The 288358-nt window shown below is 38.6% G+C and overlaps 6 protein-coding genes across 17 annotated transcripts; 4 read left to right on the top strand and 2 right to left on the bottom strand.

Moving 5' to 3' along the window:
• Positions 1–16820: 16820 nt before the first annotated feature.
• Positions 16821–21761, top strand: odc1 (ornithine decarboxylase 1). Of its 2 annotated transcripts, none has more exons than XM_057859792.1 (11): positions 16821–16966; positions 18121–18270; positions 18833–18960; positions 19061–19234; positions 19322–19494; positions 19592–19808; positions 20041–20124; positions 20217–20379; positions 20474–20589; positions 20657–20871; positions 20960–21761. In XM_057859792.1, the coding sequence occupies exons 3-11, from the start codon at positions 18868–18870 to the stop codon at positions 21093–21095; spliced, it is 1371 nt and encodes a 456-aa protein (XP_057715775.1). In that variant the 5' UTR covers positions 16821–16966; positions 18121–18270; positions 18833–18867; the 3' UTR covers positions 21096–21761. The 2 variants fall into 2 exon arrangements, with proteins under 2 accessions (XP_057715775.1, XP_057715776.1); XM_057859793.1 differs by having other exon boundaries at positions 16851–16966; positions 18118–18270.
• A 3741-nt stretch (positions 21762–25502) lies between these two features.
• Positions 25503–36753, bottom strand: LOC130931203 (G-protein coupled receptor family C group 6 member A-like). Its single transcript, XM_057859787.1, has 6 exons — positions 36590–36753; positions 36207–36507; positions 34940–35755; positions 31680–31892; positions 31471–31594; positions 25503–26515 (listed from the first exon to the last, which is right to left on the bottom strand). Exons 1-6 carry the CDS (start codon positions 36751–36753, stop codon positions 25593–25595), a joined length of 2541 nt encoding a protein of 846 aa, XP_057715770.1. The 3' UTR covers positions 25503–25592.
• A 3782-nt stretch (positions 36754–40535) lies between these two features.
• Positions 40536–51678, top strand: LOC130931204 (matrilin-3-like). 4 transcript variants are annotated; one of them, XM_057859789.1, is made up of 14 exons: positions 40536–40871; positions 41403–41540; positions 42308–42886; positions 45919–46038; positions 46126–46245; positions 46869–46988; positions 47845–47964; positions 48056–48175; positions 48248–48367; positions 49328–49447; positions 49569–49688; positions 49823–49942; positions 50626–50727; positions 50898–51678. In XM_057859789.1, the coding sequence occupies exons 1-14, from the start codon at positions 40559–40561 to the stop codon at positions 50948–50950; spliced, it is 2265 nt and encodes a 754-aa protein (XP_057715772.1). In that variant the 5' UTR covers positions 40536–40558; the 3' UTR covers positions 50951–51678. The 4 variants fall into 4 exon arrangements, with proteins under 4 accessions (XP_057715772.1, XP_057715771.1, XP_057715773.1 ...); XM_057859788.1 differs by having other exon boundaries at positions 42308–43000; XM_057859790.1 differs by lacking the exon at positions 41403–41540 and having other exon boundaries at positions 42308–43000.
• Positions 51679–53821: 2143 nt separating this feature from the next.
• On the top strand, positions 53822–86969 carry wdr35 (WD repeat domain 35). 5 transcript variants are annotated; one of them, XM_057859778.1, is made up of 30 exons: positions 53822–53949; positions 56732–56813; positions 56882–56999; positions 57584–57655; positions 57747–57839; positions 57926–58054; positions 58230–58363; positions 62158–62323; positions 62416–62561; positions 62916–63041; positions 65147–65332; positions 66706–66741; positions 66852–66912; positions 67427–67571; positions 67883–67952; positions 68078–68131; positions 70844–70950; positions 71064–71286; positions 71524–71604; positions 71757–71893; positions 72216–72419; positions 72501–72647; positions 77701–77833; positions 77953–78063; positions 78353–78517; positions 78651–78791; positions 78882–79038; positions 79655–79895; positions 81553–81673; positions 81804–82184. In XM_057859778.1, the coding sequence occupies exons 2-29, from the start codon at positions 56790–56792 to the stop codon at positions 81641–81643; spliced, it is 3498 nt and encodes a 1165-aa protein (XP_057715761.1). In that variant the 5' UTR covers positions 53822–53949; positions 56732–56789; the 3' UTR covers positions 81644–81673; positions 81804–82184. The 5 variants fall into 5 exon arrangements, with proteins under 5 accessions (XP_057715761.1, XP_057715760.1, XP_057715764.1 ...); XM_057859777.1 differs by lacking the exons at positions 81553–81673; positions 81804–82184 and adding an exon at positions 86087–86969; XM_057859781.1 differs by lacking the exon at positions 81804–82184 and having other exon boundaries at positions 81486–81611.
• A 5168-nt stretch (positions 86970–92137) lies between these two features.
• On the top strand, positions 92138–94093 carry LOC130931300 (potassium voltage-gated channel subfamily S member 3-like). The gene has a single exon (XM_057859967.1). The coding sequence runs from the start codon at positions 92801–92803 to the stop codon at positions 94091–94093; it is 1293 nt and encodes a 430-aa protein (XP_057715950.1). The 5' UTR covers positions 92138–92800.
• Positions 94094–101834: 7741 nt separating this feature from the next.
• On the bottom strand, positions 101835–255821 carry daam2 (dishevelled associated activator of morphogenesis 2). Of its 4 annotated transcripts, none has more exons than XM_057859782.1 (26): positions 255660–255821; positions 209461–209742; positions 187480–187569; positions 168697–168771; positions 163871–163965; positions 149459–149792; positions 147631–147741; positions 144909–145012; positions 144737–144803; positions 144540–144657; positions 144290–144428; positions 136034–136092; positions 135756–135943; positions 135169–135474; positions 133004–133111; positions 130870–130899; positions 129498–129604; positions 124349–124433; positions 123912–124018; positions 122928–123016; positions 117958–118126; positions 115744–115851; positions 115001–115061; positions 114707–114838; positions 106703–106873; positions 101835–104679 (listed from the first exon to the last, which is right to left on the bottom strand). In XM_057859782.1, the coding sequence occupies exons 2-26, from the start codon at positions 209626–209628 to the stop codon at positions 104455–104457; spliced, it is 3246 nt and encodes a 1081-aa protein (XP_057715765.1). In that variant the 5' UTR covers positions 209629–209742; positions 255660–255821; the 3' UTR covers positions 101835–104454. The 4 variants fall into 4 exon arrangements, with proteins under 4 accessions (XP_057715765.1, XP_057715767.1, XP_057715768.1 ...); XM_057859784.1 differs by lacking the exon at positions 255660–255821 and adding an exon at positions 229266–229740; XM_057859785.1 differs by lacking the exon at positions 255660–255821 and adding an exon at positions 214878–215537.
• Between the last annotated feature and the right edge of the window lie 32537 nt (positions 255822–288358).

The raw sequence follows: 288358 nt of genomic DNA, 5'->3' as shown, positions 1-288358 counted from the left end.
GAAGCTAGTTTAATTTTACAGCAGCAGTATTTCACAAGAGCCCAAGAGTCGAAAGAGAACATCACAAAGGCTAGTTGCGAGATTGTGGAAATTATTAATGAAAAAATTTTTAAAAAGAAGCAAATGTGACACACGGAATGGCTTGCTAAAATTTGCTTAAATATATTGTTCTACGTAAAGGACGTCAGCCAAAGTCGGCCCCCCACATTTTTACCGTACCAAATCTGGCCCCCTTTGCAAAAAGTTTGGACACCCCTGCGTTAGACCATCGGAACCAAACAAACTAATCTTCGTCTCATCAGACCACAGGACATGGTTCCAGTAATCCATGTGCTTTGTTGACATGTCTTCAGCAAACTGTTTGCGGGCTTTCTTGTGTACCGACTTCAGAAGAGGCTTCGTCCTGGGGTGACAGCCATGCACACCAATTTGATGTAGAGTACGGCGTATGGTCAGAGCACTAACAGGCTGACCCCCACATCTTCAATCTCTGCGGCAATGCTGACAGCACTCCTGTAACAAGTCACATGATATTTTTGAGGGAAAATGACAAGCAGTACTCAGTTTGAACATTTAGGGATGTACGTAGTTCCCATGCGGTGTACTCACTTTTGTTGCCAGGGGTTTAGATACTAATGGCTATATTTTGAGGGGAAAATAAATTAACTCCATTGTATAAGCTGCACACAGACTACTTTTCATTGTGTTAAAGTGTCATTTTGTCAGTGTTGTCTCATGAAAAGATATACTTAAATATCTGCAGAAATGCAAGGGGTGTAGTCACTTTTGTGATACACTGTATACTCCAGTTCTTAGTAAATATTTAATTAAAAATTAGAATTGTTGTCACTGCCTAAGCCAAATACCAATACTGCCTAAACTACTCAATCTTGCCTAATTCCCTTTGCTAACTGGAGTCACTATCCTTTGTAGCAGTTAATCACCCACTTGCGTCAGCAGTGAAAGAATGGGAGGAGAGAAATGTGAGGGTTTTTCTTGTAACCCCCGCCAACAACTGCAGTTCTTGGAAATGGAACCGCTAGTTTCCTTCCCCCATCCTGTCCTCAGTGACACGGATGGCAGGAACCCCCTCTTGACCACCATTGACCTGCTTCAAATGTGAGGAAGGGGGTTTCAGTTGTAAAGCCGGACTTATTTTACCAGCATGCAAAAGCACTATGGCTTCCACATGAATGGGAAATTCACTTAAGCACTGTTTCACGTCTCAGAATGTGTGTTGGGTGTAATAAAATTGGCTTTTTTAAATTAATAAATATTTTATTTTTTAAGTGAACTCTTTCAATGTCATTGACAATGATGGACCTCCAATCACATGGATTTTAAAATGTCATTTAAAATTATTTTAATGAGTTTTTCGCTAGTAGATATCTAACCCATTTTAACTGGGAGGGTTGGCAGCGAATTCATTCGTTCATTCGCTCCCAGTTCAAATTTATTGGACATATAGCACCATCAATTGCAGGCTTGCAGCTAATGTGTTAACAAGATAAAGGCAAAAATATCTTCCATACATAAGAGAAGATTAAGGGGGGGGGGGGGGGGGGAATGTGATAGGGTGTAATTGACTTTCTTATATGTGAATTTAAAATTAAGACTTTGCCGGTAAAATGTTGTCTATAAAAGTTGTAAAGCAATAACACAACCAACAAAAATGAATGAAATGAACAAAAAAACATATTTTAATAATGGGTCAAAATTATTTTTCGAACATATCATGTGACTAGCACCTTAGAGAGGGTCATTTGCTTTGCTTAGGCAAACCCCCTGAGGACAGAAGAGGCAAGATGGATATATGTAATTTTTTCAAGCCTAAGCTTTCAAAAGCGACAACAACTACTGAGCAAGAACCAAGGATTGAAGATGGGGTCATGAAACACCGGAGAGCACCGCCAAAATGAGCGACGTTTCAGTTTGTCCCACTAAAGACGCTAATTGTACAACAAAGCCACCACCATATTCAATGCACGACGATCTTGGCCAGAAGCGAAGCTGTCCTAAGCAGCCTGAATTAGAATTCCCCACAAAAATGACGGGAAACAAAAAACGCTCATTTTCAACATATTAAAAATATTCCTGGCTGGAATATTCAGTTAAAAAGAATGCGGTGTCTACTTCTCCACAAGGTAAGACAGAAAAACATGCACGCTCACACACGCAAGCACATCCACATACACACATCTTGGATGCCTGCATGGGCTAAGCTACTATCCGAGCATATATCTTGGAAGTTAATTTTATTGCTGACGCTGCGTTTCGGGGTCATCTACATGTTTTGCTGACGCTGCCACAAAAGTCAAACTCCGCCTATGCCTCCATGATGATCAAGAGTAGTGCAAATCAACTTTACCGCGTAGCAACAAATTTCTGGTGACCTGTGATCACGCGAAAGCGAATAAATAACTGAGTATCGATACTTTTGCAATCAAACATCATATCTGGATACAACATTTCAGTATCGATACTTTTGACAACCCTACTGTGAACATACCCACTGATAGACTCCAGAACAACTGCATCTGATAATAGGTAATAATGATGTAATGAGGAAAGGCGGGAAATTTGGGATCCTCACATTTGATTGACTCAAGTAGTAAATAAAAATAAATGTATTATATAAGAAAATAAAATACAGTTATGATTGATAAAATTTCTGCCCCCATGTCAGGCAGCCACTTCCTAAAAATACAGGATTTTTTTAACGTTTTCTTTTTTAATATTACACATCAGAAAAATGAAATTCTGTGGTTTTGTTGGGGTTTATCAAACAAGATTCTTTCCGCTGGGATGAAAATGATATTCTTTAACTTACTTGACTATATATATATATATGTATATATATATATATGTGTATATATGTGTATATATATATATATATATATATATATATATATATATATATATATATATATATATATATATATATATATATATATATATATATATATACGGCAGAAAACACTCAGGGGACTTGAAGTTCCGCTCTGAGACCCCCAATTTGGCCAAACTCAAAATTGTCCTATATGCATGTTTGATACATAATTGGAAAGCTTTAAATCTCAATTTTCTGGGGGAAGAAAAATTTTGAGCAGGACGGCATTTAAAAAAAAAAAAAAATTTAAACAGTAAAACCCTATCTAGAGGTGAGAGCACGCGAGAGCAGAATTACAGACGCAATGACTTTAACGAGATATTATCGCGTATTTACCTAGTTTTGATCCAAAAAGCTCCATGTTGCATGTATCACTGAGTGTCAAGACACAGCTGTGAATGGCCACAGCTGGATTTTTGGGGGATTTTATGGATGAAACATGGTAATATAACAAGGGTCGCGATGCAGAAATCGCAGACATCAAGGAGTGGTCAAGATGTTCTTTTTCATATATTTACCCTTTTAAATGTTTTTTTTTAAATTTTATTTTATTTTATTTTTCTTTGTTACGATCAATTATTTATCATCTAACATATCGGAGAAAATGCGACAGTAACAAAAAAATACAATTAAGCGCTAGTTATGAGCAGTGTTGTTAATAACGGCGTTACAATGTAACGGCGTTACTAACGGCGTTATTTTTTTCAGTAATGAGTAATCTAATTAATTACTTTTCTCATCTTGGCAACGCCGTTACCGTTACTGAGGCGGCAAAGGCGTGCGTTACTATGCGTTACTAAGTTGGTTGAATAAAAATAAGTCTGAGAGAAACGGACTCACGGGGACGAGAGCAGAGCAGGAGTGGGGAAGACGGCGTTTCAACCGCGATGCTAGATGGCTCCAATAATACCTGACTGCAGCCATAGCCGACAAACTACGCCCACATGACACGGTAGATATCATATTATAGAACTAGATGCAGATGACAGACACTGCTGCATTGCCAACATGTTTTAAGGACTACATGCGTTTGTAAACAGCCGCCATCTTAAAGCAGTAGACCTCTCAGGAAGGCCCTGATGTAGAGATCCTTCCTAGCGAACCTAAGTAATTTTTTAAAATCTAAAATGCTCCTAAATCGGCAAAATCTTAACTTAAATCTATCTTTAAATGATGAAACAGTTTTAAAACTTACACATGTTTAAAGTAGACAGAAGGGAACTAATGCAATAACGGGAGAAATTTTAACAACTTTAACGATTGATTCACAACTTTAAATGACTTCCACACATAGCAAAGGTTACTAGCTAGTTATCGCAATACCCTTGTGTCTAGTTAAGTGGAGGGTAAAGAATTGGGCTTGGGCCAATTGTCCCCCAAACCCTTTAAGCTTCACATTGTGTGACCTGTTTTTTTTTTTTTTTTTTTTGGGAGAAAAAAAAAAATCACTAGTTACTTTGCCAAGTAACTAATTACTCTTACATTCAGGTAACTGAGTTACTAACGCAATTACTTTTCTGGGAGAAGTAATTTGTAACTGTAATTAATTACCTTTTTAAAGTAAAATTAACAACACTGCGTGGCACTAAATGCGTTAGTAGACAGCCGCCATCTTAAAGCAGTAGACTTTTTAGGACGGCTCTGTTGTAGACAACCTTCCTAGCGAACCTAGGTAACTTTTTATCTAAAATACCTCTAAATCGGCAAAATCTTGACTTGAATCTATCTTTAAATGATGAAACAGTTTTAAAACTTTCATATGTTGAAAGTAGAGAGAAGGGAACAAATGCAATAATGGGAGCAATTTTAACAACTTTTAACAGTTGATTCAGGGTAAAGGGTAAATTAGGGTAAAGAATTGGGCTCGGGCCAATTGTACCAAAAACCTTCACAAAAAACTTCACTAACTTCACTACTTTACTAATTGAGTTACTAACGCAATTACTTTTTGGGAGAAGTAATTTGTAACTATAATTAATTACTTTTTTTCAGTAAGATTAACAACACTGGTTATGAGGTAGATATCCGTGACTTTTTTTTCAGACACCATTTTTTTTTTCATTTTGACGTCATGCGTTTAAAAGTTTAAAATATACAAGTGAATAATTTTTTTGAGTTTTTTTTTATTTTTTTAAACGAAATATTAGACATTAATTAATGATTCTAAGCTAAAACTGACAGACATTTTGAATAATAAACATAATTAATTACCTTAGTTTGATGGCTGGATTGAAACAAAAGCGGTTGCGCGACATCTGAAAACGGGGGTTTTCAGGGTAAAACGGACAAATTAAATAGTTCGGGGGCTTAATGTGTGATGTCTCTGCTATGGCAGCATGAAGACATATCGTTCTATCAAACAATCAAATTTTTGGCTTAAAATACAGCAGTTTCTTTTAAAGAGGAGTGCAAAAGCAGAAACATTGCAAGAAACGTAGCTCTGGCTAGTTGCTCCACCTTCGTTGCCTTCTCATTTTCAAAAAGTTGATGAATTTCTGTGCTTCGATGGAAGGACAATTCATCACAGCAGTATGTGCACACAACTCTGGTTTTATCCAGATTTCCATTAGGCAGCTTTTTAAAACGGAATTTGCCATGAAGCAGTCCTGGGTCATCATCCTCACTCATAGTGGCTGGCTGCATTTTGTCCTGCATTGCCGCGCGGAGAATGTAAACATCAGCGTGTGGGACTACGGGGGGCAGTTGTGGCCAAACTTAGTGTGAGCGGTAAATTGCGTATTTTTTTTTTTAATGCGTTGATATTTCCAGATTAATCATGGTCGTTAACGCGTTATTTTTGACAGGCCTAATATATATATATATATATATATATATATATATATATATATATATATATATATATATATATATATATCATATCATATAATACATAGGTATATAATCCATACATCCATAAAGGCCAAACATGCAACGTGCAGGTTAATGTACGACAGTTATATGAGGATACCAATCCAGTCAAATTCCTGTGCAGGTCAATTGTCTTTTGTCTTGTTTTTTTTTCAGCTCCTGTCATTCAGAGTGCAGGAGCAGGTCTGTGTGTCAATCTGTTTGTTCTTTCTCCAAAAGGATCAAAGGAGTAAAATGTGCTGATGTTCACAGTTCCTTGATCTTGCAGACCATGACCCAGAAAGGCACCAAAAAAAGTGAAAAAATCTTTTTTTTTTTCTTGTAAACGACTTGCCAGGCAAAATGATTCTGGGGAACTCAACCCTGAAAGGGTAGGAATGATGAGCATGCAATATTTATTTTATTCAGTACTTATTAAATACTGTCAATAAAAACTGTACAGTATTAGTCCTACATATGGCTGCACATTATTAAGATATCATATATTCATAGATTGTTAATATTTTTCTCTTTTCCCGCTTATTTTTCCTCTCCAATCAGGCACACCAGAAAGTGTTTGAAGTTGGGTGGGGGGCTGCTAACTGAATGAAGAATTTGTGACGTCATTGTATTTCTTTCCAGATGAATTGCATCAACCCTCATTCGGCTACCGACTGGCTGCCATAAGCTCTACTCAAATAAACATTAAGAAGTTCTAACAAATTCAAATTTTAGTACATTTTTTTCTCCTGAAGGTGCCAGACAGCAATCCACTATAATGTGTAACAAGAGGAGACATTCACCTGCTCCACTGGTTACTACTACTTAACTTATAATAACGTATTAACTACAGTAGAACCTCGACATCGGTCGCATCAACGTATGATCTTTTCGATATCCGACTTAAAATTTGACTCGTCATTTGTCTTGTCATATGACGACATGCTCGAAATACGACAATTTATGACAGTGTCGCAATTTCATTGTTTTCCCGCAAGACGGATGCACGGTGGATTTTCTTGTGAGAGAAATCAACATAGGTCCCGAAAAGGTTAATGCAGAATGCAGTTAATGGTGAAAAAGGGAAAAGGTGACGCTTAGCATTGAAATTAAGATGGAAATGATTGAAAGATATGAGAGTGGTGTGTGTTTCAGTGAACTGGCTCGACAATACGGCCGGAATATGTCTTCGATCTCGACGGTCCTCCTCCGACCTCCGTTAGCCAGTATTTATAAGTTAAGGTGACAGTTATTATTGTTGTAACATCGGCAAGGAAGTCGCTAGCATCGTCAGGTTTTTAATCATTTATTTCAGAACTTAGCGTAGGTTTTTGGGCTGTGGAAAGAATTAAGCGAATTATAATGTATTCTTATGGGCAAATCCCGCTCGACATACGACCATTTCTAATTACAAACCAGGTCCTGGGACGATTTAAATTCGTATGTAGAGGTACCACTGTACTTTGTAACGCTTCAGTTGATGATATGAACTTGACAATAGACATGATTAGATGACAGTTAAGAGAAAATGCCTCGATGTACTTGAATGACACAGACATTTTTAATTACATTTTATTCAGTTAGGCCTTCTCCAAAGGGGTAGAAGGCCGTGAAAGTTCCTTATTGCATGTGAGAGTAAAGATAACTACTTGTGAAAACATTTTTTAAGCATTCAAAACTACCGAAAAGTATCGAAGTATCAATATTGAAATGTTGCTGATATATTTGATCGCAAATGTATCGATACTCAGTTTCAGTACAGAGTATTCCAAAATGGTTGACCCCATTCTAAATGCTCATATCTCGGAAACTACTCGATAGATCTTAATGAAACTAAATACACTTTATGTTTAAGGTCATAAGTTTTACTGGTTAAATTTACAAAGTAAAGTACAAATATTTGTCGGTTCTATGACAGATTTTCATAAATGTTCAATATGAGCACCGCCTGTGACTCTGCACAGGTCGAGTTGATATTCGAGCTCGTGCCAAACTCGCTGAAATTTCTTGAAACTTTTGGTGCTAAGTCCTAATTTGTTTTGTAGTTGGTGCCTTCTTTGCAAAATTTGTAAAGAAGGCACGCGGCACTGTCTTCGGTGACTAAGTCCGAGCATTCTCTAACACGCAAAATTCCTTTTCTTTTGAAGTGAACGGCATTTCCTAACCTGAAAAGATAGAAATGCCAAGTGTTACACACAAAAACTTGAAACGTTTTTACACAAGCTGTGAAAATTTGAGGTCATTCCAACGAAAATTGTCAAAATTATTGGCCTATGAAATGGGGTCAAACATTTTGGAACACCCTGTATTTATTTGTTGTTGGCACAAACTTCCAGAAATTTGTTTTAATGGGCTAAATTTGATTTTGCACTACTTTTAATGGTAACAGACGACATTTCTGCATTTTTCGTGTTAACTCATTGGCTGCCATCAAAAAAAGTCAGAGAGTTTCCATTTCAAATGGATTGGACGTCCAAAAGTGATGAACTAATTTAAGTAGTTTTAGCTAATTTTAGTTTTAATTTAGTTTTTAAGTGCCACATGGTTGGACGTCTATCATCACAATGACGTTGAAAGAGTTAATTTAAGAAATTACATTTAATTTCAGTTTTTATTCATGTATTATTGAAAATAGTATTGAGTATTTTTTGAGTATCGATATCGAGTTTAAAATGATTAGATAACTCTAGCACTGAACATTAAAAAATAATTTACTGCAGAATGTCAGAATGTTGTTTGTCTTACTGAGAGCCAGCTCCCTTTCATTAGTAGGCAAAAATAGCCTTTTCATTGAATGTTTATCAAAGTTTTAATGTCCAAAACAGACTACTGGCAATAGTAGGCAATCTCTCTTGTTTATTTTTCCAAGTTTGGCTATCTGGGTGAAGTCGGTTGGATCCAGAGAATTTTAATTTGATTAAATTACCAGTATGTCAACATGCTGCTTAAGGCTCTGCACGCACATTAACCATTTAATTCAACATGATTAATGGACAAAAGTCAAAGTGGTGAATAAATACCACCAATGGCATCTGCCAATTTAGGTCCAACACCAGACAGGCAAGCTCTCGGCAGAGCAGTCTTGTAAGTAGCAGTCTGGCCAAACAAACGCCTAATTACCTTGAGGTCAAGACTTTCTGGGTTAAACACCTGCGATATTCAACCTCTGACCCCTTGACCGATTTAGCAGGATAAACAACTAACTAGCTAAATGTTTCTGCTGGCAGCTCAAAGTAGTGAAACCATGTGACAAAATGACAATTTTCAAAGTAATTCCCTTTTAATAATAACATTGTTATAGAATTCAGCTTGTACAAAGCAAGTACTTCAACAGCATTATTATTTTTTTCTCCACATGTCAGATGTACGGAATATTCTCGTTCAATTCATCACAGAAAAAACTGGCTCCACTATATCTAAGTTGAGTCGCAACTCACTTTTGTTTGTCATTATGGGGTGTTTGCTCCTGCAGTGTGCTTAGGACAGTGCATATATTTGAGGTATTTAAAACATGCATTGGAGAATCGACAGATTCCTCCGCACATTGTAACAGCACTGCATGGTTGTTTTATGCACAATAACACACACTGATTTAATCTGAGACGACAATTTTTGTTGTACTGTAGTAGAGTAGATAAATAATATATTTTTTTTAATTATTTTAAGCATCTTTCACGACATCGAAGGACACCTTGCAACTGAATATACATATAATATACAAATTAGGGCTGACAAACGATTAAAATTTTTAATCGAGTTAATCACAGTTTAAAAATTAATTACTCGTAATTAATCGCAATTCAAACCATCTATAAAATATGCCATATTTTTCTGTAAATTATTGTTGGAATGGAAAGACAAGACACAAGACGGATATATACATTCAATATATGGTACATAAGTACTTTATTTGTTTATTAAGACAATAAATCAACAAGATGGCATTAAAATTATTAACATTCTGTTAAAGCGATCCATGGATAGAAAGACTTGTAGTTCTTAAAAGATAAACGTTAGTACAAGTTATAGAAATTTTATATTAAAACCCTTCTTAATGTTTTCGTTTTAATAAAATTTGTAAAATTTTCAATCAAAAAAATAAACTAGTAGCTCGCCAATGTTGATGTCAATAATTACACAACGCTCATGGTGCTGAAACCCAGAAAATCAGTCGCACCCAAGCGCCAGCAGAGGGTGACAAAACACAAAAAAACACAAGTAACAAGTGGACATGAAACTGTGCTGTCATTTTAATCTTTTTGAGCGGGGCATGTGCGTTAAATGCGTCAAATATTTTAACGTGATTAATTAAAAAAATTAATTAGCGCCCGTTACCGTGATAATTTTGACAGCCCTAATACAGATATAAATAAAGTAAACAAAAACAGACTAAAAGCAAAGTAAAATTAGATATAATAGCAGGAAAGAAAATATAACACAAAACAATACAGGAAAAAGCTTCTATTACGAAGATCAGAGGGTAGAGCGTTCTAGAATCGGGGGGGCTAAACGCTCTGGAACCGAAGGTCATAAGATAAAGGGGACAAAGAGGTGGAGGGAAGAAGAGGAGCAAAGAGGTCGGGGAGGAGTCTTGGTGCAAATTAGGTCAGATATGTAAGGGGGAAAGATGTGAATAGCTTTGAAAGTGAAGAGGAGGATTTTGTAATTAATTCTTTGTTTAACCGGGAGCCAATGAAGTTGACAGGAGATGGGAGTGATATGTTGTGTGGAAGGGGTTCTTGTAATTAGTTGTGCTTTGGAGATTTGGCGATAAGTAGATAAGATAAGTAGAGTAGAGTAAAGCAGAATAGATAATATACCATGGAGGAAATAAGTATTTGAACATCCTGCTATTTTGCAAGTTCTCCCACTTAGAAATGATGGAGGAGTATAACATTTTCATCGTAGGTGCATGTCCAGTGTGAGAGATAATCTTAAAAGAAAAATCCAGATATAGCCATGCATGATTTTTAACTATTTATTTGTGTGACACAGCGGCACATAACAATTTGAACACCTATCTATCAGCTTGAATTCTGACCATGAAACACCTGTTAGTCCGCCTATTAAAAGTCCACCTCGACTCTGTGTATTTTCCTGAATCAGATGCTCTTATTTGAGGTCGACTGCAGCATAAAGACATCGGTCCACCCCTTACAATCAGTAGGACTCAAACTTGTAACATGGTCAAGACGAAAGAGTTGTTCAAAGACACGGGAGAAAATTGTTCACCTCCACAAGGCTGAAAAGGGCTACAGAGCAATTGCCAAGCATCTTGGTGAAAAAAGGTCCACTGTCAGAGCAATCATTAGAAAATGGAAGAAGAAAAACATGACGGTCAATCTCAATCGGAGTGGAGCCCCATGTAAGATGTAACCTCGTGGGGTCTCAATGATCCTAAAAAAGGTGAAGAATCAGCCCAGAAATACACGACCAGAGTTGGTCAATGACCTGAAAAGAGCTGGGACCACCGTTTCCAGGGTTACTGTTGGTAATACAATAAAACGTCGTGGTTTGAGATCATGCATGGCACGGAAGTTTCCCTGGCTTAAATCAGCACATGTCAAGGCCCGTCTTAAGTTTGCCTATGACCATTTGGATGATGCAGAGAAGTCATGGGAGCAAGTTTGTGGTCAGATGAGAGCAAAATAGGACTTTTTCGTCGTAATTCCACTATCCTTGCTTGGAGGAAGAAGAATGATGAGTACTATCCTAAGAAGACCATCCCTGCTGTGAGGCATGGGGGTGGTAGCATCATGGTTTGGGGGTGTTTTTCTGTGCATGGGACAGGATGAGTACAGTGCATTAAAGAGAGGATGATTGGGGCCCTATATTGTGAGATTATGGGGAACAACCTCTTTCCCTCAATCAGAGCATTGAAGATGGGTCATGGCTGGGTCTTCCAACATGACAATGACCCGAAGCACGCAGCCAGGAAAACGAAGGAATGGCTCCGTAAGAAGCATAACATGATTCTAGCATGGCTTAGCCAGTCTTCAGACCTAAACCCAATAGAAAACCTTTGGAGGGAGCTCAAACTCCATGTTTCTCAGCAACAGCCCAGAAACCTGACTGATCTAAAGAAGATCTGTATGGAGGATCGGCCAATGTCCCTCCTGCAGTGTGTGCAAACCTTGTGAAAAACTACAGGAAAGGTTTGACCTCTGTAATTGCAAACAAAGACTACTGTACCAAATATTAACATTCATTTTCTTAGGTGTTCAAAAAACTTTCCAGCTGTATCACACAAATAAATCGTTAAAAAAATCATACATTGTGATTTCTGGATTTTTCTTTTTTGATTATCTCTTTCACAGTGGACATGCACCAATGATGAAAATTTCAAACTCCTCCATGATTTCCATGTGGGAGACCTTGCAAAATAGCAGGGTGTTCAAATACTTAATTTCTCCACTGTAGAAAAAACAAAGTGAACACAAATGCAAGGATTCAGCAATATTTCTGGCAGTAACAGGCTACGGCAATACACACTGATCTGTCTTGTGAGTGTCCCATAACTATCTTTGTCCTTGTCTTTTGTGCAGCCTTGCAAAAGCGAGTCAAGTCACAGTACTCCTGAGTAGCAATAACAATTCCAAGTCCACACATAACAAGATAAAGACATAACAAAAACTGACAAGAGAAGTGCAAGAGGAAATACTTCATCCCTGCCTGACTAATTAATAGAATGACTATGATCTTGTGATTTGGACCAAAAAGAACCAAAGATGTGCATGCAAATTAATTAACGGTCAATTTTGGGCCGACTTCCTGCCTGGCAGGCTTGGTTGAAGCTGCACAGTGGATAATGGGCAGCAGCGTACAAAGAAATGAAAAACAATATTCTGTTTAAGTCATGCAAAAGACTGTGACTATTTACTATTTCATCTTTTTGAAAAGAGCTTTGTTTATGTTTAACTAATGTGACTTATATGAAATTAGTGTTCATCTTGACTGTGGTTGATATACTAGAAAGCAGTAGAGTAATTTTGAATAATACTTATAATAATACTTTTGAATAATGTCCTCAAATCAAGCTTGTGTGGAGTATCAGGCCCACTACAAACCAAATGTCTCACTTTTGAAGGTCTACAAGTATAATCTTCGCACTATGACCTGTCAGGGATTTGGCCAATATCAATAAAAAAAATAAAAACTATAAACTGTAGCTATTCACTGCTTTCTTGGTAAAATGGCAACCGAAAATTTCTCCTTTATATCCTAGGGCGTAGGTTTGCATGGGGATGATAGGGACATAAGACGACCAACTTGTCAGGATGCTCAAATTGTCCCCCCCAACTTTTAAGCAACCTTATTTGCATTATGTAATGAGTTGTTATATACTGTAGGTAATTTATCTAGATTGTCTTCCCATATGTTGTAAGATAGAATAGACCCTGCCATTATTAAGTGAATTATTTTCATTATGTTCAGACTTACATTTATCCCTTTTCACTTGCTGAAAGTGCCGGTCCATTTTTTTCCCCCTCAAACGCACCTTGATTGGCTGATGACTTCAACCCCATACACACACACACAGACCCGACTCCCGCCCCACATGCACACACGCACACAGTCCCGACAGATTCAAGTCGACAACATGCCGAGGAGGGATATTAGAAGGGTTTTTTTCAGCTAGCAGCAGCCACTGTTAGTGATGTAAAAAGACATCAATGTTGCGGACGTGGGGGAAACACCACTAACCTTGCTACTCAAACTCCGATTTGAATCGGCGTTAGCATGACATAAAGTTGTGTGAACTTGCTAACCTGCAAAACTACTGTAGTCAGGCCAGCCTCTACAAGGAACAACAAAGTCAAGCTAGCAGTCCCTCATTTGGATCATTGTTTGCATTATGTGAATCACGGTAATGCAAGTCCCTTTATTTAAAAAAAAAACAAAAAAACGGGGAACCATCCAAGAATGGGTCCACTTCACAGGGACACTAACATGAACAGACATTTTTTTAAAAAATGAAATCACACATCAGAATTTCATGAGAGTACTTTGGTTCGAGTCTTGGGGTAGTCTAGTATGCCTCAGATGTGGATCGGTCCTTGGATACCTCAGATTTTTTTGTCATTATTGTTTTTCCAAATCACTTTATTATTACAATACTTTAGTGTATCTAGTGGTGCTCCAGTGTTCCCCAGAAGTTTTTTTTTTTGTAAATAAAGGTACTTGCACTTCAAAATTTTACTTTAGTAGGTTTTGAAAATAAAGGTTTGAATTAAATGTTGTATCACCTGAACCAAACACAAAAGTTAGTATCAGTCAATGCATATTTATTTTGCATTAATCATCTATTAATTAGGTTTATATTCGTGAGAAATGCAGCCCTGACCTCCGTTCAATAATCTGTTTGGTCTTATTAACGTCCCATCCCCAGCAAAAAGTGTGTAAGGGTTATGCTGTTACAGTGCCTTGCAAAAGTATTCGGCCCCCTTGAATCTTGCAACCTTTCGCCACATTTCAGGCTTCATATATAAAGATATGAAATTTAATTTTTTTGTCAAGAATCAACAAAAAGTGGGACACAATCGTGAAGTGGAACAACATTTATTGGATAATTTCAACTTTTTTAACAAATAAAAAACTGAAAAGTGGGGCGTGCAATATTATTCGGCCCCTTTACTTTCAGTGCAGCAAACTCACTCCAGAAGTTCAGTGAGGATCTCTGAATGATCCAATGTTGTCCTAAATGACTGATGATGATAAATAGAATCTAACTGTGTGTAATCAAGTCTCCGTATAAATGCACCTGCTCTGTGATGGTCTCAGGGTTCTGTTTAAAGTGCAGAGAGCATTATGAAAACCAAGGAACACACCAGGCAGGTCCGAGATACTGTTGTGGAGAAGTTTAAAGCCGGATTTGGATACAAAAAGATTTCCCAAGCTTTAAACATCTCAAGGAGCACTGTGCAAGCCATCATATTGAAATGGAAGGAGCATCAGACCACTGCAAATCTACCAAGACCCGGCCGTCCTTCCAAACTTTCTTCTCAAACAAGGAGAAAACTGATCAGAGATGCAGCCAAGAGGCCCATGATCACTCTGGATGAACTGCAGAGATCTACAGCTGAGGTGGGAGAGTCTGTCCATAGGACAACAATCAGTCGTACACTGCACAAATCTGGCCTTTATGGAAGAGTGGCAAAAAGAAAGCCATTTCTCAAAGATATCCATAAAAAGTCTCCTTTAAAGTTTGCCACAAGCCACCTGGGAGACACACCAAACATGTGGAAGAAGGTGCTCTGGTCAGATGAAACCAAAATTGAACTTTTTGGCCACAATGCAAAACGATATGTTTGGCGTAAAAGCAACACAGCTCATCACCCTGAACACACCATCCCCACTGTCAAACATGGTGGTGGCAGCATCATGGTTTGGGCCTGCTTTTCTTCAGCAGGGACAGGGAAGATGGTTAAAATTGACGGGAAGATGGATGCAGCCAAATACAGGAACATTCTGGAAGAAAACCTGTTGGTATCTGCACAAGACCTGAGACTGGGACGGAGATTTATCTTCCAACAGGACAATGATCCAAAACATAAAGCCAAATCTACAATGGAATGGTTCAAAAATAAACGTATCCAGGTGTTAGAATGGCCAAGTCAAGTCCAGACCTGAATCCAATCGAGAATCTGTGGAAAGAGCTGAAGACTGCTGTTCACAAACACTCGCCATCCAACCTCACTGAGCTCGAGCTTTTTTGCAAGGAAGAATGGGCAAGAATGTCAGTCTCTCGATGTGCAAAACTGATAGAAACATACCCCAAGCGACTTGCAGCTGTAATTGGAGCAAAAGGTGGCGCTACAAAGTATTAACGCAAGGGGGCCAAATAATATTGCACGCCCCACTTTTCAGTTTTTTGTTAAAAAAGTTTAAATTATCCAATAAATTTTGTTCCACTTCACGATTGTGTCCTACTTGTTGTTGATTCTTGACAAAAAATTAAAATTTTATATCTTTATGTTTGAAGCCTGAAATGTGGCGAAAGGTTGCAAGGTTCAAGGGGGCCGAATACTTTTGCAAGGCACTGTATATCGTCCATACCAATGTTGAGACCAAACCTACGACCTTGAACATCTGTACAGTGTAAATGTGTTTTTTCCAGTTGCTTTGCTTGCATTGAGGTTTGCTTACACTTCATTTTGGTAGCTTCAGGCAAACAACAGTGTTACAAAAAGTACCAAATACTGTCTTTTATCCAAATACTATATATTTTTCATTAAATAAATCTCCAAAATTTCAGTACAATTTCTATAATAAATTATTAATATACAATAACAGTGGCTGGTGCAATAACAGATCTTATTCAGAGGTAGCCTATGGAGCACAAACTGTATTGATGCGTCAGGTGCAATCTTAACAGCTTGCTATCTGAGCCATTGTGTGACGTCCCTTAATCTCATCAGTCTGGCCAAGTGAGAATCAGTCTGCCAGTAAATCTGAGTACTGACCACAGAGCAAATTGACCTGAATTATACTATGATTGCAATCATACCTCAGCATCAGGGCTTTGTATAATGATTCATCTATTTGTGATGAAAAGATCAAAATATCAGTTTTCTCTTAAAACTACATTACAGCCTATTTAGGTACTACCCCTACAGTAATGCCTCATTGGAGCACTTTTATGCTTGATCAAAATGTATAAATAATATTTGGTCACGTTGCAATTAGGCAGCACAACAGAATAGATTAGAAAAAGTTAGAAACTTTAGAGTTGATAAAGTTTTGATTAAAACAAATACAAAACACTACTTCAGAGGTAAAGAGAATTTATATGATACTCTCGACATTAACTCATTAGCTACCATTGATGGCGATAGACGTCCAAAACATTTTGACCTCCCTGTTTAAAATAGATTGGACGTTGTCGTTGTTGTCAGTGGCAGTGAAACTCAATGCTAGCCATCCCAGTTCAAATGTATTTGATGCCGATCTCTCTTAATGGTAGTGAATGAGCTAATAACGGTACTTCTCGTCTTCTTGCTCCACGGTGATGGGGGACAAGCCCAAACCGGTTCTGACGTGGAAGGGAGGCCGGTTTCAGCTGGCTGCGTTGCCATAGAAACGAGCTCACTATAAATACAGGCCGGGACGGGTAGCCGCTCCATTTCAATTTCAGACAAGGGTAGGAGGATCATTCGTCGAAGGAATCAGTTTTTTTTAACACCCCGAGCTTGGGTCTAATGGACAAACACTTTGTAAATGCTTTTTAAGGTAAGTTGTTGTTTTTTTTTTCGGGCACTGTGGTGTACGAAAAAGATTGTTACTCCATAATGCTAAAGAATGAATGGCCCCGTGTTGTGAAGTTTTTTTTTTTTTATTTTTTTTTTATTATTCTTAGTTTGACGTCAAATGTAAAACTGCAAAAGCGTTATTAGCATCGCTTTAATTGTCTTTTAAAATTTATACCGTGCATTGTGAATGACTCATGCCTCCCGATTTCAATCGATAGTAGTAGCCTCATGGCTCGGAAAACGGAACCGGCGAACTGACGTTTGCGTAATTTGTTCACGTTCCATTTGCTCGTTTTGATGTCACTCTTATAAAATGAAGGCGTATCTTCTTGACGATTGGAGGGTATTGTTCCTGGGCGGGGTTTCTTTGCAATGGGGTTTGTCTGCTCGTTGTAATAGTGTCAAGTTTAACTGACTCTTTTTAGCTCGGATTTTTTTTTTTTTTTTTTTTTTTTTAAATTATTAAATGAAATGGGTAAGAACAATCAATTTAAAAATAATTTACGACGCACAAGTGTTCAATTTCAATTCTGGATTTTTTTTTTTTTTTTAAATAAATGAAATGGGTAAGAATAATACATTTAAAATAATACTTCTGACACAAGTGTTCAATTTCAATTGGCGAAAAAATGTACATTTCTTAGTGTTGTCCTGATACTAAAATTTTCAACTCGATATTTACAATCCTAAAATTGAATGTTATTATTTTAATATAGTCTTTAAGTGCCATTGAAGATGACTTCCAATCACATAGCTCTCTTAACCTCAGGCTTTCGTTCATTCACTGCCACACTCTAAGTTAAAATGGATTGGCGGTATAGTGCCGTCAATGGCAGCCAGAGTTTACAAGGAAAATTCAAATATATCTTCCATTGCTACCAAGAGTAGTGCAAAATCCAATTTTCCCCATGACAATAAATTACTGTTGGTCACAAAAAAACAAAAAAAAAAAGAATATCAAATCTTATGCAACAAAGTATCGAATACAGATAACAACGTATTCTTTTGACACTTTTGACTGTTTTTTGGAGGATAAAATATTCTCACACTTGAAGTTTAAAAAAAAAAAAAAAAAAAAAAAAAAAAAAATTTTTTTAAAGGAGAGTTAGTCTAATACATCACTTCTCTTAGCAGAATCAGCACTCCAGGAGAACACACTCTGTCTGCTCAACTGGCCCTGGCCTTGAGGCTTATTTAAAGGGGTTTAACTTCACAGGTGAGCCACCTTGGATCTCCTGCACTTGAAGAACTGACAGAAAAAAATTCCATCTCTTTTGTTTCCAAGTAAGTACCGCACTGGCTTTCGCCTTTAGCCCACTACTACTACTGTTGTCATGATAATATTCTCAACTATATATATGTGTATGTGTGTATGTGTATGTTATCGATATTCCATTTTCAATACAACATGAATAAAAAGATGTCAATTTTTAAATTCGTTTAGTACCTTGATATATATGTGTATATATGTATGTGTGTGTGTGTGTGTTCAGTCATGTGGCTCTTAAAAACGACATTTAAACTCTAAATGACTAGTAGAGGTCCAATCCATTTGAAGTAGGAGGTCTGTCAAGGAACAAATGCTCCTTCGCTACCACCCTCCCACTAGCGCAGTCAATGGCAGACAATGAGTTAACAAGGAAACTGCAAAAAATATCCAATTGCCGTCAAGAGTATAGAGAAATCAAATCTACTCCATGACAACAAATTTCAGGTGGCTTATGGTCATGCAAAAAAATAACTATCGATACTTTTGCAATCAATTACCATTCTAGATACAAAATTTCAGTGTCGATAATTTTGACAACATACTCTACATTGAATCTATTGTGCAACACTTTTCCAGTTTCCAACTGGCCAATTAAAGAGCTTTAAGCAACCATGAATACTGCCGATTTGGATTTTTCTTTCTTGGAGGAGGGATTTTCTGCTAAAGATATTGTAGAGCAGAAGATCAACGAGTCATCTATGACTGTAAGTACCTGCGTTGGCTATGTAAAGGAAAGAGAAATTGTGCCCAACTTTTGTATTGCGTCCATATATAATGGATGTGTATCAAATCATTGTATTGCAGGATGACAGAGATGCCTTCTATGTGTGCGACCTGGGGGATGTCTTGAAGAAGCACTTGCGCTGGGCGAGGGCCCTTCCTCGTGTGTCTCCTTTCTATGCAGTCAAGTGCAATGACAGCAGGGCTGTTGTGATGACTTTGGCCTCCCTGGGAACTGGTTTTGACTGTGCAAGCAAGGTGATTATCGGACAAAAAATTGACCTGCTCTCATTAGTCCAGTTCAAGGCTAATATTTCTGTGTGTGAATTTGTTGCTCCATCATAGACTGAGATACAGCTCGTTCAGTCTCTTGGAGTGGATCCAAGCAGAATCATCTACGCAAATCCCTGCAAGCAGGTCTCTCAGATAAAGTATGCCTGTACCCACGGGGTCCAGATGATGACCTTTGACAGTGAGATGGAGCTGATGAAGGTGGCTCGTTGTCATAGCAATGCCAAGTAAGGCTTTTCCTCAGAAGGCGTCCTATAAAAGCATTTGCTGCATGCATGTGTTGGTAGTTTGGTACTATTTGATCCTTTTTGCTTTGCTTGCCAGACTTGTCCTGCGCATTGCTACAGATGACTCCAAAGCAGTTTGCCGCCTTAGCATCAAGTTTGGGGCCCAACTTAAAGCTTGTCGAGGGCTTCTGGAGAGGGCAAAGGAATTGGGGCTGGATGTCATCGGCGTTAGTTTCCATGTTGGCAGTGGCTGCACGGACCCAGAGGCCTTCAAGCAGGCAATCACAGATGCTCGCTGTGTTTTTGATGTGGGGGTGAGTGAAGACTACAGTATCCTCATTAGTTATAACTGCCCAGCTGAGGAGATTCAAGCAGTGGCAATTGAAGTAGCTGTACAATCTTATTTGACATGAAGAGAAATATGTTAAAGGAATACCTCACCAATGGTGTCGAATTCAATCTGCTGTCTACCATGAGCTCTTTAAAAGACAGCGTTGCTAAGTCTGACTTTTGTATGTGTTTATTAAATGGTACTACCTCTGACAGAATGAACTGGGCTTCTGCATGACGCTATTGGATATCGGTGGTGGTTTCCCAGGTTCAGAAGATGTTGAGCTCAAATTTGAAGAGGTATTGTTTTATATACTTGGTACAATTTCTCATTCATATGCATGGTTTTATTCGTTGTTCAATTTAGCTAGTAACTATTTTCCTCTATGTAGATCACTGCTGTAATCAATCCAGCCCTGGATAAATATTTTCCTGTGGATAGTGGAGTGAGAATAATTGCTGAACCTGGTCGCTTTTATGTAGCTTCTGCTTACACCCTGGTTGTTAACATTATCGCCAAGAAGGTGCTCATAGATGACGAGTCAGCCTCTGATGGTAAGGGCAGTTTTTTTTTTTTTTTTTTTTTTTTTTTTTTTAAATGCAATGATATTGTAAATGTGAAAATGGAGGATGTTTGTTTTCTTAACAGATGAAGATGAAGGAATCAGTGACAGGAGCCTCATGTACTATGTCAATGACGGAGTGTACGGATCCTTTAACTGTATTCTGTATGACCACGCACATTGTCTGCCAACCTTGCACAAGGTAAACTCTAAACAAATGTGTGCACTGAAAGTTGGTGTTTCACAGATTTCCTGTTCTACTTTCATAGAAGCCCAAGCCTGATGAGGCCATGTATCCTTGCAGTATTTGGGGCCCAACATGCGATGGCCTCGATCGTATAGTTGAGCAGTGTAACCTGCCTGACATGCACGTGGGTGACTGGCTGCTATTTGAGAACATGGGCGCCTACACTGTGGCAGCTTCTTCCACATTCAATGGCTTCCAAAAACCTGACATTCACTATGTCATTGCACGACCGGCCTGGTTAGTACATTTTGCGCTAGTCTTTTGAAGTAGGTTTGAATGCACTGTGCAGATGCTTACTTGGTCTTGGTGACCATTTTTCTTCTAGGCAACACGTGCAGCAGATCTGCTCCCAGGGCCTGCCAGCTCCCGTGGAGTCCTGCACGCTTGATGTTCCGGCCTACTGTGGAAGAGAGAGCAGTTTGGAGATGCCTGCTAAGTCTCCTCAGGCCCATGTGGTTTAAAGGCAACATCATTAATAGACCAAGCATCATTTGCCTTTACTTACAGGAGCAGCTTTTTTATTTTTTTTTCCCTTCATCTTGTTTCGGCCAGTTTTAGGAGATTAAGAGGGGTATATTGTTAAGGTGTCTGTGGGGAAGCTAATAGTTTTTAATTAGCTCGTTGGCTGTATGATTTCATTCAATAAGGGCTGCTATAATTTTTTTTTTTTCCACTTCACAAAACCCTGTATTTTACCATGTATAAATTGTATTTTATAGTATAACTGTTTATTATATAATACGTCATTGTCAAAACTAAATATTCAACAACTGCTATATGGAGATTACTATACTAATGTACGCATGTTTCAATCAAACATCTTGCTGAAACTTTTATTCATTACTATGTAGTGTAGGTCATGTTACGCTCTGGGTGGCAGTGTGTTTGTAACCAAATCCTCACAATTACAATTTACCCACAGGGACTTAAAAGACAAGTCTGCCAGTCTCCTTTTTCTTTAATATAATTTCATGGTTGTAGCCTGGAGAAAGTGGAAAGTATGTTTGCAGTTACAATTAGAAGAGGAACATGTAAAAGAGATGGGATTGCAATTTCACAATGCTTTCCTATGGAAACGTTTGAAAGTTTTTGTATTTTTTTTTTCTAATAAAATGGTGCAGAACTGAGTGATTTATGGAACAATGAAACTTTTCAAGGTCTGTCGACTAGCAGGCCATAAAGTTTAAAATTTGCACTGCTATGACCAGTCAGCCATTTTCGGAATGGCTCAACAGTTCCACCTTGTATGGAGGAAGATTTGTCTTCGTTATTCAACCAAAAGAAAGTTGCTTCAATTGAAATATATATTTTCAAAGGAAAAAGTCCAATAAAAAGTGTTTGAATGCAAAAATACATTTTTTGGGGTGTTTCAAATTTATCTGAAAGCGTTTTTTCGGATATTTATTTTATTTTATTTTTTTAACTTTTTTTTTTTTTTGATTGATGTAATGTAGTTTTGCGTTTGGATCACATTTTGGCTAGGATATTTGTGTATTATTCAATCCAAAAAATAAGTTGCTTCAAACAAAAAAATATATATTTTGAATTTCAATCAGAAATGTTTTTGAATGCGAAAAAAATATTTGAGACTCAGAAATTCGCATTTGAACACAATTTTTCATCTAAACGGTTTTCCTTGAAGCAATCCTTTTTATGTTTGGGCCATATTATGAGGACATTTGTGTCTAAATCATTCAATCCCAATAAGTTGCTTCAATCAATCAAAACTATTTTTAATCAAAAATCATTTGCAAAAATATATTTTTAGATATTTTTATTTGAAATATATAAATTGAAGTCTCACTTTTTTTTTGAAAAGCAAAAAGTTTAAAACTAATTTTTTTAAAGTGGAAAAAGTTTTGAATGCTTTTTTTTTTAAGTGGAAAAAGTATTGCAGGCACTTTTTTTGTTTGCTGCTACTTCTGACATGTTTGAGTGACAGGTGACTACGCCAATGGCATAAAAGCATGAAGCAAGAATAATGGCCACTAGGGCTCCAGCCAGCCATCAGACTCTGCTCGAGGAGAGCCTGCTGCTTAATGTGATTCAACACGTGGAACTTCACCCACTGCCCTGACGTGACGGCTGGCAATCGGGGTCCGGTACATCCAGTTTTCTTTGGGTGGGCAGAGCGTGTCTGTGGGTGGGCACTGCCCACCCCAGTCCCCCCTGGTAACGCCCCTGCCGGTGCCCTATTTTCGGCTTGGACTCGAGCAGAGTCCGCTGGCTGGCTGGACAGACTGAAATATATATATATATATATATATATATTTCAGTCTATCCCATTTGGTCCTCCATACACATGCCCATGAAATAATTTGTGAAATTAAATCTTTATTGACATGTTCATTTCCCATTTTAATTAATGAAACATTTAAGCATTTATTTGAAGATGTATCTATATATTTTATCATGGTCGTGGCTTGTTTCTAATGAGACTCATGCATGCATGTGACCTTGTCCTGTATTGTCAAATTGTAAGAAGGTGTCTTTGAAGAAAAATCGGCCCAAAAAAAAAAAAAAAAAAAAGGATAATTATTAAAGGTGTAATGGTACATGTATTTGTATAGAACCGTTTCGGTACGTGGTGCTCGGTTCGGAACGGAGGCGTACCGAACGAGTTTCTGAGGTAATGTAACCCTTACTTTTCGAGGCTGTGAGTCGATCGGGTTACAGTTTCTTTGTATAGATTATATTTACTCCGTCTTCTCTACTGCAATGAGGACGAACACGGTAGGACAGTATAACCCAAAACGTCAACGGCGCGACAACGTGGCCGCCGCATGAACGCAGTGAAACGCGGGCGTTAAAGTCAATCAGCCAATGCACACCAGTCGCAGTGCGGCCGCGTGTTAGACGCGTCCCAGAAGCGGCTAAACAGGACACACGCAAAAAGAACGGCAGAGTTTATTATTTGACGCAAGACGCGACCCTCCTGCATCAATACTACTACCGGTAGCTAGGATCGGGCAGACAGAAGTCACCCGTGTAAAAATATGGTGGATCCGGTCGATTTTCAAACTAATATGCAATCGTAACCCACTTTTTGAGTTCATCAGATCTCTGGAGTGGTCGATAGGGGCAATGTTGACTTGTCTTTGTTGATTTACTGCTGTTTTCTCTGCTATAATAATAACCAACACGGCCCCGTGTTCAATACAAAACCCTCCTACCACAACAAAACAAGTAGGAACTAATATTCACATAGGAACTAAAGTTATACAACATAAAATATACAATATAAATGAATATTACATCACATTTGTAAAATATAAATACATAATAAAATAAAAAATAGCCCATTTAAATAAAATAAATTGAAATTAGCTAAAACACCTGTAATTAAATAATAAGAATAATACACACATCCTGCTTACACAATTAAATGTATTAATTTCTGTGTGGTGCTTTAACTTAAGAAAATCCACCAATAGAGCTTTTGAAAACCTTTCATAAGAAAAAAAAATGATTCATTGAGGTATTTCATTTGTAAAATACATGTTAAAATCTTTGTCATTGGGATTTTCTCTTTAGCACAGGACTTCTTTTTTCTTCATTCTTTCAGAAAGATAGCTGACCAATACGCGGGGTCTGAAAGGCAAATTGTTGTTGGATTATCTTTAAATACCCACTACTTTTTGAGCAGAATTCTATTTTTTTTTTTATAAGCTAATGTTCCTATTGTTGAAAGCACAAAGATGTGTAATAAACAACTAGTACATTAAATTTTGCATTTTGTTTTCTTACTGTACCGAAAATGAACCGAACCATGACTTCAAAACCGAGGTACATACGGAACCGAGATTTTTGTGTACCGTTACACTCCTAATAATTATGTAGTTCTCAAAGGTTTTTATGAAATGTATTGGAAACCAACATCATATTGCGTATTGTGTAATGTGTCACATCATGTCTCATGTCTCTCTACAAAATCAATATAATCATAATATTGCCCAGCTCAAGTTTTCAATCAATTTCCACAAGTCATTTATGGGTAATTGTTACGTGCCAAAGACGGCTCGCGAAGGGCGTAACATAAAACAAGCCACACAAATGTACGAGTGGACACAAATTTATTTACAGAATAATCAAACTCACAATGAATATGTACAGAATGCCGACGAAGCGTGATTTCAGGGTAAGCCCAGGCCAAAACAACAAACAGAAGGAACTACACTTAAACCCCACCCGCTAACTAAACCCTGATCATGTAAAAGGAACAAAGAAAAGACAGCTTCTAACCTAACTTCCTACTCTATACAAAACAGGAGAAAACGGGTTGAACAGAAATGGCGACTTACCCTTACTTGCTTCATTGCTCTTATTTACAGTGGTGAACAAAAACGATCCAATAACGAATAAACACAAAAGACCTCACCGAAAAAGCGGGAGTGTATCAGACTAGCGATCAAATGCAAACGAGAGTGAATGGCGAGCAAATAGCTGGCGAGGAGGACCGCGGCAGAATACTGTCAAATGCGACCTCATAGAGCGTTGACAGTGGCAGGTTTAAGAAGCTTGGCGCCTTTTTCCGTGGCCAATCAGCGGCGGTGACATCGTCGGTCCGTCCTGCGTCGATCAGCTGTCGTCACAGTGGGAGGGGAAGCAGCCAGCTGGTGGAGGCGACGATCAGCTGACTGGAAGAACCTCAGAAAATTAGCTATTAAACGGCCAGGGGCCGTCACAGTAATAGTTTTTAATGCTGTGAAAATTCCACACACTATCCACTGTTTCTCTAAATAGGGTTTGTTATAATCACAAAAAAAAAAAAAGCAAAAATCACAAATTTAATTCGTTTTCCAGCGATGCAGGTTGAGTGTTTAATTGTTTTAGTGACTTCTTGATGATACAAAAACTTAATTATGGGTAATCATTAACGCCATGTCCTTCCAACAAAAGCTCTTTTGAATCAGGCAAGGATCAATACAGCTACAGTAGATGTGCATCTGATGTTTGTATCATTTAACCACAGAGATTCCTTTTGCCTCATAATGCTTCCTGATATACTCAACAATGACTTTCTCATCATTGATTTCCTTTTTAAACACCATAATGTAACACTTTGGTGCCAAGTGACAACATAGGATGCTGTAGCTAGAAATTAGAATGGCAGCACTCTCAATGGCTTGTTTGTATGCTCCAAACAAATTGATGTAGATCGGAATGAAGAGCATCCAAATGATCAAATAAAGCAGCATACTTACAGTGATTAAACTTGCATTTTTATACAAATCTGGCAACTGCTTCCCTTTAAATGCAAACAGGAAACAAATAAGTGCCAGGAGTGCATTGTAGGCCAACATGGCTATGAAGAATTCAGTGGAGCCTTTATGGCACTGCAACAGGATGGTCTTCTCTAAACTCTTCCTTCTCGGAGATGGAGGGTAAAGGCAGAGCCACGGCACACACAGAGCTAGCTGGATCCCAGATACGAGGGCAACAATGGCAATTGGTTGGTTGACCTTGTTTAGCCAGGCCTTTGTCTTCAAGTCAAACATAAAGCCCACTAAGATCTGCAGTAGGTTTGCTAAGATACAGGAGATGCAGAGAGAAAAGGCAATACCAAAGAGCGGCATGCCAATCATGCAGGAGGCAGCACTGGGCTTCCCCGGAAAGCTAAACGTGAGGCAGAAGCATGTCAGCAATGAAAAGAGCTCTAGAAAGCACAAGTAGCCTCCCACGGCCTTCACAACGGGAGTGCCACGATGGATTGCAAACAGGATTGCAATCACAATTGTTAGAATAATTCCTAAGGCTTCCAAAAAGCTCAAGATGATAATGAAGGGATCTGACCAACCCAGGAAGTCCATTTTTTTCTCTAAGCATTCATTTCTCTCTGGAGATGAATACTCATTGTCTTTGCAGCGTTTACACTCTGCACCTGAAGGAGCAAATGCATTCATTGTCAATAAGCACCTTAATGGTTTATCTGCAAATGATAGCTAATAGAATTGCTCATTTAATATAAATGACAGTTTTCTACTCAGAAAGTATTGAATGTTGATGATGATTATGATAGATTGGACCTGATTTTAAAGTATCGAATGTTGATTATGATGACGCTGAGGATAGATTGGACCTGATTTTATCATACAGTCATGTGAAAAAAGTAGGACATCCCATGAAATATTCAGTTCTTTATTAAGAAATGTTCCTATATCAATGTCTGATCTTGTTTTTCTTTACCTCTGTATAAAAAAGTAATTTAATTACAGGTAAACAACAAAAATTAACATTGTTTTACTCATTAAACAAAATATATGTACAAAAAAATGCATATTCTAACTGAGGGAAAAGTTAGGACACCCTACAACCTAATAGCTAGCGTAGTGCTAGCCCTTTGGCTAAAATAACTTCAGTGAGATGCTTTTTGTAGCTATCTACAGGTTTTTGACATCGGTCTGAAGAAAGTTTGCCCCACTCCTCAACGCAGAATACTTTCAGCTGTGAGATGTTTGAGGGGTTTCTTGCATGTACAGCCCGTTTCAAGTCACCCCACAGCATCTAAATGGGATTAAGATCTGGGCCTTGACTCGGCCATTCCAGGACTCTTCATTTCTTCCTTTTCAGCCAGTCCTTGGTGGATTTATTGGTATGTTTTGGGTCATTGTCATGTTGCAGGGTCCAGTTTCTCTTCAGCTTTAATTTGTTCACAGATGATCTCACATGTTCGTCAAGCAACCTCTGATACACGATAGAATTCATGGTGGATTTTATGATGGTGAGCTGGCCAGTTCCTGGTGCAGTAAAGCATCCCCAAACCATGACACTTCCACTTTCATGCTTCACAGTTGGTATGAGGTTCTTTTCCTGGAATGCTGTATTGGGTTTATGCCAAACATGCCTGTCTTCTGGTGTCCAAATAATTCAATTTTAGATTCATCAGTCCAAAGAACATTATTCCAGAAGTCCTGGTCTTTGTCTACATTCACGCTGGTAAACTTCAGTCTGGCCTTCATGTTCTTCTTGGAAAACGAATGCTTGCAAAGGTTTCATCCTTGCACACCTCCCATGAAGTTTCTACTTGTGAAGTTTCTTTCTGATTGTAGAGGCATGCACTTTCCCATCAACAGTAGCAAGAGCCTGCTGTAGGTCTCGTGATGCCATTTTAGGGTTTTTGGAACTTCTTTCAGCATCTTGCGACCTGTTTTCGGGGTGAACTTGCTTGGCAGCCACACCTGGGAATGTTGGCTATTGCTTTGAGTGTTCTCCACTTGTAGACTATTTTCTGGAGATTGGATTGGCTGATTTTGTATTCTTTTGAGATCTTTTGAAATCCCTTATTAGACTTACAGTGGGGCAAATAAGTATTTAGTCAACCACTAATTATGGAAGTTCTCCCACTGGAAAATATTGGAGAGGCCTGTAATTGTCAACATGGGTAAACCACAACCATGAGAGACAGAATGTTGAAAAAAAAAAAACAGAAAATCACATTGTTTGATTTTTAAATAATTTATTTGCAAATCATGGTGGAAAATAAGTATTTGGTCAATTCCAAAAGTTCATCTCAATACTTTCTTATGTACCCTTTGTTGGCAATCATGGAGGCCAAATGTTTTCTGTAACTCTACACAAGCTTTTCACACACTGTTGCTGGTATTTTGGCCCATTTCACCATGTAGATGTCCTCTAGAGCAGTGATGTTTTTGGGGCTGTCGTTGCAACACGGACTTTCAACTCCCTCCAGTGATTTTCTACGGGGTTGAGATCTGGAGACTGGCTAGGCCACTCCACGACCTTGAAATGCTTCTTACGAAGCCACTCCTTTGTTGCCTTGGCTGTGTGTTTGGGATCATGGTCATGCTGAAAGACCCAGCCACGTCCCATCTTCAATGCCCTTGCTGATGGAAGGAGATTTTTACTCAAAATCTCTCGATACATGGCCCCATTCATTCTTTCCTTTACAGAGACCAGTTGTCCTGGTCCCTTTGCAGAAAAATAGCCCCAAAGCATGATGTTTCCACCCCCATGCTTCACAGTGGGCATGGTGTTCTTCGGATGCAATTCAGTATTCTTTCTCCTCCAAACACGAGAACCTGTGTTTCTACCAAAAAGTTCTATTTTGGTTTCATCTGACCATAACACATTCTCCTAGTCCTCTTCTGGATCATCCAAATGCTCTCTAGGGAACCGCAGACGGGCCTGGACATGTAATGGCTTCAGCAGGGGGACACGTCTGGCAGTGCAGGATTTGAGTCCCTGGCGGTGCATTGTGTTACTGATAGTAGCCTTTGTCACTGTGGTGCCAGCTCTCTGTAGGTCATTCACTAGGTTCCCCTGTGTGGTTCTGGGATTTTTGCTCACCGTTCTTGTTATCATTTTGACGCCACGGGGTGAGATCTTGCATGGAGCCCCAGATCGAGGGAGATTATCAGTGGTCTTGTATGTCTTCCATTTTCTAATAATTGCTCCCACAGTTGATTTATTTACAGCAAGTGTTTTACCTATTGCAGATTCAGTCTTCCCAGCCTGGTGCAGGTCTACAATTTTGTCTCTGGTGTCCCTCGACAGCTCTTTGGGCTTGGCCATAGTGGAGTTAGTGTGAGTGACTGAGGCTGTGGACAGGTGTCTTTTATACCGATAATGAGTTAAAACAGGCGCCATTAATACAGGTAACGAGTGGAGCCTCGTTAGACCTCGTTAGAAGAAGTTAGACCTCTTTGACAGCCAGAAATCTTGCTTGTTTGTAGGTGACCAAATACTTAACTTCCACTCTAAAATTTGGAAATAAATTCTTTAAAAATCAAACAATGTTATTTTCGGGGTTTTTTTTCACATTCTGTCTCTCATGGTTGAGGTTTACCCATGTTGACAATTACAGGCCTCTCTAATCTTTTCAAGTAGGAGAACTTGCACAATTGGTAGTTGACTAAATATTTTTTTGCCCCACTGTATAAGCATCTACAATCTTCTTTCTGAAGGCCTCAGACAGCTCCTTTGATTTCACCATGGTGTTTTCTCTCACTTCAACATTCAAGGGCACACCAAACTAAATGTGAGATATAAATAAGGCAAGCCTCCTTTAAAACACTGGGTAATGATGTTCTAATCATGTGCACCTGATGTGATGCCCTTGTGTGTGATTTTAGCCATTTAAGTGGGATTGAATGTGGGAGTGTTCTAATTTATTCCTCAACAGAAATTGCATTTATTTAACATTACATTTTACAGAAAGTTATAAAAATATTTTTTTCTGTTTTAATTGTTTAGTTCTATTACTCTAATCTCTCAAGATTGTTAAAATTGATATTAAATATCCATATGACCAAATATGTTAGAAAACACACAGGCTTCCAAAGGGTGTCCTAATTTTTTCACATGACTGTACATTAGGGTGTTTCATCTCACATGGGGTGAAAATAAAAGTTTTTGAAAATGGTCAGCACGGGTTCCCCCTAGTTCCATTTGACCAAAAAACACTCTGTGCAAAAAACTAGAGCGATTCATTAATATTTACTGGTCGCGCAGATTGACCCCTTTCAATATTAGCAAAAAAAGAGCAAAAAGTGCGCACATCTGTGATATTCACTTGAAAGATTAAGGAAGTCTGATAAAAACCAACACTGAAACTAACCTATTTGAAGAGGCATTCAGACATTGAGACAATATTTATTGCCGCAACATCAACAACGGTGATGAACATGAACATCCCACAACAACAATGAGAACATGAGCATTCAAAGGGCGAAATATTCTGCAAACGCACAGTCACAACAGGATTCGCCAGCATCGGTTCTGTGTCTCCAGGGCTACCTGATGGGCCGCCCTACTGGCCTGTCGCCGCAATGTGTTCTATTGCGGTGCTGTTCCCACAGGGGCATTGATGGGCGATACGGCATCACGTGCTGAACTTAGCGATCACTCCACTTTTTGTTCGTTTCACGGCTCTTCGGTCGTGTTGGACCACCTTCATGAGGAACTGCTTTTGTTCCTCATCTTTGCAGCGGGTCTGGAACTTTTGGATCAGGGCAACGCCCCTCTCTGCAGAGTCATTGACCACCTGGAGGCCAAAGACGGTTTGCCGTGTCTCAGGGTCCTCCACGATCTCTTCAGCGTTCTGGAGAGTGGCTTTCTTCCCCGCCAGGAGACCAAGAGTCTCCAGGGTTCTCCCAGTGACGAGTCCGGGAAGTCCTCCGGGGAAGGTGGTGCGCGTCTTTCTCTGGATCCGCTTGAGTCCCTTTTCAGTGGCTGGGCGGCCCAGGTTGTTGATCATTTCAGCTCGGTCAGCAGCTGATATCCTCTCATCAAAGAATGCCAGAGCCACCCCCTGCTCCGCCAGGTACCAGAGGTGCCTCCGGAGAGCCTTCTCCGCTGTTGAGCCCAGCTCTTCATCCGGGAAGAGGGAGAGAGTCTGCAGCAGGTCCAGGTCGTTCTTTGGGGCCCACCGTGCGATGGGTGCCTCGTGCCAGAACTTGACGTACAGAAGACTGACGAACTTGGCCAGGCGATGGACTCCTCGCTCTTCCGCCCTCGTCAAATCAAGCTGCTTGTGGAACAGGGCCAGCTTGAGTATGTAGATGGCTTTGGCCATCCACCTTGCCTGATGGTACGCACCGGGGGCCCTGAACCGATGCGTGTCTTCCATCGATAGGATGAGAGCGGAATCTCAACTCTGCCCACACTCACTAAAGGAGCAATGCAGATGGTCAAAGTGCGCGACCCCTAAATATGAGCCGATTTTGCCAAAACTTTGCAGAACGTAGTTTTGCAAGGAAAGGAGCCCGGGCAAACCCGTGCTGACAAAATTGTCGCACTTCGATATTCCTGAAACACCCTACTGTACATCAATGTCTATTCTGAGTAGTTTTAGTTATTTAGTTTTTTAGTTATTACCTTGTTCTGTGGAATATTCTCCATCAGCACATGGTACACAATCACTACAGCATTGCAAGTGTACATTCTGCTTCTTTAATTCTTGTCCAGGTTTGCAGGTTTTGGAGCAATTGTAAACTGTCAGCTGTTGATGGACCCAAGTGAATCAGAAATTAGCACATATAGTCATGGTTTTGGCTCATGATAAAATATGCAAATGCTGAGCTTACCTTCACACTCTGCATTTTTTGCACAATGTCCTGTGGGACTTTAATTTTTCCATTTGGCCAGTATTCTCCAATGATTTTGATAACTTCATGTTGTTTTTTTGCCGCAGTGTCCCAATATAAAATGTCATATCCTAGACTGGGGTCACCATTAGAATCAAAGAATAAATTGGTGGTGTCCACAGTGAAATTGACCTTCTTTATTTCCATGAGAAGCTATAGAAGAAAAAATGGACAAAAGTGTAGTTGATACATTGACAAATCAAATCCTTGAATAAGTTACTTTATGTGTAATGCCACTGGAATTTTGAATTCAATGAGACAAGCACTGATATTTTGTTAATACTTTTTTTGCTTGTTTCTTGTCTATCTGAGGAATCTTAAACCAAAAATCATGGCCAAAAACAGTAATTGCCAGACCAGTTTACCATTTAAATTTGTCCATGTATTTTAGTCCTATTAGACCTTTTTGCTCCTAACTGCATTTTAATAAGACTTGCAAATGGCTATTACTGTTCCCGTGTGCAGTACAATTTACACTGCACATGACAAGTTCATCGAAAGAGGATCTTTTCTTGACAAACCAGGAATACTTGCTGCAACCCATAACACTGAAGTCCTCAGAGCCAATGTTTCCGAAATATCAGGTGAAATCTATTCTTCAAGCAACAATTGAACTAGTAATTACACAAAAAAAGTGTGATTAGCCTCGAAGAGAGAAAAAGCTTTACCCCTAAACACGCAAGGAAATTCCACACAAACAAACAAACAAACAAACAAACAAACAAACAAAACACTCATTTGACTTCCGAGACATGACACAAGTTTGATGAGCATCATTATTTAGCTTGAAGCCACTGGAAGTTATGGCTTTGCATGAAGACCTGCTCTAGGAGACCAGTGTTTTCATCTCAAATATTTAAGTCCACCAATTGTGCAGTTTGTTAAGAACAGATAATGCTTTGAAGGAACTTGCCAAGCATAACAAAAATGTTACTATACTTTGGTTGGAGCAGTGGTACCATCAATTAACTGGTGGCATGTGCAGTGGTACCTCTACTTGCGAAATTAATTGGTTCTAGAAGTACTGTAGTTTCGTAAACTGAAAATTCCATATGTAGAAACCTGCTTTCCATGTAAATACCCTAATCCATTCCAAGCCCCCCAAAATTCAGAGATAAATCTTTCATAAAGCATAAATATGCATCAAAACACCTGAATCCTGAAATTTCTTTCATTAACAAGAGGCAAAATTTTCCCCTATGATGCGTGTCTTCACCTGAAAATTCCTTATGTAGAGACGTTTGTAAGTAGAGGTACCACTGTACTAAGTAATAAGGTTGTCAAAAGTATTGAAAAGTACAGAAGTAGCAACATGGCATGCAATGCGATGTTTCATTGCAAAAGTATTACTACTCAGTTATTTGTGTTTTTACAAAAGCACAGGCTACCAGAAATGTGTTATTATGGGGTAAATTTGATTTTGCACAAATCTTGATAAGAAGTGAGGATATTTTTGCATTTTCCTTGTTAACTCATTGACGGCGGTAGACGTCCAATCCATTTGAAGTGGGATGGTTAGCAGCAAATGAATGGATGTTCATTTGCTGACACCCTCCCAGTTTAAATGGATTGGATGTCAACTTGTGAAGAACTCATTTTAAAAGTTTTTTTTAGAGCCACAAGATTGGACATCAATGGACTTCAAAAAGTTCTTAAAAGAATACCATTTAATCCAAGGTTTTTTAAATCTATGTAATACAGAATTTTTGAGTATTGATATCAAGTTCAAAATTTTAGTAACGTGACAATAGTACTGCGTATTGAGTACGATTCGTAAAACCTTAAAAAAAAAAAAAAAAAAAGATTTAAAAACTTACCATATGTCCTATTTTACTTTTTCCTAGATGGATTTGTAAAAGAAGTCACAAATTCTTATACAGTGGGGCAAATAAGTATTTAGTCAACCACTAATTGTGCAAGTTCTCCCACTTGAAAATATTAGAGAGGCCTGCAATTGTCAACATGGGTAAACCTCAACCATGAGAGACAGAATGTGGAAAAAAACAAAACAGAAAATCACAGTTTGATTTTTAAAGAATTTATTTGCAAATCATGGTGGAAAATAAGTATTTGGTCTACACCAAAAGTTCATCTCAATACTTTGTTATGTACCTTTTGTTGGCAATAACGGAGGCCAAACGTTTTCTGGGGAGCAAAAATCCCAGAACCACAGGGGGGGACCTAGTGAATAACCTAAAGAGAGCTAGGACCACAGTAACAAAGGCTACTATTAGTTACACAATGCGCCGCCAGGGGTTCAAATCCTGCACTGCCGGAAGTGTCCCCCTGCTGAAGAAAGTACACGTCCAGGCCCGTCTGCGGTCCACTAGAGAGCATTTGGATGATCCAGAAGAGGACTGGGAGAATGTGTTATGGTCAGATGAAACCAAAATAGAACTTTTTGTTAGAAACACAGGTTCTCTTGTTCGGGGGCAAAAGAATACTGAATTGCACCATACCCACTGTGAAGCATTGGGGTGGAAACATCATGCCTTGGGGCTGTATTTCTGCAAAGGGACCAGGATGACTTATCTGTGTAAAGGAAAGAATGAATGGGGCCACGTAGCGAGAGATTTTAAGTGAAAATCTCCTTCCATCAGCAAGGGCATTGAAGATGAGATGTGGCTGGGTCTTTCAGCATGACCATGATCCCAAACACGCAGCCAGGGCAACAAAGGAGTGGCTTCGTAAGAAGCATTTCAAGGTCCTGGAGTGGCCTAGCCAGTCTCCAGGTCTCAACCTCATAGAAAATCTGCGTAGGGAGTTGAAAGTCCGTGTTGCCCAACGACAGCCCCAAAACATCACTGCTCTAGAGGAGATCTGCATGGAGGAATGGGCCAAAATACCAGCAACAGTGTGTGAAAAGCTTGTGAAGAGTTACAGAAAACTTTTGGCCTCCGTTATTGCCAACAAAGGGTACATAACAAAGTATTGAGATGAACTTTTGGTATTGACCAAATACTTATTTTCCACCATGATTTGCAAATAAATTCTTTAAAAATCAAACAATGTGATTTTCTGTGTTTTTTTTTTTTTTCACATTCGTTCTCTCATGGTTAAGGTTTAACCATGTTGACAATTACAGGCCTCTCTAATATTTTCAAGTGGGAGAACTTGCACAATTTGTGGTTGACTAAATACTTATTTGCCTCACTGTATGTCAGATTGAAAAATATGCCCATTTGAAAACGGGATATTACCTCCAAGGCTGTGAATTTAGCAGGTTTTTCACACTTTTGATGGTCACATCTCAGCAAGCGTCTGATCCCCTCAACGATGACTTGCACAGCTAAGTAGATGTTATAAGTCTCATCCTCATCCATATGACTGGCCAAGCATTTTATGTCCACACATTGACCTTTCTCCTTTATGCTATTTCTTAATGTGCAATTGACATCTCTGTCTTCCCCCGACCAATTTGAACAAAGTGGGTAATGAGTCAGGTGATAATCAAGGATAGCGTTTGTTGTTCCGTTAAACCTGGAAATAATATAGTCCTTAAATCCGGGCACAGTATTCCTTTGGGAGTTAAAACCAAATACTTGCCCGGCCAGCTCGATACCAGGCAAAGAAGCTAATGTTGATGAGGTGGACCAGGAATCACTTGCAATCCATGTTCTGTCCACTTTATGTTTAATAGCAGCTTCCATTATAATATCAACATTGCTCCCTTTGGTGAAAATCACAATGGCCTCAGCGATGGATTTATTCACCTTTTCCACAAGCTCCGACAGCCTTTTGTGGGTTTTGGAATTGTTTTGGGAAAAATAACCCGGCAGAATTTCGATAAATTCAATACAAATGTCTTTCGTCTTTCTGAAATGATATGAAAGGCGATCACTGCCGTACTTCCCATACTCATCATCACTTCCTATGATGGCCACCGATTTCCAGTTGAACTGCTTCACAAGCTCAGCAATGGCCTTTGTCTGATATTCATCACTGGATATTGTTCGTAGAAAAGTGGGGAACTTCAACTTCCTGCTCAGCAGCTCACTGGTTGATGCATAGCTTATCTGTGTCATGCAAGAATAATATGACTTGTTAGTAGGTACATCTACATTTATAGCAGTGGGTAGGGCAAGCGGCAACATTGTAAATAACAACACACGATATGGAGTCAAAATAGACTTTAAGGCTTAAGTGTCAAATAAAGACAGCTGGTGGCTATATCCAGCCAACCACATCTTTTTTAGCCAAAGCAAATTATGTGTGTACTTTATATTTCTTGTGAAAACTAATAACACATTTTCAAATTGTTTTCATTTTTTAAAACACTGAAATAGGGTTGTCAAAAGTGTTGAAAAGTATTAAAAAGTATCAGCGAATTGATACTAAAATGTTGTATTCGGATATTATAAGTGAGAAGCGAAATCAGGAACATAAGTATTCTAACATACACATAGCTTCTTTTTATTCTTTCTCTTTTGTATGAGGATGATAGTTTAGAATACGATAAAGACGAACCTGGGGAATCGATGACAGAGCGAGAATCCGTGACACTGCAATTGAGACTTCAGAGAACCGCTCACCAACCACTGCCATCAATTTAGGCGGCCCAAACTGAGCATTTGTTGAACATGTTTCAGGGTCTGACCAGTCCTTTACAAGCTCAAGAGCTGCTCTGATGGCCAAGCTGACATCTCCGCATGTATCGTAGATGTGGTATCCCAGGGTGATGTTAGAGAGAAGCCTAGGTGTGCGTTGGTTCACTTCTCTAATTGCATAAATCATCACTTGAGTTTGGAGAAATATTTGGTAGCTGTAGCTGAAATATGTCGGAAAAATGACGTACACATTACAAATAATATACTCACTCAAGTGCCACATTTAAAAGAGTTTGCACTTACTGGCTGCAGGAGACAGGTTCAGGTATTGTTGTTCTGTTAGTTTGCAAGTGAAGTGGGAAAAGTCCGCCAATAATGATATCACCTGGAAGGTATGCATTTAGCGAAAAGTTATCTTCCAAACTGAGCATGACCATTGTACTCACAACTATACCAAAAAACAACATTATTGCATGTGAACAATGTCAATGTATCATTCTTTGCGCTTCTCGCTCTAAATATGATCAGATTCCGGGACAAAAGGCCTTATATAGCAACTTCCCCTCATGGAAAGTCAGACATGATCTTTTGCATTGACCGTGAGAATCCCTCGTGTAATGCAGAAGTGAGAAGACGGCTATATAAGGTGTTTACAGACTGCAACAATACAAAATGAAATAATGTCTTTACAAAGATAACCGCTCATATTCATACTCTTTCAATGTGTTTATCACTATGAGTGTTGGGTGTAATGAAATGTTTTTTTTGAATTGGAAAAAAATATATATATTTAATTTATTTATTATTTTTTTTAATATATATATATATATATATATATAAACTTTTTTAATGGCATTGTCATTGACGTTGATTAAAGTCCAATCAAGTGGTTCTTAAAATCTGATTTAAAGTTTATCAATTCCCTAGACATCCAATCCATCTGAACTGGCAGGGTGGTAGATTCGGCACGAACCCACTTCAATTGGATTGGACGTCTAGCGCCGTCAATGGCAGTCAATGAGTTAACAAGGAAAATGCAAAAATATCCTCCATTACTATCAAGAGTAGTGCAAAATCAAATTCACTCCATGACAAAGAATTTCATGCAAAACAAATAAATAACTTAGTAACAATACTTTTGCAATCAAATATGGTATCCGGATATAACATTTTAGTTTTGATACTTTGATACTTTTCAGTACTACCTACAGTGGTATGACAAGTATCTGAACCTTTTGGAATTTCACATATTTCTGTATAAAATCAACATCAAATGTGATCTGATCTTTGTCAAACTCATACAGATGTAAAAACAGGGTCTGCTTTACCTAAAAACACCCAAACATTTATAGGTTTTCATATTTTATTGAGGATAGCATGCAAACAATGACAGAAGGAGGAAAAATAAGTAAGTGAACCCTCTGCCTAAGGAAACTTAAAGAGCAATTGAAACCAATTTTTACCAAACAGTTTATGTCAGGTGTGTGCCCAATCACTTATGAGTGGTTTAAAGCTGCCCTGCCCACTATAAAACACACACCTGGTAAAAATTGTCTTGATGGGAAACTTTGATGTGTATCATGGCTCGGTCAAAAGAGCTGTCTGAAGGCCTGCGATCAAGGATTTTTGATTTGTATAAAGCTGGGAAAGGATACAAAACCATCTTCCAAAGTCTGGGTATTCATCAATCGACAGTCAGAGGAGATGTCTACAAATGGAGAGAGTTTGGCACTGTTGCTTCTCTCCAAAGGAGTGGCCGTCCACCAAAGATGATGCCAAGAGTTCAACGCAGAATACTCAGAATACTCACTGGCACAGTCCAATATCTCTTTGCACACATTGACTATATGTAAAACTATGGCCAAGAATGGTGTTCATAGGAGGACTCCACAGAGGAAGCCTGTCTAAAAAAACATTGTTGCTAGTTTAATGTTCACAAAAAGGCACTTGGACACTCGACAGAAGTAGTAGAAAAATATTTTTGGGACTGATGAAACCAAAGTTGAATTATTTGGGAGTAACACGCAATGTCATGTGTGGAGGAAAAATGGAACAGCTCATCAACATCAACACCTCATCCCCACCGTGAAGCATGGTGGAGGGAGCATCGTTATTTGGGGCTGTTTACTGCCTCAGGGCCTGGACAACTTGCAATCATTATTGGAAGAATGAATTCAAAAGTTTATCAGGATGTTTTGCAGGAAAACCTGAGGCTGTCTGTCAGACAGTTGAAGCTAAAAAGAGGATGGATGCTGCAACAAGACAATGATCCAAAACATAGAAGTAAATCAACTTCAGAATGGTTTGAGAAGAACAAAATACATGTTCTGGAGTGGCCAAGTCAAAGTCCAGACTTCAACCCCATTGATATGCTGCGGCAAGACCTAAAGACAGCGATTCATGCCAGACATCCCAGGAATCTGACCGAACTACAGTAATTTTGTAGAGGAGAATGGGCCAAGAGTAGTCCTGATTGATGTGCCAGACTGATCTGCAGCTACAGGAAGCGTCTGGTTGAAGTTATTGCTGCCAAAGGGAAGGCCACAAAATATTAAATGTGATGGTTCACTTATTTAAACCCTTTCAGTTCGCATACTATCCTCATTAAAATATGAAAACCTATAAATGTTTGGGTGGTTTTAGTTAAAGCAGAGACTGTTTTTTCATCTGTGTGGTTTTAACAAAGATCAGATCATTTGATGGTGATTTTATGCAGAAATGTGAGAAATTCCAAATAGTTCAGATACCTTTTCATACCACTGTAGTTCTAACATCCCAGATGTCCTTGTCTAGGCAATTTTACATAATTTGAACGAGAAAGGTGGAAGAAGTTTTTTATTTTTTATTTTTTTAAATTTCTTAAAAGAATATTTCGTAGTTGTGCCATTGAATATGTAAACAATATTCCCCAACCAGTGTAATTATAAAGTTTTTGAAGCAAAAATTGGAGTAAAATTAATACCGTTCCAACAATGTTATGCTCTTTTGTTCTTATTTTTTTACTGGTACTATTGTCTAACAAAACATTTGATTTTGTGTAACTTCAGTAATGGGAGACAATGAAATGCTGTACATGTATTTTCTACTTCAGTGTTTATTTTTAACCTCACAGAAGATGACAAAGTAAGACATGAAAACATATTGGGGAAGAACAGGGACAAAAGATACAGTACATAGAAGAATATGTAGGAGAGTGCATTTGGCAAAAAAGATTTAGGGATGGAAGAGATTCTCCATTCATTATTATCAGCACTAGTTGCCAAAATACTTGTGTCCTGCGCCCTTACTTTTTGAAAGGATGAAATACATTTAAAAAATAGAACGTTTTTTTCTTCAATATGCGTATCTCTAGCTGTACTTCAAGTGCATCCTGTTAGCACCTCGACTTTCATTAAATGCTGAATTAAAATCAGTCGATGACCACATTTCCACATCTTAAATGTATTCACTTAAGTGTCCAGTAGATGTCAGAATTGAAACACGTTAATGTGAAACAATGAAAAGCTCTCAAAAACAGTTTTTTGTTCCTATGTTTAATAAAATACAACATATTACCACTTGCTGAAATATGTTTCTTTAATATAATGTAACATACTTTGTTGTTCTCTTAATAGAAAATAGGGTAAATTATTTATGTTGCATCGATCCAGGTATAAAATAAAGTAATCTAAGTAAATTTACTCCAGATGAAATTAAAATAAAATATTATCAACGCAAAAATGACAACATTAATGATGTCAATAAATAACTTAACCTTTTTGGAATTTATTTAACATTCCCATTGTGATAGACTTCAATTATGGCATGCTCAGTCAACCTGTTGCACCAGCGTTTATTCTGGTAAATAGGTGCACTTTTGCAAAGATTCATTGTTTGCTTTTGGGAAATAAAAAGTGGAATATTAGATTTTCCTTGCCCAGATCCACATTTTATTTATCATCAATGTATGCCTTTAATAAGTTGCAACATTTTGCAATGCCAATTCTTTATCCTAATTTCAATTTGAAAGGCAATAACAAATCTCCTTATTTTACGTTTTTATTGTCATTATATGCATAGGTATTTTGGACTAATACAGGGACACTAGGTGGTCCTCTGGGATTTTACAAAATTTTGCACCTTCTAGCAATGTGCAAGGTGCCTGCCCTTCATACTCCTGTTCATCTCGGATTGGCCCTCATATTGTCCACACCCTGTGGTCAGGACCATATAAAAAGACTGTATTCAGCTGTAGTCACCGACTGGAGGGCAAGCAATAAAGCAACAGGCAACATGATCTCATTCATTTGGGGACTGGCCTTTTTCATTGGCATCTTGAGCCCGGGAACTATAGGATTGAAGTTTGGGCCACATCACCGGCAGACCCTCTTAGGCAATCATTCCCTCCCGAAGGTACCCCCAAGGTTCCATGGCAGCTTTGAAGACCTCAGATCTACTGAAAAAGCCTCTGTTGAAGAACTAAGCAGTGAAAGTTCTCAAGAAGTCCAGAGGACACACCGCAACATTCTGAACTTGCCACAGCGGGATGCACAGGCCGATGCCAACAACTACTTGGGACAGGAACGACGGAACCTAATCTCAGCAAGTAGGTTTTTTCAAGTTGTTTAGACTTACTGCTTATTGTATATTTTGCCAGCCTTGATTGTTAAATGGTGATACATTTTTAAATCTTACAATTTGGCATAAAGAACTGTGCATTATACACATTTGCAACTTTTGACTAACAATGAGCAGCTTTATATTGATTTTTTTTTTCCAGTGCATGTTTCACACATTTGAAACAGGTTTCATCATTTATATACGAGCAATATCCTAAATACTTCATTATGAATCAAATAATTAGATTTGTGGAGAAGATATTTCTAAATATCTGTCAACAATCTAATTAGATATTTGATTTTTCTGATAGATTAATAAACATAAACAGACATTTTGACATTAGCTACAGAGTTGCTTTTAAACCTTGACTGAAATGGTTGTTATCTGCTTCCTTTTTGTGATGACGCTCACAAAAAGTAGCAACTTGGCTTCACCTTTCGTATCTTCATTGCCCGAGTCAAACCAGCACTGCTGCTGCTCTAACAGACCTTCCTCTTCCTTTTCCCTCTTTTAAAAGCTGGTGGCACTAATTCCAGGTTTTATCACTATCGCCATCAGCAGCCACTTTCACAGCTGCAGCACAAAGCAGTAAAGTATGCTTCTCACCCGTATGCTCGACATCCTAATTCTCCTGTATCCATCAGAAAAGCCACAGGTACTGTAACATAGAGGTCAGGGGAATATATGTAGTTGAGAAGCTGTCGCTGTCAATGGCAGGCAATCAGTTAATAGTCACTGACAACCCTCTCAATTCAAATGGATTAGATGTCTATAGCCAACACTGAAACAGTATACAGTTCATTGTTCATTGCCAGGCCAGACACTCGAATAGTATGTGTTGTGGTAGTTAGCCCCCCCCCCCCCCCAAGAAAGGAAATGTGTTAATTTTATTAAAAACTGATTGACAGCGATAGCGATTTTTTTTTTTTAATTAATCTAAAATTCATGTCTTTTATTAATTTTATACTCATGAAATATTTTCAACCCTAATATTGATGTAGTTTTTGTACTTTGAAAATACATATTTTTTTCTAGTATTGCCATATTCTTCCTATTCTTTTCATACGAATCAAATATTTTTAATCCTGTTATTGATGTCATACTTATCAACCTAATGATTTTGCTAATAATATTGTATTTTACCAGTTTTTCCCATATTTTTATTATAATTTTTAAATATAAATCTTTCATTCATGATCATTTGAAATTGTTGTATTTTCCTTTTTGTTTGTATCTATAGAGTCCCCCCCCCCCCCCCCCAATTCTGCATTTTGTGTAGTTACTATCTAAAATTCATGTTGTTTTTATTCTTGCGGCTGGGATGACCGTCATTCAATGATTATGTTTGATCAAATTATCCTTCCAAGTCAATTGCAGCTAATAAGTTAAATGTCTGTTTTTTTTCCCCATTTATTTTCCTAGTCACATCATCATCAAACTGCAGGAATCGTCCAATAGATCTGGTGTTCATCGTTGACAGCTCCCGCAGTGTGCGACCTGCTGAGTTTGAAAAAGCCAAGGACTTCCTGATAGACATGGTGGACACCCTGGAGATCGGTTCAGATGCCACCAGGGTGGGCCTTGTCAATTATGCCAGCACAGTGAAGATTGAGTTTCTTTTGAATACCTATTTTGACAAGAATTCCTTAAAACAAGCATTGGCCCGTGTTGAGCCTCTCGCTTCTGGCACCATGACGGGTGTAGCCATTAAGGCCGCCATGGACAAAGCTTTTATTCCAGAGGCAGGGGCCCGACCCAGCTCCTTGAACATTGCAAAAGTAGCTATTATAGTGACTGATGGGAGACCCCAGGACCAAGTGGAAGAGGTATCAGCAGCAGCTCGGGCATCTGGAATTGAAATCTACGCAGTGGGAGTAGACAGGGCAGATCTGATGTCACTCCGCCTCATGGCCAGCCAGCCTCTCGAAGACCATGTCTTCTACGTGGAGACGTATGGTGTCATAGAGAAGCTCACTGGCAAATTTAGGGAAACATTATGTGGTAAGGATGATCTGGAGAGTTTGGAAATTCCATTAGGTGGTTTCGGAATAGCACAAAGTGGCACAAAGGGAAGTTTTGGGATAAAAAATGAAAATGACGATAAGAGAAAAGACGGTACGTCAATTTTTCCCCCTTAGAAAAAAATTGTGATTATTAATGGACAGCACCTTATTGTACAACCCTCCACTTTAAGGCCAACGGTCTTCTTTTTGTTATTGTAAAAAGGGCAATGTAAGTACACGTTTACAGTCACTAGCATTTGTATTGCCCTCCAAAAATGTTCAATAACTGATATTACAAACATGGTATTGTACTTAAATGCAGGCAGCATTATCTATGTACAATGGCCCAAGTACTAACCATCCTCAAAAAGAAGACAACGCTTAGATCACCGGCTGATCTGGCAATATAGAGAAACTTAAAAGTGGTCCAAATCTGATATGATGCTGCCCATTAGTTTTCACAGTGTGCAGTGTGAGCCGCTTTTTGCAAATGAGCTGCAGATTTTTCCGCGTGCCGTGCGCTCTGCTCATGTACGTTAATGTGCTAAGCTGTGCAGGAATTAAAATTTGGCTGCTGCATTTTTAATCAGCCTCGATGGCTAATCCTGCAAGGCCAAATCTGTGTTTACCTAAGGTTTTACTTGAAAACTAATCTTTTATAAAATACCAGAATTCGTTTAATTCTGCCTTTAAATCTTACTTTTGATATTAAACAATATACGGTATACATATATTCTAGTCCTTCTCAAAAAAATTGCATATTGTGGTAAAGTTCATTATTTTCTGTAGTGTACTTATAAACATTAGACTTTCATAAATTTTAAGATTTATTACAAACAACTGAAGTAGTTCAAGCCTTTTATTGTTTTAATATTGTTGATGTTGGCTAAAAAGTCAAGAAAAACCAGAAATCCCTTAAAAAACTAGCATATTTCATCCGACCAATACAAAAAAGTGTTTTTTTAATACAAAAAAAAGTCAACTTTCAATTAATTATATCAGCTATGCACTCAATACTTGGTCGGGATTCCTTTTGCAGAAATTACTGCTTTATTGCGGTGTGGCATATAGGATGTCAGCCTGTGGCAATGCTGAGGTGTTATGTAGGCCCAGGATACTTCGATAGCGGCCTTAAGCTCATCCACAGTGTTGGGTCGTGTGTCTCTCAACTTCCGCTTCACAATATCCCACAGATTCTCTATGGGGTTCAGGTCAGGAGAGTTGGCGGGCCAATTGAGCACAGTAATGCCGTGGTCAGTAAACGGGTCGTGCTGAAAAGTGAAATTTTCATCTCCATAAAGCTTTTCAGCAGATGGAAGCATGAAGTGCTCCAAAATCTCCTGATAGCTAGCTGCCTTGACCCTGCCCTTGATTAAACACAGTAGACCAACACCAGCAGCTGACATGGCACCCCAGACCAACACTGACTGTGGGTACTTGACACTGGACTTCAGGCATTTTGGCATTTCCTTCTCCCAAGTCTTCCTCCAAACTCTGGCACCTTAATTTGCCATGCAAAATTTGCTTTCATCTGAAAAAAAGTACTTTGGACCACTGAGCAACAGTCCAGTGCTGCTTCTCTGTAGCCCGGGTCAGGCGCTTCTGCCGCTGTTTCAGGTTCAAAAGTGGCTTGACCTGGGGAATGTGGCACCTCTAGCCCATTTTTAGCATGCGCCTGTGCACGGTGGCTCTGGATGTTTCTACTCCAGACTCAGTCCACTGTTTCTGCAGGTCCTCCAAGGTCTGGGATCGGCCCTTCTCCACAATCTTTCTCAGGGTGCGGTCACCTCTTCGGGTTGTGCAGCGTTTCCTGCCACACTTTTTCCTTCCCACAAACTTCCAACTGAGGTTCCTTGATACAGCACTCTGGGAACAGCCTATTCGCCTAGAAATTTCTTTCTGTGTCTTAGCCTGTTGCTCGAGGGTGTCAATGATGGCCTTCTGGACAGCAGTCAGGTCGGCAGTCTTGCCCATGATTGCGGTTTTGAGTAATGAACCAGGCTGGGAGTTTTTAAAAGCCTCAGGAATTTTTCGCAGAGGATTTGAGTTCATTAGTTGATTTAGATGATTAGGTGAGTAGCTTCTTTAGAGTACCTTTTCATGATATACTAATTTTTTGAGATAGGGATTTTTGTTTTTTCTTGACTTTTTTTTGTCAAAATCATCAATATTAAAACAATAAAAGGCTTGAACTACTTCAGTTGTGTGTAATGAATCTAAAATATATGAAAGTCTAATGTTTATCAGTACATTACAGAAAATAATTAACTTCATCACAATATGCTATTTTTTTTAGAAGGACTAGTATATATTAAATAAAAATTTACCATTACGTTCACGTATTTAGGTATTTATGATATTTGTTGTAGTTTCTGAGCATCAAGGTTCATCAATGGCCGAAAGGGTAAATTATGGTGCCATACATTCATTTGCTCGTAAACCTCCATTATATAATGAACAACAAGTGAACAAAGTTGCTCATTAATGATATAAAGTAAAACGTTTTTGAATGTGCAGTATATACAGTACATTCTAATTCTACTAAATATACTTTTGAGTACTAGCCCGGTTGCCTATTTGTAATAAAAAATATATGAGTGCTACTATGTATAATGAAATTGGAATAAGGTTTCAAAATGGCAGGTTTAATTAAATTAAAATTGACCACTTCACCTACATTAGACATCAAAATAGAAAAATAGCAAATCTCATTCCAAAGAGTAGTAGCACTCAAACCTGGCTGATCATGCAAGTCGTTCAGCTGTGCTTGCAGGGTATGCATGGTTTTGCATGGCATGGGGGATGGAGGGAATGCAGGGTAATATGACAAATTCCCATGTAAAAATGTTCATTAACTATCTGTTGCATGTCTTTTTATTCATTACTAAGACGGTGATGAAGTGACAAAACTCTAATACAACATCACCTTTTGCATGACTAATCATTAATGAGTGAGTAATGCAAAACAAATACTAATTACATTGATTACGAAATCAACTAGAACTAAGCCAATCAGACGTTTTCTTACAGGAGTGGACGCTTGCTCTCGTGGGCATAATTGCCAGCATATTTGTGTCAGCGACGGTAACTCTTACAACTGTCAGTGTTGGGCTGGATATGTCTTGAACGCTGACAAGAGGACATGCTCACGTGAGACTCTTCATCCTTGCATAAACTGTGGCTTTCTCCTGACTCAAACTATGAATGACAAGTTACAATGTGAGACTCTCTTGTCAGGTCAAGACGCATGTTCCCGTGGACATGACTGCCAACATATTTGTGTCAACAGTGGTGACTCGTACGTCTGCAAATGTGGGTTGGGGTACACCCTGAATGCAGACAAAAAAACATGCTCACGTAAGTAGATACATTTTTTTTTTTGCTGTAGATTTCTTACATGTGGTGCATGCCCAAATATGGTGTCTTGTGTTTTCTGCTTTCCGGTAGCAGTATCGAAGTATCGATACTGAAATGCTATATCCATGTACGAGATTTGATTGAAGTATCAATACTCTCGATAGTCTTTCATTTGATTTTGCACAACTGCAAGACATGAATTTGTTGTCATGGGTTAAATGTGATTTTGTACTGCTCTTGATAATGAATTACATTTTTGCATTTTCCTTGTTAACACATTGACGGCCCAAGAGGTTCAATCCATTTGAAGTTGAATGGTTAGTAGCGAATGCTACCAACCCTCCCAATTCAAATTAATTGGATGTCTACTGGTGATAAACTTATTCAAAGAGTTTTAAATTAGTTTTAAAAGGCACGTGAAAGAGTTCATTTATGTCGTATTGAAAAGGGTATTGAGTATTTTTTTTTAGTATCAATATCGAAGTGTAAATTAGCGCCATACAGTACATGTTGGTGCACTGAACAGCATATCTGACCCAAACCCCACAGAACATTAGATAAATTATGTTCTTTTGGCGTCATGTCATTAAATGAGTGGAAATTTCCCCTTTGTCTCTTTCCAGGTTCTGATCCATGTGCTGCTGGACATGACTGTGAGCACATTTGTATTGACAGTGGAGACTCTTACATCTGCAAATGCCATACAGGATATGTATTGAACGCAGACAGAAAATCTTGTTCACGTAAGAACCTTTTATCTTAGACTTTAAACATTTTTGTTTAATAATTTATGTAATTTTAAATACAAGTAGAAAATGCTCTTTCTCAGGAAATGGTGTGAGGATGCTTTGCTCTGCCGTGGGTTTCTTCCCAATAATTTTGGGGCATTTTCAAATTTGTTCATCCGCTTTCAGTTAAAATGGATTGGACATACACGTACACGGCACTGAAAGAGGAGAATTCACAGTCAGTCCTCCCAGTTTAAATGAAATGGATGTCTAACGCTGTAATTGACAGGCAACGAGTTCATTTTGGGTCACTTCCTTTTTCATTTTAGGGTACTTACAGCTCACTTGCTGTACATTTTCGATCATTTCCTATTGATTTTAGGGCATTTCTGGGTCACTTCATGTAGATTTTACGGATTTTTCAAGTTACTTTCTGTTGATATCGGTTCATTTTTTTCCCCCATTGGAAATTAATAGGGATATTTTTGTCAATTTTCGGGGGTGTGGGGGACCGTACGTTTTTCGGCAAAAATTATACAACATATGTTTGCCTTTATTTCTTGCATTTTTAATGTGTAAATTATTAGACTTGGATGAAAATGGGATAAAAAATGATAAGTAATAAAAATATGCTTTGAAATTTATAATTTTTGTGCCATTGGAAATGAATGCGTCTTTTAAAAAAAAAAAAAAAAGAATATTTTATGTGGAGAGCTTTGCTTTAAAACGCATCCTCACAATGAACCCTTCCAATGTGATTTCGTTTGGAGGGAAAAATTTAATTTCTTGGTCATTGGCCAAAATCGTGCAAAAAGTGCGGATTTGTATTCTTAAAATTTTCATGTAGATGCACATTTACTGTATATTGCAGGTTTAGATGCATGTGCCAGAGGGAATGACTGCCAGCATATCTGTGTCAACAATGGAAACTCCTACTATTGCAGATGTCAAGCAGGCTACGTACTGAATATGGATCAGAAAACATGCTCACGTAAGAAACTGTGAAATGTCACCTGTGACATTCAGTTGATTTCTTCAACTGAGTGCTTAAGTCCCTAAGAGGCTTCAGTGTCTCTTTTCAGGTCCTGATGCTTGTGCTCTTGGACACAACTGCCAGCATATTTGTGTTAACAGCGGCGATTCTTACATTTGCAAGTGTCGTCCGGGATACATTTTAAATGCAGACCAGAGAACGTGCTCACGTAAGAAACTGTGATATGATTTCCTCAACTCAGTACTTGAGCTGCTCAGAAAGTTTGAATGTCTCTTTTCAGGTCCCGATGCTTGTGCTCTTGGACACAACTGCCAGCATACTTGTGTTAACAGCGGAGATTCTTACATTTGCAAGTGTCGACCAGGATACATTTTAAATGCAGACCAGAGAACGTGCTCACGTAAGAAACTGTGATATGATTTCCTCAAACATAGACTTCACCATCATTTGACGGGGAATGGGGCTCAGGGCCGATCCGTGGGGGGCCTATTTTTAAAAACTTAAAATTCAGATATTTTCAAAACCAAAGACACTAGTGACCTAAAACCAAAACAGGCACCTCCCTTTAGGCATGTATGAGTCTCTATGAGCAGCGGCATCCCAAAAAAATCATAGTTGTTCCATAATATAATCCTGATTAATTTTTTTTTTTTTTAAATTATTTTAAATATAACAAAACTTAAAATGGCTATAAAATTCTCAGATTTGAAGCTAGATGCACAAATATCACCAACTGCAGAGATAATCACCTATATTTTCAGGATAAATAGCAATTTTTTTACATATCATACAAGTTTTGGCCAGAAAATGCAACTTAGATGTCATGTGTAGCGATACAAAATCCAACATGGCGGCTTTCACAAAAAAAAAAAAAAAAAAAACGAGCTTTTTAAGTTGTAAATTGTTGTAAATAAATGCTTAAATCGCAGAATTTCTATAGATGTGAACGTAAAACAGTCTAGATTCTTGGTTGAAAGCAAAAAACGTGGAGTTATCATTCATTTTACGTAAATACACTACTTACACTAATTTTAGCCATTGATTTTTTTTTCACAACGTTTCAAAGTGCATGCATGGTGCTATTTATTATAATAATTACCTTGAAGCCTCGACCAAATCACTCTTGAGACACTACTGTCTGCTTGTATGAGGTAAAACCTTCATCCTGTGTCTACATAAATCCGGTGTTAGAACGCAGTGTGTGTTTGAGTTTGTCACAGTGAAAGCCAACTCAACGTTCTGCCTGGGTCAGTCCCCTACGGGAAGGCGTGGCTCAATGTCTGAGGGAGCTGTCTTGTCAACTGATGGTGGAAACTATGCCTCAACACACTGCTCAGAAAGTTTGAATGTTTCTTTTCAGGCCCAGATGCTTGTGCTCTTGGACACAACTGCCAGCATATTTGCGTCAACAGCGGAGATTCATACATTTGCAAGTGCCGTGCAGGGTATATTTTAAATGCAGACCAGCGAACGTGCTCACGTAAGAAACGCTTAACTGAACTGTCCTTTTTTTAAACTTCTGATCCGAGGATTTCACATTTAATATGATCTCCTCAACTAATTACTTAAATTCCTTAGAAAGTTTGGATGTCTCTTTTCAGGCCCGGATGCTTGTGCTCTTGGACACAACTGCCAGCATATTTGTGTCAACAGTGGAGATTCGTACATTTGCAAATGCCGTGCAGGATATATTTTGAATGCAGACCGGAGAACATGCTCACGTAAGAATTTGTGAACTGTTGCCTTTTTTCACTTACAATGTGAGGATTTTACACTTGAGGGTGGTTGGTTTTCACTCTTGATATCATTTCCTAGAGTACTTGAGTTCCTTTGAAGTTTGAGTGTCTCTTCCCAGGTCCGGATGCTTGTTCACTTGGGCACAACTGTCATCATACTTGTGTCAACAGTGGAGATTCGTATATTTGCAAGTGTCGCGCGGGATATATTTTAAATGCAGACCGGAGAACATGCTCACGTAAGGATTCTATAATCATCAACATGTAAAAGAATGTCATTTTACTGCATCTAAACTGCATCATATAATAGTCAGTATCATATTCAGAGGTGTTTTTAATACGATGCATCTATTTTCTATTCTCACAAGAGAGGTAATTAGGCAATTGGAGAGGGTTCGATCAGGAGGGAGAGTCCTTTATGATGGGCACACATATTTCATAGTGTACTGTATGTCTTTTGCATTCTGCAGTCATGAAGAAATGAGCAGTTTCAGAAGCCCTGGCAACAGTGTCCAACATCAAGCCTACATCTCTAATGGTCATTTATGGATGTTTTACCACTGCTCCATAAATGACTGGACACTACGACTTTTGTGGTGTCAACTCATGAAGAAAACTTGCTTCAGTTTAGCATTAAATTGATTAACCACATCTTTAAATCATATTAAATCATGATTATTACATGAATTATTGCATGCTGTGAAGTCACTTATTAGCAATTTTAACAAGTAGCTCCTAATTTAATTGACAAAGAAACATGATTATGTCTCATCGATTTAATCAGTATAATTTTTAACACATGGAACAAATGCTAATAACTCTTGATTTGACATTTCCATCTTTTTTACAGAGGCTTTGTCATTTGTGTCTGTATCAAGCAGCTGCATTCGGCATAACAAGATCACATTTTTTCTTCTTTCAGAGGAAATGAGAGGTGAATTAACACAGGATGCCTGCAAGTGTGAAGCTCAGATTCTGTTTCAGAAAAAAGTCCAGACAACCATGCAAGACTTGAGCAGAAGACATATCCTTTTGTTGACCTCATGATCTCATATAGTTACAACAAGAGAAAACAATTACTTGAAAGTTGACTATAAAGTGTCCGTTTTAGGAATGCTTTATCTACACAGATCAAAACAGAGCACTTCACCCACGGAATTGCTTTTGGTTATACTTTCTTAACTGTTAATCCACTAGATGACCTTTCAGACCGATTGAACCAGATTGAGGACCAACAGCAGTATTAAGAGCGGTGATAATGCCACAAGACCGGTGCGGGATTTGTATAGTTTATCATTTTGTAACTTTGCAATGGAATTATTGAATTAAAAAAAAACATGTAGGACACAAATAGCACTTTTGGTTTTATATTAAAACCCATATACTGTATTTCTATTAAAACAAGTGTGTATGTATGTAGTCATTCATTCATTGTATTCATTGTTCTTCAAGCATGTATTTTCTCAGTGGTACGCATCAATGAACATAAAACTGTAATAGTTTTAGCAACAAGATGATTGTTCTTACCCATTGGATTACAGCAGTACTATGCAGAGAAAAGGTCATAATGAAGTTTGATCCAGTTGGCCTTCCTGCAGCTCAGTGACAGAGTGCTGTTTGGTACACTTTATGTAACAGTTCTCAACATTAGAATGAATGTTCAGTACAGAGATTGTTTTATCATGGCACTGTAAAGCACACTCCTCAGAGCCACAGTATAAAACAAATTTTTAAAAAAAGGCTCAACATTTACTTTACAGCTGTCTTGTACTTGTAACCTATAAGCTAAGAGTATAATTTTAGTACACGGTAACCCACAAACCTTGTGCTTTAAGTACTGTATTTTCTGCTTTTGTTACATATGAGGGTTTAGTTACTAAGGTAATAGGATTTTCTACTGATTCTGTATAAGCAATATCTTAGTGACTGTGTATTTTATGATGGACATGTTTTTGGTGCTTGCTGAATAAAAATTTTGAAACCATTGGTCATATGTATTTCTTTTAGGGATGTCCCGATCGCATATTTATTTATTTTTTTTATTTATTTGAACAAAAGTTCCAAACATGTTATAGTACTGATATTAAAACTAGAAGAATTTTCACCAAATAACTTTAATAGGTCTATTTGGGCTAGGCCTGAATGATATCGGGAAAAATTAACATTGCGATATATTGCCAAAGGTCCAGGGTTACTGCATTGGTTGCAATGGTGCGCCTAAATTTTTTCTAAAGGTGCACCAATACAAAATGTAGGCGCACCGTCATTTTACATTGCATCACCTTTAACGCCATACTTTTAATCACTCTACATAAAAATTCATGTCAATCATATGAGTGACTCCACTCAAATACAAGCACGCTTTGACGCTCACGTTGCTGAGAACAGCCTCTCACTTACACAATGAGTTTCCACAGACTGGGCTACTGCTCATGTAGCAAGTAAACGATGAGTAACACATTTGTGCTTTTGACCGTAAAGCTACTGAGGCTTCGCCAGCGAGATCAAAGCTACAAACCTCTCAATCATCGTTAACTTTAAGTACCAAACGAAAGCTGCACTGCTTAGGACGGAGGGTGAGAAGCTGTACAAGCATAAAGCAGAAAATTATAAATATGGTGGAAAACACAGACAAGACTGAAAAAGCAGTTTCTGCTCTTGCAACCCTCTATAAAATAAACTGCTGCATTTTAAGCCAATATGTCTATATGCTGCCATAGTAGACGCATGGCCTATTAAGCCTACGAACTATTTTTAATTTGAAAACCCCGTTTACAGACGTCGCGCAACCGCTTTTGTTTCAACCCAGCCATAAAACGAAGGTATTATATTTATTATTCAAAATGTCTGTCGTTTTTAGCTTAGAATCATTAATTGATGTGTCATATTTCCTTTAAAAAGCAACTTTAAAAAAATTATTCACTCACATATTTTAAACTTTTAAACAAATTATGTCACAATGAAGAAAATGGCGTCTGTAAAAAAGTCACAGATATCTACCTCATAACTATCGCTTAATTGTATTTTTTTGTTACCGTCGCATTTTCTCCGATATGTTAGATGATAAATAATCGATCCAAACAAAAAAGTTGAAAAAAAAACATTTAAAAGGGTAAATATATAAAAATGAACATCTCGACCACTCATTGATGTCTGCGATTTCTGCATCGCGACCCTTGTATATGTTGTTTCACCCATAAAATCCCCCCAAAATCCAGCTGTGGCCATTCACAGCTGTGTCTTGACACTCAGTGATACATGCTACATGGAGTTATTGGATCGAAACGAGGTAAGTACGCGATAATATCTCGTTAAAGTCATGGCGTCTGTAATTCTGTTCTCACGTGCTCTCACCTCCAGATAGGGTTTTGCTGTTTAAAAAACATTAAAAAAAAAAAAAAAAAAATGCCCTCCTGTTCAAAATTTCTCTTCCCCCAGAAAATTGAGATTTTAAGCTTTCCAATGATTATGATCACACATGCATATCGGACAATTTTGAAAGTTGGCTAAATTGGGGGTCTCAGAGCAGAACTTCAAGTCACCTGAGTGTTTTCCGCCATATATATATTTAATTTAAAACCCAATCCTTTTCACCAGATTCGGATCCTCTGAAAAATGGCGTGATCGGCCCGATTTCCGATCATGTGATCAGGTCGGGACAGCCCTAATTCCTTTTGAATCTTAAAAGAGAGAGGGGGAGAGAGAAAAAATACTCAATGCAATAATCTAGCAGAGTTACATTAATCAATTCAAGACACAGCTCGGGCAAAATAGCATTTGTTTAAATTTCAATCAATTATTAGAGCAAATTACTGGGCAAAATTTCAGACATTCATCTCTAAATAAATAAATAGAAATAAATGATTTGCACCATCTAGACTGTCTTCGTTACTCTGAACACCTCTGACCAATAAGTAGGTCCCTTTAAAATTCTAAATGTGCCAGCTGCCACCACACCTCCCCTTTTTTAAAGTGCATTTGTTAATATATAGCTTTATTTAATGCAGTAAGTCATTTTACAATCGCTGTCAAAAAATCCCGCAAAGAAAAATCTATCCAGTTTTATATGCGCTGTTGCTGTTAAAAGGAATACTGTACTGGCTGTTCTACGAAAAACTACAAGTACCAGCTACGTTCAGACGAAGAAAAACTACAACTACCAGAAACACCAGACAGTGTACAGTTGCCACGGGCGACTGCAGGAGCTATTTTCCATGCTACATCCTGCGTGAAAGGCATCGAAACAGTTGAGTTTGAACCGTTTTCTCAAAGATTAGCAATTATACTACAAGTGCTATGATCAACAATGGTCGGTTGTGTCTGTTGTCATTTTGGTAAACGCTCTTTTCGTCTGCAGCTTGTTGCGATGTGCTAGCTTAGCTAGTTTGCTAAAATTTCACGACTCTGGCCGAAGTTAACAAATTAACTTACTTTAAGTTTAGTCCAGTGGTTCTTAACCTTGCTAAAGGTACCGAACCCCATGAGTTTCACACGTACATTAACCGAACTCTTTGGAATTAAAAAAAATATTTTTTTTTTCTTCTTCCAAATTCAAAATCGATATATATAAGCTAGCAAGCTAAAACAAGTAATTTTCCGTTCAAATTTCTTCTCATTTAGACAGCATGTTTTTCAATTGGCCAAAATGTATGTTTTTATCTTTATGCCTGCAGCATCATCAGGCCACTAAACAAAGACTGGTCAAATGCGCGTATCTGAGATTTTTTTTCTTCGGATTTGGAGGAATATATCTTATATTGTGCAGCATTAAACCTGCTTGGTTGCTTTAACCTGACCGTGCAAGTTTCTGTGATGTTTACATCTCAAAGGATATAAAATTTAATGAATAACCCTGCACAAAATGATCGCCAAATTTGTAGACAAAGTCCTTATGTTGCAAAAACAAAACATGAATATTCTCACAAATCCAATAAACAGTATGAATTTACAACTAATAATTTTGCCTTTTGATTTGCTTTTCTACATTGGAAAACGATACTAAACTTGATTCATGTCGTTTCTATTTTTGTTTTCATGTCAACATTCTCGTTCACATCCTTGCCTCACATACTGTTTTCATGACATAAAATGAGACTCATAATATATATATATATATATATATATATATATATATATATATGTATACATATATATATTTTTTAATGTAAACGCAGTGCATGTTACCCATAGGTCTGTAGTACTTCCTAATACCGAGCGAGAGTCAACCTTCCACTGAGCAAACCAGTTTGTCTAGCACTAGCAGTTGAAAGAACTGGAATAAAGCCTGTACATTGGGCACTACCCAGTCCAAAACCTGGTCTAATATGCTACTTTGCCTAGATTTAGTCAGCGTCCAAAAATATGGCCCTGCGTGTCTTAACCTACACCGAATCCCTTAGACCAGGGGTGCCCAAGTCCAGTCCTCGAGAGCCCCTATCCAGCTTGTTTTTCATTTCTTCCTTCTCCAACTAATAATCAGGATCATTATCAGGCTCCTGCAGAGCTTGCTGATGAGCTGATCATTTGATTCAGGTGTGTTCAAGGAGGGAGACATAGAAAACAAGCTGGATAGGGGCTCTCGAAGACCGGATTTGGGCACCACTGCCTTAGACTGACTAACCGAACCCCTGGGGTTCGATCTAACCCAGATTAAGAACCACTGGTTTAGTCCCTTTACCAATTTGTTGTTGTGTGTGGTCTTCCTCCCAACTGTGGAACTGTCTGTCAATCTGGATGCTCACAGTACATATACATGCAATTGTTCATACGTTCTGCTTTTACGACCTCAATTACATACACGTGAGGGTACAAAAATGTTAAAAACTACACTACATATGCTGAATTCCAGAATAGTTTCAGACAACAGTACACTTCAGGAACAACATTAAACGTGCTCAACTTTTCAGGGACATTGGTCACTATAGAATACAGCTAGGTTATAATTTCTAATCATGCTTACAGAGTTATGAATAAAAAACAATTGAGAATTAATTTATTATAATTTGTGGATGAACATGTTAAATATGTACCACGCTTAAATTGATAACAAAATAACTCAAAGGGTAATGAAGTAGGGCTACAGCTATCGATTATTTTAGTAGTCGATTAATCGATGAACCAGTCAGTTCGAATAATCGATTAATCGGATAAGGAACATGAAAAATTAAAATACTCGAGCTTAGCCTCAAACGTTATAAAATAAAATAAAATAAGGATTTATGTATGACAAAAGAACAATTGGCTAACTTAGACAGCAAAAGTCTGCTAGCTTAAATGCTATAAAACGCTAATTTTTTTTTTGACAATGCTCTTAGCAAATTGTTCGGACATATATTCCAACAGAAAATAGCGAAATATACCTGTAAACCAAATCCGAATGCATTAGAAAACATTGGCTCAAACAAAAACTTAGCTTATTTTGGTCTTAACATGGACCGGCTGGATTCAGCCATGTGAAATGAGGCAGACTAGAGGGCAGTGTAGCCACTCAAATCAATAAAACTCAATGCAAACACTTTCAAAATAAACCATTACAACCCATCTTTAATTAAACGAATATTCGAGGCAACAAAGTTTAATTTGAATATTTTTTTCTAATCGAATACTCGAGTTAATCGATTAATCGTTGCAGCACTACAATGAAGTTTATTAAATTATTATTATCAATATTAATTTACTGGGAGTACAGGAACCCCTGAAGCCTGAAATTGTAGGCGATCATGTCAGAAATCTGGGAGCGCACAATGTTAAATGACTCCATATTGACTAATTGAAATTATAATATAATTACTGAAACAGTTCATTTGTGTATTGTCTCCAAAAATTAAGACTATATTGTTAAGCAGAAGAACATGGGAAACAAAGTGGTTTTCAAGAATAATAATGATTTTTTAAAATCTGCATCTTCTGGTTGGACAGATGTGAGCTGATTTGTATTTTTTTTTAGAGAAAAAATTGCCCCATTTTGGAAAAATCTGGAGCTCCACATGCCGATGGTTATTTGATTTAATGTGTATTTTCTCTTTTAGTCAAGATCCATGATTATATTTGCTGTTATTGTCGATTTAAAGAAGCCTTAAGAGTACCATGTTTATCTACCTCAGCAAAAAGGTGAGCACCCTCAAATTTATGTAAAGAATAAAAGTATGGGCTTGATAAAAAATGTTCTGTCTTTTTAGATTGCGATCCCCAACAGTATTCACTTGAAATGTGTCTCTTGGAACAAAGATCAGGGCTTTATTGCCTGTGGAGGGGATGACGGCCTCTTAAAAGTGCTCAAACTTGAAACTCAGACAGGTACTGTATGTTTGGGGTTTGTAACCAACATTTTTTTTTTTTTCCAGCAAGAGTTGTTATTAACAAATTTGTATTCGAGGCAGAGCCATGATTGCTGGCAAGTCTGCTTTACAGTGTAGAATGTGGGGATCACACACTGTAAGACTAAAAGCCGCTGCAGCTAATTAATAAATGATTATCTTATCTTAACCTATTAATTGAGTGTCACAAGGACAGCTTTCGTGAATGGCAGCAAGACAGCAAAGTCAAATTGTCCAGTTTGTTGTTCACGTGCACATTGCAAATTAACATTTAATATGCGTTTAAGGTGGTTTTTCAGACTGTTATGTAAGATCCATGTGATTGAGATTTTAGATTTTGTGAAACAATAGTTCACACACTGTTTAAGAAATCTTTTAAAACTCACCAAAAGCCTTTCTGTGCTTTCCGGGTACCTCTGTATCAGTCCCTGTAAGTACAACCGGTACCACCTTGTCCACACAAACTTGCAGAAACAATAGGGAGATTCATTTAAGTATTTTTTTTTTCAAAGTATTGGTGTTGAATCCGCTCCTTTTTGCAGTTTTTTTTTTCCCTCTCGACAGATGACGCCAAACTTAAAGGACTTGCTGCACCCAGTAATTTGTCAATGAACCAGACATTGGGGGGACACAGTGGTGAGTCAAGATTGATGACTCCTTTATCAAGCATGAAAATAAAGATCAGATAGAAAACAATAAATCCTTGTAAATGTTGCTACATTTTCAGGTGCGGTTCAAGTAGTTACATGGAATGAGCAGTTTGAAAAACTAACAACCAGTGACCAGAATGGACTCATCATTGTATGGATGCTCTACAAAGGTACTTGTAAGATCTTAATATTAACTATCTACCTTGTAGGAGGCATTGAATGGTGTAAAGTTATTGTACTTTTTTTTTATTTAAAGGTGCGTGGTACGAGGAAATGATCAATAACAGGAATAAATCGGTAGTGAGGAGCATGAGTTGGAATGCTGATGGTCAAAAAATCTGCATTGTGTATGAAGATGGAGCAGTCATTGTTGGATCTGTTGATGGTAAATAATTTGATTAATAGAATTTTAAATAGCCAGGATGCTTACAGTTTTCCACCGAGATGTAGAATGGAATCCCGATTTGTCACAGGCATTGCTTTGTTCACATACAGTACTTGTGTATTTGTGTGTGCGTGCGTATGAAAATAATGGATAAAGACTTTCTTTTTCCCCTGAGGTAACCGGATTTGGGGAAAGGAGCTGAAAGGAAATCAGCTCGCACATGTTGCATGGTCTCCAGACAGCAAGATTCTGCTCTTCGGCATGGCCAATGGGGAAGTGCAAATATTTGATAATCATGGCAATTTCATAGTAAGTACAGAAGCACGACAAGTAACTTAAATGTAACATACTAAAAAGTATAGAAGAAAAGCAGCCGATCAAAGAAAAAAAAACATAGGACGCAGACATGTATCTGTCAGTAGGATCCCAAATTTTAGGCAGTGGACACATCGTCGTTGTGGAAGCTCAAATCTCACATGGTCTTGCGAATCCAGCTCACCAGTTAACACAAGAGAAAGAGTAAACACTAAGGTCAACTAGCATACAGCATCGCATTTGATTTTGCTGAAATTGATGTTCCACCTAATATGTATGGCACCCTCTGAAATATTTTATACTCAAGTACCCACCAATAGGCATGTGGCGGTATGATATTCTGACGGTATGATAACTTTAAGCCAAAACGGTATTACGGTATTGGAATTACAGCTCTAAAATGTGTTACTGTGAGATATCTGGGTTTAAAAAACACAAACAAACAAAAATATATATTTTCCATTGAACAGATTTTTATTTTTCAAAAATGTATGAGCAAATTGGAACATAAGTATAATGTTAAGTTAAAATTAAAAAAGATATATTCTAAATAAAATTAAAATGAATGAATGCAGTCCTTAAGGTGAGCCTACAGCTACAGCTCAACATTATTACCATCCGAACAAAATTTTTTTCCATCAAAAGAACGTTTGTATGACCTGTATCATGTTCACATTATACACACACTCTCTTTCTCAACACAGACAGTTGCCAGAGAAAAAAAACCCACCACGTTTTACCATCAGACACACTAAATACGCTGGAGTTAACTCTCTTGGCTGGTGGGAAACGTTCATTACAGTGTTTACTAACTTTTATTTTGTATAAATGTGAAACCATATTGGAGGTATTGCCTACTAGGCAGTCACCCTCCGCAAACATGCTTTACATGTGGGTTGGCCTTCCTCCTCTCAGTCGGGGCCGTCTGTAAATTTTCTGTAGCTGAAGTATTCCCATACCAGCAATTTCATTTTCTTTGATGGGGGAAAAAGTTTCACCTTCTCCAGCCATCGTGTAGCACTGCTGACTCACTGACACTGAGCAACAACCGGTGGGGGAGGGTTGAGCCCTACAGCTGCAAGCAAGGGATTTCTTCATGCGTTTTTGGGACCTATAGCTGATACCTTAGGGACGGTATGACGGAAATTATTTTGAGGTTATAAACAGGGGTGAAAGTGGCTAGAATTTCTTGCCGGAACTCCCCGACGTGAAGGTCGCCACGGAGCCAGAAATTTAATTTAATTTAATTTGATTTTTTTTCTTTCATTTTGGGGGCGGGGGGGTCATAGCTCTTAAACTACTGAAATGTAAAGAAAACTGTTTTAGCACAGTTATTTCTATAACACATACAAAAACTGATTTTCATTCAAAATTGTATTTTTTCAATGATTTGCAAAATAAAAGTTAACAAAAACAGCAATAACCCCAACCACCATCTCCTAATTTTTATTTTCCCTCATTTTCTCACATACTAAATGCCAAATCTCAATTTATATACTTAAGAACATAGGATGTATATTAAAATTTAAGTTAATGTAAACGTTTTTTTTTTTTTTAATATTTGAGATATAAGAAACATACATTCAGAAAAATAAGTAGAAATGACTTATATTATGCAGAGTTAAATTGAATATATTTTTAAGGTGGCGCAAACATTGACTTTTCTAAATCATAAGGAAATGAATAAGTAGCCTAACATAAATGAACAAATATAAGTCCAAAGTGCACATTGACAGCTAAGATGTTCTGAACCTCCCCATCAGAGCAAATAAAACTAAATAAATAAACTATAATAAATAAGCCTCAACTATTTCCTTGCTTTTAAAGATTTGATCCATTTTATTTTGCATTGCCTTTTTTTTGTCGCATCAATTCAACCTTTTTTTTTAAATTTTTTGCTGTTCCAGAAAACATGCACATTTGAACCAATCAAAGCTAACTATCTCTGCTGATCACATGTCAGTATGTGAGCCAATTGAATGGATAAATGAGTCTAGGCGTTTTGCTTTGCTGCGTGCATTCGCACATTGACGTGACTCGTCATCGTCAGACTCCGATAACTGCAGCTGCTGGGGAAACCGCCATGCCGTCCGTGGAATAAAATAAATAATAAATATTGGTGGAAACGGATTACGTTACACAAGCACTTTATGATGCTTGCTGTTAACACTTGTGTATGTAAATCTCATGTTGGTAGATTGTTTTCTTCTTGGAGATGAAATGCATGTGTGGAAGCTTAACATTTTTTTTACATAGCCTTTTGACATTTGCCGTTGATACTGAAATAGTCGTTTATTTAAGCCTGCAAGTTTTTTTTTTTTTTTTTTTTTAAACAGTTTTTGTAACTCATGTACAAAACATTAAAAGCAGCTAATAGCGGGGGTGGGGGTGTCATCAATAATCGATTTATAATCTAATCGTAGCCTCTGAATCGTAATCGTAATCGAATCGTTTGGTGCCCAAAGATTCCCACCTCTACTTCTTATCCTGTTTAACTCATTGGTTGCCTTTGACGGCGATAGACGTCCAATCCATTTTGACTGTGAGGGACTGGCAGCCCTCCAGCCTAATTGAATTGGATGTCAATTTCCATCAATGTGAGTGAAACATGATCACTCAAATGCCAGCCATCCCACGTGAAATGGATTACATGTTTATCAGTCGATGGCAGTGAAAGAGTTAAGGTCACAGGTTGCTGCTGTCTATCCTACCTGACTTCCAGTTTAAGGCAGCCTACACCCAAAACTGATCACCGATCAGTTCCAGGGATTAAAAATTTTTTTTTATCACTGACAATATTACGGGATTATTCTTGAACTTTTATACCTTAAAAAAAATTCGAGGAAGCGTGGTAGTTTACACATCTACCTGACAGTTCTGAGGTTCATGGTCATGGTTGGCTGCATACTTCCTTTGCAAGTTCTCCCTGAGACTGTGTGGGTTTTCTTTGGATACTTTTGCTTTTTCTGACTTTGTAAATTAAACGGGAACTTCAAAATTTTTGACATTAGGCTTAATTTTCAGGTTAGCAGGGGTTTAATTAGTCGGTGGAGTTGGTTTCAACAAATTCTTGTGATTTATTAATTAGTTTCAGGGCTCCTTAACTAACAAATAATTAACAAACTGCACGGAATTTGTTGAAACCAACTCCAGCGACTAATTACACCACTGCTAACTTGAAGGTTATGCCGAATGTCAAAAATTCGGAACGTCCCTTTAAGTGAATTTTAGATTCAATAAAAACTCTATATCTTTCCAGAGGTGTCATTAAGATTAGTTGTTTTCTATACTTTTTTGTGCCCTGTGATTTTCTGGTGACCAGTCTAGGATGTACCCTGCCCTTACCACAAACCAGCTATAGCTATAGTTTCAGATCACCTATGACTGTAATGGGGATGAGCATTATAGAGAAATGGGTGGATGGCAGGTCATTATCACTTTATAACACAATTCTTGCATTAGTAGAGTTTGAATATTTATGAGTGATGAATCTGGTGGTTTCCAGTGTGATATTAAGCAATATCAATATGCTACTATGGTAAAGGTCAAAGGTGGACAGACTTTGTCATGCTTTTGAAAGAAAAGGAGGGTCCAAACATTTGATTGACTTTTTTTTTTCCCTTTATTGGGTGTATTTTAGAAACTAATCATACATTTTACTGTGGTTGCTGAAAATATTCTTAATTCCAAGACTGCTTGATCCTGAATTTTTGTTTTTCTAATTTTTGATTATTGTTATTATTTTTACTGATATCTCATTTTAAATGTTATATGGAATGTTTTTCCAGATGAAATTGACCATTGGCTGCCTGACTAATGTGACAGGAGCCACCAGGATAGCAGGTATTCACTGGTACTCAGGAACAGGAGGTTACATAGAACCCGACTGTCCCTGTCTCGCTATATGTTTTCAAAATGGAAGATGTCAGATTATGCGCTACGAGACGGATGAAAGTAAGTTAGTAAAACACAAGGATTCCAGATCTTTTTTCAGTTTACTATGGCATGTGACAATGAGCTGTGCTACATTTTTCTTCTTTCTGCAGACCCAGTCTGTATTGACACCACGATGAATGTGGTCAGTGTTCAGTGGAACCATTGTGGTAGTGTCCTGGCGGTGGCCGGTTCCCTCAAAGCTTTGAACGCAGATGTAGAAATCAATGTGGTGCAGTTTTATACACCATTTGGAGAGGTGAGGACAGCATTTGATTTTCATATGTGTATCTTAATGCTTTAATGTGTGCCTTTTGTTTAAAGGATCCCGTACCTGTGGTGATGATCTGAGTATGTTAGACAAGTACATAGACACTTTACATTATGTTATTGTTGTCTGGACAATGCCCAAATGCCACATACACATTAAATTCAAAGGCTCTATATAGAAGTAATAATACGGCACCTCTAATTTGTACATATGACATAAATCTGTAGCTTTACCTGTTAAGAGTGATAACTTTCTTTTTACATTTTAAATGTGTGTAGATACAACTCTCAATTTTTAAACTAAAATTTCATTGCACATTGACTTCTCTATCACTTAACACAGCACCTGAGAACATTGAAAGTGCCAGGGAAGCAAATGACTGGAATTGCTTGGGAAGGGGGTGGACTGCGGATAAGCCTGGCTGTTGATTCATACATCTATTTTGCTAACATCAGACCAGATTACAAGGTAAATGTACTTGAAATAATAATGTTCATTTTTGGTTGAAATAATGTGTAAAGCTTTTATTCTTAGTGTAAAGTAGCGCTGCAACTAAAGATTATTCATAAAATCAATTAATCGGACAATTAATTAAATGATTAATCAATTAATCAGATGTCACTTTTTTCAATTACTGTTTTGGCCCGAATATAAGACGGTGTTTTTTGCATTGAAATAACACTGAAAAAGAGGGGGTCGTCTTATATTCGCGGTCTAGATATTATACCCATTCACGACGCTAGATGGCGCCAGATATCATCGAAGCGATGTTCTGTCATGACAGATCTCAGCTACTCTCCCCATTCACGACGCTAGATGACGCCAGATATCATTGAAGTGATGTTCTGTCATGACGGATCTCAGCTACTAGCTTAACCAGTTTGCATTATTTTATTGCAATGTTTTTCCTTATTCAGATTTGTTTCAAGACTACAGTTACAGTTAGACTTCACTTTGGTGGTTAATCCAGTTATTGCAATTTTGTTGTTTTATCACAATAGATTGGTTTATTTACATTTAAAAAACCAGAAGCCATTCATTAACGAATGTGATTGCACTTTAGTTTACATATTTAAATGTTCAGATATTAAGATTAGAATGAGGCAAAAAAAAAAAACATGCTTTTTCTCTCAAATATATTGTTATAATCATTTGTTTCAGATGTACTGTAATTATTTTCTGTTTAAAAATTGATTTGGTGTACAAAAAGTCTTTTTTCAAACTTGAGTCCTGAAAAAGAGGGGGTCGTCTTATAATCAGGGCCGTCTTATATTCGGGCCAATACGGTACTTCCACAATTTAATTTGAAGTTGTTTTAGGCATGTTGTAAGTAACAATGAAGACAAAATGGTCGACAATTTCCTTCAAAAATAATATTTTATTACAGCTTCCTCACTTAACTGTATTCCACAACTCTAATGTTTTAAGTATATAATACTTGTTAAAGTTTTTCATAAAGGTTCTGAGTATAAAACATAAAAATAATTTCTCAGCACACAAATCTGACAAAATGACTGTTCATTCAATACTGTTCATTCATACTGTTCATGCTTTTTGTTTCCGCTGAAACCTCCTTGGTTAAATTGTCTGTGCTGAATCAGTTGGAACAAAGACCAGGACCCACTGCGGCCCTCGAGGACTGGTTCGCCCACCCCTGTTTTAAGCTGTTATATGAATTGGTTTATGTGTGTGGTTCCTTTGTAAGAAAGAAATGAGACAACTTTACTATCTAACAATAACTCAAGTGCTAATATGCTTCTCCAAAACACAATACAAACTGACACTTAAGACACTGATTTGCATAATCGCTAACTAGCTTTGTGCTAAGTAGTAACATACTCATCAACAAAGAATACAAACAATTCAACTTGCTTCATTTACTCCCCTCTGACGGAGGCTCACTGGATCTAACAATTGAAAAGACAATCCAACGCTTGACACTTCGTAATACAGTATTATTGATTCAGCAACCCAATCTTTGTGTTGCAGTGAGCTCTCTCTCTCTTGCTTCAATCCCTGGCACGCCCGCAGCCTCACGTTACAAACAAACAAGGACCCAAACAGGACTGCTCACAACTAATCAATTATCATATTAGCTGACAACAAATTTTTTATAATCGATTTTAATGGATTTAATCGATTAGTTGTTGCGGCCTTAGTGTAAAGTGTTTTAACCAGTTAGTCATTTGCCCTTGTCTGACAATCGTTTTTCCAAATCATTTTACATGGAGTAATTGCCTCGTATACACGTCCTACACTGAAATAAACAAATGGTGGATTTACTTGATGAAATAATTTGATCGCTTGTGAACTGAACTTAATATTACAAGCAGTCAAATTTACTTCATAAAAGTAAGTGGAAATTGTTACAATGATTTTATCAAATAAATCCACCAGTTATTTTTTTGTGTAGTCAAAAATAGAATAAAACTTGTACTGCAACAGTGCAATACTATATATCTTATATGTATTTTTTCTTTTATTATAGACTTTGCTTGTCTTGACCCTTCACTTAGTTTAGCAATCTAAAACTAAGAGATGAGAATCAAGGTCTCTTTGTTTTTTCTTACAAGTGGGGATACTGCTGCAGCACAGTAGTTTATGCCTTCACAAAGCCAGAGCGCCAAGATTACTGTGTGATCTTCTGGGACACTAAAAACAATGAAAAATTTGTCAAGTATGTCAAGAGCCTCATGTCCATCACCACATCAGGTGACTTCTGCACCCTGGCAAGCAAGGCCGATGAAACCCAGCCCCAGGTACATTCTAATTCACAGTTTGCTTTCCAAAATGACCAATGTGTGATGATACATATAGCAGTTCTATTTCATCTTTGTTTTACATTGATTTTACAGATACAGTGCTGCTCGAAAGTATGTGAACCCCACAGCGATGGTCAGATTTTTTGTAAAAAACACTAAAATAACCTTATTAAATGTTAAGTTATACCCAAATCCACAATACTGTCATTCCAAATAATGGACTGAAACAAAAGAAATAGTTATATTGTCATTCTTTATTTAACAAAAGTGGTTGATTTAAGAAAAACTCAGATATCATGTGTGCAAAAGTATGTGAACCCCTTCAGTTAATAGGATATTGCGCCTCCTTTTGCAGAGATTACCTCAACCAAACGGTTTCTGTAGTGACTAATCAGCCTCTCACATCTACTTTGGGGGATTTTTGCCCATTCTTCCTTGCAGAACGCAGTCAGTTGAGAGAGGTTTGATGGGCGTCTGGCATGAACTGCTCGCTTCAGGTCCCGCCACAGCATTTCAATGGGATTTAGGTCAGGACTTTGACTGGGCCAGTCCAGAACACGAATCTTCTTCTTTTTCAGCCATTCCTTGGTTGTATTGCTGGAATGCTTTGGATCATTATCATGTTGCATGATCCACCTTCTGCCAAGCTTTAACTTCAAAACAGATGGCGTCAGGTTATGTTCTAGGATTTGACAATATTCCTCAGAATTCATGATTCCCTGGACTATGTGGAGTTGTCCAGGTCCTGAGGATGAAAAGCAAGCCCAGATCTTGACATTCCCACCTCCATGCTTCACTGTTGGGAGAAGGTTCTTTTGGTGGTATGCAGTGTTGACTTTTCGCCAGACATGGCGGTTTTGGTTGTGACCAAACAGTTCAATTTTGCACCTACATCAGTTGATGAAAACTCTTTTTAATTTAGTCTCGACAACACAACTGTTAGAAAAACAAAAAAAAAACTACTGAATTGATTGATTAGGAAATCAGGTTGAAATAATAGAAAATTCCAAAATGTTGAGGGGGTTCACAAACTTTTGAGCAGCACTGTATATGTGGGTATCTTCTGAATTATCATGATGATTAAATCCAACTTCCTTTAGCTTTTTGTAACCCCAAAAAATCATCTATGCAAGACTGATTTGCTGTAAAAAACATTTTTTTTTGCGTGCACACTGCACATTGACAAAGATTATTTGTAATCATTGGTCCACATTCATGGTAGTCCCGAATATTTTTTTTAAAGTACTGGTATGCTGAAGAAAATGTTGATTCTGAAAGAAAAGGCAGTCTGGTTTATCGGTTTGGGTGTAGCCATTTATGTTGAACATTGTATATTCTAAAGCAGCGTTTCCTTATTCCTTGGCACACAGGGAAGCGCTGAGTCAGAGTCTGGGAGTCACGCAAAGGTAATGCAACATTAATTAAAAGCGCAAATTATTTAGAAGATTTTTTTTTTTTCTTTTTTTTTTTTTTACTTAATAACTATAAGTAAGTAATAACCTTTCCTGTTTTTTAGTATGTCCTGATTTTATGCAACTCAATTGGGACTCCATTGGACTCTAAGTACATCGACATTTGTGAGTTCCAATTTCAAATTCAACGTAAATGCATGTTCTAGTTCATCCCATTGTCGATCACATTTAAAAAAATTTTTTTTTAATAAATCGAGATTTTTAAGAGACGAGGATGTTGATAAACGACTTCAAGTCTATGTTAGAGCTCACACCTCGCACATTGGAAAAATAGTGTCCGTCTCCTACCGCCCACAGTCAAAACCCTCACAAGCTTACAGCAGCAGCCTGTGGCCAATAGACAGTGAGTAGTGGGGGCAACATTAGACATCCCAAATATTCAACATTCCATTTCTGCATGGCACAGTGGAGTGTTTGCTGATGAGCCCTAGCCAAGATAGTTCAAAGTCAGCATATTTGAAAGGCTGTCACTTAAAATAGGCTTCCAGATTCCGGTCAAATGTCTGAGAGGCATCTCCTTTTTCCGCCTTGAAGAATATCTAACATAGGAAGAATGTTGCCTCATATTATACTCCGCCAAACAAAAACCTCTACTTATCCTGATGTTCTGCTTGGTCAGGCCCATTGTTTGTCACCATGACCAGGACTCATGTGATTGCTGCATCGAAAGAGGCTTTCTACTTGTGGCAATACAGAGTTGCAAATAAATTAACTGCCTTGGAGATCAACCAAGTAACCAGAACTAAGAAGGAAGGAAGGGAAAGGTGAGGTTCTTTTTAAAAATGTATTTCACCTGTTATTTTTTTCTTTGTTCGAGCACTGTTGGAGTGTAGCTTTATAGAATGGCATAACGTTTACCCAGTACACTCATGCCAAGACTGACAGTACACTCCAAGCTCATCATGGAAAGTTACAGGGAGGCAAGATAACCACACATCTCAAGTCTCGGAGTCAGAGTCTAAAATCTGAATAGAATTCATTCATCCGCTTCCACTGCCACAGACACTCCAGACAGCCCAGCTAAAAGTCATCTCAGTGCAACTGTCTGATTTGCTCCCACTTCCTGTCTTTGTAGGGTATATCACATTGACAGCAGTACAACTGGGATCAATGACAATGGGGAAGACTTTGCAAAAGCCTTCACAGTAAGTGACATTGTGCTTTCTGAAACAAAAGCCTTCATTGACAGTATTCATTCACTCACTGACTATAAATGTTTTATGTACCGAAAGCAATGCAACATAAACATGAATTTGTCTGTTCTTTTAAGGCAACAAGAGATCCCATCTGTTGTTGTACAGCGACAGATAAGACACTAATAGTGGTAGGTGCATCTCTTTTTGCAATAGTTACTACAAAAAAATACAACAAAAGTTACAAAAAAAAACAAACAAAAAATATAACAGAATATGAGGATGAATTTGAATTTCTCTAAACTTGTTAATGCACATGTCCAAATGTTCAGTACTTCAGCACTTTTTCCACAACTTACTGTTATCCTGTTAGAAGCTTCACACACAAAAAAAAACAAGTTTTGATCCATGAGTCTAGCCATACATTTCCTAGTTCAATTAGTGTTAACACATTGGCTGTCATTGATGGCGATAGATGTCCAATCAATTTGAAGTGAAGGGTGTCAGGGAATGACGTTCATTCCTTGCCACCCTCCACTTCAAATGGATTGGATGCCTAGTAGTGATAAACTCATTAAAAGACTTTAAATTTAGCTTTTAAAAGCATGTTTGGACGTCTATCTTTGTCAATGCAACTGAAAGAGTTAATAAAAACAATAACTTATGCTTATGAGTTCTCAATTTATGTAATATCGAATACGGTTTCGAGTAATTTTTTTGAGTATCGATATCAAGTTGAAAATTATAGTATTGTGACGCTGCCAGTTCCTCCCAGTAAAATGGATTGGATGTCTATCTAGTTACAAACAAACTTAAATTCACAACATAATGATGAAAAGAGCCGCATTCGGCTGTGAAGCTGTCTGCTACAAGCCCCTGATTGGACGCCAGTCATCATCATTAGCACTGAAAGAGTTCATGTTCAATTCATTCAACTTTTCATTCTGGCATTTACACTGCTGGCCAAAAGTATTGGCACACCTGCAATTCTGTCAGATAATGCTCAATTTCTCCCAGAAAATAATTGCAATTACAAATGCTGTGGTAGTAATATCTTCATTTATTTTGCTTGCATTGAAAAAATACAAAATAGAATGAAAAAAAAAATCATTATCATTTTACACAAAACTCCAAAAATGGGCTGGACAAAAGTATTGGCACTCTCAGCCTAATACTTGATAGCACAACCTTTAGACAAAATAACTGCGAACAACCGCTTCCGGTATCCATCAATAAGGTTCTTACAATGCTCTGCTGGAATTTTAGACTTTTCTTCTTTGGCCAACTGCACCAGGTCTTTGAGATTTGAAGGGTGCCTTCTCCAAACTGCCATTTTCAGATCTCTCCACAGGTGTTCTGTGGGATTCAGGTCATTGCTGGTCACTTTACAAGTCTCCAGTGCTTGCTCTCGAACCTTTTTCTATTGCTTTTTGAAGGTCATTGTCCTGCTGGAAGCCCCATGACCTCTGAGGGAGACCCAGCTTTCTCACACTGGGTCCTACAATATGCTGCAAAATTTGTTGGTAGTCTTCAGACTTCATAATGCCATGCACACGGTCAAGCAGTCCAGTGCCAGAGGCAGCAAAGCAACCTCAAAACATCAGGGAACCTCCACCATGTTTGACTGTGGGGACCGTGTTCTTTTCTATGGAAACCCCCCTTTTTTCTGTAAACTTAATGTTCATGCCTTTTCCCAAAAAGCTCTACTTTTGTCTCATCTGACCAGAGAACATTCTTCCAAAACATTTTTGGCCTGGGTCTCCTACTATAGAGTCCCTTTTCATTCAGACGGCGACTGATAGTACGGGTTGACACTGTTGTACCCTCGGGCTGCGGACAGCTTGAACTTGTTTGGATGTTAGTTGAAGTTCTTTATCCACCGTCCGCACAACTTTTGGTGAAATTTCACGTGAATTTTTCTTTTCCGTCCGCATCTAGGGAGGTTAGCCACAGTGCCATGGGCTTTACACTTATTGATGACACTGCGCACGGTAGACACAGGAACATTCAGGTCTTTGGAGATGGACTTGTAGCCTTGAGATTGCCCATGCTTCCTCACAATTTTGCTTCTTAAGTCCTCAGACAGTTCTTTGTGCATGGAGAAAAGAAAGAAAATCAATGTGGTACACACAAGGACACAGGACAGAGGTTGAGTCAACTTTAGTCCATTTTAACTGGCTGTAAGTGTGATTTAGTTGTTGCCACCACCTGTTATGTGCCACAGGTAAGTAACAGGTGCTGTTAATCACACAAATTAGAGAAGCATCACATGATTTTTCAAAGGGTGCCAATACTTTTGTCCGGCACATTTTTGAAGTTTTGTGTAAAATGATAACGATTTCATTTTTTTCCCATTCTCTTTTGTGTTTTTTCATTGCAAGCAAAATAAATGAAGATTATTACCAAAGCATTTGTAATTGTAATCATTTTCTGGGAGAAATTGAGCATTAGCTGACAGAATTGTAGGGGCTCCAATACTTTTGGCCAGCAGTGTAGGAATCCTAAGACCAAGATGAAGAAGTCCTCACATTTGTTTTACAGTACCTTGCCAATACGAGACTTCAAACAAGATGTTCTCAGAGGAAGGTGGTGACTCAGAGGGAAGTGGCGACTGAGCTCAGAGTGTCAAAGTATGCCATTAGCATGTTGCAACAGAAATACACAGTCATATAATGGCATAGATATGGATTTTATTCGAAGTTTTCACCACAGTATGAATTTTGTTGCTTAGCTACTAAACAGAAAACTACAAGTTGTGCAAAAAGAACTCATTGAACTGCTGGACAAATGGTTTAAAAAGTTTTGAGAATTCAATGTTCACCAAGGCAATAATGTCTTTTTAGGTTCATCTTTATTTGTTCAATGTAGCTTTCAGGAAAATAATTTTTGCATTTTTGTTGTAGGGCCGTGAATCGGGTCTTATCCACAGATATAGCCTACCAAATGTCATTCTCATCCAGAAATACATGATGAACAGAGCCCATCATCTCTCTTTAAACTGCACCTCCAGGTAAACTGAATTGTAGTTGCTTTGTTTTGATTCTGTTAATCTTTAGCCTGTGCATTAGCAGAGCTCTTTCGTCAGGACTGGTAACTGACAATTTGAATTTTTATCTTCTTCAGTCGACTGGCCATCATTGACATCTCAGGCGTTCTGACTTTGCTGGAAGTAGAGGTTCATGGATCCACAGGTGATGCCACTGGTGCGAGTCAGGTCTCAGTAGGGGATCCATCAAAGTTCGAACGCAAGGATGTTTGGGACATGAAGTGGGCCAAGGACAACCCTGATCTGTTTGCCATGATGGAAAAGACCAGGATGTATGTCTTCAGGAACCTAGATCCAGAGGTGAGTGAAGTGTTTTTTTCATGCCCTCTCCATCATGAAAACACCGCTTTTAATGTTAATTCAAATTAAATACTGAAGTTTTTGGACTAATATAATCTACTGTTCTTGCCTCTGGTACATAGTTCTACTGCTGCAGAGTGAATTGTGTAACATCCAATTGGACTTGTTTTTTGGGACAAATTAGTGTTCTCTTCATTTATGGTTATTCATTAACATGTGTATGTGGTACGAGTGCAGGAACCGATCCAAACATCAGGATATATCTGCAACTTTGAGGACCTGGAAATCAAATCTGTCCTGCTTGATGAAATTATGAAGGTAAAATTAATTAAAGCAATGGTTTTGCTCTTTAAATATCCTAATATATTTGCGTTTCTCATCTTTTTCACTAGTGTTCTTATACTTTTAGTAGTTGAAGGGTATCTGGACTGAAGGCAGAGACATTTCATATTTGAACCTGTGCTTTACAGGACCCAGAGAGACCCAATAAAGACAATCTTATCAACTTCGAAATCCGTTCCTTGAGAGACAGTCGTGCTCTAATTGAAAAAGTGGGAATCACAGATGCTTCACAATTCATTGAGGATAATCCCCATCCAAGACTCTGGTAAATATAAAAATATTTTAATGTAAACCAAAGTGCTCAATACATTGATCACGATCGACTAGTAGATCTCAAAGATAGTGATAGTCGATTGTGTCCTCATTTGAAAATAAATAAATAAACAAAAGTCTGCTAGTCTATCCTTCCTTGGTGGGGGTGGTTCTGTCTTTTGATTGATATACAGGTCAACCAGATCATTTTGGGTTGGTCATTTGAAAAGTAGTTTGCATGGCACTCATGATGTAAATGCTTTGTGCATGCACATACCTTTCAGAAATACCAGTACTAATAGCCATTAAACATCTTTTCTGCATCAATATGACAGGCGTCTGCTTGCTGAGGCGGCCCTCCAAAAACTGGACTTGAAGACTGCTGAGCAGGCATTTGTCCGGTGCAAAGACAACCAAGGCATTGAGTTTGTCAAGCGCCTAGGAAACCTACAGAGTGAGCCCATGAAACAGGCAGAGGTTGCAGCTTACTTTAGCAGGTTTGAGGAGGCCGAGCGGATGTATTTGGACATGGACCGCAGGTACAGTATGTTTGGAATAATAATTGAGATGTTTTTCCCATCTTTGATCATATTGGCTGAAGTAGTATTATAATTTTATAGGGACCTCGCAATTAGCCTTCGGATGAAGTTGGGAGACTGGTTTCGGGTGCTCCAGCTGCTTAAGACAGGCTCTGGGGACTGTGATGATGCTCTACTGGAGCAAGCCTACAATGCGATAGGAGACTACTTTGCTGATAGACAGAAGTGGTACTGGCAATTTTACTAATTTTCATTATTATTTTAGTGTATTTTTACAGTGTGTTAAGGCCTATTCCTATATATTTGGGCGATCTTTCAGAGAATCTGGTGTTAGTCGATGTACTTATTCAACTCCCGTGCCTAAAAAAAAAAAAAAAAAAAAAAAAGACTCCATAATTTGCCGAGGTTTTGGTCCCTTTTGGTGTTGCCACAGCAAGTGCCAGACACCCTTACTGACATACTTTATCTGGGCTAGGGACTGGCCATAGGGTGGGAATTGGTGCACCTTCCAGGAAATGAACCTGCAGTGTATACATAAATGTCAATCGTATACAATACCATTTTGATAATTTGGCACAAAGTAAAAAAAAAAAAAAAAAGAAATACTTTTATTTTTTATATTTATTTTTAAACTTTCTTCAACTGATCAATGATAATCAATAATTCATGGCACAGATGTATACAGTATATGTGCCTCTTGCCTCAAAACTGGCATCTTTTTGCATGCACATACAATATCTGGTTCTCTATGTGGTGTGCTCTGTGCAACAAAATACTGTACAAAAAACAAAACATAGACATTTAAATTAGGGCTGTCAAACGATTAAAATTTTTAATTGAGTTAATCACAGCTTAAAGATTAATTAATTGTGATTAATCGCAATTCAAACCATCTATAAAATATGCCATATTTTTCTGTAAATTATTGTTGGAATGGAAAGATCTGCTTCACAAACTACACTCCACGCAACCACTGCGTAAATCTGACAAAGACAGTGTACAAAAGAATCAGAACCGATCAAAACATTGAAAACATGAAAAAAGATCTCTAAACTCAAGACTGGAATGATGTTTACAATGCAAACAATGTGAATGCAGCTTAGGGGTGCTTTATGAATACACTCCAGCACGATAAGCACTGCCCAATTAAGTTGACTCCCAAGAGAGAAAGAATGCAAAACAAACCTTGGATGACCCAAGACGCTTATCAACGCTTGCAAAAAGAAAACAGCGCTGTATGAGTTTATCTCCCAGGGACAGGGCCTGCGAGGAGAAGTTTAAGAAATATAGAAATAAGCTAAACTCCCTACACCAACTTGGACATCAACTGATACAATGAACTAGGGCTGCAGCTATCGAATATTTTAGTAATCGAGTAATCGACTGAAAATTCTATCGATTAATCGAGTAATCGGATAAAACAAATATATTTTTAGGTGAAGAGCAATTATAGATTTACATGAGAAAACAAGACATTTTATCATTTTCAGTCAATCAATGTCTTTATTTTTTATGTATATTGTTGAAAACAGCGAACAATTGCATCTCAGATGTAACTAGAATTAAAAAAAAAAAAAGACTAATTCACTGCTTTCACTCAAAAAACCTTTAGATCTTATTTACAATATATATATATATACTGGACTGTCTCAGAAAATTAGAATACACAATATTCTAATTTTTTGAGACAGTCCTGTGTATATATACAGGACTGTCTCAGGAAATTAGAATACACAATATTCTAATATTGGTAAAGGAAAGCTTGTTGAAACCGGAGAATATCATTGTCAGTCGCGTAAAAAAAAGGTGTCGATTAAAAAAAGCCAAGGCTATGCTTAAGTTGGCTCGTTTTTTTCATTTTTTTCAGCCCTCGACACTCAAACCATCTCTTTAACTGTACATTTTTAAGTTCTTCTATATCTTTGCCAGTGAATTTGGCACCAGGGACATCATTTTAAGAGAGAATTTGTAGGTTTAGCTCTGTAAACATCTCCTTCGGACATGATTTCCATTCATTTCCTATCAGGGATAGCGTGTCCCCCCTTAGCAGCAGTAGGTAACGCCATGAATGTTAATGAGAGGAAGTGACGTGTTGCTTGCGGTACGCCCTTACACATGCTCAGATACATTGTACATCAATCTAACCTAATGAATATTTAGCCTTCAAGGATCATTTGAAATCTGTCATTCCAACATACGATGGCGTGATTTTCCTGATTGTCTTTAAATGCTTTGTTAGATTTACTTCTGATTAGGGCTGCAGCTATCGAATATTTTAGTAATCGAGTAATCGACTGAAAATTCTATCGATTAATCGAGTAATCGGATAAAACAAATATATTTTTAGGTGAAGAGCAATTATAGATTTACATGAGAAAACAAGACATTTTATCATTTTCAGTCAATCAATGTCTTTATTTTTTATGTATATTGTTGAAAACAGCGAACAATTGCATCTCAGATGTAACTAGAATTAAAAAAAAAAAAAAGACTAATTCACTGCTTTCACTCAAAAAACCTTTAGATCTTATTTACAATATATATATATATACTGGACTGTCTCAGAAAATTAGAATACACAATATTCTAATTTTTTGAGACAGTCCTGTGTATATATACAGGACTGTCTCAGGAAATTAGAATATTGTGTATTCTAATTTCCTGAGACAGTCCTGTATATATACACAGGACTGTCTCAAAAAATTAGAATATTGTGTATTCTAATTTCCTGAGACAGTCCAGTATGTATATATATATACACACACCTAAAAATGCCTTTACGCTTGATAACACACATCACTTAAAAGTTAGGATTTTCCCCCACGTTTTTCAATTGAATTTCTATTTGTGTCAAGCCATTTTTAAGTTCTAGTTAAGGTCCTGATAGGATTTTGAGTTTTTGCACTGTTCAAAATAAATGTATGATACAGGCTGTATTGGAGCACATTAGGGACTAGTGCTACTTGGTGTTTTATCCAGCAATGACTACTGAGCTAAAATTGATAGTTAGCATTATTGAGTTTTTATTTGACACCCTTATCACTCCACAACGCTATGTTATGTTAAAGCCTGTATGTAAGACACGTTAGCCACGCATCGAAAGTGGTTTTAATTGATTGAAACCTAGCCCTCCGCAGGGCTAACGTAAGATGAGCTAGTAGTGACAGTAACGTTAACCTTATATATTAGCGCTTAGCGCTTTTTATTAGCGCTTAGCGCTCTACTGCTTTAAGATGGCGGCTGTTTGCTAACGCTGCCCAGACGCGGCCTAGTCTGTCATTGCGCATCTAGTTCAACATACATGTGATCTCTATGAGACTTACCAGACGCTAGCTGCAACTAATGTAGCATGTGCGGGCTAGTATTTAGCAACGTCGGCGTCGTTTGTAGCGGTTGTCGGCTGCAGTAAGTTTTTTTTTTTGCTTCTTCCTCTACGCACGTGACATCAGCGCGTTGTCCCGCATTAAAAGTAGTCCGAGCAAAACGTGATGCTTAGAGCTGTCAAAATAAACGATTACTCGAGGTGAATAAAACTACTCGGATCAGTTTTTAAACTCGAGTTACTCGAGTTGCTCGAGTATTCGTTTCAGCTCTACAATGAACCCACTCAAATTGACAATATGTGAAATTCCATGGCAATCAATGACTTTTGAATGATATGTGGAAAAAAAACAAACAAACAAAAAAAAAAAAACTGATAATAACTGGACTGTAACACAAACATGCTTGACTGTGCGTCCCGGGCTGTTGGGGGACGGGTATCGATAAGCATTTGCTTTTTCCCGTCTTTCCTTTGTCTGTCATCGTCTTTCTTTTGGGCAAATTCCACACTCTGAAACTGTCAATGATGATGATGATGATGATGACAATGACAATAAATTCATTCAAATTCATTCATTAGACACAAGATGATATATACATTCAACATACTGTACATTAGTATTGTGTATGTTTATTATAACAATAAGTCAACAAGATGGCATTAACATTATTAACATTCTGTTAAAGCGATCCATGGATAGAAAGATTTGTAGTTCTTAAAAGATAAATGTTAGTACAAGTTATAAAAATTTTATATTAAAACCCCTCTTAATGTTTTCGTTTTAATAAAGTTTGTAAAATTAATCAAAAAATAAACTAGTAGCTCGCCATTGTTGATGTCAATAATTACACAATGCTCATGGTGCTCAAACCCATAAAATCAGTCGCACCCAAGCGCCAGCAGAGGGCGACAGAACACCAAAAAACACAAGTAACAAGTGGAAATGACTCTGTGCTGTCATTTTAATCTGTTTGAGTGGGGCATGTGCGTTAAATATTTTAACGTGATTAATTTAAAAAATTAATTACCCCTCGTTAACGCGATAATTTTGACAGCCCTAATTGAAATTGAATTAAAAATAATGTTATTTTATTAATAAATTGTGGTTATGGCCCCCAATTACATTTCATGGTATTTCAATGAGTGCCCAATAAAGGGTTAAGTATTGCTGTTATTCATTGTCATGTTAACACCACTTCTTCAACTAGGGATGTCCCGCTCACATATTTTCCCACATGAGTCTGACTCACCTGATTTTGAGAATCAGCCAATACAGAGTCCCGATTCGATACAGGAAAAAAAAGTTTTGTTCAAAAAAAGAAAAATTTAAACATGTTACAGTCCCACCGTGCCGCCTTCGGACTTTGAATTATTTTTAAACAAGAATAACTTAGAACAATGCTCGTCTTTGCCAAATGCTTCATTAAGCGAGTCCACTCAAATCTGCTTACGCTGCTTAGAACAGCTGCTCACTTACACACACACACAACGAGTTGCCACAGCACAGTACGGCTAGTGTTGAACATGCGAAATGATTGACGCATTTGGTGCCTTAGAAGGTAGCGCTCCCGAAATTTTATAGCAAGATCAAAGCTTCAATGGTAGTCAATCATCATTAACTTTATCAAGCAAACTCCAGTTCACTGCTAAACCAAGAAAAGCAACAAGAGGAAGAGTGAGAGGCTGTACAAGCATTAAGCAGAAAAACATATATTTTTTATTATTAAGAACCCGATCCTTTTCAGCCGATTACAGTCTTCTGAAAAATGATGTGATTGGCCCGATTTCCGATCACGTGAGCTGATCGTGACATCCCTATCCTCAGCTCAACCTCAAGATTTCTAATATTCCACAAAGAAGCTATTACTTTGGACTACTGTTGATAGTGCATGCTTAGTAGACACAACATGAGCAATTTTATTAATGGTTCATCATGTTTTACCATCTTTCTCTTTGAAGGGTCAATGCAGTGCAGTACTATCTTCAGGGCCGTCACCAGGAAAAGTTGGCAGAATGCTACTACATGTTGGAGGACTACGATAGCCTTGAGAAGTTGACTAATTCACTACCAGAAAATCATAAACTTCTGCTGGTAAGACAAACGTGAAGGACACATTGCCAGTCTGCTTGGCCTCTTTGGTAAATATTTGAAGTGATAGCGACTGTAGTATCTCACAAATAGTGACATTTCTTCCCACCTCTATGCTGTAGGAGATCGGCCAGATGTTTACCACGGTGGGCATGTGCGAACAGGCTGTGAATGCTTACCTTAAATGCAACCAGGCCAAGGCTGCTGTTGACACATGTGTCCATCTGAACCAGGTGAGAGACGCCTACTGTGGCACCTTGCTGTCCTCCCACTTGTGTCCACTTCATGAGTGATTCTTTAGCTTGGTTGTGTGAGTACTACTCTTGCACATTGCTGTTACAATTCAAGTGTAACATACTATAAGTATTGCAAATTTAAACACGTATGTTTTGATAAATAATGTCAAATTTGTTATAATTTTTTAACTGTGAAATCCCCTATACCAGCTCATAACAGTCTACCTTCACAAGCATGTAGCTGTTCTTTTTGCTGTACCTTGATGTTTTGCTTCTTTTACACCAGTGGAACAAAGCAGTGGAACTAGCCAGAACCCACAAAATGAAAGAGATTAAACCTCTTCTGTCCAAATATGCCTCCCATCTCCTTGAGAAGAACAAAATTCTGGAGGCAGTGGAATTGTATCAAAAGGCTCACCATTTTCTCGATGCAGCCAAACTTATGTTTAAGGTTGGTTGGTGTGCATGAAAAATTGTTATGATCAAGTAAAGCATGCATAAGAAAATCCAGTAGATACCGCATGTGATTGTTATAGTCATGTATATGTGTTTATGTATTAGATATGTATGTATTCATTTTTTAGATAGCAGATGAGGAGGCCAAGAAAAGGACTCGGCCACTGCGGGTAAAGAAATTGTATGTGCTTGCTGCTCGTCTGGTCGAAAACCATCATGAGCAGAAGAAGACATTGCAACAGAGTAAAGCAAAAGGGAAGAAGTCAGAGGTAGATGATGAATACACTTCACTTATACATTTCAGTTTTGAATACCGTGCAAAAAACATGGGCCCACCTTTTCTTATCCCTCATTATTAGGCAACATTCGCACTTGCTGGACTCCTAGAAGAAGACACCACGTCTTCTGACAATCGCATTCTAGACAACGCGTGGCGAGGAGCCGAGGCGTATCACTTCTTCCTGCTCGCTCAAAGGCAGTTGTATGAAGGCTACACGGAGAACGCAATGCACACAGGTAAACAAAAAAAATCCCCACTCGGGAATGAACAATTTAATGTAAATGTGAAACAAAATTTAACATTTATTTAATGGTTTCTCAGTTAATAACAATTAGGGTCAGGAGAAGGTCAGAAGGAGCTACATTGTGTCTTTGTAGCACTAGAGCAAGCCTACGGTAGTTTGTCACAAGTAGACATCCGAGTTCCGTGTTAAACCTTTTACTTCTATTTTTACCGGTGATAAACTTCTAATAGACAATGAACGGACTAAACAGTCATCCAATTAATATATTGTAATATAATGGCATGGTTTATTTTTGTAGTTTAAAAATGAGAAGAAAAAAATTGAATATTTCTAGTTTATAAAATATAAATGCTCATACTCTATTATGATTTTATTTAAAAATTTAGCTTTATAATATGTGAATATTATGAAATCCATTTGTAGAAACCTAGATCTCCTTACTAACAAACACATTAATTCTTGTAAGAAAGTAGGAGCCATAATTTGTCGTGAAGTCTTGACACGAAGGACTACATGGAGCTGTGCCTTTTTGAATAAACCTTAAGAAATTTAATAACATTAACAATAGAAACAAAGCGGCACACTTACTCTTGGTGTCTTTTTCAAAGCCCTTCATCTTCGCGAATACGAGGACATCATCCCCGCAGTGGAGATCTACTCCCTCCTCGCGGTCTGCTCATCGGCCAGCCGAGCCTTCGGCACTTGCTCGCAGGCCTTCATCAAGCTGGAAGCCTTGGAGAGCCTGGACCCAGAGCAACGGCTAATCTATGAGGACTTAGCCTTAGAGATCTTCACCAAGCACGTGCCAAAAGACAGCCACAAGTTGGAGCTGGACGCTGCATCAGAAGGGTGAGAAAAATAGCCTACTATATACAGTGGTACCACGACATACGAATTAATTCGCTCCAGGACCTGGTTCGTAAGGCTACGTCTACACTAGGACGGATAATGGCCTTAAACGTGTAATTAGTTGGACTATACGGCATGTCGGCTACACTAGTATGCCTTTTATCCGGATTAGTTGTTAGACGGATAATGTAGGCGGGTAATGTTACACGCCGCTTAATATGGACTCCTGTCTCCGTACAACATTCGGATACTCTGGAAGGGACATAGTGCCGTCGCTGTTTTAGTGCGGCATGACTAGGGATGGGAATTGATAGGATTTTTACGATTCCGATTCCATTATCGATATTGCTTAACGATTCGATTCTTTATCGATTCTCTTATCGATTCTAATTTGGGGAAAAAGAAGAACAAACGTTTTGATTGGCATCGAGTTTGTTTAATCAGAACTCACAACCTTACAAACTCACAACGAGATCAAAAGAGGCCCAAAGCCTCAATGTTAACTGTGGCAATAAGTGGCAAATACACAAGAATGTGTTACATTTTACTGAAACCTTTTTCTAATAATAGAAATAAAAAATATTGGTATATGTTGGCAGATAGGTTGTTGTTCTGCCTTTGGCAATATGTGTTAAAGCAGGGGTCCCCAAACTTTTTCCTGTGAGGGCCACATAACTTTTCCCTTCTCTGATGAGGGGCCGGGGTCAGTTTGTAACAGAAAAAGTGTGACGATTGCAGAAGTGCATAAATGTAAAAAATTATTGTTTTTTAGAAAGCCACAATCAAATAACCCTTTCTGGATTCTTCACGGAGTGAAAGTAAATAAAATAAAAATAATAATATAGTAATAATAATAATTAATAATAAAAACACTATTAATTAAATAGATAATAACCAAATAACCCTCTCTGAATTCTTCAAGGAAAAAGGCCAGGAAATAAATAACACGATTCAGAAAGAAAAAAAAATTCAAAATGGCCGGACCAAATGTGGAGGCGGGCCGTATTTGGGCCGCGGGCCGCAGTTTTGGCACCCGAAGAAATGCCGCATCCAAGCGAGTGAGCGAGCGAAGTGAGAGAGGGAAACACTTCAACGAGCCTACGTTCTTTGTTAATGTTAATATCTACAGAGGCAACACCTGTATGTATCATCTTTTGTGTTATTGTTGTTGTGTTTCCACTCGCGATCGGACACTTAAATCCAGTTGTGTAGTGGTTTGAACGATGTGCTAATGCTAGCGAACGAATGCTAACCATACTGTTATTAGCAGCTAATCATCGCTGATTTACGTTGATGCAAATCTGTTTGTTATTGGGAACGAAATTGATTTGTTTCATTTCTATTCTTAGTTTCACTCTTCAAGTGATGGTTGAATAAAGTCAGCAAATTATACCAACGTCTTCTACATCGTCATTAGGGAATGGGACGTAGTACGTCATTGTTTGGACGCGCCTCCATGCTGGTAATATGATTCACTTCCGGTTCGGCAGACTCAATGCGGATTGTAACGTGTGGTCGTGGTAAGCTAACTCTTTCGGTGTTTTAGAAAGAAATTATGGGTGTGTATTGTTGTGTTACCGGGTGCAACAGCTTCTCCTACGACTAAAAAAAGGGCGAGGAAAACTGGACTCATTTTTCACCGTTTTCCTGCATGGAGGACCAAATATCAGATCACGAAGGCACGACGGATGGCTGGGGCGCAGCGGTTCGTTGGAAAAGCATTTCTCTTGATCATATTTCTGCTGTAATGAGAGTGTATTCCCCTCATCTCTACTCTTGTAAGTTGAACGATTTATCCGTTTTGGTTTCAATACGTTTTTTGTTGTTGTTTTTTTTACTGTTGTGTAAATCTGCCTCGGTAGCAATGCTAACCTACTCCCCCTCCTCACCTACCTGTTGTGTTATTAGGAAAACCTGCATATGAAATGCTGACAACACATCCCGATTGGTCACCATATCTCTTCTTGGGTTATTCTGAGGTCAAGCGCACCACATCGGAGCATTATGAGAGGTTGGAAAGGCGAATAGTGCACGCTGAAACTTCAGTTTGCTCTGCTCTTACAAACACGATCCCAAGTGTTGTGAAAAGTCAATAAAATATGAATACCAAAACATGACTTGAACAACTTCTTGACAAACTGTAACTGCTTGTTGTTTACTTCAGGTCTTCATAATAAACAGGTGTAATAATTACAAAGTCAGGTGACTTAATTTTGTTATTCTATTTGGAATATGCATTGACAATTTTTGGACAGTGTTGTAGACAAGAACTGGGACTGATAAGTTGCAATAGATTTATTTCATGTAATGCAATTTCTCCAATACGATATTTGAATTGACAGTTTAAAATCTTTAAATTAGTGCAAACAAGGCCCACCCTCTGACGGTGGCAGCAAATATTATATAATTATAAGTAATACGCAAATACAAGATCACAATAAACGTGTCTTTGTCAAAGCAGTTTAAAACACTATTTACTGGCCTTGGTAAATTGCCAGACAGGATAAATATGTGCTTTAAAGTTCTTGCATTTCCATTTTAAGTATTGCAAGTAATAGTCTCCAACACAGTATTTGAACTGACAGTTTAAAATCCTTTTAGTACAAAATGGCCCACACTCTGGTAGGGGGCAGCAAATATTATAATACATAATACATTATAAAAAGCTATATACTATATAAATACAAGATCACAACAAAACCTGTATTTTTCAAAGCAGTTAAAAAACATCCAGTGGCCTTAGGTAAATAAAGGTGTATAAATATGTACTTTACAGTTCTTGCATTTCTATTTTAGGTATTGCAACTTTTCCAACACTATTTGAATTGACAGTCTAAAGTCTACATTAGTGCAAATAAGAATATTATAAATTAAAAATAATAATAGAATATATAAATTCAACATTACAATGAAACGTGTCTTTGTCAAAGTGGTTAAAAAAAAAAAAAAAAAAAAACATCACTGGCCATAGTTAAATAGCCAGGCAGAATAAATATGTGCATTAAAGTTCTTGCATTTTCACAAGTTAAAAGCCCGCAGTTCATCGACGAGAAGGGCAGACCCAGATGGCGTCTGCTGCAGGGGCTTGTTTGAGTCCGACACAGGACAAATGGAACCACTCCATTGAACAAATTTTCTTTGTCAAATGATCCAAGAAGAGAGATGGTGACCAATCGGGATGTGTTGTCAGCAGGTTTACCTAGGAACACAACAGGTAGGTGAGTCGTAGTAGGCGAGCATTGCTACCGAGGCAGATTTACACAACGGTGTAAAAAAACAAAAACGTATTGAAACCAAAAGTGGATAAATCGTTCAACTTACAAGAGTAGAGATGACAGGAACACACTCTCATTCCAGCAGAAATATGATCATAAGAAATGCTTTTCCGACGAACCGCTGCAATCCAGCCATCCGTCGTACCTTCGTGATCTGATATTTGGTCCTCCATGCAGGAAAACGGTGAAAAGTGAGTCAATTTTTCCTAACCCCTTTTTTTGTCGTAGGAGACGCTGTTGCACCCGGTAACGTAACAATAAGCACCCATATTTTCTTTCTAAAACACCGAAAGAGTTAGCCTAGCACTACCACACGTTACAATCCGCATTGACTCTGCCGGCCCGGAAGTGAATCATATTACCAGCATGGAGGCGCGTCCAAACAATGACGTCGTACGTCCCATTCCCTTTTGGGAGTTTAGCTAGCTGTATAGCCAGAGCTGAGCCTTAGCCTCTCTGTGAGGACAGCGCAGTCGTATTCCCTCCCGATGCAGTTATCTCCACCTTGCAATGACTGCAAGTCGCTTTGTTGTAATTTTTCCTCGTGAAGTGAAGACACACTTTCGAGCGTTTGAACCTACGTGCTGTCATTGTTATGTTTATGGCTGCAATGCTCGTGCTTACCCGTCGTATCCTTTCATTTTCACACTCTTTCCTGGTGAAGTGTAGTCAAACTTTGGACCGAGTGGTTCTTGGCGCCATGCTAGTTTGATGCGTCTGGACAACAAGACACGTCACGACGCAATACGCGTCTTTAGGAATCGTTAAAGGGATCGTTAAGGCTTTTTCATTGTGATGTCGAGGCCTCGAAACACTGGGTACCGGTTCCGAATTGGAATCGGATTTCGATTCCCATCCCTAGGCATGACAGCATCATAAACAATGGAGGCAGACGATCACGACGTGGCATTCCTGCTCCTTTTTTTTTCTCCACACATTTTTCTTGAACCTTCAAACTACGTCTCAATAATATGCTTCAACTCAGTGCCCATTTGGGGTCCTCCCATAGCAGATGAGGTGGAGTTGAGCGTTTTTTACAGAGCTCGTCTCCCGAGTTGTCTCCGATCAGCCAGCTGCTGGGCTGTCCCCTCCCAACTCAATGCCGACCGAACATGAGTACTGTATATAAAAATGCGTAGAGGAAAATTAAACACCAAAAAGTGACCTGCGTGGTCACCCCAGTCAAAGACGCGCGCAATCAGTTTTTCCTCCAGACATTTCTGCCTGTCAAAACTGTTGCCACTTCCAGGATCACCACTTTTATGCACAAGCAGTCCTGGTTGCTGCTTTCAGGAAAAAAAAAGAAATTTTAAAAAAGATTGAAATTTTATTTCAATCGCAACACGGCACCTGCTCGTAAAAGCAGAGCTTGCTCTCCCTTCCACTCTCGCTCCTTTGCGATGCGTTTAATTGCGATCACGAAAAAAAAACAGTGATCACGAAATAATGACACTCTAGAAGGTGTAGTAATTTCAAAATTTGCCGCGGGCTAGGAGTGAGCTTCCGTTTCAGAGGTTAACCGCGCAGGCGATGATATAACACATGAAGCTTGTCCTTTTTACGCATGCGTAGTTTGCGCAAATACAGGCGTACCTTGCAGAAGCGGGGAGGCCCTTAAACGCTTAAACGAAGTTTGGACAGGTATAAAAATAGTCGGCAAAATACCCTTGAATAAATGATCTGTCCTAGTGTAGACGTAGCCTAAGTCGAAATGAACGTATGTCGAGCGGGATTTTCTGATAAGAATACATTATAATTTGATCAATTTGTTTCACAGCCCAAAATCCTTCATAAATACTGCAGGTACAATTACAAATAGCAATTACACATAACGAAAAAAAAATTTAAAATACAAATCGAAATAATAATAATATGAATAATGTAACAAATCGGGTTCTAATGTGGCGGTTGTGTTTTGCATGCTGTTCTTGAACGCACCATGTGATTGATGCAAGAGAGAGAGAAAGAGGTGCGTTGGAGTCGGAAGCTTTTACTTTCTCTTTTCTTGTTCTGTTGTTGTTGGCGTCGACAACGGCGGACAGTAGCTGTGTTGTGTTGCACAAATTCTGAAATAACTGATTAAAAAGCTGGCGAAGCTGGCGACTTACTTGCCGATGTTACAATAATAATAAAAATGAGAGTCGTCCTCCAGATCGTAGACATATTCCGGCCGTATTGTCGAGCCAGTTCACTGACGAGCACACCACGCTCATATTTTTCTATCAATTCCTTCTTAATTTCAATGGTGTCACCTTTTTCCTTTCTTTACCACCTGCACTAACCTTCTCGGGACCCATGTTAATTTCTCTCACAAGGAAATCCATCCGTGCGTCCATCTTGCGGGAAAACAATTAAATTGCGACGCTTTCATAAAACGTCATATTTCAAGCATTTCGTCATATGTCGAGACAAATTCAAATTTGGTCAGAGGTCAAAAAAAGGTCAAATTTTAAGTCAGATGTCGAAAGTATCGTATGTCGATGCGATTGTATGTTGAGGTACCACTGTACTATGCAATATAAATAAATCCTACTTGTAACACTTTATCTAGTGGCAATGGAGCAAATGCTTGGAAAAACTCTCCAACTCTGGTGATTGTACTTTTGAGTTATGCTGGGGTATTTGTTCAAAGGAGCTTCAAATATTAACTTTTTTTCCCCAACTGAGTTGGAAATTAAGGTATTCTAATGCCCTTGTATATTGGCAAAGAGAGCCTCAGATTAACTTTCAGATCCATCTCCCGATGTCACTCAATATGCCAGACCTGTTAAAGGTGCACACACTACGTTCTGTTATCACATTTCATCAAACCAATTTATTTATTTCCATTTTCTTCTTACTGCATCTCAAAATGAAACAAAATTGCTCTACAATGTGACCTGGGGTTAAAAAAAAATTCCCCCACTTTTTTTTTAGGACGGCAGAAAAGTTACCTACCTGCATAGTAAGTGGCCTGCCCATCCAGGACTACCATTTGTGGATGTGCAGTGTGTGCAAGCACTGTGCTCAAAGCCAAGAGATCAGCAAATACAACTACTGCCCGCTATGTCACAGCAGTGTGGGCTGAAGCTCACTTCATAACTTAGATATTATATTTTTGTATTATATGCATCACACTGTACAAAGAAGCAATTCACACACGGTACACGGAAGCAAAATAGAGCTAGATATCAGAATAGGGCATGTATAAAAGAAATAGTCCATCCTGGTCGTATGTACAGTATACCCACTAAATGGTTGTTACCCCTATGTTCATGAAATTAAAACCCACAGTCGTCACAGAAATGGGTGTGGAAAATTTTAAAACTAGAACAATTTTATTGAAACCTAAACAATGAAAAACAGACATTGCGTTAAGAAGTTTCACTTGTACTGAATTGATTTGATTAAAAAAACTCAGGTAGCAGGTCTGGATAAAAGGGATGTTACACTCAAAATATTGCTACACAGCCTTTCGAGGCACTTGCTGCAGTCGTGATTTTTGTGATAATCCTTGACATTTTAATGTTACCTCAATTCAATGCTAAATAGCTCAATTTAATGCTTTTGTTATTAGTTTATATATTCACTTATATATATGTATATACAGTATATCTGTTCTTTTGTAAAATGATCATTGATTGAACAGCCCCCTTCACTTTTTTTCGTCGACACACACACTCAGTGACATAAATGAAATTAAGATAATATAATGCAATGCTGCCTGTTGACATCTTTTGCTATGTAAATATTTTATTTATATTTTAAAAAATAAATGTGAGTCAGTCTTCTGATCGCTTCGGCTTTTGTTGTAATGTTTCTGGACGACTATAGCCCCTGTCTGCCATCTGCTGGCATGAGGTGTTTACGGTATTTTTAATTTTAAAATAGGAAGTTATTGGCTGCCATTGACAGCAATTTATGTACAATCCATTTGAAGTGGGAGGCTGGCAGCAAATGAATAACTGTTCATTTTCTGCAGTCCTCCCAATTCTAATGGATTGGACGTCTAGTCGTATACTACTGATAAACTCTAAAAACGTAGAGTTTTACTTTAGGTTTTTAAGAGCCGCATGATTGGACGTCTATCATCGTCAATGGCTTTGAAGGAGTTCATTATGCTGGATATTTAACAGTACTGTCTCCAATTGATCTAATGCTAATTATAAATTTTTTATATATACTGTATATATATTTTTTTATATTTCAACATTATTTTTGCTTGGCCCTTGTAACACGAATTTGATATCCAAAATATTAGAAACGCAAAAGTAATATTTTGGCCTCATCTTGTGGCATATTGATGTCAAGATAAAGAAAATTGAGGACCTTCATCAAAAAATAATACTTTGACTCCATCTGTTGGAACATCGGTGTGATAGTACTACGGTATAGAAAAAGTGATTTGCTGCCATCCTGTGGTAACAGTAGGTATTATATACCTTGATAATTTGGCGTTTATTGGTTTTTGATGATCTCACGAAAACAGTGGTGCAAAACGGTTGTCCCCCTTCCCTCGCGTCCCCACCCCAAACTCACCCGTACACACACTGCTGAATGATGGCCACACCCCTGCGGACTTGTGACTCATACGTCCAATTGATACTTCAGTTGTGCTTGGTGCTGATAGTAAGCACAAACTCCTCATCAAAGTAAACCAGCAGAGGACACCAGGATATTCAACATGCATGGGTAAGATGCAACCTTTTATACCAAGAATAGTTGTATTTGATTTTTTTGTTATTATGACATGCCAATTTTAATGTTAAGTTTTAAAATAATTACAATGATAATGTGATATTAATAATTTCTCAGCTGTGCTTAAACTTGTTGACTATAGGGACACGCTCCAGTTTTGACAGCGAAAATGTTTAAAATCTGACCTTGGACAGTTGTTCGCTGCAGTACTAATGCTTTTACAGGAGGTAACTTAATCCATCTAAGGATAGTGTTCTTATGTTTGGATAGGTGTCCACTGGGGATCCACGTGCTCACACATTAGAAAAAAAAGACCCTTTCTTTAAAAACACAGGCGTCATTCCAGTACTGGAGGTAATTTCTTATTTAAAAATATAAACATACACAATACAGCAACACGCACCTGTTTGTACAAGTTTTACTGTAACTGTAGATGTAATAAAAGTGATTCCTAAATACAGTATTAGGGCTGCAACAAAAAATGATTTTTTAAATAATCGATTAATCGAACGAATAATTGGATAAATGTCACCTTTCGATTACCTTCAAAATTTAACTTGCAGTTGTTTTAGGCATTTTGTAGGTAACAATGAAGACAAAATAGATTATTTCCTTCAAAAATAATATTTTATTACAGCTTCCTGACTGTACTGTACAACTGTACTGTTTTAGTTACATAAAACTGGTTAACGTTTTTAATAAAGGTTCTGAGTATAAAACATAAGAATTTCTCAGACAAAAGTCATGTTTGTTCAAAAAAAAAAAAAAAAAAAAAGCTGCTGACTGACATTTTTTGTTGTTGTGGGTAAAGCACTGATATAAATTGTATCAATGACTCATTTATTTTCTTTAAACAGACTAAACAAAATCGAATAAAGAGGCAGACGGTAATGAATGTTTTCTTTATCAAACAGTTGGTCATAAATATACTCCAAATCCAATTCACACTTTCTTGTAAGACAATCTACAGTTTGAATGGGAGTTTGTGTTGAAAGGAGACTCGAAACAGTATACTGGTTTATGTGTGTGGTAGGGTTGTTCCGATCATGTCTTTTTGCTCCCGATCCGATCCCAATCGTTTTAGTTTGAGTATCTGCCGATCCCCATATTTTCCGATCCGATTGCTTTTTTTTTTGCTCCCAATTCAATTCCAATCATTCCCGATAATTTTTCCCGATCATATACATTATGGCAATGCATTAAGAAAAAAATGAATAAAACTTGGACGAATATATACATTCAACATACAGTACATAAGTATTGTATTTGTTTATTATGACAATAAATCCTCAAGATGGCATTTAAATTATTGATTCTTTCTGTGAGAGGGATCCACGGATAGAAAAATTGTAATTCTTAAAGGATAAAAGTGACTTTGTATATTGTGACTAAATATTGCCATTTAGTGTATTTGTTGAGCTTTCAGTAAATGATACTGCAGCCATTTAACTTCTGCCCAAATGCATGATGGGAAGTGCAACCATGACTGTGCGTAGGGGCACCAATTGATATATCTTCTCTGCGTTGGGAAATAACATAGGGTGTTAAAAAAATGATCAACTTCTACCTTTCTTCCCCACATTGCCTCCCACGTTATTTTTAATTGCTGAGAAACGTATTGTAAGGCTTTATCCACATAAAAGATGGCTCCAAAGGTTGTCAAATTTCTCTCTACTCATGATACGCTGCCTTTTAACGCTATCTATAGGTAAAACGGTGTCTATATAGATTGAACGCGACAATGTGTGAGTGGGTCGTGCAGCACATGCGTTAATTATTTAACGTGACTAATTAAAAAAAATTCATTACCGCCGTTAAGGCGATTAATTTGATAGCCCTACTTTAAGCCAAAACTACTCCGGATGAGTGTAAGACATTTTTGTCTGTAACGCAAAATACAATTAGAAAACGATTTAAATAAAAAAAATATATATATTAAAAAAAGGCATGTCCGATATTTTTTTGCCGATTCCGATACTTTGAAAATGACATGATCGGATGCCGAGCGATCGGGACATCTTTAGTGTGTGGTTTCTTTAAGAAGACATGAGACAACTTTACTATCTAACTATAACTCAAGTGCTTATATGCTTTTCCAAAACACAATACAAACAGGCACTTAGGACACTGATTAGCATAATCCATAACTAGTTTAGCGCTCTGTGCTAAGTAGTAACAGCTCATCAACAATGAATACAAAATACAATTGGCTTCATTTACTCACCTCTGACTGAGGCGCACTGGATCTAAAAACACAAAAGACAATCTAACTCTCGACACGTCATAATATTATTGATTCTGGAACCCAACCTGAGTGCAGCAGGGAACTCTCTCTCTTGCTCTAATCGCTGGCATGCGCACACAGCCTCACATTACACACAAACAAGGACCTAAACGGGACTGCTCATAGCTGTCGGCAAAAAAAGATTATCAAATTAGTTGGCCACTAATTTATTAATCAATTTGTAATCGATTAGTGGTTAGCGCCTTACTAAATATGATTCAAAACATCAAAAAGGTCTAAAGGGGCTTTATCTCATCCCGCACACTTGATGACCAACTTTGTGTTGATGAAAACATTCTGAATTAGACATGTGCCAATTACCGGTTTCAAGGTATACCGTGGTATGAAAACGTCACTGTTTCAAATCCGCGAAAATTTTCTGTCATACCGTCCCAATGGTATTAGTTAATTTTTATGTCCCAAAAATGCAGGGAGAAATCGCTCGCTTACAGCTGCAAGGCTCAACCCTCCCCCAACGGTTGTTGGTCAGTGTACAGTGTATCACAAAAGTGAGTACACCCCTCGCATTTCTGCAGATATTTAAGTATATCTTTTCATGGGACAACACTGACAAAATGACACTTTGACACAATGAAATGTAGTCTGTGTGCAGCTTATATAATAGATTTAATTTATTTTCCCCTCAAAATAACTCAAAATGTAGCCATTAATATCTAAACCCCTGGCAACAAAGGTGAGTACATCGCATGGGAACTACGTACATCCCTAAATGTTCAAATTGAGTACTGCTTGTCATTTTCCCTCCAAAATGTCATGTGACTCGTTACAGCAGTGCTGTCAGCACAGATTGAAGAGGTGGGGGGGTCAGCCTGTTAGTGCTCAGACCATACGCCGTACTCTACATCAAATTGGTGTGCATGGCTGTCACCCCAGGAGGAGCCTCTTCTGAAGACGGTACACAAGAAAGCCCGCAAACAGTTTGCTGAAGACATGTCAACAAAGCACATGGATTACTGGAACCATGTCCTATGGTCTGATGAGACGAAGATTAATTTTTTGGTTCCGATGGCCTCAAGCATGTGTGGCGGCGACCAGGTGAGGAGTACAAAGATAAGTGTGTCATGCCTACAGTCAAGCATGGTGGTGGGAATGACGACCCCCCCCCACACATCTTCAATCTCTGCCGCAATGCTAACAGCAGTCCTTTAACGAGTCAAATGACATTTTGGAGGGAAAATGACAAGCAGTACTCAATTTGGACATTTAGGGATGTAAGTAGTTCCCATGCAGTGCACTCACTTTTGTTGCCAGGGGTTTAGATATTAATGGCTATATTTTGAGTTATTTTGAGGGGAAAATAAATTAACTCTATTATATAAGCTGCACACAGACTACTTTTCATTGTGTCAAAGTGCCATTTTGTCAGTGGTGTCCCATGAAAAGATACAGTTATATATCTGCAGAAATGTGAGGGGTGTACTCACTTTTTTTGATACATTGTAAGTGAGTCAGCTGTGCTACAGGATGGCTGGAGAAGGCATTGAAGAAAACGAAATTGCTGGTATGGGAATACTTCGGCTACAGAAAAGTTATAGAGGGTCGCGGTTTAGAGGAGGAGGGCCAACCAACATGTAAAACATGTTTGCGGAGGGTGGCTGCCGAGGAGGCAATACCTCCAATATGATTTCGCATTAATACAAAATTAAAGGCTAGTAAGCAATGTCATTACCGTTTCACACCAGCTACAAGAATTACCTGCAGCGTGTTTAGTGTGTCTAGCAGTCGTAACATGTGTTTTTTTCTTTCTTTCTGGCAACTGTCTGTGTGAGAGTGTGTGTATCATGCAAACATGATACGAGTCTTAAGCACGTGCTTTTTATGGAAAATAATCCAATTATTTTTGTTCTGATAGTAATAATGTTGAGCTGTGGCTGTGGGTTTAGGCTCACCTAAGGGACTGCATTTGTTTTAATTTTATTCAGAATATTTAGGTTATTTTTTTAATTTAGAAATAATAATAATAACTTAACATTATACATATGTTCCAACACTCTAATATGTTTTGAAAAATAAAAATCCTGTTCAATGGAAAATAGTTGCAAAAAAGTATTTGTATATGCTAAAATGTGTATTGTTGTTGCTTCACCAGGATGAATAAAATGTTTGTTACCTGTTCTTCTTGACATTGCACATGTGTGCACATTACAGTCATTAAGTTTTGTTTGGTTATAATCAAGCATGTCTTATCGTACGCGAATTCACTCACATCTGTAAGAGAAGATACAACTTCTTTAAGGATTGGCAAAAGTTATTATCAAAAGTGGCGCAAAATCAAATTTACCTTATGGCAACAAATTTCTGGTGACCTGTGATCGTGCACAAACAAATTAATAATTGAGTATCGATACTTTTGCAATCAAATATCATATCCAATCCAACATTTCAATATTGATACTTAACACAAATAGCAAAATTGTTAATACAGCTCTTTGATTGCCATTACACTATGTAGATGCAGTTCAGTTGCACTTCAGTTGTTGCTGAATAGGATGGCTCAGAAACCCAAATCTTCAGTAAAAGCATGTCAAGGGGATTAGGTGACAAACATGGAAATGTAAGAGGTACACCAAAGTGTGGAACTGTGTGTGTGTTTGTAGGCAACCAGTCGTCTGAGACTCCCATCCAGAACAAGCAAATTGCACTCCATAATGGCGTACGGGCAGATTGTTCGAAGCCACCCTCCTGATGATTGCTTCATTATTGTCAACGTTGGAGGTTTCAGGCAAAGGATGGAGCACAGCGTTCTCAAACGCTTCCCTCACACCCGCTTGGCACGTCTCTTGTGTTGTAGCTCATTAGAGGCCATCTTGGAGCTCTGTGATGACTTTGTTGCCACTGAAATGGAGTATTATTTTGACCGCAATCCACTTTTCTTCTGCTATGTCCTCAACTTTTACTTGACGGGCAAAATGCACCTAGTGGACGGTTTGTGCGTGCTGTCCTTCTGCCAAGAGATCGAGTATTGGGGCATCAAGGATCGCTATCTGGATTTGTGTTGTTGTGAGAAATTTCAAGAGCTCTTGGATCAGACTGAGGAGCTGGCCTTGGATCAGGAGAGTGCTCTTCATAGCACTGGCTCATCCATTGAGAAGCTGCCTGAGGCCGATTTGTTCGACGGCACCTGGTGCGCGGACGTACGTCGGAGTGTTTGGCTACGCCTTGAGAATCCATCGTACTCTGTTTCGGCAAAAGTGATAGCCGGGACGTCCTTGAGTGTAGTTCTGGTCTCCATAGTGGCCATGTGTGTTCACAGCGTGCCAGACTTTCGTCAGGTGGATCACAACGACAAAGAGGTTGAACATCCAGGGCTAGCGTTTTTTGAGAACCTTTGCGTCTTCTTTTTTTCCGCCGAATTTCTCCTCCGTTTGGCAGTTGCACCGTCAGCCAGAAAGTTCCTGCGCAGCCCTCTCAATGTTATCGACTTGATGTCCATCATGCCTTTCTATGTCACCTTGGCTTGGGATTTAGGCCGAGTGGCTGAAGATGACAACTCAGAGTTGGAGAACGTGGGCAAAGTGATGCAGATCTTGAAGCTTATGCGGCTATTCCGCGTCCTCAAACTGGCCCGCCACTCAGCCGGCCTCCGCTCTCTAGGTGCCACGTTGCAGCACAGCGGCCATGAAGTGGGCCTCCTGGTGATTTTCTTGTTTGTGGGAATTTCCACTTTCTCCGCCCTGATGCATTTTGTAGAGAGCGAGTCTCTCGAATCTGAGCTGCGGACAATCCCCATCTGCTGGTGGTGGGCCACCATAAGTATGACAACAGTGGGCTACGGCGATACGTTTCCTGTTACTCTTGCTGGGAAGTTAATAGGAACTCTGTGCATCTTATCTGGGCTGCTTATTGTAGCTTTGCCCATCACCAACATCTTTAACAAGTTCTCAAACTTCTACCAGAAACACTGCAAGATAGACAGCATTTCAAATTCAATCAATGATTGAATGTATGCTTTTGAATCAACACCATCACTTTGAATGGGCTTGCTCTTGCACGATACTAAAATTCAACTTCAATTTTAAATTGATATTTGAAAAATAAACATATATAACAAATATAAAATATTAATAAACATATATAACAAATATAACATATTAAACAAACATACAAAAAATGTTATACATTAATTATCCTTTCAGGGTTTCTCCATATGTAGGCATTATTTTTTAGCCCCACAAAAAAGAAAAAGTCCGAAATTGCCCCAAAATTAACAGGAAGTGACCTAAAATAAAGAGCATGTGACCATATGCGGGTGGCATAGCTCCCCCTGACGGCCGAAAATATAATTGCATATAATTGACTTTCCTATATTCATTCATTCATCTATATATTAATGTAAAATTAAGACTTTGCCGGTACAATGGTGTCTATAAAAGTTGTAAAGCAATAAAACAAGCAACAAAAATGAATGAAATGAACAAAAAAAAAAATTCTAATGGGTCAAAATTATTTTTCAAACAGATAATTAGGCTAGCACATTAGCGACGGTCATTTGCTTTACTTAGCAAAAAGAAACAACAACAAAAAAAAAAACACATAAGGACAGAAGAGGCAAGATGGATTTACGTAATTTTTTTCTAACCTAAGCTTTCATAAGCGACAACAACAACTGAGCGATTCAAGATGTGGACCATGAAATACCGGAGAGCACTGCCAAAAATAGTGAGCGAGGTTTCAGTTTGCCCTACTAAAGACGTTAACCCTAAAAAATTATCAATCCATCCATCCAGCCAGCCATCCAACCATCCGTCCATCGCTGAATTCGTGTTAAAAAAATGATGGGAAACAAAAAAACGGTCATTTTCAACACATTATTATAAATGATCTTGGCTGGGATATTCATTTAAAAAAGATGCAGCGTCTACTTCTCCACTAGGTAAGACAGAAAAACGCCCGCCCTCAGCCCCTCACACACACACAGCTGGAATGTACGAGCATGGGCTAAGCTACTGTACAAGCATATATCTTGTAGCTTAATTTTATTGCTGACACTGCGTTTCGGGGTCATCAACATTTTTGCTCCCCCCCGTCACAAAAGTCATACTCCGCCTATCAAAGTGACCCAGGAATGCCCCCCAAATTATTAAAAAGTAACCCAAAACCAACTGAGAGTGGCCCCAAATTCAAGATAAGGTGACCTGGAACTTACCCCAAATTATTAGGAAGTTACCCTGAAATGACCTAACCCAACAGGAAATGTATAGGAAGCGACCCTGGAATGCCACAGAATACAAAATGTATCGGAAGTGGGCCAAAATCAACAGGAAGGGACTGGTAATTACTAAAATTAACAAGGACATGATGGACAATTAATTCATTGCATTCCATTGACAAGAGACCGACATCAAATTAATTTATACTGGCCGTGAATGCTCATTTTTCAGTGCCATTGACAGCGCTGGATATCCAGTTGATGTCGACTGGGACGGGTGAATGAACATTTGTAGGTTGACATTGGAGAGCCTCTCATTGCGAAAGATTTAATTTACAAATCTTTACGGAATAGTGAAAGGCAAGGAAAGGTCATTTTTTTCTAAATTATTTGCTACCTCCCGTCACAACCTTCATTAAGTCTCAAAGTCACCATGCAATTCAGATAATTCACTGTATGGATTTACAGTAGGAAGACTGCATCAGCAATTCAGTGCCTTTGGTCATCTTGGTGTTCAAGGACTGCCAGCTAATCCTATGTCCCAATAGCATCCGTATCATTAGATCAGTTTAGAGGATGTGCACACTTGTGATATGATTCAAAAACATCTTTCAACTGGGTTTTATTGTGCAAATTAATAGTGGGAAAAGTTTCCCTGTATTCTCAGAGTAGGTGTACGAGCTATGGGTGTGCTTGAATAGTTATGTTGTAAGAATATGTAATATTTCTGTTTAAAACAATAACCATGCATTAATGTAAAAATAGTAAAATGTCCCAAAGGTGTGTATTTTTGTCTGATTTTTCAACTTGATATCATATAAAAAGATACAATTTTCGATACTACTTAAAAGTTTTTTTTTCTTTTTCTTTTTTTTTTCCTCAAATGAACTCTTTCAGTGCCATTGAGGATGGTAGACATCCAATAATGCAGTTCTAAAAAACAAAATTAAAACTGTTTAAATGAGTTTGTAGTTGGGCTGAACAATATTGAAACAAACTGACATTGCGACTTTTGGGGTGTTTGCGATGTATTGTGATATACTGTATATTGCGATATTAAAACTAAAATAATTTTCAGCAGATGACTTGAATAGCTCTGTTTAGGAAGACTTTTGTCGACTCACTATGATCACATTGAATTCATTAGAAATGTCCCGATTAGGGGTCGCGTTAACCGAATATTTTCCGTCGTTGACCGATTTTTTAAAAACGGTGACGGATAAAACTGAAGTCCATCCGTCATTTTGACCGGTTGCAATTCACACCCCAGACCACAGGGTGGCGAGTGAGCATATTAATTAGCTATTGTCTCTCTTGATGCATGACGTCGTTGGCCTTGCTCTGAAAAATGTCAAGGCAACTGAGTGTCCGAAGTTTCTTCAAAAAGCCCCAAAACGACGATGGTGTTGATAAAAGAGGTGAAAAAACAGGGACTGTACAAGCGGGCACGCAATTCAAGTCCATGCACACCAGGAGGAAAGTGTGAGACTACGTTCAGGCCACAGCAGGTGAACTGTTAATTTCATTGTTCCATATGCTACATATGATGGTAGGCTACCACAGTCAGCTGTTTTTGTCACTGCGGAGAAAAAGTTACATATTCATCTGCTTGATGTGTGATGGCACGGTGTGGATTCTCTGTTAAGCTTGTTCGTACAGAATATTAATTTTAAATGAATGAAAACTAAATACTATTGAATATGTTGAAGCGGTATGCAATGTTAAGAGTCTTGTTAGCTGTAGGCGCACTATCCTAGACCCCTCACTATCCACTCGTGGGGGCCTGCGCTTGTCAGTGACGTTCCTTATTCTCGCTATGTGATTATACAACTTTAACATTTGTTAATAATACGCTCTGTGTGTAGTATCATCCATCGCTTTTCCTTTTTAAATGGGCACTTATAAGCGAACGCAAGAAGTAACAACGGGAACATTTTTAAACAGGCAGTTCACGGGAGAGCATTTCGACTCTTCGGCTAATCATATAGCGAGAGCGAGTGGATAGTGAGGGGACCGCGTGCGGCTCTTAAAGGCTCAAACACACCAGCAACGTGAACGTCGCGTCAACGATCTCGCCGCGGTTACGCTTCGAAACGCGGCCATTAAAGTCAATCAGCCAATGCACACCAGTCGCAGTGCGTCCGCGTGTTAGACGCGTCCCAGAAGCGCTAAACGCGACTCACGCGAAAAGAACAGCAGAGTTTGTTTTTTGACGCGAGACGCAGCCCCCCTGCGTCAATACTACTAGGTAGGATCGGGCAGGCCGGAAGTCACTCGTGTAAAAATACGGTGGATCCGGTCGATTTTCAAAATAATATGCAACCATAACTTCCTATATAAATATAATAAACTGAAATGAGCTAAAACACCTGCAATTAATTCGAATAATACACAAATCCCGCTACACAATAAAATTAATTCCTGCGTGGTGCTTTAACTTGAGAAAAAAACATCAATAAAGCTTAGAAAAATGTTCATAAGAAAAAAAATGTTAACATCTTTGTCATTGGGATTGCTTTTTGCTTTAGCACATGACTTTTTTCCTCTTTCAAAAAGAAAGCTCGCCAATACGCGGGGTCTGAAAGGCAAAGTGTTGTTGTTTTATTACCTTTAAATACCCGCTATTCTCGCGCGATCTTGCAATCCTCGCGTGAACAGATCGAGCCGCTCCACAGACGCGCTGCTCGTGAAACGCGTCCTATGGAAATTGACGCCGAGCGTCACTGGTGCGTAATCGCGGCGAGATCGTTGACGCGACGTTCACGTTGCTGGTGTGTTTGAACCTTAAGTGTCTCTGTCACGTGACTGTCGTAGCCGGGAATGCGCTCGGCCAAATGGACACACAAGTACGGAAGGTGAATTATGCCAAACAAAGGGTCACCACAATGTCATTATCATCATTTTAAAAATTTAAGTGACAGGTAAAAATAGATTATGACCGGATTTTTATGACCCTGTCAGTCAAAATGACAGACAACGAAAAAGTCTAGCGCAACCTCTGGTCCCGATCTGATCACATGATTGAAAATCGGCTTGATTGCGCCATTTTCCAAAGAATTGTAATCGGGTGAAAAAGTTTTGAAAAGGTTTTTTGTTTTTCTGCTTCAAGCTCGTACAGCCTCTCACCCTACCCCGTGCTAAGCAGTGCTACCAAATTGATTTTCTTGGGGGCCATTTACATGGTGACTCTCCGAGAATACAAAATATTTCAAATTTGCATTTGCATTTGCGTCTCCATTTGAACAATGTTGCAATTCCGCATGAAAACGATGTAGTATTCATGCCAGGCCCTAGGGGGCAGTGCAGATTTACAGGGCGACAGAGAATGATGCACTTTGACCCCACCAAGCTCCCTCAGCCTGGAAAAAAATATACCCGCCCACTCGAAGCAATGTAATTTTTCTTTTGTTCAACATATTTAATTTAGAAATATTATTAAAACAGTAAATTAAAGCCAACATTCCACCATATTTGCTGTTTTTAATGTATAGTAGCACCGCTGCGCACGCCCAATGTGACGTGTACGAGTGCTGACGTTAACGGCGCGGGCTCGCGCAGCAGGAGCCTTTGATATGCATGCCGAGGAAGTCCCCCCCCAAACCCCCGCAATCGGATTCTTCCACTTTGGAGGCAGGATTCTGAATTTTTTGTCTTTGCCTTCCGTCTTCGCCGACACCATATGCACGCGAGGCGAGTCCGCTACTCAGTCATTGCGTCTTTGTGTCGCAGAGCCGCCATGTAAACTGCCCCTTGGTCACCAGTGCAGCTGGCGTTTGGTACTTAAAGTTAACGATGATTGACAGGTTTGATGTGGCGAGAGACGCCTTGGTAGCTCTACGATCAAACGCATGAATGTGTTAATCATCGTTAAGCTTGGTAAACACTCTGAAGTGTGCTGTAGTGAAGTCATTCATTGTGTAAGTAAAGCCGCTTTCACACACATCCAGGGAAATTCCCAAGTAAAGTGACGCGGGATTTACCCGTGTCATTTCATGCTTTCACTCATGTAAAGATGTCCCAAGAATGATGCGGGTTGGATGCTTTCACACACTTGTCCCGTGTTGCCCACTGGCTCTCTCTGTGCGGGGAGGGCTGCTGGCGCGATTTTATAACCTGGACATTGCGTCATTTTTAGTTAGCATTGGCTGCCACAATGTTGGTCAAATCGTCATTTTTTACAGAGCCGTTTGTGGGTGACGTCGTAACTGCAGCCAATTCAGCTTGTCAAGATATATTTAAATCCAGGTGATCCAAGAGAAAGGTGTCGAGGTAATTTGCTGGGCGCCATTCGACACCTCTGCCACCCTTATTTTGAAATCCCTGACGTTATGCTGGTATTTGAGTGTATTTGTTTTGTTGTCTTATCAACTCTCTGCTTACTGCTTAGGTTAGTATTATTGATCCCCGTCGACTTACTGTCACGGACCCATTGTGTTATTCCCGCTTTTCTGTGATCGAGTGTATTTTTGTTTGTATTTAATAAACTCTTGAACGCTTCTTTGAAGTACAACCTTGTTTCCTCAGTTGCGGACCCTAACATCGGCAACAAACTAAACCATACATTTCCAAAGATGGACGATTGACTCTCTTCCTTGGCTCTACGATCCTGTAGCAATTTAATTTAGTTATGTTTTCAGTTTAATTTAGCTATTTCCAGCTTGCTCTGTTGATAATTGCGATGCTTGTTTACTGCTTTTCATCTTACTGCGAAGAAAGCGGAAGTGACTATGGGCCAAGCAAGATATTTACATCATCAGCCATCGTGCTGTGACCCGGGAATTTAATGCCTGCTATCACACACACCGCCTCCTGGGAAAGTTGCGGATCTTATACTAAGACACGACCCGTGAAATGTCTGAGTAATTGCCGTGTCAGTCGACCCGGGAAATTGTTTTCACATACAACTGCTGCATGGTTAAATCCCGCGATATTCCTGGTGTTTTGAAGTGTGTGAAAGGGGCTTTGGACACCAGTGCAGCTGGCGTTTGGTACTTCAAGTTAACGATGATTGACAAGTTTGTAGCTTTGATCTGGCCAGACGCCAAACGATCAAAGGCACAAATGTGTTAATCGTTAAGCTTGGTACACACTCTGAAGTTTGCTCTAGAAACTCATTCATTGTGTAAGTAAGAGACTGTTCTCTGCAGCGTGAGCGTCAAAGCGAAAAATAAAAAATAAAAAATCCAGTATCGGATCGGGAATTGGTATCGGCAGATTTTCAGGTGACTCTGACAGTTGCAAAAATATGCGATCGGGCCATCCCTAGTATTCATTTAACACCGTTTAATCCAGGCCAAGGGGGTGGAGATTGGTGTATATAAAAGGCATCCAAAAAGCCACGTCTGCACAATTGCTGATTTTATGAAGAAAAACAAAATTTACATTAAAAAAAAGAAAAAACAAACAATCGTGTGTCCCATCACATCCTGCGATGGGACTATTACGCATTCGCACATCGCGATGGCGATATTCAAACGATATATTTTGCAGGCCTAGTTTGTAGTAGACGAACGAAGCAGGTAACCATCCATGGAAGATAGCTGTTAGATGTAAGCAAAGGTTTATTGGCTGCCAGAACTCCCACTTCAAATTAATTTGGACATCTAGCGCCATGAATGGCAGCTAATGAGTTAACAACTAAAATGGGAAAATATATTCAAATACTATCAAAAAAAAAAAAAAATGGTGCAAAATCAAATTTACCCCATGACAACCAATTTCTGTAGTCGTGCAAAATCAACTGAATACTGATACTTTAGCTTCAATTTTTTAAAAACATTTAAGTATCAATATTTTTGCAGTTAAGCACAGAAAGCGACACATGCATGCCCCAAAATTAACAAGGAAGTGGCCCTAAAATAAGTCACTGACAACACTAAAAATCCAATTAATTTAAACAGACAACTGGCTGTGAATATTCACCTTTCAATGCAATTGACTTTGCAAGATGTCCGATTCCTTTAGACTAGGAAGGGATACAGCCCGCTCAGAACAGGATAAATGTCATATCAGTTTGTGGCTTTGTGCTTGAATGTTAAGAAAGAAACAATCATTGCAAGGGACAAAAGTTTATTTCAACCCTACAAAAGACACAGGGTGAGGAAAAATACAAAACAAAAAATAAAATTATAGCAACTAATAACAAAACAAAACAAAAAAAACATTCTCATTATTACACAATTCTCAAAATTACCCACCGTACACGGACCACAGTTTATAAATCATATTTTTAATATATCATTTTTTTTTAATGCTGTGTGTACATACAAAATATAGCAAACTAAATAAGGCAAATAAATAGAGGTACAATTTACAGGAAAAGGTAACATTCCTCAATGTTTTAATGGTGTTTTAGTTTTATCTCAAACATCAAGAACGGTGTAGAAAATACTGTTTTTTTTTTTTTTCTTTCTCTTCCATCTGTACATTTTTCTGTGAAGGGTATGGTTTTTTCAACGATATAAAATACTGACTCCTCACAATTATACATCCTCCAAAAAGTGGGTGCAACATTTTTCAGGCAAAGTGATGTATAACATGGCGGTTTATTATTGTTTTTTTTTTTTTTTTCATGTCGAACAAGCAAGTTCCTATTCAAAGGTTATTTAATACACCACACTGTGTGCACGCTTATTTGTGCATGCATCTTGATGACAAGTGCACATTTGGACAGAAAACGAAACATTCCCCCATTTCTTTCTTTCTTTTTTTTATTATTATTATTTTTTAATGCCAAAGCCAATGACACAGACACGTATGCTCTGTGTCCTCCACAATCCCGTCTCTCATCCACCATTTTTCCAGCGGTCCAGCCGGAGTACCAATCACTTGCTCCTGTCCTCTTTTTACATTTAACAACACTTTTTTTAATTTTCATTTTTTTGCAGCACCTTCGCGGTTCAAAGAAATCTAAACCCTCAAAAAAACATTGCAAATGGAAATGTCCCATAATAAAAGTGCATTGAAAAAAGCTACTATAGTGTCATTCCTTTTGATTTCCATCTTGTACACTCCAAAATCAGCCAGTCAATGGCCAAAATTTAATGGACATCCAAACGCGGAACAAAACACACACAACAATATAATACTGACAATGAGGCAGTAAATAGTTTGCCCTAAAATGTGGGGTTAAAGCTCTGGATTAAGAGTTGAAAATCTGATTAACTGGAAAAAGAAAGGGGAAGAAAGTGGATGGGTGGGGGCACAGCAGCTCAAATATTATACAGACAGATGCTGGTTAAAGTGGTGCTAATTTCTGGGACAACATAGGTTGCAGAAATAATATAGAATGTGAGTTAAAAACTTTCTATCTGGCATCCATAAATTCAGAGCTTTTTATTATTTACTGCAAGCAGGCGTCAATGCTTCAGATAATTTTTGTTTGTTGTTTTTACATCCATTAGCAGCACCACACAGTAAGAGGAATGGTACTTGTGCGCACAAAAGGGTTAGAGGCACTTCAAGGTGAACATGTGGTCAAAAGAAGCAAGCCCGACAAAGGACAACTTAAAAGATGCGCGAGAAACATCAGAAAATACGGCGCCTTCTCTCTTCATCACAAAACTGTATGATGATTCGACACCAAGTGCTTTTTGGGTCAAGTGCATTGATATTGCGGTACTGTAATCGAGGCAATTACCATTATGCTCTTGGTGCTTTAAAACAAAATGTTGTGCAAATCATATTAGCACATTCAGTACTATTGATGTTAGACGTCCAATCCAACATCAATGGCAGCCAATGAGTTAAAAATAATGAACAATGAATCATTAGTTCAATAAATGATGGTAGTTTGTGCCAATGTTAGATTTCAATGTCATTCCTCAGCTTTACTTTCTCCATCAATGACTTAAATGAATATGTCACCCTCTAGTGGCCAAATAACAAACTAAGGTTTGTACTGAGCCCATAACTTTACATTGCAGCATTTGTCACATTTGCTAAGAGTTCTGAAATGCATATTAGATTATTTCTAGTACTTCCAAAAGTGTTTTAACCTACCCATGCTTTGCATCTACGACGGAGTATAAGAACAAAGAAAGAATAAGGAAAAAAAAAAAAAGATATTAGGAGAATTAAGTCACGTAACGAAATATACTATGAGAAAAGTCATAATATTACCAGATAAAAGTCGTAATACCACATAACTTTATGTAATATTGTGAGTTGGAAAAATATTTCAAAATCATGTCATATTTTGATTAAAAAGGTGCAATCTTACGTAATTCTAAGTAATATTACGGAAAAAGTAATGTTAGGTAACTTTATTATGACATTCTCATAGTCCTATTGTTTTCTTTGTTAGGTTCTAATACTCCACCGGATCCAGCAGTAGGTCGCCTAAAAATATTTTTTTTCTTTTTGTTTCATACAAACATGAAGCATCGCCATGGAACATTGTTTTGCTACAATTGTTAGAAACGATATCAGAATCTGTAAAGGCCGATGACATTGCTATGTGTGAAAAATGAGATTGACAGCATTACTCGAGGCTTGCCGTTTGGAAATAAGAATCTTGTCTAAGGCCCGTTGCCTTTTAGTGTCTGAAAGTTAAAATTCATCATGTTTGTTGGCGAGCGAGAGGACGCGCACAAACTGTAAGAGCTGCAGTGCAAACAAGACAAAAAGAAAAATAGAATTTCACTTGATTTGAGTGTACAAACCCCCCACGTTACATTGGAAAACATACCAAAAAACACTTGAGATATAAATATAAATGCCTAATTGCAGTATGTTTTCTGAATACATGCTTTGGCACGAGTTGAGGCCAGCACAAAGTTGTGGACATTGACACATTGATGAGAACAAAGAGATCACGTGACCACCAGCTGCTTCATTCCTCACTGGCGTTTTGAAAATGTCGATGGTTTCCAGATGTGGACTTTTCTTCGTTCCCAATGTGTTCTCTTGCTTTTCCTTTGCGAGTGTGTGATGGGGGAACAAGCCGTTGGGAAGAAGCGGTGAGAAGCAGGAAGTGACAAATGTCGAGGATCTTAAGCACAGTGGTCAAAAGTCACGTGATGTGTCACAGTGGTCTGCGCCCAGCGTCCCACCTGCCCTGCGTCCGTAACGGGAGATCGCGTAACGTCCAGGGGGGACGGGTCGTATGTGGAAGGCGAGAGCCCTATCGGGGCCTCGGTTTTTCCGGACCTGTTAGTAGTTGACTTTAGTGACGGCCCGTTCCCGCCCTGTGCCACCACCGCCGCCCTCCACGAGCTGGTTGACGGAGCGCTTGCGGTTGCGTTTGAATTTGTTCAGGTCCTTGTCAAATACCTCGCCGGAACGCAGCGCTGACACCAGGTCGTCAAATTCCCCTCCCACCTCGTCTGAGGCGCCGCTCTTCTTGGACCGCCGTTCTCGCTCCCGCTGCTCCTTGAGCTGCAAAAGAAGATCATTTATGTACAGTATTCGGATGTGGGTAGTAACGCTTTACATGTACGCCGTTACATTTACTTGAGTAACTTTTTGAGAAAAATGTACTTCTAAGACTAGTTTTACCAAGCTATACTTTTACTTGAGTAGATTTGTGAAGAATAAAACACTACTATTACTCTGCGATTTTGGGCTACACAAGAGTCGTTACATTTTTCCTCTTTATTCTACATATTATCTTTATTATTTTTTATTTTTTTTTGCCAGAGATGCTAATCACATGACTCCACTATACCAATCAGATGCAAGCTTGCCGTTCTATCTTCTTGCCATCCTGTTCAATCATGTGGCGTCTTTAAAGCACTGTAAAAAATGAAGTATTTGATAAGGAGCGCTGCCCTCTCCCAGTTTTTATTTGGCACCAATTGACCAAGGAAAACCGGAGATTTGATCCTTTTAATATAAAAATAGTAATTATGAAAGAACTATTCAAACTAGGAACTATTTTGTCCACCATGCTCTTTGGACAAATAATGCTTAAATTATGTATTTTTTTTTCTCTCTCGTCGGAATTCAATGTTTTTTTGTTTTGTTTTGTTTTTATTTCTTTGGCTTAATTTGGTTATGTAATGGGTTATTGTACAAAGTCATTATGACAACAGTTCAGTTACTCAAAATGTTCCTCATTATTTGAGTATTCATTCATTCTTTTCACCAAATACTTTTTTTTTTACCTGTACTTGAGTACATTTTTTTGGACGACTACTTTTACTTGAGTAATATTATTTTGAAGTAACGCTTCTCTTACTTGAGTAAAAGTTTTGGCTACTCTACCCACCTCTGGTTTCCCACCGAGGGTCATTATTTCTGCCAACTAGAGTTGCCATGATAAATAGATTATTTGAGAAACATCAATGATTAACTATTTCAATAATCAATCGTTTAGAGTGACATTGTTGATGTCTAAACTGTCCAAATCCTCTTTTTTGATCCTCTTAATAGCAACTATTCTTTTATAGCGTTTTAAAAATGTATTTAATGGAAAAAAGTGCAAATATTCTGTTATATCCTTATTTTTAAGATTTTATTTTTAAAATAATATCTATTTACTTATATATTTATTCTTTAATTTTTAAATTTATTTTTTCATTTGTATTTTCAAAATATATAGTGATTCCTCGCTATATTGCGCTTCAAAATGTTATATGTGTGTATAGATATAAATGTGTATAGATATATGCATATATAAATTATTTTCATATATCTCATTTATGACATAATTATTACATTTGCAGTGCTTAAAAACCATTTATTAAAATATACACACATAAATATATTTTTTTTTAATTATACTTTAGGCAAAAAAGGGGGGAAAAACATGTCTTATACCATTTCCAATGCTGTTAAATCTGAATAAGTATTCCCCCCCCCCACCCCATAAAAAAAAAAAAAAAAAAAAAAAAACCTAATGTAAATAAACTCCGCCTCTACTTCACAGGTTTTCGACTTTCGCAGGGAGGGTTCCCATTAACCACGAAAAACGTGGCATCACTGTATTGGCATTTCTTTTGTATAAAAAAGAGAAAACGTAAATATTCTCTATATTTTCAATTGGTTTTTTTTATTTAAAAAAAACAACAACAAAAACAGTAAATACCCTTTTATTTACTATTTTTTGTTGTTATTACTATAATTTTGGGGCTAGAAGGTGCACCCAAATAAGACACAGCTACCAAATTCTACAAGAAAATCATTATTCATTTCCATTAATGAACTAGACTGGAATTTACAGTAAGCCGCAGGTTTATGTTTTTTTAAAATGAGGAAAGCAACAGTATATATTCTTTATATATCTTTTGTCATTGACTATAGGGCATTTTATTTTTAGCGAAAAAAAAAAGGGTCGATGCACATAATTTGATTTTATAGGCCGCACAAAACGATGTTGTGGGAATGATGTGACCCTCTAGCCTCGAGTTTGACACCAGTGACCTAGACATTGCTGAGCAGAACACGACCGGCCTCTCACCATGGCCTCCATGCGCGCCCTTCTCTCCTCCTCGTCTTTGCGCCGCTGCATGTTTTCCAGGTCTTGACGGGCTTCGGCAAACGATTGCAAGAAGGTGTCAAAGATCCCAAAAAACTCGTCAGGCTGCATCCTCCCTTCGTCCTCCCCAAAGTGCTTCAGAGATTTGGTGAACTGTGCGTAGAGAAAGGAAAAAGTCATTTCTCCCTCATTTTTTGACACGTCAGTAAAGGGAACTTTTCTTTCTTTCCTTTTTTTTTTTTTTTTTTTTTTTTTTTTTTAATTAAATTTTACAATGATCTAAGATCAATATCACAAAATCTGCCACGATTTGATTTTGGTTCGAGCCAAGGGCCTCCATTAATATGACATTATGTGCACAGTTAACACAATAACAGTGTGGCATTTCACTTATTGAATAAAAAATACGAAGCAATTTTGACATTTGGAACAAACAAAATCATTGGAGTGTAAAAAAACAAAACGGCATTATCTGAATGTTGATATTGAGTTGACTGAATCGTTCCTTAACCGATTGATGTACAGTATTTTTACACCTTTATTTCTAATTTGAGGCGTAAATCACAGATTTTATGACTATACGTTGTCCGTTACAAAATTTGCTGATATCACAAAGCCCCGCCACGATTCAATTCAATACAAGGGCCTTCGATCGATGTATCGTTTTCACTCCTACTAAGCAACACCCTCTGTGCATATTTTTACATCAATGCAATACATGACCAAATAGTAAAATGAATGGAATCCATATTGAATATCCGAGAAATCAGAGTACGGTAGTAAAAACGTAACCACAGGAACTGCATGGAATGTGAGGCGTGATAGACAGGGCTCCAGTAATATACATAACCATCCTGTCATTATGGGTTTGTCATCATAGCAACCAAAACATCAATATGCCTCCTCTAATTAAGTTTCTGGTTAAATCTGTTTCCTGTGCCTGACATGGGCGTGCCCATAATCACCAGACAAACGCGATGACAAAATGGAATTAATCTCACATGTATGAACACGAATCTGGATTGTTTAACTCATTGGCTGCCATTGAATACAATAGATGTACAATCCATTTTGACCCCCCCCCCAAAAAATTTAATTGGAAGTATATCATGATGAATGGCACTGAAACGGAGCCAAGATTCAAACGCAGAATATGTCATTTGTGACGCAGATATAGCAACCATTACACCACTGTGCTCTCCCTCATGAGAAGGCTTTTATTTTTGCTACTGAATGCAGCTCCAATCTGTGAGTAATTGACTGAAAAAAGAATCTCAATGCAAGAGTGCACTAAGATAACTCAACATGAAACTAACTACACACAACACACTGATTTGCTAAGCAGCAACACTCCAGCGCTCCATCTCACGGCCACTGTGAATAACGCACAACTTGCTTTCAAATGCATTACATGCATAATTAGTGTACTTATGTGATAAAAGCCTGTAAGCACTTCAACAGATGAATGAATGCTTTAGTGTTACCACTCAAACTATTGGAGCTGACAGAATGAGCCTGCCATTTGTAGCTCACTAAGCAGATTCATAATTAATATTGTACGAGTATGTCGTATACATATACAACACTTAGTTTGAAAGCAAAACTGCATGAGCATTACTGCTGTGCGATATGCTGTGTTGTTCATAAAGGCGTTAAGAGTATAGAGAAGTTTCGAGGTAGATGCACAAAAAAAATCACCAAATGCAGAGATAATCACCTATGTTTTCAGGATCAATAGCAATATTTAACAAATCATATAAAGTTTTGCCCAAAATAGCAACTTCATTTTTTAAAAAAATTTAGTGCAAGTTTTGAACAGCTAATAAATCACTCAATTTTTGGAGTCTCCGTGGATCCTTTGGATTGATTTGGCAGGTTAAAACTTTGTCTACTTCAGCCGCAATTCATGGTGTTCTGTCTAAACTGGAAGTCCGGAGCAGAAAATGTCAAAGATGGCGCCGGCCAATTTTCGCTCAGGAAACTTTTTTTCAGTTGTGAGTAATCTTATAAATTACTTTCACCATCTGCGCAAAGCCGTTACTGTCACTAGGGATGTGAAGGGGCGAGTTGAGTGATTTTGTCACAGCTTCCTGTGAATACTGCTGTGCTAAGCTGTGACCAGCCCTTTTCACAAAGGCACAAGGCTTCACAAGGCTACAGTACATTCACTTTAAAGGCAACACGCATACTGGCCCAAAACCGATAATGATAATGTCAATATTACCTAAAATCATTTTAAATTGCTTTTATCGGCCGATATTATCAGCTAACCGATAATATTTGATAGCTCTACTACATTACGTTAAAAAAAAAAAAATTTTTTTAACCATCAAGCTTATATATTTTTTAAAGCCTAGGAAACTTTTATCTAATGCTATTATTTAAGGCGAATAATTTTGGTCTGAATTTTGACAAAATCCATTCAATTACTTTTAAGGCTTTTTTTAATGACCCGCATAAACCCTGTGTTAGCTATTATGCTAGCAAAACTAGACTGAGAGCTAACTTTAGCACAAAATGTCCCCTGTGTTAGTGTCCACTCTGTTACGTCCAAATGGCACCCTTTGAAAAAAAATCATCCTCTTCCCCCATTTCCTTTCCACTGACATCCCAACAGGCTCATTTTCCCTTTTAAATCCACTGTTGACAAATAAGAGAGTGAAAGCAAAGCTTTACTTAGAGCATCTTCTCCATCTCTTCATTTATCACACTCTAATCAGATTGGCATTGGAAAATAAAAAGGTGCATTAGTTTGAAAAACTTTCCAACAGTTTAAAACATTTTTTCTTTAGTTTCTTCAATTTTGATAAATCAGCCTAAGATCTGGCCAACTTTAAATGCACTTGTCCCTGATGACAAAAGATGGAAAGAGGAGATGTGAAATGTGTAACTCAAGAGACTAAAGAAAACAATAGAGGTATACAAGCTCATTCAGTTCACTATTCGGTTTCCTTGTCATAGAAGAATCAAATCAAACAAAGAAAGATTTATATTTTGTCCCTCGAGAGAAGAGTCTTTCATCATCCCTTCTTTTCCTTCGCTGTCTAACATGAAGGTTTGGTCAATGACGCAATTTGCTTATATATTCCCTTTGACCACTTGATGTCTGAATTTACAGTTAACTCTTTCAGCGTTTTTGACGATGCTAGACGTCCAGTCATGTGGCCACTAATAGTCCTTCTGCTGTGAACTGAAATGAGTTAATCAGTAGTAGATATCCTTGGATTGGACGTCTTTTATTGTCAATCGAAGAAAAAAAAAAAGCACGAAAGAAATACATAAAAAAATAGTATTGATAAAAAATACTACATATAGAAAATTTAATTGAAAATATAGGTAAAAATGAAAGATGTCCCGATTGATTGGCACCCCGATCGATCGGGTCCGATCACGTCATTTTCAAAGTATCGGAATCGACAAAAACATATCGGACATGCCTTTTTTTTAATATATATATATACAGTGGTACCTCTACATACGATCGCTTCGACACACGAACTTTTCGACATCCGACGTAAAATCTGACTCGCCATTTGTTTCTACATCCGACGACATGCTCGAAATACGACGACAATGGCAGCACCGCAGACGAATGCACGGCGGATTTTCTTATGTGACAAATCAACACTGGTTTCAGAAAAGGTTGGTACAGGTGGTGAAACAAGGAAAAAGTTGACGGTTACCTTCTAAATGAAGATGCAAATGACAGAAAAATATGAGCGTAGGGTGGGCATCTGTGAAATGGCTCAACAATACATCTCCACGGTCCTCCTCCGACCATCGTTCGCCAGTCTTTATAAGTTAAGCTGACAATTCTTATTGTGGTAACATCTCCAGAGAAATTGCCAACTTCGCCACGTTTTCATCATTTATTTCACAACTTATTCAAAACAAAAACACCTTCTGTCTGCCGCAATTGACGGTGTTCTCAAGAAAACATTCAAAGTGAAAGTGAAACTCAAGCTCATCGGTCTGTTTCTGGCACGTCAGCCCCGCGGTGCGTTCAGGGTCAGCAAAAAACGTCCGCCACATTAGAACCCGATTCGTTACATTAATACAGGAATTATTATTATTATTATTCCGATTTTTATTTATAATTTATTTGTTTTGCTATGTGTAATTGCCATTTGTAATAGTACCAGCAGTATTTTTTAAGGATTTAGTGAAGGTTTTTGGGCTGTGGAACGAATTAATGGAATTATAATGTATTCCTATGGGAAAATCCTGCTCGACATACGACCATTTCGACTTACAAACAAGGTCCTGGAACGGCTTAACTTCGTATGTAGAGGTACCACTGTATTTTAATTAAATCGTTTTCTAATTGTTTTTCACGTTACAGACAAAATGTCTTACACTCATCCAGAGTCTTTAGTTTTGGCTTAAAGTAGGACTGTCAAATTTATCGCGTTAACGGTGGTAATTAATTTTTAAAAAATTGATCACGTTAAAATATTTAATGCAATTAACGCATGCGCTGCATGACCCACTCACGCATTGTCGCGTTCAATCTATAAAGGCGCCGTTTTACCTATGTACAGGGTGACCCCAAAAAAAGTTTACACTGCCATAATACAACTTAATGCATTGCCAAAATGTATATGATCGGGAAAAATTATCGGGAATGATTGGAATTGAATCGGGAGCAAAAATAAAGCAATCGGATCGGGAAATATTGGGATCGGCAGATACTCAAACTAAAACGATCAGGAGCAAAAAAAAAGTGATCGGAACAACCCTAGTAAAAATGATAAAATCTTTTAAAAAAAAATCCTTATGAAAATCACAAAAAGCGGACTTGTTTTTATTCATATCTTTCAAAATGATTTTGTTTAATTTTGCCATTTTATTTATTTTAAATTGTCATATTTTACTGAATGAATATATTTTTTCTTCAATTTTTTGTAGTATATTTATTTATGTTTGTACATTGAGGAGAAGTATTTGCACCCTTTGTGATTTTGCAAGTTCACCCACTTAGAAAATAGGTTGAGGTCTGAAATTTCAATCAAAGATGCATTTTCACTCATAGAGACATAATCTAAAAAAAAAAAATCCAGAAATCACATTGTATGATCTTTAAAAATAATTTATTTGTGATTTAATGGGGTTCATAAGTATTTGTACTCCTGAGAATCAGGAATAATTATGACACTCAAAGAGTCAGTCGACCTTAAAAAAAAAAGTTCACCATTACCCCATACTGTCGCCTGTGCACCCCACAGTCAGTCATAATACAACTGCTACCATGGGTAAGACCAGAGAGCTTTCGAAAGACACAAGAGAAAAAAATGTTGAGCTCCGCAAAGCTGGAAAAGGCTATGGGACAATTGGGAAGCAGCTTGGTGACAATAAACCAACAGTTGCAGCAAATGTTAGAAAATGGAAAAGGCTAAACATGACTGATAATCTAACTCGGACTGGGGCTCCATGTAAAATCTCTCCTCGTGGGGCATCACTCATGATGAGAAAAGTAAGGGGTCAGCCTTGAACTACACGGCAGGAGTTGGTCAATGACTTGATCTGGATTACCGGATGCACAGTTTCAAAGGCTACTGTCAGTAGAACACTACGGTGCAATGGTTTAAAATAATGCATTGCTCAGAAGGTTCCCCTGTTGAAAGCAGTATATGTGAAGGCCCCTCTGAAGTTTGCCAGGGACCATCTGAATAATGCAGAGGGGTCATGGGGGAAAGTCATGTAGTCGGATGAGACCAAAGTAGAACTTTTTGGTGCAAACTTTACTTGTCGTGTATGGAGGAAAAAGAAGGATGAGTACAATCCCAAGAACACTGTGAAGTATAGGGATGGAAATCTCATGCTTTGGGGCTGCTTTTCGGCAAAGGGGACAGGTCGACGGTACTATATAAAACGGAGGATGAATGGTGAAATGTATCGTCAGATTTTGAGCAATAACCTTCTTCCCTCAGTCAGAAACTTGAAGATGAGTCGTGGCTGGATCTTCCACCATGACAATTAGGGATGGGAATTGATAAGATTTTTACGATTCCGAATCCATTATCGATATTGCTTAACGATTCGATTCTTTATCGACTCTGTTATCGATTCCAATTTGGACTAATGAGGTTCTGGGTTCAATGTGCTTTATGGTTCATTCGCCTCGGGGTGTCGGTTAGAACACAAGGAGCGAAGAGTTGAGTTGGTCTTTGGCACTTTTAATCCAACTTGGCAACAGGCACAACTATATACAGGCAATGGCACTTGATATGAGAATCACTCAATGAGCAGGTGAGAGCATGCGTGGATGTTGATGTATTTGTATGTGTGTGAAAGACTGGAATGTGTGGGTATATGTGTGGTTCTGAAAGGAAATACAAATGCAGATTGACTGTAAAGCAGTCAATAACACACATACATGAGTCGCAGTGTAATCAACACAAAGATGGGGGGGGGGGCGAGAGTGCGCGCGCACAACCCGGAAGCATGCTGCGTGCACGTGTGGTCATCTGGGCCATAAAAGTGGTGAAAACTAAGCACTGTACACTCATATGGATGCACAACATCATCTTAAGATGCTACACTAACACATTCCCTCTTAACACAAATGTGCAACGCGAATATAATGTAAACAACGCTCTCCTCGACGCAGCGAGGACGAGCGGGAGCAGCAAGCCGACGTAACAGTAAAAACAGGAAACGGTCACGCTGATAACAGCTCTAATTTATCATAAGAACTTTATGACATCAAGAGCAAATACTTACATTCATTCATGGACGCACACCGATTAACAGGTGGCCACATTCTGCTCGAAATGCGCACCTTACGCCTATTCTTGGTCCCAGAATACGCAGCGCTTTTGACGTTGGACAATAAGAGGAAGGAACTGACTGGTTGCTATGGGAACGAACGCATACCCAAGGAACCGTTCTAACAGGAGAATTAAAATTGCTAATAAAATCGTTTAGGATTTTTTTAGATGCATATATGTTATATTTTTCTTATAGAGTATTCGACGAGGAATACGATAGAACCATTAAGAGACTTTTTTTTGGAAAAATCACCATTTGTTTAAGTAGTCTCATGAATAATGACTTGGCCAGTGAAAACTACTGCATAATCACTCGGCGACGACTCTTCAGGCTACACTTGGCGTGTGGTCACTCCACGAGTAATCAAGTTGTGTCCCTTGCTAATTCATATGTGTGTAACATGCGTAAATTCCGTGACGTACATTGTACTGTTTAGAATCGATAAGAAAATCGTTAGATAAACTGTCAAACGATCCCATGTATTCCCAGCCGTAATGAAAGTGATCCTAAGCACACAGCCAAGCTGACTAAGGAGTGGCTGCGTAAAAAGCATATCAAGGTTCTGGAGTGGCCTAGCCAGTCTCCAGACCTCAATCCAAGAGAAAGTCATTGGATGGAGCTGAAACTTCAGGTTTCTCAATGACAGCCCAGAAACCTGAAAGATCTAGAGAAGATTTGTGTGGAGGGCCAAAATCCCTGTTTCCATATGCAAAAACCTGGTGAAGAACTACAGAAAGCGTCTGACCACTGTAATTGCAAACAAAGGCTTCTGCCCTATATATATTAGCACTGATTTTCTCAGGGGTACAAATACTTATCAACCCCAGTAAATTACAAATAAATTATTAAAAAACTAACAATGTGAGTTCTGGATTTTCTTTTAGATGATGGAAATTTCAGACCTCTACCTATTTTCTAAGTGAGTAAACTTACAAAATCACAAGGGGTGCAAGTACTTCTGCTCCTCACTGTATATATATATATTTTATTTTTAATTGATGTTTTTCATTTTCATCAGTCTACTTTGAGTTATTTATCTAAAAAAAACATTTTTTATTTAGGATTTTTCAAATCATTATCATTCATGTAATTATGTATTCTTCAATGCTTTTTGATGTATATTTGTTAAATAAAAATTCAGACATCAAAGGGTTAAAGCCATCCACATCGATGCTCAAGCACTTTTACTGTATGTCTGCCTGGTTTAGCAGTTACCTTGTCCTTGGCCTCACTCAACTGATCCTCCAGTTCAGAGAAGCTGAAGCCAGCCACTGTGATGAAGTCCCCAATCACAGCCACAAACTTATCTCCACGCTCCCTCGTCCTGCTCTGCTGGTAGTGCAACTCCTGGTGTGAAAACAGGAAAACCAACACTTCTGATGAGCTGCTAATGCTTAATGCGCTTTATTAGATGTTATGTATAAAGTGTACACTACTGTTAATTTGTGCCATGCCCAAAAACCTAATTACAGGAAGGATAAAAACCAGTGGGAGGAAACACAAACTCACCGCCTCGAGAGCCTTTAGTCCACTTTTTATACAGTGCACCTCTTTTTCCAACTCTGCCAAACTAGAAAGGAATAAAAGAAACAGACAAAAGAACACATTAAACATTACTCCAAGTTTAAGAACCTGTTTTTTGTTCCTTTTTCTGTCTTTTGGGTCATTCCAGAACAGGAGTACAGTTGAGGTTCAACAGTTTTGAAAAATAAACCTTAATATTTTTGATTTTCTGCTGCATATTTATCAGTAAAAGGTAATAAACTATCAAAGGTTTGATTAAATTTGATATTTACCCTGCATAATCACAGGGTTGCAAGCTAGGTTTTTAGCTAGCTCATGGTTACAAACTCGTGGCTCTCATGTTTTTTTCTCTGCTTTTTCCCGGTAAAATTATTTTCAGTATAATTTAATGAATACAGAAAATGTGTTTTTTCCCTTTAAAAGGTTATTTCTAAATTAAAAAGTCAAATGTGAATATTTATTAGTTATTTCAAAATTGAAAAATAAAAAAAATGGCATTTTAGGGGTTACCCCAAACTCAAACATTTTAAATAATATTTTCAAATGTTCTTTTCCCTTAATTTTAGGTTTGGACAATACAATTTACTCAGAAACTGCATATTTTAGTATTTTATATGTGGTTGTTTTTTAAGGTTGGAATGGAAAATTCTCTTTATACTGGAATGGCCCTATCAGTACCTTGGTAAAAGTGCCTTTTCACAAATGTGCTGCTGTAAGGTTGAACTCACTTGACTTTTGCAGCCTCTGGTATGCTGTTGAGGTCCAGATGGATGTGGAGAGTGTCAGGGTAGTTCTTCTCAAAGATCATGATCAGGTAGTGCAACATGGTGATGCTCCTGGTAGATTGTGAGGGAAAAAGAAAAAAACATTGATGCAAAACTACATTCCACTGTAGGATTAAGACATAACAACATTCAGTGTTCTGGGGCTACTTTTGAGAGCCGTAAGATGTTGATTTGTTCCTTTGTTATGCACACACAAGGGCTTCACAATTACAACCAAAATTTCAATCAAAATGTATTTTTATCTATATGTGCGTTATTGAATGATATGTAAGATGTTTTCAGTACAAAAGAAAATTATGATTAATAGATTTTCATTTTAGAATAAATGACGAAAAAAATTCACACTAAGTTCACCACTGGCTAACTGAATTAATATACCGTATTAGCCCGAATATAAGACGTTGTTGTTTGCATTGAAATAAGACTGAAAAAGTGGGGGTCGTCTTATATTCGCGATCTAGACATTATACCCATTCACGACGCTAGATGGCGCCAGATATCATTGAGGCGATGTTCTGTAATGAGAGATCTCAGCTACTCTCAAGTTTAACCAGTTTGCATTATTTTATTGCAATGTTTTTCCTTATTCAGATTTGTTTCAAGACTACAGTTACAGTTAGAGTTCACTTTGATGGTTAATGCAGTTATTACAATTTTGTTGTTTTATCACAATAGATTGGTTTATTTACATTTCAAAAACCAGAAGCCATTCATTTACGAATGTGATTGCACTTTAGTTTACATATTTAAATGTTCAGATATTAAGATTTGAATGAGGCAAAATAACTGTTTTTTTTCTCTCAAATATATTGCTATAATCATTTGTTTCTGATGTACTGTAATTATTTTCTGTATAAAAATTAATTTGGTGTTCAAAAAGTCTTTTTTCAAACTTGAGTCTTGAAAAAGAGGGGGTCGTCTTATAATAAGGGCAGTCTTATATTTGGGCCAATACGGTACCTTTATCTATTTAAAGCAACACTTGGTAACTTTTCGGTTTTCGTTGATTTTAGCGACACCAGTGGACAAAAGCGGTAGGGTTTTGCCTTAAGGAAGATTGCGTTTCCCATGAGGACCAGCGCACACCAGCAGAGTGTCGTGAAATCATCAATCAATCAAAAATCAATCTCCCAGTCGCCTGCAGATGGATTAAACAATATTTCTGTTTCCAGCAGCTGTGTGAAGGATGAATAATAATAAGGTAATGAATCCAGTTGGGGCTAAATAATAGCATATGACGGTTAGCAACCATCTGGCTTAGTGTGACTATCCCCCACCCCCAACCAAACTTGTCAGCGCTGATGAGTTAGGTTAGGAGGGTGGTGTGTGTGTGTGTGTGTGGGGGGGGGGGGGGGGTCACTGTTACCTGTGAAAGCCAGGCCAATAAAAGCGGGGCCAATATTTATTCTATATAACTTGGTAGCCACCCCATTTTTTTCTCCTCGCCAGACAAAACTTTTTGTCTCTTTTGTTGCTCTGCCCTCTTTGCAGTATTCGCCCGAAAGCGTTTGCATCGACTTCCGTCTTTAGAATGAATGGTGAAAGGGGGAAGTGCCGTGAAGCAGTCAGCACATTTGTAGGTTTTTTTTGTGTGTGGCAGGGTTCCTGCCACCCTCCTCAAAGTTAATCAGTGCCGCTGTAAGTGTTACAGACCCCCTCAAGATGTAATAGAGGTGTCATTCAACCAATTGTCAGTCGACATATCATCACAAATGTTATGAAAATATTTTATGAAGGTTGAAAAGTAGTGTTGCTTTAACCATATGTTCCTCTCCCGGTTGGTTGAGAAATGTGATTAGATGTGCAGCAGAATCCACATTTAAAATGTATTAATGATCACCAATGATCAGGTTAATTTGGTTGTGACTGGAAAAAAATGTGATCGTGATTAAATGTTTTACTATTTTGAGTTAAAAAAAAAAAACTTGAAGGTTTTTTTTATTCATCATTGCAGTTAAAGTCTCCACTTGAAGTTGTTGAGCAAAATGTGCTTCTAATGTATCAAACATGCCATGTTACGATTTGAGTCTCAACCAGAAATGTCATGCAATCAAACTGTATGCATCTGGGTTTTTATTCAAAAGTCAGATTTATGGAAAACATTTTGCTAGTTCAGATATTTAAATAATGTCAATCCAGTTCATTCTAAGAACTCACCTGTCTATGCTGGACTTGGTGTCAGCAATTTTATTGAGGCTGGAGACCTTGAAGCCATAGGCATTCCCTCGCTGGCCCTTATTCATGAAATTGCCGAAGGCAAGCACGACCTCCAGGATCTGCGTGAGCCTCTTGCTACGGACTACCTCTTTAGAGGCATTCAGAATTGCTAAGGGGAAAAAAATCAAGGCGGAGAAGTGAACACTGAGAATGCTACCAGTGGTAATTGAGAGCACATTTGTTAAACATGCCACTCAATTTTTGAAAGGCCTACAATACTTCAAGAGGCCTAATGCGAGAACACATCTACAATACCTCCTCTAGTCTCTTTGATTTACATTCAACTAATATAAGAATCATATGTACGGTTTCTACATTTTCAATGTCCATCACAATGATGGCTCAACAAGCTTTTACAAAAAGGTCAGCTAAATGGGGAAGCCCGTGAAGTCATTATGTTCACTTATATAACAGCATGTGGAAGAAGGGAAAGTTCCAAACGCTGAGCAGTCAGCTTCCTTCCCGAGAGAACAAACCTCAACTGGCAGAAAGCAGGTGCTTCCCTCTCTCTGCAGAGGAAACCTCAGAATGACTGCTAAAACCATTAGAATCCATATTGTTATTGTTCCAGTTCACTGCGCCACAATAAACCCTGAGAATCATTCTTCTGTCTCCGCTAACAATGTTTGGTATGATGCACGACAGCCTGGATGAACTTTGCTCCGTCTCTGAAAATGCGTCTATTAAAAACGCTGGGTGGTCCAGAAAATTGTCTCATCTGGGATAACACAACGGAACATGATTGAGAACTTAGTATGCGCGGTTTGGGAACATTTGGATCCAACAACAAAGATTTCAAGAGGCTCGGATGCCTACCCAATCCTTTCAGGATTAGACTTCTGTTTTTCTTTCCAATCCTGATGGCCAGAAACGTCACAAGATTCGTTCTATTTGATCTCATTTGACAACAAATGCTGCAGCACACACAATTAAACTATCGCCTAAAAAAACAACAAGCATGCAAGCGAACACGATCGCAAACTTCATAGGAAATCTTTCCCGCACCCTTTCAGGTCTTTGAGCTGAGCTGTATGTTTACGAGCAAAGGCTTTTCCCTCTTAACAAGGGCCAGCTTTCCAAAACATCCTCAGCGGCAACCTGGAAGCCCGCTTGAAAGAGGATGCCCTCAGTAACCTGTACATACCCTTGCGGACACAAGCTCCTGGATGTGTAGGCTATGTTCACCATACTTATGACCAGTGTTGTTTTTGGCAGCTTTTTAAAAATTTTTTCTTAGTCTTAAGGACAAAAATACTTGTATACTTATATATACACAGTACTTACTTACATTTTATACTTAGTCATTTCAAAATGTGTATGCCTTCATCTCGTCTTAGTCGACGAAATCGCATACAAATTTCATCTAGTTTTAGTCGACAGTTACGCAAAATTTGTTGAATTTTTCTTTTATCTAAGACGATTGTTGTTTTTACCTGACAGTTTTCGGCAACTACTTCGTCGAAACATGTTAGGTTAATAAAACAACCTAAAACAATTGTCTGGCATAAAAGAAAAAAATCAACTAATCTGTAATTGTAGACAAAATGAACTTAATACAACAGTTACTCAAAATGTTTTCATCTGTAAAAGTCGAAAAATATAGTAAACAAAGGTTTCCATCAATTTCAAGTGAATGCAGACAGACGGGCACATGCTGTTGCGTCTACAAGGACAATGCCAACTTTGTGATGATAATACACACTCAGCAGGAAAAGCAGTACAGTGGTACCTCTACATACAAATTTATTTGTTTCAGGACCTAGTTTGTAAGTCGAAATGGTCTTATGTCAAGCTGGATTTTCCCATAAGAATACATTATAATTCGATTAAGTCATTCCACAGCCCAAAAACCTATGCTAAATCCATCCTAAATACTTCAGGTACAGTCACGAAAAGAAAATACACATGGCAAAACAAACACATTCTAAATACAAAACGGAATAATAATCATATAATACAGTGGTACCTCTACTGACGAACGTCTCTAGAAAAATATGCTTTCAGGTTACGACAGGCCTAAACGAGGGGGAAATGCCTCTTGTTACGAGTGAAATTTCAGTTTACGAAAGGCAAAAATACAGCACAGTATGGGTAGCTGCGTGTATGGGTAGCTACTAGCAGTTCCCAGAGTTTACTGAAAGTAACCCTTAGGGTACTTACAAGTCACTTCCTGCTAATTTCAGGTCACTTCTGGTACACTTTGGGAGATTCCGGGGTTGTTTCCTACACATTTTGGATAATTTCCAGTTAATATTCGGGCATTTCCGGTTCCCTTCTTTCTAACTGCTACCTGTTGATTTTGGGGCACTCCCTGGTCATTTCCTGTACATTTTAGTTCACTGCTAGTTCACTCATTCACTCAGTCATTTTCACTGGAGCAAGGCCCTTCGCTCCGTTTTACTGGATTTTGACCGATTTTGCAAGGACCACAGAAAATTCTGTTGTATTGCTATATAAACATGGAACCCACCAAAAGATAGATTAGACTATCTCGTTTCAGCACAAAAAAAAGTTAGTACCTATCTTTTTCCATTCTTTAGAAATCAGCATTAGAAAATAGCTTAGTTTGATCAATTTTCCAATTTCTGATGAAAAAAACAGAGAAATTGAGCTTTTTGTGAAAGCATATATTTCAAACATAAATTTGACTCGCTGTATACACAGCTATTTTTTGCTTTAATTACATCCCAAACATCTGAATAATGTTTTCCTTTTACCAAATAAGATAAACAACAAGACAAATAGAGCTTTTGATCGCAAAGTAACAACTTATATACACATAACTAAACTATTGAACTGTTGAACTATTTGCGCACATAACAACAGGGAAGGCTCTTGGCTGCTCCCGCGGCTAATCTGATGAGTCCGGATCAAAATCGGTCTCACTTATTTCATCATCTTCATCGTTGGTTTCAACCTTGGGCTAAAGAGTAACGCAACGTGAGCTCCGCAGAATGCGTGTGGAACCTGACGCTGTTGTGGACGTCACCGTCTATCTCATCAAGATAGATTTTTTTTTAATCCTTCTTTGACGATGGTTTCGTTTTCTTATCAAACACCTCCTCCAGTGTCGTTTGCCTTTTTTTTCCCCAATCGTTCTCCACATTTTTTTCAAATTCTCACGTGTCTTCACAAGATCTCTCCAACTTCCGTTTCCTGAATATTTTTCTTCACTTCCTTTCTTGGCCCGATTTGAGTTCTTACCAAATGCGCTACTGACCTCCAGTGGCCAGTTTTATTGCTTCAAAATGTGCATTATATTTTAGATAGATCAGAACCTATAGATGCCTTTTGTCAAAAACACAAAAAACAAAACGCAAAAGACCTATAAATACGTTTTTGGGACACTGAAGCAATTAAAAATAGAACGTATTTATACGTTTTTGGGAGCAAATGCGTTAATTCTGGGCCAGTATGAGCAAGGGTTTTTGGTCAAAAATAGTGACCACCAATGGAGAAAAACTGTAAGAGTTAACATTTAATTTTGGGTTTTTAGGCAGGGTCATTTTGTATACCCCCAATGCTTTTTGTATATTTCTTAACTCATCGGCTGCCACTGACGGCGCTAGACGCCCATCCCATTTGAAGTGGGAGAGTTGTCAGTGAATGAATGAATGTTCATCTGATTCCACATTCCCAGCTCAAATTGATTAGACCAGTGTTTTTCAACCGGTGTGCTGCACGAGTGTGCCGTGAGAGATCGTCAGGTGTGCCGCGGGAAATTATACAATATCGCATCTTTTTTTGTTTTTTATATCGTCAGGCAGAGATGCAGTAGGATGGAAGGAGTAGGTAGGTTTCTGTTTTGCTCATGTGTAGATAAGCGAGATATTGCTCGTGTTGCATTCAAGAACTGCTCGGATTTGTAGCCATCAGCCACTTTGCTGTCCGCAACAATGTGGACCCCAGCATGTCTACTGTACATCATTTGATAAGACTCGTCAAGTGTCGATATACACAAAAGTGTCCTTTCCATTTTATCCACATGTGACAACCGTCAATCCTCCCCGTGTTTTATTCCAACATATTGTCAAGGACAGCAAGGTAGCTGATGGCTAGAAATCCGAGCAGTTCTTAAAGACAACACGAGCAGCTATCCAACAGCGACATGGTGCCAAGCAAGCTTAAACTTCATCTCCAAACGGAACCCCCGTAAATTCAAAACAAGTACATGGACTATTTTGTTCGCCTTTGTGAAAACACAGAGAAACAGGCAACTTTTTTGAGAAAAACTACATAGGTAAACGAGATAGCCCCTAAAGCCTTGTTGCTAAAACCAAAAAGTCCCACACTGTGCCAGAGACATTAATACTACCTGCCTGCAAAGCCTTTGTCAGTGAGATGCTCAGCCGTGATGCGGTTAAAGACATTGCTAAAGTCCCCGTCTTTTCAAGCCTAACTGTTATAAAACATTAAAACAGAGAGAGACTGAGGGCTGTTGAAGAAGATCTTCGTATGTGTGTTTCTCAATTCCTGCCAGGATATCGGCTTTGTGTTCATCTAAACAGGCTCAAGTTTCCCACTGAATAAGTATATATATTGAGAAATTATTTTATATTTAAAAATACTGTACAGAAGGTAATTTTGGAACATTTTTGGTTTGTGGTGTGCCAACAGATTTTTTCCAATGTAAAAACACTGGATTAGACATCTACTAGTGATCAAAAATAAAGTATTTCAAATGAGTTTAAGAGCTATATGAATGGACGTTTATCATCGTCAACGGTACTGAAAGAGTAAAAAAAAAGTAGTCTAGAAGCATTGCAGAGTGGAAGATTTCAAACATGACAACTGCTTGACTTCGGTTGTTTGAAAAAAAAAAAAAAAAAAAAATCTAACACCACATCCATGTAGTATCAGCCCATTTTAAAAACACAAACTAGTATAGTACAATACATCGGCTTTCTCACCTTCCACTTTTGGCTTCGTTTCAGCGAGGCGCTCTGCAAATTTCTTCTTAAAGAACAGAGCTTGCAGTCTCTGCTGGTAGTGGTCAATTCTAATAGGAAAGAAAAAAAATAATGTTCAAAACTCATCAATTTGATGAATATGTTTTGAATTGCGGGAATGATTGGAGTTGATCTAGCAGTATTAATTCTTTCCATTTTCAAAAACGACAAACCCTTTAGTACTAGCCATTTAAGAGGATAATCTTTCAAGGTCCCCTGAATATTGTTTTATATTATTACATTTTGTTTGTAATATGAAACGGAAGAGGGGGTAATGAGGTCAAAGTTCAAAAAGGTCAGAAATACGTGTGTGTTGAAGATTACTCAAACGAGTAAAGGGATAAATATCAAACTTGCAGGCTATGTTTGTGACATGAAACAGAAAAGGTGTTTACATTTTGGGGTAGTGAGGGGAAAAGGTCAGGGAGTTTAGAAATAGGTTTCTTTCCAAGATAATTCATGAACGAATAAAGGGTTTATGATCAAACTTGCAGGGAGTGTTTGTAATATGAAACAGAAGATATGATGAAATTTTGAGGTAATGAGGTCAAAGGTCATTGGGATCATTAAAGGAAATCCTTCATAACTAGACAACCAATTAGACTATTAAACTCAAATTTGCAGGGTAGGTGATATGATGACCAGAGAAAGAGCAATGACATTTTGCAGCATGAAGGAAAGGAATGCCCACTCTACCAAATATGGTGATGCTTTGATTTGGCTGCTTAAGCGAAAGTCTGGTCTCTCAGTGTTCCTCTAGTTACATTTTGTAATGAAAACTAAGACATCTACACTTTATTATTATCCAGAAATAATGTATGCCTCTTCTTTAAGGGCAGCAGCATTTTTATTTTCATCCATCCACACATTTCAAAATACAACACTGGTATCTTTATAGGACAAAAAAACAAAAAAAAAAAACAATGTAAAAATATCATTGTGTACCTGCTCATTTCAAACAGGAAGCGATCTGCTCGAGCCATGCGTTCCAGCTCATGTTTGTGCTCCTCCAGGAGATCAATGTCACTCTTTTCCGGGACAAATTTCAGCAACTAAACACACATACACACCAAATATATGACTCAGAGCCAGCATTTATGCAAAGCAGCTAGTATTTATGTATTAAAACCAGGAACCAATATCACTTCTTATCTACCTCATTAAAAATGTTATGTGTTTGAATACAGCATACACTGTAGCTGAGGCATTATGACGCTATTGTCTTTGCTGTTCTTAGGAACTTCCATCGGAACGATAAATTACAACAAGATGCTGTGATCTGGAAACACGAGTATCCTTTTTTAGCAAATCATTTACCGTTAATACGACCCTTGCTTTCTCAGTCAGTATTGCAGATGACAATGTAAACAGTCAAATCTCACCTGTTCTAGCATATCTTTGGCCAACTCCTCCCGCTCATCCATCTCTAGGATTGCCCTCTTGATCTCTTCATTGCTCATTTTTAACCTAAAAAAATATGGGAAAAATGTGGGGTTAATCTAGTGCTTCTCAATTATTTTCTGTTACGCCCCCCCAACAGGAAGACGTAAACGTTCCGCCCCCCCCTAACTCTCTGCCGCCACTGTAAATATACTGTAGTATCATTTGTCTACAAAATTCTTATTATTATAAGTACACCTCTGCATAACATTGTGTCCTTTTTAATATTAAAAGAAGAAAAAAAAAATAAAGTGTTTGAAAAAAAGAACACATCACTTAAATGCTGTAAAAATAGACTCAAGATATATTTTTTTGACCGTTTGGTACTGAAAAAATAAATAAATAAATAAAATCAAAAAATAATCCTAAAGTGAAATTGATTAGCAACATTAACTCAAGAGGACAATATGCCAAACCACTAGACTGAAAAAAAAATAAAAATTAATAGAACAAAAACGACAATGTCATTGGACAGAGAGACAGTTTTTATTTTTGCTGCAGGCAGTATCAGCTCCTTTGCTGTGGTGTTGGGTTATTTTGCATTGAGCAACTTGGTATGCCACCTTATGTGATGCTGACAGTGCTCGCTGATTTACTGATGTAACACTGACAAAGCGGGACGATTGTTGGCAATATTCGGCACCTTTTCGCTGAAAAAAAAAAAAAAAAAAAAAAAAAATTCCTGCTGTCCGCTGCGAACATTTTTAGACGAAGTAAACTGACTGGTCTTTCCTCGTCCCCCACTGTACTAAAAGTCAAAAGCCAAATATTACATACGCTTCGTCATATTTCTTTGTCTTAGCTTTTTATATCTCCAGTGCTCTTTGCTGTGTGCTCTTGTTTGGTTAAAAAATACTGCGCACACAGTGAAAATGAGAGTGCCACTGCCACCCACTCAGCAGATGTGCAATTACACTTTATTCTAGTTCAGCAAAAAAGTATGTTCCCCAAGATCACATGCGCCACCCCCAGCATCACTCTGCTCCCCCCTGGGGGGGCCCGCCCCACTATTTGAGAAGTACTGGGTTAATCAAGGTAAAATAGTAGCTCGCCACTTCATTAGAAAGGCTGTGTCAGTCTCAAAGAGCTTCACTCGTTGGCTGCTATTAACAGCACTAGACGTTTGATCCATTTGGACTGGGAGGGTTTGTAGCGATCAAACGATCGTTGCCGTACCCCCAGTCAAATTGGATTGGACATCTAGTGTCATCAATGAAAGCCAATGCGTTAATTACTGCAATTTCACGACCATAAGGCGCACCTATAAGTCAAAACTTTTCTCCGAAATGGACTTTGGGCCTATTGTGTGGACTGAGTACCAAAATGTCTGACTGCAATTTTTGAAAGGCGGATGTAAGTGAGAGCCGCATGAGAACTTTGAAAGGAGAAGGTTGTGTGTGATAGGGGGCGTAGCTGTAACGTTCGAGTGTGTGCGTTAGGCTGAACAACGTTGGTTTAACGAAGGATCCTCGAAAATGGCATCTACTATGAAGAGACACGCTTACGAAGCCCAGTTCAAACTCAAGGCTATCACCAACGCGAAAATGAAAAGAAACTGCCACCTATGGTGATTTCTAAGAGGAAGACGCTGCTTAAAGAAAAGTTTTCCTCCCGGAGTCATCGTGAAGGCCAATCAAAAGGGCTGGATGGATGAGTAGAAGATGAGAGAGTGGCTGAGGGAAGTGTATGTCAAGCGTCTTGATGTTTTTTTTCCGTGTGTCAACATCCCTGTTGATCTGTGAAGCCATGCGCACCCATCTCACACCTGCTGTGAAAAACCAAGTGCATACGATGAACTCGGAGCTTGCCATCATTCCGGGAGGCTTGACAAAGGAACTCCCAACTGCTGGACGTCGGTGTAAACCGGGCATTCAAAGTGAAGTTGCGAGCGGTGTGGGAGCAATGGATGACGAATGGCAAACACAGCTTTACGAATACTGGGAGGCAGCGCCGAGCGAGTTATGCCACAATTTGCGAATGGATTGTGGATGCTTGGGCTAAGGTGTCTGCTTGCACTGCCGTTTGTGCTTTCGCCGAAGCCGGCATCATTTCTGAGGAGGAGGAAACGCATGGCAAGTCGACTGACTCTGACGACAACGAGAGGGACCCTGCCGTGTTTGAGACCTAGCCCGGCTGTTTAATTTGGATACAGAAGAGGAGGACTTTGATAGATTTGTGAATTGATTAAGATTGATGTGACTACTTTGTCAAATTCTTCAATAAAGTAACATTGAACTCATTTTGCACCTGCTGCCTTATTAAGAAAAAATATGCTAACGGTCATGTTAGCGCGCGTATGTTTTTCATACGCCCAATAATGTGGTGCGCCTTGTGTGTTAAATAAAGAAATACAGGGTGTCCATACAGTGGCCCCTCCAGAGATTTTTCATTGGGGTGGCCAGATGGGTCCACTTATATTATTGCAGTAAAAAGGTCAGGGGAAAACTATAACAAAAAGTTAAGGACACGGCTACTGATATACTTTGGTGTATTGTGTAATATTTGATGCTACTAATGATTAAATGTGCATAGTCCATAACTGTCCAGTCAACATTTTGAGTTCCCTACAATTCTGTTTTATTGTGTTATCTATATATTAGGCATAAAGTGTACATTTACCAAAAGAAAATAATTACTGGGGAAAAGCAGGTGCTGGCAGGTACAAATAAATTGCCTGGTACACCAGACTCACCGCTGTTCCAGCTATTGAGTCTGGCCACCATTCACGCGGATACAATTTCCAGGGCGGAGCAAGCCACAGTAAACAGACAGCGGAGTGGACCAATCAGCGACGGGCAGACGTGACGTTAGTAAAATGACGAAGGCAGGACGAGGGACTTGCGCGCGGAAGTAAACATACGAAGAGAGCGGAGTTTATTCAACATGGCTAGCGCGAGACAGACTGTTGTCAATGACCCGTGTCGATGTGTTTTTGGTAATTTAAAACTGATTTTACCGTGGATTGGAACATATTCTCGGCTCTCCCATTCACTATCTGTGTTGTTGTGGAGACGACTTTCGACGCGCAAGAGTGACGTTGCTCGTTAAGAACAAGTCACGCAAATAAACAAATCTGATTTGTTGATTGATTTTGTACCTGCTCGAGAGGTCGTTAATGGGCTGGTTCCCAGACCTTTCTCTCAGTGTTTGAAAAATACAGGGAGAACAGTCTGGCAGAGCCAGGCAAACAAATAAAAGCAAGTACAGAGGCAATCATATTTTAACTGGGTATTTCCTAACACAAAGTTAATGTGACACAAAAATAATTATTACTGAATGAACAAAACATAAAAAGTACTTCCCGACAGGGATACAATATTCTGGCTAGCGGGGTGGCCAGTTGGGTGGCCAACAAATTTATAGGGGTGGCCACGGTCACCCTGGCCACCCCCTGGTGGCGCCACTGTGTCCATAAAGTCTCTTTACCATTTCAGAAATGTATTAAAAATGCAATTGATTAGATATTTTATTCAGATTTGTTCTATTGTTTCAGCGTTTATTGAAGTTTTTTTTTTTTTTTTAACCTCTTTTAATACACTTCTACATGGGCACCATTAGTTGGACGAAGCACAAATGACTCTTCTGCAAATGTTTACCTTGATTTTTAACTGAATATGTGGCACCACAACTGAATGACCTTCAACCAACCATCATTTTTCAGCAAGATGGTACACCACCACATTTGGGGCTGCATGTTCGTGGGTTACTCAATCAAACATTTCCAGACCGATGGATTGGAAGGGATGGGACAATTCCTTGGCCGTCATGTTCACCAAATATCACTCCCCTGGAATTCTTTCTATGGAGCTATGTTAAAGATATCGTGTATCGAACAAAGATAAGGCACATTACTGACCTTAAGCGAGGATTGCTGATGCCATTGCCACAATTGATGAGGCTATGCTACAGCGAACATGAAGAACATGGATAAGTGTATTAAAAGAGGTAAAAAAAACTTCAATAAACGCTGAATACAATACAACAAATCTGAATAAAATATCTAACCAATTGCATTTTTAATAAATTTTTGAAATAGTAAAGAGACTTTATGGACTCCCTGTATCACCCAAAAATGAGCCTGCGCCTTTTAACATGGTGCGCCCTCTGGTCACAAAAATTACGGTACTCAAATCCGCAGTGGAACAGGATCACTCATTACCAGCTACCCCAGTTGAAATGGATTTCATATCTATCACTGTCAATGGCTGTGAATGACTCAATAACATCTGTTTTCCCTCCAACAAAACGATTATCTTCAGACTCTGAACATAATGATAGAATGCAACAGTGATGTGAAGTAAGCCCCAAAGGCACTTTGGGGTCTTTGAGAGATTTTCCACGGTGCAGTGTTTAATGTAGCATTCACACTTTCCTCTTGAGTTACTGACTCCATCTTACAAGTGTAATTATCAATAATGTGACAGCCACTGAATGTACAATTCTGGGGCAGTGTCAAACCTGGGACCAATGCCAGCTGTTCCCAGTGCCCCTGAGCTGTGTAAAGTGTTCTGGGCTTCAATCAATATCAAGCATTGTCAATTTGCACATTAAAGCCTTTTTAACTGACCGCTGACCTTATTTAGTGTCGGGTTTGGACCCCTGGCTCATGCCTTATTGACACATTATTGATTCAAAGGACCCACTGCAGATTCCTTGGACAAAGACAGGCTCCAGGAAGCCTATGTTTATTGATCAGGACAGTGTGAGGGTCAGTGATCAAAGTCATCAAAGGGGTTTGGGGAAGTGCTGTGAGAAGACAAATGGAAAACATTTTGCTATATGGACCTTGAAGGATGACAAATGATGATGATAATGGGATATATGGCCATCAGTCACTCTTGAGTTATAAAAAATGATTATTGTATTTAATTACCAACTCTATGATCCGCCTACTTTTCATATAAATTTAAACATGAATACAAAGACTGACAGATGGGAGGTATTGTCCAGTGAAAACAGACAAAAGATACCGCTCGTGCTGATGTGACCTGTGAACCAAACACTACTCTGTCACAGAAGTGACAACCTGCTACACAGATGGAGAGCAAGTTCGTTGACTGTATGGCACAGGGACGCCGCATGGACACCTACTTTGAAAGAAGTATGACACAATTCTGCGCGCGACGTCCATCAATGACAGACAGCTCCTTGACTTTCCGCGTGCTGACATAGATGTCATCCATAGAACCGGTCTCCTTCTGCAGAAACAAAAAAGGAAAAGAAAGATTAATGGATGTCGCGTTATGGCTCACTGACAACTTTTGCATAGCCAGACATCTTATTCCGAACATCTGTAGCATATTTAATGCACTCAGAGAAGATGTGACCTCTTAAAAATAATGACAGTGTTCATTTAAAGCAGATTACACAGACAAAAAGAAGAGTCAATTTAGGCACATTTGGAGATGAGAAACCAATGCAAACGCAGCACGCAGGCCTCTTAAGGTCATTGAGAGGCAGGAAACACTGTTAAGTGTTCAAGCTTGAGTTGCAGTGAATCAAGATATTTTTGTTAGTCTCAAACAAATGGGTTAGGAGGAATAAACTGTGTCTGGGAAAACTGTTTGGATTTGAATTTTAAACAGAGTTTACGGCGCTAGAGTTTCCTGCTTGCTAGAAAGAATCCTTCTTGAGGTTGTTGGGTGTGACGAATATAAATCAGCTGCACTGTGTAAAGAAAATGTCATTTTTCCATGCTTGCATTGACCTCCAGTAGCTGGCAGTAGATGGAAGTTGGAACTAAAGGATGAATCATTTCGCCAGGGGTTGCCAAAGTTCTCTTTACTGAGTCTTAAGATTAATTTGCCTGCTCAAAGCTGTAAAGTAGAAAAAAATGTTGAACTTTTAAAAGTTTGAACTGGCAATATATAGAGAGGACTTTCAACAATCTGTTATACATGTTCATCAAAAGGAAGCTCAACAGTTAAAACATTAAACGTGAAGATGATTTATGAGCTTTCATGATGGAATTCCACTTAGATCCAATATGCATCAGCATTCTGGGATCATTTCCTGGACATTATGGATCATTTCCTTTTTAGTTCAGGGCATTTCCAGATCATTTGATATACATTTTGGGTTACTTCTGTTGATTTTGGGCCAATTCGAGTAAGTTTTTTTGTCAAATGTAATGACCACCAATGGATTTGGTGGAATTTTTTAATGTACTCTTTTTTTTTTTTTTTTTTTTTTGAGTACAGATAGTGAGTTGCAAATTTTTATATCATGAAAGCAGTTATACAAAAAAAAAAAAATCTAGCTAGTATCGTGACCAATACAAATACCATAATGGGATATTAATACTTTTCCTAGTTAATATATATATAAGCAGAAACAAATGAAAAGACACCTACAAGGAAAAAGACAATACAAATACATTTTGCGGCCACCTGCATCGCAAGAAGAGGAGGAGCCAGCTACACTGAAGGTAGCAAACAGTGTCTTGAAGAAGCTTTGAACTCACCTGCTTGAAGGATTGGTTAGTGAGCAGGTCCTGCCCAGGCAGCCGGAGAGCGCAGAGACACAAAACACATGCAAAGATTAGCACTTAAAGCAGAACCAAAGTGTTGGCTATAGCGTAAAGAAGTACATGTGCACACTACAAACGCAAGATTAGAAGCCCACTCTGAGTAAAAAGAAATATACAGTCTAAGTCAAAAAAGGTACTTTTTTCTTTATAAGGCTGTGATTGTAACTTTTTCTTCTTGACTGGATCATCAAACAGCTGCTTTGACAGATGAACATGACAAATGAGCATAGCACGTGAAATAAATCTATTGGGGCAGATTTCCAGCTTGTGAAGCCAACTACTCCGACATTGCAATGGAACCGAAATGTCATAACAATTAAGATCATTGTTTTTTTATACTGCTATACCCAAAAGAAATGTACATTGAGCGACTGCTTCGAGCCAGTTACAATAACCTGTTCAGTGTGAATTAATGCATGTAATACATCACTGTCACCAATTTTCAAAGACTCGTTAACCTTTAAAAGAAGTCTGCACATGTGGCCAGGATTTCAGAGAATATTTAAACCTCGCAGTGAGCAAAATGCTGTTTTTTTACCTTCCATGATATGAAACGTTACCTTATAGCCATGTAGTCCAGCAATTTCATGATGATACAATATCGGTTATTTGGGCAACAATAGGATATTTGCCGATATTAAAAAGTCTGCCACGATTTGATTCAAGGGCGATTTGATTACCGTAATTTTCACACTATAAGTCGCCACCTAATAAATTTGACACGGAAGAGACATTTGTTCATACATAAGCCGCAATGGACTACAGGCTGCAGCTATCCTTATTGTATTATAGGATATTTACACCAAAAGATATTAACCGGTAACACTTGACAGCGAAATCATACGGAATCATACGACTGTCATAAGACCAAATGAACCACCATGAAGCTTTGAACTAATTGGTTGCAAAGCTTCATTGCTTCAAGAAGCTTCATTCGGCCATCACTGCTCCCTTGGGGGAGACAGTCAATCTCCGCTGCCACCTGGTGTCAACACTGCTGTTGTCCAACATGCCTCCTAGCATGCATTGCAGCACTACAGGTGTAAATAACAATCAAAATTCATGTTCTGTGATAATTATTTCTTCAGTTACTGTTCCATTTGTTTCATTAATTGCTAGTTATGGTATTCGGTAACACTTTATTTGACAGTGGCGCCTTAAGACTGTCATTAGAAAATTATAATTACGATACTACACTGTCATGAGCATTAATGAATGCTTATAACAGATGTAATTTAGTGTTATCCAACAAATTATCTCACTTTTGAATGAATGTAAAAGAGCAGAGCTGGACATAAATGGAGATAAAAACATAATTTGCCGGATGACAACTAATGACATCAGTCTTTAGCATTCAGTAATGCCTATAATAGTGTCACGTCATAATTATGGTGGTCTTATGATGGCGCTGTCAAATAAAGTGTTACCTATAAACTCAAATAAATCAACAAATAAGATGCACTGGACTACAGGCCGCAGGATTCAAAATAAAGGAAACAAGTAGCGCCCTATAGTTCGAAAATTACGGTAATTTAATACAATATGTCCCATCCCACCTAACGCAATAAGAAAAAATGCAAAGCAATTTTGATGTTATTAACACATTTGTTGCTGACACATTTCCCATATTTGGATGAAAACCATTTGTTTTAACAAAACCGCATATCTAAAAGATGACAATAATCCTTGATGTTTTGCGTTTTGATCAGATTTCGATTCAATTGTGCTTAACAGATAGAGATATTGATCAACATCCATTCATTGTTGAAGGTTTAGCAGTTACTAAAATTGTAATTAAAAACACCCATTGACATCCATTTGACTCACAGTCAAATTGGATGTTGTGAGTGACTGTAAAAGTTCCACAATTGCGGTTGCTCTGCTCATACTCTACACGGTATTTCAGCTGCTGCCTTGGCAATCTCACACATGTTAAATAATTAAACCAAATTAGCGCTGTGAATGGAACTGTTTTATGACAGGCTGACAATAAAAATCTGTAATCGACAGCACAACACCCGCACGTGCAATTAACATGCATTTAAATATCCTGAGGTGAAATACAAACCTGTTGTCTTTGATAGGCTGAAAACATCTTCTCGATGTCTTTGAGGTCAAGAATCTTGAAAGCTTTTAAGTCGTCAATATCATTCCAGATAGTGCCATTGATCATATGCTGATAAAGACAAACAAAATAAGGAGGTCAGTTGTTTTATGTGGTTATTACTACAAATTTGGGTTTTAAACTAATTGATTGCCTTTGATGGCACTAAATTTTGACTTTGGGGTTGGCAACGAATGTTGATTGCCGTTAATGGCAGAGAAACATGATTTCTAAATACCCGCCATCCCTATTAAAATGGATTTGATGTCTATCACAGAGTGAATAGTTAATGAGTTAAAAAAAAAAAAAAAAACATCCTCATAACAAAGCACACAAATACATGACCAGTGCTGTACAATATGAGAACAAATATTGCCAAAACGACATAAAATTACTATCTTATCGTCATTGTCGCCATAAATAGACCTGTTCCTGCATTGTACATTTTGGCCGATAATTGGCGACAATTTGTGCAGACTACATTTTATGATTCCATAAGCCTTAGTAGTACCATCATAAGGCCACAAGATGTGACTATCTCCACTCAATAGTTAGCAAATTGACTCCCCTACCAACCATACATGAGTAATGCATGCAAAACAATTGAAAATAGCAACAAATATAATTCACACAGAGCACTGACAACACAATTTGAGCAAAAATATGTACTAGTATTCCTCTGAACTGCTTCTGTTTACACTACATAGTTTTAGGTTGCAGCACTACTTCATGCATTTATGGCAGGTCAGTTTAATGTCAATTCAAAAATAAAGTGAGTAGGGAATAAACTGCCATAATTGTTGTATAATTTTTCACCAAATACCTATTGTATTATATCAAGGCATATCGATTAAGGGAGTGCCAAAAAATCGATTATTAGATGCATCGCGATTCGACACGAGACGATTCGATTACGATTCATAAATGTTCAAAAATGATGACTTTTTCTCATAACTTTATAACAGCCGCTCTTAGCGGAACGAAATTCAAGACACGTCTGCCGCCCGGACACCTTTAACAGACGCACGCACAATGTTATGATGGATTCTGCCGGTTACTGAGCGAGAGATTTACTCCTTTTCAAAAGACTGGAAAATAAATTTGTGTATGAGACAGACAGGAACCTGGCGGTCGCGCGTCTGTGCACAAGTTATTTTTTAGAGCTAGAGGGGAAGAGAAAGAGATAGTTGCTCCTTGTCTTTCAGTTGTCCAGAAGTAGGTTCAAGTCGTGTTTAATTGGAAAAAGTCTCTAGTGTTTTACTGTCCTGTGTCTGTCTGTCAGAGGTGAGTCACGAACCCTCTTGTACTGTTTAGCCTTTATTGTTGTTGTTATTGAGATGTTACTAGTTAGCGCCGAGCGCTATGCTAATTGGCGACTAACATGTATTTCCATGTCAAGTTGTGCGTCGTTTGGTGGTGTACATAAGTTACTTCAGATGCAGAACGTTTAAAACCAGGAATAAGTACAGCGGTGACACTACAAACATGCGAAATAGTACAGAAATCTGTAAAAAAAAAAGTATATTGGTTTAAAGAAGTCTTATTTCTAAAGACACTTTTGTTTGTTTTCAGAAAATGTGGAATTCATTTCACCAGTGTAAATTTTATTGTATTGTTGAGAGAAATAAGCTGCCCTTTAAACAGCTAATGTTTTTGCACCTTCTTGTGAAAAAGAGTCTCAAGGTCAGCTGTGTGTTGTACGGGCATGTTGAGAAATAAGTACTGCCTTTAAAACGGTTTATGTTTTGCACTTTCTTGTTATTAAAAAAAAAAAAAAAAAAAAAAGTTTAAGGACAGCTTTTTGTTGTATGGGCATGTTTCCATGGTTCCTGTTGAATCATTAGGATATTTTAAATGAATAATGGACATAAATTTGTTTGGCTACTTTATTAATTAGTAATGTACGATGCATCGATAATTGTGATGACCGTGATCACCGTCGATACCGTGATCATCGTTCAATAATCGAATCGTAGCACCCTGAATCATAATCGAATCGAATCGTGGGGTGCCTAAGATGGCACACCCCTAATATTGATATCATGCTATAAAATGACCCATATCATGATAAATTTTTTATATATCGCAAAGCACTAAGACTGATGCTGATGTTGCGCGTCATCTCTCACCTCTCCTAGTTTAGCCCAGTTGAAAGATTTCAGCGGATGCGAAGGCTGAGGTATGGACTTGGAGCGCAGCGTACTCCCCGAACTGAAAGAAGAGGGGTTGGGGGGAGGTGGGATTCCACAAAGGGGAGGGGCTCCAGGTGGAGGAGGTGGGGCGCCAGGTGGAGGAGGTGGCGGCGGGGGAGGTGGGCAGTTGAAGGGCAACGGAGGTGGAGGTGGAGGAAAGCCAACCGTCATTGGTGGTGGAGGTGGAGGCATTGGAGCTCCTGGAGGTGGAGGAGGAGCTTGTGGGAAAGACACATTGCCCACCTGAGGGGAGATGTGTGAAAATGTCATTAAGTTATTCTCTGTAGTTTTACAAAAATGCACTGTAAGCAGTAATCACTTTGTTATTACAGTCTACTGTTAGTAGTAACCAAAGCCATTTTTAAAAATTTTTTTTATTTTTCATTTTTTTTTACAAAGGTCACATACAAATACATTTGGTTTACTGAAACTTAAACATTACGTGAGCAAACTTTTCTAGGTAGTTAGGGAGTAAAAAGAAGAAAGATAATTTTCCTCTTGTGTAAAAACATCAAACTTCATACCGTAATGCAGTCATTGATTCGTGTTGATAGATCCAGGACTTGTTCCCTTGCTGAACGGAGCTCCACACCCTCACGCTGGAGTTTATCCTTCATTTTGTTCAGAGTCTTCATCATGTCTTCTTTTTCCTGGGTCTTGGTCTCACACTCTCGTTCTTTCCTCTCCAGTTTGCCAAGCAGCTCGGCATGATCTGACCGAGACATGACCAAGTCAGAATTACAGGTACACGACTGAAAACACTCAAAACGCAAAAAGACATCATCATACTGTGCTGCATTACCTTTTCTGAACTTCTCAGCCTGGTCTCTCCATAATTTCACCTCATTCTCATTGACCAGCCTGTGAAACCGGAAGACCACAATTAGCAACGACCATTGACAGATTTTGGAATGAACTGGGAGACAAATGCAGTCAAACTAAGTCAAGCCTGGACATTTTGTGCAATACTCAATATTTTTACTAATGATCAATCCCTTTGTATTGTGATTGAAATAATTGTTTGTCCAGAATTGACGTGGTTGCTGCAGGCTGCACTGCCCAGTATATTAAAGTTAAGACACATTTTGTAGGGTTTGAAAAAGTTAAAGTAAACATTTTAAATTTGGGTATTTTTGTTGTTAAGCAAAGTAAATTAGAACATTTTGAATAAAGCAATCTGGATATGTATACAGAGGTAAAATTAAAAATACAAAAAGGATTTAAAAAAAAAAAGATATATACATTAGAAGCAAAAAGATGGTAAGGGTTAATAATGGGAGAGAGCAATTTGAGGGGGAAAATATTGGTGTAAAACCTTGAGTATCGACAGGAGCCTTGGCTGGAGTTGAGAGAAAAAAAAAAGGTCACTAAAAGAACTCGAAAATACTAAGAAATTCTAGTTATTACACTATTGTTTAACATAGGTTTCCACACCAACCAAATTTGCTATTTGCTGATGTTCATTTAGTTATAATCATATATTTATATTATATTATACATTATACATTATAATCATATAATTACAGTGGTACCGCTACATATGAAGTGAATTCGTTCCAGGACCTTGTTTGTAAGTTGAAATGGTTGTATGTTGAGCAGGATTTTCCCATAATTCGTTCCACAGCCTGAAAACCAACACTAAATCCTTAATAAATACTGCTGTTACTATGGCAAATAGCAATTACAGAGAGCAAAACAAATAAATTACGGATAAAATTCAGAATAATAATAAAATAATAGTAATAATAATAATAATAATACCTGTAATAATGTAACGAATCGGGTTTTAATGTGGCCAGTGCGTTTTGCGTGGTGTACCTGAACACACCGCGAGGCTGACGTGCCAAAGTGAGAGAGGACTTTTTACTTTCACTTTTCATGTTCTGTCGTCCAGCTGCGGCAGATAGTCGGAATGTTGTGTTGCACAAGTTCTGAAATAAAGGACTATAAACCTAACGAAGATGGCGATTTCTTTGGCGATGTTACTGCAATAATAATTCACCTTAACTTATCAAGACTGGCGAATGGAGGTCGGAGGAGGACTGTTGAGATCGTAGTCATTTTACGGCCATAATGTTGAGCTAGTTCACGGAAGCGCACACCACGCTCATATTTTTCTACCATTTCAATCTTCATTTCAATGGTAAGCCTCATCTTTTTCCTTTTTTCACCACCCGCACGAACATTCTTGGAACCTATGATGAGTTCTATCACAAGAAAATCCGCCGTGCATCCGTCTTGCGGGAAAACAAAGAAACTGCGACTGTCATAAATCGTCTTATTTTGAGCATGTCGTCAGACGTAGAAACAAATGGGCAGTAAAATATTACGTCGGATGTCAAAAAAATCGTGTGTCGAAGCGATCATATGTCGAGGTACCACTGTATATTAGGCCTGAACGATATATCGTTTAAACATCGCCATCGCGATGTGCGCATGTGCAATAGTCCCATCGCAAGGACGTGCGATAGTTTTTTAATTTCATTTTTTTTAATCCACAAACGTTTGTTTTGAGGAAGGAGAGGGGAAAAAAAGCGCACAGCTTCTTTCCCTCCAGCAAGTCATCGGCTCCTCCCCCTCCCCCTGCAACAGCGGAGTGGAGGGAGGAGGGGCCGAACAGCAGAGCGGAGGGGGGAGGGCCCGTTCTCAAAGTGAAAGCAAGCAATCAACACGTTGGAGGAGCAAGGAAGACTGTATCCAAAAGGAGTTTTGGAAGTATTTTGGCAAGAACAAGACTATAAGGGACAAAAAACAGCCCTGTCGACAGTGCCTCGCCATGGTTGCCTCAACAAGAAGTAATCTGTCAAACATGTGGGACCATTTAAAACGCAGGTATCTATGCATTCCTGCTACGAGCTCCCCATCAGAGGCTTTTTAGCACAGGTGGGAACATTGTTACGTGCCAACGTTCTTGTCTCAAGCCTGCTATAGTGGATAAACTAATAGTCTTGGCCAAAAACCTATGAGACCCAGTTGAGAATTGCTGAGCAAGGAAGGTGGACGATATGCAGACAAATACATAACACAGCTGAAGGAATGTCTTTTCTTCTTTTTATTCATGTGACAGCTATCAGGAAGGCAGGAAATTTGGGAGTTAAAATGGTTCTGTTATTCATCACAGTTATTTGCAGTTATTCAGTTCAATTATTTACAAGTTCAATTGAGTTTGTTTCTTTTATATTTAAATTTATTGTAAACCGTATTTTTCAAATAACTATATTTAGTACAGCTGCACATAAAGTTTTGATACTTAATATTTTTGTTGAAATATTTTTACAACTTTGTTGCCGTTTTGCAGTTTTATATTGTTATATTTTGTGTAAACAACTCAGGGGACTAATGCACTTGCACTTTTATTAGTCAGATTTAATATTTAAGTTCAAATATGTTGACAACTTTGTTGTTTAACTGAGGTTTTTATGTATTGTTATAGTTTGTGAACTCTTTTGTCATATTTAATATTTTTGTTCAAATATGTTGACAACTTTGTTGTTTTACTGAGGTTTTTATTTATTGTTATAGTTTGTGAACAACTCTTTTATTTGTCATATTTAATATTTTTGTTCAAATATGTTGACAACTTTGTTGTTATTTTACAGAAGTTTTTATTTATTGTTATATTTTGTCAAAAACTTAGGGGACTAATGCACCTGCTCTTTTATTTATCATTTAATGTATTTGCTGCTGTTGAAGTGTAAAATATTGTATTCAATAAATGATCTATTTTGTGCAGACATGACTTCCTGGATACCTTCATACAGAAATCTTCATCATTCACAAATTAAACGGTATTATATGAATACACTGTGGTCACGGTGTGTTATGTAAAGTATTTCCAAACAGCTATTCAAGTAATTTAGTGAAAATTTCTTTAAAAAAGATCTTTTTTTTTTTAATATCGCAATATAATATCGCAATATATTGCAAACCTAAAAAAAATCGCAACAATAGTTTTTTCCAATATCGTTCAGGCCTACTGTATATCATGACCTAATGTATATTATAGAGATTTCCCAATAACAAATTTTTGCATGTGAGTCCGTGTCCACTTGTTTTGAGGATCTGCCAGTCAGCCGGATCCGATACCTCAGAAATGCATTAAGGATGGGGTAAAATAAACCTCCAAATGTTTTTGTTTTCCTAATTTGACCAAAGCTATACCAACATTATTGACGTTCAAAAGGGTTAGCTGTACATCAAAGGTTTCGACAGAGTAAAAAAAATCAAGTACTGTATATCAAAAAATCAGGTTGCACATAATTTTTGTTTGTTGCATTATCCCATTATTGTACCTTTGGATTATTATTTTTTGCTCGTCACCCTTAACTGATTCACTACCATTGACAGTTATAGAAATCAAATGCACTTCAATTGAAAACGCTGGCAATGAGTGATCATGTTTCAATATCATTGTTGAATCTAGATGTCCAATCCAATTTGACTTGATTGAATCCATCAGCCCTCCCAGTAAAAATGAATTGGACGTCTATCGCTGTCAATGGCACCCAATGAGTACATATTTAAAAAATAATAAACACATGTAAAAAACCAAACAGATCTGTTTTATTCAATTCAAACCCTCAGCAAATGACGTGATCGGGCCAGATTTCTGATCACCAGATCGAGGACATCCCTAGTAGACAAGGTCAGAAGTAAACTCGAGCTGAGTGCTTGCCTGGATTCACTCTTTTTTAGCATCTATAGGTCCTTGGTTTTGAGGATCCAACCCCCCCCCCAAAAGGACACAAAATTACTGAACACGTTTAAAATAGCAGTGGAGAAGTGGCAACCGTACACATGTTGAGGTTTGGGTCACGTCGTCATAGTGACCACATCTGATGAATGACTAGAACACTGTTGCAGTTGATTTAACCCTCCAACTTCATTTCTTCCCCCCAACCACAAAGGCACCAGACACATGTTCAACCGTGAGGGCTGATGGCATGCGGCCAACCAAATGTGGAAATCTCAATTAATGAACCACTTTTCCAGGTATAAATTACTTTGAAGAATATTCAGGGGAAAAACACAAATACTTTGGCAGGAGGCATAGTGCGGCGATGGATTATGAAAAATTATGCTAAAGATTTCTAATATAACAAAAATAGCGATGGACCTAATGTACAGTGGTAGGATCAGATGGGCTTTGGTTTACCACACTTCATGTTTTATGCTTCTTTCACCAGCCACACCGAACACACATCACTGATCATCATCTGACTCTTGAGCTTATCCTAAATACTGTAGCTCATTTTTCCCATTACGTTATTCATGTGAGGCACTTATATTCCATTTATAATTCAGTTAACATATTACAGAATATGATCCAAGTATGGAATAGAGGCCATGTTACATCCCAATGTCATAATTTTTCAGTGTGAACCTGTGGTCTTGTCTCTTGAAACACAGAGCATACAGTAAATAATTCATTTCCTTCTCAACTATGAAAAATAAAAAAGAACTACTGCAAACTCTTCTATCGTCCCTCTCAAAAAAAAAAAAAAAAAAAAAAATATATATATATATATATATATATATATATACAGTGCCTTGCAAAAGTATTCGGCCCCCTTGAACCTTGCAACCTTTCACCACATTTCAGGCTTCAAACATAAAGATATAAAATTTTAATTTTTTGTCAAGAATCAACAACAAGTGGGACACAATCGTGAAGTGGAACAAAATTTATTGGATAATTTAAACTTTTTTAACAAATAAAAAACTGAAAAGTGGGGCGTGCAATATTATTCGACCCCCTTGCGTTAATACTTTGTAGCGCCACCTTTTGCTCCAGTTACAGCTGCAAGTCGCTTGGGGTATGTTTCTATCAGTTTTGCACATCGAGAGACTGACATTCTTGCCCATTCTTCCTTGCAAAACAGCTCGAGCTCAGTGATGTTGGATGGAGAGTGTTTGTGAACAGCAGTCTTCAGATCTTTCCACAGATTCTCAATTGGATTCAGGTCTGGACTTTGACTTGGCCATTCTAACACCTGGATACATTTATTTTTGAACCATTCCATTGTAGATTTGGCTTTATGTTTTGGATCATTGTCCTGTTGGAAGATAAATCTCCGTCCCAGTCTCAGGTCTTGTGCAGATACCAACAGGTTTTCTTCCAGAATGTTCCTGTATTTGGCTGCATCCATCTTCCCGTCAATTTTAACCATCTTCCCTGTCCCTGCTGAAGAAAAGCAGGCCCAAACCATGATGCTGCCACCACCATGTTTGACAGTGGGGATGGTGTGTTCAGGGTGATGAGCTGTGTTGCTTTTACGCCAAACATATCGTTTTGCATTGTGGCCAAAAAGTTCAATTTTGGTTTCATCTGACCAGAGCACCTTCTTCCACATGTTTGGTGTGTCTCCCAGGTGGCTTGTGGCAAACTTTAAACGAGACTTTTTATGGATATCTCTGAGAAATGGCTTTCTTCTTGCCACTCTTCCATAAAGGCCAGATTTGTGCAGTGTACGACTGATTGTTGTCCTATGGACAGACTCTCCCACCTCAGCTGTAGATCTCTGCAGTTCATCCAGAGTGATCATGGGCCTCTTGGCTGCATCTCTGATCAGTTTTCTCCTTGTTTGAGAAGAAAGTTTGTAAGGATGGCCGGGTCTTGGTAGATTTGCAGTGGTCTGATGCTCCTTCCATTTCAATATGATGGCTTGCACTGTGCTCCTTGAGATGTTTAAAGCTTGGGAAATCTTTTTATATCCAAATCCGGCTTTAAACTTCTCCACAACAGTATCTCGGACATGCCTGGTGTGTTCCTTGGTTTTCATAATGCTCTCTGCACTTTAAACAGAACCCTGAGACTATCACAGAGCAGGTGCATTTATACGGAGACTTGATTACACACATTTGGATTCTATTTATCATTATCGGTCATTTAGGACAACACTGGATCATTCAGAGATCCTCACTGAACTTCTGGAGTGAGTTTGCTGCACTGAAAGTAAAGGGGCCGAATAATATTGCACGCCCCACTTTTCAGTTTTTTATTTGTTAAAAAAGTTTAAATTATCCAATAAATGTTGTTCCACTTCACGATTGTGTCCCACTTGTTGTTGATTCTTGACAAAAAAATTAAATTTCATATCTTTATGTTTGAAGCCTGAAATGTGGCGAAAGGTTGCAAGATTCAAGGGGGCCGAATACTTTTGCAAGGCACTGTATATATATATATATACACATATACACATACTGCGCAATGCCTTCAAGCAGGGGGCCCGTCCCACAATCCACTTCAGTTATTCGCAGTCGTTAGCAGCGACATATGCAGCGATTCAACGCCGGATCTAGGATAAAAGTACGAAAGCTGTACCGCATACAAACAGGAAGGATTGTCTCAGGAGTGATTTGTTCGAGGATTCAAGGTAATTATTATATTTTTCGTACCATGCATGCATTTTGAAACGTTGTGAAAAAAAAAAATCAAAGGGCGAAATTAGCCGCTACGGCATTGGCATCATAGTTCACAATATTTACGTAAAATAAATTCTAACTGCCCGATTCTTTGCTCTTTTAACAAAGAATCGAGACTGTTTTACGTCCATATCTATAAGGAATTCAGGGATCTAAGCATTTATTCAGAAGAATTTCAACGTAAAAAGCTCTTTGTTGTGGTAAGGCGGCGTCACAGTGACTTAGACGAGCAGCATATTCAACATAATTACGTTACAATTAGGGCTGTCAAACGATTACATTTTTTAATCAAGTTAGTTACAGCTTAAAAATTAATTAATCGTAATTAATCGCAATTCAAACCATCTATAAAATATGCCATATTTTTCTGTATATTATTGTTGGAATGGAAAGATAAGACACAAGACTAATATATACATTCAACATACGGTACATCAGTATTGTATTTGTTTATTATAACAACAAATCAACAAGATGGCATTAACATTATTAACATTCTGTTAAAGCGATCCATGGATAGAAAGACTTGTAGTTCTTAAAAGATAAATGTTAGTATAAGTTATAGAAATTTTATATCATATTAAAATCCCTTTTAATGTTTTCGTTTTAATTAAATTTGTAAAATTTTCAATCAAAGAATAAAATAGAAGCTCGCCATTGCTGATGTCAATAATTACACAATTCTCATGGTGCTGAAACTCGTAAAATCAGTCGCACCCAAGTGCCAGCAGAGGGTGACAAAACAAAATAAAACATAAGTAACAAGTGGACATTACACTGTGCTGTCATTTTAATCTGTTTGAGCGGGGCATGTGCGTTAAAGCGTCAAATATTTTAACGTGATTAACGCGATAATTTTGACAGCCCTAGTTACACTACTGCCCGTTTTATTTTTATTTTATTTTTTTGCTTTTAACCAAGAATCGAGACAGTTTTACATCCATATCTATACAGAATTCAGAGATTTAAGCATTTACTCACAAGAATTTCAATGTAAAAAGCTCTTTGTTGTGGTAAGGCGGCGTCACAGTGACAAAGACGAGCAGCACATTCGACATTTTTACTTGAAATACATACTAACTGCCCATTTAAAAAAAATTTTTTTTTTTGCTTTTAACCAAGAATCGAGAATGTTTTCCGTCCAGATCTATATAGAATTGAGGAATGAATTTTCAATGTAAAAAGCTCTGTCTGTGTTTCCACTTGGTCAGCTTTGACAGAGATAGGCCCCCTATTAATCGGCCCCAAAGTCTATGTTTTAAGTATATAGACAAAGCTCTGTCATTAGTCAGTGGCCAGTAGTTCCTGAGGACTAAAAGTAAATATTCTAAGCACAAGACCAAAACTACTAACGTGACGCCGAGTGACTGCCTGGCTGCACCTAAACATGACTCCTTGGACGGCCGGCCTGCCTGACTAACACTATTAGAGTAATTTCCTTTTGATCTCAGGTTTCCTCTTTCGTGTCCATTCACGCACTGAGCGCCGCTTCCCTAGACTTCGCCCCTGCATACCCCCTGCTGCCACCTTCACTTCTCTTCACTTTCCTTAGGAGTTAGTCTCTCTGTCCTTTTTAAAGGATTGTCTGGCATGTAATGCTGCTGCTGTGATAAAGACAAAATCTTTCACTTACATGCGAATGATGTTTTTAACATTGAAGTTGTCCAGAGGGGAAAGGTCAGGGTCCTCCCCCTTGTCATCCTGCAGGACAATCTGCTGAAGTATCCTATCAAGGAGCTGCCAGTGATGCATGCTGCTCCCACCACGCTTATCTGAATGTGAAGGTAGTTGAAGGCACAATTTTAATTATAGAATTGTTTACTGCAAGAACGTTATGAAATTTTGGATTTTTTATATTTTAGTGTACTAGTAAAACAACTTGCATGGCATCTGCAGGCAGTGCTGAAGGATGGAGAGGAGGTGTGGATAGGCGTCAGAGTGGCTCAGCTTCTTTTTAACCAGCTCAAACATAGCACTGGCACTTTTGGTGTCTACATGGGTCTGTTGAGAATAGTAACTCTTTTATTTTAAAAAGATCAAAACTCAACACAACAACACCACTCTACATCACTACACTTACCATGTCAAACCTTTTGGCCAATTCAGAGTCATCCTCATTGCGAACCATCTCAAAAAAGTCCAAATGCCTGAAGTCAAATTAAAAGAAAAAAAATGTGAGAATTGTTCTAGCTTCAGCTTTCACCAAAATATACCTGTTTTTTTGCTTTTTGTCATGCTTGGCTGTAACTCACCGATCCAGAGTGGCGTTTTCATGCTCTCGAAGTTTGTCAATGACCGGCTGAATGCCCAACATAAGGAATTCATACCTTAGGTGGAGCCGGAACTCAAGGTTGTCCTGCAGAGAGCAGATTTTGGGATGCAATGTTAACAACTGTCGAAAACAAAAAATGTTCAAACAATTTGAACTATTCATGAAGAACTCATTTATTTTCAGAGCACAATGCTGAAAAGATTTTTTTTTTCAAATCAGCAAATGTATTGGTCACACAGGCATAAGTAGATGAAAAAAGGACTTGGGCAGTGTCAAATTTCAGGAGCAGACCCCATGCGAAAAACTGCAAAAAAAATTTGAAATCCATTTAGAATTATCACATTTAATCACATTTTTTTTCTCCTTTAAATTTGATAATAATCAAAAACATCTTGACGAAATGGCCAGAAAAGAATTAGGTAGAATTCGCAAAAGATAAAATGCATTATATACCTATACATTATTATTATTAGCTGCAGCTATTCGATTATTTAAGTAATCGATTAATCTATATAATATTAATAAACTTGTTCGAACAATCGAGTACCGTAACTTCCCGAACATAATGCGCACCCGTGTACAACGTGCACCCCAAATTTACCTATAAAATCTAGGGAAAATTCTTGTACCCGTGTATAAAGCGCACCCTAATTTTCGCACCGATAAATATGAGTCTCGTGTCTCGAACTTTTATAAAGCAAGCAGTTGCAGCATTTTTAAAATTCTTTTGTCAATTTTTTTTCTTTGAAATAGAATATTAATTTTCTGTGGTAAAATTGCTCACAGTATATAATAAATATATATAATAATATACAAATACAGTATACGATCATAATTTTCACAAAATAAGGAGTTGTCCCGCGAGTTGCGTGCAAGACGTGTGTTTTTACTTTGTGAGTTTAAATGTAAATAAAACAACGCGGCTTGGCTCCGTGGTTCGACACTCCTCCTCAGGCTCCTGTCCTAGCTCGCTACACGATCAACATTTATACGAAATGGATAGCCGTATACGTTCTGTTCAAGACAACATTGCCGTGTGCCAGCATATTGCGACGACAAGGTAAGAAAAATGTACCAGTAAATAATAGACGAATAGTACAAAACAAAATTTAAATTTTATTAGATGTGAAAAACATTATGAAAACAATTATTTACAGCATGAAAGTTGATTATTATATCACTGTCATTTGTATTAGGTAATATTGTACCGGTCCAAACTTACACTGGAACATGAATCACAATGAATTTTTTCTGTCTCCGTCCCTGTACCCGTGTATAATGCGCACCCATGATTTTACAAGTACATTTTGGGGGGAAAAGTGTGCGCTATATTCGGGAAATTACGGTAATTGGATTAGGAACATTTAATTAGTTGCAGAATACATTTTAGGAGATTTAAAACCAAAGGCTTGCTGAGATTGCACTTTCAAAGGAACATTAAATGCAAATACAAAATAAAATTCCCGAGTGTTTTTCAAACTATGCATAATTGCACTTTCATTTCACAAGACCAATAAATGCATTTAATTTTTTTTTTTTTTTTAATACCTGATCTTAACTTCAAACGGTATAAAAAAATTAATAAATGATGATCAAAGTACAATAAAAGAACAATTGGCTAACTTAAACAGCAAAAGTCTGCAAGCTTAAATGCTATAAAATGCTAAATTTCTTTTTTTTTCCCAATGGTCTTAACAAATCGTTCAAACACATTCCCTCAAAAAACTGCTAAATATACCTCTAAAATAAATTACGAATGTATATTAGCTCAAACAAAAACTTACAAAAACAACCTTATGTTGGTCTTAACAGGGAGCAGCTGGATCCAGCCATATTAGAGGTGTTATTTCATATTTATTGTTGCCACTAGAGGGCAGTGTAGCCACCCCAATCAATAAAACTAAATGGAAACACTTTCAAAACAAACCATTCCAAAGCCACTCTAATTAAACAAATTCTCGAAATTTTGAGTAGAAGCTTTTGTCTAATCAAATTACATGCTTAATTAAGTTAATCGATTAATCATTCCAACACTGATTATTATTGTAGCACCCGTCTTTGGTTTATGTAAAAAAATATACCTCTGGGCTACATAATTATTATTATTATCATTACGTACCCAATCAGCACTGAAAGTCAGGCTTATTGCCGAGTAAAGCATCACCAAGCATTGCATCATATTTTCTCAGAATTAACACGAATGATCTGTTAAACTTCAAAAGGCCTGTAAAAGGAAAAACGTGTTTGACTCCAAATATGCTGGAAGGTATTTGCCTGAAGTGGGATTTACAGTGAGCACGGCACCTTTGCCTCAAATAAATGCAAGAACTGCCCACAGGTCTCGAAACCTACTCGTATATCAGTCTGTACGGTGAGGATTAGACGTCAAGTAAAAATAAGCAAATAACTTTTTTTTTTTAAGTGGACAGGGAGTGCATTTCAGGGAGATAAATGCTAGCGCCAGAGGACTACATAGATCAATTTGTCATTGATTGAGGAAGTATGTGCACTCCAGATGGGATCAGAACACAAGCAATTATTATCATAAAAAGGAAGCAATCTCATTAAAAAATAGTTTTTTTGGCTTCTTTCATTTCAACAGCTAAAAAATGCTCATTATCTTTAATCGTTTGCAAATTTTAAAACCATATTGACCAAATTGTTGAGTCTGGTCCGATTAAGAAGTATGTGTTTGATCTCACCTCTCCTGCTCCAGCGTTGAGCACAGCATTGATGAAGGACATAATAGCAGTCTTCAAATTGACCTCGTCTCTGTAGCGTCCTGTACTCCTGTCCAGCTCATTCAGCAGTGTCTATAAACAGATGTAAAAGTTTGTCAGCAATGTCCCTTAATAAAAGATAAACAAGAACAAAGTCCCAGGCATGATTGATATCTTCATAAATCACACACCCAAGTTGTTAAAATAACAATGGCAGGATCAGATAACAAAGTTCATTATTATTTCCTATGGAGCAGTGTGCAAAAAATCGATTATTACATGCATCACGATTCGGCAAGTGACGATTCGATTACGATTCATAAAGGTTCAAAAACGATGATTTTTACTCATTATTTTGTGACAGCTCGTAGCGGAACGAAATTCAAGACACATTTGCCGCCCAGACACCGTTAACGGACGCACGCACAACGTGACCCAGCGTTCACGCTTTGGTGCGCAATTTATTTTTTAGAGCGAGAGGGGAAGAGAGATAGTTCGTTGCTCCTTGTCTTTCAATGTCCAGCAGTAGTTTTAATGCATTTCAATTGAAAAATGTCCCGAGTGTGTTGCTAACGTCTATAAGAGGTGAGTACACAAAAAACCCTCTTGTACTGTTTAGCCTTTATTGTTGTTGTTTTTGATATGATAATAGTTAGCGCCGAGCGCTAAGCTAATTAGCTAATTCGCTAACGTGTAATTCATATGCAGAACGTGTAATGATTCTATCCATGATTAAGTACAGCGGTAACACGACAAACATGCAATACAGTACAGAATGCTGTTGTTGCAAGTGCTGCCTGGGAGACGACAGGCGTGTGTGTGCGCGTGGGCGGGCAGGGAGAGAAGAAAGTGCGCGCGCTGTAATAAGTGTGTGTGGTGGTATTGTTTTTTTCTGTGCTCGGCAATAAACCCCACAAGTTAAAAGTGATCAAGAGCAGTTGTGATTTCCACCTGTCACTCCAAGAGTTACACAAGGGAGGTAACACTGTGAAAACAAAGTATATTGGTTAAAAGAAGTCTTATTTCTAAAGATACTTTGTCTCAAGAAAATGTGGAATTCATTCCACCAGTGTAAATGTTATTGTATTGTTGAGAGAAATATGTACTACCTTTAAAATGGTTAATGTTTTTGCACTTTTTGTAAAAAAATAAATAAATAAAAAAGCAGCTTAAGGGCAGCTTTTTGTTGTATGGGCATGTTTCCATCGTTCCTGTTGAATAATAAGGATATTTTAAATGAATAATGGACATAAATTTGATAAATAGTGATAACCGCGATAATCGTCAATACCGTGATCATCGTTCGAAAATCGAATCGTAGCTCCCTGAATCATAATCGAATCGAATCGTGGGGTGCCTAAAATGGCCCTAATTTCTTATAGTCTCAGATTAAAAAAACAACATAAAAACAAAAAGACAAATTTCTGAGGAGTGATTGTAACGTAGAAAAACATCTCAAGTCTATCAGCAGTGGATTACGTGTTCCTCTCGTGCTTAACTTAGCCCAATGCGGCATGGTTTGACACACACCCAGTGGCAATGAGTAAAATGTGGCTTGTTGAAGCTCTAAATATTCCTGACCTGCATAACTCTAGATGTTATCACTCAGCTTTGTTATGTTCTCAAGGTGTGTTGACTTGCCCTGAGGTCAAAATGTCTGGAGGGCCTCCAGCACTTGTCTCTAACTCATCAATATGATCTCAACTTGATTTATCTAGCAGATCACTCTGTCTAGTCAACCCCAGGCACACCATTATGTGTGAACACACAGACAGTTAAAAAGTATGGGACAATTGTAAGAATTTTCCACCTGAAAACGAGTCCTTTCTGCAGCGTATTTTTGGTAGTGAGCCATGGCCTGCAACACTTTTTTGTGTCCGTCGGGGACGAGGCACACCGCCCCAAGAATCTCCAGTACGGCCACTTTGGTCTTTACGTTCTCTGTTCGCAGGCTCTGTGAGATGGTGTTGATGCTCTGCGGGTGAGCGAGCACGTGCGCTCGACCCTGAGAATTATTCATTAGAGCTTTGATGCACCCGATCACAGAAGTGTGGACGCGGCTTTCCGATGTCTCGTAGTCCATGCTACGCAGGAAGTTGAGAAGGCAGGTCAGACCGTCCAGCTCGATGAAGCGCGTCACAAACCTAAAAAGGGTAAGGGCAAAAATGTTAAAATACTAACGTAGTATCAAGCTATATATAATCTGGTGCTGATTTACAATACAGCAATTATACATAATCTTTATTCATTCATTTAAGGTCAAAACCACATAAAAATCATGATAGAAGAACCTGGCTAACATAATCCATGCATGGCTGTAATATAATGCTGAAGAGTAATGTCTCCCCTGTGATTTGTAGACACATAAAGCGACACCAAACGAGGGACATATACTCAAGCTTATTAACGACTTGAATTTCATCAGTAGCCTTTACGGATAAAAATCAGTGGTACCTCTACTTACATACGTCTCTACAAACGTAATTTACAGGTTACGACATGTTTAAAAGGGAAAATATTGGAAAATTTTCAGGTTACAAACGGCAAAGGTAATACACAACACCGATAAATCGGTCGGCCAATATATCAGGCCGATATATGGACTTTTTCTCAACATCCAATAAAGAAGGATTTTGATCAGCCATCTGTGTGGGCAACTCTGGCCGCAGCTGACTAACAGTGGGACCCCGGAAGGACCTTGCAGCTTCTTGAAGGCAGGCTGCAACAGGAAGCTTCAGGTTTGCCTATTTTGTAAATATTGTAAGATTTATTTTTATCTTGCATGAGAGAATATTCAATGTTGCTTTAGCCTTTTAAGGCGTTTACTGAGTGATCCTTAAACTCTAAATGTAACTCGCAACGTTAGCGTAGCATTGGCATTAGCATTAGCATGGCGAGCATCCTCCTAAACTCTCACTTGTTTACATTTTGTCATGACATCCTGGTCGCTTTAATTATTTGAAAATAATGTACTGTTCTTGCTGTGTGTGTATAATCATAAGAAAAATTGCTGCCTTCATTGGTTTGGTAGCACTAATAATTCTTGAGATCTTAGGTCATCATTGTAAATTTGAAGCTGTTGATGCAACTTTTTTTTAAATTGGTCATAATCTTTCCCATCATGCCTCTGTATTGGGACTGGAGTCAGCTCTCCTACGTTGACGTTTCCATTTGAGTGTCGCAGTATGATGGCATGCACAGGCGCGACGGAGGTATTGTTGATATATCGGGTTGACGTGAAAGCCAAATAAGCACATCGCTCCTGGTGTTTTTGTCTGAAGAAGCCTGCAGACGGGTTTATTACATTAGTAGCACATTATAGGATTGTTTTCCTCGTTTTTGTGTCACAAAGAGTGAGATAGGCACGATCGATCTCATGAAAGGTGACATTGCCTCACTCGAGATATATGTATACACACACATATATATATATATTAGGGCTGTCAAACGATTACATTTTTTTAATCGAGTTAATTACAGCTTAAAAACTAATTAATCGTAATTAATCGCAATTAATCGCAATTCAAACCATTTATAAAATATGCCATATTTTTCTGTAAATTATATATCTATTCTGTAAAATAAATTGTTGGAATGGAAAGATAAGACACAAGATGGATATATACATTCAACATACGGTACATAAGGACTGTTGTGGGCATTTCACTCTACTGTCATTTAAATCTGTCTATGCTGTCCTCACTCCGAAGCGTCTACTTTTTCCAAAGCTAGACAGCTAGTGAACGACGCCATAATAATCAGACTTCTTTCATTTTCATCTGATTTATTAATAAAATGGCCTCAAACCATTGTCCTCTTTAGACCGTCGTAAAACTACAAAAAAAAGTACACAAGCATTGCATTAGCAACAACGTTAGCTTAGCACGCTATACAAGTTCACAAAACATAAACAAAAAGCGTCTCATACAAAAAATATAACATTTCGCTTACTAACATAATATGTGCATTATTTACAACAACCATACTTACGGACAAATCTTGTCCAAGGATCATATAAGCACCACATTACAACGTAGGCGTCAGCCCGAGACGTCCTGCAGCCATATTGAACTGGCAAGACAACAATAAACCATGTCGCAAAGTGACTACAAGAGTTCGCTGTTAGACAGCACAAAAAGCCTTGCTGTAAAACTTACCAAAAGGCAGAATACTGTCTGAGCGGGAAATGTGCATTAATTGCGTCAAATATTTTAATTAATTTAAAAAATTAATTACCGCGCGTATATATATACACTGCATATGTATGTATATTATAATGTGTATGGCTGTTGCTTTATTCCAGTTTTACCCCAATTTTAAAATTTAATGTGGTGTGTCAGTAGTGCTTGGAATGAATTAGGGCATTTACGTGGAAAATTCGTCTCTTTTTACGGAATTTTCGGGTTGCGAGACTACTTTCAGGACCAATTAATGTCGTAAGTGGAGGTACCAATGTACTGCTATTGGAAATACTAAAACTCTGTTGTACAAAGGCAAAGACAGTCACCTGAGCTAAATCAAATTGGGCATGCATTTCACTGGCTGAAGATAAAACTCAATAGAAAATGCGCTAGGAGCAAGTAAAAACTGAAGGCCTAGCTAAGAATAGCATGGAATGAAAGTCTGCATTGAGTAACGTCTATACATTTCAGACTTCTGGTTATAGTCGACTCCAATGATTTGCTACTCACTATTATAAAGTCATATTTTTATTCATGATTGATCGATTCTCTCTTTACTTTTGGTCCCATAGAAAGCTGGACGCACACTGTACAGTATATACAAACGGTTGTACTTCCAACACTGCTCACCTGATTTGGAAGTAAATACCTTCAAATGAAGCCTACAGTTGAAATATATCGTTCTGGTCTTTAAATTTAAGAAGATGTGAGTTGTGTTTAAGTTTTTATGACCCCGATTGTAAAAATAAAACTTGAAGTTTGCCGATGTGTCGATTGCCAACACAATATGTGATGTTCAGACTGCCAAGCCATCGGCTTCTCTAAATAGGTTTTGTTTCTATGACAACAAGATCTTAATGCCAAGTCTAGACTTTTATTTCTGCATTTCTTTTTATTATTTACTATTTGTGATTTAGGCGCATCATGGGAGGTTGCTTCTTGGCAACTATGCAGTGTTCTGTCAAAAAGGCATATAGTACATTTGAAATGATGAAAAACAACACTTGGTTAGTTCCTTAAGGTGAATATCCTTTTTCTTTTCTTTCATGACCATAGAACAGAAATATGTAAGACCCGCATCCAACTATCATGCATTAATATTAATAATAGTGATGGCAGCAAATGACTGAATCTCACCAAGAATATTAACAAAGTGCCTAAAACCAGACATTGTGTTTGGACTAAAGAAAGTCACATTAGCACATCAATACCTACTCCAAAAAGGAATAATTCTATACATTTCATCAGAGTTGAATAGCCTTTTGAGGTCAACCTTTTACACTCCAAGAATTTTAAGAGACATGCATCATTAGCTGGAGTCGAAGCACAACCGCCTATTAACATCTCTAAGTCACTAGCTGAATGACAGGAAGCGTTAACATGGAATGATGCCAGTGTTGGCACCAAATGAACTTCCTACATTGTCAAATGCCTCATGACCATGATGAATTATTTCAAATGGGATTGAAAAGGGGTGAAAAAGAGGACACACATTTGGAAAGTAAAAGTGGAGATAGGGAAGATTTGTAGCTGATGCTTTGTTTTGACACCATCAGAACGACCCAGACCAACTCTTTCACATTTGGACTTTTTATAGGCATGGAAAACCCACAAAACATGGAAATGAATATTGTGCCTCCATTGAGGCCAGATGTTATTTTACTTAAACACAATCAGTTCCAGATTCCCATCTAATACACACACTTTACCTGGCGTGACCAATAAATTCCTGAAAGAAACGAAACCATTTGACAATACAATTTGGCACACAATCTTTCGGCAAACAAAAGTGCTTCTTGCGTTCCTCCCGCAGGAGCAGCATTCTCCAGATCTATAAATAAATGCACTATATCAGACACGCTATTGCAGCCACCAGGTGGAACATATTCTGCATCATCTTCCAGAGAACCAGTGACAAGTGTTTGGCCAGTGAAAAGGCCAAGAAGTGGATAATCCATACTCCAATCCAAAAATTGTAAGACCACCTCAGAGAAAAATAACTTATATCGGTGAAAAACTGAAGCTGAGCAGCCAGTGAAGAACATATGGGGAGCAGTGGGTGACTGATGCAGTTCAAGTGCAACTAGACATCCTATGCATCTTAACACATACACTTAAGGGTGAGTAAATGATGCGTGAGCAATCCATTGCATCATTATAACATTCAACATTATAGAGCAGCGATTCCCTGTTCTCTTCTATAGCAGCCAACTTTCACTGACGCCATTCGCCTTCTTCACATTTACGTTCAGTCAAGTGGCTTACGGGCCAGTAATTTTCTCTTCTTTTGGAAGGCAACAACCACTGCATACTTGAAAACCCACAGGGATTGTCTTCAAGACAAAGAAGCAACTGCTCCATACAATATGCACTCGGGCAGGGATAAACACTACCGGGGCCAGGCTAATGACGCACACATGCATACACACACATTCACAGGAAAGATAAAGAGAGAGTAATATAATTTGGATTTTAATGACACAAATCAAAAGGGACAGGGAAGCACACTGGTGTACTTTGTGGCACGCCCGATAACGATCAAAGGTAATTTAATTTTCATTTTATCTTGAGGAAATGATCATAAAGCACTAAAAAGATCAGTTCAAATTTCAGTGGAATGAGAAACACTTTCCAGACCCACTTGTTCCTAAAATGAAACAGAATGTTTTTTGTTTATTTGTTTTTTTTCATGAATCCATCCCTCACTGTTAGGTTTTGTGTTGGTTTTCTCTTAGTGTGACTTGTCCCTGTGATTGCCCACTGATTTCACCTGTTGTGCCTTCTCCTAGTGTATCCTCCAACCTGCATCCTCCTGCGCTCACCTGTTCCTCGTTGTCGTTACCCGTTGTCTGTGTGTGTATATAAGCTCCCAGTTTCTTTTCACTCCTTGTTGCGTCATTGTCAATGTCCAAACCTGTTCTCGCCAGTTTTCTCCAAGCCCTCGTGATCCCCTCAGTAAGTTTTTGATACCCAGCCTTTTGTTAGTAACCTGAGTTTTGTTTGCTGCTGTGTTTTTTGGGATCTCGTCATTATTTGTTGGTACTTTGTTTTTTGCTTGCTGTAATCAAATCATTTTCGCACCGTTAATCTGCCTCATGCCTTTCCCTGCATTTAGGTCCACACACCACCTGCCTGCCCGTTTCCTGACACTCACAACTCCATTGGGTTTTGCAGACAGAGGTCCAGTAGTTTATATATACTGTATACACGGGTAGTCCCCGGGTTACGACATAAACGACTTATGTGATTTCGACTTGACGACGTCAGAGTCTCACCTGCCATTTTGTCTCCAGTCGGTTTTTTTCTTTTTTAAGTCACGTAAAGGGTACCTTATTGTGCCTTACAGTATCTTATTTTTTTAATTTTGTTTTATTAATATGACTGTTCTGCCCTTTGGTGAAATGCATATTTGATTATAATGTTGACTTTTGTTATTTTGCGTACAGCCGCTAGTACTTCCGCACGTAAGAGCGCATGTGCTCACACACACAAGGAAGAGCGCATTTCCTCCAACAAAGAAGTTGTGCAGCAGAGTGAGAGAGAACGAGAGAGAGAACGAGAGAGAGAGAGAGAGAGAGAGAGAGAGAGAACGAGAGAGAGAACGAGAGAGAGAGAGAGAGAGAGAGAGAGAGAGAGAGAGAGAGAGAGAGAGAGGAAAGAATACAGCTTAGCTCGCTATTTAGCTAGGACTTCCAACGTCTTGGCAAGGACAGTACAAAGACATATACTACTTGTTTTTGAATAGTTTTTTTTTTTTTTTTTTAGATTTAGGGGGTATTCAGGTGTACTTTAAGTATTACCGTATTGGCCCGAATATAAGACGGTGTTTTTTTGCATTGAAATAAGACTGAAAAAGTGGATGTCGTCTTATATTCGTGGTCTAGACATTATACCCATTCACGACACAAGATGGCGCCAGATATCATTGAAGCGATTTTCTGTCATGACAGATCTCAGCTACTCTCAAGTTTAACAAGTTTGCATTATTTTATTGCAATGTTTTTCCTTATTCAGATTTGTTTCAAGACTACAGTTACAGTCAGACTTCACTTTGATGGTTAATGCAGTTATTGCAATTTTCTTGTTTTATCACAATAGATGGGTTTATTTACATTTCAAAAACCAGAAGCCATTCATTTACGAATGTGACTGCACTTTAGTTTACATATTTAAATATTCAGATATTAAGATTTGAATGAGACAAAATAACATGCTTTTTCGCTCAAATATATTGTTATGATCATTTGTTTCAGATGTACTGTAATTATTTTCTGTATAAAAATTAATTTGGTGTTCAAAAAGTCTTTTTTCAAATTTGAGTCTTTAAAAAGAGGGGGCCGTCTTATAATCAGGGCCGTCTAATATTTGGGCCAATACTGTGATTCTGACTTGCGTGGAAATTCGGGTTACATCGCCAGTGTAGGAATGGAACTCATTCTTAACCCGGGATCTACCTATATATGCTGTATATACGTATACTGTATATATAAGTATAATAATAAAAAAAAAAAAAAAGTGATTTCACTTTGATGTAGACAAATATTTCTTACCGTTGTAGGCAAATATACACGGCAAATAGTTAAAGGAAGAAAACCCGTAAGTTCATTTTAAAAAGATAAAAGTAATGAATATCATGTTAAAAATCAACTGTGACTGCCTATCTTGCTCCCCCAAATGTATCATTAGCTCAGAGACATAAAAAGCATCACCGAAGAACGCGCATGCGCTCCACTGGCCAACTCGGGACCAGCAGGCAAAGAATATACTGTACTTGCCCAATGTTATTTTGATCTGTCCATGAATAACCGAGGAGTAACAATTTTAAGTCGAAATTAATTAATGTAATTAATCATCTCTGAGACATTGAAAATTTTAAATCGGGCTCCGAGGATCGATGCGTATACATACATGCCTCAAATATAATATTACTCTAGTCTCTCCATGAATAACAGAGGAGTAGCAATTTTAGTTAGTGTCCTCATAAAGATGAGAAACAACGATAACCAAGTTGCAAGAACTTGGCAGCCGAAAAAAATGACCTTAAATCGGCACTGCCTTTGTACATCAAGGGAATAAATTCATTACATTAGTAACATTTCCCTCAATAAAAAATGATGGTAGCCTTAACATGTTGTTTTGTTGCACAACTCTTAATAAGACCTGTTATGGAGCATTTTTGCCCACTTCCAGTGAGCAACTGCTCCGGCTCCCTTAGGCTTGTCGGGGCCTTCATTCGACTGCTAGTGTCTTCCACAGATGTTCAATAGTATTCGGATTATGGCTCATCGAAGATCACCAAAACAGTCATATGTTTTTTCTTCAACATTCTTGTGTGTTTTTGCTGTGTTTTTTGTGCCATTATCTTATTGTGGATCCAATGACATGCAACTGAGACAAAACATTAGGCTGCACATTTCACTAAGAACAACTTGAATGACTACGGATTTGATTGTGTCCTGCAAAAACTCAAGATACCCTATGCCAGATGCGGCAAAACATCTCCAGAACATTACTCCCATCCTTGTTTTGTTCGAGGCCAGATTGATTACTTTGTTTTTGCATGTTGGCCACATGGCTCTGCTTGTCACTTTGACTGCTCCCTGTGGATATAGTATGTATAAAGTATATAGTACAAGGAGGCACGCGTGTACTCCCACATGAAAAATGTTTAATTCTCACAACAGCCTATATGGCTAAATGTCTAAATGCCCTAATCGTAGCATGTCAAATTGTGCCAAGAATTTGCAAATGGCATGGGCTTATCATAATGAAAAATGCCAGTGCTGACAGAATTATCTACATTACAGTATATCACAGTGCATATCGCAATCCATTTTATTTATTTTAGATGAGAAAAAAAGAATGTGTTGGTTTAATTATTCCGACATACCCTAACCGGCCACTACATTGGGCACACCTCCATGTCTAATCATGCCAATACAAAATGCAAAGTGTTGATCCATCTCATTATCCTCTAGATATGCTAAGAAATTCTACTTTTAACTCATTGAGTACAAAAATATTTAAAAGTGTCAATGTACCTAATGCAATACACAATACTCTAGAAGTCAAAACCTATTATTATAAAGGTGAACTTTTGTTTATTTTAACCGGTTTTGCCTAATGCTGGGTGCTATGATCTTTTAACGCCTAACCTTGTGTTAATTGTGTGACTGAGGTGAGGAAAACCTCCCCTCAGCCAAAACGATCACTCAATTTAAGTCTCAAGAAAAATGTGGTCCTTTCCTCCATAACTAATGTACTGTGCATTTAGTAATGCAACATGTGAAAGTTGATTAATGATCCACTCTCTAATAAGTGGAACCATTCAAAGTAGCAGTTAACACTCTAAAGCAATATTGACCCAATCACTCTAAAGAAGCTTGGAGAAGAAGTTGTATTGGAAACGTGCACAGGTCTCTTTGTGATGCTTTGCCAGAAAAAGCCGGGCGTGCAGTGTGTTCTGGAAAAATATGGCCGTCGTAACTTCTACAAAAGCTTCATTTCACATCCTATTGACGTTATTTGGCAGGAGAAACTACAGTGAGGAATGTCAAACTTTGAAAGCCACGTAACCTAATTCCACATTGCACCCAGCACTAGCAGTAAAGTTCAGGTACAGTTTGGAGAGTTAAATATATATATATTTTTAAATCCCCACCAGCACACAAGCACAAGGCACCGTATTTTGTTACATTAAAATGCATACTTAAAATCCTTATTTTTTCCCCCCCAAAATTGACAGTGCGCTTTAGGTACGAATTCTGGTTGCAGTTAACTCTTTGGTTAACACTGACTGCCATAGGCATCAATCCATTTGAACTTTGTTCATTTGCTGTCATCCTGCCAGTTCAAATGGATGGCTGTCTATTAGTGATAAACTAATGTAAATTATATAGGGTTTTACCAAAAGCAAAATTCTTGGCTTAAACGGAATATTGGAAACACCTGGCTGAAAAACCGGAACCGACCCCGGAAGCTCGAGAAATTTAGCTTGAAAGTTGCCGATTCTGAAACCTCATGGGCAGGGGTGGATCCACAGGGGGTGTAACAATTAGTCGATGTGGATCAATACTATATCAATTAAGCACAATTGACTGTAATTCCGTTTAGTTAAAAAAGTTTTCTTCATTAATAAAAATGATGTTTTATCAACAAAATTGTCATACACATAAAAACTACCGTAATTTTCAGACTATAAGCCGCTACTTTTTTCCTTCATTTTGATACCTCTGGCTTATAGTCCAGTGCGGCTTATTTGTTGATTTTTTTAGGTAACAATTTATTTGACAGCTGTGTCATAAGACTGTCATAAGATCATCAAAATTATGACATGACACTATCATGGACATTACTGAATGCTTATGTCATTAAGTGTCATTTGGCAAATTATGTCACTAACTCAATTTTGGTCCATCTTGGATCTTTTGCATCCATTCAAAAGTGAGATCATTTGCCGGATAACACTTAATGACATCTGTTATATGCATTCATGAATGCTCAGGACAGAGACATGTCATAATTATGATTGTGTAATAACAGCCTTATGGCACCAGTGTCAAATAAAGTGTTAGCAAATACCATAACTAGCAATTGATGAAACAATTGGAACAGTAACTGAAGAAATATTTAGCACAGAACATGATTTTTGATTTTTATTTACATCTGTAGTGCTGCAATGCATGCTAAGAGGCATGTTGGATGACAACAGTCAACAGCAGGTGGCAGCAGAGGTTGACCGTCTCCCCCAAGGGAGCAGTGGTGGCCAAATGAAGCTTCTTGAAGCAATAAAGCTTTGCACTAATTAGTTCAAAGTTTAATGATGGTTCATTTGGTCTTATGACAGTCGGTCGTATGATGCCGCTGTCAAATAAGGTTGTACCGGTTAATATGTTTTGGTGTAAATATCCCATGATACAGTGAGGACAGCTGCGGCTTATAGTCCAGTGCGGCTTATCTATGAACAAATGCCATTTTCGTGCCAAATTTGGTGGGCTGCGGCTTATAGTCAGGTGCGCCTTATAGTGCGAAAATTAGGGTAATTGTATTTTTTATTTCTTTAGGTAAATTGGAGCTGATTGGGTTAAATGTGAGATGTATCAAAGAGTCGATAATGTATTAAATAGAGATGAACGATAATTATCGGTCCGTTAATTATCGGTCCGATATTAGGAATTATGACGTCATCCCAACAAATCCAATAACAATATACTGTATATTATCGGGCCTATTAATATTAATTTTGGCACGGTGTCGGTGGATTGGGATGTGTGCGTTTGTTTCAACTCCTGTTTTGCCAGTATGCAAAGTTTTGTTACTGTTCTAGAGGCCATATTTTTCCATCACTAAGTGATAAACTTTACTATGGCAATTAGCAAATGTTTGCAGTGTTATGTTTACAAGTTCTTGAGAGGCCTCGTGGTTATTGATAGCTTTGCTGTCCTATAATTGCCAGATTAAGAAAGTTGTTTCATGGACCAAGACCACAAAAGTCTCCTTTCCTGTTGCACCGAATGTTTTATGTGCTGACAAAGCACAATATTCAAATCCACCACTAGTATTTTTTTACCTACAGGTGTTCAAAAACTCAGGTGAATATACATTTAAAAATTATATATATAATTATCGGTTATTGTATCGGTATCTGCTTTGAGGAACAGGAATTTATCGATATCGGTATCAGTTTTAAAAAATGGATATCGTGCACCCCTAGTATTAAACCATCGTGAAATATTTGCCTCCGCTCAAAAAATTCCTGCACCCCTCTCGCCACCAATATTTTTCTAGATCCGCCCCTTCCCACTTGAGGGTCCGTTCCCGGCGGCAGTGAGCGCTAGCATCGTCACAGCATTCTGTTCGGTGGACATAGACACATGTCATGGCCTAAGAAACCTGTACAAATCCACTTTCTTGGAAGTTTGGGACACTAGAAAAATGTTAGAGCCTCCATTTGTTGAGCTAAATGAGATCTCGATATACGTTTGGTGGAATATACCTTTGTAGCTCACAACAACAACAAAAAACTATTTTGTTCTCGCCGAAACTAGTAAAGCTCTTTACTAGGTTATTACAATCTCTCCTGCTCCTTAAAATAAGACTAAATGAGGTGTTTTCTTGTGCAACAGGTGGAACCGTGGAATCGAGCGAGAGCCAGGTCAGTGGGCCGAATTCTAGCTGTGACAAAGCCGAGCAAAGTAGTTCCCGGCCGGATTAAACGGCAGAGCGGGTGAGGGAGTCACAGAAAAAAATGTGACAAAAAGAGGAAGAAGTCGTGCCATGTACAAGTATTGTACTAAACCACAGCAAATGCACATGTATGCATTTAAATACTATTTTTATACTGTTCGCTTGATTAAACTCCAAACTACTCACGCACGGATTCAAATGCACTGTATTGAAATGGTACAACAATGGAAAGCAACTTTAGAACGAGCTTATAGCGTCAATGAAACAAATTTATTTTACTTTCCTTCATTTAATCATGTATATATTTTTTTGATACCTCAAAATATTTCCAAACCGCATAAATTTTGGCAGTGAGCCATTAGCGTTGCTTTTCATCACGTTTTCATTACGTCATTCAGTGTTGATTTCGTCAACAGAAATATTTCGTCAACAATTTTTGTCATGACGATGATGTCACAATGACGAGCTAAATATGTGTCTTGGGAGACTAAAACATAACGAGATGGTTGCCAGTTGTCGTCTGACAAGACGAGAACAAGACGAAAATTTGCCATAGTTTCTGTCATAAGTTCACAATGTGTGATATTTTAGTATCGTACGTGTAGTGAGCGCGCATCTTAATAGTCTTCCCTTTTATTCATTTATTAATTTACTCCTGGACTAAAACTTTTGAAGTTTATAGACGAAAACATCTTGAGAATTGTCGACTAAAACTAGACGAAATTTGTCTGAGTTTTCGTTGACTTAAACTAGACAAAGACGAACACATTTTGAAATAACTAAAATATGACTAAGACTAATAAGTATTTTCGTCCAAAAGACTAAGACACTTAGACAAAAATTTAAATGGCTGCCAAAAACAACACCGATGTCATCACAAGAGGACTACGGTTCTTCACACTTTTCGGTGGTAAACTTTCGGTCTTTTCACCAAAAACTGAAAATGCGGCCGACGGTTTTCGGCACCGAATTTTCGGTCGCATCTTTAAAATTACATAATTCTGTACTGAAAAGAGCCACATGATTGGACAATTATCAATTATAATGGCAACCAATGAGTTCCACCATGCAATAATGATGAAATTTTCTAAAAAACGCTGACATGCTTTCATCCAACTGTTAAGTTTTAAACTAGCAATGTTGCTTCTGTCGCTGCCACCTGGTTCCTGCATGCCCACCATTTGTTTTTGGTCTGTGACCAAGCAAAAACAGGTCTGAGGGCACAGGAGAGCCTTGTCACGCCACACAGCAGCTGCCTCTCCGAAGCGCCAGAGGGAAGGAGGGACCACAGCCAATCCCGGCAGTGACCCAACACGGCCATGAATTAAAAGAGTGCAAAGACACACTGAGACACAGCCATGAAAGTGACACAAGGTGTCTTTATGAAGCTAAGGTCCCGTCACATTTGACAAACTGTCATAAGCAATATCAACCTATGGTATGCAGCCCACCCCCCAATGTTAACTTGGTTCTAGCTCACCCATGACCCAAATAAGGTAACGCACTTTAAAAATCGATCGATTGAGTTGTATTGTAGTACAAATGGAAAACAGAGTTTTGTTCTCCTAAGTCCTAAACAAGCAATAGTACAGAACACGTTACATTTTTCCTATTCCCTGCAATGAAAAGTTGTAAAGGGGTTGTAAAGACAAGTGTTTATTTTTTTGTGCTCTTTTCTACGCCACAATATTGTTTGGAACTTTATGTCTACAAATCAAATGTTTGAGCGCTTCTTGAGTATTCTTGAGGGTATTCAGGGCCACTTGCAGCAAACTAAATAAGTGTGCTGGATAAAATTAGTCTGTCAAATGGAAGGAGAGTGGAGGAATTATTCAATCACACCGAAAACATTACAAATTCCAACAATACAGAACAGGTTTTCTTGTTTACCCAATTTATGCAAACATTACCTGGTTGTACCAACGGCAAGAATACAGTGCAAGAGGAATTCATTTTCTTTTGGTTGGAAACATCATCATGTAACAGCTATTCCAAGTAATGTCTATGTTCTGTAATTCAACATCTCAGTTGCTTTACTTGCTGTTCTGAGTAAAATCTGTGCATGAGCTGTCCAGTGTTAGTGAAAATTAGATTATTGTAAAGCAGGGTTGGGGCCCATGCCTTGAATTTTGTTAGCATCCAAGCCCTTCCCTCCCATAAAAAAAGCTCAATGACTTTATTAGCGATTAGTTGAGGTTCATTTAACTTACGGTAGGGTTAACTTAAAAAAAAAAAATTGAAGTCATACGAGTCCTTGTCAGTCTTAAATCATTTGTAATTTGTAAATATATCTTCGAAAGACTATGAATGGTGTAATAGTAAATCTAATTTGCATCAAGGTTTCTTTGGATACTCACAGATGTAAAGTCAGTCAGTCTGAATGCACGATTTTGGCCTATAACCACCACGTAGACATACCTAACTGAGGAGACACAGACATAAAGTCTGCTCTGAGTATTTGTCACTCTACACATGAGGTTTGTCACATCATGGCTCCCTTAGAGAAAAAAACAACACACAGCTTGGGTCCAGACCAATGCATCATACAACTGGCACAAGTTGAAAGACAGCGAGTGAGCAGCTGCTGATGGGAAAAAGGAAGGCGGTTTGTATCATTGGTTGGGTCAGTATCCAGAATTGCTTATAATTGTGGCCGAACAGCAGCTGACGAAGATCATAGTTAGACACAGTGGATCACTGTGATAATTTCAACCTACTAACAGCCAATTTAGTAATAATCCATTCTGACATATCATTGGCAATCGTTATTTTGAATACAAAGAATTATTAACAAAAGTAAAACTGTTTTGATTAAACGAGATGTTATTTCTTAAAACAATATGTTCACAGGTTACCTCATTGGCTGAGTCCGAAGTGCTGTCTTCAGATCTTCCACCACCTTGTTCCTCATTTCCATTTCTTCCTCATCAAAGGCAAACAGGGTTTGCATCTGGTGAGAAAATTGGGGAAAAAAGCTGATTAAGATCTGGTGAATCATTTACAACATGTCTTTATTAGGATCAGCACATATAAACAAAGCTTCTTTTTGCAAGATGTTTAAATCACAGATGACTCGCTGAAATCAAAATGCCAAAAGACCATAAAAATCCCCCTCAGCACCCCAATGAAAATCGCACACCACACACCACACCACACACACGTGGTAGTGTAAAGACATTGCAATGGAACATCACCATTGCATGCCATAATATCAAAAATACTTCTGTGCTAAAATCTACCAGGAGCACACGTTCTTCAGTTTAACATCCAGTCTTTTTCCACTGAAGTTCCATAGTAAGTGCAAGGGTTCAAGATTGTTTTACCAATAAGTCACAGTGGCTGCCTATTAATTTGACTGAAGAGATATATATTTAAAAGAGGTTTCCATTTTCTTAAACATAACACTTAAACAGGACGTCTAGATGTAAGGTCTGTTTAAATATTCCACACCGAGAAAGGACAAATGAACTAACAATAGCTGCCTATCTGAGGAACCTCCACATGTTTGACTACTTTGACTCTGCTTGTATGTCCAATGTGTGAATGTTTAATCGTGAAACAGCTCAGTCAAAACAACCGTTGTGTCGACTTCGCCCTCCATCCAGATGGTTGAAAGACTCTAAGCCAAGAAGCTTTGGCAAGGAAAACTTTGTGAGTCAAGGGGAAGTTGGACACACAAATGTCGGGCAGACGAACTGCATGCAAGTTCATCCTGTGCAGTCTTGCCAAACATTTCTACATCTGTTATTTGTAAGAGCATTATAACCTGGGTCCAGTCTGCACATGGGGAGATTATTAAAACATGCTGGTACATCAGCATAGGGTATTCCCTTGAATGAGATTTTAGTTGCCCCCCGTTTAAGCCAGACAGATGCCCTTAAGCATTGATGCCTGATAACTAATTAAACAATTTAATTAAACAGTTATTAAATAGTTCAATTAATCAAATTCTTAAATTAAATCCTGCATGTGTAAAAAAAAATGTGCTTACAAAGTCTACAGATTCACAGTAATTATTTTCAAATTAACAGAAATTACATGTGTTAGTTGAAGAGCCTTTTTGGGTGACAGATGAAATGTTCACAACAACCAAGAAGCCCTATGAGGGTAAAAATATGGTATATCAATTATTTTAATGTTTGACTCTCAGACACAATTTGTATGTACCGTAATTCAACAACACTGTGTTGATTGATGCTTGTACTTCGCTAGTGTAAAAAAAAAAAAAAAAAAAAAAAAGATCACTTAGCATTAAAGTAATTAATTTTGAAATCAAGAGATACCCGCTGCTTCTGTTGCCGACCAAGTTCATCTCTTTTCAATTGGGTAAGCCATTTAAATGGAACCTCGGACTTGAAGACTTATAGGCTGTAATACGCCACAATTGTTCTCTTTTACTAAAATATGTTATTAGAAGCACATGAAATATTGCCATTGATCTAAAAATCTATAATATTTAGTACATGTTTTGACCTACTGAGGGCGCCATGTTTTGTGCGCACAATGGAGGCTCGGGGTGATGATGTAGATTGTCACTATCACTAGACGAACACTACCGGGTTACTCCAATTCCTTCTACGCGGCGAGACGTCCAACACATGCGTACATCGGTTATAAGAAGGGTTGGGTATCGGGCATCAATGGGATCCGGTTCTAACACTCCAATGCTCCAGGAACCGTTCAAAATGTTAAAATTGAACGGTTTCGATGACCTGATCACTGAGCGGAAAAAAATTTCTGCCGAAAACCACGAAGGAGAAGCCACAAGAAGCGTGTGTTTGTGCATTGCAACTTGATTACAACCATGTACACAGTGCGGCGGCGCTCAAAAGTCAACTTTACAAAAAAAAATGGCCAGTCAGCTCAGTGTAACATTTGCAACACAAATATATCATGTAAAGGTGGCTGCACGACCAAGATGATTAAACACTTAGGGCTTGACAGGCAAGTGCCAAGTGCAAAGCTGAGTGCCGCGTATTTGACATGCTGCGGCGTCAGAACAACGTAAGTAAAATAATAAATTACGTCAGTCTTCTTCTGTCCCCGCCACCCGACCCCGGATTTAGCAATAGATGATGGATGGATGGACGGACGGACGGACGGACGGACAGACGGACGGATGGACGGATGGAATAGTACGAGAATAAGTCGTATTATTATGTTGGGCTACGGTAGATATCACATGTATATAGAACTAGTTGCGAAATGACAGACTCGGCGGCATTAGCACATCTATAGAGAACTAGATGCGAAATGACAGACTCGCCGGTGTTAGTTAACAGCCGCCATCTTAAAGCAGTCGACTTCTCAGGTCTATATAGCCTATACAAGCAGCTACATACTTTACATAGTGTGTTGCCGCCTCAGTTAAAATCAAAAGTATTAAAAGATCTTCAAAGTATAATCAATGGAAGAATTTATACTAATGCTTCGTCGTAGCTCCCAGCTAAGGTACATGAATGGCAATAGAATATGTGTAAATGTTTTCTCCATGGCCTTTTGAAAAATACACATCTTTGCGAAAGTGCAGTCCTGTGGAAAGATACTAAAATCACATTCAAGTTCAAAGACTGATATTTATATACAAGTTAAAAATAGATCTGTGCGAGGTTCTTATAACTTAAAAAAATCATCAAGAAGTTAAGACAGTTGCAATTTGCAATTTTTTCACCATGCCTCTTAAAAGAATCGGAATCGAGAATCGTTCGGGACCAGAATCGAAACGTGGAGTCAGAATTGGAACCTGAATCGTTCAATTTCTAACGACGCCCAACCCTAGTTATAAGCGGCGAGTACTTACTATTTTGTGTTTTATTGAGTCGAACTACTAGTTAAACTAATTTTACAAATTGTATAAAAACAAAATCATCAAGAGAGGTTTCAATATCAAATTATTTAACTCATAGTAACGTTTATCTTTTAAGAACTACAAATCTTTCCATCCGTGGATCCCTTGAAAGTACACTAGAACTAAAACTACACAATTACGTGCATACGGTGAAGAAAAAGCACTGGCTGGTTCAGGCTATAGATAACACTAGTGCAAACCAAACCAGTTTAATCTGGTGGTAAAAGAGTCTCTGAAGTTAAGTTCTCTGGTAGGTGTCCCATCTTGCGCTTTCCTTTATGAATAGTTGAACTATATACCTGAATGAGGATCAAATATGGGATGTCTGCATGAGTCTTGTATCATTTGGGTTGGTGGCCAGTGCGCCCCCCCCCCCCTTTTTTTTTTTTTTTTTTAGCAATTTTGAGTGCATTTTCATTTTCAGATCAATCGATTAAAAAATATAAACTCGCTCTTCCACTGCCTAAAATGGACCCTTCCACTAAATTTGATGACCATGTGAGTAATAATCCCTGAACATAGCTCAGACAGTCATATTCCGGTGGATTGCAGTACGATGTAAAAGCTTTTTTTTTTTTTTTTTTTTTTTTTAATTCTCATAGTCTTTAAGTGGAAGCTCTGGGAAAGTTTTAACATAAAGGTGAAAACAAGCACTTGCTGATTCAGGCTATTTTTAACATGAAAAGACATTTTCCAACTTTCACGACAGTCCTGATGCTAAACGTACCAACTTTGACACAGCAGGGCCCCTGAAAGCCTTCTCAAAGTCACGACAAAAATATTCGAATCACGGATTTCCGAGATGTGACGTGGTTTCATGAATGGACACCAAAATACTGTGTCGTTCGGTAATCTTGCCGGGACTTGAAGCAAAAATGAGCTCATCCAGTAACTCTGCTACTGTGCAAGGAGTTCTCCCTAGTGAGCTCTAACATGAGCCAAGACGTGAAGTCATTGCCGAACAAATCAACTCCAAATTATTTAAACACTCTCTTGACAAGATGCTGTAAGGAGTACTGTGGAGGAGGAAATAACGGTAGTGAATGAAAAAATAGACTGCGGAAGGGAGAAAATGGCACAGGCGAGGGAGTTACCATAAATTTTGAACAAGTAACTCCTTGTTCAAAATGAGGTGAGAACTTAATGTCTGTCCTTGTGGTTAGTTTTACTTATTAATGCTATTTTTGTTTTGTTTTAAAGCCATTTTTCCCCAAGTCTGTAATTCTGGCATCTTTGCCAACTCTTTGGCAATGACTGATGTCCAGTTAGTTTAAACTTTCAGTGCCATTGACAGCGCTAGACTGTTCATTCGCTCCCTCCCAGTCAAAACGGATTGGCAGTCAATAAGTTCAAAATTGCCCGAATATTTTTTTCTAATCAGTTAATCTATGTATGGGTCTCTAGTTGATGGGTACATGGGGTGATTTGGTCAGTGGCCTAATATACAATGAGACACAATAACTATCGCAGCAGTGATGCTTAAAATAATACAGCAAGCATGGCTGACTTGTTGTTTTCACTGGCAGCCAAAAAAAATCACGGCTAGAACTAATGAGCAGTTCCATCTTGGCTTCCCTCACATCTCCGACAGCTATTCCCACTGACTTGTTGCTTGTAAAACTGGCCTGTTTGTCATCACAGTGTGGGAGAATGGTGGGGTCGCACTGAAGGAATTTGGTCATGTAGGAAGGGGGCATGACCAAGAAAAAAAAAAAAGAAGAAAAATAAACAATAAGATCATACTTGGATCAGGAGGAGATCGGGGATGCAGGGGCACAGCTGAGATTTATCAAGACTATCATTTATTCAGGAAGTGTATTGATATGGACTTACAGCAGCCATGGAGTTGATTCGGTCAATGTAGTAGTCCGGCCAGCTTGTAGCTAGCTTGTTTGGGTCCTCTTGTTCCTATTCAGAGACACAAAAACAAACTGTCAAATGTTTATACTGTACATTTAAGCACTGAAAAGTCAAATAAATGTCTGAAATCAGGTCCGAAATCAGGTTTTACCTAGAAGTGAGTACCTATTTAATGGAACCAGAAGGCCTCCTATGTTATGTTTTATTTATTTGAAAGTTTTCTTTAAAATTGTAAGAGTCTTAGTTGTTGCTCAAACCTTAAAGGAGGCAACCAATTCCTTAGTGAGATTAATATTATAGAAAATATAATAAAGTCAATAATAATAAATATGCTCGGGCACAAGCATATACTGGACTGTCTCAGGAAATTAGAATACACAATATTCTAATTTTTTGAGACAGTCCTGTGTATATATACAGGACTGTCTCAGGAAATTAGAATATTGACTGTCTCAGGAAATTAGAATATTGTGTATTCTAATTTCCTGAGACAGTCCTGTATATATACACAGGACTGTCTCAAAAAATTAGAATATTGTGTATTCTAATTTCCTGAGACAGTCCAGTATGTGTAGAGAGATGCGGTGTCTCTTTTCTTCATCTGCTGAAGCAAAAATGAACAAAACAACCTAGGCTATATTAAATCTAGGTCACATTCACCATCTCAGGCAAAACCATTTTTTAAATGGTTCTCAGACAGCTCGGTATGAGCTGAATTTGTCCTGGCCAATTGTAGCTTTTGGGACGCCATGATAAAACCAGAGAGCATGTTCCTAATTCACATCTGCTCTTGTTTAACATAGTAAAAAGCATTGGTGAAACACTGTTATTCTTGTCAGGTTTTGCACATCAATAAAATCTGAGAAATCCAAAATCCCTATTATGTCTCATTTGAGACATTTAGCACAAAAAATTAGGGCTGCTGCCATCGAATATTTTGGTAGTCGATTAATTGGTGGACTAGTTAGTTCGAATAATCGAGTAATCTGATAAGGAACATAAAAAAATTAAAAATTAAAAAATAAAGAACAATTGGCTAACTTACAAAGTTTTTTTTTTTTTTTTTACAATGCTCTTAACAAAAGATTCAGGCACATATTCCCACAAAAAAAGGCTAAATATACCTATAAACTAAATTATGAATGCATTAAAAAAAACATTAGCTTAAACAAAAACGGAGCTTATGTTGGTCTTAACGGGGAGCAGCTGGATTCAGCCATGTGAAAAGAGGCAGCCCAGAAGGCAGTGTATCCACCCTAATCAATAAAAATAAATGCAAACACTTTCAAAATAAACCATTACAATGCCACATTAAACGGAAACTCGAAGCAACAACATTTAATTTGAATATTTTTTTCTAATCGAATACTCAAGTAATCGATTAATCGTTGCAGCACTACAAAAAAATATATTTAAATTGTTTGTGCATGATGTGCTGAAAATTCAAAAAATCAACACAGTAAGACAAAATAATGCAAAAACATAACATGACGTTTTAATGAATACTGTGTGATGTTTTTGTAACAATTGCAAATGCTTTTCTTTAAAGTAGTAACGTGAAGTAATTTCATAACATGCCAAATAGGGTCACAATTAAAGTAATTAAACATTGTCCAACAAATAAAGCATGAAAAAAATAATTTATATGTTGTATATTTGACAAAATAATCGCGTTTCCAAAGTTCGAGCCTGAAAGGGGACGAACCCGGAAGTGATATGTCACACCAGGAACAGCGATGGCAGCTCCATACATATGGCCGCCATACAAAGCCCTTCAAACAATGATTCAAACAGCGATATAAGCGATAGATCGAGCGCAAGGGAGGTGATCCAAGTTTTTGAAGAGTTGGAGGAAGAAGAGGTTGGAATTTTATGTTGGACCTAACATGTATTATTAGCCAGACGCTAATCAGGATGCAAACAATGTGCCTAGACTACCTGACATCGAATGGATACAAGACCCATCGAGATTACAAGATTGGTAAGATATAGGCTGTTATTATTTTCATGATTTAAAATGCAGGCATTTGCACATAATTTTATGTTGTTGTCTATCTGATGACATTGTTAAAAAAAAATAAAAATCAGACTTCATGTTCATTTTGGCAGATCCGGCAGCTCTCGTGTATATAAAATAATAATATTAAAATGTTGGGGGTAAAGAAGGAGATGAGTCGTTGATGGCTTTCTCCACTTTATTGTGGCAACAATAAGAAAACAAAATAATAGCGGACTGCCGCCACATTTGACCACAAAGTTTTGCTTCTCGCTGATCTCCTCCTCGCCTCCTGCTACTCCAGTGTCTCTTAAACGGATCGTGCGTAGTGTCTTGTTATGAGGTTTTTGTTTACAAATGTATCGAACACACGACGTGCTGACAACTTTGTTTCTTTATTAACACATGGAGCTAACAGTACAACACAGCTCGGGGCTCTCTGGAGGAAGTGGCGTCTAATGGCATTTTTTACACACAAGCGAACAGATTACAAAGCACCTCTTCAGTGTTGTCCCGAGACTACATTTACCATGATTCACTGCGTCACCCGCACGCTCGCTGATTCGCTGTCAGACACGCTTGTTGGGGTCACCTGTCAGCGGCTCTCTTACAGGAACACAAACTAGAAGGCTATCAAGCGATTACCGTGAAAGAAACGCCGAACCGTACAAATGCAATGCAATGCTTCAAGCATGAAGGTGGAAATACATAATACAAATACAAATAAATGTGCACAAACTCACCGGCGGTATGTGTCTCTTAGGCTACGTTCATACTACAGGTCTTAATGCACGAATCCGATTTTTTGTCATATCCGTTTTTTTGGCGTGCCCGTTCAGACTGCCTTTATCCATTGAGACCGTTCAAGTATTACGCATGCGCACTAATTCGCAGTCCGACACCCGCTAAGCAAGAAGACCCGCATGCGCAGAACCATTAAAACAATGACACACGTCATCCGTCATTCCAGGGATATCATATTTTGCTTTTCAAAAGGTGGACACAAATAACAGACATAAATAATCCCCATTTAGGCAAATATTCAAAGTTTATATGGATCGATAGCATGCACACACTGTCCGTGCACGTCACACACACATACGGGCAGTTTGTCCCGACTCTCGGCCGTGGAGGCAATGTTGAAATATTGCTCACTTGGAACAGAGAGAAAACTGAGCATTCTCAGGCTTATCCTCAACCCATTTTTATTTTTTATGACTGTTGTCAAGCTCAGCTCTTCCTCAAAAGCCGTGTTCACTGCAAGCTAGGCGCTAATAACGCACAGGTGCATCGCTACGGTAACGACTCTCTCGCTATTTGATGACGTAATTGCTGCATTAAATCAGATTTGCGGGACTGGACAGTACAGTACAGACCTCCGCGACAGTCTGGAAAAATGTGGTCGGATTTAGACCACATACGAAAGTGACCCAGATCAGATTTGAAATGGTCCCGTTCTATGCGACTTGTCACGTTCAGACCGTCAAATTAATGCCTCACTCGAGTCGGAAAAACATGAAAAAATCGGATTCGTGCATTAAGACCTGTAGTATGAATGTAGCCTTACTGCAACGTGACCGTGAATTACCACGACGCCGACCCGCTTATATGCACATTCACACCCCTTTCCCGATTGACAGTGGATTAACCCTTTCGGACAAGGTCGTAGATGACGCACAGTTTATTCACGCTTAACCTCGCGAACGCAACAACAACTATGATCGGGGATTGCCACGAGTTAACTTTCGGCTAACGTCGCTAACTTATACTGTTCATTCCACAACAGTTGGCAGCTCTGCTTTGACAAAGTCATCAGTCATCTATCCAAAAATCACACTTACGTTTTGGCAAATCCTTGATCATATGCAGACCGGTTAAGGAAGCAGGCATCTTCGAAGTGTTTGCAGCAGAGAACATTACTCGATAATGGCGTGAAATTCATTCGCTTCGTGCGAACGAAAGATGTCTATTTACGTGCCCTGCTATCCTTTGGTCACTCATACAACTTTTCGTTTGAGTGAGAACAAAACATCGCCACACACCGCCGTGGCATCTTACCGAGAAGCAATGCAACAAACAATACTGTTCTATGGCGGACTTCCCTCGCACTTCTAGGTGTGACGTAATTTCCGAAGATTGCCGAAGAAAAGCATTTTCGTTGTCAAGGGCGTTGCTATGGGTTAAACAAAGAATCTGGAAGGGTTGCGTTAAAAAAAATAACGAAAATATGCTTATAACTGTTTAGCCATTGATATTATTCATAAACGTGGTTGGCCAACCTTACTTCACATTACTGCTTTAAGCACCTTCTGAGCATTGTTGTAGTAGCACAAGTTCAACTTTTGTTTTACTTTTGACTGCCTATTGTGCACAGACCTTTATTTATTTCCAATCTTCATTCAAACATTACCTCAATATTTGTAAAAGAACTTCTGGGACTGGGTTTGTGAACTTAGTGCCAAAATAAAGAAAACCTGGCAACGCATTGTTTTGTGAATTCCGATCACACATTCAAGATATTTACCTTTAAGTGTGCATATTTTATATAACTTGTGCCATTGTGAATTGTATCATTCCTGACATGCAGTGCTCTATGCCAGTTTTCTAGCTCAAGCTAAAACTCCACAAAAACTGAAATACTGTATAAATAGTAGTATAAATGACCAAATACAAGAGAACTCATTCAAAGCGCATTGTTTTGTGAATTCTGATCACACATTCAAGATATTTACCTTTAAGTGTGCATATTTTATATAACTGTGCCATTGTGAATTGTATCATTCCTGACATGCAGTGCTCTCTGCCAGTTTTCTAGCTCAAGCTAAAACTCCACAAAAACTGAAATACTGTATAAATAGTAGTATAAATGACCAAATACAAGAGAACTCATTCAAAGCGCTTGAGTTGCTCAGCAAGCATTGCCAGAAAGATCTTGACCCTGAGATTAACAAATGCAGCCTTGCTCTGCTCCTTGCTCGACATGTCTAAAAATGTGTTTAATTGAATGCAATTTTCTCATGCGCTCTCATGAGCCAGAGATTAAATGGTGCGATTCATAAAATATTATGTATTTGCTATAGAGGGTCCCCACCAAATTACAGTTTTGTGACTACATCATTAGTCAAATGTTAAGTGATGGTAATATCAGCCCATGTCATTGGGAATGACGACCAAAGTGCTGGGCATGAATAAAGCCCTTATTTCAAATTTACTTTTAACATATAAATACAATTGCTGCTGGTAATATTTGGACCTGTACTGGCAGAAAATATTCTAGTTGCATATTCAACTGACAGGTATGGGCAGCAAGCCCCATCATTCAATGGCAGCAACTTATTTACAATACTTAACATTTCCAGTGTCTGGTGCAGGGTTGTTTTTGTCAACGATGACGATAACGAAAATATTTTGTCAATGAACACTTTTTTTACGACGACGACACGATAACGAGCTAAAAGTGTGTTTTGGGAAACTAAAACATAACGACATGAATGTCAGTTTTTGTCTGATGAGATGAGAAGGAGACGAAAATGTGCAATAGTTTCTGTCACATGTTCACAATGTGTGACATTTTATGTGTAGTTAACCTGCATGTACCAATGTCTGGTTGGGTCACTCGTGATGTGCAGCGCCCCCGCTTCCCGACTCACTAGTGTGTCGTCTCTAGTCTCCATGCAGGCTTGCACACACGGTAAGATTTGTTTTCTTGGCCGGAGACAATATGCAATATTGCTTTTATAAGTCTTTGCTGAGTGATCATCACATACTAAATGTAACGTTAGCGGAGGGTTAAGATAGCATTCGCTTGAGGCTAATGCTAACAGCGCACGTCCGCTAGACTCTCGGACAACTTATTTTTTACATACAATTCGTGGCATTCGGGTGGCTATAATTAATTGAAAATAATGTGCTCTTTTCCTGCTGAGTGTGTATAATCACCAAGCTGGTGTTGTTGTTGTAGATGCGACAATATGTGCTCATCTGTCAATGTTCATTCAAAATAGTTGGAAACTATTTATTTATGGAGTATTTTTTGGTTATTATTTTACAGACGAAAACATTTTTAGTAAACGTCGACTAAAACTAGGCAAAATTAATCTTGAGTTTTCGTCAACAAAAACTGGATGAAGACAAACACATTTTGAGATGACTAAAATATGACTAAGACTAATATGTATTATCGTCCAAAAGACTACGGTGAAAATTAAAAGGGATGCTAAAAACCACACTGGCTCTGGTGACATTAAAGATTATTTGCATTTAAAGCTGGATCAGATGTGGACAGAAATCCCCAGCCAACTGTGAAGTATTCTTATTCTGTAAAGTGTTCCTCTCAACACAACAATCACTGGATTGGTGCATACACTGCTTACTGGGAGGAGGGAAATGGTTGACCGACAGTAGAGTTCATAAATATTTTTACAGTGCATGTGTCAGATGATTGGGTTTTTAAGTCGAATGGCTGCAAGATTAGACTAAATTACACATTACAGATCCTTTTCAGTTAGTTATACAGTGAAAGAGGTCATTGTCAAACTCCTCCACTGTTTCTCTGACAATAATAACAGAGTACATACACATAATGTACCTTTCAAGTCATTGTTTTCAGAGCAATGGGGGCGCCACAGATGATTCCAAAATACTTAGAAGTGAATTCTGTGTTAATGTACTGTAAAAATGTACTGTATTTACAGAGGACTATGGATACCGAGAAATGGCATTTCAATAGCCTCCGTACATTACACAACACAACACAACACAACACATGGATTTACAGGTGTGGGCAGTTTAGCCATTTAAAAGGGACTTACTATGTAAAATTTACTTGTTAATTCATTGAATGGAACTATTACGCTAGGTTCATACCGCAGGTCTTAATGCACAAATCCCATTTTTTTGTGTTTTTCCGACTCGAGTGAGGCATTAACTTGAAGGTCTGAACAGGACAAGTCACATAGAAGCGGACCATATCAAATCCGATTTACGTCACTTTCGTGTGTGGTTAAAATCCAATCTGGACCACATTTTTCTAGATTGTGGCTGCGGTCTGACCTGTCAAGTCTCCCAAATTGGAATTCATGCAGCAATTACATCAGCAAAGAGCAAGAGAGGCAGGGAGGACGTCAGTGATGGAGCTGTGCATTAGCATTAGTGCCAAATTTGAACTCTGCTTTTAGGGAGGCAGCATGCTTGATTGACCACAGTCATAAAAAAATAAAAGGGGGGGAAAAGGATAAGCCTGAGAATGCTCGGTTTTCTTTCTGTGCGCCAAGTGAGCAATATTTCAATATTGCTTACATGGCTGAAAGTAAAATGACCGTATGTGTGTGCGTCATGTACGCACAGTGCATGCATATGCTCTATCAAGCTATATAAACTTTGAATATAAGACTAAACGGGGATTATTTATATCTGTTATTTGTTGGAAATGTCATAACTGTGTCACAATCAATGTGTAGTAGTTACGGTCAATGTAGACATTGATATGTTTAAACACTGTTTTTGCATTTGAGCATTAGCTCTTCAATTGGAGGGGAACCAGTGCCCCAGAATAATTTTGTCCATTTGTGGTGGTTCCTCTGCTTTGAAAAAGTGGCATGAAATTGAGAGTTGATACCAAAATTTCCAACGTTCTGGGAACTTTTCTGTGGCCAAAGGCCACCGATGATGGAAGTGAGGGACAGTCTTTGAAGCTCACTTTGAGATTTTTGTTTCACACCTCACTTATTCAACCTTTTTGGACCTTGATTTGTACATGGAGCGACAAAGTAGAACAGGAAACACCATTCCCTAAACGGTTCCTGTGATGCAAGATACATTGAACTGTCTAGAGCAGACATGTCCAAAGTCCGGCCCAGGGGCCGAATGCGGCCCATGGTCAAATTTCATCCGGCCACCAGCCTCTGTCATAAAATCAATAACATCTGGCCCGCACACAGACTTAATAAATTGGTCAGCAGTACTGCAACCAGCATATGAAGTAGTTTACACACGAAATGCTGCTCCTCATTTACCCACTAAAAGGCAGCAGCACTTTAACCCTTTATTGCCAAATGTATCGCATTTGATACACCTAAAATTTCATGATTTTCAGACTAATTTATAATTTTGACATTTCTTTTTGAAAAAAAAAAAAATGATGGATGCTAGTTGACACATGCATCTGCAGGTTCCATGAGAAAAAAACATGATTTTGCATGGGTTAGAAATATTAGAGCGCTTATTACACATATTCATTTTCACTTTTCTTTTCACAAATTTGAAAAAAAGAGTTTCATTAGGACCTTATTTTTTCAAATTTTGGGATTCTCTGATAATTGCTTCATGTTGCAGGTATTTAAGGGCTAAGCAACATTACTCCATGTGACCCTCTACTTCCAATTTTCTAAAATGGCGACAATCAACTAAAAAAAGTTGACTGTGACGGCTGACGCTTCAAGGATAGGTGGAAATTGGACTATTTCTTCACTAAAATTTGCAACAACTCTGTCTTGCCTCATTTGCAAAGAGACAGTCGCTGTTTTTAAAGATTTCAATGCGAGGCGATATTACCAAACAAGCCACGCTGACATGTACGACAAGATTACAGGGAAGATACGCAGCGAGAAATTGGAGCAACTTGAAGCCAAGCCAGGGGCGGACTGGTAATCTGTGGCTTCTGGGGGATCACAGAACGGCCGGTGCCCTGGACGGCCGGAGGCCGTCATTCATTATACATCATTGTTTTTATCCCCACTATCCTCTGATTAGGTACAGTTCGCATCCAATCCGACAGGTGGCAGCAATGCGCCTTGCTGTTCACTGCCAATCTGATAGAAGAACTAAGAAAGCACAGAGTAGCCTTCATTGGTTCCTTGTGGAAGCAAAAGAACTAAGAGCGTTAATGCACATTATGGATGGTGGTGGCAAAAAAAGAAAAGAGATGGGTGGCGCGGAGAAGGTTAGGGAGAAAAAATTAAAGAAAATGGAGAGCGAAGCATTAAAATGTCATAAGTTGACAAATATTTTCGCAAGCAGCAGTCTGGCTGCAACGGCCACATCGGGTATCAACTGCCCAACCCCCAGCAACGGTGAGAGTGGGAGCGGCAGCCGCTCTGACGTGCAGACGGTGCAGGGAGAGAGAAAAGAAGAGGGAGGGGGTAATGATAAGTTGGTGGAAGTTCCCCAGACAAGCGCAGAGCAAGTAAGTGATGAAGAGGGTTACTTGCTCGGTATACTGGCAATTGTTATCCACCAGGTAGCTACATTTTAAATGAAATAAATGACAGTTACAGGGTTAATGCCAGCTAGTCCATGTACCCGTTTGAAAAGCATGTCAAGTTACAGTATGCTAGTCCTACTATCCCTCTCCTAAGAAAAAAATATTTTAGCTGTAAAACAATGTATGCACACGCAGCAGCAATATTAATTCAGAAGAAATATAAAATATTAATAAAATTAATGGTTTTACTTTAAAGTTTAGGTAGCTAAATTGATATGATATATATTTTTTAAATCATGTATATATCGTTTTGTTTTCTGGTTAATACTTTCCTATGAAGGTTATGTATAAAGGATTTGTCTTGAAATGTTTATTGTATTTTCATTGACATTTATTATTTGTGTGGCAAGATTAATTATGGCATGAACAATGAAGTCATTTTATAGACAGAGGGGATAGGTGTTATTATAATTAACTGGATACATAAAATTTGTTTTAAAAAATAAATTCTTTAATTTGTTTATTCAGGTTGATCATAGAGCTAGGGCAGAAGATGAATCCAATTCCAGTTCAGCCATGCAGTACTTTGAGCGCCCCAAGTCAGACAGTCACAGTCTAGACATATTTTTTACTTACCACCCTCAGAAGACAAAACACCTGACTGTACAAAGAGTATTCATACGCAAAGATGGCACAGATAGAAAATGGCTAACATACTGCGAAGAAAATCATAAACTATATTGTACATGTGTAATAATGCAATGTGTAGTTCTTCATAGCCGCATCATTTCTCTCTTTCTCTAAGTGCACGAAATTGATGCATTTTACAATAAAATTTAAGAAAAACAAATTCTCCCCGGGGGGCATGCCCCCGGACCCCCCTAGAGGGTCTGTGTTTCCCTTCGTACAGCGATTCTTGTGGGCTGGGCTGAGTCAAAGTCCAGGGCTGCTTTTTGGTCCCAGTCCGCCCCTGCTTGAAGCTAGTTTAATTTCACAGCAGTAGTATTTCGCAAGAGCCCGAGAGTCGAAAGAGAAAGCCGCAAAGGCTAGTTGCAAGATTGTTGAAATTATTCATTAAAAAAATAATAAATCAAATGTGACACACTGAATGGCTTGCTAAATTTTGCTTAAATATATTGTTCTACGTAAAGGACGTCAGTCAAGGTCGGCCCCCCCACATTTTTACCACGTCAAATCTGGCCCCCTTTGCAAAAAGTTTGGACACCTCTGGTCTAGAGTGTCTTAAGATTTAATAGTGAACTTAAGAAAGTAATTTAGAGTACCCCCCTCCCGATTGCGTATTATGGCTGTTGGATCTCAAAATATTGTGCTATAAAGCTTGGATCTTGGATTATATGATGGCCACTACAACATCACTTTGTTGAAATATTGATGCATATTTCAGCACGAAATATTTTGAATATTCTCTGCTCCAGCTGCAACAACAACATAGTCTTCACAAGAATTGAGGGAGATTGTCCAAAGCTCAGAAGAGTCAAAGATTCAATCTCGCCACGGGGAATATTTATCTACGGAAGCTAGGATATAAAATTTCACCTAAAAAGACAGGGAATGGACAGGATATTGAATTCTTGGAAATTATGCAACTATTGTCATTTCTTACAAGTTGGCAGCAGCAGAGAAAAGGCCCGTAAGCGTAGCCTCAAGTACGTCTTTGACTGGGTTCACACTAATAGAGGTGTTGTGTTTATGGAGGTTTCAAACATTTGAGGGGACAAGTTACATTATAGAGGTGCTTTTAGCCCTACAAAAAAGTGAAGGATCTGAATGTCATAATCCTTTCTCAAAACACACATGATGCCTGGATGCAGAAGCTACAGAACTACAGTTGGGGTTAGTGCGAGTAATGTGAGGAGTAAGTGAGTGATACACATGACAGTTCACACATAAAACTTTTTTTCTCTCAGCAATATGGGACTTTTTGGGTTACCTAAAAAGATCATGGCTCTTACTTGTCAAATGTTAAAGAGTTAAGGTCAGGGTGATTTATTTTCATCATTGATCAATAATAATTACTGTAATTTCCAGACTATAGACCGCTACATTTCCCCCTCATTTGAATCCTGCTGCTTATAGTCCAGTGGGGCTTATTTGGGTTAACAGGTAACACTTTATTTGACAACCGCATTATAAGACTGTCATAAGACAGTCATAATTATTTGCCAGATGACACTAAATGTCATCTGTCATAATAATGACGGTCTTATGACGCCACTGTCAAATAAAGTTTTACTATCTTTTGACATAAATATCCCATAATACAGTAAGGAAAACTGTGTTTTATAGTCCAGTTTTGGATTATCTACGAACAAATGCAGTTTTGGTGTCAAATTTAGTGGGTGGGAGTTTATAGTCAGGTGCACCTTATAGTGCAAAAATGACGGTAATTTCTTCCCACAATTTCATTAAAATGTGCCAGTAAAGTATTTATGCATTAAGTACATCTGGAAAGCACATCATTGTTATAGTATGCCTTATTACACATTTTCAAGAACCGCTTCATTGTTTTCATGTTATACAAATCATTCTTTCACTGCCCCTGACGAGTATACTTTTTTTTCAATTTTATTATTATTATTATTTTTAAAAAAATTTTTTTATGGAGGATTGACAGGGAGGGTTTGATGAAGATGATTTGATGATCCACGATGAATGTCAAGCTTAGAATAACTTATTTTTGCACAACCACAAGTAGATGGAGGCGATGTACCCTTTTAGAAATAAAATCAGCGTAGTTTGTGAGTTCACATGAAGGTTTCTGGGAAGTTTTTGTTGACATTAAATGCACATTTTATGAGGTTTGTTTCGTTCTTTGCCTTAAATATATGAAACAATATTTAGTTTGTTTTGGTTAAATAAGAATGGAAGAATCAACATTTTTGCCTTTAATTTATGAACAATGCTGTCTATTGAGGCTACTGAAGAAGCGAAACGGTAGATTCAAAATTAAAGAGTCTATTCATTTGACTACGGCAGCTCTAATAAAGTTATAGGTCATTAAGCACAACCTGAATTAATGGTAAATGGTGTTATACTTGTATACACATAAAACTGAACTGAATTATAAGGTTTACTGTCAATTTTGGGTGAAAAATGTTTGCGTATGACACCAAAAAGCATGTTTATTTCATATTTCACGCGCTGTTTTATGCTCCTGAATAAAATAGACCGCTTGGATGTGTGTGGAAGCGATCGTTTTATACAGTATATTCAATTTTTGAATCTCTGGCCATGAAAATGAGTGATTTCCGGCTCCAGTCTCGGGTTTAGGATGAATGCGAATGTGAAGTCACTCGGGTCAGTATCTCACAATACAGCTGATTTTGCAGATTACCATTATTTCCCGAATATAAGGCGCACCCGTGAATAATGTGCACCCCAAATTTACTTGTAAAATCTAGTGGAAATTATTGTACCCGTTTATAACGCGCAGCCTAATTTTAGCACCAATAAATAGAAGAATACAAGAAAACAGAGCTCGTGTACAGATACAGAAATGTCATTTTACTGAATGGTGAAACACAGCACAAGCATAGCATATTGCCAGTTCAAAACATTACCATAAACTGACAATATTTACGGTAATAATATGATTTGACAACTTCTCCAACTTACCAGAATCTATGAGAAAACAAAACAGATTTGACTTTTCTTATAAAGGCTGCTGTATAACTTGCTTGTTTCATCATGATGTATAAATGTTTCTTCCATGGATTGATACAGTAAAATGAAAGTGAGAACGTAAGTCGGAAATCCGAGAGAGCTCATCGCTGTCGACACGACAGTAACAATAGGAACTATTGTTATTTGGGTTTGAGTTTCCCGAGGGACAGATATAGTTAACGGACACACACAGGAAGTCTGTGTTGTTACGTTTGTTATGGTCCGAGTTGCGGCGCTGCAATAAACGTTGAGTCAAATGAGTTCAAGAAACTAAATTCTGTGCTTTATGAAGAGTGAAAAAAGCAGAATTTAACACAGACGAAATCATTCGGCCGATCAGAGTGAAATATTACCGAAACAAAACGGTGACGTCACGTACCGTAATGGTCGGCAACGGATCGCCGCATACGTTTCTTCAACACAACGTGGCCATGTCAATAAAAGAAAATCGGTTGATATATAATATATATATATATATATATATATATACATATATATATATACAGGGGTGCACATAATTTTTTGCCCAGGTTCTCAGAGGAGGACCTGGAGATGTGACTTGGTCCTCATTGAGCTTGAGAGCCGACCCGCCTGATGCGATAAATTTATGACAAGCTTTACTTAGAGCCAATTAACTTATTTAATTAATTATATTAACAATTAATGCTTGATTAACATCAACTGGCACAACAAAATTGGCATTACTTTGAAGTGAAATGTAAAGAAATAAACATAAAAGCACCAATTCAAAATAAAGGGCATCATGCGGCTCCCACATTAACTCCAAGCCTTTTTAAAAGTGGGATGTCCTCCTCATAAGACCTCATTGAACGTGCATGTTTAGCTTTGTAAAATGCGAGCAAAAACACGTTTGTCAGTGCATGTCGCTGTTCATTACCTTTATTCCGCGACTTGTCCATAGGGCGAGTGGGGTCCTGTTTGACATCGATAGTTTGCTTAATTGCCACATGCTCTCTGTTTTTTTTTCGTGCTTTTCAAAGTTTGGATGGCTGAAATTCTTTGACCCTCCATAAAATGCGCTGCTCTTATCGGCGACATTGGGATTCTCACGGCACATTTTGTACCGCATTTCCGTGCGAGTCGCCACTTTTCAGCAAAAGTCCTTTTTTTCGGTAGCTCCGGTGACGTCTCTGTCGTCTGTCTGTCTTTTGACGGGGGTGGGGGAACACAGAAGTAATTACTCAGTGTGGCCTGCCTCTTCGACATTTTGAGAAGTTATTTTCTCGTGTCCGCCGCAAATACAGTGGTCAGCCATTGATACGCAAAAGCGTATGGAAGCCGTTGAGGGCCAGCGCGTTTGTCTGCGTCCAGTACGCATGCGCGCATGCGGACCACTTATGTGCACCCCTGTATATATATATAGTATATATGTATATTTCTGTCTCCATCCATGTACCTGTTTATAATGCGCACCATGACTTTACAAGTAGATTTTGGGGAAAAAAGTGCGCGTTATATTTGGGAAATTACGGTAGTTCGTTTATTTTTCACAACACGCCAGCCAAACGGCTTCAGGCTTTTGTAGCTGCACCAGAGAGAGGCGTGTGAGCCTTTTTGGGTTTCAGAAAGTTCCGATATACCACGAGATCGGCCAAGACAAGTGTGCAAGAACTGTGGGATCATTGGACTTACGAGGAAGTGAGTAAACTTCGTATTTTGTATTATGTCAAATACTGGGATCATGGCACACGTTTCAATACGGAGGTGGATTGCATTTTGTGGCTGATTGTCCAACGAGAATGCCACTCAGCCGACGACCGGCGTCTTGTTTGCACACACCCCTTTATACTCTGCTCATTGTCCTCTTTCTGTGCCCGGTGTTCTGTCAAATTTTCCACCCAATCAGAAATTGCAACTTTGTGTTAAAAATGGCGACTACAGCGATTACAAAGTAAACACTACAAACTTTCTTCAAATAAAGGACTATTTACTTACATTTGATCATAGACGGACATGTAGAAAATTTCTCCTCAGACACATTCTGCCATGTTAGCTGCACAACAACTGCACGCCGCTCTCTCACTGTTTACGTCTTCGCCATGTAGTTAAGCATTAATTTATGCCATATTTGTGTTGAACAGGTGGCACCTACGCGCGCCTTCGACGTTGGCCGGGGCAGGGAAATGACAAAAGCCGGACTAACTCCAGTGGCATAAAATATAGTTTGAGAGGTACAAGAAGTGGACAGTTTTGACCATTATGGAGTAATTTTGCCATGTCGTACTGAATAAATGCATTTTTAATATTTCATATTCCATTTAGCACAAGACTGTTATTTGTTGTGACCATACAATTATTTAGCAATTGTTGAAAATACTTCAATAAAAAGAGTATCCTGTAAATATATTGGAGTAAAACAATGACATTTTCCAGCTCTCTTCCTCGCATTTCCCTCGTTCTGAATAATTCCCCCTCAATGGTCTGAGTTATAAATCCGATGAAACAATGACCCTGCCGATGTCATCCTCCTGTTGGGGACGCTAGAGCCCTATAATGGTAGGCGTGGCTAAACTAGAGATTAAAATACTAATTTCTCGTCATCTGCGCTTTGCCAAATTGTTGTACTAGTATATAGTTGAATCGTCTCAAAATATGATTCTAATTCACATAATAATGCTGTTTAAGACATTTTTATCCTGACGTAGGCACTTTAAATGTGCCCTATTGTCCAAAAATATATGGTATCCTATTTAAGCCTCAAACCTACCAAACTGCAGTTGATAAAGGATACAACAAAGTTTTGACAGCTTTGATTTAGTTCCCCCTTATTTTGCATTTGTATGACTGTTAATAATGTTAATGTTAATGTAAATGAATATGCAACTTGAATTCCAAGCAAGCAAATAGGTATTTCTATGAAAAACCTCAAGATGGAGTGGTCCTGAGAGACATGCTAATGATATAACGAAGTCTTTATAACTTCATTGGAACACTCAGGTAAAGTACTGCATGTACTTTAGGTCACCCTGCAGTGAATTACGATGATGAATGCAAACTAATGTTAGGGCCTAAATTGTTTTTATGAAGCCAACTCACAATCAACTTGCAATAGACACCTTTATTTGTTTTTTGTGAAAACATACATAAAAACAGCCAAATTTGGAACATATTGTTTTTACTCGACAGCAATGAAACACAACTGGCATTCCTTCAGTGGTAGCTACACTAGCTTTTAGGTTGTTGTGCAGGTAAATAAGTCAGTTTGTCTTGCTGTCACCGCCTAAGTGTTATTCAACCGCAACGACTAACGACGTCGCTAAGGGAAGGAACAAGGGAACTAGTGTTTGTCACAGACAGGAATGACTGAACAACATTTTGTGGTCCTTACGTTTCCAATTGCTGCCACGCTGTACTTTCACAGAAGACAGGGCACTAGTGTGGTGTGTTCTTGTCTAAACAGCCTATAAATGCGCAGTACAACATTTCAAATTTGTCAGACTTTACTGACAGGATACATGATTCCTGGCTGCAGAAGTGCACAAAGACAAGCTAGGTATTATCCAGTATGGCCTCCATCCATGAATGAAGGATTTGTTTTGCTCCTCTTCTAGCTTTTGACATAGGCCACCACGATTAGACTCTTCTGACTGGGACACAATGTTTGTTTATTTTTTTCCCATGGTTATAGGAAATAATTTCAAGCTCTGTAATACAGGGAAGAACGTCAAACTGATTTATCATAAATCACAGGTAAGTCTGGTGTTAACCGAAATATAGTTTTGGCTATTTTAGGAACAGATTATTGAGTCTTCAAAAAACTAAGCATAAATCCACTCTCTCTTCACAGAAACTGGAGCGGATACAGCTATAGAAAAGTTTCAATTTCATCTTAAGACTTTTTATCAGGCCTTCAATACTGCTGCTATTCCTCACACTACCACCCCCAATGTCAGTACCAAATAATTCATATTTCAAACAATAAAATAAATAAAAAAAATTAATACAAATCTGATTAATGACTGGCTTAATTGTGTGTGTATCTTTTATACAGAGCGGAAAACAAAGACAAGGGTGAAAAATCAGTTTCTGCTTTTGCACCCCTCTTTAAAATAAACTGCTGTATTTTAAGCCAAAAGAACTGTTGTGTTTGATAGAACAATATGTCTATATGCTGCCATAGCAGTTTCATAATGCATTAAGCCCCCAAACTATTTTTAATTTGTCCGTTTTACCCTGGAGACCCCCGTTTACAGACACCACGGAACCGCTTTTGTTTCAACCCAGCTATAAAAAGCAGGTAAGTAATTATATTTATTATTTGAAATGTCTACCATTTTTAGCTTAAAATCACTAATAGATGTCTAATATTTACTTAAAAAGAAGAAAAAAAACTACTTAAAAAAATTATTTATTCGCATATTTTAACCTTTTAAACAAATTACGTCACAATGAAAGAAATAGCGTCTGTAAATAGGTCATGGATATTTACCTCATAGCTATCGCTGAATTGTAATTTTTTTTTTTTTGTTACTGTAGCATTTTCCCCGATATTTTAGATGATAAATGATCGAACCAAAAAAAAAAAAAAGGTTAAAAGGGTAAATATTTGAAAGAAAAAAAATCTCGACCACTGTCTGCATCGCGACCCTTGTTATATTACCATGTTTCACCCATGAAATCCCCAAAAAGTCCTGTTGGGGTCATTCACAGTTGTGTCTTGACACTTGGTTATCCATGCTACATGGAGTTTTTGGATCGAAATGAACTAAGTACGCGATAATCTCGTTAAAATCATGGTGTCTTTAATGATGTTCTCTCATGCTCTCACCTCGAGTTAGGGTTTAGAGGTTTAAAATGTATTTATTTATTTATTTAGTTATTTTTAAATACCCTCCTGGTTTTTCTTCCCCCAGAAAATTGAGATTTTAAGCTTTCCAATGATGTATCACACATGAATATAGAACAATTTTGAAATCTTGCCAATGTGGGGTCTCAGAGCAGAACTTCAAGTCACTCGAGTGTTTTCGCCATAGATATATGTAAAACAAGTTTAACCACAAATATTAATTTCAGGGCATCTCATAAACTACTGATAAAGAATATATTCATCTTTATTTGGAAAAAAAAACCTTTGCCAAGAAATTGCATGCCTGCTTAATGATTAATGATCCACGCAACCTCCCTCATGAGACCTGAACACACCACAATATTCTTTCTTTATAGTAATTCAACGCTGTGCTGCACCCACCCACAAAACAGCACGTGTTTACTCTTTTTCCTATAGAATGTCAGAGCCCATCAGATCAGCTAAGCCTGAAGCTTTAGGTGGACGAAGGAGGGGGCGGAATCGTCATTCTACGTCCAACAAAAAAACCCTTGGATATATTACCAAAGAGGCACAAGGGAGGGTTTAAAACCATCTATTCAATTTACTATCGAGAGAGAATGAGGCACTGAATTACCCTTTTTTCCAAGCACAATGTCATTTCCTGCTGAATATTTGACCACAAAGTGAGGCTGGAGTTTTTGGGAAGGGGATATGAAGCGAACTAGAGATGTTTTGGCAAAGGAACGGGGGTGAAAGTGAGGGCTGTCCAGAACTCTCAATTGCTGCGTATGGTATGTTAACTATGTTACGGCAGCACTGCAACAGATATTAGACATTATACTTTTGTACCTAATACTTTCCATGTGCATTTGCAAGCTGGAAAATCCTGTGCATTAAGCACTGTATGCAGCTTGTGCATATCATTAAAAGGCAATTTTTCTGCCAATACACAAATTAGAAGTTGGGTTTGAGCTGCCGTTCAATAACATTCATCACTGTCAGCGAGGCATTGTGGGAGTAAGGCACCAAGTCTATTGGGGTACAGCGAGAGATTGCAGCCATAAAAAAAAAGACCATTGAACTTACCTTCTTTTTACTGCAGTATATCTGCCATTTTTTCTCATCGGGCAAAGCGAACATGGCCTCTCTGTTCTTATCAGTCAAATCCAACTCGTCCTGCAACAACAAGATGCATACATTTTTAAAAAACATTTTACAATCCAAAATTATTACACAAATAACTTTTTAATGTCAGATTCTGGTGCATATACACATGTACATACATGTTCATAGATATGCATGCAAATATCTCATTAATTCATAAATGTTAAGCACAAAAAGTCCTAAAGGGCTTCATAGACATAGTTGACGTTACAACATTAAATAAATAATAGTAAATAAGGAATAATAATAAATAAAAAGTAATGAGGGCATCCTTTTAGGTGAATATTGCACAACCTATTTTTGTCTATTCATTTATTTATATGAATTTATTTTGTCATTTGATTTTCCACCACTCTTCCACTGTCAGTTAGTCTTTCCTGACCACAGAAGAGTATTGACATTCAGCCTGTTGCTTTGCTCAATTCTTCAGCCGTGTACAAGGAACCTCCTTGCTCCTTTTGAAATGCATATGAGCCCAGGAAATGTGTTTGCCAAAGAGGAAAAGCAAAGTTTTAAGAGGGTATAGATTGTTAAATCCAGTACAGGACAAGGAACAAGCATTGCCTTGATGGACTAAAAAGATTGTGCTGAAAAAGACATAACTGGAGGACCACAAAACCACAGAAGATATGATAAGATACTTAAGAAGCAGGGCTTTGTGCTGGAGCTTGACACTAATCTCATCATAATGGTTTCGGTACCATGACGTCAACCAGAAGTCCTGCGACCCCCAAGCCTCCCCTAGAGTGAAGATGGCCAACAGTGCCAGTGGTGGGGGGCCCCATGAAGCCAGTCCCACAGCTTCACAAGTTTTTATTTTTATTTTTTTAAAACCATTGAGCTGGATGGTGTGGGTGAGGTGCACAGTGTGAGCCTGACACGTTAAACGGTGACATCATCTCTCATCCAGTGCTTTCAATACCAGAACCAATTATGGTGAGTTCTGAATAACATAAAAAGGAACAGGCTGAATGGTGTGAACTTGAAGGACATGTAATGCAGACAGAAACCACAAAGGAGCTTTACAATCACAGGTCGAAGCGTTTTTCATCTCAATGGCATCATTTTACTGACTAACTATGACTCTAGTGCTGAGCTAGTACACTCAAGGTCTGTGCCCACTGCAATAAAGAGTAAAATCACAGGTCCTCCCTTCCCCTTTACTGATTCTCATTTAAATGCCAATCTACTCACATCCTCCGGCTACAAAATCAAGTCTGATGGGCTGTTTACATGGGATGCAACGATACAGTTAAGTCAAGGTTCGGTACGATTTTCGATTTGATTTAATACATTTAATGCTCCGAAATAAAAAATACAAGCGTTATTTTTTTTTTCTTACGTTTATTTTGCTAACAAGCAAAAATGACAATGCCATCATATAAACATGCATTTTAGTGCAGAATATTTGTGTGCTTACTTCTTACTGATCTGAAGAAATTTTGTATAAAAGTGCTGAGAACAATCTTTAGTGTATGTACAAAGAGGCGTGGCACACTGTTGATTGCTACAGCTCTCTTAGCAGCTATGTTTACCACATGAGCAAAACATCCTATTTGTGGTCCAAGTCCATCTGTGTTACGTACTGAATTAACATAATCTGCAGTATTATCTATAGTCACTGGTATGGATTGATTTGGCAAGTTTAACTTCCATTCAGTTATGCCGGTTTTTAATTCATCGATGTAGTACTTGGACTACGTGTCCCATGATCACTCTGGGCTCAGGCAGCAAATGGCATGGGACTTGGGGGGGTTCTAACGTAGCACTCTAGGTTGCTATTTGATGATATCTAAATTGTGCGCGCACGAGTGTTGTTGGGGCATTAAAAAAGTTAAGAAACGCCACAAAAGTCACGTCTGCTCATTACTGCACAACACCAGCATTTGACAATCGACTTTCATAAGCAGGACAAGTTTGAAGTACAGCACTCTTAATTTGCCACTCATTGTTCATCATGTAACCGTGAGTTAGCTCTCTGTGTCCCAGTGTGTTAAGCTGTCTGGTGTCAAACCGAGGCTATTCGTAGCAGCCGAATCGGCAACAATATATTGGCGGGCATTGGTGTAAATATCCGTTAAGACAGTCTTTTTAAAATATGTTCGAGTGGGTATAGCGTATCAGGAAACACAAAATGCTGCCACACAACGGATCTGTATGACTTTGAAGCCGGCAAGCCGCCTCCTTAAGCTTCGGTCTTTCCTTACGAGCAATGATCCTCATGCACCACGGCTCCCGCACTTCAGACAGTTTGGAGTGGAGGGGGGGCTGCTAGTAGGGAGGAACTTTCTCATAGCTTTTTTTAAAAGGCAAAAATGCGCCGGACATTATAGCGAGAGAGACCACAATTTTTTTTTTTTGCGGAAAATACATTTTGAGAGCTTCTTCAATTGGATCAAATATTTTTGCGTATTGAATCGAAGAGGGCGTATTGAATGGTTCAATGTAAAACTGAGTATTGTTGCATCCTTACTGTTTACATGGTGATGCTACATCACAAAGACGCAGCAATTGTGTTGCGGAATATTCTCGCCTTTACATAGTGACGGCGAAAACGGAAGGCGAAGAGGCAAACTTTTGATTCTGCCCTCTAAGGCGGAATGATTCGATTGCGAGGATTGCGCCGCAACCTTATGCATGGAACACTCTCGTCAGCACTCGCACACATCACTTTGGGCGTGCGCAGTCGTTGCTAGTAAACATTCAAAACAGCAAACATGGCGGATCGACGGCTTTAATTTAGTGTTTTTATAATATTTTTAATCTTAATATGTATTATTTTTATATTTTTGTGCCTTTTAAAGCAAAAGAAAAAAAATATTGACAAGCAATGTCATAAAATTATTTAAACTTTTAAAGAACAGCAAATGTACAAGAAATACGAGAGAAAAATTAAAATGTACCGGAAAAACCGTGAATAAAACTGCAAAATAAAAAGTTGGGGGGGTATTGCTTCGAGTGGGTGGGAGTGTTGTCTTCCAGGCTGAGGAGGTTGTTGTCAAGGAAGTGCATCATTGGCTGTCGCTTTGTAAAGCTGCACTGCCCACTAGGCCCAGCATGAATACTAGAGGTGTGCATCGACACCGTCCTCACGATTCGATTCGATTACGATTCGGAAGGCCACGATTCGATTCGATTCGATTCGATTCAGAGGGTCACGATTCGATTCGGTTCGATTCGATTCGGCAATGCATTGCGATGCATTAAAGCCTGGGATGCATTAAAATTCTAAACCAAAGCATATTTTTTGTGAATCATGAGCCAACACAAGCGGACAGACATTAAACAACTTTTTATTGGCTCTTGTGTCACTCCTGGTCGAAGTCAAATGAAAATAGTATACTTTCATATATATCTTTAAAAAAAAAAAAATCAGATCACAGCATTTAATTAGTGCTTATAATGAGACCAGGGCTTTCCCTTTTTTTTTTTTTTTTTTTTTTTACACACAGTAGCAGCCTTTCACACAGTGCAACATCTGAACTCCTGTGCAAAATCAGTAATAACAGTCACTGTATTTTAGTCACAACGACCCATCAATAAAAATATTCAAGTAAATATTAAAGAAAACGACAAAGAAAATATTGTAGTGCAGCAGCATCTTTATCGCAATATCAATCCAGGGATCAGTTCAGTTGCAAACAAAACATCAACTAAATTGCAATGTAGATCAAAAGTAAAATGTAGGCCTAGCCAATCTTATATCTATAATATTTCTCGCTCCCTCTTTCTCCGTTTCAGCCATTGTTATGTTATGTCCTATCTCTCTGCTCTCTCGATTACAACTGCGCTTGTCTGTGGCGTTACTCCGGTAAGGAAGCGGATTTGGGTTCCTCGTCCCCCCTGCATAGAGGTTAGATCTTGTGCCCGAACCCGACCCGACCCGAAATGTTAAGCATTCACGTTTCGGTGGGTCGGGTCGGGTCGGGCCGCCGCGCCGGACTAATAAAGTATTTATAAAAAAAAAAAAAAAATGCGCAGAGGGCTGTGGCGCAGCCCTCTTTTTCTTCTTCTCCTCCCGTTATTTCGTTGTGTGAATGCTTTTATGATTCTCATAAATATATGTAGACTATTTAAATATTGAGTAAACTTGCGTTTTTTTCCTGCCAACTGAGAATTCGTTACAAAAGACACTTTTATTTACGCACACAAAGGCAAATGTGATCCTTTTGAATCTTCTCCTCTGTGTGTCTGTAAAACCGTTTTTTTTTTTTTTTTTTAATCAAACTTTCCCAGCGTTATTTCGTTGTGTAAATGCTTCTATAAATTTCGTAAAAATATGTAGACTATTTAAATATTGAGTAAACTTGCGTTTTGTCTGCCAACTGAGAATTCGTTACGAAAGACACTTTTATTTACGCACACAAAGGCAAATGTGATCCTTTTGAATCTTCTCCTCTGTGTGTCTGTAAAACCGTTTTTTTTTTTTTTTTAATCAAACTTTCCCAGCGTTATTTCGTTGTGTAAATGCTTCTATAAATTTCATAAAAATATGTAGACTATTTAAATATTGAGTAAACTTGCGTTTTTTTCCTGCCAACTGAGAATTCGTTACGAAAGACACTTTTATTTACGCACACAAAGGCAAATGTGATCCTTTTGAATCTTCTCCTCTGTGTGTCTGTAAAACCGTGTTTTTTGTTTTTGTTTTTTTTTTTTTTAAATCAAACTTTCCCAGCGTTATTTCGTTGTGTAAATGCTTCTATAAATTTCATAAAAATATGTAGACTATTTAAATATTGAGTAAACTTGCGTTTTTTGTCTGCCAACTGAGAATTTGTTAGGAAAGACACTTTTATTTATGCACACAAAGGCAAATGTGATCCTTTCGAATCTTCTCCTCTGTGTGTCTGCAAAACCGTGTTTTTTTTATATTAAACTTTCCCAGCGTTATTTCATTGTGTAAAGGCTTTTATAACTCTTATAAAAATATGTAGACTATTTAAACAGTAAGAAAACTTGAAGAAATGAAAATAAATTGCTGCTGCTGCGTTTTTTTTTTTCCGCATCACTCGGCTCGGGCATGCAAATCTATAGTTAATTGATCTGGCCGGTCGGGCTTCAATACCAACGGGCCGTGTTGGGTTGGGCTGGAATTTTTTAGGCCCGATCTAACCTCTACGGGCTTGCTTTGAATGTAAAGTAGCTCTCTCTACAGGTAAACATGAGAATAACAATACAAATGGGGAAACTAAATCCATTGCATCACCGGAATTGCGCAGGGAAGATTTTTGAACGTACTTATATATTTTAAAATGCGCTGAATCGATTCAGCGTGTTGCCCGCATCGAATCGAATCATCCCTGCCCCGCATCGAGATGCATCGCCGCATCGATTATTGTTGACACCCTTAATGAATACTGCATCGTTTTCATGCGGAATTGCGATATCATTTGAATCGAGCCAGAACCAAGACGGAACCGTGTAAATGCAAAAATGAAATGTGTCGTATTCTTGGAGCATTGCTTTATAAACGCCCCCTGAGAAGTCAGCTCGTCTCTGGCCTGACGCCTCTTTGCCAGGTCAAAGCCCCACTGTCCAAGCTGCAGCTATTTACAAGACCTGATACTGGAAGCTTCTGAGGAAATCCATGAGAATAAGACCCTTGGATTTGGACCAGATGGGAGCTGAGCCCAACAGTTGATCTCTCGGCTACTTCTCTCTGCCCGACACTATCCCTTAGGCCTCTCAATTTAATGACTGATATGGAAAAGAGATACGAATGTGAGAGGAGGGTGTATGCAATGTGAAACAGGACTTAAGTATCTCTGGAATGCTGGATTCTACAGTTTAGTGGATGTTTATATTTACTTAAGGGTTTTACGTAACACTTAAATGACTGAGAGGTTTAAATTGCAGAGTAGCAAAAGGAGAAAACAGAAGGCGAGCAGCAGGGCAAGCTGTAAGGGCTTATACATGCTCTAATAACTAATTTTTTTCAGCAATTAGAAGTATGTTTTACCGTATATACCACACTTATTTGTATCACTGAAAACACTTTGTTGACACATGATATTACATTGTAGATTGTTATTATTAAATGAAAGACATTGAAGAGGATGTAGAGCATAGCAGTGCCATATATTTAGAGTAGCGACCCTCCCATAGGGATTCATTATACGATTTTACTTCCGGGTTTTCCGGGTATCGGAGCCTTGCGTAGTTCCAAACATGGCTTCGACGAGGGCGGATCGCATTCATTCGAATGGCTGACTGTTAAGTATATTCGGAGGTAATTTGATGATAAAAACAGTCACTTTTGAATTTTCAACAGTCTATATTCTATAAGAAGTGCTTTATAATGTATATGTTGAGCTTTATTTGTATGTGCGCGGCGTAGATATACATACATTTTATCTTGGTGACGAGCTATTTTCTCCTACTTTTTAAGCTGACTCTGCTAACTGGGAATGTATCGCCAGGGATAAATTAATTAAATCGCTGCCTCTTTTAAATTGTCAACTCTTTCAGAGGCCCTTTGTGACGTTCACACTCATCTATATTTGTGAATATTGTTACACGACTGGCTTTACGTGCTAATTAGCTCGATTTTGTAAGCTTTGAGCTAAGGTATCACCCTCATGGAAGAGTACCAAGTCGATGCATGACAACCTGTATTCTTTACACCAAAATGTTTGACATTATTATATTTTACAGATCTGTATAAATTGAAAAGTGATGTCAACAAACAACAAAAACAAATTTATAATAGAAAACTAATGTAATGTTTTTTTTTAGGTCACATTTTCAAGATCCGCTTCTGCTGGGGACTGCTGCTGGTGCCTGCTGGCTTTGGGCACGAAGCCCATTTTTCAAATAGCAAAAAAACATATTTAATAAGCCTTATATTTCATGTTTTGACGGCTGACCATTGCCATGCATTTTTTCTGCTGTTCTTGTTCTTCCCATGCTGTACAACCAGCCATCACAGGCCACTGATCTATAAAATGTTAGGTGTAAACAATGAACCATGACACCAGTTTCACCAATTGTTCAATAAAAATGTTTTTCTTCATCAAAGGGTAATAAGTTGTTATTGTTATACATTACACCATGTTACAGAAAATAATACAATTTTGTTCCTGTCTTGTAATCATTTTATTTGTGTTGCTTGAGTCCAAACCAAATGAAAAGTGCCTCTAAAAAGGTACAGGTTTGGTTTTGCTAAAATTAGAGGTTATATTCAAAATTATATTTGTTAAACGTAATATCTTTGTGTTTCAGGTCAAACTAAGTCTATATAATAAAAAGGAAAATGTACACACATATATATTAGAAAGTACAACAGTAAAGAAAAGTGGAAAATAGAATTCAAAAGACCTCCAACTTTTTGGGAAACAAGTGTTTTTATATGTCAACGCGACGAAACAAACTAGGATGTGCCATTTAGAACTTTGGAACAAACGATGTTATACATGGTGTTATCTTTGATATATTACCACAGGTAGGTGAATCAAGGAAATCGAGACATTCTCTGGAAAAACAGTATTCTTGTGACAAAAGAAAAACCTAAATCATCTTGCATTTCAATGTAAAAGTCGATTTCTCGTGCAAATGCTAAAACAAACATGAAACTTTCACTCCACATGGGAAAGTTCCCTTCTGCGTTACAGTTTACATAGTTTTCAGTTGTCGCATTACCCTTCCAAATGTGAAACTAGCATTTAAATATATGTTATAATGAAATAAAATAATCAAACTAGTACTTAGATACGGAAGTGAAGTTTCGCCATTTTCAGCCACTGTGTCAACTCTAGTCTACATGATGTCATGCCTTTGTGTTAAAAAGAACAAATAATTCATAAGTTAGTTAAAAATTTATTAGTTAAAATGTAAACATGATTGTGGAAAGGTTTCGTTTAAAAAAAAAAGAAAACATTGGGAAAGAGACCTCTTCTCGTCCAGCGAACGTGGATTTGTGCTTAGATCATCTTTCCCAATTAGCGATCTTTGACGCGATCCTTTTTTCCCCTTCATTCAAGCTTTTTTCACACTCAGCGGCTGTGAGACTTAAAACCTCTATGAAGTTGCTCTCCCAGCTAAGCCTAGGCTAACATTCATCTTTGTAAGTTTTAAGTTTGTTTGTATATTGAATTGGAAAGGAAAACTTGTGTTTTGTTTTTGGCAAACTTTTTCATGGTGCTAACCTGGTGAACCTACTCACACGTGTAAAAATACAATTGTACAACGTTTTAAATGTATTCATTTTGTATATTTCACTTACCACGATTTGAGAGCTCAATAAATTGAAGAAAAGTACACCTTGTGTTTGGAGTGTTTGTTTTTGGGTTCGCTGGCTGTTTAGCAGAATAGTGTCACTTTCACACACGGCAACAAACAAGGGAAAGGGTGGGCACTGCCGTGCCAAGCCATTTCGGCTGCATTTTTGCCACATGAAAAATTGCGAATACCTTACTACGGTATGACAGAAAATTTTTGTGGTTTTGAAACCGCCACGTTTTCTCACCACGGTAAACCGTGAAACCGGTCACCGGCACATGCCTAGTAGAGCAGAGCTGATGTAGAAATAGGGTGGTTGAACATTAAAAATAATAAATTCCAACACATTTTGCAACATTTCATCCTTTTCTTATACTTCCATCTCCCTTCATGTTAAAAATGTGTTCCAATGCGGATTTGCGTCACATGGCCTACCCTCGTGACCCTTTACTAACACATCAGAGCATGCAGTCCTCTCGCACTCCACATTCCAAACAAAACCAAATACCTATCTACATTGGCAGCGCAAAACTTTGTCTAGATGTTCTCCCGAACATCTCCGCCAACACACTCCAGTTGGGAATTCATATAAACCAAAGCTAATATTTTTACACCTGCTGCTCAAAAGCGGAAAATACATACCTTAGGCTACTGAGACCTTTCATATTTTCAACAGCCTGTCGAGTAATGTTACAAATTAAAAACCGGGTGTCACGGTGGTCATATGTGCAGCATGCTGACGGACAGACCTTATCATTCAATTTCCTGTTTCCCAAAGCCAGTTGGCTTCTAAAATGGGCTGAATACCAATGAATCCTGAAACACTATGGAAAAAAAGGAGGCACGGTTCAAACAGCAAATAGGGGCTCTTGGCTGAGACGTTGATTGGCATACTTTGAGATCATTGGCTTCGTGATAGGGTTATTTTGGATGCTGTATTAAAATAAACATATGGATTGTACGCTGTCATGCACTAAACAAGGATTTTTTTCTCTGAAAAAGAGTAATCCAAATGGAGCAAAAAAAGACATTTTCATCACATACGTAGCTACAATCTACAGTGGGGAGAACAAGTATCCCCACTTAGTATACACTTCCAATGGGTTTCCCATTGGCAGTGTATCAAATACTTGTTCTCCCCACTGTATATCCAACTGTCATGATTACAACAAAGTAGTGATGAGCTACGAATGATGCATAGTAAAACACTAGCAGATTATATGAATATTATATAACATGAATGCATCCAGGCAAATTATCATGTATAGCCTCACAAATAATGACAGGGGGCTGTTTCATGTCTGTAGGAAATGTATCAAATATTCATGAACACCATATTGCACAAGGTTAGCGCAGGAGGAATCTCTACCAAATGCAAGTCAACTCAGAAACAGTCTAAATAATCAGCTGTTATCCATTTTTTAATCACACATTCTCTGAAACAATCGGGATAATGAAGACCAGAGAGTGAGATAGAAGGTAGAAAAAGGTGTTTGATGAAAATCCGTGGAGCGGTGAGGACTAACTAAAGTGTGAATGTGTGCCATAGAAAAGTGAGTGAAGATATGATGCAAGTGATCACTGAGATAGACATGTAAGACTCCGCTTAAATGGGAATTATGTGAATGAAAAATGAACATCCTACCTGGTTTCTATTAACCTTTACCTATAAATTGAAGTGAATCAAGTCTAACATATAGTGTACAGTACACCCAGCAGCCATCCTGAGCAAGACAGGATGCCTGATGAAAGACAGGCAGATATCAGGAGGCCATATGAGGCCCCGGTGGGAAATCACAGGAAGCTGTCACTGCTGGTAATTACCCAAACACAATCCATCTTGAGCCTGTGTGCAAGTAGCTCCAAACATTGCCTTGCTGAGACGAACATCAAATTATAAATCTAAGAAGGTGTTTTGAAATTGCAAGACACACATTTAGAGGAAATTATTTTTTTTGTGTGTGTGTAAAGTTAATCAAACTATGCAAGGACATCTATAAATAAATGAGCATTTCTCTGAAGGCAAACATTTGACTTATCAAGAAGAACGTTAACGTCTTAGTCAAAATGGCTTAAAGACCTTTATTTTCTTAACTTAGCTGACACTTTACATTTCTGTACCAATTTTGTCCGTTACTAAATTGGCATTGTTATTGTACACTGCTCTTGTCTCTGATCATTTTCGATAACACATACAGTGCCTTGCAAAAGTATCCGGCCCCCTTGAATCTTTCAACCTTTCGCCACATTTCAGGCTTCAAACATAAAGATATGAAATTTAATTTTTTTGTCAAGAATCAACAACAAGTGGGACACAATCGTGAAGTGGAACAACATTTATTGGATAATTTAAACTTTTTTAACAAATAAAAAACTGAAAAGTGGGGCGTGCAATATTATTCGGCCCCTTTACTTTCAGTGCAGCAAACTCACTCCAGAAGTTCAGTGAGGATCTCTGAATGATCCAATGTTGTCCTAAATGACCGATGATGATAAATAGAATCCACCTGTGTGTAATCAAGTCTCCGTATAAATGCACCTGCTCTGTGATAGTCTCAGGGTTCTGTTTAAAGTGCAGAGAGCATTATGAAAACCAAGGAACACACCAGGCAGGTCCGAGATACTGTTGTGGAGAAGTTTAAAGCCGGATTTGGATACAAAAAGATTTCCCAAGCTTTAAACATCTCAAGGAGCACTGTGCAAGCCATCATATTGAAATGGAAGGAGCATCAGACCACTGCAAATCTACCAAGACCCGGCAGTCCTTCCAAACCTTCTTCTCAAACAAGGAGAAAACTGATCAGAGATGCAGCCAAGAGGCCCATGATCACTCTGGATGAACTGCAGAGATCTACAGCTGAGGTGGGAGAGTCTGTCCATAGGACAACAATCAGTCGTACACTGCACAAATCTGGCCTTTATGGAAGAGTGGCAAGAAGAAAGCCATTTCTCAAAGATATCCATAAAAAGTCTCGTTTAAAGTTTGCCACAAGCCACCTGGGAGACACACCAAACATGTGGAAGAAGGTGCTCTGGTCAGATGAAACCAAAATTGAACTTTTTGGCCACAATGCAAAACGATATGTTTGGCGTAAAAGCAACACAGCTCATCACCCTGAACACACCATCCCCACTGTCAAACATGGTGGTGGCAGCATCATGGTTTGGGCCTGCTTTTCTTCAGCAGGGACAGGGAAGATGGTTAAAATTGACGGGAAGATGGATGCAGCCAAATACAGGACTATTCTGGAAGAAAACCTGTTGGTATCTGCACAAGACCTGAGACTGGGACGGAGATTTATCTTCCAACAGGACAATGATCCAAAACATAAAGCCAAATCTACAATGGAATGGTTCAAAAATAAACGTATCCAGGTGTTAGAATGGCCAAGTCAAAGTCCAGACCTGAATCCAATCGAGAATCTGTGGAAAGAGCTGAAGACTGCTGTTCACAAACACTCTCCATCCAACCTCACTGAGCTCGAGCTGTTTTGCAAGGAAGAATGGGCAAGAATATCAGTCTCTCGATGTGCAAAACTGATAGAAACATACCCCAAGCGACTTGCAGCTGTAATTGGAGCAAAAGGTGGCGCTACAAAGTATTAACGCAAGGGGGCCGAATAATATTGCACGCCCCACTTTTCAGTTTTTTATTTGTTAAAAAAGTTTAAAATATCCAATAAATTTTGTTCCACTTCACGATTGTGTCCCACTTGTTTTTGATTCTTGACAAAAAATTAAAATTTTATATCTTTATGTTTGCAGCCTGAAATGTGGCGAAAGGTTGCAAGGTTTAAGGGGGCCGAATACTTTTGCAAGGCACTGTAAATCAGAAGCTTGGCTGTTATTGTTTTAGCCCAATCAAACTTCCTCCATGGACTAAGCCAATATGGTCGAAAGAGAATGAGAGGAACAGGAAGAAGAAGAGTGGATCATCAGGTAATTTGAAGGCCTATGTTGAAGTGTCCTTGAGCCTCAGCCATTATTTTATAAAGGAATGTGTGTGGTAAAGCTTAGATTGACTAGAAAATGAATAAATAACATAATTGCAGTGACTTCACCATGCCATCTCAAGTGTTGAGTGGAAAAATGTACATTTCTCAAGTGCCTCCTGTTTGGGATGATTCTGAATCAGCCAGCCTGAAATGAATAATAATGTGCATAATGCACCAGTTATCCAGGGTGCTGGATTTGGATTGAGAATTTAATATTGGGCAGAACTAGAGACATTTTATTGAATCCCAAATTTCTGTATAGTAAAAAGTCTGAAAGCATCCTGAATTTGTTTCCTCTTCATTAAGTGGGTAGACAAAGGATGTTTCTTTTGTAGTCATGATTGTGGATCTTGGCTCAAAAATAAAAATGCGGAATCACTTCAGTCTTTTTAATTATGTTAAAAAGAGGAATTGTTGATTGTAAATAGCACTATACCCGTCACTAATATTTTAGGCATTCATAATAAGTGCTACTGATTAATAAAAGATTTTGAACCACCACTTTAACTGCAAATTAGTTGCATCATTAGCAATCTATATTATGTAAACCAGGGTTTCCCCTGGGATTTTTTAAAGCTGTGGTGGTGGGCTGCATCGTAGTTGGACAGCCTCACCATGTCGTGCCGCTGCGAAATTGCTTCATATCATGACAAATGAGAATTCACACTTTTCCAAGAAGAACCATAACAAAGATCTATTTGAAATATTTCATTAACCAGGCTAATGTCATAGCTCTCAGCTACGATACATGTATGTAAAATGCGTAGCTGATTACAGCTACATTAACCCATGTAATAATACAACTTTTTTTCGCGTAGCAATAGTACGACTTACATCTCGTAGTCCTTCTTTTTCCTTTTATTTGTCCCTGATACGTACTACATTACCACAACAATAATAGTCCTTCTGTTAACAGACCCTCGTCCGTTGAGAACTTTAAATCTTTTCTAAATACTACAATACTCATCTGAAATTTCAACCAGCGACATCAGCAACGGACAAATGCTATGCTAGGACGCGACGATTCGGGTCGAACACACGGCACACAAAACTTTAACGTTATGTCAATGTCAATATTCAGATCGTTTTAACAAGCTTAAACCAGAATTACATTCATTAGCTTGAAATACCTTTCTGTGGATTTTTCACCCAATTTCCAACTCCACGCCACGTAGTCAGGCACAAGCTTGCAACATGAGAGCCGATGTGATTTTCTAAATAGAGCGTGTAAAAGAACAATTTGTATTTGACGTGCTATTTCAGACGACTTCTGGCAAATAGTGCATGAATAATGAGCTATATATTCATTTAGACCAGTGGTGTCCAAACTTTTTGCAAAGGGGGCCAGATCTGGTGAGGTAAAAATGTGGGGGACCGACCTTTGCTGACATCCTTTATGTAAACAATATATTTAAACAAATTTTAGCAAGCCATTCTGTGTGTCACATTTGCTCTATTTTTTTTTTAATTACTGTATTTTTCGGACTATGAGTCGCAGTTTTTTTTTCATAGTTTGGCTGGGGGTGCGACTTATACTCTGGAGCGACTTATGTGGGAAATTATTCACACATTATTATATCATTTCACATGTTATTTTGGTGTTTTGGAGTAACACTTATGGTTTGATAAACTTGTTAGCATGTTCTTTATGCTATAGTTATCTGAATAGCTCTTAATATATGTTACGCTAACATCCCAGCAACGTTTGCATTTCGTTGTTCATGTATGATGTAACATGATCATACTGTACACTTATTCAGCATGTTGTCCTCAATTGCATTTTTATTTTAAATTGCCTTTCAAGATTACATATCTGCTCTATGTGTTGGATTGATCAAGTAAATTACCTCCAAAAATGAGACTTACACTCCGGTGGGACTTATATACAGTATATTTTTTTCCTCTTCGTTGTGCGTTTTATGGCTAGTGCGACTTATACTCAGGTGCGATTTATAGTCTGAAAAATATGGTAATAATTTCAAGAATCTCGCGAAATAGTAATGCTGTAAAATTAAACTAGCTTCAGATTAATTCAATTTCTCACTACGTATGTTCCCTGTAATCTTGTCGTACATGTCAGTGTGTCTTGTTTGGTAATGTTGCCTCACATCGAACTCTTTAAAAACAGCGACTGCCTCTTTGCAAATGACGCAGACACAGTTGTTGTGTATTTTAGTGAAGAAATAGTCCAATTTCCACCTATCCTTGAAGCGTTGGCCATCGCAGTCAACTTTCTTTTTGTTGTTGTTGATTGTCGCCATTTTAGAAAATTGGGAATAAAGGGTCACACGGGGTAAATGTTGCTTAGAATGCTGCTTCCTTTTCGTGGGTAAATGAGGACCAGCATTTAGTGTGTAAGCTACTTCATATGCTGGTAGCAGTACTGCTGACCAATTTATTAAGTCTGTGTGCAGGCCAGATGTTATTGATTTTATGACAGAGGCTGGGGGCCGGATGAAATTTGACCACGGGCCGCATTTGGCGCCCAGGCCGGACTTTGGACATGTCTGATTTAGACGTATTGTTAAATTTTACAAATTATAGATTACAGATAGATTATTTCTTTAAATCTCAAAGGCCATTTCACACTAGCGTCAGCCCAGTGTGACTAGTTTTGGTGAGAAGGTGAATAGTTTTTTTTGTTGTTGTTGTTGTTGCTCGTGAATTACATGTCCTCACAAACGCACCTCGAGGTACCATTTAGCTTAGCAAGGAGAGATATGAGAGAGTCATTTTCGAGTGTCTAAGAGCTAAAGGTTTCGTCAGCCGTGATTGCGTATAGCCGTCTGTTCAAACAGCCTGATAGCACAGATATAAGTACACCTGCCCCTCTGCTAATGGGGTGCGTTGTTGATGTAAGTGGGGCGGCGCTCTGAAAATAGAGCAAGGCTCCATTTTGTGCCCCGCCTCTTGGCACAAATTCATTCAAACTTGCCGTTCCGCCCAGGACAGCCGTCCAACGCTCACTTTCGCCGAAAAGTCCAATCCAAAATACACAATGAATGGGTTGCCACTGAACCCTATACTCTAGGCTCCGCTAGTTTGAAACGGCCTTAAATAAAAAACATCTCATTTGCAAGGCGTGGCGGCTTTTATTTTGAAGTGGCGGTGCGCCACAATCTTTTATATGTAGAGGAAACCCTGTAGACTACAACCAACTTTTGTCACTTACTGTAATTTCTTGAGCATAATACTCTCTTGTGTATATTACGCCCCCCCACACAGTTTTTCTCATATATTTTACTTTTTGCTGGTATGCATGCCAAAAAATTGAAGTACAGGATTAGTAGGTATTTTACTGTGACCCTCATGAGGATAAGTGGCATGGAAGATGAATGAATTAAGTTTTTCCCCAATGTTGGCATTTCTTTAGAAAATATTAAGTTGAAATGGCACCTCAAGCCCTTTTCTTACATTAGGAGTATGAGCTGAGTCTCTGGACTCATTGGTAGATCACATTATGGATGCAAGGACTCTGGAAGTGGTTTACTCCTACAGTTGGCCCAGATCTGTCGCTCCCACTTCAGAGGCTCCTTTCAGACTTATTCACCTCCTCATGAGAGTCTTTCATAGCAATAATCCCTATCCTCTGTTGCCAAGGAAACAAACGGTGTTATGTGTCTTAATTTCGCTCCATGTTGGGAGAGCTTGTGTTACAAATATTATTGTCAAGACAGTGTGACTATTCAATCTGTATTGTGACTGTCCAGGTTGCTGGACAAGAGGTCAAATGTGTCTGCTTGCTGGAGGACGCTAGATCAGGAAAACTGTTGGCGAGGGCCATGATTTGGCCAAATCATCATTGTCAGGTAGAAGCATTTTGTGATTTGGTCATCAAGTTCAAGCAAGCATGAATCAAGCTGTCCCAGTGAGTATCTAACAGGGACAGAATTTTTCCAGCCTCATCTCTCTTGCATGAAAAAGCATGACATTAACTGCTGCATCCAATACTGTAAGGCTTCACTTAAGCAAAACAGAGGCATTACACCAAACACTGAACATCTGAGCTTGTGAAAAACAAAGTCTCCAACCATCTCAACAATAATCTATTCACAATATGTGGTAGGGACATGATCCAACGAGATGGGAGAAACCAAACCCTTTTTCCTCAAGGGTCAAAAAGTTGCATCAGGTTTTGAAATCAAGGATGGAGCCCACTGTTTTGATGGCTGTTCCTCTCCGGCATCCATGTCAGGCTCATCAACAAAAGCTGAAGGATATAATATTTACTCCAAAATAAGCAGCAGATCCTGCAATCCTAGTGAATTGGGAAAGTGTTCTTATATGAAAGGTAGGGTGAACATTCCGGCAATACCAGGTATCAGCAAATCTCATTTAATGCTTTTAATGCCACTTTAACCTAGTTTAATGCCCATACCCAACTGCAGAGTTTCACGAACAGAAATTGTATGAAGAGTTGTCAGATAATGACTTTTTACACAGATAACAGATACCCAATATTGACCAATTCCAAAAATCATATACTGATATCAAACAGATACCGATATAGGCGGTCGTGGACTTAACGTATTCTGGCTAATTGTACTATGAGTTCCTATTGGATACTTTAATAATGAAAAATGTAACAACTTCAAGGTTTTCCAATAAGTATTCTATGAAAAATAAGAGAACAAAATCAACTAGTTATGGAAAACGTGCTTATATTGCACCACCAAATTTGTTGTTTAAATCAAAACAGTGCAAACAGTTTTTTTGGATCAAGTGCAAGTGCATAGTGCTAATAAGGCACTGCCATATCACATATGGCTCACACAGTGATTCTGGCTCAAAATAACAAAGGCACACAGCTTCAGTACAGTGAATAAGGTATGTAATAAGTTTATATGTTATTATTTTTAATCATTTATTGTTCATTTAATTGTTTGCTCCATGAATGCAAATGGTCTGCACACATAACAAATCCCCACCATCTTAGTTTGAATAATCATAACTGCTGTGCTAAGCTGTGATCAGCCCTTATACAAAAGTAGAGGACTTCTACAATCTCTTTGAAAGCAACATGCATATTGGCCCAAAACCAATAAAGAAAAACCGATGCCGATATTAACCGATAACATTTTTAAATGCACTTTTGAATTGTGTATGTTCTCTTATCCAATGAGGGAAAAAAAGTATTTTAACCATCAACTTTACATACTTTTTAATGCCTCAAACATTTAGTTTAATGCTTTTTATGCCCTGAATTTTTACAAAATCCATTTAATGACTTTTAATGCTTTTTAATGACTAGAGGTGCACGATTATTATCGGACCGATAATTATCCGATATCAGAAATTATGACGTCATCCCAATAAATTCGATAACATTATTAATAGGCCCGATAATATATAATATTTTTGTTTTTGTTTCCACTCCTGTTTTGCCAGTATGCAAAGTTTTGTTAATATTCTGAAGGCCGTATTTTTCCATCACTGAGTTATAAACCTTACTATGGCAATTAGCAAATGGTTTCATTTTACAGTGTTATGTGTACAAGTTCTTGAGAGCCTTTTGGTTATTGATAGGCTTGCTATCCTATAATTGCCAGGTTAAGAAGGTTGTTTCATGGACCACAAAAGTCTCCTCTCCTGTTGCACCAAATGTTTTATATGCTGACAAAGCACAATACCTGTTGGGTTTATGTTGGTTTTAGTTCAGTGCTCATTATTTAGGGAAACACATCGTCAATGACATTGATTGATTGTGACTGACTCAAATTATATCCATTCGAAAAAATAAATATGGGCACTTTAAGCCAAAACTGTTCTTGTCTTTGTTTTGATCATTATGATAATGTTCATATCATCATGAAAATTCTGGTTAGGTCTAAGGCAAATCTATGCTGAATCCACCACTAGTATTTTTATATCAGTATCAGTTTCGAAAAATGGATATCGTGCATCCCTAATAATTATCCAAATAACCTCGGTTAAAAATTGGGACATTGACACGTTCCTCTGGGTTCTACACAACACCACAATAGATTTGATAGGGAAAAAAATGATGGGTTTCAACTGCCGACTTCGAGCGTTAATTTGAGGGAATTAGTAACTAAATCAGGTAAGTGGTGTAGTCATGCAACATTACCATTCGTATGCAGGCCAAACATTTTTTAATGAACAAAAAGTAATAAAAGAAGCACAAATTAATCAATTTTTGATCATGGTTGCAAATCTTTTGCAGAAGTTTCTGCTTGTGCTTGCGACATAATCCCATACATTTTGACTTCGCCTTATGAAATGCATACTCAATGGGATTCAGGTCAGGTTATTTACTTGGCCATTGCATAACATTCTGCTTAACAAAAACGCATTGGTTGCCTTACTGTGATGCACAGTCCAATGAGTTCTGAATCAAAATTAAATATGAAGTTTGCGTATGATAAGATCTGTTCTGACAATTTTCAACGATATACCGGTAAAGATATTTTTAACGCGCACTCACCATGAGTTGATGTTATCAAGGGTTAATCTAGTCACGGTAATTTCAGTCCAACATTATGTAGTGAAGTTGAATAAGATAAAAAAAGAAAATTACTTGGCGTCTTTCAAACTTTCAAAAATCAACATGCAAATCTATATATTTCTCTCATATGGCGTGTGCTGTTGAAAACAGTATCTGACCAGTGTTCCCACACCTGTGCAGAACACGTCATTGATGTGGGCACACATAGTGACAACATCATTACATACCCTAGTGGTGGTATTGCCACATTGCACCAACCAAAATAACTGCTCCAACAAGATCTATATCAAAGATCGATGCAAAAACGCATCAATGCACACACTTCCATTGAGAATTATTGTTCGGAAAAATCACCTCTGGGAAACATCTGCCTTGATAACAGTGAATTATTTTGTAATGTATAAGGAATTTCTCATTCCTCAACTTCGCCTGAATTGATCTGGACAGCTGCAGTAATCTATCCTGTTGGTGGTGAAGTTTAGCATTCCAAGACAAAGAAAAATCTTTGAGCCAGAAGCACTCACATAGTCAAGATGCTGAAGACATATTTGAAAAGGGGGAATAGTTGAAGTGGGGAATAAATGTAGAACTAAGAGGAAAGCAGGTAGAAAAGAGACCCCAAAGAATGAGGGATACTAAACATAACTAAATAAAGATTAAATCCTTGCTTTCTCTAAGCATTTTGCATCGGTGGGAAAATCAAAAGCAGACTTCAACTTATTCTGCAACATCCTGAGCCCATTAAAGATGACAAAGCAGCAGACACTAAACCTAATTGTATCTAGATAAAGAATTGCATATTTTAAGGATTATAACTTGGGGGTTTAAGCCCATGATGCCTGAATCTACATTTAACTTATTGGCTGCCAATGATGCCGGTAGATGTCCAATCTATTTTGATTGAGAGGAAAATGGATTGGACTTCTACTGCCATCAATGGATGTTTTAATACTGTATACAGTACATGTCATTCCTAATTTACTAACTACCACAAACACATACTCTGTGAATACGTATACAGTCATGTGAAAAAATTAGGACACCCCATTAAATATTCTGTTTTTTATTAAGAAATGTTCACATATCAATGTCTAATCTTGTTTTTCTTTATCTCTGGAAAAGAAAGTTAATTAATAGCAGGTAAACAACACAAATTAACATTGTTTTACTCATTAAACCAAATATATCAACAAAAGTGCATATTCTAACTGAGGAAAAAGTTAGGACACCCTACCACCTAACAGCTAGTTTTACCCCCTTTGGCTGAAATGACTTCAGTGAGACGCTTTTTGTAGCCATTCACCAGACTTTGACATCGGTCTGAAGAAGGTTTTCCCCAATCCTCAACACAGAATACTTTCAGGTGTTAGATGTTTGTTTGTTTGTTTTTTGTTTTTTGTTTTTTTTTGTGCATGTACAGCCTGTTTCAAGTAACCCCACAGCATCTAAATGGGATTAAGATTTAGGCCTTGACTCGGCCATTCCAGGACTCATTTCTTCCTTTTCAGCCAGTCCTTGGTGGATTTACTGGTGTGTTTTGGGTCATTGTCATGTTGCAGGGTTCAGTTTAGCTTCAGCTTTAATTTTTTTTACAGATGATCTCACATGTTCCTCATGCACCCCCTGATACACGATAGAATTCATGGTGTATTCTATGATGGTGAGCTGGCCAGGTCCTGCTGCAGCAAAGCATCCCGAAACCACGACACTTCCACCTCCATGCTTCACAGTTGGGACAAGGTTCTTTTCCTGGAATGCTGTATTGGGTTTACGTCTAACATGCCTGTCTTCTGGTGTCCAAATAATTCAATTTTAGATTAATCTATTCCAGAAGTCCTGGTCTTCGTCTACATTCACCCTGGAAAACTTCAGTCTGGCCTTCATGTTCTTCTAAGAGAGCAAAGGTTTCCTCCTTGCACTCCTCCCATGAAGGTTTAACTTGTGAAGTCTCTTTCTGATTGTAGAGGCATGCACTTTCACATCAACAGTAGCCTGCTGTAGGTCCCGTGATGACATTTTGGAGTTTTTGGAGACTTAGCATCTTGCGGTCTGCTCTCAGGGTGAACTTGCTTGAACGGCCAGACCTGGGCATGTTGGCAGTTGTTTTGAATGTCCTCCACTTGTAGACTATTTTCCGGACAGTAGAATGGCTGATTTTATATTCTTTTGAGATCTTTTGAAATCCATTACTTGACTCATAAGCGTCTAAAATCTTCTTTCAAAAGGCCTCAGAGAACTCCTTTGATATCATCATGGTGTTTTCACTCACTTCAACATTCAGTGACTGTTGAAAGTATTCTGCGTTGAAGAGTGGGGCAAACTTTCTCCAGACCGATGTCAAAGACTGGTAGATTGCTACAAAAAAACGTCTCACTGAAGTTATTTTAGCCAAAGGGGCTATCAGCTAGCTATTAGGTGGTAGGGTGTCCTAACTTTTTCCTCAGTTAGAATAAGCATTTCTGTTGATAAATTTGGTTTAATGAGTAAAACAATGTTAATATTTGTTGTTCACCTACAATTAAATCACTTTCTTTTCCAGAGATAAAGAATAGCAAGATCAGTCATTGATATGTGAACATTTCTTAATAAAGAACTGAATATTTAATGGGGTGTCCTAATTTTTTCACATGACTGTACATGTACCTGGCGTGGCAGTGAATGAGCGAACAAATATACATCAAAAAACATTGGGGGAATTCAACAGATAGCTGTTAATTAAAAACATTGTTTATTTATTTCTTTGTTATTATTACTATTATTTTAGAAAATTCAATTCAAAAATACAACCAAAAAAATTGAAAATCCTACTAAGTGAATTAAAAGACAGAAAAAATATAAAAGATTTAATAAAAATAAAAAAAATTTAAAAATTTAAATATTTGTTTCAAATACATATAATAAATAAAAAGGAGGAACGAACACATATATTATTAGTCCTCCTTTTCATTTTTGAAATTTATTAATTTTTTAAACTTTTATTTATTTATTTATGATTTTTTTTTTTTTTCCATTTTAAGATTTTCTCATTTTTAGCTGTATTTCTTAATTTACTGTAAATTTCCTTTTTTTTTTTTTTTTTATTAATACTGTTTTTACAGACTTGACATGTATTCCTCCAAAGCTTCATGTATATTTGTTTAATGTTGAATTCAGGCATCATTGAGTTAAAATGGGTTAGGGTTACATCATGATGTCAAATTAATAAAATATGCAGACACTTACCACCAGCTCTGAGAAACGCGCATTCAGCTCCTCAGCAGGCGGCATGGGTGCACTGAATTCAAGTAGCTGCAAGGGCACACTGTCTTTTAAGTTGATCTCTAGGGGCTCACTACTGCCGAAGCAGCACAGGAACCCCAAGCCCGCCCTTGTCCTCTTCCTGGGGGGCATGGTGGCTGCGGTAACACACGTGGCAGTGGTGAAGTCGGAGCCGAAATATTTAGGAAGGGACCATGGGGGGGCTGGGGGGTGAAGGGGACAAAGTAGCTATCTCGGGGGCATGATCTGGAAAAAAAAAAAAAGAAAGAAAGACAATTCAGAAGTGGTCTGATAAAATTTGAGCTTAATGTGCACTTTGATAAAATACATTCATGACAAGGATATTTCATGTGAAGATGTAATTCATCATATTGTCGCTGTTCATTTTGAGCATAAACTTCCATCTAAATTCTGAAAACAAAAGTGCAACTGCAGAGGAACATTCACATGTACAGTTAAATTTACAGTTTGAGTAATCGTATCAATAGCCTCTCCAGTGTACATTAGTAGAAGTACAGTACTCTAACAGTTTATCATAAACTACTACACAGTACATACTGTAAATGACATTTTATTTTCCATTTTACTTTATTCTCAACACTGCAGGTCAAACGCAACGACGTTTCATTCGGTTTTCACTTGTGCATAACAGAATGACATACAAAGTATATATCTATCTATTGGGGGAAAAAAAGTTTCACATGAGACCTGGGTAGAAAACAAGCTGATCTGTATGAGTCATTCTTTTTTTTTTTGCTATTTTTTTTTTTCTTTACATTTTTTATATCCTTGATCCCTAAGTAGTGGCCTGGTATGTATACTGTATTACATTTGGGGATCATTTTTACATTGTCAAACGTATTAATCAGAATTTCTCAAAAAATATTCTGAGTGTACATAAAAGATTAAAAAAAAAAAAACACTAAAGTAAAAAGGAGGAACCTTTTATTTTCTAATTTAAGTCAAATTAGAAAATGAAAAAAATAATTACAGCCTCCAAATGATGTTTTATTCCCTTCAGTTTATCTAGGAACATGAGCAAAGATCATTGCAATGTGACAACAAAGACTGCAGGCACTGGGATGATATGCGCAACTTTGCAGTCACAACTCAACAATGCAAGCTCTTGTCTGCGAGGTACAATCGCGCCTCGGCAGTGTGTCTGTGAGTCGTTGTTCGGACACTGAGCTGCCCTAACACTGCCCTTTCACTTTTCAATAGAGGAGGCAGTGTGTGGCTGAGTGTGTACGTGTACAGAAGTGAATGGCAACACTACACTAGGAGTCAAGAAATGAATAGGACACATCAACCCAAGAGGATTTCCTCAATGCTACAAAAAGAATATGGGTGGTCATTGTATAAAGGAATAATGCACAGTGTACACTACATTATGGCCTTTAAAAATCACATGTTAAATCCACTTCATTTCACAAGAGAAAACAGTTTACCACATTTGACTGAAGAGATTCCAGCCCATTATGTAATAGTATTAAAATGTTTGACCAAGAGGATCTACTGTATTTGGGAATGCTTAAGTACAGACTGGAAGCCAGTCGTATTTGCTGTTTCAACTCCTAATATATGATATGATTTATATCGTTTTCTAATGGTAAAGTATTTATATTACCCCTACCGTGTACTTGAAGCATATTCTGATGTATCAAGTACTGTATGCATACTGTAGGTAAGGCTGCAAGTTTTACTTAATTCTATTTACGTGACTAGAAATGGTATTACTTGAATTTCTACAGGAAAACACAGTCTACTGCTTCACATTTACTGAGCAGAAGTCCTCGCCATTTCTCTCTCTCAATCTTATATTTGCTGAGCGGAGGCGTTCGTTGACTAAAAATAGCTGGGTGGTGAATTTTTTATGAATGCGCTAGGCCTTGAACATGAGCTTGAAGGGAAAATACAGGAAAAAGAAGAATTCCACATTTGAAATGGGGCCTTTTAAAATTGCTCATTTGCTTTTTCTACTTCCTTGCATCTGTGTGTAGGCAATGAAGCAAGGCTGCGCACTGCCGCAAATAAACTGTTTTTCTTTTTCATTTGCAGATGTCGCTTGTGGGAAGCTTCATTTTAGATCCATTCTCTTCCATTATTCTCTATGATCATCAAGTGCGGTGAGCGTATGTGGTATTGAATTCTCGAATGGCCTCCAATCAGGTCAGCTTTATGTTGGATTAAAAGCAAATTAGGCAAACAGTTACGGTATGTTTTTTAACGCATTGGCTGCCATTGACAGAAATCAACGTCCGATCCTTTTCGACTACGGGCAAATGAGTTCAGATCTGTTTAAAAATATATATATATATATTATTAAAAAGCTCTGTGTTGACAAGCATTCCAGCTTATAATGAGGTTTACGTTTTTCAATTTCCGGCCATTGATTGAATAATTTAATATAGTTGAATGGAAACTAATTTGATAACCTCAAATGATAATGATGTTTGTGTACTCTAATAGTCTGGTCCAACTTGTTAATCATCTCATTGCAACAAAGCCAAAACACAAATTGATTGGCATTTTAACTACATACTTGACTTATAAAACAAAACATCTGTACACTATACAGAAAATCACTTGGCCAAAATCAAAAACATTTTTTTAACTCGACAAATTAGTGACTTGTTTGGAACATATTTCTAATGCTACAAGAGTGCACCCCAATTCTTCAATCAACTTGTTTTAACTATCTAAGCATGAAAATAAAAATTCTCAAGCATCTTTTTATATTCTGAGCAACCTACTGTCTATGCATGCGTATGTATGCCTGTGTGGTTGCATGTGCGTGTGTGCGTGTGTGCTGCACTCTCCCAAAGAGCCCCATGTGCGGTCAGTCCTCACTCAACACCAATCCGACTGGCCTGCTTCCAGAATGGGCAAAGTAGGCCAGGGACAAATATATACACAGTAGACTGTATATCCAGCAGCCAACATACATAAACGAGGATATAATATGCTTTTACATTTTGCAAAGAGCCCGAAGAAAGAATCCACACTGGTGTCAATGTCCAGTGACCAGGTGCAATTCACAGAAAAATTTACAATAAATCAGTTTTAAAGGGGGTGCGCTTTGCATGTTAGTACTGAAATGAGTCACGGTGCAAGGTGTGTTCCAAACATTTATGATCTAGTGCTGCAGTTCATTTATTACATTATTAGTTTTTTGGAGCAAGCTGCGTTATATGATGCACGAGCTGATTAGGACACCTGTTCTGGATGGTCGGTGTGGTAATCTTAAGAAGTTATCTTTTATCCATTTTACGACAACTCAGTTAACAGAGTTTAAGTGGCATTAGACATGTGCCGATTAACGGTTTCAAGGTATACCGTGGTATGAAAACGTCGTGGTTTCAATACCGCAAAAGTTTTCCTTCATACAGTCCCAAAGGTATTAGCTATTTTTTATCTCCAGAAAATGCAAGGAGAAATCCCTCGCTTGTAGCTGCAAGGCTCAACCTTCCCCCACCGGTTGTTGCTCAGTGTCAGCGAGTCAGCTGTGATACACGATGGCTGGAAGAGGTGAAACTCCTGAACTTTTTCCCCCAATCAAAGAAAACAAAATCACTGGTATGGGAATACTTTGGCTATAGAAAAGATGGCCGCGGTTAGAGAAGGAGGGCCAACCGCCATGTAAAACATGTTTGGGGAGGGTAGCTGCCGAGAAGGCAATACCTACAATAATATGATTTCGCATTTATTCAAAATTAAAGGTTAGTAAATACTGTCATGAACTTTTCCCACCAGCTACGAGAGTTAACTCCAGCGTGTTTAGTGTGTTTAGCTGTGAAAAAACGTGTTTTTTTTCTCTGTGGCATCTGTCTGTGTTGAGAAATAGTGTGTATATAATGTAAACATGATACGAGTCATACACACGTGCTTTTTATGGAAAATAATTCAATCGTGTGGCTGTGTTTTTTAACATTATACTTATTGTTCCAATTTGCTTATATGTTTTGAAAAATAAAAATCCTGTTCAATGGAAAAAATATACAGTATATATATATTTTTTTTTAAACCAAGATATCTCAAAGTAACACATTTTAGAGCTGTAATTGCAATACCTTGATACCGTGAAACCGTGATATTTTGGCTTAAGGTTATCATACAGTCAGAATCTCATTCCAGCACATGCCTAAGGGGCACCGATATATGGTATCTATCATCTAAACAACTCTACTTTTTTCTTTGTCTCTATCTGCATCCAGTAGCCATGGTGTGGGGATGTTTTAAATTTTGTCCATATACTATAGCGCTTCAGCATATTATGTTTGTCTGTTATTGTATTAGCATATCATTCCCTCTCTATAACCGCATCTTCCATTATTCCTCTCAAGGGGAATGAACCGTTTTTTCCTCTAAAATCCATATCTCTTCTCCAGGAACATCTGTCAATTTCTCCTAGTCACCCTTTACTATATCATTCTCTTCATGATTTTAACCCGCTTTTCTTCCTCATATCTACCACTCAAAAAAATGGGCAGACGAAAAACAAACCTTTAAAGATTAGCAAGGGGTAAAGATTAGAACAAGCTACTCGGCCTAATGAGTGAAAGCAAAAACTCATTCTTGGCAGAAATGACGACTGTCATGCACGATACCAAGATACTGTAATCACAATGGCATTGAAATGGTTAGTACAAACCAGAACTAAAGTAAAACATGTGGTCAAAACCATGACTGGCATATTGTCAGCCTAAAAATGCTGAGCAGATGTAATACGGGCAAGTAGCACAAATAGCAAATTTCGGGAAAAATGTCATATAGCCTTTATCCAGGAACGTCATGTGAGACGCTAGCATTTGCCATAAAACCTTGGTAGATGGGTTGAGAGGTTAAAAATGGCTTCTGCCCCCATGGGGATCAAGATCATTCTAGGCTGTGCGCAGGATAACTGCATCACAGCAATTAGTTTAAAAGTAAAGTGTATGAGGTCTATTAAAAACAGGTTTGATATCAGCATTTCAGCTATAACATTAAAAACAGAATATGTTGTTTATAGGTCTTAATATTAATAAACCAATTGTTAACAGATTTTATCACTCAAAATGTTAATTAACTCATTAGCTGCTATTGGCAGTGCTAGGCGTCCAATTTGAAGTGGGAGGGTTGGCAATGAATGAGCGAATGTTGCCAGCCTACAAATTCAAATGGATTCGACGTCTACTACTGATAAACTAATTAATACCGGAAATCAAATTCTGCAAACGGACATACATACACACTGCCGTGAAATGCATGAATCCACAGAAGCACTTTGATGAAATGCCTGCCCATGCTGTGCATACAGTCATATAGTCACATGTTCTCATGTTCAAAAATCACACATTCCCACACGAGGTTCAGTTGTGATCGCATTTTGCATACTCACTCACCATGAGCCCTGAAGCTGAGAGGCGAGATTCCCAGCAACACTGAGACTCGGTCTGGAGCGTAGCCAAGCATAGTGAGAGAGACAGACAGTGATGTGAGGAAGGTGATAGAAGGAGGGAGGGATCTTTAAAGGGAGACACTGCTGCCACTTCTCATTCAGCCCACTAACTCTCTGCATAGTCCCCTGTGCCTGGAAGTAGGTCAGTGCAGGAGGAGGGAGCAGCAGTGACGAGAGCGTGTGTGTTTCTGCAATCGAATGTACTGCATGTGTGGATGTGTTTGACGGAGCGAGACAGAAGAGGTATACATTCGAAAGATCGGTCCATCAAAGGCTCAGATGATTGTATTTCCTTTCCCTAATATGTAATGCATTGCCGACTTTTAGATGTAAAACAGTGACAAAGTCAAGTCCATAAATATTGGGACATTGATTTTCGGCCTTCCAGCTCCAGTCAACGAAAGTCTTAAGTCTCAAAACAATCAACATCACATTCAAGTTGATGCCCTGCCAGGCCTCTATTGCAACCGCATTATAGCCAATTATCTTTGAAGCATTCAGCTGAATATGAGCAGCTAATGTTGCCTGAAACACTTCAGAATTTATCCAGCTGCTTTTGACAGGATTCCTTATACTGCATTTATTGACAAGGTTGATATATTGTCAATAAATACAAGGAATCCATTTCCAATGGGAGCCATAAATGTCCACACCATAGAACAGCTGAGCAGCCAATTATCTCATTACTGTTAGTAATGCATTGCTCATTTGGAAAAACTGGCTGCTCAGCTGTTCCATGGGTAGAGAGACATTGGCTATGTTTAAATGCAGCAAATATTTTATTTATGGTCAATATTTGAGTTTTTAATATATTCAGAATAGAGCTGAAACGATTACTCGAATAATTTGAGTAACTCGATTTTAAAAATTGTTAAGTATTTTCTCTGCCCCGAGGAATCGTTTAATTTTGCCAGATCTACGCATAGTGTTTTGCCTGGACCACTTTTAATGCGGCACAACGTGCTGACGTTACGTGCGTAGAGGAAGAAGGGAGAGGCGGCGGATACATTTGATTTCAAACACATATGAATATAGAGGTAACGATGAAGAAGCCGACAAAAGCGAAGAGAAAGGTACCAAGAAAAATCAGAAAATGTCAAAAGTGTGGGAGCATTTCAAGTTGGAGACCAAGGTGAACACTGTTTCATGTATTCACTGTAAGACAGCGCTTGCATAACACTACCCCCGCCCGGCCCGAGACTTTCGCGCCCCCGGCTGGACCCGCGACCGATGACCGCCCCCGAAACCCAAGCCGGGTGCCACCGCGACCTGCCTGCCTAGCCGCCGCTCCAACAAAGGCACCTCGGGACAAGGTAAAATTTAAGTTAACTTAGCGCTAATAAATAAGATTAACGTTACTGTACCTTGCTAACGTAACGTTAGCCCTGCAGAGGGCTAGGTTTCTATTAATTATGACTACTGTCGATGCATGACTAACGTGTCTTTCATACAGGCTTAATTTAATCTGTAAAAACACAGCACTGTAGAGTGATGAGGGTGTAAAATAAAAACATAATAACACTAACTGTAGATTTTAGCTCGGTAGTCATTGATGAATAAGACAAGTAGGACTGGTGCCTAAGGCGCTCCAATACAGCAGATATCATACATTCATTTTGAACACTGCAAAAACTCAAAATCTTATCAGGATCTACAATTCAGACGTAAAACTTAAAACTTAACTACAACTTAAAACTGCTCGACAAAAATGGAAATTCAGTTGAAACACGTGGGAAAAACACTGAACTTTTAAGTGATGTGTGTTATCAAGCGTAATGAAATTTTTAGATAAGATAAGATTTTATATATATATATATATATACATATATATATATAATCTTAAGTTTTTTGAGTGAAAGCAGTGAATTTTTTTATATTCACATCTGAGATGCAATTCTTGACTGTTTTCAACAATGTACATCTAAAACAAAGACATTGATTGTCTAAAAACAGTTCAATATCAGGTGAAATGTCTTTTTTTTACATGAATATTTATAATTGCTCTTTACCTGAAAAAAATGTTTTAGACGATTACTCGATTAATCAATGGAATTTTCAGTAGAATACTCGATTTCTAAAATATTCGATAGCTGAACCGCTATTTCAGAGTATTCCGTGTACATGCGTAAAGGGTTGTAAATCAATCGGAATATTCCTGCTCCAACTGGGATCTTCATCACAGAAATTGCGTTCTTCCAGCATTTCGCCTAAACTTCTCGTTATTCTTATCTCACCTTCTTGTAAATCTCGCTATTCCAGTATTTTCTACCATCAATAAAAGCCGTCAATTTTAAGCCTTTGACTACAAAAATGACGTCACGAGTTTCCTCCTCACGCCACTCACAATTTGCCAGTTATATTGCAAGCAACTTTTTGTACTCAAAATACCAAGCTTCCTAGAATCATAATCCATTTATGTGCAACTTTTCAGCACTTTCTGTTTTGAATAACGGCATGTGTATTAATAAAGGGATAAATCATATTTAAAATAATGTTTTGATCTGATTAGTCGATAAAAGAAACGCTAATCGTTAGTCCATGTTGAAGAAATGACTGCAATGAGTAGGTGCTATGTTGACTCAATCCTAATAAAATTTCCAAGTAAAGAAGGAATTATCAGTGATTGTCAGCAGCGAAGAAGTTGACACTACTGATCCTCTGTACTGCGAAACATGATTCTTTTTTGCTGTTTCATGGAATTGGAATCATTTTGGGCAAGATATAATGATTGTCATCTGAAGGGTGTGAAAATTAGCATACAGTGCATCTGGAAAGAATTCACACAGTGTTAAATTTCTTCCCACATTTTGTTGCTTTATAACCTTATTCAAAATCCCCCCATTTTACAAAATTTTAAAAGCCATTCTATTTGGCTGATGCACTTTCAGCAGCAATTACAACTTCAAGACTTATTTTAATGCGATGCCGCAATTTTGGCACATCCATTTTTGGAGAACCTCTCAAGCTGAAAAGTTGTTTGGTGTTTTGGAAGTCTTTTCCTCTTTCCAGAGAGGAACGCTGGTGCACTGACAGAGTAATAATTTTCACCTCTAGAAACCACCAGTTACGATTTGAAATTTAGCAGTTTGGGGAGAAGGTTCAAAATAACGAAATGTAGAAAAAAAGGGCCACCATGACTTAAACTGCATGAATTAGGTGTGCAAAATTAACAAATGGCAGATAGACATTAGGAACCACAGTAAATGAGAAATCAACAACAATTAATATTTATGAACTTCCACGATTATTTTAGTGCTGTCAAATTTATCGCATTAATGGGCAGTAATTGATTTTTTAAATTAATCACGTTAAAATATTTGACGCAATTAACGCATGCATGGAATGACACGTTCATGCGTTGACTCAAACAGTTTACAATGACGCCGTTTTAGCACATTAAGAGCGAAAAGGCAGAGAAATGCGAGTGGACACAGGCGTTCATTGGACTGCGCCTTTTATTGGCTTAAGCTTTGGCAATTGTGGCGAACGTCGTGGGGAAGAATGACAGGAAACAATCTTTTTCTTAACACGCTTAATTAAACACAACGCAGAACATACTGTATACCATTTGCAGCCACCACTGACAGTCATGGTTGCCCACTTCCCATCATGCATTTGGGCGGAACAGTTAAGGCGCTATAATATCATTTAGTGAAAGTACAACAAAAAATAATATTCCTATCTCTCAAAAAAATAACGTTCACAAAAAGAAAAGCGCTCAATGCAAAGAGAACTGGCATTCCCAATCAAAAAAGCTATGCAAAATACACATAAAACTCAGATTTGCCTTGGCTACATCTCTAATTAATTTAAAACCCGCCATTGACATCTTGTGATGTATTTCAATCACTACCTTACGTAGTTAAAGAGACTGTGGAAGAACGGCAGGGAGCCTATTTGACGTGCCACTCGGCGACGTCAACAATGGCGAGCTATTAGTTTATTTTATGAGTGAAATTTTTACAAATTTTATTCAAACAAAAACATTAAGAGGGGTTTTATTCATCTTTTAAGAACTACAAGTCTTTCTATCCGTGGATCCCTTTAACAGAAAGAATGTTAATAATGTTAATGCCATCTTGTGGATTTATTGTTATAATAAACAAATACAGTACTTATGTACAGTATGTTGAATGTTTAAGTCTGTCTTGTGTCCTATCTTTCCATTCCAACAATAATTTACAGAAAAATATGGCATATTTTAGAGATGGTTTGAATTGCGATTAATTACGATTAATTAATTTTTAAGATGTGATTAACTCGATTAAAAATTTGAATCGTTTGACAGCCCTACTTTATTTCAATGACTCACACTTTTGTTCAACCTGGCAAAGGAAAAACATATTTATACTCATTATTTTGTCATGAAGCAAACTATCCAACTGTGTTTACTGGAGAGTAATGCCAACTGGATGCTGGTGCCCCAGACATGCCCTTTGCAAAATTCCCTCCCTTGTGTCCACTTCTCTGTCCAATGACTAATGGACCAAGCCTCAATTTCTGATCCCCTTACAAAGCACTTGACTCTGAGCCAAATCACCTTAGACATGTAAAACTTGCCGACGGCCCACCCACAGCTACATTAGTCTCACCCTACTGTGGTCAGAGGTCATATTTTGTGAAAACCAGTAATGAAGCATACATGTATATAGTTACTTAGATGCATATGTTTAGCTTGTTTCTTTTTAATTATGCGTAAATTACATACTGCAAATAAATGATACAATTAACCAGTTGGCCAGGCTAAAGTTTAACTGCTGAACACAATAATGTAAGCACACAAAATGAGACTGAAGTGAGTGCACTCAAATTCCTGAGGTGTGACAACACCCTACTATTCTGGTACAGATCTCAGTGGTAAGCAGTGAGCTACCACTTTAAAGGACAAATAAGCAGCACTGAAAGCCGACAAACTGACAGGATTTCATAGTACATTTACATACAATGCATTACTGTGCTCATTCTGACAGCAGGCCCTTGGCTAGGATGTCCACTATGGCAGGCCGAATATCATGTCGGGCCAGTACTATGGAATAACATTGATTTCTAAGAGACGTATGCGTGATTGATAGAGGTATAACAATATATTGATCTAAATCGATACAGTAATTGATTAAGCAGCGATCCAACCAGATTATAATAATGTGCATTGCCTTTAACAAATTTGTGCCTACGTGCCTCTTCAAAGAAGTTTCCAAGGATCGGAAATACACCCTTTCCTTAATCTACCCCCACCCCCCCACCATTCTTTGTACCCACTGTAATTGCTGTGCCTCTTTCAATTGTTTCCTTCCAATCCTACAATCAGATCAGGGAAGCTATGAAGATGAGGCATCTGAAAACTATGTCTTCTAACGACGTCACCAGAATTTGAGGGCAAAGGAGACGCTCATTTATGTTACTTGAGTTTTAATTTAAGTGGCTTACAGCCTTGAACAGTCATTGGACTCTAGTGCAAACGTTTCAAGAGTTGAATTGGAAGCTGGCATTAAAAAGCATCAAGGTTACTTAACTGCCAAATAGACTCAGTAGAAATTATGGACTTGTCTGATGATTTTCAGACAGATTTTGGCCCAGCTACAGTATTAAGTCGAACCCTGTGTAATTGACATATCATCCTCCTCATGTCAGTGACAGAAGAGAGATCATTTCCTTATATACTAGCGCGAGAGTCATTCAATAAAAGTGTGAATTTTTTCAGTGCAATGGGTTCTAATACAGATGAATACTTTTATTTTTTGGTTTTACTTCATTTTCACATGTATTTAATTTTTTTTTTTGCAAATTTAAAAAGTTTTGGCGATTAACAAAGATGGCCGACACAGAAGCATACTCCAGGATTGAACACGGCCAGTTGACAGGTTTTCGGTTGCTGAAGGGTTTAAAACCATTTAACATTCATAGGAAAATGTCAACTGTGTATGGTGCCTCATGTTTCAGCCAAAGAAATGTCTGAAAAAAAAAAAAAAAAAGGCACTAAGGGGCCGTTTAAATGGTGACTCTCCGAGAATACGAAAAATTTCAAATTTACATTTATATCGGCCCGTCTCCATTTGAACAATGTCGCATTTCCGCATGAAAACGATGTAGTATTCATCCCAGGCCCTAGGGGGCAGTGCAGATTTACAAGGCGACAGCGAATGATGCACTTTGACCCCACCAAATCTCCTCAGCCCGGAAAAAAATATGCCCGCCCACTCAAAGCAATGGGATTTTTCTTTTGTCCAAAAAGGCACAAAAATGGAAACATTCAACATATTTAATCTAAAAATATTATTAAAACAATAAATTAAAGCCGACATTCCGCCATATTTGCGGTTTTATTGTTAAGTAGCACCGCTGCGCAGGCCCAATAGACCCTACCCACCGACGTCACAAAACCACATGCTCGCTGTATGGTTCCGCCCACTTGTCCGTCATTTTGTCTCTATATTAGCATTGGTTTCAATTGATCGAGGAATTTAAAATGCATTTCATGGAAGACCCGGTGCTTTCTGATGCCGTAAACTCACTGGATGTGTTGCATAAAAGGCGTTATGTGGAAAAGCTTCGTTCTATACAGTCGCCAGATCCATATTTGATGCCCAAATCGATGTTTTTCGACCCACTGTCTTCGCCCTGTCTGCCTGACATCTGCTACGCTGATATTTACAATTATCTTGTCCACACAAAATCAGCCTATTCTCACGAAAATTTGAAAAACTTGAAGAGCTTGGAGGCTTATAAATACTTCGTTGCTGGTTGGGTGAAACAGGTCCTCGTCCACGAAAATTCGGCAGGAATCTATCTTGTGCTTGGAAAGGTGAGTTACGAAATTTTCAATTCAAAATCTTTTGTTATTGCTAACATCCACTGTCAAGTCTAATGTATTTCATGTCGTTTGTCAATGGAGTTAAGGCTTTTAATGTTTATATGGTTTAGCGATAGCACTCTCACTACATACATACGTGTATGTTGTCGGCGATTAGCCTAGCAATGATCTTAATTGTGGTTATTTGTCAGCCCAAAACCCTCTAAGTATATCTTAAATGCATCTTACCGGATATAAAATGACTACTACATAGTCTGTGGCGATTTTTTGGTGCCCAGTTTTCACGTCGAATTGCAGCCGTCCATTTCGTTCTCCTCTTTGGATCCCTCGGAATACGGTAAAACTTCATGTCTCTCCTTCCATCTTCTCTGTTAGTGCAACCAACAGCCACACACGCCTTCACCATTTTGATTATTAATGTTAAGGAGCAGAAAAACACGCCGTAAATAGGAGGAATGTACGTAGCCGTAACAGGTTAACACTATGTTTTGACGGACAATTGGGCGGTACCATTCAGGAGAGCGGAGTTGTGACGTCACGTGGGTAGGGTCTATATGACGTGTACGAGTGCTGACGTTATCGCGCGGTTTCGCGCCGCGGGAGCCTTTGACATGCATGCGGAGGAAGCCACCCTCAATCCCCCGCAATTGAATTCTTCCACTTTGGGGGCAGGATTCAGAATTATTCGTCTTTGCCTTCCGTCTTCGCCGACAACATATGCACGCGAGGCCACTCCGCAACACAGTCATTACGTTTTCGTGTCGCAGAGTCGACATGTAAACTGCCCCCAAGTTTGAACATGTCGATGATGTCAAAAGTGTTGTGAGAGGCTCGTTGAAACATCAGTCCAAAGATTTTTACGCTGAGGGAATACGGAAACTTGTGCACAGATGGTAAAAGTGTGTGACAGTGTTGGGAAACTACGTTCAAAAAAATAAATAAAAGTAATCTTCTATCTGTATTAGAAGTCCTTATACCGAAAAATCCCCCTTCTTTATTGAATGACCATCATACCTTCTTAGTTGACGTAGGAGTACAGAGCAGCAATATCCAGTCTATTATTTTCATGCAACATTTATAAGTTTAATGTGTTGAAAATACATTTATAAATCAGAGACTGAACATAACTTTGGGGTGCTGTTGGATTGCTGTGAGGGTGCAACGGTGGGCAAGGCCAACAAAACATTGTGCTTTATGTAAACACAGAAACTACCAATTGAAAGATTGGATGTTTTTAATAGACAAGCTCAAATCCTAAACCTTTTAACTGTTGATTTTACTGACAAACTTTCCAAAATCTCTGAGGTCTTGTTGGTCTCCAGCCTCCTTGAAAACAAACAAGCACCACTTGTTTTAACAGGGCCAAGAGGCCCACCTCACTAATAAAAAGGAAATAGCTATACCAAGCCACTGGAAAAAGAGGAGGGGGGATATACAGTATGTTTCGAATCCTCCCGAGACGTCTTTAATAGTCGTTTCATTTAGTTTGATTAATGAAAAAAGAAGTCATTTCCTGGTGTGTGGAATGGTCATGATCACATGGACCACATGAAGTACCAGGGTTTGTGGTATTGTGCCTTTAGATGTTTTGCTTTGATGTGCTTTAAACAGTATTATGAACCTCAAATTGAACGGTTGCAGTTTGAAGAAACTGATTACATTGGTACCGCTACATACTAAGTCAATTCGTTCCAGGACCTTGTTTGTAAGTCAAAATGTCAAGCAGGATTTTCCCATAAGAATACATTATAATTCCATTAATTCGTTCCACAGCCCGAAAACCTACATTAAATCCTTAATAAATACTGCGGGTACTATTACAAATGGCAAATACACATAGCAAAACAAATAAATTATTAATAAAAACCGGAACAATAAACTAATGGTAATAATAATTTGTGTAATAATGTAACGAATTGGGTTCTAATGTGGCGGACGTGTTTTCCGTACTGTACCTGAACGCACCATGTCGCTGACATGACAGAGAGAGAGAGAGAGAGAGAGAGAGAGAGAGAGAGAGAGAGAGAGAGAGAGAGGTGCAGTTGAGAGTTTACTTTCACTTTTAATTTTTTTGTTGAGAACACCGTCAACTGTGGCAGACAGTAGCCGTTTTGTGTTGGACAAGGTCCGAAATAAATGATAAATACCCGACGAAGGTGGCAATTTCTTTGGCGATGTTACCACAATAATAATTGTCACCTTAACTTATTAAGACTGGCGAACGCAGGTCGGAGGTGGACCGTGGAGATCGTAGACATTCTAAGGCTGTATTCTTGAGACAGTTTACGGACGCGCAACTGGGCTCATATTTTGCTATCATTTGCATTTTCATTTCAACGGTAAGCATCACCTTTTTCCTTGTGTCACCACCTGTACCAACCTTTATGACACCTATGTTGATTTACCTCACAAGAAAATCCGCCGGGCGTCCGTCTGCAGCGCTGTGATGTCGTCGTATTTTGAGCATGTTGTCGGATTTAGAAACAAATGGCGAGTCAAATTTTACCTTGGATGTCAAAAAGATCGTGTGTCGAAGTGATCGTATGTCGAGGTAGTCTTTTAACCCCTTGTATTGGTCACAGTGTCTCTAACCATTTTAAATTCATAATGAATTTAAGATAGAGTTCCTCCAATTCCTCCAATGCCCATTCCTACTAAATATATTCACTAGATACCTAAGAGACCTTTTACAGACTTTTTTTGGCGAGTGTTCAAAACTGTAAATACATTACTTTTCAATTATTATTTTATTTATTCAATAAAAACTAAAAACCCACTGACAAGCTGTAGCAACGAAAGGCACGACGATCGGAAGACTGTAAATGTTGGACAAAAAAATACCATCTGTGCAGAGAAATTTCAAATAGCTAATGCCTATTCAATCTCTTTAGCCTTCAGTTTGCAATTATTCTTCTGTGTGTTTGCAATTCAGATTATGAATGAACATTCTCATCCTTCAAACCCGATTCCTTTTATTACTACACCATTTGTATTCACAACATTCCAAAGACTCCAACGTTGCTAAATGTTAATATAGGTACCTTGCCAAGGATGATATTCTAACCTTGCTAAATCAAATGGCAACATGTTCTGGACCTAGACATATACATATTGTTATATGGACAGCTTTTTTTTTTTTTTTTTACATTAACAAATATTTGAGCTGGATCCAAGATTAAAAGCATACAGGAAACTGCAAAAAGATCACAAATGGTTCTTTAAATTGTGAAATGAAACATGCAGATATTACTCATCCATCTCTTTTCTATTTCTTTCAGGGTTTATACATCAGTCACGGGCGCATAAAGTCTGACAACCATTCACAATGAGGGAACTGAATCGACCACTGAGTATTGACCTCATAATATATTTTGTGCATTAAAAATACGTGTTTGATTAAAAAAGGGGGGTGGATTTAAAAAAAAAAAAAAAAAAAAAGCAAAACTTGCCATTTAACTTATTTGCCGCTATTGACAGTGATAGATATCAAATCCAATTTAGCTATACTGCCTGGCACTGAGTGATCATGTTTCACTGTCATTAATGTCAATGAACGTCCAAACCGTCCAGACCGCGGGGCTGGCAGTGATCGAACGCTGGCCAATGAAATAAATTACTTAAGGCTTAGAAAATAATGTGGACATAAACTTTGTGTCCTCTGTTTTTTTTTCATGTCATAAAACAAGGATTAAATCCCGTATGCTGCATTCACGAGGCTATTCTTATAGCTTGTGTAAGGTCAACAGCTGCAACTCTGAGGACAAGGGACTTCTGGGTAATGCCTGGAATCCTGTACTAGGACTATTATAGGCACACAAATTGGGGTAGCCCTATGAAGGGACCAGTCTTTTTTTACTAAAATAGCATGAAGTAATAGAACACTTAATTGAGGCACTGTAAAGAGGGGATATGCTTACACATTAAGTGCCCCAGAAAGTGTGTCACTGGCACAATGGTGTCAGTTAAGTGGGGGACTTCCCATGAAGGACAGAAGGGGTTCACATCTATTTTCATAGTGTTCCAGAATTTGGTTCTGCAGATCACTTAAGCACTTTATGTTGAATACAACACGATGGTAATCCCACCCAAATGATCTGATAGTAATATTTAAGCAGCTTTTCAGACAGTCCTGATATTTTTTCACTATCCCAATGAAATGACTGTTAAGCTGCATGTGGGGCCGACGCTATAAAAGATCTCACAGTAGTTAAGTGAGTTTTCCGTCACTCTCCAACTAATCCTGAGAGGCACTTCATACATCAGTAATGCTCAATAAAATATGAAAAGACCCAGGAGTGCTGACGGCAGCAGGGTATGTACCTGAGTATGTACAGAACGTGCAAGTCCTCAACTTTCATGAATGTCTTCCCTACATGGTTGAGTACGTATCCATTTCAATGTGATTTGAGTTTTGTATTATTTCATCAATCTCATATCTAAAAAAGAATCAACAACAACAACAATAGTAAAACTACTAGTAAACTTTGTAAGAAAAAAAAAACTGAGGTGTCTGTATGGAATGTCTTCCATCCATAAAATATCAGACCGAGGAAAACCTTACAAAGGGTATCCATAACCAATTTCATATGTGGAAAATTGGAGTGCTGATGTATACAAGTTTCATCAACGTGCATTTGACACACAGTGAGGATTTACAGCTAGGATGACAGCCTGTCTGGGACAGGCAAAGCTTCCACATGGGAAATGGAGCTTTTAAACCTCTTAAAATTGGGAACCCTGGAAATCGAGATAGTTTATGTTGGTGGAACTTCCATCGTGTATTTGAGTACACTTGGGGAACATTGAAGGCATCGACGTGGAAGCGAATTCAGCATTTACAGCATGTTGCGTTGGGTGAATGATGGTTGGTTGAAATTTGTCTCATTTTCTTTCATTCACCATAGTTACATTGTCATTTCCAAAAAAATGTGGGATAGGAGCTCTGCTTTTCTCTGTAAGTTAGGCCACAAACTAGTTGAGAGTACTTAATCAGCAACTGTGCTGATTGCAGTCATTCCAATTTTGCCTCAGTTGCTTTAAAACAAGGCAAATCATCAATTGCCCATCAATCATTCATTCATTCATTACTGCTCTAGCAAAGGTCAGGGCGTCCCGTCCCTGTGCGTTGAGCTGACCATATGCACCAGGTTTTTCCAATGTTGGTGATCTTGTGTCAGCTGCTCTGCATACTCCACAACAACTCAGTTTTGTTGGAGGTCACCCTCAAGGACGATGACGTCGCAACGTCAATTGTCCATAAGTGAAATGTTTATTATCATTTATAATGTTGATGTATCGCCCTTCCAATTTAGGGCTCTTTCACAGGAGCACTGTTTGGTCCATTTTGAACAGACCAGTTTTTTTGGTTTTTTTTTTAATCAGATAGTCTGCTTCGTTCAATAATTGTGAATGCGCATCCGACCAAACAGCAAAACTATAGTCCACTCAAAAATTGGTCTGCTTTATGCGCACTCTGCTTCGCTTGTGAATACAGCCAGAGCAGGTAGCTTTTTTTGCAGCGTCACAGCGTGGAGCTGTGATGCTCTAGGCCAGTGTTTTTCCAACCTTTTCTGAGTCACGGCACGTTTTTAGATAGGAAAACATGTCGCGGCACACCTCAAATCAAAAATGTTCCAAATTTACTTCCTGTACAGTATATTTAATTATCCAAAAATTTCTCAAGATTTATTTCAACCCAATGTGAAATGAGCCGATGAACACAAAGCCGATATGCTGGCTGGAATTGAAGAAAGACGCACACGAAGCTCTTCTTCAACAGCTCTTTGTCTTTCTATTTTATTTTATCGCAGTTAGACTTGAAAAGCTCAGACTTTAGCAATGTCTTTAACCGCATCAGGGCCGAGCATCTCGCTGACAATTACTTTGCAGGCAGGTAGTATTAGTTTTTCTGCCACAGTGTAGGACTTTTAGAATTTAGCAACAAGTTCAGCAACAAGGTGATTGGCTTTGATGGCTTTCTCATTTACCTTTGTAGTTTTTCTCAAAAAAGTTGCCTGTTTCTCTGTGTTTTCACAAAGGCAAACAAAATAGTCCATCGACTTCTTTTGAAGCGATGGGTGTTTCATTTGGAGTTGACGTTTAACCTTGCTTGGCACCATGGCGCTGATGGAGAGTCGCTTGTGTCGCATTCAAGAACTGCTCGGATTTCTAGCCATCGGCCACCTTGCTGTCCTCGAGAATGTGTTGGAATAAAACACAGGGGGTGGATTGACGGTTGTCACATATGGAAAGGACACTTTCGTGTATATCGACACTTGACGAGTGTAATCCAATGATGTACAGTACAAGTTCTGGGGTCCACATTGTCACGGACAGCAAGGTGGCTAGAAATCCGAGCAGTTCTTGAACGCAGCAAGAGAAATACCTCGCTCACTTGCACACAACTGAAACCTTCTGCCTAGTCCTTCCGTCCTTCTGCAACTCCGCCTGACGACGTAAAAAAAAAAAAAAAAAAAAAAAAAAAAAAAAAAGAGAGAGAAATTGGATAAAATAACACACTAGTGTGCACACCGGTTGAAAAACACTGCTCTAGGCTGTGACGACACACGCAGGGCATCCTTAGAAGCGGAAGTAAAGCACGGATACTATTCAAAATCAACAATGATAAGATGACAGACGATTAGCCACGGCCAAATGTTTCTGTGCTGCGCTAAGCAGTTGCGTTTGATACACAGAATCCTACTGCAACAACATCCGCGTGCTGTTAACGAGGCTGAGTGTCCTTAAAAAAATACTGTCAGAGGCCACCCTAATTTTGTTATAATTGTTTTTTTTTTTCTTTTTTTTTTTTTAAGTGATACTGGATAATCTCTCGCAGCACACCTGACGATCTGTCACAGTACCCCAGTTGAAAAAAGTTGCTTTAGACTACAAAGAGGAGAGATCAGGACAATTTTCACTCATACGGTTCCATTTTGTTAACGCCACAAAGCTAATTGTATCGGGGAAGGTAAATGAACAAATTAAAGTAAATGCGACTGGTAGTATTTTGAATGCTAATTTCACTTTTTAAATGGCCTTAAATTGCTTCTCAGTTATGAGACATGAGAAAATATAATTGTTTATGGAGCACCTAAAGCATACGGTATAGCCTAAGCGAAAAGCTGAAATTTTCTTTCCACTAAAGCTTTCTGCTTTCATGCACACAGAGGTAAATGCATACATGCTGTCAACACCTCCAGGGAGAGAAAGTGCAATTTTAAGACCGTGCGTGTTTCGCTATACTGCAATTACTACCGTTTATGACCTCCAGGCAACATTACCTCCAAACACAGCAACATGAACGGTCGGGTTTCACTAACTGAATGGGATTATTGCAATGGCTAAACGTATCAATTGACAGTTTTTTTCTTGCTTTTTCTTCCAAGGAGAAACTAGGTTTTGAACATCTGTAGACCTAACATGATTACATCTACAATCTTCTACAGTGTGAACATCACTAAATCTATTAGGCATAATGATAGGCTTAGTATCACTATCAAGATCAAATATCTCGCTCACCTGCTTCATGTTCTGACAGATGGGTTACTCCGGAATGGAATCAAGAACAATTCAATGGTCATGGATTCCACATAACAGTTGGGTAGTAATCCGTTATTTCTCCATTTTTTTGTCTTTTATGGCTTTCCCTCAAATTTCCAGCGCATTTCAATGTCCTACAAATACTTTTTTTTTTTTTTTTTTTTTTTTTTTGCCACGACTGCTGTGTAACGTCTGCTTTTCCTCTCTGAACGTCTGAGCTTAGATGTGGGTTTCAGCTGACAGAGCTGCGAGCTGAGCTGTTGACATTGTCCCTGCTTTTTCTCTGTCCCGCCCCCTTTCCAACTCCATTCCTTACAATATGGCTTTCAATAACAATTTCCCATCTTTGGTATTATGTCACTTTTGCAGCAAACATTAATGATAACATAGCAGCATTTTGGATGAAGAAGCTAAATTTGGATTTGGAGTAGGAGTGCACACTTTGTGATACAAACATGGTATTTGGCATGTTCACTTTTTTTTTTTTTTTTTTTTTTTTTTAGAAAAAAAAAGAGACACACACACACAAAAAGCAAGATGGCTGCCAGATGGTCATCTGTTGTGTTGTTTTGCTCACAAAACATGGTGCAATTTGCGATTTTCTGGCCAGTGCTTCTATGTTCAAAGGGATTTATGTCATCCTTGGATGGAAATTTGCACGATGGCTTGCTTCATAGGCACCACTATTATTGCAATTCATTTTTATTCCAGAAATAGTCATGTACATCTCGCTCTGAATTTAACCCATTAAATAGTGGCCACGGAAAGCACACATAATTATTAACACATAGGTTTACTAACGGCACAATTTGCAATTTTCCCCTTATGGATATGAGAGGACTGAATTGCTGACAGCCATATTTCCACCTCTGGATCCTTAAGTGCAACTCAAAACCCTTTAAGCATGAACATGTTGATACAAATATTAACAGGGAAAAACTGAGTACTTTTGCTTTTGGCATGGGCTATATACATACTGTATGTATCAAACAGTGTGGCTTACAGTATATGCCTGTCAAAGATAAATTATATTTTGAAGTCTATGGCTTTCCTTACACCTTTTCCCACAATTCCATCTCTACCGTTCACATTCCCTGACTAAGCACCCTGTGGTTGGTAGGGGATATCACAATGCTCAGAGGAAACACTGCTTCCTGGCACGGCATTCAAACGCCGGCATGCACTTTAAATCACACACACCAAAATACGCCAGTATTTCATTAGGATCAACCAGGGATTCCCCAAGTCCAATGAGTAAAGAGAGGCAAAATCTTGATTCTACAAATTATTGCTGCTGGCCGAATGCACTGAGGGGTCAGCTAAAAGGTATTTAATCCTGACGCGATAATACGAGTCACCACATCCACAACATGTGAAACTCTCTTCACTCTGGCAAGGCATTATCAGGGTTACTTGAGGACACTAAATATCATTATTGTGATGATTACACAGGTCATCCTCACATCAAACATATCAACACCTTGTTCTCTTAAATTGGTGTCTGGAGGAATATCATTACGCCAGTCAGCAGGATAAACAACAATTAGTCAGACTCATCAATACATTCTCCGACTCATTATCTGGGGTGTGCTGTGTCTACGTTTCGTGTACCATTTTGTTCGATCTTTACTCCGACCCTCTCCTGTGGTTTCGGGCTGTGGATCCTGACCGAAAGACGATCGGGTCTCTCCCCCAGTCACAATTTGTTTCTCGCCCATTCTACATTTAATACAAATACAGTACCTGTAACATCCCCTGAGAATAAACAGGCTTTTTTTTCTAGACATAATTTATCACGGTCATACTGCTGAAAAGTGGTGAAGGCCTGAATTGTGTTTTTGTCCTCGATGGTGACTGGGCAGGTTCAGAGGTCAGCCAACTGCTTGCTCCACAGTTCCATTGCTGTCTGTCTGGACTAGTTCCAATTAAATGCTGTCATTTTCTGACAATGGTCCAGCTTTCCCGTAAACTGACTCATGACATCTTAATGAAAGAGAATGGTGTTGTGGCTTGATCTCTGAGCATGAAGGCCACAACAACAACATACATAATTGATTGATTGCACCATATTTAGACTATTGTTAAATCTTTGGATGCCACTGACAACGACAGACGTCCATGCCATTTGATGTGGTAGGGCTGTTCAAATAGATTGGACGTCTACTGTCGAGGAAGATTTTCTGTCACCAACGGGGACAGGCAATAAAGTATTCTATTCAATTGGTGATAAACTCATTTAAAATTCACAGCAGAAGAATGAAAAAAGCCACATGAAATCCATGGCGAACAGATTTTTCATATCCCAAATTAGGACTTTCTTGAAGAATTCAGGAAAGGAAATATTTGAATGGAAGGCCTACTTGAGAATACTAATAAGAAAAAAACGATGGTAAAACGGTAATGAGTGGGCTTGTTCTTTTTCCAGATGCTTCCATATGAAAATATGTTTTTTATATTGCTCTTGCAATAGTTAAGTGCCAACAAGGGAACAGCTATCTGGAGAGTGCAGCCTCAGCTGTACAACAGTCACTACATTTCAGTGCTGACATTTATTCCCTTAGTCAAAGCAAACAGCACAAACCACTTTAGGAGTGCTTCGTGACAGGAAAGCGAACCCTGAAAATACTTTAAATTCTCAGTCTGGGTGTAAATTGTATCTTTACAATACTGTCAATCCAAATGTTTTAACTCCCTCCCAAGTTTTTCATCCACCGGTTTATGGTGAAGTATGTCTAAGAAGTGCAATTCTAAACAGCACATAAGAAATAAATAGGATACAGTAGTTTTACACCATTGCCCAACCACTCCTCCTTACACGTGGTCATGGCCGTCATAAGAACATCTGGAAGCCATTCGCATGGCGAAAGAACGCCCCCTGTGAACAGGTGCAAAACTGCTCATGGTCTTGTGACCTTCTTATTGAACTTTAGTCTGCTGTAATGGGCGATGAACTCTTTGAACCTAATACTACCATTAAACACAGACCAAGCTGTTTGAACAGGCAAGGTTGTATTACCAGCAGTGTTGGGAATAACGCCGTTATAAATAACGCCGTTACGTAACGGCGTTATTTTTTCAGTAACGGGGTAATCTAACTAATTACTTTTTCCGCCGTTAGAACGCCATTACCGCTACTGACAGTCAAAAGCGGTGCATTACTTACTTTGAATAAATTGTAAAAACTACCAGCCGTAGTGAGTCTACTCTGCTCTGTTTATTTGTCATCCAAGACTTGGGGTGCGTTCAGGTTCATGGCAATTAAAATAGTAAACACACATAGCCTACCTTTGCAAGAACGATGGAGTTGCCGCTTGATACGGTCATAATGTGCAGGTCCTGCACCCATCCGCAGCAAAACTGTTCGTAGTTTTGTAGCGATTTGTAATTTCGGAATCGCTGATGAGTTTAGTAACATACACCAAACAATAAATACAGCAGAATGTCCATTTCGCGTAATTGTGGAAGCCCGTCGACATCTTTACTCCATTTGTCTTCGGATTGCTTGTAAGGGTCAACATTGTTCACATCCCTAAGTTTGATCACATATCTGTTCTTCGACTTAGTAACAAGTTTGTCTCTTTATCGAACTGGCAAGTTAAAGTCTAATGTCCCGCAAGCCAGACCTGCTTCCAATATGGCTGCGTTGTTGTCAAATCTCACGTGATCCCCCATTCTGTGACGTAAACGCTCGAGCCTAATAGCGCACGTACTTCAGAGCCGGTTGTTTAAATGTGAATTGTCTCGCCCTATGTTTGTATATGTGTATTTGCTGTTAATAAAGTTTGTTTTCAAAAAATAATAAAATACTTCAGAGCTGGTGTTTTCACACACAAACCGGAACAGCGCGTGCAGCAAACACACACACACGCAAAACAGATGCAGTGGGATATGATGGCAGAGCATTCAGAGGAAAATTTGTCCTTTACGAGGTGGAGATATAAACACTATTTCAAGTTGGTTGAAATTAAAGAAAAGAGCGTGCATGTAAAGTGTAAGTTTATGTCCCGGGGCAAAGCTTTTGTCGACATCTGTGGTAAGCAATTCGAATCTGTTTATTTTTGTTGCACTTCAAGTGTTGGATAAATCTGTTGCTGGTGAGGTGCAATAAATATTACAAGCTTCTATAAAACAACTACCTGTCTGTTCTTCTCTATTCAACTGACTTGAATACTGCTCAGAAAATTTCAAATTCTTTGACATACAACAACCTCTTTTTAAAGTAACGGAAATAGTTACTTTCCCTGGTAACTAGTTACTTTTACTATAGAGTAATTCAGTTACTAACTCAGTTACTGTTTTGGAAGAAGTAGTGAGTAACTATAACTAATTACTTTTTTAAAGTAACGTGCCCAACACTGGTTACAAGAGACTATATATGGAAGCAATAGGAGGACTTGCCAAGTAAGCAAGAATGTTGGAAAATTATTTGATATTACATTACCTAAATAAATTTAGCTACTCTATGGATTTGACTTGCTGATAGTACTATTAGTCCCCAACACCAACATTATTCCAATTAATCTACCGTAATTTCCCCAATATAACGCGCACTTTTTTCCCCCAAAATCAACGTGTAAAATCATGGTGCTCATTATAAACGGGTACATGGACGGAGATAGAAATATATATATATATATATATATATATATATATATATATATACATATATATATATATATATATGTAAACCGATTTTTTTTTACTGACACGGCCACGTTGTGTTGAAGAAACGTATGCGGCGATCCGTTGCCGACCATTATGGTACGTGCCGTCACCATTTTGTTTCGGTAAAACTTCACTCTGATCAGCCGAATGATTTCGTCTGTGTTAAATTCAGCTTTTTTCACTCTTCATAAACCACAGAATTTTGTTTCTTGAACTCATTTGAGTCAACGATTATTGCAGCTCCGCAACTCGGACCATAACAAACGTAACAACACAGACTTCCTGTGTGTGTCCGTCAACTATATCTGTCCCTCGGGAAACTCAAACCCAAATAACAATAGTTCCTATTGTTACTGTCGTGTCGACAGCGATGAGCTGTCTCGGATTTCCGACTTACGTTCTCACTTTCATTTTACCGTATCAATCCATGGAAGAAACATTTATTCATCATGATGAAACGAGCAAGTTATACAGCAGCCTTTAAAAGAAAAGTCACATCTGTTTTCTTTTCTCCTAGATTCTGGTAAGTTGGAGAAGTTGTCAAATCATATTATTACCGTAAATATTGTCAGTTTATGGTAATGTTTTGAACTACCAATATGCTATGCTTGTGCTGTGTTTCACCAGTCAGTAAAATGACATTTCTGTATCTGTACACGAGCTGTTTTCTTGTATCCTTCTATTTATTGGTGCTAAAATTAGGCTGCGCGTTATAAACGGGTACAATAATTTCCCTTAGATTTTACAAGTACATTTGGGGTGCGCATTATACATGGGTGCGCCTTATATTCGGGAAATTAGTTGCAGAATCTAATCTTTAAACAAAATTACTATGTGTCCATCCTGCAATAATACCATTTCTAAATCTAAACATTATATGCATGGCATGACCATAAGGGCCGTAACAACACATCAATCTGAATCGATACATGGACTGGTTAAGCTTAATTCAATATTATCGATCAAAACGCAAAAAGCAAGTGCACACTAACGAGCTATTTGCTTGGAGCTACACAACGTCCGGATTCAGTGATGTTATTCAGTGAAAAAAGTATTTCGGACTGAAACCGAAACACCATTATAGTCAAAATTTCAACCCAAAATTTTCAACCACCAAATTTTCGGACAGAAAGCTATATGCATCTCAGTATACTGAAAACAAATCACCCAACCATTGCATACCAATAAACTAAAGCAACCAACAGGTAAAAACATATTCAAACTTTGACCCATCGAAACTCATCACGTTCATGTGCCTCATGTTCCCACCTACCACAAAAGGAGTGTTATGCTGCTGCCTCATACAGTATATGACGAGAAGGGTCAGACATGTTATTCATCCAATTTACTGGCTTCTAAAGCTAAGGGGCCCTCAGCCACATCCTGTTCCTCAGCATCCTCATAATCATTGCAAACGATGGTCACGTGGCTGTTACTGTTATAAACTAATTGCCTTGTGACAAGGGATGAAAGAATGAATTCTCTCAGTGCTTTACTTGGATGGCTGCAGAGGTAAACATGCCTCGTTCCAGCTAAAGAGCAATGTTGTTCTGGTGGTACAGTTCAATTAAAATTATTGTGTTCTGTTTTTACACACGATGGATATTTTCACTCATATGCTTTCAGCACTGCACACAAACATATTTAGTATGTTTAGAAACAAATCAACGGCACGTTTGTTGATTGGTTAGCACGTCCCCATCACAGTTCTGCGATCAAGGGATTCAAACCAGACGCAGCCTTCTTGTATAGAATTTGCATGTTCTCCCCATTCCTGTGCGTTTTCTCCAGGTACAGTATTGGCCCGAATATGAGAAGGCCCTGATTATATGACGACCCCCTCTTTTTCAAGACTCAAGTTTGAAAAAAAGACTTTTTGAACACCAAATTATTTTTTATACAGAAAATAATTACAGTACATCTGAAACAAATGATTATGACAATATATTTGAGAGAAAAAGCATGTTATTTTGCCTCATTCAAATCTTAATATCTGAAGATTTAAATATGTAAACTAAAGTGCAATCACATTCGTAAATGAATGGCTTTTGGTTTTTGAAATGTAAATAAACCAACCTATTGTGATAGAACAACAAAATTGCAATAACTGCATTAACCATCAAAGTGAAGTCTAACTAACCATAGTCTTGAAAAAATTCTGAATAAGGAAAAACATTGCAATAAAATAGTGCAAACTGGCTAGTAGCTGAGATCTGTCATGACAGAACATCGCTTCAATGATATCTGGCGCCATCTAGCATCATGAATGGGTATAATGTCTAGACCGCTAATATATGATGACCCCCACTTTTTCAGTCTTATTTCAATGCAAAAAAAACACAGTCTTATATTCTGGCCAATACGGTACTTCAGTTTCCACGCACATCCCAAAAATATGCGGAATAGCTGGAGTATGCTCCAGCACCCCAACGACCCTCGCGCGGAGAAGCAGTCCAGATGCTGGACTGAAATAAATAAATAATTCTAATTCCTTTGCCGGGCCTTTAACCATGAAGAACTCATGTTTTTTGGAGTTGCAGACATTTTATAGGCAAAATTGGATTTGAGGATTCTCCAGGGTTGAGAAATAAATACAAAATACCAATCAATATTGGTCATGTAATGTCACAGCTTTACCTGGCCACTTGATGCAAAGTAGCTTTAGATGGCAACTATATGTTGGGATTATAAAGAAAAAAAACATTTCATTCTGTTGTCAGGAGCAGCAATGAAGCAAATTGAAGGGGGCCTATTGTGCACAAAATCATGGTGCTGATGAAGCCAGCTGAGACTAATGCAGCTTTCTGGGGTGTCAGACAAACACCCTCATCCACAGTTAGCCACACACCTCTGAAATCCATCTGTGTTATTCCAGGACACATACTATGCTTTTGGATTTTTTATTCAGGGCTGGAACAGAAATCAAAATATGTCAAAATCTATGGACCCCCCCCCCCCCCCCACACACACACACACACACACACCAAAACAACTTACACTATTATATCAAACAATAGGCCTAACATTTTATTTCTTAAAATCGGAGGAAACAAAAAAATGAAAGACAACTTAAACAAGTCTGGGCTAAATGCATCCGTTTTAGTAGCATTCAATAAACACACATTGTTCAAATTCCATGCTATGTAAATGAAATGCTCAGTTTGGGCCAACAATTGTTATCCCATTGCACCGTGGAACAAAAATATTAGTCATATTGGTTTCCTTCCTCCTCCTTCATATGCTTTACACTGTTCCGCTTTTGAGACAAAAGGGCTGAAAGAAGTGAGAGTTGGCATGATAATGATCATAAGAGCAAACACAACTGCACTTTGAGATGGAGAGACCTGACACATTTTGAACGTTAAACACAATTCAGCAGTTATTTACATGGTCTCTCATTATCGATCATTATAGTACCTCCAGGGTGAAAATAGGGAGTGGGGTGCAAGTCCGTAACAGAAATAAAAGGAGCTTAAGATTTTAGGAATACAGGTCAATGGAAATCTATTTTCAGTTTAAATGGAGACAGGAAGAATTAATGAATGAATTGATTCATAACTGCGATTGGCTGGCAACAGATTCAGGGTGCCCCCCCCAATGCACGTAGTGAGCTCGGATTGGCTCCAACACCCACGTGACCCTCGTGAGGATAAGCGGCTCGGAAAATGAAGGAATCAATTAATGAATTGGTTCTACTGGGCATGTTGGCTGACTGGCTAGCGCATTGCCTCACAGTTTTGAGCTCCAGGGTTCAATCCCAGGCTTTCCTGTGTGAAGTTTGCATATTCTGCCCATAATTGCATTTACGTCAAAATCTCAAAAACATGCATGTTAGGTCGATTAAACACTCAATATTGTCTGTAGACATGAATGTGTGCGTGTATGGTTATTTTTCTCTCTGTGCCCTGGTATTGGGTGGCAACCAGTTTAGAGTGTACACTGCCCCCTGTCCATAATCACCTAGGAAAGGCTCCAGCACCCCAGTCAGTGACCCTTGTAAGGGTAAGCGGTAGGGATAATGAATAAATAAATGGAATCCAGTAGTGCTGCAACAATTAATAGATTAACTCGAGGATTCGATTACAAAAAATATTCGAATTAAATTTTGTTGCTTCGAGTATTCGTTTAATTACAGTGGTGTTTTAAATGGTTTATTTTGAAAGTGTTTGCAATTAGTTTTATTGATGAGGGTGGATACACTGCCCTCTGGTCTGCCAACTTTTCACATGGCTGAATCCAACTGCTCTCTGTTAAGACCAACATAAGCTAAGTTTTTGTTTGAGTTTTTTTAATGCATTCTTAATTTGGTTCATAGGTATATTTAGCAGTTTTTTTGGGGGGAATATGTGCCTGAAACGTTTGTTAAGAGCAGTGTAAAAAAAAAAAAAAAAAAAAAAAGAACTTTAACATTTTATAGCATTTAAGCTAGCGGACTTTTTCTATGTAAGTTAGCCAGTTGTTCTTTTGTTGTACATACATCCTCTTTTAAAAAAAAAAAATACACACCGTTTGAGGCTCAGCTCAGGTATTTTCATTTTTCATGTTCCTTATCCGATTACTCGATTATTCGAACTAAGTAGTCCATCGGTTAAACGACTACTAAAATATTTGATAGCTGCAGCCCTAGAATATAGTAGAGCTGAAACGACTACTCGAATAACTCGAGTTTAAAAATTGATCGAGAAATGTTATTTGCCGTGAGGAATCGTTTAATTTTGCCAGCTGTAGGCATCACGTTTTGAGCGGACTACTTTAATGCGGCACAATGCCCTGACGTCACGTATGTACCGAAGGAAAACATCAGCGGTGGATACATTTGATTTCAATCATGCATGGATATAAACACAACGACGAAGAAGCCGACGAAATCCAAGAGAAATGCACCAAGAAAAGGGAGAAAATGTCAAAAGTGTGGGAGTATTTCAAGCTGGAGACCAAGACGAACACCGTTTCATGTATTCACTGAAAGACAGCGCTTGCATAACACTACCCTCGCCCGGCCCCCCAAAATATGTGTTATCCGATTAATCGAGGAAATCTTCAGTAGAATACTCAATTACTAAATTATTCGATATGCAGCCCTAAAATCTAGTTATATATTATATAGAACTGAACACCACTGTGAAACAAATCAATGATCATTGTCTGCTTTAATATTCTGAGCTCTGTCAACATTGCTTCAATTGCATGTGTGCACTTACAATAATCATGTCCTGTACAGATCAGTCCAGGACCTTTTCCAATGGGCCACAGCAACAATTTTGATAGAATGTTTTGGAATAGTGGCTCATTCAATGTCTTGAATGCATAAATTTCATATGCAGTATATAATGTGAACATAAAAAGTACAGGTGTTTTACTTAAAGATGGCCACCTTTAGGGGTGGAAGTTAAAAAACATAAAAAATATGAATGCATTCAATCTTCCAGTGTACTCCAAACTACCCGACTCTGCAACCTGTCACCAAGGCACCAGAAAATCCAAATTTTAACAAGTATGGTGCTAATCCAACAATCAAAAATAAAACCACACTGGACAAAAGTACGGGGAAATTGTTTCTCCGGCAAGTATGACAAATTTTGTGCTAAAATTTGTGCTTTTATCTCATCCAGTTTTCCTTCTAATGCATATCGCTCACCATCTGAAGGAGCTTATTGGTGTTGAGGCTCGTCTTTTAATTGACTTAACAGTATGTGCAACTTACTCCAATCAACTGGAAAATCTTGTTTAACACCCATTAACTAATAGGATTTTAAGCCCTGGATGGAGTCCAAGTACATACGTTGATAGCCGTCCCACTGGTTATTGGTAACTATCGAACACATTATTTTTTTTTTACAATTAAAGATCAACGAAATTCCACTTGATCGTCCTTCCTTATTCAAGATTTGAGAATGTTATGTACTACTGTATAGCGACGTTACTCTGGCATTGGTTACAACAGTGGAGCTACAGGGGTGTGTTTTATCAGTTGATAAAGCTGCATGAGTGTCTGAAATGGGGGTGCAGCCTGTCTGATACGGCTGAGCTTGCTCATCTCCGCTTGCATCAATTTGAATACATGTTCAATTTTGGCACTGGACCTTCTTTTGCTTTAGCTTTCTTCAACAATCAAAATATTTCTAAGTCTGCTAGTACGGCATGGCACCACTAATGAATGCAGCTGTCACACAATGCAAAGGTATTTGGTGTACCAATCTCTATGGCTAACAGGTCAAGGAAAAAATTTAGGTTCAAGCAGATTCTACATCATGTTAAAAAAAAGATACAGATACAGTCAAATACTTGTTCTCCCCACTGTACATCAAAAGTGACCCCAAATTAATCAACCTCTTTTTTATGCTTGTACTGATAGTTTAACACACGTTGATGTGACTATGGGTTTACCATCTTTTGCTCCGTTGTTAGAAGAATGGACCTTTCATCACACATATGCAGAGCTTGTAGTTTTAGTGACTCTGGCAGTGGGAAAATTCTAGATCAGGCCGAACAGAATTAAAAAGGCAACACGACAACCGCTGCAAGCATCGCAATTGTGAAAAGTTGCTATGTATTGCCCATGCAAACATAAAATTATTTTTTTGGTCATTAGTGGTGCTTGTTAGAAAAAGGCTGTTTTTTGCTTACTGGTGTTTGTTTAGCCAAACAATTCCTGAATGCCAATAGCAAATAATTTTCTTGTTATATGATTTGAAGTACAGGGAGAGGGGTAAAGACACATATATTTACCGACTCCTTCAGATTGTTAAAGAGGGGGTTCTGGGTAACTATGGCGGTATTGCCAAGGGTCACTTGATGTCCACATGTGAAATCTAACATGCAAGAGATGGTTCATACATCATAGGAAGTTGAAAAAATGTTTTAACAGATTTCCTTGCTTCCACGTTCCACCTTTCCATCTGCAAAAGTTTGTAAATAGAACTTCAAAATCTTTTTCTTGGGGTTGACCGAAGAGTGAAGATGCGCTCAATGCCAACGAGCAGTGAAAGGAAGCACCGTGAGAGGCTATACTATGTATGAAAATAATGGTAAATGAATAGTCATCATAGGCTTGCGGTGCTTAAGGTTGATGGAGAACACCAACAGATACTAAAACTGGTAAATGGTGCGTTATAATGCTGTACAAATAAACACCTTGCTTTTCAACAGTCCATTTGAACTGAGCTTGAGATCAATCTGCCTCTCCAAAAGGATAAAAGCAAAAGAACCCATTTTAGCATGGCTCTCTAGGGACAGGCTTCTATTCATAAGGCCTTTGAATGCTTTAGCTGTTTCCAACCACGCGGTCCTTCACTTGGTCAAAAGGAGTTCTTGAAAAAAAAAAAAAAAGTACTAGTGATGAAGGATCATGGGCTCAGGTCCAGCATTCAGATCTATGTTCATCTGTTTTGTTACTTGATAGCCAAAGGACGGAGCCGTTTGTCATCATTTTTTTGATTGCCACCTGCACTCACTCATCCATCTCATTGCTCAAACACAATGAGATGACAATTAACGCAAATGAAGCATTACGTTTTGGGTGAAAGCCAGTAGACAGTAAAGGTGCCTGCCAGTGCATATTACCTTATTTTAGAGGCCTAAATTATACATTACATCATTTGGGGGAAAATGCATTAGCAGATAAGGATATCATTTTAAGACTCAGGTACGGGTTAACATTTAAAAATGTCTTCTTGTTTTGTTAAGGCTTTATAAAAAGTAAAGCGAACAAGAAAGCTTTGTTATTGTACTTAAAGATAACCAAAGTTTTGCACACTGTGGCATGTTCACATTTAGGGATGGGAATTGATAGGATTTTTACGATTCCGATTCTATTATCGATATTGCATGACGATTCGATTCTTTATCGACTCTCTTATTGATTTTAATTTGGGGAAAAAGAAGAACAAACATTTTGATTGGCATCTAGTTAAGTCACAGACTTACAAACTCACAACGAGGTCAAAAGAGGCCCAAAGCCTCGATGTAAACTGTGGCAATATGTAACTGTGGCAAATAGACAAGAATGTCTAACATTTTACTGAAACATTTTGCCAATAGAAATAACAAATCCTTCTTTTTAAAAGGACTTATGAGCTGATAGCACTCAAAAATAATAATTAAAAAATAAAGATAATACTGTCAAATACAACAGAAAAGTGCGTAGTCCAAAATTAACAATTCTTTTGCAGAAAAATAAGCGTGTCTGCTTTTTCTGGTAGGATCTTTCTGGACTTATGGTGTCACTAGCAGTGGAGAACACCCTCTCAGATTGGGTGGGGAAAGCCTGCACACACAGAAAGTGTTCATCTAGTCCAGACAGCTTGTCCCAAATATTAACAAGTTTATAATTAGGTTGGTGAAATTACATAAGGACGGTTGGATCTCATACAATGTAAGAGGAATTTTAGCACAATCCTCCGTTAACTTCTAAGACATAGTTAGGGTACTCTATGGAAAGGCATTTTGATACTGAGTAGAATAAAAGTGGTTTGGGACCAAAGGGACCATCTTATCTCGAATTACGGGCGAAAATATGCTTATTGGCTGTAGTTGTCAGATGCATTTCGCGAAGTAATTTGGAACATTCACTTCCATTAGTCGTATCAACACAAAAATAGCACCATCGGATGCGGAGGTATGTACTTTTGTGTGAAATCAGTAGTCAGATTTGCGCTACGACCCACCAAATTAGAATTATTCCGAAAAAAAAAAACACTGATTGGTGGACTACCAACCGAAATGAGTATTAAAATTGCTAATGAAATAATTTAGGATTATTTTAGATGCATATATGTTATATTTTCCTTATTATTATTCGACGAGGAATACGATGGACCAATTGATAGACTTTTTGGGAAAAATCACCATTTCAAATAGTCTCATGAATAATGACCTGGCCTCAAAGCAAAATCACTCGGCGACGGCTCTCCAGAATTTACATGATGAGTGGTCACTCTTTGAATAATCACGTAGACTTACTTGCTGAATTGAGCGTGTGTAACATGTGTAAATTACGTGACCCAATTGTGACGGTTTTCGTGCTGCTTGGAATCAATAAGTGAATCGTCGGATAAACTGCCAAACGATTCCATGGAATTGAAACGCATGCAACTGGTTCTCTCTAGGAACCGGTTCTCGATTCCCATCTGTATTCACATTGATATCCCATTAAATATAGAGGGGCATGCAAATGTCTGGGCACCATGGATATTCCCAAAAAGTATCATGTCATTTTACATGAACAGGGGCATTGTGAGGAATCCCAAAGAGAGAGCAAATGAGAGGGAACCAAATCCATACAAAAGATTAAAGAATTTACTGATTGACCAGAAGATTGGAATTCTATATTTCAATATGCCAACAAACAAGCTTAGTTTAAAGAGGTGATTCCAGCAGCATTAAGTAAATGGCACAAGAAAACAAGCCTAGACAAATATAAACCCATTTCACCTTGAGATTCAACATGCAGCTTTGGAAGAAAGACTTGCTCTGCAGGGAGAGCAAAAAAAAAGTGTCGCATTCCCAAATGATGTGTAACAGTGACACCCATGTATGCATATCAGTCTTGATCTGAAGTGATTTATTGTTAGGAAGTGTTTTTTTTGTGCCATAGAATCTCTTACGTCTACAAAAATAAACTGCATTTTCGAGTCTCCAGAATGGAAGTGAAAGGGTTGCTAGGAGAAGGGTCCGAGAGAAGTGATGGGGTTCGGTCTCTGTGAGTCAAAGGGGCCTCCAGGGAAAAGACGGACCAGAGAGCGGGGGGACTCTCACGAATGTCAGGGAATTTTCCCACAATCAAACACAAACGAATTCACACAGAGCAGAAAAAAGAACCAATGACAGTGAAAGGAAGGGAGTGTGGAATGAGGAAGAACTGACAGTTACAATAACATGGGGAAACGAGTTCATGTTTAGCCATATTGCTTATGACCATGTAAGTTATTAAGCTAATGGTGCTATTGTTATGAATTGTGTACGCAATTGTGTCCGATATATATTTTTTTCAAAATCGCCTAATAACTGAGGGTATCTGCATTAGAAAAAAAATCAGACTTTTGGCCTTATTTATTGAACAGCTGTAGCTCATTTCTAGGGACACGAGCTTTTTCTTGCTGCAAACAAATGTAGCTGTTCATGGGAGAAATGCTAGTTTGCTTTTCAGCCACTGTTGCGCTACCCTTGAATAAGACAGTAGCAACAACAAACCCCTCCTGCGCCTCCAGAGGTGCAGCACTGCTTGCTTACACTTTTCACTCATGTGTTATACAACACAATTGTATAGCAAAGTGTGAGATGAATTTGATGGATTATAATGTGTATAATACATTTAAAAGGGGTGTAAACCCCCATCTGTCAAATGGCTTGCTTTTTTGCTATTCATTTACTGATCTTACATACAGTATCACCTATCATTACAAAGGTCGTGGGGGTGTTGGGGCTTATGCCAACTAACTACCATATGGGCTGTAGGAGGGGTACACCTTAAACTGGTTTACACCTCAGGAGAATTTGGAGAGTTCAATCATCTTAGAATGCATGTTTTTAGGATATGGGAGGAAACCGGAGAACACAGAGAAAACCCACGCAGGCACAAGGAGAAAATACAAACTCCAATCAGGAAGGATGGAATCCAGTATTGAAACCTAGATTTCAAAACTGTGAGGCATCATTCCGAACCCTACTATTACCTCTACTTGCTACTGTGCCTTCATAAATTAAAAAGTGATCGTACAAAATATTTGGAAGTTCCTTAATCATTTAAGACTACATCTTGAGCATAATAAAATGCAAAAAAGAAAGTAAAATGTCTGAGTTTGTCAATTATGAAGTGAGGTGGTGGAGGGCAAACCTGAGGCCAGGTGCTTACCAAATGATGCTGCCGAACTAGACAACTAGACAAATCTGGACAATCACAAACAAATTACAGTCAATTGTGAACATACCATTTTAATTGACCTTGATGTGCAGCCAAGACCAGAGGCAGATGGTTGACAATTCATAAAAACACTAGTTGCAGGAACACATTGCGCAATTCAGTCTCAACGGCCGCACCAATGGGTGTGCAGTGGGAATAATTGGTGAAGGAATACTTCTTTCCCCATCTCCTTCCAAAAGATATTACATCTTGAGAAAAAAAAATGGATATGCGTGCCTTGTTTCCAGTGGGTCAGCGAAAGTCTTCAAACTTCCTTTTATAGAAGTAACCCCACCATACTGGATATTATAAATAAGAAGCAGGAATGCAGAAAGACAAGAAATAAACATCCAAGCCAGTCTCTTATCTACACCCAGCTGTGCAGTTTAGAAGAAAAGCTCTCAAGATGATGTCATACAGGCACACAGTCTTAACGTCAAAATAGGGTTCCTATAGCGTGACATTGAGTAAATCTTCTAACCGGTATGATTAGGTTTATTATTAACTGCAAGGTTAAAAACAAGTATAAATCGTATCATTCCACCATAAAGGAGGAAACCAGGATGTAGTATGATGTTAAAAACAAAGGTATGTCCAATTAACTTCTAAATACAAACAAGTATCAATAACATTTAAGGGCATAAAAAAAAGCCGGAAATATTATTAGTATTTGTATACTCTCACCATTAAGTTTAATTTCTGATTGTATCTGAAGAATACAAGGTAGCTGCATGTCCAACTTTAAAAGCTTAGTACAGTGACACACTAAATTTCAGATGGTAGGTGAAGGGAAACCTGTTGGCAAGAGAACACTGCGGAGTTGACGTTATGGATTTTTGATAAACTATTCCATATGTGCTCCAGATCCCAAGTGAAAGAGCTGCTTTGTGCTCAGCAAAGTATCATGCGCACATGTCCCAAATGGAACCCCCAATCATCCCCACCACCCAATCTGTCCCCTTGCTTATACTGACAAAACCAGTGTGGTACTTTCTCTGTAGAACAGCGTTTTATTGGATCAGTATGAGCAGGCATGAGATCCAAGATGGATGCCTTGGTCTCAATATTCATCCTGTATCCCAACTAATTGCCTGTGACCACATGAACACATGTGAACTCAACAACACAAGTAGGTTTTGGAGGAAAAGAAAAGGTGTGGAAGGTTAAGTGAACCAAGGCTGGGCAGAAGGAAGGAAAAGCAGGGTGGAGAGTGCAGTCACTTCAACACATACTATACGGGCCAATGTTGACTCTGAGTTGGTATCAGGACAAGGACAAGGTTTCTCTTTCGCGCTACTATAGATTTTAAATATAATACAGACACATGCTAGTTTTCTGCACGATCACATGGTGATGTTGTCATTTGTTTGTCAGTCAAATACCCTAGTTTGGGCATGACCTGTGGATTTATATTATCCTTTAGGTAAATTACCGTTTTTCCACAAATGCTAATACCCACAATCCAACTCACTAAACCAAATGAGCAGATGTCTAAAAGACATTTAATAAAAAAGCCCAAATTTGTCAATACCACAAACAGATTTCACATGATGACTCAATTCAGAGAACACAATCCTCCTTTCTAATGAATCTAAACACATTTTGGATTACTACAAATTGCAAAAGGACTTCGCTCATTATCTCGAATTATAGCTCATACAATGCAAAATTTGTGCCACGGTCAGTTAAAACTTGAACACAATGAAGACTTCTGACTTCATTTGTTAAACACAACGACTCAAAATTGAAGATACATGACCCAAATCATGTGATCACATATATAAAAGCAGTTGAGAGTGGCGTTTATTGAAGAATCCAATTTCCAAATGAACACAATGGATGGTGGCAGAGTCAGGGAATTGATTTTACTGCAGTTATTTAGCAGATTGCTTTAAACTACAGGAGTATGTAAAACAATTCGTCACTGTGCATTGGAACTCGAGGAATACCATACAATACAATTGTTGTGTCATTCAACTGTCATGCTCAATAAATCATATTTATTCATACCATTCTCTTATTTGTAGTTAGACCTGTACATTATTCAGGTTTTATTCATTAATTTTACCATCTTTTGTAAATGTATTTATTTTTACTTGCCATATACTAGTAGTTCTTTGTTTAGAATATTTGTGTTTATAATTACAGTGGTACCTCTATATACAAAGTGAATTTGTTCCAGGACCTTGTTTGTAAGTCGAAACGGTCGTATGTCGAGCAGGATTTCCCCATAGGAATACATTATAATTGCATTAATTTGTTCCACAGCCCAAAAACCTACACTAAATCCTTAATAAATACTGCTGGTACTATTACAAATGGCAATTACACATAGCAAAAAAAAAAAAATTATAAGTAAAAATCGGAATAATATAATAATAATAATAATAATAATTTCTATTCCTGTAATAACGTCACGAATCGGGTTCGAATGTGGCGGACGTTTTTTGCTGTACTTGAACACCAATGTTTTCTGGAGAACACCGTCAACCTTGGCGGTCAGGAGGCGTTTTGTGTTGAATAAGTTTTGAAATGAATGATAAAAACGTGACGAAGCTGGCGATTTCATTGGCGATGTTACCAAAATAATAATTGTCAGCTTAACTTATAAAGACTGGCGAACGGTGGTCGGAGGAGGACCGTGGAGATGTATTGTTGAGCCAGTTCATGGATGCTAACCCCACGCTCAGATTTTTCTATAATTTGGATTTTCATTTTTAAGTTAAGCATCACCTTTTTCCTTGTTTTACCACCTGCACCAACATTTTTTAAACCTGTGTTGATTTCTCACACAAGAAAATGCACCTTGCGTACGTCTGCGGTGCTGTCATGTCGTCGGATGTAGAAACAAATGGCAAGTCAAATTTTACGTCGAATGTCGAAAAGATCGTGTGTTGAAGCGATCGAATGTCGAGGTACCACTGTATATTTCATATTATTTGTACTGATAAGGAAAAGCTCCAATTTCATTGTATAACTTGAAATGTGAAATGACAACAAAGGGCATTCAGATTCTGTAATGTGCATGTGTGTGGGGGTGTGCACGCATGGGAGTGCGCCAGTGTATGAGTCCATGCTCGTGCTTGCATTTTTGTAGGCGTGTGCGTGTCTGTGTACCATAGGCCTACATACACTAAATAAAAAAAACTTAACACACTGAACATGTTTTCAATAAGTACTGTTGTGTGCAATAGATTGTCAGTTTTTGCATTGAGTTGTGTAACTTTTTACTGTTCAGTAGTGTACAAACGGTATTTTTTATAGATTTATACTCTTCTTATGAAATTCACAAATCTAAATACCCAATTCTCTACAGTGATCTATTATAAGAACATCTGTTGACGTTTCTAAAAATATGCAATAGCAATTGTGAAACAATGACCCTCCTCATAAATTAAACATTGCGTTTTCAATTGTTTTGCTGAAGTGAGTAACGATGTGTACAGTATATTGTTTAATTTTTTTAAAGCCTCGAGCTGCTCTTTTGGTGCGAAAGTTTGAGTTTTGCAAAGAAAACTTTGGTTTGAATGAAGAAGACATTTGTGTAATGTGTTTTAGCATTTCAGAAAAACTGTAATGTCTGATGAGGCCTGACTCATACTAAATTACTAATGATTTTAAAACACACCAGAATGGGAGGTGTAGTGTGTACCTAGTGGTTGGTGCCAGATCAGTATCAATCATTACAAAATAGAGGTAGATATCAGACCCTCAATAAATTAACAAGAGTATTCTTTATTTGGTATCTACGTATCTCCACCCACTGCGTTTAGCTATACAGACTTGAGATATATTCATTTATTAATCATCTAGATCACTCATTGATAGAAGGGTAGCAGGGGTGCTGGAGTCTATCCCACCTGACTTTGGGAAGCCAGAAATCACAGACCACATATAGACATGCATGTTGGAGGAAACTGGAGTACCTGGAGAAAACCTACGCAGGCACGGTGAGAACATGCAACCTCCACACAGGAAGGCCGGAGCCCGGGACTGAACCTTTGGGTTGGTTCAGAACTCGAGACTTCATGCTAACCAGTCATCAATGTGCTGCCATTGAGATGCACATGTACAGTATATTCTAACACAGGGTCTGCAACCCTGGTCTTTGAGAGCCGTGATCCAGCTTGTTTTCCATGTCTCCCTCCTTGAACACACCTGAATCAAATGATAATGATCCTGATTATTTGATTCTGTTCTAACAGAATGCTGCCATGAGTGCTATGGAGTCAGAACAGAGCCTGGTGAAAACAAGAACTAAACTAATAAGGCAGGGTGGAAACATGCATGTCAACTCAGTACATTTATGATGTGAGCTACTGTTTCCAAAACCACAGCAGTGGCCTAAGTGTGTAAAAGCCAAGATAACAATGAAACATCACAAATGACCAAGAACAGGTCGCAAGGTGTCTGGTCAATTGTAGAAAAGCCTTGATTGATGAGGATTTTAATTGACCACAGTCTGGAGGTAATTTAAGCACATCTGGAATAAGAGGGCTACTAAGAAGAAATCAGTGTAAAAATGAAGGGCAAGAAACAGGGTGTTCTTTATACTGTAAGTCTTCTACAATGTTATGTAATAAACCACGAAGTGTAAAGAATTTTTTCCATTCAGGATGACCAGTGTTAAAATTAAACCTCACAGCTGTTTAAGCCACATTCTCATTTGATGCCAACGAAGAGGCCTTTGTCGTATCAGACATTCCTGCTATCCAGCATTTTCTCTTTAACCCAGGTGCATCCTCGCTTTACCACTGTTTAGAAGCAAGACATCACAACCTGTCCTAAACCTGGCCAAGGCTGTGGCATCTTCAGTCATTAAAGTCAGACAACGACTGATGCAGTAGTAGCAGTTTTTCACTCATATCAACAATACAGTATAAAACCTCACAACACTATGGTACATGAGCATATCTTTCTGTGCGAAACCCAAGTGATTTAAATAGATCAAATAAAATTAGTATGATCGATCCTTATAGTCCGATTGTTTGAAGTTTTTGTTGGAAGTTGAAGTCACTCATAATTGAAAAACTGCACATTTTTGTTGATCTACTAAAATGTAACATTGACTAATATACATGCTGATTCATGTAGTTTTGTACATCATGGTCCTCAGTGTGTAGTTTACTGCCTGACAGCTCAGGGAGAAAGTACAGGTTATGTTACAGTAGGGCATGATTTATGTACTTCTCCTCAGATATTTGGAAGTGCAAATGCACGCTATGGGAATGTAAGTACTTCACGGAGCCAGAAATATGGTTGCCTCATGCTACAAAAATAATGTTGAGGACAGTCCGGTTTGCTATTTTTGTATGTACTCATAAACTTAAAGTCAGGGTGTTAAGAGTTAGGTTTGGACAGGGGGTCATAAACACCACATATGACTAAGGACTGGGAGGAGAGGGCTTTTGGGGGCATGTGTGTGTGTCTGTGTGGGGGGGTCATTTTAACAGACACAACATGCTCTGTCTGGAATAAGATTATGCCTTAACAGCTAATTACTACCAGATTTCTTTCTTAGCCCCTGTGCCAGAAAACCAGCAGTAAACATGCAAGCAGCCTGCATGGCCAGCCACAGGAAGTTCAGGCTGAAACTGTAATTAGCAAGAGGTCGTAGGCACTTACTGTGACTAACAATGCAAGTTAATGACATGTGGATTCTTGATGATCAGAATTACAAAAATTGCCACATTGTCTATTGTCTCAAGAAAAAGCCAACAAACAAGTGTTTTTTTTTTTTTTTTTTGGTGGCACACTAAATAATTGTGTGTCCATATATTTGTGTAAAATCTCAGGTAGTATAAACATGACTGAGTACACATTTGGGTTTAGTAGAATCAAGAAAAATTCAGCTCACAATAGAGCCGGGCGGTTTAAAGAAAATTTACCATAACCAAGATGGTTCATGATGACCGATGTAATTTTGACCATGTCGGTAAATTGTATTGTTTTTTTTTAACGAAATGAAATAATGTAAGTCTTTTCAGACCGCCTTGACGATGTGTTGTTCGGCTATGCACATTCCCCTTTAAGAAAGTACAGCCAGTGTGCTTACGTATGAAGTCACGTGTTTATCAGAAAATCAAACAAACAGAAACATGTTGTTATCAACCGGTACGCTAACGCTCTAACGCTAGAAGTAAAACTGATGGAGTAGGATAATAATGAAACGCCTACCGGTAGCCAAGCCACCGGCATTTCATGCATAGCATTAGTCGACGCTTATAGTGTGGTGTTGGTGCCAAAGAACTCGAAGTCGGTTGTCTGGATGTATTTTTGATTCGAGAAGGATGACGAACCATGGAGCCCTACATCAGTTTGACGGTCCATTTCATAGACGACAAGTGGGAGCTGCGCAGCCCGGGTGCAGGATACAGCCTATTTCCCGGATGACCACACAGGTGAAATGATCGCTCAGGCCCTGAAACACATGCTCTCTGCATAACACATGGAGTCGCCATCACCACCGACAGCGGCTCTAACCTTGTCGAAGTGGCTGAACTCAATGAGTGGATGCAAGAGCAGTGCTTTGGGCACGGACTGCATCTAGCAATCAGTATGTTGCTTTATTTTGTATCTTTGTGTGTGTGAGAGACTTCTCTGATAGCTTTTATGATGGTACAATCTACAATGGATCAGCACAGCATTCAGCATAAAGTATAATCCAACAGTGTAGCCTATAATAAGACCATTTAATGGCCAGAGCTATTTCACTGTATGTGCTTGCTTTATTCTGTGCCATTACTGCCATCATAAAATCTTAAACGTTTCATTGGCATAAGAGTTAAAGCAGTATAGCTTAATGTGTGTGTGCGTGTATTTCAGAAAATGCTCTGGGGAAAAAAACCTGAAACCTAGAAGTAAACACCCGTGTTGAGTGATCATGTCACAGCAGCCATTAACACTAAGTTGTCTGATACTCGGTCCTCTGTTTGAAGTATTAAATTCCCTCTTTCTATAAGTCATTTGTGTTACAATTATATTTTGCACAGTGGCCATAGCAATATTTACAATGTTGTACATTGTTCAAGTCATACAAGCATTTTAAAATGTACATACTTGAATGCTTATTTCTTACAAGATATTTTCATATACTTAATGTTTACACTCAATGTATTTGTTAAATATGTTGAAAGCTGGTACAAAAAAAAAATCAACGAGAAACAGTTAATTGGTATTTCATGCATTCATTCAGATTTTCAAATTATATAACAGTCCGCTTGGGCTAATTTATCATCCTTCATCTTTATCGAGGTAAATCTGCTCTATTTACCGTGATAAGTACTTAAGGCAATATCGCCCAGCCCTAGCTCAAAATGAAAACTGCATTTTAGTTTAGTTCAACAAAAGAAAAGTTTGCGTTGCATTTTTCAAAATGTGTAGCATCAACGGTTGATCAGTGGAGAGAAACGTGTTCTCCATGATAACAAATGAACATTACAGAAGGACAAAGACAACAACATTACTGAGAATAAAGTGGATACAACACAGAAATCTCCAAACCATCATCCTACATAAGACACTCCATGAAGGAAACAATGAGCCTGATTAGGATTTAAAAATAAAATTAAAAAATCCGAAATTCAATGAAAGGTCAATAAAACATTGTTTAGTGTGAATTTTGCTCATACAATGCTGCTGTTTTGTCACCGTCCCCTAAAGCATCAAACTGAACAATTGAGCAATGAATAATCCTCACTTGTCTGTGAAATCAGTAATGTAATGCGAAGATAGAAAATATCATGGCCTAAATTTACCTTATCTCTCAAAATCTAAGCAGTCACATTTTACAGGGAAGAACACTACAGTATATGTGTTTGTCGACCACAATTTGTCACTTTTAAGAATCATTGATAGGTTCCACTGTGCAGCAGTGCCTAAATCCCGACTTTTGTATACTAAAACAATTCTGTGGTAGCATGCAGAACTAATATGCACCACTTTGGGCAAACATGGCTGTTCACGGTTTGACAGACTCCTTGCCCTGTGGCAAAAAAGCTTATATATTGGGCACACACCAGTGTCACACGCATCCTGCTTTATACCTGCTGCCATATGCTACCATGTCATCTGAACAAGGCTTCCAAATCACTTTAATACCCCACCCCTCACCCCCAGTAATGTGCACACAACCCAACAATTCTCTATATCCTCTTCAGCCAGAAAGGGTAATGCCAGAAGCAGCACACGTCAGCCAAGGGGCTCTGTTACTCTTGGACCAAATCTATTTATCTTTCCTCTCTCGCTTAGGAAACATACAGGTACTGTAGCTGGATGAGGAGTGTGCTTGATAATCAAAACATTCAACCTAAAAATACTATGCCAAACTGCTGCAACAGCTGCTCCAGATGAACTGCATGGCAAATCCCATTCAATGTGTTCGTGAGGTTTTCAATTTTTAAAGCTTCATATGCTTCAGGTCCTAACCTGCACATTCATACAGTAATAACGAATGTAATAATGAAACTGCCATTACTTTTCTGCAGAATACCGTACAATAAAATACACACCAATGTGAACCTTTGATTCCAAATATGAGTTGACAATGGGAACACACAAATTTATCATGTATTTTCTGTAATTTTCTATGGTTTCTATTATAAGTACACCACAAGAAAAAAATCCTAAGTAGCTAGCAACAGTTTGTATCTAAAAAGCAAATGTAAATTTGACACATTCAACCAAGTCTAATCATCTTTTGAATTCACAAAACAATATTAGTGATCACAGAAAGCTGGTTAATAACCTTACTTTTCAAATGAGTTGTACTCATTATGCTATACATCTACCAATGACATTCACGTCCCAATAAATTGATCCATCATTGACATCAATCAGTAAAATCTTGCTGTTTTCAGTGGTTTGCCTTATAAAGAAGTATTGGCAAATCATAACAAAATGTAATTTCTGTGTCATGATTTATTCCAGCCAAACCAAATGTTAGAGGATCAACGAGATCTTATGTGACACCCACAAGCAACATTGCCTGGCTCCATAAGGGGGGAGTGTGGCAGATGCTAACTGCAAAGCTGTGTGGGTGAGGAGGAGGGGACAAGTGTGCGCTTGGCATGGTGCACCGTTTGTAAAGCCTGGTCAGCTGAGCATGAGGACACATTGCCGCTTCATTGCCAGATGTTCAGTGGGATTAAATGGCTCTTGATACCTCCCCATCCTCTTTGACTTACAGATTGAGTTTTAAGAGCTATGGAGGCTACCATAGACACCCTGAATGCATTGTTATTCTTATAAGCGTGAGAAACAATCTCAAATGCATCTTTGAATATTGTCTTGATCAATTTCTGCTACTCTGAAGAAAGAAAGAGACACTGGTTTATGCTGTTTTGACTAACCACAGTATTTGTGATGCCTTAACAATTAAATTAACCCGAACGGAAACCTTTATGGAGATAGTATCCTTTCTTGATGCTCACACGGGTACTATGTTAACAACAAGCTTATTGTTATTGGTCACTGACATTGTAGTGTCAACATTTGCCTGACTTCTTAACCTGGGTTCAGTTCCCACCAGTGACTGGGATGAATTGAGACACTACTAAGAGGGTTTAGAGTACAATTATAATCATCAATCCAGCCTCTGTACAAGTATCCCATTCTGGGTCCCAGGTGAGCTGGAGCTTATTCCAACTGACTTTGGGTGAGTGACAGCCAATACGTTTTTGACAACGAAATGCAGGCCACACATAAATAGAAATTTGTATTTAAAAAAAAAAGAAAATCATTCAAATCTATGGACCATCCATAGTCATCATAAATCCCTCTCGGATGCTTTTGAAGTGTGGGATGAAGCTGGAGTACACGTGGTAACCCACAGGAGCACGGTGTGAACATGCAAACTCCACAGACCTCACAGGAAGGCCAGAGGCAAGATTCGAACCCCAGACCTCATAATTGTGGTCATGCTCGACATCCATCCAAGGTGCTACTGAGAATAATTTTGTCTCAGGCATAAACTGTACACTGTAGTGACAATAGCCTTAAAATGCAAAAGGAATTCTTTGACATAGAACAGTTAGACTGTACATCAACAGGCATGGTGCTATTTCTCTAATCTCAATTATTCTTTAATTGTCTGTCCAGTCATTCTTACCTGGGGCTCCCTGGGGTTTAGACACAGTAATCACCTTTTATAAATTCAATGTATTATTTAGTTTAGTGTGAAATTATTGTTTACATAAGTGATATGATTCTTCTTAGCCTAACATTTCTCAACCGTCAATTATTGGTGCACATTTTTGACATGGATTAATAATAAGGATGTAGAACGCCCTCTATGGGTGCTTGACGGAACCAGTGTAAATTTAGACGCGTTAGAATATAAATACAAATATGCAAAGGCAGCTCATTGCCATTTCACAAAATATAGGAAAACAACACGAATGAAGGGACTGGTTATTTCCTTACTAGTGTGAATAAAAACAAAAAACAAGCTAATGTTGCCGAGATCCGAAATCAAAAACGTTTTTTTCTGAAGCAAGCTAACGTTGGCATCCTTTGAACATCAAACGCTTCAAAGGATGTCGCGTAACAACACGCACAATGCTTACGATTTGATTTTTTAAAACTCCGAAGTGGCGTGACTCCGGTTAGCTTACGCAAAAACGGTGTCAAGTGAGCATTTACCTGCAAAAAAGCCGACAAACGCTCGCCAGCTGCACGCCAAATGCAGCCTAGCTGCTCCCCGGCTGAGAAGGGCACAACCGGCGGGTGAGAGCAGAGTATAGTGCCATCACTAACCGATCACCTTACGTTCAATTACCAGGTAAAATGAAATCAAAATAGGTACTTACCACTCGGTTCTTTACGGAAAAAAACAGGTTCTGGTGGGCAATGATGATGGTGATAATAATAATAATCCCTTGGTGTTGTTATCGGATAAACGTGGTGAATGAGAGAGTGGTCACGATGTCCTGCATGCGTCGACTGAGCTGTTCATTCAGCTGAATGATAGTGGACTGGACTGCAGAGGGACTGTCAAGTCGGTCAAAACAGCGGCACCACGCCTCCCTTCTTAAAGCTACCACGCTCTCTTTTTGTGCGCATGCGCGCGTCTCTGCATTTTCTTTCTATTTGAAAGATCAAACATTTTGTTGTGCTTTATATTTCTTTTCATGTTGCATATTTGACCACATTTTAACTCGTTCACTGCCATTGACAGCGATCGACATCAAACTCATCTGAACTGGAACGGCTGGTATTGATTAGCTGTCATGGACGACGCAAGACGTCCAATCCACTTTGACTTTCAGCCCTCCGATTCGAAATGGATTGGACTTCTAGCGCCGTCAATGGCAGCCATATTAAGAGTTAATAGCGAGACAAGTTGAGCAGGAGGGGCAGGTGCTCATAGATCAAAAGGGGCACATGAACAAAAATTTAATACACTTTGCAACAACATCACTTCCAGTTTAACCAGCTTTACAGTATAATTGGCTGTGACTGCGACAGACTTTAATTGGGGGGGCAGTGAATAGAAATCAACACTGTCATCCACACTTTCTGGCTGTGACTTCGTCAGTCTTTGCCTCTTTTCTTCCTTCAACCTCTATATCAAAACTTCCTTGCTCAACTTGTTGTTCATCTTTGAACAAACCAAAGTAGATGTTCACTGAGCCACCATCAGCAGTTTTTTCAAAACGTATTATTTCATTATTAGAGAACTTAAAGATGTGTACCTTTCTAGATAACGTTATGAAGTGAATGGAAAAATATGGTTGCCTACAGAGCAAGGACGTAGGTTTGCATAGGGACGGTTGGGACATAACACTACCAACTTTTCAGGATCCCCACCAACTTTTAAGCAACCTTATTCGTATTTTATAATGAATTCAGTTAAATATGTAATTTAGATTGCTTTCCCATATGTTGTCAGGATTCAATTGACCCTACCATTATTAAGTACAGTGGTACCTCTACATACGAAGTTAATCCGTTCCAGGACCTTGATTGTAAGTCGAAATGGTCGTATGTCGAGCAGGCTTTTCCCATAGGAATACATTGTAATTCAATTAATTCGTTCCACAGCCCAAAAACCCAACCTAATCCATTATAAATACTGCTGGTACTATTACAAATAGCAATTAAACAAAGCAAAACAAATAAATTATGAATAAAAGTCGTAGTAATAATAATAATAATAACAACAATCAGTGATTTGAAAAAAGCATTTTTATTGTCACTTTAACGTAAAAGCGGTGAATGGAGACGAAGCAGACAGCGCATGTTGCAGGAGGACACGGCGAGCCCGTGCTGTAATTTAACAAACACATTAAATTAGACACATGTAAAACGAAAATTCGTTTAAAAAAAAAAAAAAAAGCCTTTTTTTTTTCACCTTGATTTAGAGTGGTGAACGAGACAGCGGGTGTTGCAGGAGGAGGGAATACGGCGAGCCGAGGGAGGATGCGGCGAGCCACGTTCTACTTTAACAAACACATTAGACACATGTAAAACGAAAATTAGTTTAAAAAACATAAAAAAAAAATTAAAAAAAAGTTTTCTTTTATTGTCATCTTAACTTAGGTTTTCCAAAATAGACCGGTTTCGTCACAGTTGAACACTTGTTGCTCCACGTAGCCTCCTTCCTCCACGATGTTTTCAAAATGCTGAACAAATTCCTTGGCAGTCTCGGCGTCACAACTTGCAGCCTCCCCGTGACGAACAACAGAATGAATACCGGTCCGTTTCTTGAACTTTTCGAACCAACCGTGAGAAGCCTTGAATTCTTCCTCGGCGGCGAGATGGCTCTCCACTTCCGCGTTCCCCTCAGGTGCGGTCTTTAAGTCATTATAAACAGCGCACGCTTTCTGACAGATTATTGCTTCAGTGACTGAATCACCAGCGATCTCTTTATCCTTAATCCAAATGAGTAAAAGGCGTTGCATCTCCTCCAAAATAACGCCACAACGTTTCGACAGGACAGTAGTCCCTTTGGAGGCGTTTACCTTCTTTATAGCTTCCGCCTGCTTGATGACCGTCGAAATTGTTGACATATTCCGGCCATATTGTCAAGCCAACTCGCTAACGCGTGCACCCTGCTCATATTTTTCAAGCATCTCTTTCTTAATCTCAATTGTAAGCATCTCCTTTTTCCTGTTCCCCTCACTTTTACCAACGACCTTGGGACCCATGTTGATTTTTTTTTTTAAAAGAAAACCCGCCATGCTGCCGTATTCAGCGAAACCAATTCAATCACGACGCTGCTGTAAATCGTCGTATTTCGAGCAACTCGTCGGATGTAGAAACAAATGGCGGCTCAAATTTTACGTCGGATGTCGAAAAGATCGTGTGTCGAAGTGATCGTATGTAGAGGTACCACTGTATATTATTTGCATTATTTTCAGACTTACCCCATTTTCATTTATTTATTTATTTATTTATTTATTTTAAACCTGTCCTGTTCAGCTGTTTGACATAGAGAATGGAAGTCTAAGTGCCCGGATTCTGAACAGTTTTAATGTTTCACATTGAGAGTCTGACATACTCCCATTGTGATCATTCAAAATACCTTTTTATTATGACAAAGCAGCGAACAGGAAGGGATTATGGGGGGACAGAAGAAAAGAAATACAAGAGAAGAAGGAAAAGAAACACATACACAAACAACAACTAGAAATACATTGAACATCTAAACTAGTTACTAATATGCTGGTGCTATCGTCAGCGAGATGTATTTCCGGTTTACACCATGTGGGGGCCTATTGGCCAGTGAAAGAGGAGAATGGGGGCGGGGGTGTCTATAAGCTAAGTGATTGAAAGGGGTAGAGTGTACACAAATCAGTTCTGTGATCTAGAACCCAGTAATCGTGTGAATCTCTTATGAGTGTAAGCCCGTTGGCGACCAACCCTACGCCGCCGCATCGCCAATCCCGGCACCGGGACCCCCAACCAGAGCATGCCCTACCACATCCAGCAGCACGCAGGCCCCACCGGGCGCGCGACAGCCACGCAGACGGGCAGAGAAGCCGCGCGGGCGCCAACCCAGGGCCACGGCCCCCACCCAGCCAGCCCGGGGAGGGAGGGCGGGCGGGGGGGGCGGGGGGCCATGCGCAGCCCATCCCTCCTCCCGCAGCCCAGCAAAGGAGCCATCGTCCCCCCCCCCGGGACCCAGGGTGGTCCCCCGGGCCACCCGCGCATCCATCAACCGGCCTTCAGGGATGGCAGGAGGGGACGCATCACCAACCCCACGCCTACACCCACCCCCACCCGCCCACCCGGGCCACGAGCCACAGCCGCAGCCCCCCAACCGGCACGACACGCCACGGGACCCCCAGCGGCCCACCAAGCCCAGGCAAGGCAGGGTCCCCCGCCGGTGCAAGCGACACCCCGCCGATACACCGGCGCCCAGCCAGCGACCCGTGACGGGGCGCAGGGCGGATGCCCAGCCAGAGAAGAGAGGGGAAGGCGGAGGCAGGAGAACGCCCAGGAACTGCCACGGGGCGATGCAAGATCGGAGACCCGACCCCCCAACCTACTCCCGCGGCCGGAAGCCGAGGCAGAGGGGAGGCCACACCCCAGGAGCCACGCCATATAGAAAAAGTGTGGGACCCACCTACCACCCTATTACTGTGGCTGCCAGGTTCCCGACTGGCAGCCATCACCCAGCACCGTGATGGGAGTGTGAGGGGAGGGTAGTGCAATGTATGCATTAAAATAGGAGAGCTTGGCTTGGGGCAGTGGGACCGCAGCATGGAGCTTCTGCCCAGCCGCCCGTCCCACCGCCCTTTGCCAGAGCCCTCCTGTGGAGTATGATGTGTGGTGCATTTAAAAAAGGTGCAGAGATGGCGGGGCCTGTGGTGAGGAGGCAGCCGTGAGGTGCCCCCACCCCCAACAGGTCCCAACCATCCCACAACCTTGGTGTGTGGTGCATTAAAAACAGGGGGGAGCCGGGCCGGGACTGTAAAGCCCCGTCCCAACTCTCCCCGGAGAAATGTATGAGCATGTAAGTGCCAGGGTGAAAAATATTTACAGTGCCGAAGTGAGAAGTGCGTGAGTTAAGAGGCAGGCTCCCGCAGACTTACCCCATTTTCACTTGCTAAATGTGCTAGTTCATTTTTCCCCCTCAAACTCACGTTTGATTGGCTGATGACTTGACCCCCCCACACACACATGCACTGACCAGAAGAAAATACAACATGTCGGCAACATGCCGCTTCATCCGCCCCCTTCAAAGAGGAGGGATATTAGAAGGTTTTTTTTTCAGCTCCAGCAGCAGCCACTTTAAGTAATGTAAAAAGACGTCAATATTATGGAGGTGGGGAACACACCACTAATTTTGCTACTGAAATTTTGCTACAACATTAAACTGTGTGAATTTGCTAACCTGCAAAACTTGAGTAGGAAGCTGCTTAGGGAGACGTCTCCTCCACTTTTGTATGTATTTTCTGCTGTTAACATAAACTAAACTGTGAGAAATGTAGTGAACCGAGGTTTATCCCCTTCTGCCCAATTTTCATTTTTGTTTTGTTTATGTGGTCTTAAAGCAACACTTGGTAACTTTTCAGTTTTGGTCGATTTTAGCGACGCTGGTGGACAAAAGCGGTAGTTTTTTTTTTAGAATTTGTTTCCCATGAGGACGAGCGCATGAGCGCATAATGTCTTCCTATGAGGGGCATAACAGAAAAATAATTGAGAAGGACTGGTATAACTCAATACACATTTATTTTGCAATGATCAGTTAGCCTATCAATTAACTAGGTTTGTATTCGTGATAAATGTAGTCCTGACCCCCGTTTACCCAATCTGTTTGGTTTTATTAATGTCCCGTCCCCAGCAAAAAGTGTACCTGCATGTTATGCTGTTATATCGTCCCTACCAATGTTGAGTCCAAACCTACACCCTTGCAACAGAGAGTCAAAACACGGGTCGAAATAGCCTTGGAGCGAGGGGTAATTATTAAAATAGAAAACTATATGAGAAAATCACATATTATTATTATTTTTTTAAATCCCCACAATAAACCTGGTGTAAGAATTTTCACTACAGTACTTGATCGAACACGGTTTGATAGGGCAACACCTTTTGTTTTCAACTACCAGATGTCTTCAGACTCCTCACCACACACCCAGGTCACAGAGGAACAACGTGCAGGGGGGGGGGGGGGGGGGGGGGCGGTGTATGCGCCGGCATAGCGGCACACAGACAGCTTTAAAAAAAAAAAAATTTAAGGTATTTTCTGTTCAAGTAAAGTACTTGGTGGTGTGCCTGCACAGTCGGCCAGCACACGTATACAATACGCACAAAAAAAAAAGCCCGGTCAAAAGGGGCACATTTGGCATGTAGGGGCAAAAGGGCAGGTGCTCAAGCACACACCCCTTCCCCCCCACCCAAGCACGTGCCTGAAGTTGAGAAACAAACCAACTCTGTTATGCTTTACTGACATTGTGACAAATTTATTATTATCACACAATTCATCAGAAGGTAATTCAATTTGCTCTGCATGCCTTACATTAAATTCAGCAAGAAAAAAATAAAACAAAAATAAGAAATTAAGAAATGTAATTAACAGCACAAATAAAAAGAAATATGAAAGTCACATTACAATCAGCAAGACAAGTTAAAACAAAAGCTAACTCTTTTTTTCAATCCAATCACACAGCTCGCCCAATCATTTTTTGCTAAACAACAGCAACACAACATTCCCCATATAAAGTATTCTGCAGTTCCTCGTTAGCATTTAGGGGTTTTGAAGTGATCTCTCATTTCTTTTTCATCTTATGCTGCACCTCCTCATATTCATTTTCATCTGCTCAAGCCATAGCAATAGAAGCATTATTTTGGTGGCCTCATGGTGCTAGCTAACTATGTCGGCGTGAATTTAGGATTAAAGCTGTGTTTTGCAACCATCGTGTGACATGTTGGTGCCAAAGAACTCAGTTGAAGTGACTTGGGGTGTTATTATCTCGCAATATTTCTTAGTATCTTGGCCCAAACTGCAGTTAGGGTGCATGATGTGATTAAGCTGAACGTCACACCATACCATACTGTCATGTTTGTATTATTGTACTCAGTTTCCTTCTTTGCATAGCATTTGGTTTGAAAGCCATTTCTAGGAATCTACCCATCATGTTACATGTAAATAAGTCAAAAGAAGTTTGCATGGAATAGTTTGATGTCTCTAAGCATTAAATCCTCTGAAGTATGAAGGAACCAAATGATCGGCTAGGTTTTTAGCTTGCCATAATCCTCCATTAATTGCACATTCTGGGGAACCACATTGAGCTGTGCATATTGCAGACATCGTATCTAATTCAATGTATCCGAGAAACTTCTATGTCCAGCTGTGCTATTTACTGTACAGGTAGTTAAAGGAGATCATTTGTTAGCATGACGCTCTTGAAGAAAATGAATGGAAGTTGATGGTGCCTGGAAATAATTTGACGATTCTCAATCAAATAAACAATGAGTAACAGTACTAGGATAACTTGGGTGGCATTATTGTTGTCCCAGTATTGTGTTGTGACTGGATCATTTCTCAAGTCTCGCACGCTTGTGGTGATTGGAAATCTTACTAGATACTGTAGACTCAGTCTTGTTTCTGTTTATAGATGGATGTGGTGATGACTTCATGCTTTAGTTAGATAAGCAACAGTTGGAAGTAATAATATCATGAGGCTAAAGGGATGGCCAACAACCAAATCCAGCCATTCTGTTAATGATTCTTATGTTACACTCTGGCTAAGACGCAGTGGAAAGCTCACAAAGTTATATGAGATGGCCTGAAGACAATTGATACAGATAGGCATAATGAAAAACATTACTGGAAATAGTTGGTGAAGTCTAGGGTAGGCAGAATATTTTATTAAATTTCCATTGACCATGTTCTTCTAATTAATTCTTCCACAATTCATTAAAGCTGAATCACATGACTGGCCATTAAAATAATGAATCTGGCTTCAAGATACTCACAGATGTGGAACATAATTTAAAGTTTTTATTTTGTGATCATTTCTAATGTTGCAGAAACAATAGCAGCAGGACATTTCCCAGATGCCTAGAGGTTAATTCAGCCTACCAAGAATGCTTCACTGTGATGTTAATAATAAAATAAAATTGAAATACAAAACGAAAAACAGCACTGCAAGAATCAGTTATCGATAATCATACCTACAGACTGTAACCTATGTATTTTTAATGCCAAATGTTTTATTAATGTCATTGTGCAGCCCGTTGAGAGACTTTGTGGGATTCAACAGAAGATACAAAAATTAATTGGTTCATAGGCCTTATGCTATGAGGTGTACTGTAAAAATGGGGTTAAACTATGAGCTCTGTTTTTGTCCATAGCACCAATCTGGCCTGACGTGCTGCTCAACTGTGCGAGTAACACGCAAATTGAAAATTTGAATAAGTTTTGTGTCGTTGTGGTCATAACCACAGCCAACTCCATTCACCAATAATCAAAGCGACTCTTCTCTTTCCCTTTAACTCAGTCACTGCTAGTAGCGCAATGGACATCCAATCTATTTGAACAGGGAGGGCTGGCAGCAAATGGTCACTACTATACCTTAAACATTTAAATGGATTGGATGTCTATCACTGTGAATGGCAGCGAATGTTGATACTTCCCCCGCCCTGCGGCCGGTGGTTCTGGCCTGTGAGGCCCTGCATGCGGGAGCCGGCCTCTTAGCTCACGCACTCTTCACTTTGCACTGTAAAAATATATCATGTTTGGCACCTACACACTCATTCAGGTCGTCGGGGAGAGTCAGAACCCCCCTTTTAATGCATCATACACCGAAAATGTGGGGTGGCTGGGACAGGTTTATTTGGGCGACGTGACAGCGTCCCCGCCACAGGCCACGTCATTCCCGCACCTCTTTTAACGCACCACATACATTATACTTCACAGGGGGGCTTCGGCGAGGGACAGTGGGATGTGCGGCTGGGAAGACCTTCCATGTGGCGGTCCCACTGCCCTTAACCAGGTTCTCCTACTTTAATGCATACACTGCACTACCCTCCTCACACAATCCCATCACGGTGCAGGGTAATGGCTATCAGTCGGGGACCCAGCAGCCACAGTAATAGGGCAGTAGGTGGATCCCACATTTTTATTTATGGTGTTGCTCCCGGGGTGTTGCCTCCTCTTTGCCTGGGCTGCCGGTTGCCAGGGTGGGGTTTTGGCTCAGGTCTCACGCCACCCTGCGGCGGCTTCACGGCGATCTTCTGATCCTTCCCCCCTCTTTTACACCCGGGTATCCTGCTTGGCTAAGTGCTCGTGGATCAGCGGGGTGTCGCCCATTCTGGGTGGGGAGCCTGTCCCGCCCCAGGCCCAGTGGGCTGTGGGGGTCCTGTGGTGTGCCGTGTCGGCTGGGGGGTTGCGGCAGTCGCTGGTTGGTAGTGGACGGTGGCGTGTCCCATCATCCCTTCCTTGAAGGCATTGAAGGCATCCTTAATGGTGGCGTGGAAGGTCTGGGGGACCACCCTGGGTACCGGGGTGGATGGCGACGTTCCCTTTGCTGAAGCTGTGGGAGGAAAGAGGAGCTACGCTGGTTCATCCCCCCAATTGGCTGTGAGAGGGCCATGGCCCTATCGTTGCCCCCGCGCAGCATTACCACTTCTCTGCAGGACGATCTGATGGGATTCACGTATGACTGGGTGCAATTAGACACACTCAAGTGGAGAGAATGTTGGATCCAGTGTTAGCGATCAGGCAGCATAGAATAGAATCTAAACATTATTCATATATGACTGGGTTGTACACCTCACATTGCTGATTTGTGAACACTCCACCCTGCCTAATCACATCTCTTTTTGACTCACCCCCCCCCCCCCTTCTTTCTCCTCAGCCCCCCACATGGTGTCCACGAGTATTACAATTAGCTAACGATAGCACCACTATATTCATAGGTAGTGTAGGCGTTCAATGTATTTCTTGTTGTTTTTTCTTCTTTTTCTCTTTTGGCTCTGTCTCTCCTCTAAACTATTTTTCTTTCTGCCCCCCATTACCTCTTCCTGTTCGCTGCTTTCTCCTAATAAACAAAACACAATGAATAATCATTACGGGTGAAAGTATCATAGTCCCATGTGATACATTAAAACTTCAGACAAATAGGACACTCATATTCCTATTCTCTGTGTCAAAGTAGCTGAACAAGACAGGTTAAAAAAAAAAAAGGAAAGGACAGGGTTGGACAGGGTGAGGTTACCAAGCAGGCAGTGCTACGGTTGCTCAGGGACCCATATTATGAAGCCAATAATTTTGCCCTTTGAAGATAACCAAGAAAAAGAAAGTATAATTCTCTTTAATTTAACAAAACCAGGTGGAGGTCAAATGGATAATCCATCAAAGAGATTATAGGGAATTTAAGTTTTTGTCATGAAAATACACTGACATCCTTCTTATTAGCACAAATGAGACTTTTCCTGACTTTTTAATTGTTTGGAGCAGCTAAAAATTATTACACTATTCAATTAAACCTGTATGTCATCGTGAGCATTTTCCGAGGAGTGACACCACTATATATTAAGTGGTTTTCCAGTGAGGTCAGTAATCAGGGAAATCTGTCAGCGCCCTTGTGTCACTCCAGGTTCACGCTGACCTCAGAGGAACTATGAGAAATAGAACCAGGCAAAACCACCATGGAAGTTTAAATGCTGCAAGACTGCTAGATTATTATTATTTCTCTTGAGAGAGAGAGAGACATCCTCCTGATATTCTCATGAGGTTGTTGGTGTATCATAACTCTGAAGTCAAGGTCACCTGAAATCATTTAAATAATTTGTGATTGGATCACGTTTTCACTCAGTCTGCACAGAAAGCCAAGAATAACATTTAGTTAGTTCCCTCTACTGTATTAGACAGGAGCCAGGTGTTTGAAGACGTGCCATGAATTGACAGGGTCGAACATGCGAAAAGGTCTCGTCAACACCTTTGATCTCAAGGGTGTCTGGAAGGATAGAAGGATTTCTAACTGATTTCACAGCTATGTCTATGTGTCTATGAAGTATGCAAGCCCACACACGTACATGTATAGGGTGTACAATAAGTAAGCTAAAATTTGCAATGATGCAGAGAGGATCTTGGCATAAAAATGAACAAATATCAAGTAGCATTCAGTGTGGGTACATTGGTTTTTAAAAAATGACAATGATGAAAGGTACACTCGAGCAGTGTTTTACAAGATTAGAAAACCTGTTACCCTATTGCTCTTTTACTGCCATGTCAATCCAACTAATTATGTTATTATGTTTGCAGTGTCAGCTGGGATAGGCTCCAGTACATCCCCCAACCCTCATGAGGATAAGCGGTGTAGATAATGGATGGGATGGATAGATGTTTGCAGTGGTGACAGTTTTGAGACGCTGTCGCTAAAGCTTAAACCTCACAACTCAAACCAAAACCACTAAAATACAGTACAGTGGAGCATAAGGTCAATGTTTTATGTTCTAACATTTTTAACTACTGTAATTTTCGGACTATGAGCTACTACTTTTTTCCCCTCATTTTGAATCTTGCGGCTAATAGTCCAGTGCGGCTTATTTGTTGATTTATTTGGGTAACTAGGCAACACTTTATTTGACAACGGCGTCATAAGACTGCCATAAGACCATCATACTTTTGACATGATACTATCATGGGCATTAATGAATGCTTATGACAGATGTCATTAAGTATCACCTGGCAAATTATGTCACTAACTCCATTTATGTCCAGCTTAGATCCTTAACGTCCATTCAAAAGTGAGATAATTTGCCGGATGACACAAAATGCCGTCTGTCATAAGCATTCAGTAATGCTCACGATAGTGTCATGTCATAATTATGATGGCCCTATGACAGTTACAGTATATGGCACCACTGTCAAATAAAGTGTTCACAAATACCAGAGCTAGCAATTAATGAAAAAAAAACTGGAGAAGTAACTGAATAAATAATGAGCACAGAACATGAAATTCGATTCTTATTTACATCTGTAGCACTGCAATGCATGCTAGGAGGCATGTTGGACGACATCAGTGTTGACAGCAGGTGGCAGAAGGGGTTGACTGTCTCCCCTTAGGGAGCAGTTATGGCCAAGATAAGCTTCTTGAAGCAATGAAGCTTTGCTGCTAATTGGTTTAAAGCTTCATGGCGGATCATTTTGTCTTATGACAGTCTTAAGATGCTGCTGTCAAATAAAGATGTACCGGTTAATATCTTTTGGCGTAAATATCCCATGATACAGTGAGGACAGCTGCCACTTATAGTCCAGTGCGGTTTGTCTATGAAAAAATGCCGTTTTCGTGTCAAATTTGGTGGGTGACGCCCTTTAGTCAAGTGCGCCTTTTAGTCCGAAAATTACATTATTCAACTGTTTAGCATCCACTGCTTTGAAGAAGTAGTATCAAAAGTGTGAACTCTTTTCCCACATCTGTCACAAATATGTTCTTTTAAATCTGATTTAAAATTTAACCCATTGAAAGTAAATAACAACTCAACAACTCAAACAAGGCATATAGAGATGTACTTACCAGTCTGTACCAGACAACCTTTGTTATATAATGACTCTCCCTTGAATAGAAACTATATGGTCACGTTCAGCGAAGATTCAGATTTTACTTTATCCAATGTTTTGAGTCTAGAGACATATTCGTAGAAGTTGTCAAAAGACACCTGAACTACTCAGTATGTCTCATTCTAATGTCTCAAACGTCCATATACATAACTTTGGGCCATGACCAACATGGCAAGGTACCTTGCCACCTATGCACTTGTTCATGTGATTTTCATCAAGCACTGAGGCACTTTTTTTTCTTGCAGGTTTCTTTTGTTGCATGATCAGTGATTTAATTTTTTTTTTTTTTTTTTTTTTTAACTGGATTATACTGCATGTACTTGTTCATCAATCATATTACAAAAAGTATCTTTTAAACAACACATAAAGCACATGGGGAAAAATTGATTTTAAAAGAATTATTATTTAAAAAGATATTGCTAAGCACGTATAATTTATATTAAGTATGTCAAAAGAAGGGGAAATGACAATGTAAAATTAATATGTTATGAAGAACTTTCTTTCAGCTTTTTCACTGTCAGGGGTCATCAAAACTATCACTCATGTGATATTTTTGGCTCCATTTTTACGCTAGATTCCCTTTTTGATGCAGCCCAACCATATTTTAGCCATAACCACGAAAGTAAATTTTTTTCAAGTAGTGTGGATGATAATCAAATACATTGCTCAGGTTTACACAACGAAACATAGAGTATTTTGATTTACTGTATGCATGCAGCAGATTTAATGTGCTAAAAATGGCACGTTGCAGTGGATTAGCTAACAAATATAAAAGCAATTTCAATCCTCTATCTGCTGCGGTGAGTTTTTTTTCCCCTTGAGTCATTCTGCATTCTGAAATTATTATCGGATGATGCCTCAATTAAAACCAGAGGCAACTTTTTTTGCTCTGAAAAACAAAAGTGGGAATTCATCTCCAAAACATTTTTTTACAACCGCATTATCATTCAGTGCTTTTTGTCTGGCAGAAATTATGATCATAAGCCTAAAAAGAAGGTCAATAATTTTCTTAATATTTTTGCAAGTTTATTTTATTTTGTTAGTTGCTCATTTATAGTTTCAGTAAATCGTTTATCCTAGTGTGAAGGTTCACAGTTTTAGCCGAAACAAGACTACCAGTGGATTTACCGTCTTCATTGGGAGAAGAATTAGCATTTCATTTGGAAAAAAGCGACAAAAAAAAGGTGTGATCCAGGGCTCTGGATGGAAGGGTCTTCCATGTCTGAGGGAAATACAGTATTTATGGCAACATGGACTCTTGTTATGAGCAGACTAGCTGGATCCCAAGATGTAAGGGGTATAAGTGCTCACATTTCGGTCTAGTAGGACTCATTGCTTTGAATTGTTCAATTCAACTCGGGATAAAATAGCATTGCTTCACCAGACAATGGATCTGAAAAAAAAAAAAAAAAAAGGTGTCATCAAGCTAATTGCTCTGACCACATCATTTCACTATTTTCGGCTAATAAGAAAGTATCTCATAGAAACCCAAAATACCTTGTGATTATATTAACTTCAAAATGTTTGTCTTGCAAAATGTTTTGCTCTTCACTAAAAACTGATTTCATTCACACAGCGCTGGTAGTCAGACGCTGTATTTCAGAAAATTAGGACAATTTTCATTTTTTTTATATTAATCGGGGTGGGGGGGGGGGGTGGGGGGGAATGGTATGTACTTCACTTTCTGCCCATAGTGAGCTCCAGCATGACTCTCATGAGGATAAGCAGTAAAGATAATCAACTACACATGTTTAAGATAAAACTGCAACAGGCAAAATTAGGGCAGATAATGTCAGCCTAACTTGTGGCCTCTTTGTTAGGAACACTTATGATCCCTAGATCTTAAGTGAATTATTTTTTTTTTTTTCCCCAAATTTGTTTCCAGTGTCAGGAGTGATCCTCTGCCACATAATACCAGAATTATGCCCAGACCTTACTCAGTTGTGTAGAGCGCCAGTTCAATTGTTTCCTGTTATTTAATGCATCTTGTTTCTCCTCACCCGACATTCTCTGAACAGCTGACCCGGCTGTGCTCTTTGACACAGCACAGAGGCCCTCTTTTGTCCGGAACTGCATGCTCTGCTAATTTTGTCCCGAGTAATCTGCTCTCTGATTTATCTATTCTATGTATCCTCTCTTTGATGTTATGTAAACTGAAGGTAGAAAAAGTGAAGGTCAATGACTAAAGTAAAATGTGCACATTAGTTTTCACACTGATCTGACAAACACTTCTCAAATATTATGCAAAATCCATGTTCTTTTTTCCTTTCAGCAACAAATGAACAAGAAGTAATAAATACTGTACTTAAATGTAAAAGTAAGATGTCTACTGACTACCATGATATCAATATAAATTTGGTTAAAAAAGTTATTTTAAACATCGCAAAACCCCTAACATATATATACAATTTATCATTCCAAACTGGTTGTTTTCCTGCAAAGATGAAAATTGCTAAAGTAATCCCATTATTCAAAGATGAAAACAAGCATTGTTTTTCCAATTACTGACCAATTTCTCTGTTTCCCCAGTTTTCAAAAATTTGGGAGAAACTGTTCAATTTCAGGTTTGAAAAGTTTCTTGAAAAACATCAGATAATAATTGAAGGACAATATGGTTTCAGAGCCAATAGAACGACACCAATGGCAATAATTGATGCACTTGAAGAAATCACGACTGCAAGAGACAAGAAAAAAACATGCCATTGATGTTTTTATTGATCTTAAAAAGGCATTTGATACGATAAATCATTCAATTCTACTAAATAAGCTGGAAAAATATGGAATTAAGGGTGTGGCTGGGGACTGGGTGAAAAGCTACTTAACAGAAAGTGTAAAATATATTAAGATGGGCGAGAACATACAGTATCTGGCACACCTCAGATTATCTGTGGAGGCCCTCAAGGGTCTGTGTTGGGACCAAAACTGTTCATTGTGTATACAAACAGGGGTGAAAGTGGCTAGAATTTCTTGCCGGAACTCCCCGACGTGAAGGTCGCCAAGAAGTCAGAAATTTTATTTATTTATTTGTTTTTCTTTTTGGGGGGGCAGGGGTGGGGCAAACCTCCTAAAACTACTGAAATGCAAAGAAAACTGTTTTGGCACAGTTATTTCTATAACACCTACATAAACTGAGTTTCATTCAAGATTGTATTTTTTCAATGATTTGCAAAATACAAGTTAACAAAAACAGCAATACCCCCAACCTCCATCTCCTAATTTTTCTTTTCCCTCATTTCCTCACATACTAATTGCCAATCTCAGTTTTAACTACTTAAGAACATAGGATGTATATTAAAATTTAAGTTAAAAAAAGGAAATGTTTACATTTTTTAAATAAGATATAAGTAGCATACATTCAGAAAAATAAGTACAAATTACATATTATGGAGAGTGAAATGGAACATATTTTGAAGATCGCGCAAACATTGACTTTTTTAAATCATAAGGAAATGAATAAGTAGCCTAATTTAAATGAACAAATATAAGTCCAAAGTGAACATTGACAGCTAAGGTGTTCTGAACCTTCCCATTAGAGCAAATAAAACTAAATATTATAAATAAACCTCCTCAACTCTTTCCTTGCATTTAAAGATTTGATCCATATTATGTTGCATTGCCCTTTTTTTGTCGAATCAATTCAACAACCTTTTTTTTTTTTTTTTTTTGCTGTTCCAGAAAACATCCACATCTGAACCAATCAGAGCTAACTATCTCCTCTGATCACATGTCAGTATGTCAGCCAATTGAATGGATAAATGAGTCCAGTCCTTTTGCTTTGTTGCGTGCATTCGCACATTGACGTGACTCATCATCGTCAGACTCAGATAACTGCAGCAGCTGGGGAAACCTCCATGCCATCCGTGAAATAAAATAAATAATAAATATTGGTGGAAACGGATTACGCTACACAAGCACTTTATTATGCTTGTTGTTAACACTTGTGTATGTAAATCTGAAGTTGGCAGATTTTTTTCTTCTTGGAGATGAAATGCATGTGTGGAAGCTTAGCATTTTTATTATTTTTTTCAAACATAACGTTTTGACAGCTGCCGTCATGTTTTCAGAATCAAAGCACTGTGTATCGGAACAGCATTCCGGCCCTGAATCTTATACCGGAACTGCGTTCCTGACCGTTCTGGCCCACTTTCACCCCTGTATATAAATGATATTTTCCACGTATCCAATGCATTAAAACTTATTTTATTTGCTGACGACACCAACATATTCTATAGTAGTGATAATTATAGCGAGCTTGTAGCGACCGTGAATAAGGAACTAAAAGCCATAAAGAAGTGGTTGGATACACATAAATTATCCCTAAATATTAAGACAACAAAGGCAATATTGTTTGGTAATCTAATAGCTAATCCTGAATTGCAAATAACTATTGAAGCTCTACCAATTGAAAATGTAAATGAAGCAACATTTCTTGGTGTTATAATTGATAACAGGTTGTCATGGAAACCCCATATCAGATACACGAAAAACAAAATCTCCAAATGTCTGTCAATCATAAATAAAGCAAAACAATACCTTGATGTAAATGCACTTTGTATTTCATAATGCACTTTGGTACTTCCATACTTTTCATATTGGGTCAAAGTATGGGGAAACGAGCAATTCGGATTATACACAAAGTGGGTTTTTTAGATCACACCGATAATTTATTTACTCAATCTAAACTGTTAAAATTTAAAGGTCTTGTAAAATACAAATCATCAATATTTTTATTTAAAGCACTACACCAATACAACAAAATTATTTTTAAAAATTATAGTTTTAAGGTCAAATGAAGCTATGTGGCGATATTTTTAAGTGTGTACATGTTTTCAAAATTCCAATTACAGTCAGAAAACAACGTGACGTTGCCCCAAGGGTGGCTGAAAAACAAGAGGAAGAGGAACATTCTCGTATGCACTCAGCCATCACTTCACTGTGGCCTAATTTATTGTGACACATGGCAAGTGATCAATATGTGGATGCTCAAATATCCCAATGTACTGTACTGTTCCAGTTTCTATTAGCACAACAAGTTGATACACTGAGACATCACGTCAGCTGGAACAGACAGAACATTAACTGCATTGGAAATGCTTTCAAGGCCACTTTTTTTTTTTTGTCATGCTAGCACTCATTTTGTTGTATTAGTCGTCTTTTTGTCAACCATAATGTTCAGGGTTTACCAGGGTTAACACTAACATATTGTGCTAAACCCTTATGTAGCTTCGTGGTCCTGGTCAGTTTCCGGAAAAACGGGTCCCACAGACCCGAACATCAAACGAGAATTAATTTGTGTGGAATAGTGAGATAGACCTGTAATCCATTGCACATGCACATACAGTATATACTACGGTAACAAGGAATTTGGACCCAACCATCCTCTGAAAAAGCAATGAGTTGACCAGCCTACAATAGCCTACTTTAAATTCCTTCCAAGCATTTCCTCAGTTGTTACGTAAGACTGTTTATGTGCTGAACCATCACCTGGAGCTGGCTCACGTCAGGAAGCACAAAAGTTGCCGGCATTTGGTGGTTTTGTGACGGAAAATGTGGGAAAAGTGGATTTATTATAGACAAGGCCGGTTAGGGTTTGAGTGTGTCATTACAGCTGCAAATATTTATCTTGTCCTCTTTCAACCCTGTCTCTCATTTCATATCCATTTATTTTTGCTCCATTACTCCAAATCGTCTTATGTTACTTTTTCATTGCTACAAAGGCTTACGTGGAAATTACCATTACTTTCGCTCCTGTCCCACATCTAAACTCAACTTTATTTATAAAGCACTTTAAAACAATAAATGCTGGCTCAAAGTGTTGCGCAAAACAATAAAAGATTGGAGTCTCATACTGGTTTGGATGCCAGGCAATAAAAGTTTCTAAATTGGTTTTAAAATGGACAATGATGCGACCTACTTTGTACTTGTGTCAAATATATCAGTATGTATTTATTGTCGTTGGAGGTGTGGCTTACATCGGGCTTGTCAAACAAAGGCTGTGCATATACAATCTTTAAAGTGCGTACGACAGGATAAAAAAAAGTCTTAAGTAGCCTTATTATGTGAATTACAATCATATTTTGAGACGATTTGACTATATACAACAATCTGGCAAAGCGCAGATGACGAGAAATTAGTCTTTTAATCCGCTGTTTAGCCACACCTACCATTATAGGGCTCTAGCATCCCCAACAGGAGGATGACGTCGGCAAGGTCAGGGTTTCATCTGATTTTCAATTCAACCCATTGAGGGGTAATTATTCATAACGAGGAAAATGCGACGAAGAGAGCCGCAAAATGTTATTGTTTCAGTCTCTCTACTTCAATATTTTTACAGGATATTCTTTTTATCTAAGTATTTTCCCCCATTTGCTAGATAAATGGTATGTTCATGACAAATAGCAGTCTTGTGCTAAATGGATAATGAAATAATAAAAATGCATTTATTTAGTACGACATGGCAAAATTACTCCATAATGGTCAAAACTGTCGACTTAAACTTTACTGTCGCGCCTCCCGAACAATATTTTATGCCACCGTAATTAGTCAGGCATTTGTCATTTCTCTGCCCCGACTTCGGAGAATGTAAAAAAACCAAGAGGCGTGACAGCTAGCCGACATGCTAACCCGAACGAAGTGATGTCTCAAAGTCTTATTTTTGCTTTTCGAAGCACAAAATCACACAAAACTAGCTTGGATCATGTCACACAATGGCGGGGTTGTCGATTGTCTTCGCCGATCAGTAACCCGCCCAGCAGCGAGCAAGTTACCCTGCTACCGACAGGAGAGCTCGCCGGGGAAGCAGCTGGAGAGTACCGCCGGACAAACTGGCTGACGTCAGAGGAGCGCGTAACTGCCACATGGTCAACACGAATATGGCGAGAAATAATGATTTACTACACAGCGAAGACGTAACGAGAGACCGGCGTGCAGCTGTTTTGCAGCTAACACGGCAGCATGTTTCTGAGGAGAACTTTTGTACGTACATGTTCGTCCATGATGAAACATAAGTAAATAGTCGTTTATTTATAGAAAGTTTGTTGTGTTTACTTTGTAATCGCTGTATTCGCGGTCATTTTTAACACAAAGTTAAAATTTCTGATGGGGTTGAAAATTTGACGGAACACCGGGCACACGAAGAGGGCAATAAGCCGAGTATAGCGCTCTCCCGGCGAGGGTGGTGGTGGTGGGGGGTGTGGTGTTCGTCTAGGGGCTGCTCGTCGGTCGAATGGCATATTCTGTTGACAATCAGCCACAAAATGCAAGCCACCCCTGTATTAAAATGTGTGCCATGATCCTAGTATTTGACATAATGCAAAATACGATGTTTATTCACTTCCTCGTAAGTCCAATGGTCCCGCAATAGTAGGGCTTGTTTTGGCCAATATCCACGGTGAACGGGAACCTTTTGAAACACAAAAAGGCTCACATGCCTCTCCCTAGTGCGGTAACAATTTTCTGCAGCCATTAAGCTGGCGTGATGCAAAAAAATAAACAAATTAATCCGCAAAATCAGCTGAATCCGCAGTTCATCTGCATGTTATAAAGCAATGCTGTATTGTGAGATGCTGACCCGGGTGACGTCACATTCGCTTTCGTCCTAAAGACTGAAGCCGGAAGTCACTCATTTTCATGGCGTGGGAATATATAAAACGATCACTTCCACACACATCCAAGCGGTCCATTTCATTCAGGAGCACAAAACACCACGTGAAATATGAAATAAACATGCTTTTTGCTGTCATACGCACTTTAAAATTGACATCCAATTCTACCTTAGTTGCATTCCAAAGGTATAAAAATATTGTTGCAGTGTTTTGCAGAAGTGGGTAGATTAGCCAAAAATTTGACTCAAGTAATAGTTGCGTTACTCTAAAATATTATTACTCAATGTACTCAAGTAAAGTAAAAAAGAATAGGGTGAAAAGAATACCCAAGTAATGAGTAATATTGTGAGTAACTGCTTACGATGTTTGATTTAATTTTTTTTTTTTTTTTTTAAGAATTGTATTTTTTTCTCAGCACAACGTTATCTGTATGAAATGTTATTATAATACTTTACTATAACCTATTACATAACCGCATTAAACAAAAGAAATACAAAAAAAATGAAATAAAATTGATTCTGGCGAGAGAGGAAAAATGTATAGAACTGAATCTTTCGTCCAAAGAGCATGAGTGGCCTCTAGTTGAGAAAATAGTTCCTAGTTTGAATAGTGACTAGCTCCTATTAAGAAATTAAAAGGATCATATCTCCGGTTTTCCATGATCAATCGGTGCTACATAAAAACTGGGAGAAAGGTTCAAGTTTGCGCTTTCGAGTCATGATGAGGGCAGTGCACTTGTCAAATACTTAACTTTTTGCAGTGCTTTAAAGAAGCCACGTGATCGAACAGGCCGGCGTGATCATACAACCGCAAGCTTGAGTCTGATTGGTATAATGGAGTCATGTGATTATTGTTGTGACGTGTCATTGATGAAATTGGTAGGGCTACTGTTGGCATTGCTGGCAAAAAAAAAGAGTAAAATCTAATATGTAGAATAAAAAATAAAAATGTAACGAGCCCAAAGTAGCGGAGTAAGAGTAGCGTTTCTTCTGCACACATCTACTCAAGTTAGTCTGGGCTAAGTAAAACTATTCATTTTTCACAAAATGTTACTCAAGTAAACGTGTTTTGAAGGAAGGTACTTGTTGAGTAAGTCTTGACATAATGCCTGTTATACAATGATAACCTAGAAAATCATGTCCCACTGAAAATATCCAATAAAGTGAGATGCTGTGAAAAATTGAGGATTGAGTCACTTTTACAACATAAATGGACTCATTGCACATGCCTTTATGCAATAAGTTGTGAAAGGAAATTAATGAGTTTTTCTCATTTAAGGTACCACAGAGTCTCCAAAGAAAGCAATGAACGATATCACTGACAAGCACAAATAAAATAAAAGTCACAAAATGCTGCCATGCGAAGGTTCTAAATTAGAAAGGTTCATGTGATTGCATGAAAGAACAACCGAGACATTATGGATTAGTGCCAGCATCAAAACAGCATTATATCCTGCTTGTACTAAAAGCAAAATAGAGCTCAGAAAATAAATAATTGAAAAACACAGGGTTATTTTTTATATAATGGTTTGTTCTTCTTCTGGTACAGCTAACACTTTACCAGGAAAACACATCTAAATGAAACCTAACTCATGCCTTGTGCTGCTTTATCCCCACTCTTCTTTTTCTTTCGGCTTGTCCCGTTAGTCACCTCTAAAATTTTACTCTGTATCTGAGGAATGCAGACTGAAGTTTGATATGCCAGGCCCAGCAAGCAAAACAGAGGGCAGAAGCCTCAGAGAATAACACATAACCAAAGCCCTGAGGAATTCCCTTGGACACAGCTCCTGACCAGAAAACTGTGCAGTGCAGCCTTAAATAGTCCATTCGGTCGCTACCGTAGCCTACTTCGGATGGACAGTCAGCATTTTGGTTTCTTCTTGACATAAGCTAATTTAGTGTTTGACAAAAGTAGACAGTTAGTATAGAGACCTTAATGAACACAATTGACGTACGGGTCAAGAAATCTGATCATAAACCCCCCACTGTTTTGCTGTCGCCCTCATTGTCCATTCTTGCTACTATTGCTTGAAGACTGAACTTATCGGTCGAGCTGTATAGCCGCAACCATTGCCTGTTCATTAGTGGCATCTTCGAATCTTCACAGTCATTGTGTTGAACAAAGCAAGCATAAACAACAACTGTTAGATTATTCATGTTGATAACCATTGCTTGTCAAAGTATTGCAAAATCACAATAGAACATTAACATATTGAAGGTGTTGTTCATTCAAAATTTCCTTCATCGTACTATATGTCACCTTCTCCGAATGTATTCTGTGTAATCTTTACAAACGTCTGAACATGTAAAAGGAGCAGAGATGATATGTACTGTATGTATCGTCAGCCTTCATTGGTTATATCTGCAAGTTGGCAATGGCGTGTGCATGACGTCACTTCCTTTTCATCAACGCTTAACAAATGTTTCCATACAAGACGATGGATCTGGAGATCCTAAAATTAGATGGTTACTTACGAGTTGTAAAAACGTCTGCATATAAAGTAAGTTAATTTGGATGACATGGGGTATTGGCTCATTGATCATACTTTTAAAAACTTATCATCCGATTGCCTTGGAAGCAGTTTGGAGTGTACCCAGCCTATTTCCCATAGTTATCTGGAATAGGCTCCAGCACCCCCTACATCCTTGTGGGAATACGGAAGAGGAATGAATGAATTAAACACATATTCATCCTGTTGTGGACGTAGCCTAAAGCTTGGTTTGTGCTTGACCCGTTCCATGCGGAAATGAGAGGCGCAGACAGCTTAGAGTCGTTCATCAATCTACTACATTTGCACGCTTCTATAATGTGGGGGGAAATCAGAAAACCTCGCGTAAACAAATGAAGAAACAGAAAGAACATCCAAATATCCAAAGGCCAAAGCCCAAATTTGAACCAACTACAGTGGGGCAAATAAGTATTTAGTCAAACACCAATTGTGAAAGTTCTATTACTTGAAAAGATTAGAGAGGCCTGTAATTGTCAACATGGATAAACCTCAACCATGAGAGACAGAATGTGGAAAACAAAAACAGAAAATCACATTGTTTGATTTTTAAAGAATTTATTTCCAAATTAGAGTGGAAAATATTTGGTCAACTTCAAACAAGCAAGATTTCTGGCTGTCAAAGAGGTCTAATTTCGTCTAACGAGGTCCAACGAGGTCTAACGAGGCTCCACTCGTTACCTGTATTAATGGCACCTGTTTTAACTCATTATCGGTATAAAAGACACCTGTCCACAGTCAGTCACACTCCAAACTCCACTATGGCCAAGACCAAAGAGCTGTCGAAGGACACCAGAGACAAAATTGTAGACCTGCACCAGGCTGGGAAGACTGAATCTGCAATAGGTAAAACGCTTGGTGTAAAGACATCAACTGTGGAAGCAATGATTAGAAAACGGAAGACATACAAGACTTGCCTGGTACACCAGACTCACCGCTGTTCCAGCTATTGAGTCTGGCCACCATTCCCGCGGATACAATTTCCAGGGCGGAGCAAGCCACAGCAAACAGACAGCGGAGTGGACCAATCAGCGACGGGCAGACGTCACGTTAGTAAAATGACGAGGGAAGGACGAGGGACTTGCGTGCGGAAGTAAACATACGAAGAGAGCGGAGTTTATTCAACATGGCTAGCGCGAGACAGACTGTTGTCAATGACTCGTGTCAATGTGTTTTTGGTAATTTAAAACAGATTTTACCGTGGATTGGAACATATTCTCGGCTCTCCCGTTCACCATCTGTGTTGTTGCGGAGACGACTTTCGACGCGCAAGAGTGACGTTGCTCGTTAAGAACACGTCACGCAAATAAACGAATCTGATTTGTCGATTGATTTTGTACCTGCTCGAGAGGCCGTTAATGGGCTGGTTCCCAGACTATACGCTCAGTGTTTGAAAAATACAGGGAGAATAGTCTGGCAGAGCCAGGCAAATACAAGACCACTGATAATCTCCGTTGAACTGGGGCTCCATACAAGATCTCACCCCATGGCATCAAAATGATAACAAGAACGGCGAGCAAAAATCCCAGAACCACACAAGGGGTTGCCTGGCACGGCCCGACTGTTCTCCCTGTGTTTTTCAAACACTGAGAGTATAATCTGGGACCCAGCCCATTAACAGCCTCTCGAGCAAGTACTAAATCAATCGACGAATCAGATTCGTTTGTTTGCGTGATATGTTCTTAACGAGCAACGTCACTCTTCCGCGTCGGAAGTCGTCTCCACAACAACACGGATGGTGAACAGGATAGCCGAGAATATGTTCCAATCCACGGTAAAATCAGTTTTAAATTACCAAAAACACATCGACACAAGTCATTGACAACAGTCTGTCTCGCGCTAACCATGTTGAATAAACTCCGCTCTCCTCGTATGTTTACTTCCGCGCACAAGTACCTCGTCCCGCCCGTCGCTGATTGGTCCACTCCGCTGTCTGTTTGCTGTGGCTTGCTCCGCCCTGGAAATTTTATCTGCTTAATGGTGGCCAGACTCAATAGCTGGAACAGCGGTGAGTCTGGAGTACCACGCTACACAGGGGGACCTAGTGAATGACCTACAGAGAGCTGGGACCACAGTAAGAAAGGCTACTATCAGTAACACAATGCGCCGCCAGGGACTCAAATCCTGCACTATCAGACGTGTCCCCCTGCTGAAGAAAGTACACGTCCAGGCACGTCTGCAGCTCCCTAGAGAGCATTTGGATGATCCAGAAGAGGACTGCGAGAATGTGTTATGGTCAGATGAAACCAAAATAGATTTTTTTGGTAGAAACACAGGTTCTCGTGTTTTGAGGAGAAAGAATACTGAATTTCATCCGAAGAACACCATACCCACTGTGAAGCATGGGGGTGGAAACATCATGCTTTGGGTGTGCATCTGTGTGAAGGAAAGAATGAACGGGGCCATGTATCGAGAGATTTAGAGTGAAAATCTTCTATCAGCAAGGACATTGAAGATGAGACGTGGCTGGGTCTTTCAGCATGACAATGATCCCAAACACACAGCCAGGGCAACAAAGGAGTGGCTTTGTAAGAAGCATTTCAAGGTCCTGGAGTGGCCTAGCCAGTCTCCAGATCTCAACCCCATAGAAAATCTGTGGAGGGAGTTGAAAGTCCATGTTGCCCAACGACAGCCTCAAAACATCACTGCTCTAGAGGAGATCTGCATGGAGGAATGGGCCAAAATACCAGCAGCGGTGTGTGAAAAGCTTGTGAAGAGTTACAGAAAACGTTTGGCCTCCGTTATTGCCAACAAAGGTACATAACAAAGTATTGAGATGAACTTTTGGTATTGACCAAATACTTATTTTCCACCATGGTTTGCAAATAAATTCTTTAAAGATCAAACAATGTTATTTTCTGTTTTTTTTCCCCACATTCTCACTCTCATGGTTGAGGTTTACCCACGTTGACAATTACAGGCCTCGCTAATATTTTCAAGTGGGAGAATTTGCACTATTAGTGGTTGACTAAATACTTATTTGCCCCACTGTACCTCTGAACTGGGAGTCTATGATCAATGATTGTATGATTATCTCAATGCAAATTCAAATCAAGCACAGCAGCCCTAATTAACGTTGATGAGATTTTGATAATGACAACAGGAAGCCATGCTTGGATGTACTTCAACAGTTAATGATTATTTGAAAGACTAGGCTATTAACATATTACAAGCACCAAATCATGTTATGTTCCATATAATGAACACTGGGTTACACAGCATGGTGCCATGGCAGATGAATCTTGTATCTGATCATGCTTTTTAGTCAAAGAGCATCTTGGCACTCCCACACTAAACCTCTGTGGCCAAACACAGCCAAAGATGGAAGAGAAGAGAAATACACACACACTTATGCGTATAACCCCGAATACCAAGTCCCGGAGTGGCAGTATGCTTCTCTTCTCTGTAATATTGTCCTAACCAAACCCAAAGCACCCTGTTTGCAGGAAAAAACAAGATGCCTTTAGAATGGATTGATTAGCCAGAAGGGGTCTAATGTTTGTTGTTCGGCAGAGTGACTGTGTGGTGCACACCCACAAGTATGTTCAAATTTACAGTACACGCCTATATAAATATATTGGAAGCAATCACACACTACATGGACACAGTCAGCAAACCACAGTTTGTGCTGAATAAACAAGCCGTGGCAAGCAGTGTTCATGACTGATCCTCTCCATTTGTCTATTTCTCTCAACTTCAAGAGGTGACTAAAATTACATACAAATAGTTTTGGGAAATTTTATAATCTGGTTTTATACGTGATCTCTACCGACTGACACTGACAGTAGCAGATTTTTTTGGGCAAACATCACAATTAGACTATGTTCAACGTACTTGGGACATGCCTTTGAGTTTAACTGTCAGTCCGATTCTTTTCTGACAAATGTGTTGAATGATAGTGTAGAAGACTAAACCCCCATTTGCCTTAATGTATTACAGTGCTTCTCAATTATTTTCTGTCACGCCCCCCCAAGGAAGACGTAAATGTTTCGCGCCCCCCCAAACTCTCTGCCGCCACTGTAAATGGTATCATTTGTCTATAAAATTACTATTATAAATACGCATCTGCCTAACATTGTGTCCTTTTTTTCTAATAAAGAAAAAAAAGTAACATAGATCAACTTATAATAAAGTATAACTTTATTAACATTGTTTTGTTTGTAACAGAGAATACTTGACGTGCATCAATTTGCCTGAATTTAAAAAAAAAAAAGTCACATCCAAACTAAAAAATACACTCAAGGTATATTTTTGACCATTTGATACAGAAAAATAAAATGTAATAAAATCAGTAAATAATACCAAATTAAAATTGATTAGAAACATTCACTCATGAGGACAATGTGCCAAAAAATTTGACCGAAAAAACAAATCTGAATGAAAGTGGGAAAAAAAGTGTCCTTGGACAGGACAGTTTTTATTTTTGCTGCTCACAGTATTTACCTCCTTTGCAATGGTGTGGAGTTATTTTGCAATTAGCATGCTAACAATGCTCACTGGCTTACTGATATAACACTGACAAAGCAGGACGATTGTTGGCAATATTCGGCACGTTTTCACTGAAAAAATCAAGCGGCTTAACAATGAGATTGGGGTCTAATGTCTTTAAGTGGCGTCTTAATTGATTTGGCTTCTTGCTGTCTGCTATAATTATTTTTAGACACAGTAAACAGTAGTCTTTCATCATCACCCACTGTATTAAAAGTCAAAGCTAAAAGGCAAACGGCACGAAAAAAGCGCATTCACGGCGGCTGAGGTAGAACCGTAGGTGAGGGCAGTCGTCGTGACGATCCCAAGCCGAAAATGGCACTTCTCGGGCGGCGACGTGAGAACCGGACAAGACAGTGGGTCGCTGCGTGAGTAAGTCCGGTCGGAAAACGGCTTTCGAAAACGGCGGTGGCACACTGCTCTTCATATCTGTTGTCTGTGTGTGCTGAGTGCTCTTCCTTAGTTCAAAAATACTGCGCGCACTCTGAAAATGAGAGCGCCACTGCCACCTACTGAGTGGATGTGCAAGTACACTTTATTCCAGTACGGCAACAAAAAAAAAAAAAAAACATGTTCCCCGAGGTCACATGCGCCCCCTCTGGCATTGCTCTGCGCCCCCCCAGGGGGGCGCGCCCCACTATTTGAGAAGTACTGATGTATTAGAAGGTCAATCAGGGAACAGTGGTAAAGGGCTTTAAATACTTTGTGCCTAGAATACAAATATTTTATACAAATGACAACAATAGCCATTGCGGAATCTTGTTTTGATCTGTGCTGTGTAAATATTTGAAGGATGCCTATGCATGAAAGGGAATGTGTGCCTGTGCGCTTAAGTGCATATAAATCCTTGGTTACCTTTACGTACAGTACCTTACGTGGTATTGACGTTGGATATTCCTATATTGTCACCACAAAAATGTAGACGTGAAGTTGAGATTGAAAAAAATAAACCTAGATGATTAATTTTGCAAAAAAAAAGTTCAAATGTGCATCATCCATGCAGAGTTGACAGTTGCTTGCCCGCTTTAGAAATCTTGCTGTCTGCTGTTTTTTTCCCTCCTTTTCTATCCCCCGGGGTGAAACCTCAGCTATTTCAGATGATATTTAAAATAAGAGTTCACGGTTCTCCCAACAAGCCCAGCCCATGGTTTGTGTTTACTGCTTTTCCTGTGCATGTCTGACTACTCTGTATAATTGCTTTATAGAAAGTGGATGTGGTCACTCTTTTATTCAAGGCACTGTCACTTTTTGAGAAAGCATTATTTTGTAAACTCAACCCAGATATCGTGACAACATAAAGTACATGTTGGCTAAGAAGCTTTTGATAGGATATTTAATTCCTTTGTATGGATTTTTTTTTTTTTTTAAACAACAATTGGAACAGTGCTTACCATCAATAATGTATTAAAGTACCATTAAAAAAGAAACATTCCAAACACTTTTGTGTGATCACATTGGCATAAGTCGTGTACGATAGTTTAGATTTCAGCAGGATACAATTTTGCTATTTGTGTACTCGTATATTAAGCCCAACAGTCATGCTACTTACCAATTTCTAAGTAATGGAAGCAAAATCCATTATTTTTGCATTACCTAGTATTTATTTTTTTTACATTCTCATATTAATGGCATACATATTGTTAGCCTCCTAGCATAATTGCCTAAACCATTTTTGGCCAAATTGTGATATCTGATTAACTTTATGCTCCTTTCAATTCTGCATTATCCTGCCATTATGCTTATATCCTTGGGCAATCATAACACTTTTTAGAAACCTAAAACAATATCAATTAAAAAAAAAAAAAAAGCCAATTATGGTAGTTTTCAGAGAAATATGTTTTTTCTTGTTTTCCAAAATCAGTGAAATATGATTTAGGCAATTAAACTATAAGGCCAAAGACATAAACTGTAATAGTAATGTAAACTATTAGCATAATATGTGCCAAACAGCTTTAGTTTTCTTTTGCTTTTTGACTTCAAAATCATCCAACCGGTTTTGCCTCTAGTTTTGAGCTGCAGCAGAAATACAGAGTTGTCACCAACAACTCTGGAAGATGCTAAAATTTTAGTGGATTACATGTGTTACTCTACGAGTTTATTGACTACAAACCAAAAGTACTCCTGGTCAAAAACAAGCACTTAACAAAACAAAACTGAATAAACCGACAAGCAGCATGCAGATATAAACTATGTGGTGTATTTTCATTAGGTTTTTAGTGTGGCCAAAGTTAATGCTGCAGATAGAAAATTAAAGTGCGAGCTTGATAAAGAATTGCTATTGAACTTGCCCAGACAAGCAGCTGACAGCCAGTCATCATTCTAAAATGGCAACTAAGGTCACATACATTATTATTTTACTTTTTAGTGTAAACAGGTAAAAAATTCCTTTTTCAGGTCACTTTGCTAGCCCTGGATTCCAGGACCTCATCTTTTGTAGAGCTGTCCAGTCATCTGTATGTGATCACCAACAAGTCAGCAATAGTCAACTGAAAGGGTACACTGTCTCCTCATAGAGTCATTGTCTCTCGCATAATACAAAGTATCCCCAAAAACAAAAGTCCAGCATGAAGGAATGCAGCGCTGTGTGTATCACCATTGTCAAATGCATTCTGTCCCTCTGGTTATCTGCACTGTCCTTTCAGCAATATTTATCCGTTTGTGGGCGATTTTTGAGTTGCTTAATATAATCATTTGTATGTTAACACTTTGTACTTATCATAAATTATGATTGTGTTTGTGTTGTAAATTAAAGGGTCATTTGAATTACATAGAGGACCACAAACTTTTTCAATGTGTCTAAATGTGTTGACACCCATGAGTAATAAAACACAAGACATTCATACATTGCCACGAGAAGCATGCAATATTCTTGGAACACCAAAGACTGCAGTGGCGCCAAATAGAAACCACATACGCTTCCACGTTCATTGCCTGGTGAAATGAGAAGAAGGCCCCCTACTTAGTGATATTTGGCAGTCATCCAGGGCTCAGGTGAAATAGCAGAAACAGCGTGACACAAACCCTCTACCCTGCACTTTGGCAGGATAGTTGAAATATGGAGAACCAGAGGGAAGGCACATGTCAAGTCATTAAAGTCAGGAGACGACGTCTCCATCCATCCGTCCGTCCGTCCATCCATCCGTCCATCCATCCATCCATCCATCCATTTCTAACACCGCTTTTCCTTGTCACTGACAAGTTGTTTGGGTCGCGGGGTGCTGGAGCCAATCCCAGCTAACCTCAGGCCAAAGGCATACAGTATGTACCACTGACTACACCATCAGTGATTCAGCTCATCTGCATCCATGAAAGCAAAGCAATATGTAATTAGCTATTCTTCAAATTTTAGTGAAATTTAAAGTGACACTAAAGGTTGCTGTTGTTGTCTACTGATTTATTCTTTTTTTTTTTTTTTCCTTAACTCTTAAGTACCGATAGATGCAAAGGGTTACAGCTGTGGTTGCACATACAGTATTTGCAATATGAGTGACTTGCAGTAGCCAGGTATGTCTGTCCGTCCGTCCGTCCGTCTCTGTCAGTGTCTGTCTGTTTGTATGTATGTATGTACTGTATGTATGTACTGTATGTATGTACTGTATGTATGTATGTATGTATGTATGTATGTATGTATGTATGTATGTATGTATGTATGTACAGTTGTGGTCAAAAGTTTACATACACTTGTGAAGAACATAATGTCATGGCTCTCTTGAGTTTCCAGTTATTTCTACAACTCTGATTTTTCTCTGATAGAGTGATTGAAAAAGATACTTTGTCACAAAAAGCATTCATGAAGTTTGGTTCTTTTATGACTTTATTATGGGTGAACAGAAAAAAGTGATCAAATCTGCTGGGTCAAAAACACACATACAGCAGCGTTAATATTTGGTAACATGTCCCTTGGCCATTTTCACTTCAATTAGGCGCTTTTGGTAGCCATCCACAAGCTTCTGGCAAGCTTCTGGTTGAATCTTTGACCACTCCTCTTGACAGAATTGGTGCAGTTCAGTTAAATTTGATGGCTTTCTGACATGGATTTGTTTCTTCAGCATTGTCCACATGTTCTCAATGGGGTTTAAGTCAGGACTTTGGGAAGGCCATTCGAAAACCTTAATTCTAGCCTGATTTAGCCATTCCATTACCACTTTTGATGTGTGTTTGAAGTCATTGTCCTGTTGGAACAGCCAACTGCGCCCAAGACCCAATCTTCGGGCTGATGATGTTAGGTTATCTTGAAGAATTTGAAGGTAATCCTCCTTCTTCATTATCCCATTTACTCTCTGTAAAGCACCAGTTCCATTGGCAGCGAAACAGCCCCACAGCATAATACTACCACCACCGTGGTTGACGGTAGGCATGGTGTACTTGGGGTTAAAGGCCTCACCTTTTCTCCTCCAAACATATTGCTGGGCATTGTGGCCAAACAGCTCGATTTTTGTTTCGTCTGACCACAGAACTTTCCTCCAGAAGGTCTTATCTTTGTCCATGTGATCAGCAGCAAACTTCAGTCGAGCCTTAAGGTGCCGCTTTTGGAGCAAGGGCTTCCTTCTTGCACGGCAGCCTCTCAGTCCATGGAGATGCAAAACACGCTTGACTGTGGACACTGACACCTGTGTTCCAGCAGCTTCTAATTCTTAGCAGATCTGCTTTATGGTGATTCTCGGTTGAATCTTCACCCTCCTGACCAATTTTCTCTCAGCAGCAGGTGATAGCTTGCGTTTTCTTCCTGATCGTGGCAGTGACAAAACAGTGCCATGCACTTTATACTTACAAACAATTGCTTGCACTGTTGCTCTTGGGACCTTCGGCTGCTCTGAAATGGCTCCAAGTGACTTTCCTGACTTGTTCAAGTCAGTGATTCGCTTTTTCAGATCCATGTATGTATATTTTTGACCCAGCAGATTTGATCACTTTTTCCGTAAACCCATAATAAAGTCATAAAAGAACCAAACTTCATGAATGTTTTTTGTGACAAAGAAGTATCTGTTCCAATCACTCTATCAGAGAAAAATCAGAGTTGTAGAAATAAATGGAAACTCAAGAGAGCCATGACATTATGTTCTTCACAAGTGTATGTAAACTTTTGACCACAACTGTATGTATGTAAGTATGTATGTATCAAGGGCATATGTTTGCATAGGGAAGGTTGGGACATAACACTACTAACTTTTCAGGATGCTCAAATTGTCCCCACCAACTTTTAAGCAAGTTTTTTTTTTTTTTTTTTTGGCCAGCAGCAGCCACTGTAAGTTTATTTATAAATTTAAAAATACACCAATGTTGTGGAGGTGGGAAACACACCACCAATTTTGCTACTAAAAGTCTGACCTGCATCGGAGTTAGCATAACATTAAACTGTGTGAACTTGCTAACCTGCAAAACTTGAGTAAGAAGCCGCTTAGAGAGAAGTGTCCTTCTGTTTGTGTTTTCAGCTGTTAACATTTATTAAACTGTGAGAAATGAAGTAAACTCTGCTGGAAACTATAGAAGTTGAAAAACATTAGCAAGAAGCTGCTTAGAGAGGGGTGCTGCATAACCTCATACTGTATGTTGATCATACACAACATACACATAACATTTGTGAGAAATATTGCCCTGACCCCCGTTCACCCAATCTGTTTGGTCTTACTAATGTCCCGTCCCAGGCAAAAAGTGTACATGCAGTTATGCTATTATATCATCCCTACCAATATGTTGAGACCAAACCTTCGCCCTTGGTAGGTACAGTGCCTTGCAAAAGTATTCGGCCCCCTTGAACCTTGCAACCTTTCGCCACATTTCAGGATTCAAACATAAAGATATAAAATTTTAATTTTTTGTCAAGAATCAACAACAAGTTGGACACAATCGTGAAGTGGAACAAAATTTATTGGATAATTTAAACTTTTTTAAAAAATAAAAAACTGAAAAGTGGGGCGTGCAATATTATTCGGCCCCCTTGCGTTAATACTTTGTAGCGCCACCTTTTGCTCCAATTACAGCTGCAAGTCGCTTGGGGTATGTTTCTATCAGTTTTGCACATCGAGAGACTGACATTATTGCCCATTCTTCCTTGCAAAACAGCTCGAGCTCAGTGAGGTTGGATGGAGAGTGTTTGTGAACAGCAGTCTTCAGCTCATTCCACAGATTCTCGATTGGATTCAGGTCTGGACTTTGACTTGGCCATTCTAACACCTGGATACGTTCATTTTTGAACCATTCCATTGTAGATTTGGCTTTATGTTTTGGATCATTGTCCTGTTGGAAGATAAATCTCCGTCCCAGTCTCAGGTCTCGTGCAGATACCAACAGGTTTTCTTCCAGAATGTTCCTGTATTTGGCTGCATCCATCTTCCCATCAATTTTAACCATCTTCCTTGTCCCTGCTGAAGAAAAACAGGCCCAAACCATGAT

Source organism: Corythoichthys intestinalis, chromosome 15 (genome assembly GCF_030265065.1).
Source record: "Corythoichthys intestinalis isolate RoL2023-P3 chromosome 15, ASM3026506v1, whole genome shotgun sequence".
Taxonomy (NCBI): Eukaryota; Metazoa; Chordata; class Actinopteri; order Syngnathiformes; family Syngnathidae; genus Corythoichthys; species Corythoichthys intestinalis.
The sequence above is the reverse complement of the archived record's forward strand: the minus strand, read 5'-3'. Positions and strand labels throughout refer to the sequence as shown.

What these genes read in the sequence shown, in the direction of transcription:
- odc1 (XM_057859792.1), top strand. Translation starts at nt 18,868, where the DNA reads ATGAATACTGCCGATTTGGATTTTTCTTTCTTGGAGGAGGGATTTTCT. An exon ending in TCAACGAGTCATCTATGACT is followed by an intron (nt 18,961 to 19,060) that starts GTAAGTACCTGC and finishes ATTGTATTGCAG; the next exon opens with GATGACAGAGATGCCTTCTA. An exon ending in GCTGTGTTTTTGATGTGGGG is followed by an intron (nt 19,809 to 20,040) that starts GTGAGTGAAGAC and finishes TACCTCTGACAG; the next exon opens with AATGAACTGGGCTTCTGCAT.
- LOC130931203 (XM_057859787.1), bottom strand. Translation starts at nt 36,753, where the DNA reads ATGTTGTTTTTTGGTATAGTTGTGAGTACAATGGTCATGCTCAGTTTG. An exon ending in GAACCTGTCTCCTGCAGCCA is followed by an intron (nt 36,508 to 36,589) that starts GTAAGTGCAAAC and finishes GACATATTTCAG; the next exon opens with CTACAGCTACCAAATATTTC. An exon ending in AGAATATTCCACAGAACAAG is followed by an intron (nt 26,516 to 31,470) that starts GTAATAACTAAA and finishes TTGCTCCTTCAG; the next exon opens with GTGCAGAGTGTAAACGCTGC.
- LOC130931204 (XM_057859788.1), top strand. Translation starts at nt 40,559, where the DNA reads ATGATCTCATTCATTTGGGGACTGGCCTTTTTCATTGGCATCTTGAGC. An exon ending in ACGGAACCTAATCTCAGCAA is followed by an intron (nt 40,872 to 41,402) that starts GTAGGTTTTTTC and finishes CTCTTTTAAAAG; the next exon opens with CTGGTGGCACTAATTCCAGG. An exon ending in TGACAAGAGGACATGCTCAC is followed by an intron (nt 46,039 to 46,125) that starts GTGAGACTCTTC and finishes CTCTCTTGTCAG; the next exon opens with GTCAAGACGCATGTTCCCGT.
- wdr35 (XM_057859777.1), top strand. Translation starts at nt 56,790, where the DNA reads ATGTTTATCTACCTCAGCAAAAAG. An exon ending in CAGCCAAACTTATGTTTAAG is followed by an intron (nt 78,518 to 78,650) that starts GTTGGTTGGTGT and finishes TTCATTTTTTAG; the next exon opens with ATAGCAGATGAGGAGGCCAA. An exon ending in CTGGACGCTGCATCAGAAGG is followed by an intron (nt 79,896 to 86,086) that starts GTGAGAAAAATA and finishes CTTTTTTTTTAG; the next exon opens with GACGGCAGAAAAGTTACCTA.
- LOC130931300 (XM_057859967.1), top strand. Translation starts at nt 92,801, where the DNA reads ATGGCGTACGGGCAGATTGTTCGAAGCCACCCTCCTGATGATTGCTTC.
- daam2 (XM_057859782.1), bottom strand. Translation starts at nt 209,628, where the DNA reads ATGCCCCCCAGGAAGAGGACAAGGGCGGGCTTGGGGTTCCTGTGCTGC. An exon ending in CCAAAGATATGCTAGAACAG is followed by an intron (nt 124,019 to 124,348) that starts GTGAGATTTGAC and finishes ATGTGTGTTTAG; the next exon opens with TTGCTGAAATTTGTCCCGGA. An exon ending in TGAGTGAGGCCAAGGACAAG is followed by an intron (nt 106,874 to 114,706) that starts GTAACTGCTAAA and finishes CTCTACGCACAG; the next exon opens with TTCACCAAATCTCTGAAGCA.